We start from the raw sequence: 288,358 nt of genomic DNA on the forward strand, positions 1-288,358 counted from the left end.
CTGGGAGGGAACAATCCGCAAATGACCGAATTGTTGAAGCCTTCCGCAGTTTTTATCAACTCCTCTATGCAGATCGAGACTCCCCCTTGCAAGATCCTAATGCGTATTTGAGTACCTGTGTGAAATGGGCTCAATAACTGAGGCACAGTGAAGGGGTGAAGTAATGCTTTATTCCAGTTATAGATAACACGACCTCAGCCACAGCTGAGCGGCACAGCTCTCCTCGGACACTGCTCTCAGGCGCTCGCTCTGGAACGCTCTCAGTGGTGACATTCTACGTGATGTCACCACTGAGTGTTCCAACGCATGAATTGGGACAGGGGTGATGAGATGTCAGGTGAGGACGATACCACACATCCCCCTTCCCTACACAACAAACAGAATAACAGAATTGCAACAGCACAATAACATTTCTAGAACTACATGGTCACATATTGCTCCAGATGCCTGGGACGTTTAACCACTCTCTGGCTGGCATGGCTAGTAGGGTGGGACACCTCACCACGCTCCCTAACAGGCAGTTCTTCTCGCCCTTGGGGTTCGTCTACCCTCCCCTCTTCTAGGTTAGTGTCTTTATTGGGGGGGGTGGTATCTTACTTCTCTTCCCAGATTCCAAATCCTACCCTCCTGAGTTTTCACAGCGTTTCTAAACAGTTTGATGATCTTTGTGGGTTTACTGAACTCAGACCAACTCGCTCTGCCAGTGGGTGTTTTGATTTTTATGTCATCCCCTACCTTGGACCCTGCCTCTTGTGTGGAATGTAATATATCAAACCTTTATTTCCTCTCTTCCGTGGCCTTGCGCTGTCTTTCTAACCCTTCGGACTCCCTGGAGTGATCAGTCCATCCTTTGTGCCAACCCATCCATCCTGGAGAAAGTTTAGTATTGGGCCTTCTCGCCCGGAGCAGTTCAAAAGGAGCAACCCCCGTTGTTTGGTGTGGAGTCAAACGGTAGGCTTCGAGATGCTTCACAATTTCCTCTCTCCAATTTAGTCCATTGGCTTTAGCTAATTGGATGCTCTCTTTGAGGGTCTTGTTAAACCGCTCGACCATCCCATTGGTCTCGGGGTGGTAAAGCGCGCATCGTTTGTGTTCTATCCCACACTTCTCGAGAAAGTCTTTCATTTCCTTTGAACACAGTTGCACCCCATTGTCCGTCAACAAGCTGCTGGTTAGGCCTTCCCTGAGAAATAGTTCCTTCAGGAACTCTATGACTGCCTTCGTGGTGATCTCCGGTACCAACTTCACCTCTGGCCATCTCAAGTAGAGATCCATAAGCACTAACACATATGGTGTGCATATCTCTCCCGTCATTGGGCCTATAATGTCCAATGACACTTCTTCCCATGGTCCTGTGGGGGGTGGCCTGCACAGCATGGGAGGTGTGTGCTGTTTCAAGACCTTATCGCTAACCGTGCATGGAATGGAGTCTCTAACTTTCCTTTCAATCATTTGGTCCATGCACGGCCACCAGTAGTCCTCCCGCATCCTCTGTTTGGTCTTGGTGATGCCCAGGTGTCCGTCATGGGCTAAGTCTACCAAATGTTCTCTCACGGTTATGGGGGAATCAGCCTCGTTCCACGGAACAGACATTCTTCAACTACAGACAGTTCCTGTCTGACCATCCAGAACGGGCGTATGGATTCGTCTTGTTTGTCCTCGTGTTTCCATTTCCCTTTCACTTTTTCGCACACTGCCATAAGTAGGTCATCTGCCCTCAGGGCTTCTTTCCAAGACTCTTCTCCTATGGCCCCTTGAGTGATCACACAAATGTTTTCTGTTTGGAAGTCATCCTTGTCTTCCCTCTCATCCTCGCAGGACTCGTCCTCTTCTTTTTCTTTCACAAGGCGCGAGAGGCAGTCTGCTGCTAGGTTCCTTGTTCCGGGCACATATTCGACACAGAATGTATATTCCTGGAGGTTTACAACCCACCGCCTAATTCAACTTGATATTGCGTCGAGCCCCTTTTTGTTAAATACCTCGATCAATGGCTTATGGTCTGTCCGTAGAATGAACTTTGTTCCCCAGATGAAATCCCTGAACTTGTTCATGGCCCAGTGTACCGCCAAGGCCTCCTTCTCGATCACCGAGTAGTTGATTTTGGACTTCCGTAGGGACCTTGACGCGAAGGCTATTGTCTCCTCCCCACATGCCCCTACTTGTGGGAGGACTGCTCCGAGCCCTTTTGAGCTTGCGTCGGTTGTTACTACTGTCGTCCTATTGGGTATGAATGCTTTGAGGCTGGGTGCTTCTGCCAGTGCTGTCTTCACATCTTCAAATTCTTTCTGGCACTCCTTGTCCCAGATGAACCCTACGTCCTTCTTAAGTAGACTGCGTATTGCATATGTCCTGGACGCGAAGTTCTTTACAAATTTGCTGTAGAATTCCAGCATTCCCATAAATGATTTTATTTCGTCTTTGTTCTTCGGTGGCATCAAGTTGGTTATGGTGTTCTGGAGTTCAGCTTTGGGACGGATACCATGTTGTGTCACTTTGTGTCCCAAGAAGTCTAGTTCTTTGCAACCAATCTTGCACTTTTCTCTTTTTACTGTGAGTCCTTGCGTTCAAAATCTTGTCAGCACTTGTCTCAATCTCGTGTTGTGTTGTTCGTTGTTTTTTCAAAACACTAACACATCGTCTTGATAACACAATACGCCGGGAATGTCTCTCAGAATGCTGCCCATGATCCTTTGGAATACGGCTGCAGCTGAGACTAGCCCGAAAGGCATTCTCTTGAATTTGAACGCTCCCATTGGCGTAACGAACGCTGTGAGTTCCTGCGAGTCTTCGTGCAGCCTAATTTGGAAGTATGCCGAGGTCAGATCCAGTGTCGAGAACACTCTTGCTCCTTCCAACATGCTCATCATTTGTGTGATATTCGGCAGCGGGAATTTGTCTACTACGACCTCTTTGTTCAGTGCTCTGAGGTCAATGCATAGGCAAACCGATCCGTCCTTTTTCCTTGCTGCGACAATTGGTGCCAGCCATTCAGTTGTCTCCACGGGTTCTATGACCCCTTGGCTGCATAACTTCTCTAGTTCCACCTTAACTGCCTCCTGGATGGATATGCGAAGGTTCCTGACCTTAGCCACAACCGGTACTGCATGCTCTTTCAATTTTATCTTGTGGGAGTAATTCTTCAGGCACCCTAATTCTCCACTGAATACTTCATTGAACTCTGCATGGATGCTGTCCCAATTTCCTTCTACCTCCTGCACCAAGATTGGTGGGGCTTTGTTCGGGTTCAGGTAAATGCCTAGTTCCTTTTGTGCCTGCCATCCCAGAATATTGTCTCCTAATGAGGACACGTAGACCTTAGAGACTGTCAGTCTATCTTTGTACTCTACTGTGCCCCAGAAATAGCCCTTCATGCTAATGGGTTGACCACTATAGCCCCCTGGCCTTAGATCCATTTTGTTCAACCTGATTTTGCCTTTGGCCACCCTTTCAAATTCCTTCGCATTGATGATCGTTATTTTTGAGCACGAGTCAAACATAGCTTCTACCCCTGTCTCTTCAACCCATATGGTGTCTTTAGGATTGCTGACTTGACTACTCTGCACCTGCAGGATAATTTCATCACACACCCTGGTTGTGTTGTCCTTTGTTTGCTTCCTGTAACCCTGACCACTCCTGCAGTACTGTCTAAAATGACCTTTCCTGCCACGCCTGCTACACGTGTATTTCAACGCAGGGCAATCTTTATCATTTGCCATGTGCCCTTGTTTACCACACCTATAGCAGTTGCCTTTGAAGGACCACCCTGTTTTGCTCTCCTTCTGCTCTTTGTGCACTATCTTCTGTTCTTTGACTTCTAACACACCCTCACTTTCTGCCACCACCTCGCTCATCTTAACCTTGCTCTCGCTGACCTTGCTTTCACTGTCTTGTTTGATTCCGCTTACACATTGCATCATGTGTTCCACTTGCTTGGCAACAATGAGTACTTCCCTTAGTGGTGAGTCGTCTTTAAGCCACAACTGCTCACGCACCCGTTTTGTCCTGCATGCTAACACAAACTGGTCCCTTATCCTTTCTTCACTTGCACCACCAAACTTGCACGTTGCAGCAAGCTTGCGTAAATCAGATACAAAATCTTCTATTGATTCTCCTTCCTTTTGTCCTCTTTTACCAAAATGGTATCTTTCCATTATAGTGCTAGTCTTGGGGAGGTAGTGCAAATCTAATTTTTTTATACTTATTTCAAATTCGTTCAATCCCCTAGCTTCCTGTGCGCCTAGCTCTGGGAGATGCTCCAACACCTCTTCACCCTCTGCCCCCAAATAACACGATAATAGAGCCACTTTTCTTTCCAACCCAGATTTGGCCCACATAAAACTGCATAATTCATTAACATTTTTTTCCACTTTTTCCACTGTATTGCGGGGTCCCCTGGACTCAATAAAAACATGAGGGGTGGCGTTACATTTTCTATGCTCTCCAAATTACTCTGTTATGCTGTTTACACCCAAATAAGGGTGGTAATACTTTTTGCAACAACTGGGGAGGTACTGAGTAAATTTCCCTATATACCAATGAGCATTTAACATTAATATTGCTTTTCTAAACAGTGTACCCAGGAGCCCACAAGATGGCACTGCCACTCCTTGTGCCTGCTTACAGTCAGAGTCTCTTCTCTTAAGCTACAAACCAGTTATTTTCCTATTCTTCCAGTGACTGGAAAAGCCACCAAGTAGTGAAAGGATGTCGATTTCTACCTCAGGCTGTCGCTTTTACCTCAATTTGTCAATTAACCGTACCACATGGGTTTTCTCAAGCGTCACCACAGCCCCGAATCTTTCAGCAGGTAATAACAGCTGCTCTCCTCTCTTCCAGCCTAACGTTCGTAATGCTACCTTCAGTGTTCCTCTATTGCGTGGGCTATCCATTTGTACTTCAGTTAATGCCACTGCTTTAGTGTCTATTCCTTTGCTTGCTGAACCGATGCGATGCTTCCTCGCCTCCCACTCCGCATTCCTCAACTTCTTCTCGCGCTGTCACTCAAACGCTCTTCAGAGCTCACGCTGAATTTTATCTCTGCCAGCCTGTCAAAAGCTAGTATGTCACTCCGCTCTCATTCCATTTTATATTTTCATTCCCCTCAGCCATGCACACAAAAGGCTATGCTGCATCGATGTCCACAATAATAATCTGCGCCAATGTTTATTTATTGTATTCCGACAGTCTCACAGTTTTGCGCAAAGCCTCTCTCTGTATTTCAATACTATTGTTTTCCCCTCTGTGCCTCTAGATGTCACTCACCCTTTACGATCTTCTTATCTCCTTACTCTTTCAAGTCTGGGTGATTTCTGCTTTCTCCCGTCACATGTTTTGTATTCCGCTCGTGATGTTATTCGATAATTCTTCCTTTGAAGTAAAACAGTTCAGCTTCTATTTTCTTCCTGAACGTTTCCTAATTTCCTTTTCATGCTCCGTGTTGAGGTCGTGATCTTCTTACAGATGGTTCGTCCTCGTCGCCAGTGTGAAATGGGCTCAATAACTGAGGCACAGTGAAGGGGTGAAGTAATGCTTTATTCCAGTTATAGATAACACGACCTCAGCCACAGCTGAGCGGCACAGCTCTCCTCGGACACTGCTCTCAGGCACTCGCTCTGGAACGCTCACAGTGGTGACATTCTACGTGATGTCACCACTGAGTGTTCCAACGCATAAATTGGAACAGGGGTGATGAGAGGTCGGGTGAGGAGGATACCACAACCTGTGATATATACCCCATACCCAAACATACATCCAAAAACCTAGATTCAGCGATCCGCATAGAAGAGGTGATATCAGCCATTTCTAGGTTAAAAATAGCTGCGTCTCCAGGAACGGACGGCTTCCCGGCCGCTTTTTACAAAACATTTTGTGTGGAGCTGGCTCGCTTTTTAACTTGGCTGTTTAACTCTTTTCTTGACACGGGGGAAGTAATGCCTTCGATGTCGGAAGCATCGATTTCAGTCATTTTGACGCCTGGGATAGACGGCAGAGAGTGCGGGTTCTACCGAACCATTTCACTTCTTAACATCGATGCGAAGTTATTCGCGGGCATTTTAGCCTTGCGCATTACCCCCTTAAGGTCGACATAGTAGACCCCGATCAATCAGGTTTCATACCTACTAGACAGGGGGGAGACAACTCTAAAAGACTGCTGCACCTCATCGATCTTGTGCGTCGCTCGAGGAAGCAGGCCTTCCTGCTCTCTATCGGTGTGGAGAAGCCCTTCAATCGCGTCAACTTGGGATACTTGCTTGCAGCGCTGCGGAGGGATGGCTTTGGAGACAACTTTATATGTTGGATTCAGTGCCTATACGCTGCCCCCAAGGCTTCTGTGCGAGTTAATGGATGCAGGTCGACCCACTTCCCTGTCAACCGGGGAACGAGCCAGGGCTGTCCCCTATCCCCGCTTTTATTTGTGCTCTATATGGAGCCGTTTGGCCAGCAGATTCGGTCAAATCCTGACATAGTAGGTCTAAAATTTGGGTCGGATGTGCATAAAATCAGCATGTAAGCCGTCAACGTGATCCTTTCGCTTACTCAGCTCCGGCTAAATCTGCAGACTCTGACCAGCGAACTTACAGCCTTTGGGAATGTCTCTGGGTTTAAGGTCAATTTTGCAAAGTCACAGAGTCTCAACATCTCGGTTTCTACGAGCGAGATGCTGGACTTGCAGCAAGATTTTGCATTCCACTGGGCGCTTATAGACATTACCTACTTAGGCTGACTTCGACCTTTGACAAGACGGTATCCCTCAATTACACAATATTATTGGATCAAACGACCAAGGCGCTGGACGCCTGGTCGCGTCTTAAGCGGGCATGGTACGGGAGAATAGCTGCGGTGAAAATGACGGTGCTACCACACATCCTCTACATCTTCCAGATGTTGCTGCTGTCTCCGCCACCGGGTACAATCAAAAAACTACAATCGCTTATTACTAAGTTCGTATGGGAGGGCAAGAAGCCTTGCTTCTTACTAAAACACATTACTTCCAAGAAAGCACAGGGAGGGGTAGGTCTCCCGCTGGTAGGCGCTTACTACCAAGCAGCATGCCTGTGCTATCTCGTTAAGTGGAATAGGCCCCTGTCCAGTAAACACTGGAATTTCATGGACCAATCCGTAGCGGAAATGAATATCTGACGGAAACTGTGGCTACCCCGCAAACAGAGCTTGGGGACTACATTCGTCACCCGTCACCTCACCAACGGTTAGGGTATGGGATCGGTTGGCAGTGTCGAAAGGCTGGACAACATTCCCCTCACCCATGTCCCCCATTGTGGACAATTCCGATTTCCCATCGGGACAGGCGTCTCCGGTATTTCATCGTTGAAGGGAAGAGAGGTGCAAGAGAGTGGGCTCCCTTTTTGACACCGAAGGATTAAACCCCTTTGTCCAATTGAGCAAAGACTATGGCTTACTAGCTACTGATGCATTCCACTACCGACAAGTCGCACACGGGGTTACGCAATCCGCTAACTTTGCCCAAATGTCCCGACCCCTTACTATGTTTCAAAAATGGTTGGTGTGCAAAAATTATGATCGTAGGCTCATCTCTGAGCTATATGCTATGATTATTACACGTCCGAAGGGACACCGTACAAAGGTGCAAGTGCGGTGGGAGACTGACCTGGGGAGGCCCTTATCGTCCAAGGAATGGGACCATATAGTATATAGAACACATCACACTGCATACAGCACAGCGTGGGCAGAATCTGCCTATGAAGTGGTTGAATACTGGTATTACACACCGGCTTGTGTGCATTGCTGGGATAAGAACAAGACAGACCTCTGCTGGCAGGGCGGTGGCTCAACGGGCACTTTAGTTCACTTACTCTGGCATTGCCTCAAATTGGTGCGCTACTGTAAAGCGGTTATTGAAATTAATTCAGCATTTCACATCACATTGCTGCGTTCCCCAGAATACACGCTGCTGGGTCTCTCCCATTCTAAATCATTCTCACTGAAGTCTTTGAGGGGCATAAAAATAACAATAGGGGAGAGAGAGAAGATGTGGATTCGTACTCCCTGGTCAGACTTTCAAAAACAAATGGAATCCACTAGTGGGTGGGAGTGGTCCCTACAATGGTGGGGAGCACTAAGTGTTTTTAAAATACCCCTCCCACACCAACAGGACCCTTGGTGTCATGCTTCATCATTGGGGTCTTCGCACCCCTCTAGGGGATGCGGTGTGCTACTACCTACGTCTACGAGGGAGCACTTATACACTGACTATGTGTGGTGTGTGTAGGGTTGTGGTGATCAGTGAGTAGTGGGGTTTGAAATGATATGAGTGATGGTTAAAAAGTACCTGGCTCGCGGGGTAGCGCAAAAAAGTTTTAATGGGCCCCCGAGCTGGTACTGCTAAAAACGGTGTGTTGTGAGGTTCTTATGTATTGCAATGTACATTTACCTCATGTGTGCGTCAGTCTTTGAGGGGTAGACAGATCACAATGGAACTGCTAGCGGCGCAACAGGTCATTCTAGCACAATGGGGGTCGCCGTCGCTGCCTGAATCAATCGACTTGATACACCGTCTTTGGCAGCAATTGGCCATGGAGCACCTTTCGCTCAGTGTAGAAGGGAAGGGGAGCGAGTTTGCGAAGTTGTGGGCAACTTATTTACAGATACTCACCAAAAATATGAGGGAAGTGACTTGTCCTAAATATTTGCAGATTCTCAAGCTCATACCACTAGAGCCTCCCGGTTCCATCCGAAGACTGGAGTTAGGTAATGCCCCGGTATTCCACTGAGTAGACAACGAGTCCTGAGTACAATTGTTGGAACTGATGCGGAGAAAGTGTGGGTGGGGCGGGTGAGGGTGGGCTGGGTTGTTCAAAATGTTTTGTTTGTTTCCTTTCTAAAATGTGGTTGTCACTGACGGGTGAACCAATTTATAACCTATACTTGAAATTTGCCGCTGGGTCGACATCCGGGTTGTAGACCTGAACGCTATGTATTTCTGTTCACACCACGCTCTGCCGGCATCCTGATGTAGGCAGCATAGCTGTGTATATACCTCCTGGATACCACGCAATAAAAACGATTGATTCTAAACTAAACGTTTTAAGTTTTACCAGTTTGATTCAAGCAAGGTGTGCCACAATTTTTTCATAAGTGAGACTGTTAGTGCTCTAGTTGTTCATTAGAACACTCTGGGAGGCTGCAGTACAATCAACTGACAGTCTGCTCTTGTTGGAAGTACATTAATTACTGAGAATGACAGACTTCATTTTCATATGGTTGAGAAAGGTAGTGTGAATTTGCAGAAAATGTACTCTTATTTTAGCTTCTGGACCACCTTCCATAACCTCTATGAGAAAGTCATGAGAAACAAGTTTAAAACATGATTCATGAAATCCCAGCAGAAGGGCAGCATTTTTAACAGGGCAAAATCACCTTGGAACATAAACCATTAGTATGGTACCACAAACAAATGATTTGTATTGTAACTAAAGACTGTTATCAATCTTTTCACGAACTTCTTTTGTGACTCTCAAAACCTGCCATTCACTATCAATCAATTGGGTTGGTATAGAGCAACTACTCTCCCGTGAGGGTCTCAAGGCGAGGGGGGGGCTACCCCTTTTTTAAATTCATTTACAGGAAACAGGGACCAAGTCCCTAGGCCTTGTAATGGCTCCCAAAACATAGTGAAACCAACCAATCAGGATTGACTAGTCCCCTTTAAATTGGCCAATCAGTGCACACCTAAACACCACCCGTCCAGATATTTAAAAATATTTTCTCAAAAATACTAAATGGATTTACACCAAATCACAAAATGTACAATCTGCGTACCAAGAACTAGCTTCCTGTCGAATTTGATGTAATTTCGTCCAGCTGTTTTTGCTGTAGCCTTGCCTAAAGAACTCTAGGCAAAATACATGAGGATTTTGTGTTTTAAGACCACACTTTTTTCTCGACCCCCACTTGAAGGATCCCCCTAAAACTTTCCATGCGCAAACTAGTCACAAAGTAGCACCATTTTGTAGAGTTTTGTGGAGATTCCTCAAACAGGGCACAAGTTATTAGCAACAGATAACTTTTTTCCTATGGAACAGCGGACCTAACTAGAACTACCCAGTGGCGACGGGCAGTGGGTATGTGTGTGTGTGTGTGTGTGTGTATATATATATATATATATAAATTGAATGTATCAGGCTGCAAGGCTGCCACCGGTGGTACATGTGTTTTAACCCCCTCAAGTGCGGCATTCCTATTGGGCAACTTTCTGTTTCTACATTCATGTGGCTGGTCCGGCCACGGGAATGCCCCGCCGCTGAACTAAGTGGATCTCAACTGTTCACGCCTTTGAGCAGCGACGAGATTGAGGGGGGCCTGAGCCACCGGCAAATATTGGGAGCGGTGCGGTGCTTTTAGTTTAATTTCCACCTACTTAGGAAATATTTTAAACGGAGTAGTAATGACTTCCACTGGGGTTTGCACGATCGAGCGTGGCAGAAGGAACAGCAACTACCAGAATGCTCTGCCACAGCCTGCATGGGCGGGACTTGAACATTTCAATAAAAGCTGTGCATGTAATCAAGCCACTGTTTCTCCGTTTGTCAGCCAGTGAACAAGGGTGCAGAGACTCTTGAAACGTGTATGGCATCAAACGAAGTTAAATGTATCAGGCTGCAAGGCTGCCACCGGTGGTACGTGTGTTTTAACCCCCTCAAGTGCGGCATTCCTATTGGGCAACTTTCTGTTTCTACATTCATGTGGCTCGTCCGGCCACAGGAATGCCCCGCCGCTGAACTAAGTGGATCTCAGCTGTTCACGCCTTTGAGCAGCGACGAGAGTGAGGGGGGCCTGAGCCACCGGCAAATATTGGGAGCGGTGCGGTACTTTTAGTTTAATTTCCACCTACTTAGGAAATATTTTAAACGGAGTAGTAATGACTTCCACTGGGGTTTGCACGATCGAGTGGTGGCAGAAGGAACGGCAACTACCAGAATGCTCTGCCACAGCCTGCATGGGCGGTACTTGAACATTTCAATAAAATCCGTGCATGTAATCAAGCCACTGTTTCTCCGTTTGTCAGCCAGTGAACAAGGGCGCAGAGACGCTTGAAACGCGTATGGCATCAAAGGAAATTGAATGCATCAGGCTGCAAGGCTGCCACCGGTGGTACGTGTGTTTTAACCCCCTCAAGTGCGGCATTCCTATTGGGAAACTTTCTGTTTATATATATATATATATATTTATTTATTTTCATTTATTTATTTATTTTTATTTATATTTGTCATCACATCAACACATTTTATATTAGAAATATATAGGTATTATTCTGTTAGAATACAATACGTATTCATAATCATAAATTCCCTCTTACTTCCCGAGTTCCCCTCCCCCTTTTTATATATAGGCATCTTTAGTAAGATATAATACAATAATTGATGATTCTGTTGAAGCATAATAGTTTACTCTTAACATATGTATGATATTTTTCTGCTTACTAAATTGTTATTCATTTTTTACTTTATTTTCTAGTTTTAGTGTGCTTTGCAGATTAATTACCTTTATGATAACTGTGTTCTTACTATTTTCAATGAAGCTTTCGAACTTAAAAAAGCAAGATTTAAATAATGATAAGACTAACTAATCCAATCACAGCAATTTCCAATAACTTTACTTTCAGGCTGACTGGCCTCACCAGGAGTCTAGTTAAAAACCTAACCACCAGAGTCCGTTTTGCCCGTCAGTCCAGTCTTCCATTTTCTCCATCTTCCTCCTCCTCCATCTTCTCCGCTTCTTCACGGTTCAGCAGCTTCTTGAAGACATGAAACTCTTCTGGATTGGATAATGCAACCTTGGACAAAAACAGATCTTCTGATACATTGATCAACTCCTTTAACTTTGGGTTGCAAATCTGTGTTTGCCCCTTTTTGTCTGGGGTTTGATATCGTCCAAGGCGCTCCAAGAAAGAGTGCCGATATTTTAGCTCAGACAGACTGAAGCCGAAAAGTCTAGACTTCACTACCTCTTGCTGCTGGACACCAAGCCGAAAGTGAGCATACTGAGAATGGAGACGAAAGAAGGAGACAGAAAAAAAAACATCAGATGGTTGGTTAACAGTCAGTTGGATCCTTAACATAACAGAATGGATCAGATGACTCTAAACAGGAATAGGTTTTAAAAAAAAATTTGATTAACAAAATAACTCGCATACATGCCAATCTTCTCAGGACAAGGGCCTAAATATTTGGTGAAAGGAATCTTCATATTTCTGATATGAACTCTTGTCACTGATGAATCACAGAAATGTTGAATGCACATAGCACCTACCACAAAAATAAATCCTAGTGACAATGTTAAATACAGCAGTGACGCATCAAACTGTGGTGAGGAGAGGAAACATTAAGGTATCTAATGACAAGGGACGCAATATTATTTTTGGGGGAAAAAGTATGCATGGACATTTAATCCCTCTCGCCAAAGCGCTGGCATCTCCTGCTGGTCTTAGGTAGGAGACAAACGGAATGGTAAGAAGGATGGTTGTCTCAGTATGAACAATAACGGCCTACCTAAATTAGCATCAACAGAGGATAAGGGCTAACACTTTATAAATAGTTTTAACAGTAGAAAGAAATATACAGCACACCCTTATATTTATCTCAAGAGTCCAAAGCTATGTATAGGACAAATTAGATGGCTTCATGTGTGATACGCCAATGATCATACACTGTTTCTTTTTACACTAGTAAATAATCCAATTCCTTCAATTGTATTGAAAAAGCAGAGTCCATATCACTGGATTTTCCTCAAAGACGTTATTCTTTTTTATTGTTCTATGTATAAATAGTTTCGTTACTAGATTTAGGATTAGTACATTGCCATAAAACAGTATTTTTCGTGGGGGAGTACATCTGCGTCTACCTGCAGGTACTTTAGACTGTAGGCACCATTTTCAATACAGCATTTTAATGTTAAGTTGATTTTAAGTTTGTATGTTTTACATTCTACATCAGGCTATTATTAGTGTTAACAGCCAATCTCATAAATGCATCTTTATTAGCAATACAGCCATTGTATCAGTGAAAGCACAAAGAACAAGCGATCCATGGCCTCGTGTCATGCTCTTTTCATGTGCCTGGGGCATGTGTACACTTATTTCAGAGCCAGTCTCCTCCTCACCTGAAACTTGTACTCCAGCTCATCTGGCTGCTCTTTCAGGATCCCAGGACAGGTCCGCACAATCTCTGCTAACTGCTGTGCCGAAAAAAGGCAACGCTCTTTCAGGCAGCGCACCACAGCATCTGCATGCTTTCGAGAGACCATAAGAACACAGGGGAAATGAGCGATAACTTGCTGAAGACTTCCTAGAAGGAGAACAGTGAAAACGAATAGTATTAGGGTAATATTAAAGAAGGGAGAATTGCCACCAACAGTACTGTCATTTAACACCAAAATGCAGAACTACCACAGTGAAATTAGCTCTAAAATTATACACCTTAAAGTAACGTTAAAAAACATGTGATGTATAGTTCAGTAATTAAGGAACAAGATCACACTGTATCCTTTAACTGACATGAACTTTGAAAACCACTGGTAAGCGAGTCATGTCAACCACCAAATCCATTAAGTAATAGGAAGGCCATAATGACAGCTTTTTTGGTGAATGGGGCCCCATGAAAAGAAAAAGCCAAAGTGCTACGAATTCTAAGCACAAAAGGGCAAGAGAAAGCGAGGGAAGGTGTTATGTATATATTTTACATATACATATATATTACATAAGGCACAGTAGTGGTTATATAGTTAAGGTTAGGTTTGAGTTTCCGCTGAAAATTTATATTTTGTTTTAATATTTTTGTTTTCATCTTAGCGTTGTTAAATGAATTTGCACGAAACTTTGAAAACAAGGTTCCTCCACAGTGTGTTCACTATGCGCAGATCTGTCAAGTAGTGGTAAAAAAAAACAAGCACTGCTAAATGCACTAGGTTGTGCCTATGTGATTAATAATAAGCTGTTTTTTGTTCCAGCAACAGAACCAAGCTTTTGGACTGTGGCCCTCCCACTGACAATCGCATACCTGCTCACCCTCTTAACGTTATAATGCAGCGCTATACAGAACAATACAATGTGATCTGGGAGGCTGCCAACATGGAGACACTGGAAGAGCAAGGTCAACAATTTCCGTTTCTGTCCCTCTTTAACTCATTCTCCACTGATCAGCATCTCGTAGACAATTGACATGACGGCATGGCTGGTATTTAGCCATTGCATTACCTTTGCTAACTACTGTAACTACACAATGAGCAGTGTGCAAAATATTAACACTGCAAGCTTTCCTAGTATATCTACTGCTAGCACTGTCGACAATGAGCAGTGTGCAAAATATTAACACTGCAAGCTTTCCTAGTATATCTACTGCTAGCACTGTCGACAATGAGCAGTGTGCAAAATATTAATACTGCATGCCTGGTGGGGCATATCTACTGTTAGCCCAGCTGACAATGAGCATTGTGCATATATTAATACTGTAAGTCTGGGGTATAGCTACTGCTAGCATTGCTGACAATAAGCAGTCTGCAAGTATTAATACTGCAAACCCTCGGACTATATCCACTGTTAGCACTGCGGAAAATGAGCAGTCTGCTAAATGAAAGCACTGCAGGTTTTGAGCAGTATAGCCACTGCTAACTATAAACAATATACCTATTGTAAACACTATAAGTCCTGAGCAGTACACTGAATGCTTATACCCTTTACCCACTTCTGCTACTGCTAGCATATAAGAGAATAGCCACTGCATATACCGTAATGCCTTGAAAACACCTGCCGACCCTCACCCTGCACCTTAATGACATATGTAGACACCCTCCCTTACAGTTTGAAAGCCTCCGTCCAACCATCCTCATACGCCCCAAATCGCCTTCTTTTGTGAAGGAGTGGTTCACGTTTGAAGATTTGTCTCACTGCAAGGGAGCGCGGAAGGCAGAGGGTGGAATTAATAAACAATGTCCTCCGTGTTTCCATGGTGATTTCAATGTTTGCTGGAACCAAAGCAATTATGCAAGTAATCAACAGGACCCAACTGTGGTTGATAATGAACCAGCTCAGACCCCGCGGCTCAGCATTGTGTTGAAGCTTCCAGTAAGGAAAGCTTATGGTGTCAGTGCGCTTTATAAATTTCACTTAAGACAAGATAAGGAAAGTCTGCGGGCTCTGCAGAGCCGGCAACAGCTGCAAAAAAAAAAAAAAACAGCCTTCTGAGCTGAAAATGATGCATGTAACCTGCGACACAACGAATGGAAGGATAGACGCTTTTTTATCGGAGATAATATATTTTCTTTTAAATGAATAAGTACTCCTTGTTGACTAGTGGATCTCGCCCGCTGACTGAGAGGACAAAGTTTCAGCCCACTGCTAGATAGAACAACGGGCCTTGAAGAGTAGAGAAAGAAACGGTACCTCAATTGTGTAGGAGAGTCTGCTTCCTATGGTTACCCCCACTTTTTGCTGTGCTTCACTGGTTTTTCGACTTTAGTATGGCTGTGGCCCTGCTGATCAGGCCCACAGCCTAGCTGTACTCTCTCTAAATTGATGCCATGTACTTTAGGTGCATACCAGATTGGTTACTGGGTCGCCCTTGTGAGCCCCTGTATAGTGTACCCTAGGTACCCAGGGCATAGGTGCACCCTAGGCCTACCAGGGGTTGCAGCATGTATTATGCCACCTCTGGTTAGCTTTCCAAACTGACACCAAAGGCTGTGCAAAATAACTTTCGGGGCATTCTTGACTTCACCTGTGGGTCTTGCTGGTTCCTGGAGGGTCTCGACCAGACGCTGCTGCCCGGCTCTGTCTTTGTCCTCCCGCCGCCGCACATGCCATCGCGGGCGCAGTGAGGAGGACTACGGCATCCAGACTCCTCAGCGGCTGACGCCTCCCTTGCCAATTACCGTGCCCGGAGGCGCTTTTAATTCCGCTTGCCTCCGGTGGAGCGGGTTGTGCAAAATAACTTTCGGGGCATTCTTGACTTCACCTGTGGGTCTTGCTGGTTCCTGGAGGGTCTCGACCCGACGCTGCTGCCCGGCTCTGTCTTTGTCCTCCCGCCGCCGCACATGCCATCGCGGCCGCAGTGAGGAGGACTACAGCATCCAGACTCCTCAGCGGCTGAGGCCGCCCTTGCCAATTACCGCGCCCGGAGGCGCTTTAAATTCCGCTTGCCTCCCGCGTCGCGGGACGAGCCGGGCGAACCCCGGGCAAAGGGCGGGCAGTCTGTGGCCGTCCGGGGCAGGAGGAGGCAGGGCAGGGCCACCCCACTGACACTGGATCCCGGAATAGCGGCTCATTACATGTAAGAACTCTGGTATTGACTCTGGTTTATGGACCCGTATTGAGAATCCATTGTTTGTTCGAAAAACTACTAGTCCACTGCTCTTATTACAGACTTTATCTTGACATACCGATCTACAAGTGAAATGAATCGTCGCACAAGTAGTGGAGGAAATCCCTGGGGGGTGGGTCAGTTCAAGGGACTCTTAACCAGTTTATTACAAGGGCAGCAAAAGTTCTGGAAAGAGAAATGTCCCTAACCGAGTGGAGGGAATCCTTAGAACTATTACAAAATAAACATTCCTCCCTGGGTCTTATTCAACATGCCACTACCCCCGATTCCAATGGAACGGAAAGGGTCGTAGATAGAGATCTTGGTATCCCATTGCAACTACAAGATAACGACGTACCCACTGACTCTAGTAAGGAGTATGAAACTGACCTCTCCCGTATTGAACCCTCAATGACAACTCTTGTTGAGGGGGCAAGCCAATCCAAAACGGTCTCTTCCATGAAGGTGGATATTTCACTAAAGCCAGGACAGGGCAATAAAAGGAAGCGCAGGGGGACCTGTCAAGTGGGAAGGTGTGCAAAAACGTCTAAAACCACCCTAGGCGTTACGAAGGCTTTAAATTTAAATAATGAAGGTAGGGAAACCCTGCCCTACTGCCCACCTATACCCCCTAATTCACATATAGAACTAATGGGAGCTATGGAACACCTATTGAAATCCCTCTTGCTTCCCCTAGTAGAGAGAGTGAAACGGATCTGTGACCAAATGGAGTCCCTTAAGGAGGTAATTATACCCAATACTAATCAGCTTAATGTCCCGGTCGCTCCCACTCTAAATCTGATTCCATCAGGGCAACTGACAGAGGATACAATGGCTATAACTCAAGCTGCCAAAGATGGAATCACCAGTGGCTCACAAACGAACAAACGGGCCTCTTTGGAAGTGGGCATTGCACCCATAAGAGATAAAGAGGGAAAAGAGGGAGGTTCAGTAGGCTTACCTGTTCCCAAGCCCATACAAGCAGCGAGGGAATACCTCTCGAATACATCTACACGTGGTGCCTTACAACATATAGATCTTCCACCAGAAGCAGCACCATACGTATTAGCCCTGACTGGGGTTCCTGAACTAGCAGTGGGGAAAAAGGAAACTTACCCAGAACTTAAAAACAAGGTGATTTATTGGCTCCGTAACAACCGGCCCCTATCACCTAACTTAGATGGTGAGATATTGCATGTAAGACGACTGGGCTGGCTGGGACAGAGACCAAAGGATAAAAAAGGAGATGTTATCATAATAAATTTCAGGGACCGAAGGATTATCCCACATATGAGGGACTGGTTCCAGGAAAGTGGGGAGGGAGAAATAACAACGCATGATCTTAGCTACTTTTACCCTGTATCACTAGTGGCCAAACCGCAAAGACCATGGAACACATACACAAGAAATCTAGCTGGTAAAGGTTTTAACATCCCAATGTCCAATTGCTTCTCACTCTTGTCAGGGTTAGAAGGGGTAGACTGACTTGCTAGGAGACCAACTGATGAGCCTCTTCCCATAACCCAGGTAGCCATATTAGAGGTCTGCCCAGATGTAGGAGATAGAGTTAAGGGAGATGGCAATACCTCCATTGCACTAAGGGATCAACATCCCGAAACCCAGGTCTCAGAATTATTGGGGGATCACAGGCTTGACCCATGTCGTACTGATCAGCGCGGTGAATCTACCGTCCAAATAAGGGACAAAAACACGCTTGCTAATGCCCCCACTGGCACTCACCTGCAGGCCACCGAGTGTCTACTAAATAATACGTCATCCCATTTAATAGTTTCCTGGAATATTGCAGGTATTAAGAGTAAACTATCGTCTTTAGACTGGCTAGCATTTATTGTCCTTTATACGGTCATCCTATTCCAGGAAACTATGCAGGTGGCCCCTCAGTTTAGGCAGGGTTATTTGAACTTCTTTGTTCCCGCAATTCAAACTACAAGAGGTAGGCCAATGGGGGGCTTAACCATTTGGGTCAAGCAGGATGACAGTTACATGGTTACTCAGATTGACTCTGGTTGTAACGACATTCTCATTATAAGGCTAGAATCTCCAAATGCCAGAGATCTGTACATCATTAATGTATACGCGAGGGGAAAACCGGGTGGCAAACAGTCAGAGGTAGTCTCCAAGCTGGAATTCCATCTGGATAAGCTCAGTGGTAAAGGACATTTCCTAATAGCAGGAGATTTTAACTGTTGTTTCGAGCCCCTGGACCAAGACGATATTAACTTAGCCAAGGAGGAAGACAGTGCATGGGGCATCCCGCAACTGAACATCCCCCCGATAAAGCGCTGGACCCAGGCAGCACTCCAGCTCAAAGCTCTATGCCTAGAACAGGGGTTGCGTGCAGTTAATGGTAGGACTAGCGCAGACAAAGAAGGAGCACCAACTTTTGACAATGGGGTACGTACTAGTAGAATAGATTATATAATGGTAAACTTAGAGTTTTGGGAATCTATTCATGATATGTCCATTATCAAAAGAGTAGAGAGTGACCATAACCCCTTAAGTCTAACTTTGGACCTGAACGGTGCATGGCACACAGACCCCAAACAAATAACTATTGACCTAGTCCAAACTAATGATCAACGGAGGGTGAAATGGTCCGAATGTTTATTGAAAGAGGAACACATCACAGTTAGGGGGAAATAGCCGAAACGGCATCCATCAAGCTTCAGGAATGATTACAAAATCAAGCCTCCCTGTCCAAGGCTGCTCCTATTCATTTAACACTTTTTAACAATCTTAAAAGATTTTTTATTAAGGAGGTGATAGGATTCAGACATAATACTAAAAACCACAAACCAGTTTCCTGGTATGATAAGAGCTGTAGGGTCACTTATAAAACACTTGCTGCAGCAGTAAAATCGAAAAATAGGGATGCAATCCAAGACACAAAGCTTAAGTATAAGAATGCCCAGCGAGAAGCGAAAAAATCCAGGGGTGAAAAATATTGGCAGGAACTATATGATGCCAGTAAAACTAGAAATATGGCAGGCTTTTGGGACCTGGTAAAATGGGGCAAGGGCTGCCCCAGAGCTAAACCAGAAAAAAATGTCTCTCCCGAAATGTGAGTGAAGTACTTTAAGAAGCAGTTTGCCTGCCAGGACTTGGATATTGGGATATCTCCCATAATCGTTCCTGCCAATGCTTCTCAAACTCCCCTACAGTTCAGTCAAAAGGAGGTAGAGTACCTCCTAAAAACTGTCCCGAAAGGCAGAGCGCCAGGTCTGGATACCACACCAGCGGACCTCTTCATCTACTGGAAAGATGTATGGGCAAAGTATATAATGCACTTAGCAAATGCAATTGCCAAAGGCTCCCCAATCCCAGATACCTGGAAAGGAGCGGAGGTAATCCCTATTTTTAAGAAAGGTGAGCGCTCCGATCCCGCAAATTACAGGCCAATCAGCCTAATAGACTGCATTCAAAAGGTGGTGGCCAGGCTAGTCCTATCGAGGATCCAAAGCTGGATTGATGAGGTTGATGCCTTGTCACCTCTACAAGCTGGGTTACGTGCACATACAAGCACGGTGGACCAGGTTTTTAGATTTGTCACTATTTATTGGAGGTCGGTAGTTCTAGGAGGGGGCACACTATACGCTGCATTCGTCGACCTAAAATCGGCCTTCGATTTAGGGCCCCGAAAGAAGTTTATTATTATTTATTTAGAGTATTTTGGTATCGCGCACAGATACCCCAACGGGGTGTCCCGGCGCTCCTGTGTGATTACATGCTGGCTGAGATGTTTATTTAAAGAAAGAGATGATCAGCAGAACAGGTAAGTTTTTAGGGCTCTCCGGAAGGGTTGTTCATCCTGGATCAACCGGATGGCATTTGGTAGCTTATTCCAGAGGGCCGAAGTCAACACTGGGAATGTTTTCCCGCCTGAGCGAGTCTTCCTGAATCTGGGCACAGTAAGGAGATTTTTTGAGGAGGAGCGTAGAGTCCTAGTGTTGTTATAAGGAATCAAGCAGGTGGAAAGATAAGCAGAGCCCTTGCCTCTCAACGCCCGATGAGCCAATACCAAAGCTTTGAATTCTGCCCTTTTGTGTATCGGTAGCCAGTGAAGTTCACGACGGTGGGGAGAAATGTTCTCACGTAAGGGAATACCACCAACCAGTCGGACCGCAGCGTTCTGGACTGTCTGGAGGCGATGACAAAGACCCATGGACATGCCAGTATAGAGGCCGTTGGCGTAGTCCAGGTGCGAAGTAATTAACGCCTGTACTACGATCTTCCTGGTGTTACTGGGCAGAAAATGGATGAACTTTTTTACCATTCTAATCTTGGCGAGACATGCTGCGGAGACTGTATGAACTTGATGGTGGAGGGTGAGATTGGAGTCCCATCTAACTCCTACATTTTTCACAGAATCTTTAGGGAGAGGGGGGGACACTCAAATCGAGAGGCCACCAGATGTTGGGGTCAAGCGGAGTCGGCTGGTGGAAAAAGAGAACCTCAGTTTTTCCTGCATTCAGCCTTAGGAAATTATTGTCCATCCACTGGGCAATTGTGCGGAGGCAGTTTTTTAGGGGATCAAAGGTTGTGGGGGTGATACTGTTAAATGAAAACAAAAGCTGGATATCATCAGCATAAGAGGTGACCTTTATACCAGTTTGAGCGATGATATCAAAAAGGGGTGAGAAATAAACATGAAATAAAGGGGGCTCAGCGAGGAGCCCTGAGGGACTCCCCACCGAAGCGGACGAAATTCTGAGGTAAATGGGGAAGTGAACACTGCCTGGGTCCGGTTGGACAAAAAAGATGAAATCCATTTTAAGGCCGTACCCTGGATACCCTTCGATTGGAGGCGTTCGAGGAGAAGGGGGTGGGAGACGGTGTTGAATGCTGCTGACAAGTCCAGCAGCACCAACACCGCTCTTGATCCCTCGTCCATCCTCCATCGTACTGCATCTGACATCTCAATTAGTGCAGACTCAGTACTGTATCCTGGCCTAAAGCCATGCTGAGAATCATGGTAAGCACCTGATGTTTCTAGAAAACCCGCTAATTGTTGTTGAGCGAGTCTTTCGAGTACTTAAGCAGGGGCTGGTAGCAAGGAAATTGGCCTGTAGTTGGAGGGCTCATTTGGGTCAGCACCAGCTTTCTTAATTATAGGGACTAGTCGTGCTTGTTTCCAGGAGTCTGGGAATACTCCCAACTGTAAGGAATCATTCCAGATCCCATTCAGAGTGGGGTTAAGAATGGGGGCTAAGGACTTATATTGCTTAGCGGGCCATGGGTCAAGAGGGGAGCCGGATTTGCTTTTTAGAAGTGCCATAAGAGATTGTTCTAAGGTAATCTCTGCAAAGTCGGAGAACGTACACTCTGGGCCAAGGGCAGGGGGATTGATGGAGCTTTTATTTACGTGAGTATTGCTGGGGAAGGAATCATAGATAGTGGCTATTTTGTTCTTGAAAAAAACAGAAAGGTTATCACAAAGACTCTGTGACACCACTGGAGGTCGTTTTAAAGCTAGGGGATCCGTAAAAGATCTGACTGTCTCAAATATTTCCCTAGATGAGCTTTGTGAGCGATTGATTTTTTCTTCAAGAAAAATTCTTTTATGTTCGATGATCTTCTTCCTGTAGTTTTTTAAAGCAGACTTATAGAGGGATTTGCGGTCAGGTGAGAAGGTGATTCTCCAACGTCTCTCAAGGCGTTTACATTCCGATTTAAGCTTTCGAAGATCATTGGAGTACCATGGGGCCGATGGGGCAGAGCGATAAGTTTTTATGGGCCTGACTGGGGCAATAAGGTTGATTACCGAGGTGATCCGATCATTAAAGTTAGTCAGGCGAGTATCGAGATCTGAACTCATATCTGAAAGGTCAATGGGTTGGAGATGAGATACAAGGTTGTCAGGAGAGATCTTGCTCCAATTTGTGCCCTGTTGCTTGACCGGACAGATGTGTCGGTTTATGCAGTGGCAAGAAAATGAGAAAGGGACAAGCAGGTGATCCGACCAAATTACTGGAACAGGAACAAAAGCGGCTAAGCCGTCCAGGTTGGTACAAATCAGATCGAGGGTGTGGCCCGCTTTATGAGTAGGGCATCTAATAAGTTGGTTCAGTCCGCCATCTGCTAAAGTGGACAGAAAATTAAGGGAGGTAGTGTCCAAGGTATTGTCAACGTGGAGATTAAAATACCCAAGGAGAGTAAAATTGGCATATCGCAGTGAAGCTTGTAGGACGTAATCTAGGAATGCAGGGAGATGAGATAATTTAGAGTTGGGGGGTCGATAAACCAGGAAACCCGAAAAGGTAAAATTAGGCGAAATTTTAATGCAAAAAGGGAGCGCTTCAATGCATTCCAATTGGTTGTAGGGATAAGAAGAAATGGTCCAGTGGGCTCTGTATATAATGGCCACTCCGCCCCCAGGATGTGGGCTCTGTCTATTAGCACATAATATACTATAACCTGAAGGAATAGCTAAGTGTAACGCAGGATTAGTATCATCTCCTAACCAGGTCTCGGTGAGAAACAACAGATCCCATTTGTCCTCTTCCAAGGTGTGGAATAAATCAAGAGAATGTTTTACTAGGGACCGACAGTTAAGCAGGCCAGCTTTTAATCGTGCCTGAAACAGGGGTTTCTGCAGGAGGAGGCAGTTATGCTTTAGGTCGCCGGGTTGATCTGAAGAGCATTTTATGAGGGGAAAAGGAGGGTTGACAGCTTTGGGTGTAATCGATGGTAAAATACAATGTCGAGGCCTCAGGGATTTAAGCATGGCACTTTCATAAATCAGAGGGGAGGGAATGCTATGCATAGCAATACCTGCGTCTGTGGTCGCTGTCCGGTCGTGGACGGGCGCAGACGGGCAGGACTCTGGCACGACTCCGGCGCAGGTCCGGCGCAGGTCCGGCGCGTCCGCTGCACGGAGGCATAGTCTTCCGTTTTTGCAGTGGCCAATCGGGTGCCTTCGAAGGCTACCCCACTCCAAGATGGCCACGGGAGTAAATCCGATCACCCAAGACAGCGCTAACTCAGCGTTAAGATCGGCTGAGGAGAGTGCGAGTCTTGGTGACAGTGGAAACAATTTTCTAACAGGCGAGCAGCAAGGCGGGCGAGGGGAGAATGAAACCACCGCTTTCTAGTCAAGCGGAGGGAATAATATCTAAATACAAATAAGCTTTGTATTCAGCTGAAACAAGTGAAATTTAAAACGCTGCAAGAACAGCTAGTAAAAACGTGCAAATTAAGGTTTAACAAACACAAAATACAGCGACCTCCCGGCTCACGCCTCAGGAGGGAATGTCAGTCACACAGGTTAGAGAACCAATGCAGCGCTGTCCTTTTATAGTTGCCAATCGGGTGCCTTCGAAGGCTACCCCACTCCAAGATGGCCGCGGGAGTAAATCCGATCACCCAAGACAGCGCTAACTCAGTGTTAAGATCGGCTGAGGAGAGTGAGAGTCTTGGTGACGGTGGAAACAATTTTCTAACAGGCGAGCAGCAAGGGGGGCGAGGGGAAGTTGTGGCAGGTCCTCCAGGAACAAGGCATTCCACTTGAACTACTTGCGTTTTTAGTTAAACTTCATGATAACAATTATGCCCAGGTCTGGTGGGGCCAACAAGGACAGGTGACAGATAGGTTCCCAATTTTGAAAGGCGTAAGACAAGGATGTGTCCTGGCCCCAACATTGTTCTCTCTGTACATCAACAGGGTTATCGACTACTACAAGGACTTTCCAACTGACGCTCCGAAGCTTAGTGGTGTGTCAATACCCCTGCTGATGTTTGCAGATGACACCCTTTTGATTTCTAAGACCCAACAGGGCCTCCAGAGAGCAATTGGGCGTTTTGAGACCTTCTGTGATGACTATGGCCTTGTTATCAATGTGTCTAAAACGAACTTCATGGTAATGCATAGACATAAGCATGTGACAGGTAGAGTAATAATGAATGGGGAGTCACTTGAGCAAACCCAATCATTCACATACTTGGGCATTACACTAGGCTCAAGTCTTGAATGGAAACCACATATTAACCAACTGGTAACTAGACATGCCCAGTTGGCGGGAGTGCTTTTAAGGGAATTGCGCTCCTCGGCTACCCAACCCATAGCTCCGGCACTTAAAATCTATGACACTAAAATTCGAGCATTTGTGCTGTATGGGGCAGAACTGTGGGGGTCATGTAATATTTCTGCTTTTGCAATTGCCCAAAACAAATTTGTTAGAGGTCTAGTGAGGTTACCTCCATCTACCCCATTATTACCTTTAGATATAGACCTGGGTTGTCAGAGGACAGAGGATGTAGCGCAATTCAGACCTATAGCATCCTGGCGGAGGATTTGGGTCACCCCAGAACTCTCCCACTATGCCCAGGCACTCCTCGAGGTTAGGGACATGGACACGGCCAATCGAATAAAATGGTTCCGAGACTCCAAGGCCATCTATATTGCTATGGGCCTTGGTGATCTATGGGAAAATCCCGCACAAAATATTTTTCCCACACGCAAGATTCTTAAGGAACTGTATTGGTCGATGGTCTCTCTACGAGACTTTCAAAGATGTATTGTGCCCTCATTACAATGTGAGTTTCTGGAGCTTTAACACCTACCAGCATATGAACCCTATTGTGACCTTATTACAATCCCTGAGGACAGGAAACGGTTCCATCAATACAGGGTGGGCACTTTGCCAATTAATATCTTTACAGGCAAATGGTCCACTGGTGGAGGTGTTATGTGCCCCTTCTGCATTACACAAACGGAAAGCCTTGCTCACATCTTGTTTATTTGCCCGGTGTATAAAATCCCACGATTAAGGTGGATTAGGCCGATCTGCCTCCAGAAAGGCATACAAAAAGGCACAGAGGCCCTTAGGGTCTTCAAAACGGACAGCTCTGAAAGTGTAATAATTACTGTGTCTAAGTTCCTTAGCTGGATGTGGGCAATATGCAGGAATAAACTGAATCCAGCAGTTGTTCCCACTGTCTAGGTAATTTGTATATTCATGAAATAATGTTTTGTACATAAGGTTTCCCTCTGATAAATTTTTGTAAATATTGTTCCTTTTAATTCTTTTTAATGTATTTCAATATATTTCTGATTTTAAGTGAAAATGTTATCTAATCAAAGATAAGGAACAGCCCGAGGACAGATTTGGATAGAAGTTCTATTGTGAAAAGTCCACTCTTTTTGTTCGACTATCTGGACTCGATGATGTATACTTGCTCCTCTAAATCTTTTTTTTTTTAATTATTGTTTTTTTTTTTTAATATGTCTGTTTTTTATGACATGAAGTCGAAATAAAGACTAATTGAATTGAATTGACACCAAAGGTCTGCACCTGCATGTGATCAAGGCCTCGTTAGGCCGAAACGCGTAATGGCGGAATGGTGTAGAGCAAATTAAATAATTCACAAGAACAAAAACAGGGTTTGCCTCGTCTCTTCAAGCTGCAAAACTGCCGCAAGACGTCTGTTTACCTTATATATATATATATATATATATATATATATATATATATATATATATATATATATATATATACACACACATATTGACCTATTACTCACTCCTATGGCAGGCCTTGACAATCCTGGAGGCAGAGTGCTTGGTTTTGTGTGAGAGGGTGCCCTAGCATGAGCTGAGTCTCTCTGCTGCTTACCCATACCCTATACACATATATATATATATATATATATACACACACACACACACACACACACACATATATATACATATATATATATATATATATATATATATATATATATATATATATATATATATATATATATATATATATAACCTACTGGCGATAGCCAGTAGGTATATATAGTTAGGATTGTTTTCCATAGGGAAATCGCAACATTCTATTGGGAATAACTTTGGCGCCGGTTGAGGAATCTTCCTGAAATTTTCCTTAACTTTGCCTCGCGGCGCTCCGGTCCTTCCCTGAAAGTTTGGGGGGATCCGTCAAGCGGGGGCCGAGATAAAAGGGGGGTCCCTAAACGTGTTTTCCCCATGTTAATTTCCATAGGGCGGTTGGACTCACTTTTAGCCCGAACGGCTGAATGGTTTTCCACCAAACTTGGCAAAATTGTAGGGACTGGTAGCCCGATGTGCCTTTGCTATGTCTCAAGATATATGCTCCAGTGGTTTTTACGAAAATTAACTTTGAAAAAATATATATTGGGCTACATTGGGCTATATATATGTTAGAGCCCAAATGTAGCCCAATGTAGCCCAAAGATGGCCACCAGAGACAAAAAAAAACAAATGTAGCCCAAATATCAGCCAGATGTAGCCCAACTATAGCCCAATGACAGAATGTCCCAGAGTGTTCTAAATAACAACTAGAGCGCTAACAGTCTTACTTATGACAAAAGTACGGCACACCTAAATTCACTGAAAAAAACATAGGTATAGTTAGGATTGTTTTCCATAGGGAAATCGCAACATTCTATTGGGAATAACTTTGGCGCCGGTTGAGGAATCTTCCTGAAATTTTCCTTAACTTTGCCTCGCGGCGTTCCGGTCCTTCCCTGAAAGTTTGGGGGGGATCCGTCAAGCGGGGGCCGAGATAAAAGGGGGGTCCCAAAACGTGTTTTCCCCATGTTCATTTCCATAGGGCGGTTGGACTCACTTTTAGCCCTAACGGCTGAATGGTTTTCCACCAAACTTGGCAAAATTGTAGGGACTGGTAGCCCGATGTGCCTTTTCTATGTCTCAAGATATATGCTCCAGTGGTTTTTACGAAAATTAACTTTGAAAAAATATATATTGGGCTACATTGGGCTATATATATGTTAGAGCCCAAATGTAGCCCAATGTAGCCCAAAGATGGCCACCAGAGACAAAAAAAAACAAATGTAGCCCAAATATCAGCCAGATGTAGCCCAACTATAGCCCAGTGACAGAATGTCCCAGAGTGTTCTAAAGAACAACTAGAGCGCTAACAGTCTTACTTATGACAAAAGTATGGCACACCTAAATTCACTGAAAAAAACATAGGTTTCAGGCTTTATATAGTTAGGAATTAGGCACAAGAAAGCAGAAAAACAAACATGTAGAACAGAAAAAGGGGGCAGGGTAGAAACACCCTGACCCCTTAGGGCTGCTCAGGTGGTCCCACTAGGATATTAATATATTTAAACGTTATCCGCTAATAGAATTAGCATTTAAAAAACCTTTGAAATTCACTGAAAAAACCATAGGTTTCAGGCCTTATATAATTAGGAATTAGCATTTAAAAAACCTTTGCAATTCACTGAAAAAAACCATAGGTTTCAGGCCTTATATAGTTAGGAATTAGCATTTAAAAAACCTTGCGAATTCACTGAAAAAACCATAGGTTTCAGGCCTTATATAGTTAGGAATTAGCATTTAAAAAACCTTTGAAATTCACTGAAAAAACCATAGGTTTCAGGCCTTATATAATTAGTTATAGATTCCTTACCTTAGAATAGATACCCCAGCAATACCAACCTCAGAGGTGGGTCTGCAAACCAAGTTCACACCAGAAAGTCCTGGAGAACAGTACGGCCAAAGAAGCTGTCTCTCCGGACTTTGCTGTCCAGCCAGTAGTGTTTTGTGAACTTGTGCAGAGCTGCCCACTGGCTGGTGGACAGAAGTAATTGAGAGGGACTCCCCGTCCCAAAGTAGTGGTAGGGCCCGTCGCCCTGGTGGAATGGGCGCGCAGTCCCACTGGAGACTCCTTCTTTGCCAATGAGTAGCAAGCTTTAATGCACAAAACGATCCACCTAGAGAAGGTCTGTTTGTGCAGAACCTGACCTTTTTTGGCACCCACGTAGCCCACAACAAGCAGGTCATCCACCCGGAATTGCTTAGCGTAATCCAAATAAAATAAAAGCGCACATTTTGGATCCAGACAATGGAGCCTCTCTTCCTCCTTAGAAGGATGCGAAGGCGGAAAGAAGGTGGGCAAAGTGATGGTTTGACCAATGTGGAAAGAAGTAACCACCTTGCAAAGAAAAGAAGGGCTGGTTCTCAGGGCAACCTTGTCCAGATGAAGGATAAACAGCCAGAAAAGGAGGTTTTGAAGAAAGTGCTTGTAGCTCACTCACCCAGTGAGCAGAGGTGATGGCAACCAGAAAAGCAGACTTTAGAGTAAGAAGTCTGAGAGGACAGTTATGAAGAGGTTCACAGGGAGCGCACATAAGGGAGGAAAGAGCAAAGTTCAAGTCCATCTGAGGCATTATGAAGGGAACAGGAGGAAAAAGATGAGTAATGCCCTTAAGGAAGCGATTTACAACAGAGGACTTGAAAAGAGAAGGCTGATCAGGAAGCCTAAGAAAGGCTGAAATGGCTGAGAGGTAGCCCTTCAGAGTGCCCAGAGCAGAGCCCTGTTGGGCCAAAAGACAGGGGGAACAAGAAAACCTCAGAAAGAGGGGCAGAAAGGAGATACACAGCCTTTGCTGTGCACCATGCCACAAATTTGTTCCATTTGTAGGCGTATACTGTCTTAGTGGAGGGACGGCCTGGCTGCCAAGAAACATCACAGACTTCGGGAGGAAGGTCAAAGGCTGTCAACTGTTGCCGCTCAATCTCCACGTAAGGAGGTGGAGGCTGGACAGGTTTGGGTGAAGGACTGTCCCCTGCTGCTGCAACAGAAGATCCTCCTGAAGAAGCAGTTTAATCGGAAGATTGATGGCCATGTGCAATAGCTTGGGATACCAGACTCTTCTAGCACAATTCTGAGACACAAGGATAACTTGGGCCTGGTCGCGCTTGATCTTCAGCACTCTGGGCAGAAGTGGTATAGGCGGAAAGGCATATAGAAGACCAGTACTCCACTCACTGTGAAAAGCGCCGCCTAGCGAGTTCCGCCTTGGAAATTCCATAGTGCAGAATTGCAGACATTGCGCATTCACTTCGATGGCGAATAGATCTTACCAAGGCTCTTCCTATTGCTGAAAGAGACCTGCGTCACCTCCGAGTGAAGACGCCATTCGTGATCCATCATGCACCTACGGCTCAGCTAGTCTGCCCTGGCGTTCAGTGAACCTGCCAGGCGTTGCAACCACCAAGGATAGGCCCTGATGTTCCAGCCATGTCCAGAGACAGAGGGCCTCTTGACATAGGGCCCATGACCCCACCGTGCCCTGTTTGTTGCAGTACCACATGGCGGTTTTGTTGTCCGTGAACACCTGCACTAACTACTCTTCCCCAGACAGAGGGAAGGAATGCCTTGAGTGCAAGATGAATGGCCCAGAGCTCCAGCAGGTTGATATGCAGCACAGACTCCGCCGGAGACCAAAGGCCTCTAATCTCCGCCTCTCCCATGTGGCCCTCCCACGCTAGGAGTGATGCATTCGTCACCACCGTGTACTCCGGTTGGGGAAGGGAGAGGGATCTGCCATTGACCCAGTCCTGGTTCGTTAGCCACCACTGCAATTGACGTGCAGTGCCCTCCGAGATCTGAACGCAATTGGACAGATTTCCCTGATGCTGTGCCCAATGGAGCGTCAGGTCCCACTACAGAGCCCGCATATGCTACCTTTCATGATCTACTGGCAGGATGCAGGAGGACATGAGGCCCAGAATCCTTAGGGTCATTCTGACCAAAAACCGGGATAACGGCGGAAAGATCTGAATCATAGCCTGAATATCCTGGACTCGCTGCTCAGGAGAATAACCCGAAACTGCGTTGTGTCCAGAAGCGCTCCGATGAAAAGGAGCTTCTGAGAGGGAATCAGGTGTGACTTCAGCACGTTGATGGTTAACCCCAGCGAATGCAGGAGGTCGGCTGTAGTCTGGAGGTGGAAGATGACTGTTCGGGCAGTTCGGGCTGGACTGTTCCCATGAGGCACAGGGTCAGACTGATTTGCATATAGCCATGTCTGAACTGGGGTGGCAGAGTGGGCTAAAGAACGGTGATGGATCAAACCCAGATCTTTTGACTGGGTGTGAGTGTTTAATTGGTTCTGATGCTCCGTCCATCACCACCCCCTTTTGTACCGCGGTGGAAGATGACTGCCTGGGGCGAGCCCACCTTCAACAGCCAGTCGTTTAAATAGGGGAAGACTAGAACCCCTGATCTGCGCAGATGAGCTGCGACCACCGCCATCACTTTTGTGAACACCTGAGGGGTGATGGTTAGGCAAAAGGGGAGCACGTTAAACTGAAAGTGCTTGTGGCCTACCGTGAACGTCAGGTAACGCCGGGAGGCCGGCAGGATGGAGATGTGAAAATAAGCATCCTGCAAGTCCAAGGCTACCATCCAGTCTTCAGGGTCAGGGGCAGACAGGACCAGAGCTAGCATCAACATTTTGAACTTCTCCTTGCGGAGGAAGTGGTTGACTTTCCTGAGATCCAAGATAGGACGCAGGACTTTGTTTCTTCGTGGGCACCAGAAAGTAATAGGAATAGCAACCACGACCTACTTCTGGGGTAGGAACTCACTCAATGGCTCCCTTGGCCAAGAGAGCCGAAACTCCCTGATGGAGAAGGGCCTGATGATCCTCCTAAATGCGATGTTGCTGAGGTGGTATGGATGGAGGGGCAGTCTCAAAGGGAGGGAGTAGCCCATTTGGACTATCTGCAAAACCCACCTGTCCAACATGATGGTGCGTCAGTGAGGGAGATGATGGCGAACCCTGCTGCCCACTGGTGATTGGCGGCCCTGAAAGGTCGGACTAGGAGGGTTTGGAGGCTGCTGCAGAGGGGGAGGTGGTGGACTGGCCCGTTCACTGGTCACCAGACCGACGGCGGTGGGTCCCACGTCCCAGGCCGTGCAAGACTGAACAGCTTGCACCGGTCTGTGGCTCTGGGCTGAATGTGGTGGGGGACCCCTTCCGTAGCCACGAAAGGGGTAAAAAGCAGACCGCACAGGGCGGGTGGTGGAGAGGCCCAAGGACTAAGCTGTAGCCCGAGAGTCCTTGAAGAGCTCTAGCGCATTGTCTGCCTTGTCGCCGACCAGGTGATGCCATCAAAGGGCATGTCTCTAAGGGTAGCTCGGACATCTCCTGAAAAACCGGTCGACCTCAGCTAGGTGTAGCGTTGAAGGGCTACCAACATTGAAATCGTCCTGCCTATTAAGTCAGTGGTGTCGAGCCCACAGCGAATGGTAGACCTGGCTGCATCTCTCCCGAAGGCAACTGCATGGGAGAGTCCGGCCCGGGCCTCCTCCGGGCAGTGTGTCAGCACCTGTGCCACCGTATCCCACACCGAGTGGGTGTAACGGCCCAACAGACATGTGGTGTTTACCGACCGCAGTCCCAAGCTCGAGGAAGAAAACATCATCTTCCCAAGATGGTCCAGCTTTTTGGATTCTCTATAAGGTGGAGCGGTAGGGAATGCGCCTTTGAACGTCGAGGCTTGGACCACCAAGCTCTCAGGAGAAGGGTGTTGGCAGAGGAAAGATGGGACGCCCAGAGCCGGGCGGGGGCATCGGTCGATCATCTTATCCGCAAGAGCCCCCGTGTTGGGCCTGGACTAGGTGCCCAAAAGCATGTCAGTGAGGGCTTCATTAAACGGCAGCATGGGCTGCGAAGAGCTCGCTGCCGGTTGGAGCACCTCTGTCAGGAGGTTAGTCCTGACCCCCACCATAGGTAGCTTTAGGTTGAGAGCCTCGGCTGTCCTACCCAATACCACTGTGTAAGAAGCTTCCTCCTCCGTAGCCACGGTAGGAGGAGACAAAATGCCACGGTCTGGTGAAGTATCCAGGCACCCCCCAACTCCTCTCGCCAGTCTGGATCATATTCAAACTGGTCAGTCAAAGGGTCTCCAGACCCCTCCCAGTCCTCCTCACCCTCCTCTGGTTGCCAATCTGGCTGAAAAGAACCAGGGTGGAACAGGGGTACAAAAATAACCTTCGACGCAGGATCCGGTGTCGGTCGACGTCGGTCCGGCTCGGTGTCCATGTCGGGGTGGAGGCCGGGGTTGCTGCCGGCTGAGGACACAACTGGCGTCGGCTGCAGACGTGGAATCAGCACCGGGGGAGGAGTTCTCTGGTCAACCGGCGCTGATCCAGGCCTGGATGCAAGGGGACCCTGCAGTGCTGGGGCCGAAGCCGCATGCGTTGAAGGCCTAGGGCCCCCAGCCAAGTCCGCATGGCCCCAAGACGCGCCAGTGGAGTCGGGCTGCCCAAAGATGGCATGCATTGCTTCGTAACAGCTTCGAAACTGGGCAGGGGTTGCTGCGGGTCCCGGGAAGGGAGGGAAACTTAGAGTCAACCCGTCGTGTCCGCATGCGGAGGAGGGGCACCACCCGCATTTCTCGTCGCATCAGCCGACAGAAGGGGAGAAGTCGAATAGCGACAATGCTTCTTCGACTTCTTCTTGTGCTTTGACTTAGCTGAGTAGTGCGAAGACTTCGAAGACAAATGGTGGTGGTGGGTCCTTGACCTCCCGCGCGACGGGGACCTCGAACGGTGTGGAGCCGACTGCCGTGCCTCGAGAAGCTTTCAGGACCACTCCCGCTAAGACTTCAGACTCATGGTCTGGCAGTTGGAACACGACTTGGGGTCATGGTCGTGTTCCAAGTACGGCAGGCACACAAGGTGCGGATCCGTCACCGACATCAGTTTTCGGCAGGAACCGCAAGTCTTGAAACCGGGTATCCCTGATGTGCACCAGGAATCGAAGACACAAAAATGGCGCCGACAAACGTTGGCAAAAAAGTCAGTCAAAAAGTGACTGGAGGTACCGCTCTCTCCGGATTTGCGCTGGCTGGGGAGGAAAAAGAAAGAATTTACGTCAGCGCACGGGGCCGGCGTCTAAGTAGCTACAGCGACGTCATCCTGGCGACCCAGACACCAACGGCGAACGCGGAGCCGACTGACACCACCTTTTGACGCGCAGAGGTACTGCTGATGAAAAATTCATGGATCCAGTCTGACACCTGGGGTTAATGCTAAGGTAAGGAAACTATAACTAACTGTCTCTTTCAGATTTACTTTGCTTGGAAAACTTTGTTTTCCCTCCCCAGAGTACCAGGTTGACAGTGATGGCGTGAAAAGTGTCACAAATTAACAAAAGAAGCTACCATCCAAGATCATTTGCCAGGGGAATACACCTTCTATCTATAAGGAATAGAAGACATCCTTGAAAGAAATGGGGGTCACATATTTCTTGTACCTCAAATTCCAGGTGACTTTGTACCATGATGGGTGGGGAAATATGAATTCCTTTATTAAATCACCAAGGTCATAAGGTTTTAGTTGGAATACCAGAAAGACTGGGTGGATCTTCTTCGAGCTAGGTAAAGTTAGATGCAAATTCACTGGCATGATTGTCTGGAAATGCAAAAAGGATGGCAGGAGCAGGAAGCAAAGGAATAAAATGTCACTGGAGGTATTCTTGACAGCAGCAGGTGGGAATGTAAATAATGGAGTATTGAATTACTTTGCTTTAATGCATGGCCGACAAAAGGATGTGCTTCCCCTAACAACAGCACGTTAGCTTGCCAGGAGTCGTTTCTGGGAAAACACCAACATTTGCCATGCATGCTATTAGAGTCAAAGATAAATATAAAATAACTATCCCACGTTTCACCATGCACACATGTTACAGTACCTTCCCCAAGTCCGAGCCTCCTTAAATACTCTGCCCGATCCTTCAGTTGCTTCACGGTCACCCTCTGCACATCTGGGTAATTCTGCAGTATTTTTAATATAGAGCCAGGGTTCAGCCCCAACAAGAGTAACTCAGAGACAATAGTCAGACTCTCCTCAAATCCAACACCACCAGCTTGATTCAGAACCAACAGCTGTATGACCTGAGCATTACTAAATCCCAAGTCAAGGAATGACGCTGCTGCTTTATTCAAAACTAGGTTTTGTGCACTTCCTGACAGGCAGTGACTGGCACATTCCTGGATAGTTTTTCTCTGCTGTGGATATTCTTTGCCTTCAGGAGAATCAACAGAGAATACAGAGTTAATACTGGACTGGTAGCCAGTGCACAGCGTTCGCCATTCATCATGTTGAGAGCACGTGTGTATGATCAGACTTGTGCGTGGAGCACTTGGCTTTAAATACCCATTAGCAGCAAGACACACAGCCAAGAAAGGTCTTCTCCAATGGTGAACCTGTGGAAATAAATACACACTAATAAATTGTATATATTAAATTGCTGCAGTTATTGTGTACTTTAATTATATCTGATTCATTTTGTCGAAAACTCACCTAAATAATATCTTGCCATTAGCCCCATTTAGTGTGGGTGTCGAACCCAAATATTCAATCACACCCCATTATTCTGACCACTCCAAAATTTACCAGACAACTCAGCTCCTGCATAGATTTCATGTTTTGATAAGAGACACCACCCGCCTCAACATCAGGCCCAACAAATCTGGCAGAGTAAATAATAACTTGCTCCACTAGATTCTAGATTAGGGAAAGTTAAAGCATCGTATTACAAAATCTCAAAATAATCAGTACAGAATATTTGTTAAATGCCATGAAAACATAGTTACAGAAGTACATAATCAGAAATCATAATAATTGTAAGTACCAAGTAAACAATACAATTGTACTTGACTAGAAAAAAATGATCAATCGTTTAAGACCCTGAAGGTTAGGAAAATCTCCATCAAATCAAATCAGACAGTCCCAGGAGGAACAGGAAGAAAGTCTTCTGACTCACCCCCAAAACCAGGTTTTTTTTAATACACATTTTCACCATAATTAATTAGCAAAAGCTGCAAACTCACAGTGGTCTGACTAATGATAACACCTTCTAAACAAATCAGAAATTGCCACGTAAAAATAATGTTAATAGAACAGCTTCTACACTGTTGTTGTCCGGAGATGCACAATACATTATGTTACATTAGTCAAACAATAACCCATATACAATTATTTCAACCAGTCCCATCAGTAAGTTACAGCAGAAGGACCTTAAAAAATGATACATACGAGCTCAAAGGAAAATAATCAGTTACGTCACATTGTTCTGTGAGTGAAGACTACAGAGACTATAGGGAGAGAAGTCATGCATGGGGACATTGATGATGGGGGAGGGGGGAGGGGGGTGGGGGGGAGGGGAGCAGGAGCAGTTTGTACAATTCCCCAGAAAAAAACATCCATTTTAATTAAAATAGTGTCCTAATAGAAAATGTGTCACAACTAAAACACATAACTAAATATACTTCTAAATGCTACAGCAACTTAGTTTTAAATGCAATATTATTAATTCATGGGTTACGACTAGAAATTATCATAAATATTAGCATTCAAAATACTTACTCAGCTAAAATTACACATTGAGAAAACAGTTTCACAAATACTCCCCGTCCAGTTCTATATTTATAATCACACACATTTATAAATCTTTTTTAATCAACTATCAGTAAGTGAATGCCATTGTCATCTTCAGTTGCTTTCGAGAATTCTCTGTCATCTTCATCTTGCTAAAGTTACTCTCCTTAAAACATGCCATTTCCAATTCCATAGAATCATTTTGGGTCTTCAACCTATTACCTTGACCTTTTTTAATTGTACAGATAATAAAATGAACCAAAAGAAATAGAAGTATTGCACAAATCATTACTACTGGTGTTAATTTTAATTGTAATGTGCTACCTCCCGCATCACTCACCAATTCACTAACACTTTCAAAACCCTTTCTTAGATTACTAAACAAAAAAAGTCTACACTTCCCCTTAACCCAGTTCTATCAGTGAATTAATTATGTTCGAAATAATAGTTAGGTTATCGACATTCTTTTCCTTTGTTACCTTGCAGACTCCTTTCTTCGCTAGAATGTCTAATGCTAAGCTGTTTTGCATAACCACTGCTCTAACTGCAAGCATTTCTCCATTAACTATTCTAAAAGCTCATGCTGTATCTGCTCCCATTCTATCAACTAAAGTTAAAAGGTGCCTAATCTTCATGTCACTCATAGAAACATCTACTAAGGAAATATTAGCTCCTAAAATATCTAAAACTACTGAACCAAAGGTCCTTTTAGTTCTTCTAAATCCCATTGCATCATCGATCTCTTTCACATGATAAATTCTAGGTAACTCTTAAGACATACCAGGCACCATTGCAGTTTTTTTTTTTTTTAATATAATTTGGAGAGAGCATATCAATAGAAAAGTCATTTATATTTCATAAACCTTAAAATACATTTAACATGTAGCACAAGAGCGATTGCTTGCCTATCAACACAATAGTTCCAGATAGGACACATAGAAAATAAGAAAACAAAAAAACCCTTTTTTTTTTATAAACATAAAAAGAAATAAGGTCATGGGCAGCGAAACTTAAATGATAATTCATCCACAAATCTTTAAGTAGTAAGAGGGAAACTTATAACAAAATTCACCCTTTCTTATTAGATAACATTCTGTTTTATAATCCAGTTATTCATGGGGGCCCAGATTGCCTTACCCCGCTTTTTAGGTCTCGCTGAACCAATGCGCATTCGTTGTTCTGCGAGATTATAGTGGGCAAAACAGCTCTTGCAACCAGCGAGGATTGTCCCCAATGCATGTGAGTTACTCAAGTGCGACGCTTCCACAGTGCGCACTTGAGCTCACTTCTCAATCACACCCCATATGGTGTTCCCTCCCAATCGCACATCAAAGGCTGCTGCTCCCCCGAAAAAGCGCTCCCGCCCCCCCCCCCACAGCAATGCCAAGAGCGGCGCCAATGCTTGTTGCATGTGCGAGTTCATACAACTCCCGGGCTTGTTTCCCTTGTTCGGATTCCGCTCTATGCATAGCCCATACTCTGGCGCCCCTGTTCTCTTCCAAACTTCAGAGGAGCTCTAATCATTTCTTCTGCAAATGCGTTAGAACAAATTTGTAGATTACTCTTCCACCAGACAGAACCGTGAATGCGCACACGTGACGCAAGCCATTGCCTCTCCACAGCCCGCTCCGACGAAGGATAACTTTGCATCTCTAGACAAGACAATCAACTCTGTAGCGTGGCAAACCACGTACATAAATAAACTGAATAAATGCCTTGTCAACAGTTTTTTTTTTCACTCTACGGGACATACGGTTTAAAACTGTTGACGTTTCCTTTATAAATATGACTTCTTGCAATGCAAGGAGACTAGAACGCTGTTTGGCCGCTTCCTGCAATCAATAGCACGCCACATCTTTCATCGCTGCGGTATTAATTTGCCCTTATTTATTTCGCTCGGCACTAGACGGGCCGCGTCTTCCTGTTCGTGACAAACCTTTCATTCAGAATGAAGCATGGCGGCAGGCCGAGCGGCGGGGTTAGTAACGTTTGCGTGTTTACTACGTGCAAGATGGATGACCCGCTCAGGCATTTACACCCTCCTGCATTTTTATGACAGCACAAGGAAAGCCATGTGATGTATGAGCCGGGAGGAGAATAAGGGGTTTATGTGTCTAACAGCTGTTCGCGGGAATTTCAGCAATGTTTTAAGAGCTGTCACCATTTACCACTCACCCCTGCTCTCTGCTATTTACCATCCGGCCTCAATAATTTCGTTTTTTTTCCCTGCGTATTTGCACAAAGCAAAACAACACTGTTCTCAGAAAATAAGGTATTGTCCCTGGGAGAATGCTGACGTCTCCTTTCCAAGGGTGAACTATGTGTTTCAATTGCTTGTTGGTTTTCTCTTGGAATTAGTTTTTTTTACGCTTGTGGAAAGAGTCCCATTTGGCCAAGTGGACTTTATAAGGGGCAGGTTTGTGCCACATGTGCGGCTAAGCATTACTTTCTGTATTACAAATGTACATAATTTCTAGCTCCTTCTTAGCAAGGCCATAAATGAACTAAACAATAGTACCTAAGCCAGGTCTAGAGGCGCGCTACTCTCCTTCTCAAACAGGCTATTCAGGGAGCCCCAACACAATTCAGGGAGCCCCAACACAGTGCACTGCACTCCATCACTGGAGGCAATAATGATCAGAGAAACCTGTGATTGAGTGGATATGGAAAAGTAAACATTGTTAAACAACTTACTGGCACCACCATAGCACCACTCAGCACCACCACAGCATCACTCAGCACCACCACAGCATCACTCAGCACCACCACAGCACCACTCAACACCACCACAGCACCACTCAACACCACCACAGCACCACCACTCAGCACCACCCCAGCATCACTCAGCACCACCCCAGCATCACTCAGCACCACCACAGCACCACCACATTATCACTCAGCACCACCACATTATCACTCAACACCACCACAGCACCACTCAGCACCACCACAGCACCACTCAGCACCACCACAGCACCACCACAGCACCACTACAGCACCACCACAGCGCCACCCCAGCAACACTCAGCGCCACCACATTATCACTCAGCGCCACAACAGCACCACTGAGCGCCACCCCGGCATCACTCAGCGCCACAACAGCACCACTGAGCGCCACCCCGGCATCACTCAGCGCCACCCCGGCATCACTCAGCGCCACCCCGGCATCACTCAGCGCCACCCCGGCATCACTCAGCGCCACCCCGGCATCACTCAGCGCCACCCCGGCATCACTCAGCGCCACCCCGGCATCACTCAGCGCCACCCCGGCATCACTCAGCGCCACCCCGGCATCACTCAGCACCACCACAGCACCACTCAGCCCCACCACAGCACCACCGCGGCATCACTCAGCCCCACCGCGGCATCACTCAGCCCCACCGCGGCATCACTCAGCCCCACCGCGGCATCACTCAGCCCCACCGCGGCATCACTCAGCCCCACCGCGGCATCACTCAGCCCCACCGCGGCATCACTCAGCCCCACCGCGGCATCACTCAGCCCCACCGCGGCATCACTCAGCCCCACCGCGGCATCACTCAGCCCCACCGCGGCATCACTCAGCCCCACCACGGCATCACTCAGCCCCACCACGGCATCACTCAGCCCCACCACGGCATCACTCAGCCCCACCACGGCATCACTCAGCCCCACCACGGCATCACTCAGCACCTCCACGGCATCACTCAGCACCTCCACAGCATCACTCAGCACCTCCACAGCACCACTCAACACCTCCACAGCACCACTCAGCAACTCCAAAGCACCACTCAGCAACTCCAAAGCACCACTCAGCAACTCCAAAGCACCACTCAGCAACTCCAAAGCACCACTCAGCAACTCCAAAGCACCACTCAGCAACTCCAAAGCACCACTCAGCAACTCCAAAGCACCACTCAGCCCCACCACAGCACCACTCAGCCCCACGACAGCATCACTCAGCGCCACCACAGCATCACTCAGCACCACCACAGCACCACTCAGCACCACCACAGCACCACTCAGCACCACCACAGCATCACTCAGCACCACAACAGCATCACTCAGCTCCTCCATAGCATCAGTCAGCACCACCTTAGTGTCACCACAGCACCACTCAGCCCCACCACAGCACCACTCAGCCCCACCACAGCACCACTCAGCCCCACCACAGCATCACTCAGCCCCACCACAGCATCACTCAGCCCCACCACAGCATCACTCAGAACCACCACAGCATCACTCAGAACCACCACAGCATCACTCAGAACCACCACAGCATCACTCAGCCCCACCACAGCATCACTCAGCCCCACCACAGCATCACTCAGCCCCACCACAGCATCACTCAGCCCCACCACAGCATCACTCAGCCCCACCACAGCACCACTCAGCCCCACCCCAGCATCACTCAGCGCCACCCCAGCATCACTCAGCGCCACCCCAGCATCACTCAGCGCCACCCCAGCATCACTCAGCGCCACCCCAGCATCACTCAGCGCCACCCCAGCATCACTCAGCGCCACCCCAGCATCACTCAGCGCCACCACAGCACCACTCAGCACCACCACAGCACCACTCAGCACCACCACAGCACCACTCAGCACCACCACAGCACCACTCAGCACCACCACAGCACCACTCAGCACCACCACAGCACCACTCAGCACCACCACAGCACCACCACTCAGCCCCACCCCAGCGTCACTCAGCCCCACCCCAGCGTCACTCAGCCCCACCCCAGCGTCACTCAGCCCCACCACAGCGTCACTCAGCCCCACCACAGCGTCACTCAGCCCCACCACAGCGTCACTCAGCCCCACCACAGCGTCACTCAGCCCCACAACAGCGTCACTCAGCCCCACAACAGCGTCACTCAGCCCCACAACAGCGTCACTCAGCCCCACAACAGCGTCACTCAGCCCCACAACAGCGTCACTCAGCCCCACAACAGCGTCACTCAGCCCCACAACAGCGTCACTCAGCCCCACAACAGCGTCACTCAGCCCCACAACAGCGTCACTCATCCCCACAACAGCGTCACTCAGCCCCACAACAGCGTCACTCAGCCCCACAACAGCGTCACTCAGCCCCACAACAGCGTCACTCAACCCCACAACAGCGTCACTCAACCCCACAACAGCGTCACTCAACCCCACAACAGCGTCACTCAGCCCCACAACAGCGTCACTCAGCCCCACAACAGCGTCACTCAGCCACACAACAGCGTCACTCAGCCACACAACAGCGTCACTCAGCCACACAACAGCGTCACTCAGCACCACCACATTATTACTCAGCACCACCACAGCAACACTCAGCGCCACCACAGCATCACTCAGCACCACCACAGCACCACTCAGCCCCACCACAGCACCACTCAGCCCCACCACAGCCCCACTCAGCCCCACCACAGCCCCACTCAGCCCCACCACAGCACTACTCAGCCCCACCACAGCATCACTCAGCTCCACCACAGCATCACTCAGCTCCACCACAGCATCACTCAGCTCCACCACAGCATCAGTCAGCCCCACCACAGCATCACTCAGCCCCACCACAGCATCACTCAGCCCCACCACAGCATCACTCAGCCCCACCACAGCATCACTCAGCCCCACCACAGCATCACTCAGCCCCACCACAGCATCACTCAGCCCCACCACAGCATCACTCAGCCCCACCACAGCATCACTCAGCCCCACCACAGCATCACTCAGCCCCACCACAGCATCACTCAGCCCCACCACAGCATCACTCAGCCCCACCACAGCATCACTCAGCCCCACCACAGCATCACTCAGCCCCACCACAGCATCACTCAGCCCCACCACAGCATCACTCAGCCCCACCACAGCATCACTCAGCCCCACCACAGCATCACTCAGCCCCACCACAGCATCACTCAGCCCCACCACAGCATCACTCAGCGCCACCACAGCATCACTCAGCGCCACCACAGCATCACTCAGCGCCACCACAGCATCACTCAGCGCCACCACAGCATCACTCAGCGCCACCCCAACATCACTCAGCACCACCACAGCACCACCACATTATCACTCAGCACCACCACATTATCACTCAGCACCACCACAGCACCACTCAGCACCACCACAGCACCACTCAGCACCACCACAGCACCACCACAGCACCACTACAGCACCACCACAGCACCACCCCAGCACCACTCAGCGCCACCCCAGCAACACTCAGCACCACCACATTATCACTCAGCGCCACCATCACTCAGCGCCACAACAGCACCACTGAGCGCCACCCCGGCATCACTCAGCGCCACCCCGGCATCACTCAGCGCCACCCCGGCATCACTCAGCGCCACCCCGGCATCACTCAGCGCCACCCCGGCATCACTCAGCGCCACCCCGGCATCACTCAGCGCCACCCCGGCATCACTCAGCGCCACCCCGGCATCACTCAGCGCCACCCCAGCATCACTCAGCGCCACCCCAGCATCACTCAGCGCCACCCCAGCATCACTCAGCACCACCCCAGCATCACTCAGCACCACCACAGCACCACTCAGCACCACCACAGCCCCACCGCGGCATCACTCAGCCCCACCGCGGCATCACTCAGCCCCACCGCGGCATCACTCAGCCCCACCGCGGCATCACTCAGCCCCACCGCGGCATCACTCAGCCCCACCGCGGCATCACTCAGCCCCACCGCGGCATCACTCAGCCCCACCGCGGCATCACTCAGCCCCACCGCGGCATCACTCAGCCCCACCGCGGCATCACTCAGCCCCACCGCGGCATCACTCAGCCCCACCGCGGCATCACTCAGCCCCACCGCGGCATCACTCAGCCCCACCGCGGCATCACTCAGCCCCACCGCGGCATCACTCAGCCCCACCGCGGCATCACTCAGCCCCACCGCGGCATCACTCAGCCCCACCGCGGCATCACTCAGCCCCACCGCGGCATCACTCAGCCCCACCGCGGCATCACTCAGCCCCACCGCGGCATCACTCAGCCCCACCGCGGCATCACTCAGCCCCACCGCGGCATCACTCAGCACCACCACAGCATCACTCAGCACCACCACAGCATCACTCAGCACCACCACAGCATCACTCAGCACCACCACAGCATCACTCAGCACCTCCACAGCATCACTCAGCACCTCCACAGCATCACTCAGCACCTCCACAGCATCACACAGCATCACTCAGCACCACTCAGCACCACCACAGCAACACTCTGGAACACCACAGCATCACTCTGGAACATCACAGCATCACTCTGGAACACCACAGCATCACTCTGGAACACCACAGCATCACTCAGGAACACCACAGCATCACTATGCGCTACCACAGCATCATTCTGCGCCATCACAGCATCAATCTGTGCAACCATTCAACAACAACTGGTTCAAATATGTTCTCTCAATGTTTCAAGCTTTATTACAAATGTCACAAAAAGATGTTAATATTTCACTTCTGTTCTTGGATTTTCGTCACAATAAAATACACTGAACATAATCTTCACAAAAGTTATTTACAAAAGTTTAAGCTATTGCCATTATAAATTACAATCACTTTAAGTATTAATTATTTTAAAAAATTAAAAGCGATTGTTATTTGTAATATCAATACATCTAAGTCACGTAAATACAAAACATGTTGCATCACAAATGCTATAGGTGTCACATTTGCGAAATGTATAACTATTGGCATTGTAAATGACAAAGCTATTAATTTAGCTATTTTCAAAACCAACACATAAATAAAAAAATTGTCATTTACAAGACCAATAGCTCAAACTTTCCTAATACGAGACCTATTGCATTGCAAATGCTTATTGGCTTGGTGGCCTTTACACTTATAGAGGGTTTCTTCCAGCTGGTAAATTGCCAACAGGCGACCCAACCAAGCTTGAAATTGAGGGGGATCTGCGTTTTTCCAATGCGTGGCAATAAGGAGACGCATTAAGGCTATTGAGACAAAGACAAACTTGTTGTTGTGCCTGTCACCTTGCGCCTTTTCATCACATCCTAACAACATTAAGGTTGGGGTTATAATAATGTTTGCACTGATTTTGGATGACAGAAATTCCTCTATCTGCTTAATCACTGGGCCCAGTTTCTCGCAGCCATAGAACATATGCACTATATCTGCTGGTCCTTGATCACACCGTGGGCATTTATCGTCATCTCTTTTCCGCCACCGATGTAATTTCGCAGGGATGAAATAAAGGTCATACACTGTGTAATAGTGCTGAGCTTTCAAGTTAGCTGCAAGAAACGTCCCTTCGGCCAGAGCTAGTGAGTTATACGCATCAGCATCAGTGTCTCCTATTTTAGTTACCCATTTGCTTTATACTGCCTCGAGGTCGTCTGGAAGGGTATCTATTAAGATCTTATAAAAGTTTTTCATTTTTGCTAACGGTAAAAGAATAGTTTCTATTAACAAATTCTTTCCCAAAGAGATACTTTCTTTATTGATCCTATTAAAAAAGAAGGTGATCTGTCTATATTTAAGGTATGTTCCCGCCACAATGCCAAATCTTTGCTGCACCTCTAAAAATGACCGCTGTTGTTCATTAAAACAGATATCTCCCAGCCTCAGTATGCCTTTTTCCTCCCACTGCTTGGCCAGATTATCACACATAAATGCAGGAAAGAGAGGGGATCTCCACAATGGCGTATATCTGTTATAGTTTGATATCCTCATAAGCTCTATCATTCTTTTCCATATGCACCAAACTGCACTTATAATCTTAAATTTTGTCTTCTTGTAATAGCTAGGCTCTAGTTGGCGTAGGAGTACTCCTTGTGCATTCCTGCCTATTGCCAGCTCATAGATCGAGGGGGGCTCTATATTCATAGCCTGCTGGTTGTTGCCCACCCCAGGTATAATCGTTATGGCCATTTGTTGTAGGAAAGTTGCATAGTAATAAAATCTGAGATTAGGGACAGACCATCCACCACGGTCTTGTGGTAGCACTAAATACTTAACACCTTCCATGCTCATGACGAGCTCAGCTCGTCATGAGGCACACTGGAGCTGTGCTTATGACGAGCTGACCTTGTCACGAACAATGGATTTTTATATTCATCAGCACAGGAGGGGAAAAGTCATAGCACCCAAGGTGTTAAGGGAGCGCCAAATTTTTGAGTATTTCCAGACAACATTACTAAAAATGGCATCTACTTTTTTAAAGAATGAATCTTCTATTACTAATGGAATTGATCTAAACAAATAGAGGACCTTCGGGAGCATGACCATCTTAAGAATATTACATCTGCCTTTAAGAGTTAAGTGTAATCTATCTAGGTTACGTAAGTCTGTGCTAATCTTGTCTATCATAGGAGTCATATTTATATTCCAGTTTTCTTCTGGCTTACTGCAGATTTTAATACCTAGATAGGTTACTTTATCGAGCCTTCGAGAGTCATTACACGGGGTGCTAGAGTTACATAGGATCTGGGCTTTCCCTGCGTTTAATAGATAGCTAGACGTATGACCGTATTCATGAGCTAAGTTCTGAATTTGACTAATTGCATTTACCGGATCAGTGGTGACTTCTACCAAGTCATCAGCGTAAGCCATGATCTTTGTTTCTGATCCATTCCTCCTAACTGGTGTAATTGCTTGATCTTGTAATATTTGTTCTATAAAGATGAAAAATGGACAAGGCAAATAGTATACGGGAACACGGGCAGCCTTGCCTTGTCCCTCTTGCGATATCCATCGATTTTGATTCCTGCCCCATGATGTTTAACCTGGCGTAAGGCCTCTGGTACATTGCTTTAATTGCTGTTAAGCAACCAGACCCAAATCCTCTCTGTATCATGGTTGTCCATAAGTATTGCCATGAAACGCGATCAAATGCCTTTTCGGCATCCAGGAAGATCATAGCCAACTCTTCACTCGCAGTCTCAGTTATGTGAAACAGAGCGATAGCACGTCTGATATGGTCCGTAGTGCTTCTTGATGGTATTAAGCTGTGCTGTCATGGTGAAACGAGGCCGGCTATGATCCCCCCCTAATCGTAACGCAAACATTTTTTAATAAAGCTTGGTGTCTGCGTTCATCAAGGAGATGGGCCTGTATGAAGCAGGGGTGTCAGCTGGTTTCCCTTTTTTCAAAAACACCACTATATCTGCTCCCTGCCAGGAATCTGGGGGTATCCCACTATGTTGTATACCAAGATACAGATCTAGGAGTATCGGATTTATTTAATCTTGAATTGGCTTATATAAGTCATGTGAGATCCGATCGGGCCCTGCAGCTTTCCTTGAGGCCATTGATTTCAGGGCTACTAGAACCTCCTCCCTCGTAATTTCTTTTTCCAGTTCTTGTCGATGTGCTTCACTAAGCCTACGACAATTGCCTAAAATTAGCTCTGTTTCATTGCACTGCATGGGATCAAGGTTATCCTGTTGATAAAAATCTTGATAAAATTTTTCAAAAACCTTGATAATATCCTTTCATTTAGTATGGCATTTACCATCTTGGGTTCTTATGGCGGTGATACTATTTCTGGTTGTTCTTTGTTTGGTTCGTAGGGCGAGTATCTTACCAATAGACTCGCCATATTCATATCTTTTGTTCCTATGTGTCTCATAACAGGCTGCCCCCTTTCTTATATAATAACTACTTCCTTCTGCTTTTACAATAATTATCTTTAGTCGCAATGCTAGTTCTCCCCCTTCTTGTTTTTGTCTAATTGCCTTGGTGTGCTCCTCTTCTATTTGTCCCAATGTAACAATCAAATCCAATATCTCTTTCTTTTCTTGCTTTGTCTTCTTTCCCACAAAACTAATTGTTTCCCCCCCGAAGGCCTGCCTTAAAGCTATCCCAGACTATGCCTCTCGAGGAACTAAATCGATTCATCTCATAGTATTGTATGGCCCATTGTTTAATGTGTTTAAGATATTCGTCATTAATTAATAAAGATCTATCAAACGTCCATTTTGCCTGTGGTTGGTCTTCTATCTGAGATGCTAGATCTATGAGAAGAGGGTTATGATCTGACATTAACCTAGGCAGTCTCTTAAAGACAGCGGTCGTGATCAGAGACGGTGACACCAAGAAGTAGTCCAACCTGACGTACCTCTTTTGGGGATTTGAAAAATAGGTATATCCAGGATCAGCTGGATGTATTGAGCCGTATACTGTACAGATAATCAGCCCCGTACTGAGCTGTACAATAGCCTACCTTACCGACTTGTCCTCCAATACCCGTTTAGCGGGACCAAAACTGCTCTTTGCATGGATTGCTACTCCTCTGATAGTAGAAGTTTGGGTGGAACAGGCAAGAAGGTTATAGCCCCTTATTGCTAATAGATCTCTTTTCCCCCAGGGAATATGAGTTTCTTGTTGGCATATTATATCGACTCTTAAACTTCTTAATATTTCACCAACTCTAAAACGTTTTTGTTTGTCATTAAGTCCCCCAATATTAACAGAGCAAATAATTATTCTACCCATCTGGGTCATTTAGTTTGTTTAAAAGCTCTTGCGTGGAAGGGTATACTCAGACATGAGTCCCTTGCTCACTGCTCCATCAGGATTCAAGCAAGCCGGGCCGACGACGCCTGGAATGGCAGAAACCGGTCTCCGGAAGCTTGTCTCCTTTCTGGTGAAGAATTGGCTTGGTAGTTTGGTCTGCCCTGTTCCCATGATGCACTGGGCCAGGGACAGACTAATTTGCATATAGCCAGGTTCTGAGCTGGGATGGGGCAGTGAGCTAAATAACGGTGATGGATCAAGCCCTGATCTTTGGACTGGGTAAGAGTGGTCTGCTTAATTCAGACACTCTGTTCATCACCACCCCCTTTTCTGAATCATTTTGTCCACCATAAGCGTGGAAGGGTATACTCAGACATGAGTCCCTTGCTCACTGCTCCATCAGGATTCAAGCAAGCCGGGCAGACGACGCCTGGAATGGCAGAAACCGGTCCCCGGAAGCTTGTCTCCTTTCTGGTGAAGAATTGGCTTGGTAGTTTGGTCTGCCCTGTTCCCATGATGCACTGGGCCAGGGACAGACTAATTTGCATATAGCCAGGTTCTGAGCTGGGATGGGGCAGTGAGCTAAATAACGGTGATGGATCAAGCCCTGATCTTTGGACTGGGTAAGAGTGGTCTGCTTAATTCAGACACTCTGTTCATCACCACCCCCTTTTCTGAATCATTTTGTCCACGATAAGCATGGAAGGGTATACTCAGACATGAGTCCCTTGCTCACTGCTCCATCAGGATTCAAGCAAGCCGGGCCGACGCCTGGAAGGGCAGAAACCGGTCCCCGGAAGCTTGTCTCCTTTCTGGTGAAGAATTGGCTTGGTAGTTTGTTCTGCCCTGTTCCCATGATGCACTGGGCCAGGGACAGACTAATTTGCATATAGCCAGGTTCTGAGCTGGGATGGGGCAGTGAGCTAAATAACGGTGATGGATCAAGCCCTGATCTTTGGACTGGGTAAGAGTGGTCTGCTTAATTCAGACACTCTGTTCATCACCACCCCCTTTTCTGAATCATTTTGTCCACCATAAGCGTGGAAGGGTATACTCAGACATGAGTCCCTTGCTCACTGCTCCATCAGGATTCAAGCAAGCCGGGCCGACGACGCCTGGAATGGCAGAAACCGGTCCCCGGAAGCTTGTCTCCTTTCTGGTGAAGAATTGGCTTGGTAGTTTGGTCTGCCCTGTTCCCATGATGCACTGGGCCAGGGACAGACTAATTTGCATATAGCCAGGTTCTGAGCTGGGATGGGGCAGTGAGCTAAATAACGGTGATGGATCAAGCCCTGATCTTTGGACTGGGTAAGAGTGGTCTGCTTAATTCAGACACTCTGTTCATCACCACCCCCTTTTCTGAATCATTCTGACATTAACCTAGGCAGTTTCTTAAAGACAGCGGTCGTGATCAGAGAGGGTGACACCAAGAAGTAGTCCAACCTGACGTACCTCTTTTGGGGATTTGAAAAATAGGTATATCCAGGATCAGCTGGATGTATTGAGCCGTATACTGTACAGATAATCAGCCCCGTACTGAGCTGTACAATAGCCTACCTTACCGACTTGTCCTCCAATACCCGTTTAGCGGGACCAAAACTGCTCTTTGCATGGATTGCTACTCCTCTGATAGTAGAAGTTTGGGTGGAACAGGCAAGAAGGTTATAGCCCCTTATTGCTAATAGATCTCTTTTCCCCCAGGGAATATGAGTTTCTTGTTGGCATATTATATCGACTCTTAAACTTCTTAATATTTCACCAACTCTAAAACGTTTTTGTTTGTCATTAAGTCCCACAATATTAACAGAGCAAATAATTATTCTACCCATCTGGGTCATTTAGTTTGTTTAAAAGCTCTTGCGTGGAAGGGTATACTCAGACATGAGTCCCTTGCTCACTGCTCCATCAGGATTCAAGCAAGCCGGGCCGACGACGCCTGGAATGGCAGAAACCGGTCCCCGGAAGCTTGTCTCCTTTCTGGTGAAGAATTGGCTTGGTAGTTTGGTCTGCCCTGTTCCCATGATGCACTGGGCCAGGGACAGACTAATTTGCATATAGCCAGGTTCTGAGCTGGGATGGGGCAGTGAGCTAAATAACGGTGATGGATCAAGCCCTGATCTTTGGACTGGGTAAGAGTGGTCTGCTTAATTCAGACACTCTGTTCATCACCACCCCCTTTTCTGAATCATTTTGTCCACCATAAGCGTGGAAGGGTATACTCAGACATGAGTCCCTTGCTCACTGCTCCATCAGGATTCAAGCAAGCCGGGCCGACGACGCCTGGAATGGCAGAAACCGGTCCTCGGAAGCTTGTCTCCTTTCTGGTGAAGAATTGGCTTGGTAGTTTGGTCTGCCCTGTTCCTATGATGCACTGGGCCAGGGACAGACTAATTTGCATATAGCCAGGTTCTGAGCTGGGATGGGGCAGTGAGCTAAATAACGGTGATGGATCAAGCCCTGATCTATGGACTGGGTAAGAGTGGTCTGCTTAATTCAGACACTCTGTCAATCACCACCCCCTTTTCTGAATCATTCTGACATTAACCTAGGCAGTTTCTTAAAGACAGCGGTCGTGATCAGAGAGGGTGACACCAATTAGTAGTCCAACCTGACGTACCTCTTTTGGGGATTTGAAAAATAGGTATATCCAGGATCAGCTGGATGTATTGAGCCGTATACTGTACAGATAATCAGCCCCGTACTGAGCTGTACAATAGCCTACCTTACAGACTTGTCCTCCAATACCCGTTTAGCGGGACCAAAACTGCTCTTTGCATGGATTGCTACTCCTCTGATAGTAGAAGTTTGGGTGGAACAGGCAAGAAGGTTATAGCCCCTTATTGCTAATAGATCTCTTTTCCCCCAGGGAATATGAGTTTCTTGTTGGCATATTATATCGACTCTTAAACTTCTTAATATTTCACCAACTCTAAAACGTTTTTGTTTGTCATTAAGTCCCCCAATATTAACAGAGCAAATAATTATTCTACCCATCTGGGTCATTTAGTTTGTTTAAAAGCTCTTGCTTGTTTGGGTTATTTTCTTGTTCCCTTTTGTTATATCCTCTCCATTTATTTGTTTTCTCCACCCTGTGCCCAGCCCCCACCCCCGCCTCCCCCGCTCTCCAACTCCTTCCTCTGCCCACGCCCAGCCACCACCCCTTCCCCTGTAGAAAGGCATCCAGACTGAGAAGTCTGTTGTGATGAGTGCTGCCCCCCAACCAGACATTAGTTTGACGACAACTGGATTTCTCGACATCTAAAAGCGAAATTAGGAAAAAGAAAAAATAAGAGGGTAGTTCCCAGCACGTTCTCCTCCATTCCCCAACCCTCCCCAAGCATACTAAAATAAAGAAGAAAAAATAATCTTTCCGCTAGAGTGTTATTGATTACTCTTTATGCTGGACGGATAGAGGGAGAAAGTGAAAAATCCTGACAGATTCACATGTTCAGTCACTAAACAAAGGTCTATTTCTTATAGTCCCAGGCTTCCATTCCTTAACTTTAATTTCAGATGTAAAAAAATTCATATGGTCTCCGTTGATCACTTTCAGGCGTGCCGGATGCAACAAGTATGCTTGTCCCCCCTGATCCTGAATTGGCTTAATCATCTGACGAAGACGCTATCGTCGCTCCACTGTGTAGTGGCAAAAGTCTGGTTGGACAAAGAATGAATAGTCTCCTCCATTGCGCTTTGATATTGGCTTAGCTTTATCGTAGATTGCCTGCTGGAGTAGATAGTTGCCAAAATAGACAAGCATCGCCCGGGGCTTTGTGTCAGTCTTCAGCGGGGGCTTAAGGTTGAAGGGAACCCGATGAGCTCGTTGCACCTCCATTGACCATTGCCACCCCTCAAGATCCGGAAAAGCTTTTGATAGCATGTTGACCATATAAGCCCGTGCGTCAGACCCTTCCTTTCCCTCTGGTACACCTAGCACCCGCAGATTGTTTTGATGCTGTCGATTTTCATGATCCACTAGTTTCCATTGTACATCGATTCATTGTGCGTCATGTGCATCCGGCTGTACGTTCAGCTGCTAAGTCCTTCTCTAAAGTCTCTGTTCGGGTTTCCAAAGTGGACCAACGCCCTTTGATGTCGACACGTGACTTTGCCATCTTCCTTACGGCCCCTTGAATCTTACGCATAGCCGTCTTGGCGCGTTTGCTATCTAGGCGCATTTCTTCGCGGTGGGAAAGAATGCACTGAAGGACCGTGTCCAACATAGGGGGTTCTGCGGGTGCTGCGTTATCTTTTTCGGGATTGTTGTTATGCAGGTACTAAGTAAATCTGCGCCTGAATGGTCCCATCTCAGGCTTTTTTTTGTGGATTGGAGTGAGTTGTCTTCCTTACTGCTTTACACACTGTAGCAACAGACTCTTTTTTACCACTTCCGGAGGCCTCCTCGCTAGTCTTCCAATGAACCAGATCCTGACTCAGAGCCTGACACAGACCAAACCCCCTCTGAGAGAAAAAAAACAGTCCAAATCTTGTTCACTGTGAATTGACGAGGCAGTAGGACTTGCCGCTGTAGCCTCTATGGGCGGGGAGTTAAACATAGTGATATCGGATATACTGGCCAATGTTTGCCCCCCGACTGCATTTAGTTTAGTTCCAACTGTGCGGTCATTTAAGTCCAATTGTGAACATGGAGTGGACACAGTGGAATCAGTGAGGGAAGGCACCAGGGGGTGGTGAACTGGCTTAATGGGCCGGGTATCTTGGGTTGCATCAGCTGCCACTGTACTAGTCATGGACACAAGTTCTTGTATAACACCAGAGTCCCCATCAGCCTCCCCAGTCTCGTTCTCATCATCTTTGCCTCTCCCCCCCTGTACCTGCTCACCATCTTGCGCTGGCAGCTTCTTTAACCCGGATGTTACACGTAGGAGATCAAAGACAGAAGGCTCATTAACAGAAGGCAGTGTAATACGATTATTCTTTTCTTCTGCCTTATCGCTACTGGAGCCTACAGCCCCCACTGTTGTTTTTTTCACTCTTCCTTTTCGCGGTTGGGGCTCTGGGTTGGTAGCTTTGGGAGTTGCAGCTAAGCCAGACCTCGTTTTTTCTTTAACTGCTGCGGCAGGGATTTTAGGAGCTATGCTTATGCACTGACACACCGGGGAGCAGCCCAAGCAAAACCAACAGCAAAACCAACAGCACTTCCCCTGCTCTTCACCGGCCGTCAGAACTCGCAGAGAAGCGAGGAATGCTTTCGCCAACTCCGCGCAGCACAACACAGCCTCCCACTGATTAGAGCCGTCGTGAAGACTCGGGTGAGTAAGAAAAGATCTCGCTCCATCTATCTCCGGTCTTCCAGTCCACTTTTTTCCTTCCTCTGGTTTAAACTCTCGGCAGAGTTATTGCAGCTTCAAGGAAATATTTGGCGTTTTTCATCAGAGAGAATTCGCCTATGATTTATGAGTAGGCTGTGGGGTTTTAGGTTTAAACCTATAATAACTGACAAAACCCCACTGAAAGATAAATATCCCTCACTGGTGAAAACATATAAACACTGAAAAAACACCTGCACAACCACAAACTAAATGCCATTCAAAGAAAGGAAAAAAGAGAGTGAAAGAGTATTTTTTTTCTTCCTGAAGGTGTCAATACAATGTAACTTTGTTATACAAGCTAGCAGTAAGGAAGACTGGCTAACATTATTCTGCTTGAGTTTTGTTGTTTAGGGATGCCACTAAAATGTTGTTTCTTCTTCCTTTTACTTTTTTTCAGTTTTGTGGCCTTTGGTATAAAGATGCAGGGTTTAGTTTCATGTTTTAGGTTTAGTTTAATTATTGTATAAACTGTAGAGATTCAGAAAATATCAAACTCATATTTGATATTTTGGCTGCATTTTATTCTTTCACTGATAGGTCAAATGGCTGGCTTCAAAAAAATCTTTCCTAATATGTGTCATCACATTTACCCACAGAGAATGGGTAAAAACCCTTAATACATCAGACCATAGTTTCTAGTGGGTCAGTATTGGTAGTCGGTGAATTGCCAACACCTAAGGCTTTAAACATTCAATGCAAGGTATAGTGACAAGTATATATATATCACCAAGCATCTGGGATAGTGGTGAAAACATGACACCAGGCTTTTGGAAAGCATTGAACTCAGTGTCACTTGTAATGCTCTGCAAAAAAGGTTCTTTCCAAGTTCAACAATGTTTGGAGTGATATTGTTTGTATTTGCAGTGATTGAGCTACGTATATAAAAAAGTTGTGTGATGACCTGTCAAAATTCATACCCGAGCTGAAGTGATTTCCTGTAGGAGATCCTTGCCACTTGTTAGATGGTATGCTGAAAGCATCTTTACCATCTTCAGAGTTAATGAGGGATGCTATTGACTTTTTAGTCCATTCTGGTGCACTGTTTTCTTATGCACAGGAACTAAAATGCAAATATTTATCATTTCGTGCTTTATGTGGCATCAAAGAAAGAGTCATCCCAACTGTGTCCCTTAGCTGATGGTTCTCAGCCCAAGGGGCTATGAATGCGGAGAGGGGCTTTTCACAGAAGAAGGAAGGAAAGAGCGAGCGCACATGACCCAAAGACTCACTGAATAAGTATTGTATGGTGTACTACAATAAGATTAATTTGCAAAAATCTATTTGGAACTCATATACACTATAAGTACACTGTCTATATACCATGTTCTTTCAGTGCAAAAAGCAAGCAATAATAAAAGCTAAATGTTCCATAAACACCGGAAAAACACATTTTCTCTTGTTTTTAGTGGCGCGAAAATGTGTAACCACTGATAACAACTGTTTTTTAAGATATTGAAAACACTGAAAAAACCCCACCAGAATTTACCAAAAATAGAAACTGAAAACAGGAAAGCCTATTTATGAGGCTCTCACGGGTTTCTCTTAGTGCCGATTATTTGCATGGCATATTCATTTTCTGTTCTGTTCCAAATGTCGAGACATGGTTCGGGGGCAGCCGACCGACTGACTCACTCAGTCGCCATCTTGCCTTCCTCCCCGCCGAGCACCATTGCAGTTTCTAAGCAAGTTAAAATAAGTATTATGTCCTTGACACACTCCCTCCCAAACCTTCTACCTTATCTCTACCTGTACTCCTTCTAATCAAGCATGATTCACTCTCTCGAGTTCCATTCACAATTTTAGATGTAGTTTTTCCTTCAATTGTTCATCTACAGTCTCCCCTTCTTCTGCATGCTTCACAATTTTAATACATCTCTCATTATAGTCATTAATGAACTCTAATGAATCTTTACTAAGACTACACACACTCCCATTAATATGATTAACCTCATGCTTACATTCTACGATAGCACTCATATATAATCCTGCTTTGCTTTGCCTTTCATGCTAGCATCACACCAGCTTCTAGGGAATTCTAGAGGCTGCCAGGGATCTCTCTGCCCTGCACCTCTCGATGCGCAGGCTCCATAAAACAGGCATGTAGCGGTTTATAACGACGGATCCATAGGTGGCAGCTAACTTGGAGCAATGTTGCCCGCCTAAGCCTTCTGCCCCCCTTCCCCGATCTACGGCTCACTTCACTCGTTTACTGCACAGTTCGCCATACCACACCCCAGGGCAGACAGTGGACAGGTATAGGCCCTGCGGCCTCACAGCACATTGGCAAGGGCTGCAGGGGCTGATGACGGTGTGCTAGTGATCTAGCGACTTTGAGGATAATAGCTGCCATTCATCTGCTAGTCAATAAGCAATACGAATTAAGGAACAAATGAGTCAAGCGAAGTGAATCAGGCTACTCATTTGCAAACCAAGTCACCATACTTGTGAGACATCAATTACACTCGGGCATACTGTCAATTAACACCCTGCACACAGGCCCAATAAAGGGGACTAGGAATACCTCCTCCCAGAGTCTACAGGTGAGTTAGAATGTTTCAAGGCAGTTGGAAGCTATCACAAAAGGTGATTAATCAGAGGCGGACATTTGCTATGTGCAAAAGGAGAGCCAGGTACAACAGATGCCAAACTATGAGACCAGCAACGAATAAGACCAAGAACAATATTCACACCCTAAAAGACCTGCGCCCTGCGCCCAGGGCCCATGCCACACCCAACAAGAAATATTTTAGAATAGCCGCAAATCCGAAAAAAGAAAACTTCTAAGGAAAGTCCACTACATCAAATATTCCTCACCCGGGAATGCTCAAAAACAATGTCACAATATTAAAATCTGAGTATATTTCACATGGAACTATGGACATTCTGAACAGAGCGAATATACTGCAAATTTGGAAAAATATTCCAGATTTAGCACAGTATACTCGACCTGCTACAAGTTCAGTTTAGGACACTAATCACACATGCAACCAAAGAATCTATAGTGGTCACCCGGAAACACAGTAAACAAACCCGAAAGATCTGGGACGAGAAGAACAAATTTGCTTTCTGGGGACTCCAGGTCCAGCCCCCCCCCCAATAAGAAAGGTATCCACAGATACCATAGGGAAACACCAGTATCCAGCCTATTCAACCATCAGGGAGATGCATATTAAGGAGAACAACGTTTAGACACTGCAATAAAAAAAAACTACTCTGAAAATTCTGTTTTTTTTTCAATTAAACAAGTCAACAGCAGCGCACAGAATTATTGCTCACATGCTACATCCAGAGCCAGCAAGTGAATGGGATTGGCTAGCCTCCAACCTTGTAGGGAGGACTTTGAACTCTTCCTAGCCCTCCAGACAGATCAAAGCCAATATTTTACAATACTACCCCAATAAAGCCCCTTTTAGTCATCTCATTCATCTCATCGAACGTAGCAGGGATAAAGAGCACCATAAACAACAGTGAAGTGCTAGCATTCCTTCAGAGAGGTGATCTGCTGTGTTTGCAAGAGACCTGATCCACAGCCAATTTATTCATTCCTAGCTTAGCAGAAATCCAACTACCTGCTAAGAATCTGAATCTCTTGGACAGACCCTCCGGAGGACTCTCCATATACATAAATCTGGCGCTAGATATAACATCTGCAGAAAATGAATTCACAACTAACCTGGCCCTGGCTGTGCTTCTCAACTTCATACAGATTGTTGACCGTGGCCCTTTTTGCAGGGTCATCCCTGAACTTTTTGTCTTCCTCCTGTATTTTGTCTGACCTGTTTTTGTCGGTTTTATGACTCTGGGCACTTTACCACTGCTGATCAGTGCTAAAGTGCATATGCTCTCCCTATTGTAAATTGATGTATGGATTAGTGATTCCATGATTGGCTGGTTTGGTTTACCTGTCAGACCCTAGTACAGTGCACCAGGAGTGCCCAGGGCTGGTAATCCAAATGCTGCTAGTGGGCTTGCAGCACTGGTTGTGCCACCCGCAGAAGCAGCCTGTAAAAGTGTGTCTAAGGCCTGCCATTGCAGAGCCTGTGCGCAGTCTGGTACTGCCATGCTGACTGGGCAACTGCACCAACTTTCCAGTCCCTAAACCTTGCCTTTTCTTCATATCAGACACCCCTATGGTAGGCCCAAGGGCAGGATGCATTGTAGGTATAAGGTAAGAAATGCTGTACACAACAAGGAGCCCCAGGGGGTGGGAATCAGAACAGGTCGCCCCCACTCAATTATTACTACTCAACAAAAGACCTGCTCCTACTGTATGTATGGAACTCAATCCACCATCTGTCTCTCGTGAACTTAACCTTACTTCAGGAGTCACAACAGTGGGTCTACTTTATCCTGACTGTCTAAACGTGCCTTAAATCACAGTTTCAATTCAAAAGTGTGGTATCGTGACTACTGGTCCAACCCCTTGTCAATGTGTATTAGGACATCAAGAAAAGGGGGGGGGGGGAAGCAGCAGAACAGATAAAAAAGATGAGAGAAGGTTGGCAGAGCCTCACGGGAGTAACACTAAGGGAAGTTTACAAGCTGGTACTCGCCTGCATCCTCAGGTTCTCATCATTAGCATCTGTCAACCGAAATAAAGAGTGGATAGTGTGAGATAAAGAAAACCAACAAAAAGAAAGTGCTGTGTATTCTATAGTGACCCTGTAGGGATACCGAAATCCAACACAGGAGTACGGTAGATCTGAAATGTAAAATGAGCACGCCACACTGGCTACTCTATTTTATTCCTTGCTGTGTGCGATGTTACCTCATTAATTGCAAAATCTAGAGAGCAATTCACCTCAATACTTTCCTCCGTAGCCTGGAAATCCCAAAGTGCCCCTCCTTACCGGCTGTGGGAAGGTGTGCGGCCAACGCTCGCGCCCTTAGCTCACTCGCGGCCACTGGTTATTTTTTAAAAGAAGAGCTTGTCGACTCCCCGTCACTACCGGTATGACTATGACGCCTGCTTCCGCCCATCGCAACAGAGTGAGGAGCGGCGGATCGCAACTTTGGCGGCCATTTTGGAATGGGTATGTGCCCATTGTCCCTGAATCAATTGATCCTTATCATTCCGATTACATTTATAACACCACTACCTATTTTGACCTAATATGCCATATTTAATTATCCTTCCCAATGATGACTCAATAGGTGCGATTTAAATAGTGACCTAATTAGTCATTTCTTACATGTTGCTTTTTTTCTATCACGTTCCATAAGTCAGACATATTTTGGCCGGAACATAGGCAGTATGTAACACGATGAGCAGGGCCGCAGTATGTTTAACATCCCATACACATGTTGGTAGAACAGATTAGACACATCTCCTACTTGGATGCACCACTCAGAGAGTTCATGTCCGGTGCTACATTCATATATTGGTGTATGGGCATTGGAACCTGATATCAAGCCTATTGACTAAATACACCTTCTAGATAGGAACTAGAACTTAGGAAGCTCCTCCACAGGGTGAGACATAGAGATATGTAGTTGCACGCATCTGAGTTGCAGCCTTATTAGACATGCCACGGCTAGGAGGCACAAAATATGTCTGACTTAAGGAACGTGATAGAAAAAAAAGCAACTTGTAAGAAATTACTAATTATGTCACTATTTAAATCGCACCTATCGAGTCATCGTTGGGAAGGATAATGAAATTTGGCATATTAGGTCAAAATAGGTACTGGTATTATAAATGTAATCGGAATGATAAGGATCAATTGATACAGGGACAATGGGCACATACCCATTCCAAAATGGCCGCCAAAGTTGCGATCCGCCGCTCCTCCCTCTGTTGCGATGGGCGGAAGCAGGCGTGATCGTCATACCGGTTGTGACGGGGAGTCGACAAGCTCTTCTTTTAAAAATAACCAGTAGCCGCGGGTGAGCTAAGGGCGCGAGCGTTGGCCGCACACCTTCCCACAGCCGGTAAGGAGGGGCACTTTGGGATTACCAGGCTACGGGGGAAAGTATTGAGGTGAATTGCTCTCTAAATTTTGCAATTAATGAGGTAACACCGCTACGAGGCGTGGTAAGTGCCGGCGTGCTGACATTCAATGATCGCTGTTATCTGTAATAGTTGAAGACAGTAGGGATACCGCGGAGTGTGAAAAGTGAACGCGGGGCTATGAGAGCATGTACACATACATATCAATTACTGATAGTGCGCACAAATATTGAGCACCTGTAAGCATGGGTACAGGGACAACACGCAATTTTAGAAACTATTGCGGGGGACCAAGATGGGCACTGATTATGTTTTTATTCCCCTTCTTTGCAGACTGACTAATTGCAGTGACTGTCACGAGACCTGTAACGAACATACAGAGGATAGATTTGTTTCTTCTACGGGGTGCTAATATGCTAATGAATGGCAACCACCTGGTAAACAATATATGCGGGCAATTTTAATCCCCTTATATTTTCACTTTCCCTTGGTGTCTCTCTCTCTCTTTTTTAACCTGATGTATGTCTGTGTTATATGTTTATGCAGTGTGGTGTACTATGTCTCTGCAGGTACAATAAATGGAGAAAAGATGTGCAGTGAAGACGCTGACCCTCACCTTGATGAAATTGCCAGTGAATCGTGTAAGGCAATGAAACATGTTGGTTTTAACTGAGCTGGCACACAGCAAGGAATAAAATAGAGTAGCCAGTGTGGCCGTGCTCATTTTATATTTCAGGCATACCGAACTCCTATGTTGGATTTCGGTATCCCTACAGGGTCACTATAGAATACACTATTTAAATTTTACAAGGGGGACCCACTTAATGGCTTTGGACCATGGGTATCAACTATTTCAAAAGAACAAAGGTCCTAAGCTTAGAACAATTTCTAGAAAATTAGATAACATAAAGACCACAATCGGACAATATGTACAGTTCTTCTTCTACCCAGCCGGGCAAAGAATTTATTTTAAGAATGTTTGACAGGGAGTCAATTCAGGTATTACAATATCATATCAAACATAATAGTGTTTGAAGTAAGGCACAAGCCTGTGCCGTACTCATCAGGATAGAAAAAGGTTGTGAAAAGGGGGTGCAGAAGAAAGAATAGTTTACATCAGGCAAAGGAAGAGTTGAGCAAAACAGTGGTACTGCTTTAGGATTTAAATTTGCAGTATTCCCTTTAGTAGATCATACAAAAATAAATCACAATACTAGAAATGTATGTCTACATAACAGTGTCGACGGCGTTTCGATCCTGTGCTCTAAAATAAAAGGATCATCATCAGGACTTAATATGTGCCTGGAATAACATAGAACAATCAAGCCTGTAAGGAAAAACAGGAGAAAACAGAGAGGCAAAAATATTTTTAGAACTCTACTCTGTGTTTTAGCATATAAGAGGTCAACTTAGTCATACTCTAAAAGACATGCAATTCGGAATCGCAGTGCGGTGAAGGTGTTTTCATTGCTGTCGGCGATCAGATCCGTAAGTTGTGGCTGGGATGTGCCTATTTCGTGAAAGATAGTCATTTCTGTGAGAGTGAAGAAATGACAACTAGTGTTTGTATGAGCTACTGGCAATTCGGATTCAACAAAAAGGTGAAACAGTAGTGGAGGAGTGCAAGTCTTACAATTATTGGACGTGGGAATGGCTAGATTGGAATTGCCAAGCGTCCTTCTAAACGTTCGTAACCACTCGATTTATATGACACTGCGCCATGCCAATGTTATTTTGATAGATCTGTATATATGCATGTTCACTCCCTAGACACGCACTGAGAGCGCCAAATACCACTCCAACATGGCTGCCACAATTTACGGACGATCACATGACTAACGTCACATGACCGCACTCCTTCAAAGCCCTGAGTCTACGCTTCCCAAATTGGATGCAACAACGTTTGCGAGGAACAGATGCACCGTCATCCTGCCTACTGCGAGGTAAGACTCTGCCCCTGCCCAAGTTCGTAACTCGAACACGGCAAGTATGTGGGCATACCCTAATCTCACTCTCCCTCTTTCAACCATAGCGGATCGTGCATTCTCCCGACCGCCGCTACGGAGTCCCTGTGAACCGGGTGAGAACGCCAAACGAGGCGCTCACTCAACTTTACTTAGCTATCTGATGCTTTTACGGATTAACTTATCCCCTTCCAAGGTGAGCAAGCTCCCGCTCCCGCCTTTTTGCGCAATTAAAAATATTTTTTTCGCCTCATGGTAATATCCCGCAACTTCTTCCCAACAGATTGTTCCCCCATAATCCTTTCCAATCGAGCACTCTAGACTGGGCAGCCATCCCAGGACGCTGAGAATATATTGGTAAGAGCCGTTATTTGATAGTCGGCTAGAAATGAGCACCTATGTGGGCCTGATCGAATTACCTATAATGACCATTCCTTTACAGCCTCCTGAAGCACATCACAAACGCCCCCAATGTACCCCCGCATTGAGGTCAGCATTTACTGAAAGCGCCTCTTCAAACCGGCCTCTGGGTACGTCGGTCAGTTTGTAATCTAGCCATTCCCACGTCCAATAATTGTAAGACTTGCACTCCTCCACTACTGTTTCACCTTTTTGTTGAATCCGAATTGCCAGTAGCTCATACAAACACTAGTTGTCATTTCTTCACTCTCACAGAAATGACTATCTTTCACGAAATAGGCACATCCCAGCCACAACTTACGGATCTGATCGCCGACAGCAATGAAAACACCTTCACCGCACTGCGATTCCGAATTGCATGTCTTTTAGAGTATGACTAAGTTGACCTCTTATATGCTAAAACACAGAGTAGCGTTCTAAAAATATTTTTGCCTCTCTGTTTTCTCCTGTTTTTCCTTACAGGCTTGATTGTTCTATGTTATTCCAGGCACATATTAAGTCCTGATGATGATCCTTTTATTTTAGAGCACAGGATCGAAACGCCGTCGACACTGTTATGTAGACATACATTTCTAGTATTGTGATTTATTTTTGTATGATCTACTAAAGGGAATACTGCAAATTTAAATCCTAAAGCAGTACCACTGTTTTGCTCAACTCTTCCTTTGTCTGATGTAAACTATTCTTTCTTCTGCACCCCCTTTTCACAACCTTTTTCTATCCTGATGAGTACGGCACAGGCTTGTGCCTTACTTCAAACACTATTATGTTTGATATGATATTGTAATACCTGAATTGACTCCCTGTCAAACATTCTTAAAATAAATTCTTTGCCCGGCTGGGTAGAAGAAGAACTGTACATATTGTCCGATTGTGGTCTTTATGTTATCTAATTTTCTAGAAATTGTTCTAAGCTTAGGACCTTTGTTCTTTTGAAATAAAAAAAAAAACTATAGAATACAGAGCACTATCTTTTTATTAGTTTTCTTTATCTCACACTATCCACTCTTTATTTCTGACGGTTGGCAGATGCTAATGATGAGAAACTGAGGATGCAGGTGAGTACCAGCTTGTAAACCTCCCTTGGTGTTACTCCTGTGAGGCTCTGCCAACCTTCTCTCACCTTTTTCTCTGTTTGGCTGCCCCCCCCCCCCTTTCTTGATGTCCTAGTACACATTGACAAGGGGGTGGACCAGTAGTCACGATACCACACTTTGTAAATGAAACTGTGATCTAAGGCACGTTTAGACAGTCGGGATAAAGAATACCCACTGTTGTGACTCCTGAAACAGGGTTGAGTCCACGAGCGACAAAAGGTAAGACATGCCCTGGTGTGTGTGGCATGTCCTAATAGGATTGCTAGGCTACCTGTTCTCCATAGGCCAGAATTGGCAGTTAAATTATTACATCTTATAATCCTAACTGACTCAGGGAGCATAGTAGAAATTAAAGTTTAGTGTGCCTGAACTCAGAATGATAAAATACATCTTTTAGTGAAGTTGGTTTTAACATTCTGCGTTTGAAAATACCACTTTTAGAAAGTAGGTATTTTCTTGACTAACTATCCAAGCCTGCCTCTGCTAGGTTGTGTATTCCTTGTCTAGAGTTTGAGTGACAGGGCTGGGGGATTCCAGGAGACAAGGTGAGTCAGCCCAGTGGTGAATAGAGAGATCTGCATCTAGATGGGAGGGATGAGTTGCACCTAGGACCTGAATAGGGCTGTGCCGTCTCTCCACAATGCTGGCTCCACCTCCTGTGCTGCGCCTGTTGTCTCTGCCCTGCACTGTGAAAGGAGAGAAGGAGTCATGTCAACAGAGTGCTCCAGGGCTGTGCCTTCCCTCCACAATGCTGGCTCCACCTCCTGTGGTGCGTCTGATGCTCTGCCCTGCACTGTGAAAGGAAAGAAGGAGTAATGGAAACAGAGTGCTCCAGAACTGGTTTGGACTAGGCAAAGGCCCCTCTGCTCTCAGAGGACAAAGGATTTGGGGGTATAAGTGATCTAAATTCTTGGGACCCTGATCCCAAGAATTTAGATCACTTTAGGACAACAATAAGAAACCTTTGCTGAGGGGAGGAAACTGAAGACACTGAGGAGAGACTATCCCTAAGCTGAAGTGCTGCTTGGGGGATTGGCCTGCAGTGGTCGCCTGACTGCCAACGAAAGGAGAAAGGACTTTGTGTGTACTTTATTCAACTTGTGAAGGATCTCCAAGGGCTTGAGAAAAGAGCTTGCCTCCTGCTGAAGTCTCAAGGACAATAGACTTCAACCCCCAGCTTCCCAGAGTTCTTTGGAAGTGCCTGCTGCTCTCTTGTGCCTTCTGAGGGACTGTGTGTCGCAAGTAGCTGGAAGCGTGACTCAAGGGGGAGAATCGTGTCTCTGTCGCAGCCGCTGCATCGTGGATGTCGCCGCTGTGGCTGACGCATTGCACCGCATCTCAAGAAACGTCCTGCAACCCCGAAGAAGCGTGTCGCCGTCGCAGCTGTCGCATCGTGAATGTCGCCGCTGTAGCTGACGCATTGCACCTCATCAAGAGAAGCGTCTCGCAATGAGAAAGAAGCGTGTCGCCATTGCAGCCGCTGCCGTGACTTTCACTGAGTAAGGATGTCACCGCTGTAGCTGTCGCATTGCACCGCATCACAAGAAGCGCCGCGCATCCACGGAGAAGCATGGCGCCGTCGGAGCTGCTGCCCTTGCATCACTGGGCAAGGGTGTTGCCGCTGCAGTTGTCGTATCAAGCGGAAGCGTCTCGCATCGTCGGGGAAGAGTGTCGCCGCCAAAGCCACTGTCGTCGCATCACTGAACAAGGGTGTCGCCGCTGCAGCTGACGCATCGAGCTGAGACTTCTCGCAACGTCGGAGAAGTGTGCCGCATCAGGAGGAACTTGACGTCTTTTTTTTCTTTGCACCGGATCTTTGCCGCATTTCCATCATTGCAACTCTTTGTTGCCCTGAGTGTCGCATCTTAAAGTACATTGACTCAAAGTGTCGCATTTTAAGAACTAAAGAGAACTAAGCTAAAACTACCATTTTAAGTACAGTATTGTGGATTTTTGTTGTTTGTGGTCTTGTGAGAAGTCTATATAAAGTATACTTATTTTTATATAAACCTGTGTGGTGTCCATCTGTAGTGTTGTCTCTTGATTACTGTATGTGTTCACAAATGCTTTTTACACTGCCTCTGAGATAAGCCTGTCTGCTCGTGCCAAGATACAAGGGGGTGAGCAGGGGTTATTTTAAGAGTGTACCCCGTACCCTGACTAAAGGCAAGGGTCCCTATTTGTCACAAGTACCTACCTGTGGCAACTAGAGTCCCCCAAATCTAACATTGGTGGTCAGCGGTGAGGATTCTGGACTTGCATTTGTGACTCATATACAAAGATTGGTGAACACTACTAGTGAGTGCAGACCAAACGCAACGTCATACTGTTTTTCTGTTTTCTGGTGCCCTCCTGGAGGTATGTTTGATACCATGACTCTGGTTAGTTGTTGCAAAATGGAACTCAACTTCTGGCACATGTTTATCTACACAATGAAGGAGCTACTGAGTTTTGCAAGGAAAGAGGGCTGCCTGTGGAGAGAAGGTCCACGGAGGATCCAGAGGCATCCCTATTTCAGTATTTGTTACCCCGCTGTATGGCAACACTACCAGTTGAGTCTGAGGAGGAATTCTCTAAAAGTGAGGGAGAAACTGAAAAAGATTGCTGGCTTCTGGCTCATGAGCAGATGCTGAAAGAGATTGACAAAGCGCTGAGAGAGATTGAAGGTGGCTCAGAGGCCTTAGCCCAAGAAGAAGAAATGTGGGCAGCTCAGGAGTCCAGCTCAGATGGTGGCAGCAAAAGTGACTTATCTAGTGCTGAGGGAGTAGTACACACACCTAGAGATTTGGCGCCTGACTTGGAGGGGGTTAACATACACCAGGAGGTTCAAGGACATGAGGGAGCTCCAGTAGGGCGCAGTGTCCCTGAGGAGAATGGGGAAACTGACGCAGGGGTTCATGGTCCTAGTGGGGGGAGGGACACTCTACTGACTCTAGATGAGTGGTGCAGGGAAAGGGGTTCCCCCAAGGTTGAAGTCCTGGTATGTGAGTGTGAGGACCGCCCATAAGAGTGTGGGTTGAGTGACAGAGGCAGTCAGATACTGTCTTGCCAATCTCAGGAGAGTGGTGTCGAGTAGGTGTGCGAGGCACTAGATGGTGAGGTGAAGTATGGTTTGGTCAACCCTTGTGGGGAGCTGTGTGATCCAATTGTGGGAGAGCATATTGTAAGTCCCTGTTTTCCAGAGCTATGCCAACACCTGTTGGAGAGTGAGTTCTCTGAACCCAGGGAGCTCACATTGGAGGCAGACCTTTTGGTGGATTCCAGAGAGTCTGGAGAGGCATTGGGAAGTGACCCTGAGGGGAGTGGCACAGGTATCCTTCAACCCAGAGTGGAGGAAGTAGTGCAGAGTAGCCCAGCTAGGTCCTGTTGTAATGGGAGGGGTGTAGGGGCTCACGTCCTGTCTCAGTGGAAAAGGTGTGAGTGTATGGCTGCATGTCCCCAGGTGCCCTAAACCCAGTCTTAGAGCCTGGATGGTTCTTTAAGGGAACACCAGGTTGTGAACCTAGGCTGTCCTGATGGGCCGCCCGTTGGGGGGATCCCCTAGTGTCTGGTGAACTGGGAGTGTCTGTAGGCAGGCCTCCATCAGTTCTGGTGTCTGGCAGTGCCGCTCCGGTTGGGAGGGTACAGAGGTCCAGACTGAGGGGTGAGAGGGGAAAAGAGTCCTCAGTGGAAGAACCAGTGGGTCAGGGGCCAGCCAGAAGGGCTGAGTCACCAGTGAATGACCATGGTGACACCACTTCTGTCCTGGGGGATCTCCGTGCACTGTCAGATGAACAGGGGTCGGGAGATCTGCGCCAGGCAGACCATCACACAACACATGAGTTATGTGTTACTCTCAGGGGGGAATATGTGCTCCCAATGAAGTCCTGGTGCACCAGGCAAGTGTTCAACCGCAGGGGTTGGTCCCTTGGTTGGGAAGCCAGGTTCAGCTGTTGTCTGACCTGGAGGAAGGGGCAACTGTAATCAGTGTCCTGACCAATGTAGCTTTTAGGGGTACTACTCCAGTTGGAAGGGTACAACACTCTGGAAGGGGGTGCAGAGGGAGGGAGTCCTCACCTCTGACACCGGTTCCACTGGAGGGTTTAGAACCTAGGTTGGAGGGCCAGGTTCAGGGTGTCCACCCTGACTTGGAAGCCCAGTTGCAGGATAGAACCCCTGAACTGGTGGGCGAATTGTGCAGGACATCTGCCACAGGTGCCCTGATAATTCTGGAAGGGGGTACCACTCCAGGTGGGAGGGTACAGAGCCCCAAGGAGGAGGACCGGTGTGGGAAAACCCACACCAGTCTCTTGTCCACCCGCCGGCTACAGGCCTGGGGCTGGTGGGTCAGAGTCAGGATGTCATACCTGACCTGACAGGAGGGAGAGTGGACAAAGGGTGCCAAGCACCTGGGGCTACTGCCCCCCACTCTCTGACGCCACAGAGGTTTGAGAGCACTGAGAGGCATAAGGCCTGGGTCTCCTCCCTGACTACTGTCAGTGGCCACTGTGACTTGCAGTCTGTCTGTTGGGACACACCTGAGAGCAAGCTAAGGTTAGGCGCTGCACAGATGGTGTCCACAGAGGAGGAGAAGGGCTGGTAGGCCCTGAGAGTATGGACAGAGGGATGGAAATGGGTTCAGATTGGCACAGAACTGGAATTTGTCCCTGCTGTTGCGGGCCAGGTCCATGTTCTATTGCCCAAAGTAGGGAAACCCATCAGGGTAGTGATTGGTATCCCCTGCGTTTTGGCTGGAAGGGAGTTGTGTTGGACTTGGACCTTTTTGCAGGGTCATCCCTGAACTTTTTGCCTGATCCCGTATTTTGTCTGACCTGTTTTTGTCGGTTTATGACTCTGGGCACTTTACCACTGCGGTCCAGCCCCCGTCCCCCCCCCCCCTCCAATAAGAAAGGAATTCACATATACTGTAGGGCAGCGGTTCCCAAAATGTGGTCCGTGGAACGCCCAGGGGTCCGTGACACATTCCCAGGGGGTTCAGAGGCAGCAGTTGTAAAAGCACTGCAAAGTTCATTGTATAATCAGCAGTGTTATGGCAACAATAAAAGTGCCAAGACAACTCCGGTGATTAATGTACTTTCTAGAGAGAGATGGGAGTTTTGTCCAGTGGCAGCTTTGAGTCATCTAAGGGAGCGCAGAGGGTGAATATGTCTGCTGCAAAGAAAGCATACCATGTATTTTAAAAACATTATTTTATGTGCATAGCTCAGTGGTTAACTGCTTTTGTCATTGAGATTCTGTTGGCACTGTGAAGTTAATAAGTTACAATCGTAATCTAGCATAGTGTGCTATGAACTGGCATAAAAGAGCTGCATGCAAACTGTATGGTGCAAGTTATCAAGGTTTTTTTTTTGTTTGTTTTTTTTGAGTTTCCAAAACCTTTATTATCTTAGGAGAAGATTTACACAGCTGAGCGCCTACAACCAGAAACTGGCCAGCAGTCCTACAGTCGCACACTATACGTAGCAATAAACATGCACAATTTTCCCTCAGTCTAACACAGCATGCCGCCTACAACCTCTCCAGGCCGGCCACGTTTCCAATCCCTGATACTTACATTTCTGCAACAGCAGAGGCTTTAAGCTTAGATGGAACGATACAGGATGTAACCTGTTACAGATTTGACGTAACATTTGCCAGTTGATAATTAAATGTCTCCGCTGTCACAACCCAATATAGTAGTTGTGAGCTTCGCAAAGCCAATACTTCTTGGTTTTTCATCCCCTTTTGCCTAAACAACTATTTACAAAGATACAGCACAGCCAGTGCATCATGGATAATTAAACCGATAGGCAATAGTGCAGGTACTAATGTATCCCAAAACAGCAAAATCAGGTAACTACGATATCCAGGTGCCGTTGTAAGATCTGATGACATGGTGCCTCTCAGTAACCCAATATAATCTCCTATAAGAGCACAGCTGTCCCGCCAATCACCCATGCTAGTACTCCCAACCGGCCTGGGCTGTGCGTACAACCCGAATCAAATGGTGCCTCAGTCGGAGTCCGCCCTAGCGATCATGTATGCAGTATATGGCCCCCAAATATCACTCGGCCGAGATTTTACTGGCAGTGCCTCGTAATAGAAGGTGAGTTGGTCACGACAGTACGCCAAGTCCAACAGCCAGTCCTTCAGGGGAGGTGCCCGCCTTCCCCCCAACACACAGCAATCCTGCGCTTAGCCATTTGAAGTGACAGAGATACTAGCCTTCCCTTCGGTATAGTAGATACCAGGCCCAGCAAACACATCCGGGGAGCACACTCAATCGCAACATCAGTCATAGCAGTCAGTGCCGCAACTACATCCGACCAGAAAGCATATACTCTAGGACAGTCCCATTCCAAATGCATAAAGTCAGCAGCCTCAGCTCTACAGCGTGTACAACTGTCAGAATCTCGCAGCCCGTATTTATGTAATTGTGCCGGAGTGTAATATAATTGATGCAGATAGTTGTAATGTATGAGTTTAAAGTTTCCATTTGCTGCGAACTTACCCGTCCTAGAGCAACACTCCTCCCATTCATCATCCGTTAGTGGTTGCTGAAGCTTATCGTCCCATTTGCGTTTCGAGCGGCTCTCAATCGTTCCCTCGTCCCGCTGCGCCGCACAATATAAGCGGGATACCAGCTTCGTCCTGTCTTTTGACATATATAGAAGCTGTAATGCCTCCAGCGTTGGTGGTTCCGAGGGGAAAGACGGATATAGGCTTCGCAGTGCGGCTCTAAGTCTGACATATATGAACGTGGCCATGCCCTCGTTCCCCCCCCCTCGCCAAGAAAGCCTGTAGCGAGGGGCGTGGCTAGCAACCAGCCAAGATGGCCGCAGAATAACGGAGCTCTGTGACTGAAGAGCCCTCCCTCAACAAATCCGTACATCTATCCGCATCACCGCAATTCCTGCACCACACCGCCTGATAAGGCTGATCCTCCGGTGCACAACGAGCCGACCCGTGTCCCTGTGCACCGAAAACACGAGGAGCGACATCGAGGTGAACCCCGAGGCCTACTTTGGCACCTGAAGCCGGGGACTAAAGTGGAAAGAGGACCCAGCGAGGCGAGTACCCGGCAGCGGAGGCTGGCGCATGACCACACGCAAGTGCGCCCCGGAGCTACATTACCGCAGCGTTGCCTCAGCTTCGGCAACCCTGGAATAACCCCCCGCTGGCCTCTGTACGGCTCTCCACTTAGAGAGGAGAAAGCGCAAGAAACGAACCAGTGGGGAAGGGCGGCCTCCGGCAGATGCGGGCCCGTGACGGAGTGATTCACGCGGCCGCAACCGATCGCTATACCCCGGCATATCTACAAGCCACAGCGACTCCCCAATGGATCATCGGACCACAGGCCACTGCAGCACTCCGACCACAAACGGAGGGGCACATCCCTCGGGTGCAACACGCGAAGCCCACGCCAACCACTGGGCTCCGACATACCCTTGAGTCGAAGTGACGCCATACCATATCACCCTAGTCATAGACCACTGTAACGCTCTGGCCGCTGACAAAGAGGCATAAACCAAGAACACTCTACATTTTCTACCCTGAGGATTACTACAGCGGCGACCTCGGCTCCGCTGGGCAGGAGCTAGGACTAACTCATGAGGACACTAACTGCGGCTAACACAGCTAACAGCGCCCGGTCTACCTATTTACAGAACGCGACCGCCCTGCCCTACTCTCCCAGTGACTGCAGTGCAGGACTTGCTGCTTTGACGAGTCGCGGAACCGACTCTGGGCGAACCTTAAACCCACTCAGTGCACCATATCCTGTGGCCTGCATAATGAGTGGCAGGGGGACAAGAGGCCAGCAGGCCTCAAAGCTGGACAAATTCGCCTACCACAAAGACCCACAAGACAATACAAGAGGGGAAATACAGCGGACGCCACCCCAGCCCGGTGGCGCCCCGAATGACACTGAAAAGGTCACCCTGCAAGATGTGATGGCAACACTAAAGATGATGCAATCCTCAATGGGCACAATATCTACGGACGTCTCCCTGATAAGGGCAGATTTTGCGAAGATGTCGGACCGCCTCGTGGAGGTGGAGAAGACCACTACCGGGCTCGTGGGAGACACATCGGATCTTCAGCGTAGGGTCCAAAAACTAGAAGATGATAATGCCACACTGAGGGCCAAACTTGACGATCAGGACTGTCGCTCACGGCGCAATAACGTACGCCTGATAGGTGTACCAGAATCGGCAGGCGGCCCAGCCCTGGACCTCTACATTGAGGACCTCATACAAAATCAGCCCAAACCCAGAGGGCTATCGAACTAATTCTCGGTGGAACGAGCCCACCGAGTACCCGGAGAATAAGCCAAACCGGGGGCTCCGCCCCATCCCATTTTGGCGCGGATCTTCAACTTCAGGGATCGGGACGCCATTTTACAAGCAGCACGAACACGCCCGCCGATAAAAATCAATAATTCAGAAGTTAACTTCTATTCAGAAGTTAACTTCTATCCAGATTACACAGCGGCAGTGGCCCAACAAAGGAGAGGCTTCACGGATGTAAAGAAAGAACTGCGAGCTCGTGAACTCAAATACTCAATGATCTTTCCAGCAAAACTCCGCGTCGAATCGGAAGGAAAAACATGTTTTTTTGAATCGTCACGGGACGCCCAAGATTGGCTAGAGGGATGGAGAACAGCTAGAGGACCCAAGAATCGCGACCCAAGTCGAAACAGCGGAAATAGGAGCCCACAGGTAATCGACGAGACCGAATAGACATGAGACGTCACACAGCGGACACTACGGTCTTCACTTGGCACGCGGCATACTGCTTTTTTGACTGAGAAATCTGACTACACTCTCCGACAGGGCGTGAGATATGCCAAACAGCTGAGAGACTATTTAGCCACAGTCATGAATGGTCGACCATGGTAAGACTCAGAGCGCGGACACAAGGATTCATGCAGGTAAGAAATCCTGACCTAAAACGACACTGCATGGTATTTTCGGAGAGAGGGACTCGAAGGAGGACACAGAAGTCTCACCCCCACGAACAATACTCATAAGTTGGGACTATAAGCACTCTGCTCAGTTGGGGAGGTGGAAGGTTCTTTATACACCGGGCAGTGAGGGGGGCAAGGGGTTTACACGTACTTAGTTTGATTTGTTTTTGTTCTTTGTTCCTGGCTTGGATAGCTCTTTCATGTATACATGCCACATTCACTATGGCTCTTCAACGCACATTCAGACACACTACCTCGACCGAGGCCGGCTCATCATACATTCCCTATTCTCTATAAACATTGCACCCACCCTGTGGGACGATTGTTAAGCGCCCTAGTTTCCTCCCCAGGCAGTAGCTTGCCACCGGCTTGGACACGGGCACACTCCACATTACTATGGATACACCTACACACCGGACACTATGATGGACAACAATATATCGGAACCTAATCCCCGGTTGCAAAAATTTATATCCCCCCCACTGACAATTATTTTCTGGCATGTAAATGGGCTGGGACATAAAATTAAACGGGGTCTGGTCCTGCAATACTTAAAACGAAGGGCACCCACGATGGTCCTCCTACAGGAAACACATCTGACGGGCATGGCTAGTAAAGCAATGAATCGTTGGAGCTTCAAAATGGTCACACATGCGGAGTTCTCCTCCGGCTCCCGGGGAGTCGGAATCCTCGTCAACAAGAGTGCTCCATTGATTATCAAACATACATGGGCGGACGACCAGGGGCGCTTTGCGGCAATCACCTGTCAATGGGAAGGACGGACATATAATGTATTAACAGTATATATCCCCCCGTCATTGCATCATGGGGCCTTTCAAGATCTAGGGAAACTACTCCTCGAACTCCATGAAGGGAACCTGATCATAGGGGGAGACTTTAATGCGGTGCTTAACACGGCAATAGATCGCCAACCTCCCAGAGAAACGACTAGACCAAGCCAACTCTTTAAAGAATTTCAAGACGCAATAGGGCTGGTGGACATGTGGAGGATTAAACACCCGACTGACCGCCACTACACGTTTCACTCGGGAGCCCACAACAGTCTTTCCCGAATAGACTATATGTTAACGCTAGCAATACCCCCAGAAATGGTAACGTCCATAGAACATCTACCGAGAGGGATATCAGACCACTCCCCAGTTCAACTCACGTACACAACACGGCCCACGAGACGACAGAGAATCTACTCGGTTCCCCCTGGTTATTTGAAAAACCACAAAATCGCAAAGGCATTAAACACTGCAACCACGCACTACTTTGAAGAAAACCTATCGTCAGTTGACATCAATTCTCTGGGAGGCATATAAAACGGTCATCAGAGGACAGGCCATCTCCACTATTACTAGATATAAAAAGACCCAAAGGGAGACCAGTGAAGAGTTAGAAATGGCCGTCCTGACAGCAGAACTAGCCCATACCTCAGATCCCACAGATGCCACAGCGCAAACACTCGCCCTAGCATCTCGCAAATACAGGGCATACGCAGAAGAAATGGCCAAAGCTAGGCACACTGATACCCTACATAGGATTTACGAACTGGGAGATAAGACAGGGAAAATGCTCGCCTGGCTTGAAAGGAAGGAAAGAGCAGATAGATGGATAGCCCAATTAGCACTCCCTGATGGCACACATACTACCTCCCCCCAAAGGATAGTTGAAGAACTAGCCTCATATTACGAAAAGGTGTACACTGCATGTGGTAGTGTGACAGAAGAGGACAGCACACAATTCCTACATGACATACCACTTACCACTCTATCACAGGAAGACGCTCAAGCTCTAGACGGTGATTTAACGGTGGAAGAATTGGGGAAGGCACTTGCAGCCCTACACACGGGCAAAGCAATGGGGCCGAACGGCCTACCGGTAGAACTTTATAAAACAATGGCTCGACAACTCATCCCTAACATGCTCCCCATGTATAATGACTGTCTAACACAGGGTACACTGACGGCAGATCAGCGATTAGCCACCATTGTCACTATTCATAAACCTGGCAAACCACCTGACCAGACGTCCTCATATCGACCGATCTCACTAATGAACACAGACGCGAAAGTGTTAGCGAAACTATTGGCACTACGACTACAGCCGCACCTCACAACATTAGTACACCCGGACCAGTCGGGCTTTATGCCCGGGCGGAATACATCTCTTAACCTGCAGCGTCTTAATGGGGTACTTCACCGTATTCCAATGCTACGTGAAGAAGCGGCCATTCTATCCCTAGACGCAACTATGGCGTTCGATCTTGTGGCGTGGCCTTTCCTTTTTGCAGTGCTCCGAAAGATGGGATTTGGCCCCAAATTTTGTAGCTGGATTAAACTGCTCTATACGGCACCCCTAGCTCAAGTGGTTGCCAATGGCCATACATCGCGTACAATTACACTGGGTCGCGGTACAAGACAGGGGTGCCCACTGTCCCCCCTTTTATTTGCGCTCATATTGGAACCATTGGCGGTGAAAATACGCACGGAACCCATGATCCGTGGGATCACATGGGAGCCGGGTTGGGAAGACCGCACCTCCCTTTACGCCGATGATGTATTGATCTACTTAATGTCCCCGACCACATCCCTAACTGCCCTGCTGGACGTCCTTGAGAAATATGGAGAAGTATCAGGCTACACGATTAATTGGGCAAAGTCATTCCTATACTTACTACACGGTCAAATGCCCACACTGCCTCCTGCCTGCACACTACAAACATTGACCAGGGGGTTCCGGTACCTTGGAATTTATGTCACGCCACAAGACTCCATTTTTATGGAAGAAAATGTACTGAAACCCCTACAGAGGCTCAAATCGGATGTAACACACTGGCGCTCCCTCCCACTGACACTGTTAGGAAGGGCTGCGCTCTTTAAGATGCTCTCGCTTCCAAGGTTCCTCTATGTGTTACAAAATACCCCGTTTCCGATCCCTATCACTTACTTTAAAGCAATAGACGCAGAAATCTCCTTACTATTATGGGATGGTAAACCGGCTCGTATAGCACACTCCAAACTCATCCGCAGCTGGTACGATGGTGGGATCGCACTGCCGAGTGTCAAATTGTACTACTGGGCCGCACAACTCACGGTAATCAACTAATGGTTGCATACTCCACAACATGATCCAGCCTACAGCCTAGACAGGACTATACTCCCCACAGAAAAACTGATGAAAGCCCTATACACTAACAAACGACGGCACACGCTCACGGGCCCTACGGCCCACACTGTCAAGATTTGGCACACAGCCCAAAGAGCCTTGGGATGGGAGGGAGTGCTCACACTGGCCACCCCACTCTGGGACACACGGCGTCTTGGTACCTTGGCTAACACTAAGGGATTTAGGCAGTGGGACCTAATTGGTATCTCAAAGATAGGAGACCTATGGAGTCGGGGAGCAATCATCACATTTGAAGCCCTAAAAGAGAAATACGGAATGGCGGATACCGAGTTCTACCGCTATACTCAAATCAGACATGCTTTACAAGGTGCCATTCCACTAGGGACAACACTGGCCGAATCCTCCCCACTGGAGGATAGACTCCTCACAGATCATCTCGAAAAGAAAGCAATCTCACTCACATACCGTAAACTGATAAATAAACTTCCAGACCCCACGGTGGTTCTCCGGAGCAAGTGGGAGGTAGAACTAGGAGACATAGATGACGAAGACTGGTTATATGCATTAGCTTCGGCGAGAGACGCCTCCATACCATCTAGGCTAAAACTCGTACAACTAAAGATACTACATAGAATATACTATTCACGCACCCTATTGCACAAACTGGGACACGTCCCAGGGCCTGAATGCCTGCGAGGTTGCGGGCTCCCGGGAACATACTACCATATACTATGGGACTGTCCTAAAATACAAACATATTGGACATATGTAATGTCGGACATTTCGGAAGCAAGCGGGGTAGAAGTACAGCCAGAACCTAGGTGTTGCATATTAAATATTTGGTCGCCTACAGACCTCAACCGGGGGCTACAGACCTGGGCAACACTGGGCATGGCTCTTGCAAAGCGGAATATCGCCAGAAAATGGGGAACCGGACTAATACCCTCAAGAGCACAGTGGGGAAATGACATGGATGCGGCGATGGTAGCAGAAAGGGCTGTATATATACATAGGGGGTGCCCAAAAAATGGTCCAAAATCTGGGAGAAATGGAATGTGTACCGGGGGAACATATGTGAACCCCCACAAGAACTGTCTGAACCTGAAACAAGCCCATAGGGCGGGCTACATGATACATTATATATATAACGACAATGTACCCATAAGTGGGAGGGGAAACAAAAGGGAAAGGAATGCTGTTGTTTGTTGATGTAAATGTTTATTGAGGAACTGTTTCTGGACACGTGCTACATAGAAGATTATCCATAGGTATACGAACATTTGTAGGCCCACATATCTCATACGAGCACATATGCTATGTTACATACTTCTGGACACTAATCAGTGTATAATGAACTGAACTATGTGAAAAGCGAACTTTACTGAATGCCTTTACATGAAAGAAAACAAATTGTACATGTACTGTTACAATGCAAAAAAGCCAATAAAAACTGTTTAAAGAAAAAAAAAAAAGAAAGCCTGTAGCGTGATTAACGTGCCGCCCGGGAAAATGTCCCCCATGACTTGCAGGCCTGCAGTTTGTAAGAGGCGGAGTGCACCGGCCTCACCCATCACCGAGATACTTTCATGATTTAAGAGAAGCATCGCTGGCGCAAATAGGGGAAGCTTACCTGCCCATCTCCCCAGTGCATTCCAGGCGGCAGTAGTGCACCGAACCGTATCCACCTCATTTTTTTCGTATACCGAGTTCACTATCATGGCCTGTAACGGCAACGGTTTGACCGCCCCCGCCTCTATTGCCACATGCGGTGTGTATGGCGGGGCTGACAGCCAATATGAGGCAAAATGTGCCTGAGCACATAGGTAGTAGAGGTGCATGTCCAGGACTGAAAATCCTCCAAGCTCATACGGTTTTGTCAAGATATCCCAGCCCAGACGGGGTTTCTTGCCCCCCCACGCCAAAGTGAGTAAGAGGGATCGAAGTGTGAAGAAGAAATGACTCTTAAGCTCCAGCGGTGCATTCACAAATAAGTACAAGAACTTTGGAAGCACCACCATCTTTATCAGCGCGACCCGTTCAGCGAAGGATAGGGGCAATCGCGTCCACCTACCAACTTGATCCTCTAGCTTAGAGACCGACGTCCCATAGTTGGCCCTGAGCATTTCTTCCGGGTCCCGGTGTATCCAGACGCCTAGATAGCGGACAGGTTCCGTGGCCCACTCCAGGGGAAAATTCAGTGAAAACCTCACAGTGTTTTCAGTAAGAGGCAAAATAATCGACTTTGTCCAATTAATAGACAGACCTGCAAACCACTCAAAGCAAATGTATTCCCGGATGACTCCTTCAAGGTGGCTCTCCGGTTCCCTCACATATAAAACCATGTCGTCTGCATACATGGATACAGGCAGCGGCCTCTGTTCAAGGCACAGGGCCAAGTGCGCATGGCGCTGGCGCAGCATGCAGGCCAACGGCTCCATGATCAAAGCAAATAATAAAGGCGAGAGCGGGCAACTCTGCCTGGTTCCGCGCCGGATGGGAAAAACCTCAGATACATGCCCATTAATCCGCACCCGGGCCACTGGGTCTGCGTACAGCAGCTTCACCCAGTTGACCAAAAACAGTAGGACCCCCATACGGTTCAATACAGCAAACAAAAAGTTCCACGCTATAGAATCAAACGCTTTTGCAGCGTCTAACAGAACCGCCACAGACGGCAGTTCCGGCTTGATTAGATGTAGGACAGCAGACATAGCTCGTAAGTTGTGTGCGGTAGAACGGGACGGGATGAACCCCGATTGATCCGGGAGGACCATATCGGGGAGGAGCAGACGCAGCCGGGTTGCCAACACTTTTGCCAGGATTTTCACGTCTGTATTCATTAATGAAAGTGGCCGGTAAGACTTGCAGTGGTCATGCGGTTTTCCGGGCTTAGGCAGCGCCACAATGAGGGCTTCTCTGAGTGTGTCAGGCAAGCGTCCCTGCTCGAACGATTCCTCGTACATTTCGGCCAAGTGCGGAAGGAGTATGTCTGCATATTCCTTATAAAATTCGGCGGGGAGACCGTCCGTGCCTGCAGCTTTACCATTTGGCAACGCAGCAATGGCGTCCTTTAGCTCACCGGCCGTCAAATGATGCATTAAAAAGTCTTGTTGGGCCTTGGAAAGCCAAACCAACGCTACTTCCTCTAGATATTTACCCACCTCCTATTCACTAGCTGTTTCCCTATGGTCGTACATGCCCTTATAAAACTGAACGAACTGACCCAAAATCCCTGCGGCGTACATCACCGGGCTGTCGTCCGCGATGATCTCCTGCACAGTACATTATTTCGCCCATGGCTCAGTAATTCGCTCCGCCAGAGCGCCCGGGTCGTCCGCCCTCCCCATAGTATCAGGCTCTTCGCCTTTTTGACAAGTGACGCACCTCCTGTTCTGCTAACTCATTATACTCATCCACTTATGTCCTAATGTCTGCCAATAATGCCTCAGTGGGGGCAATGTCATAGCGGTGCTCTAGGCCCTTTAGGTCGCGTTCTAATTGTGCAATAGAGCTGCGCAATGATTTAAGAACCCCTGCCTGCTTACCTATACACACTCCTCTGATAGTGACCTTAAAAGCCTCCCAGATAGTGCTCACGTCCTGTAGTTACCCTACCTTGTCCGAAAAGTAATGCTCAATCGCTTCTCGCACTGCTTCCTTAAACACTAGATCCAGCAAAGCTGTGGGTTGCAATCTCCAAGAGTGCGGTGCAGGAGAGTGAGCCGGAAGTTCCATAACTAGCACAACCGGAGCGTGATCTGACAATGTACGAGTTAAATGTTCAACACTAGCCACCCATGCATTCACGTCCCGGGTTGTCAGCCAGAAATCCTATCTGGACCATGTATCATGCGCGTACGTATAACATGTACCCACTTTCGCCCCAGGATGACGCAGTCGCCACACATCCACCAATCCCAGGTCAGCCATGCCATCACGCACCGCATTCGCAGCCTTCTTCTCATGCGTCGGGTGTGCAGTCTTTCTATCCATTCCTGATTCCAACACCACATTGTAATCTCCCCCACACACTATAGCAGATGGTGGTAGTTCATACACCTTGTTCCACAATATCCTATAGAAATCCGGGTTGTCTATGTTAGGCCCATAGACATTTACCATTGTAATCAATGTTCTGCACAGTTTACCTTGTAATATGATGTATCTCCCTTCTCTGTCAACCTCCTCATGTGTACTCTCAAACTGTATACCTTTTTTGATCAGAACCATAACACCTCGGGCATATGTTGAGTACGTCGATGCCAACCTGAACGCCGCCCATTGTTTAGCCACAGATACCGCTGTTTGCGCTGTCAAGTGTGTTTCTTGGAGGAAAACCACATGTGCATTATGACGGCTTAAATACCCTATCACCTGCCTAATCTTTTTGGGACTATTGAGGCCTCTTACATTCCACGTGATCCAATTTAAGCTACCTCTACTGGACATCTACAAAAACCAACATATACCTGTGATACACGGAGTCATAAAACAAATCGAGGCAATCCTGAAAAAAAATTAAAGCATCCATGCCTCAGCTGTGCTCGTAAAGCTGTCCTCCCCAATCTGAATTTTCTCGTTGTAGAGTGGAAAAAGCCATGCCTTGGCTGCGCACGCACAGCGAACCCTCCCAACAGGGGAGGATCCAGAAACAATCCCTCGCCCAATCCCCCTCCCCATCAGCCCCCCTCCCACTTCAGCCACCCAAACTAGCCAAAGCCATCCCGACCCCATTCCCAACCTGTCCACACCCCCTCGTTCATACAACAATTGGGGTAAACCCATGTGGAAGGCGCTGAGGTGCATATCCCTCCCGTAGAAGACAAAACGGGAGGTGACCAAGCATTCATAATAAAACATCCATTTACCAACAGTGCAAAGTATTACCAACTGAGCTCCAGAATGAACTCGATCAATCTCCACACAAGACGTTCTAAGTCCCTCCCTCCAATACTCGTGTTGTCTGTACCACACCCTGAATCAGTCTTGCCATCTCAGACCCTATTGACATTCCGACCTATAGCTCAGGCCCTGGGTATGCAACACTTTCACCTTCATCCCATCTGGAGACCCAGACGTTAACCTACACAAATACAAACAGTTCTCATAGAGTGAGGAGCCGCAGCACCCAAGTCTATATAGCCAACAACTGCGTAACTCATAATTCCTTTCCCGGCAAATCAGAGCTCTTCTTCGGCTCTCTCCTCCTCTTCAGGTGTCGTGGCAGAGTCCCTCTTTTTACGTTTCAGTTTTTTAGCATATTCCATTGCCGCTTTAGGAGTGTTAAATATTTTATTGTCCGCAGGAGCACCAATGCGGAGTCTGGCGGGGTAGAACATGGCATAGGGTACTTCCTCTTTTCGTAAGAATTGTTTGACCGTGCCAAATTCTTTTCTCGCCGCCTGCACCGCAGCTGTAAAGTCTGGGAAAAATTCTAGCTTGTTCCCTTGGTGGATTATTGTGCCCTTCTCCCTCGCCATTCTTAGAATAGTGTCCCGGTCTCTATAGTTCAGGACACGCGCAATTACAGGACGTGGAGGGGTGCCCGGCGGTGGTCTGGCTGCCAGAGACCGATGCGCACGTTCGATGACAAACATGGCCGACAGTTGCTCAGTCCCAAAAATATCCGTGATAAGGCGCTCCATGTAGACCTCCATTCTTCCCACATTTGTCGATTCAGGCAGGCCCGCGATGCGGATGTTGTTGCGTCGCGAGCGCGCCTTAAAATCCTCATTCTTTGCTTTGATAACTGCAAGTATCTTATCCATCTCTAAGGCCTTATCGGTGACTGCAGTCAATCCGTCTTCAGTGGCCGATACCCTCTTTTCGACCTCCCCCATGCGGGCATTATGTTTTTCCAGCTGCGTTGACATATGGTCCAGCCTGTGATTGACCGCAGACATGGCCCCCTCAATAGATTGCAGCGATTTTTGCATGGCCTCCAGCACACCCTCCAGTTTCGGCGTCCCGCCAGTCGCGATTTCTGAGTCAGAGGCGGTCCTTTGCGATGTCTTGGCCGGCCTGCAAGACTCAAATGTTATCTTTGTCTGCCCCTTGTCCGGCCTGCCCATGTACTGTCCGCAGTCCCTGCCGCTACTTCCGCAAATATCCTGCCTAATCTCCAATCTCCCCAGTCGGCTCCCTCACAACCTGTCCCGGCCCAGAGATGATCGAGGGTCAATACTGTGCTTCTGCGGGTATAACCAGTGAGTTCAATCCCCAGTGACCGGGCTGCGTTTGAGGCTCAACGTATATTCCAGTACTTCTGTCTCACAGCAATGTGCTATCTCCCGCTTTCCCCAGCTCGATCAATACTCGAGGTCGGGGATTTGCGGCCTACACGCTGAGCGCCTTCTACACTTGCAGCATCAATCAGGGTGCAGCCCGGTCCCAAAATCCTCTCTCGGGCACGTTCCATCTGAGCGTAGCAGCAGCCGAAGATCTGGCTACCCGCCCCGCCCGGCCCCGACCACAGCTCGCAGGGGGGAGGCTGCGCACAAGGCCCGGAACCACCTCCGCGACCCCGGCCCGCACCGGACCTCTACCCCACTCACCGCAGTCAGCACCGGAGATGTCCGGGGGACGGCAGCCTCCTTCACGCTCGTTCCGCCGGCAGCCGGTGTATGCCTGGCGTGTGTTACAGCGGCCGTCTCAGGGCCCGTCACCCGCGTCGGACTCAGGCGCAGGCCTCTTGCTCTGCAGGGGATCCGGTATTTGTCACCAGGAGAAGTTCGCCAGTCGCCCGGCTGTTATCGCATCCCTCCACTTCTCGCCGCCAGCGCTCGCCGATGCCGCCACCCGTGGGGTATCTTCGTTGTTGTGCGGTTCGCGGATGGTCCGCCTATTCACTAGGCCCGTCTCGGCTCCCGATGTTTCTTGGGCGCCACGGAGGGAGCCTCAGAAATGGCCAAAAAAATGACCGCAGAGACCTGGATGCCTCCGCGCCTCAGCGGTGTGGTTATTTAAGTTGGATGTGCAGGATAAAATACGGATTGTTGCTTGGTCCCACGGAGCCTCACTAAAATGCGGCCATCTTGTCTTGCGCCCTCTAGCGCACCCCACAAGTTATCAAGTTAAGTTTTTTTCCCAGTCCTTCATTATTCTGGTGCTGCTAAAAAAAGTTTTTTGGGGGTATAAATACATTCTTATTATTAAAGTCAATGTTAAACACTGTGTTATGTTCTGAATCCTGAGTTTGTGCTTCTCCAGACCAAGCACTCTTAAGGAAAGCTTACCAGTATGTATGACATGTGAATGCTACACCTTGAAGTCCTCTTTATCTTATAAAACATTCTCTATACCCTGATTTACACATGCATGATTCAATGTTTCTTTATGTATGTGGTGAAAAGTGCTATGACACCCTACACTGGTGTAAGAGGTGCTATGAAACAAATGAAATACATTTGACAGAGGGGCTATGAAGAGATACGAGGCACCGTTGGAGGGTGATTGTGAGAGAATCATTGAAGAGCCCCAACAAAGATTGTCATATCCTGGTGCACAGTAGGTAATACAATTCAATATATAATGTCAAATGTGTTGTAGAATGCACCTTTTTCCCCAATGTTCTTGGGGGAAGAGGCCTCCAAAGCCCCCTTTGTATTGGTCCGGCTCACTCACTGCACTCAGTGTGCACCGTACGGGGACTGGTCTGACAACATTTACCAGGACTGCTTTGGGTTTCCAGTCCAGCCATGGCAGGAGTAGGAGCCTCATACCGAGACATAAAACCAAACATTGAAAAGTTAGTCGCCAAGATGTAGAGCCAACCTTCCCAATAAAAATGTTCAATTTTTGCAAACATTTTCAATATAAAATAATAACATCTTTAGGAATTCAAGTATTTGGTTGGTGTGCACTTCTTTGTGTATTTTTTTGCGAATGATTGTGTAAATGTTTGAAATGTATATAATACAAACTGCTTGGGGGTCCCCGGCTTCCCGGCTTCCAGTAGTGACTCAATGGGGGTCCTCAGAAGTCAAAAGATTGGGAACCACTGCTGTAGGGAAACACCAGTATTCAGCCTATTCAAAAGTCAGGGAGATGCATATTAAGGAGAATAAAGTTTAGACACTCCAACAAAAAACCACCTACTCTGAAAATTCAGTGCTCTTTCAATTAAACAAGTCAACAGCAGAGCACAAAATTATTGCTCACATGCTAGATCCAGAGCCAGCAAGTGAATGGGACTGGCTAGCCTCCAACCTTGTAGGGAGGACTTCGAACTCTTCCTAGTCCTCCAGACAGATCAAGGTCAATATTTTACAATCCTGCCCCAATGAAGCCCCTTTTAGTCATCTCATTCATCTCATGGAACGTAGTAGGGATAAAGAGCACCATAAACAACAGTGAAGTGCTAGCATTCCTTCAGAGAGGCGATCTGCTGTGTTAGCATGAGACCTGGTCCACAGCCAATTTATTCATTCCTGGCTTTGCAGAAATCTAACAACTTTCTAAGAATCTCAATCTCTTTGACAGACCCTCAGGAGTACTCTCCATATACATAAATCTGGCGCTAGATATAACATCTGCAGAAATTGAATTCACAACTAACCTGGCCCAGGCTGTGCTTCTCAACCTCATACAGATTGTTGGACTTGGTCCTTTTTGCAGGGTCATCCCTGAACGTTTTGCCTTCCTCCTGTATTTTGTCTGACCCGTTTTTGTCGGTTTTATGACTCTGGGCACTTTACCACTGCTTATCAGTGTTAAAGTGCATATGCTCTCCCTATTGTAAATTGATGTATGGATTAGTGGTTTCATGATTGGCTGGTCTGGTTCAGCTGTCAGAACCTGATACAGTGCACCAGGAGTGCCCAGGGCTGGTAATCCATATGCTGCTAGTGGGCTTGCAGCACTGGTTGTGCGACCCAAAGAAGCAGCCTGCAGAAGTGTGTCTAAGGCCTGCCATTGCAGAGCCTGTGCGCAGTCTGGTACTGCCATGCTGACTGGGCAAGTGCATCCACTTTCCAGTCCCTAAACCTTCGCTTTTCTTCATATCAGACACCCCTATGGTAGGCCCAAGGGCAGGGTGCATTGTAAGTATAAGGTAAGACATGCCCTGGTGTGTGTGGCATGTCCTATAGTGAATTACAGCCATTTTCGTTTTTCACTATTGCAAGGCTACCTGTTCTCCATAGGCCTGAATGGGCAGTTAGATTATTACATTTTATAATCCTAACTGACTCAGGGAACATGGTAGAAATTTGAGTTTAGTATGCCTGAATGATAAAATACATATTTTAGTGAAGTTGGTTTTAACATTCTGTGTTTAAAAATACCACTTTTAGAAAGTAGGTATTTTCTTGTCTAACTATCCAAGCCTGCCTCTGCTAGGTTGTGTATTCCTTTTCTGGAGTTTGAGTGACAGGGCTGGGGGATTTCAGGAGACAGTGTGAGCCAGCCCAGTGTGAATAGAGAGATCTGTATCTAGATGGGAGGGAGGAGTTGCACCTGGGACCTGAATAGAGCTGTGCCGTCCCTCCACAATGCTGGCACCACCTCCGGTGGTGCGTCTGGTGTCTCTGCCCTGCACTGTGAAAGGAAAGAAGGAGTCATGTCAACAGAGTGCTCCAGGGCTGTGCCTTCCCTCCACAATGCTGGCTCCACCTCCTATGGGGCGTCGGATGTTTCTGCTTTGCAATGTGAAAGGAAAGAAGGAGTCATGTAAACAGAGTGCTCCAGAACTGATTTGGACTAGGCAAAGGCCCCTCTGCCCTCAGAGGACAAAGGATTCTGGGGTATAAGTATTGGGACCCTGATCTCAAGAATTTAGATCACTTTTGGACAACAAGAAGAAACCTTTGCTGAAGCGAGGAACCTGAAGAAACTGAGGAGAGACTATCCCTAAGCTGAAGTGCTGCTTGGGGGATTGGCCTGCAGTGGTTGCCTGACTGCCAAAGAAAGGAGAAAGGACTTTGTGTGCACTTTATTCAGCTTGTGAAGGATCTCCAAGGGCTTGAAAAAAATAGCTTGCCTCCTGCTGAAGTCTCAGGGACAACAGACTTTAACCCCCAGCTTCCCAGAGTTCTTTGGAAGTGCCTGCTGCAATTGTGGGCCTTCTGAGGGACTGCGTGTCGCAAGGAGAAGTGTGCCACATCAGGAAGAACTTGACGTCTTTATTTCTTTGCACCGGATCTTTGCCGCATTTCCATCGTGGCAACACTTTCGTTCCCCTGCGCGTCGCATCTTAAGGTACATTGACTCAAAGTGTTGCATTTTCAGAACTAAAGAGAACTAAGCTAAAACTACCATCTTAAGTACAGTATTGTGGATTATTGTCATTTGTGGTCTTTTGATAAGTCTATATAAAGTATACTTATTTTTTTTTTTTTTTTTTTTATAAATCTTTTATTAACATAAAGGTGGTGCAATCAGTGAGAATGATGCATACATTTGTCACATTTACGTTTGCATAACATCAACCTGGAACCATTGGCGGTAGCAATCTCGTTACAACACAATCTTAATCTGTCTGCCCAATCCTCGCCGATGGAGTTCCGTACATCAATATATATTACCAATAGTGCTTAACTTGTCACGTAGCAGTGTCACGATGCCCAACCTATGAAATTGTCTAGTAACTTTCAAGAAACATATCCCCCCCCATATCCCAACTTAGTTACATCACTTCTAATTAGGTCGCATACTTCTCCTCAGCCAATCACGCTTCTTTGCCCTTGTGTCTGAACTCAGTGCCATCCTCCCATCACGCCGGTACAATTAGTACTGAAAAGCATAAATCTCTAGTCTCATCTATCACTCCCCCTCCTCCTCAGAATCTAGGTCATCATCCTCCGGCAAGGGCTCACAGATTTCCCCCCTGTAAATATTCCAGTCTGTCCACACCTTGTTCCATTTCCTGGGGGCTGCTCGAAGGACATACACAGCTCTTTCCGTGACCATTAGGATGTCCATGTGTTCAGCCCAACCTTCCACTGTGGGCACGTCCGGAGCCCCCCACTTCTGTGCAATATCACGTTTCGCTACTGTCATGGCAAGTGTGGCCCAGATGATGCCATATCTGTTCAGGTCATTGGGGTCCCAAATGTTTAGAAGGCACTTACGCGGGTCTGGCACAGTGGAAACCCGAAGTGTCTGGGATATGGTGCGCATTACCCGTGTCCAGTATCCCCGTATTTTCGGGCAGTCCCAGAGTGTGTGGAACAGTGTTCCCTCCTCCCCGCAACCCCTCAAGCAAAAGGGAGTGGGCGCTCTGTGTATTTTGTGGAGTAGTGTCCTGGTGTAGTAGATGCGATGCAAGATTTTTAGTTGCACCAGTCTAAATTTGGCCGAAATGCCTATTTCCCTTGGAGAAGCCAAGGCCTCATTCCACTCCGATTCATCCATCATACCTATCTCACCCTCCCAGCGTTCCTTAAGTTTTGTCGTGGGGTCTTTTAAGTTGTTGATTAGGTTTTTGTAGGTGAGGGACGTGGCGCTCTGCTGCATATATTCTGTTAATAGCCTGTCCTCAAGTGGCGAGGAGTCCGGCAATGCAGTGCCCTGCGGGACCGCTTGTAGCAGTGCGTGTCTAATTTGGACATAGCGAAACGTTTCAGTGGGTCTGAGATCATATTGCTGTTGAAGTTGCGAGAATGGTATCACTGTGTCATTGTCCCAAAGGTCCCCCACCGTGGAGATACCTATGAGGTCCCACTGTGTGAATCCCTTGCATGTTCTAAGGTTCCCCAATGACTTCGTGTCCCACAGTGGCGTCATTTTGGTAATTCTGCCTGTCCAGCCCAGTCGTGCCTGTGCTGTATGCCAGAGGGCTGCTGTGTGTCGTGTCGGGCCGTGCAGATGTTTAAGCCTTGGTTTATTATACAGTACCGACAACATGGAGTCTGCTCCTAATTGTGCCCAATCAGCCCTGTACGCTGGGTCGTTTCTCGGGGCGTGAACCCACTGGTTAATTATTTTAAGCTGAGCCGCCCAGTAATACACCTGAATGTTGGGAAGTGCGATTCCCCCCTCATACCAACTTTTTACCAATTTGTCGTAGGCTATTCGCGCCGTACCATTGCTCCAGAGGAGAGCGGAGACCAATGCCGCGATCTGTGTGAAGTATCGCGGAGGGACAAGATGCGGGGTGTTTTCCAGTACATACAGAAATCTGGGGAGTGCCATCATCTTGAATAAGGCTGCGCGTCCCAAGAGGGTGAGGGGCAGGGTTGCCCAGTGCTTAACATCAGCTCGCAGGCGGTCCAGAGGCGGTTTTAGGTTGCTAGCGAAGAAATCTGTTTCAGAATGTACAATGACAATGCCCAGGTACCTGAAGGAGGTCACCGGTTCTGCTAAAGGGCAATCGACCGGCAGTCTCGGCGCCGGTCCCTTCAAGAGGTAAATCACTGATTTCGACCAATTAAGGGTATAGCCCGAAGTCGCCCCATGTGTGTTGCAAATGTCCAGAAGGGCTGGGATGCCATTATCAGGGTCGACCATGTAAATGAGCATATCGTCGGCATATAGGGAGACCTTGTCTTCCCACCCCTCCTCCCATTGAATGCCTCGAAACAAGGGTGTGTGTCTGAGCAGGAGAGCTAAAGGCTCGAGTACCAATGCGAAAAGCAGGGGTGACAAAGGGCACCCCTGCCTGGTACCTCTGCTCAACGGGAACGCCGGCGAGACGTGACTATTAGACACCACTTGCGCCACTGGGTTAGTATAAAGTAGACGTATCCAGGCGATAAATTTTGACCCAAAGCCCATACGTGCGAGCACCTCGAAGAGGTACTCCCATTCCACTAGGTCGAAAGCCATTTTCGCATCTAGGGAAAGGATCACTGCCCTCTCAGTGAGAAGGTGTGATCTCGCCATTACCCCATGAACTCTCCTGAGGTTCAGTGCCGTGCTCCTATGGGGTAGAAAGCCTGATTGGTCGGGATGGATCAGGGCACTCAGGTGTGGCATCAGGCGGGTGGCCAGAAGTTTAGCCAGTATTTTGGCTTCCACATTTAATAATGAGATCGGGCGATATGAGGCACAGTCTTCCGGGGGTTTACCTGGTTTAGGTATAGCTACGATCGTGGCCGTGCGTTGATCCAGTGGCAGTTCGGCCCGTTCCCTACTGTCCAGATACATGTCCAGCAGGGGACCACTAAGTTCTGAGGCCATCGATTTATACCATTCCACCGGAAGCCCGTTAGGACCCAGTGCCTTGCCTGATTGTAGTGACTGTATCGCCAATTGGATTTCCTCTTCTGAAGGGTCTGCCTCTAAATCTTGTGCAGCCTCTGGCGGTATGCCGGGGAGGGGAATGTCCACCAGCACCGCCGCCGCCATTTGAGCAGTGACAACATGCTCTGGTGTGTATATGGTGTGAAAGTGACGTGCCAAAGCCTGCACTATGTCCTCTGGGTGTGTTAGTACCTGGCCGTCAGTATTAATGAGTCTCTGAATTCCTCTTGCGCCTCCCTCCCTCCTATCTAACCATGCCAGCATTTTCCCTGCCTTGTCGCCTACTTCATAAATTCTATGTTTAGTGTTCGCTAAGTAGCCCTGTTCGGTCGTTCTCAGGTGGGTCTGGTACTGCTGTTGCCGCAACTTTAACGCGTGTGTCGCCTCCGGGGAAGGGTTCGCCATGTGCGCCGTGTTGGCAACGTGGAGTGCCAATTCCAGCTCTGTGAGCTCCTTCCGGGAATCACGCTTGTGTCCCGTAATGGCTGCTATCGCTGCCCCTCGCAGGACGGCCTTGTAGGCCTCCCATAGAATCGACGGGGAGGTCACCGAGCCACTATTCTCCGCAAAGTATTGTGTCGTCGCTAATTTCAATTTCCGTCTCAATTTAGGGACCTTCAAATAATTCGGATAAATGGGGTAGAGCCTTGCGCATTTCTGTTCTCCAGTAGTAAGGGTGAGCGTGACTGGTGAGTGGTCAGATACGCCCCTGGGTAGAATTTCGATCGTGTCAACCGTGCCCAACCCCCCCCCCCAGGAACAGGAAGTAGTCAATGCGAGATAGGCTATTGTGGACTGCGGAGTAAAAGGTGTACTGAGTCGCTGTGGGGTGTAAATGTCGCCATATATCCACAATGCCCAATGCATCTAAAAACTCAGGAAGAGGTGAAAGTCCCCTTGAGCGGGTCCTAGTGGGAAAGGCGTCTAACGCAGGGTCTACGACGGCATTCAGATCCCCCCCAATGATTGTGTCACCCTCAGGGAGGTCCAGCAGGAATTTACCCAGTGCAGGCAATGTCACGGAGTGTAGTGCCGGGGGAATGTATACTGATACCACATTAAGCGGTCTACCCTCCCATTGGCCATGTATCGCTGCGAAGCATCCCCGGTCGTCTGTCGCATGGTGTGTGAGTATAAAGGGTGATGACTTTTTCAGTAGTATCCCCGTTCCCCTGGATCCTGAAGTAAAATCTGCATGTGTCGCCATCTTGTATCCGCGCCGATCAAGCGCTTTGCATGTCGTCCCCGTAAGGTGCGTTTCCTGGAGCAGAACCACATCTGGGCTCCGCCGCTTAATAGCCTGCAGTACCAGGCCCCTCTTTATTTTGTCACCCAACCCCCTGACGTTCCATGTGAGCATGCGCAGAGGGGGCACTCCCACCGTTACCGTGGCATTCCCAGCGGGTGGAGTCTGAAGTAAGTTAGCCATGAGATCGTTGCGAGATTGTTGTTAGCAATGTGTCGGTGACCAGCGTGATGAGAACGAGGAGCATGCCATGGCCCAGGGTGGTATCAGAATGTGCGAGGTGAGTGACGAACAATATCAAAAATGTAAACAGTAAAACATTAACCCCATCCCCCCTCCCTGCTCCCCTGCTCCACGGACCGAAACCCGCCCGTATCCCCAACTTCGCAGAGTGCTTTAGTCCTTCCCCAACTATCTTACTTGCTCGTGGGGTTGGTGAGGCACCCTCAGGCACTAAGTGTGTCCACCTTACTCAGCGGCAGTAAGTCCAAGGTCCCACGCGGCATCCCCAGGCCATCTCCTGCACAGACAATCTCCAGATCAGTGTTGGTCGCCCTGGGTCAGCGGATCTTGTGTCGAGTCGGACTCCGTTGCTGCCGTGTCCTCGCGGTGAGGCGGGGGGTCGGTCTTGTCTTCCAATGGCGTGACGTTCCGATGATTAGTCCGATCTTTGCGTGGACGATGACGCTGTCCCACCTGTCGCCAGCCCTCCAGCCAGTCGTGAGCAGTCTCCGGCTTATCGAAGAACCACGTCTTTCCATCAGCCACTACCCGTAGCTTGGCGGGGAACAGCATGGAATACGGCAATTCTCTGTCCCGCAGTGCTTTCTTCACCTCCGTGAACGATTTGCGGCGTCTGGCCACCTCCGCCGTGTAGTCCGGAAAGAAGGATAATGTCGCATTCTGAATCTTAACAGGCGGGGAGACCCTCGCTGCTTGCAGGACCGCATCCCTGTCTCTAAAATTGAAGAGTCTCGCCAACACAGGCCTCGGCGTCGCCCCCTGCTTAGGGGGCCCGCCCGGAACCCTGTGTGCTCTTTCCACCGAAAAAAAGTGGGATAGTCCTTTAGGTTTCAGCTTGTTCTTGATGAGGTCTTCGACGTAGAGGTCCATGGCCCCCTTCCCTTCTGATTCCGGAAGACCAAGGATACGCACGTTATTTCTTCGTGAACGCCCTTCTTGGTCGTCCAACTTGTCTTGCAGGAGTTTGGTGACTTTGTCCATGCGTTCCATGGCAATCTGAAGTTCGGACGTGTCTTCTATCAGTGATTTCGTGACTACCTCCACCTGGGACACTCTTTCAGCCATTTTGTGAAAGTCTGCACGTAGGAGCGTGACTTCAGAGGAAATGGAGCCCACAGTTGCCTTGACCTCCGTAAGGGTGTTCATAATGTCCTCCAACGTTATTTTCGCGGACCCTTCCGTCGCCGGGGTGGCCCCCGTGGAGTTGCGCCCACCGTGCTGAGCCTGCCCGTGTTGGCTGTAAGCAAATTTTTCCAGTCTGACCTGCGTAGTAGACCCACTCCTGGTGCCCTTGCCCGCCATGGCGTTGAGACTCGTGGATTTCGGGTCCTCCTCCTCGCCCGCTGCGGATCACTGAAGGGTAGCGTCTCTGCTCCCGATATGTACGTCAGGGGGCCGCCGGCGGGGGTGCAGTCCGACAATATATTCCAGTCCCCTCAGCGCAAGCACTTTAGTGCAGGATATCACCGGCGGGCATCCGCGCGTCCGAGTGTTCTTGCCGTCTGAAAGGCTTTGCTGTCCTCATCCACTATGTCCGGTGGGCAGAACACCGCGTTGCTGGCAGGCAGAGGTCGTGCCGTGTACAGGAGGGTGGTAATCGCAAACACCGCAGTGGGTGGCACGTTGGTAGAGCCGGCAAGGGCCCAGGCCGCACGCAGCCAGGCCGAGCACCACACTAGATACACTCAGGCTCCTCAACGCGCGAATAGAGCGTCGCGGTCAGAAAGGAGGGCAAGGGCCCAGCAGGGTGCCCCCCACTGTGAGGCCGCAGTATCAGGAGCGGGTCAGGGCCGCCAGTCCATCTGCCAGTGTGTCAGGGTCGTTGGGCGCTGTTTGTATGCACCGCTGTCATACGCGGTACAATGGGTTTATGAGCCGTCCCCCGGGGGCACCAGACTCCTTTGCTGTCGGCTCACCGCCCGCCCGCACAAGCAGATGCACGGGAGGCTAAGTCAGGTGAGGCTCTCCTGCCGGGTCCCGCAGACGTCCCGCACAATGTGGCCGGAGGGGGGGGCGGGGGGCTCACCGCCTCTCCGCGTCTCGTGGCCCTCTCGGCTCTCCTTCACCCCCGTGGATTTCTTTTCCCCGCCGCCGCCCCACGCCAACACCAGCAGGCGGAGTGGGGTTTACTGTACCCCGGTACTGGGCAGATGGCACCTCCGCTGCTCCGGTGGCAGTTTTCGCTGAGTGCGAGTCCCCAGCGGGTCTCCGGGCAGCGTCCCCGTCCTCAAGCCGGTCCGGTCCCACTTCCGCCGGGGCTCGTGGGGCACGCAAGGCCGGTGCTTCTCCTCCAGCAACAGGTCTCTCACGTCAGGATTTGGTCCGGCGGGTTCCGGACCTCGGCGGCCTCCAGAATTTCACCTGGTGGATCCGCTCCGACCCTGGACCCGACCGCCGCCGCTTCAGGTGGTTGCTGACCCGGATTTATGTGCCGGATTAATGATTATTTCGCAGTGCCCGAAGGAGCTCTCAAACTAAGCTGTCGCCATGTTGGCTGCTAGCCACGCCCCCCCAAGTATACTTATTTTTAATATAAATCCTGTGTAGTGTCCATCTGTAATGTTGTCACTTGATTACTGTATGTGTTCACAAGTGCTTCACACACTGCCTCTGAGATAAGCCTGTCTGCTCGTGCCAAGCTACCAAGGGGGTGAGCAGGGGTTATTTTAGGAGTGTACCCACTTACCCTGACTAGAGGCAAGTGTCCCTATTTGTCACAAGTACCTAGCTGTACCAACTAGAGACCCCCAAATCTAACACAGATGGACAGCAAAAACATAACCACACTGTCAATAAATGTATAATTCAACTGTAGAGACAAGCCGTAAACAGACAAGAGGGGATAAATAATTGGTGCGCATTTTAGGAGAACTAATTTACTCTCATCCCTCCAGTGAGTTAATCATTGCCAGTGACTTCAACATTCACAATGTAGGGAAAAGCCCTGTGGGCAATGGGGCTGTTGATGCAACAGGGAATATGCTAAAGGGAATATGCTAAACACATTTCTTACAACCTAACAACTAATGTCCAATCAGATTCGAGGTGTGGCCTGTATCCATTACAGATCTGAGTGTATTGTTATGTTTGGTGGGCCGCCCCCCTTTGCTCTCCTAGTAACAAGGTGGTAGAGGCCTGAAGTGGGAGTGGCCGTCCTTTGAAGTTAATAAAAGGGACCAGAAACCAGAACCCAGACCTCGGGATTCCGGTGACCACACTGGCAACTAGAACGTGTGTGTGTCACTTATTTTGGCAAGGCCTGGCCCGTTCATAGAGCCCCCGTAGCTAGCCAGTAGCTGCCCCCACTAAACAAACTGGTGACGAAGGTGGTATTAACTCTGGTGCCTGCCGCTACTGATACCTGCATCTCGTGGAGGTGGTCTTGGCAAGCGTTCTGCTTGAGGACGCCGTACTTCGTCTGTTGCGGGGCTGAGGCGGCCGCAGAGGACGGTATGCAGGGTCAGCATCAGGTGAGACTGTTGCTAGCCTGTTTATTGCCCGCCTTTACCCGCCTAGTATTCTCCTGCGGCCCAGCAACAGGTCGCCGGCCACGTGTGCGGTAAGCCCCGCTGCAGAGACCGAGAGGATTGGCTTGCCCTGCGTCGTGCGCCACGCCTCACTGCGGAGGCCTAGAGACTGTTTACCTGGGGCCACAGAGCACCTGGTATGATGTCGGAGCAGTTTCACCTCCATCCGGGCTCATTTGGATTGAACTGCGGTCGGGGACGACAGAAACAGAAGAAAACAACAAACCTAGTACCTCAGAGATGTGTATACGATACATCCTCAGGACAGAGGAAGGCAAGCTGTACCTTTTACTGAGGGAGCAATCGAGGCAGTCTAATATCTTATGAGCCAGGGAGTCAGCACAGGCCTCCACCTAGTTGCACTGAGAAAGGGCCACTCCAGTGTTCGATGTCGGTATATCACTGTGGCGACATTAGGACTACAGTCACGCCTATGTGCATGCGTTTGGGTCATTTGTACTTTAACATCTTTACTTCAACATCATGTCCACTGTGCCACCGGTTGAACTGTTCCTGCTCAATGGCCCACCATAGGCGCAGGCAGCCAACTGGACGGACTGGTTAGAGCACTTTGAGACTTACTTTGTGGCAGTAGGCCTACAAGTAGGACGTCAACGCCCCATATTACTGCACCTTGGTGGTGCTGCACTACACAAGCTTGGGAAATCAGTAGTGGAGGCTGGACCACCGCATACATACGCTACGCTGAAGCCCTGACCTCCCACTTAGGACCTCTCACGAACCCTGACTATGAACGCTTCCTACTGTGACAGGCGAGACAGCTCCCAGATGAGTCTGTAGATGTGTTCTACGCTTGGCTCAAAGAGCTGGCAAGTACGTGCACATTGCCGGACCCTACAACAAGATACGAGCGCAACTTATCCAAGGGTTTCCGTCGGCTAAACTGAGGGAGCACATACTCCAAGACGCGGGGATGGCAATGGTGGACATGATGACAATGGGAAGATCAACGGAGTTGTCAAAGGTGCAAGCGGCGCACATGGAAGCAGCCTTACAACGCCAGGTGAAAATGGAGCCGGTCAACGCGGTGGTATCTGGAACTTCTGCCAGGAAGTTGGTGCTCATTAAGACACTTACCTCCAACTGAACATGCTACGAATATGGTGGGCCCTTTTTCCCACCAAGGCCCGTACCCTCCTCAAGGACAAAGGTGCTCAGCATGCAATAAACTTCATTTTGCACAGGTGTGTCGCTCTGCCGCCCGTAGAGGACAGCGAAACAAACAAGTTAACATCTTAAACACTCCTCAATCCATGGAGGACGATGGGGAGATGGATGAAGACGACATGGAGGGAGCCGTCCATGTCATTCACACCATGCAACCAGACAGAGGGCTAAGGAGGCAGTTACCGAAGTGCAAGGAACTGATAGCAGAACGCCCGGTTCCAGCATTGATCGACATCGGGGCATCTATAAACATCATGGCGCGCTCAATGCTGCAGACTCTTCCCATGCAACTGACTCTATGATGAACGTCAACTCAAGTGTTCACATATGGATCCACCACTCCTCTTTCATTTGCTGGAGTATTCTCCACCAGTATCTCCCATGATTCCCATTCTACTCACATATATGTCTACCAGGAGGGAGAGGGGATTCTGCTAAGGTGCCGAACAGTGTAACATCTGCAATTAGTGGCTGTCGCGTTTGCCATTGATCGAGAGAGCGTGGAGTCATTAGTGGCAGAATTTACACTTCTATTCGAGGGGATAAGATGCATCAAAAACCACTTGGTCCATCTTCACATTGATCTCTCCATTCAGCCAGTGGCCCTAAAGCAGAGAAGAGTGGCATTTCATCTTAGGACGAAAGTGGAGGAAGAGTTGAGAAAACTCGAGCAGGCTGATATCATCAAACAGGTTGATGGCCGGACTCCTTGGGTGTCTCCCACCGTTGTGGCACAGAAGCCTAAACAACAAGGCGAGGTGAGAATTTGCATGGACATGAGGCTACCCAATCACGCAATCAAAAGGGAGCGTCATGTGACCACCACCGTGGACGACTTTGTGGCTGATGTGAGTGGCTCTAAATGGTTTTCCAAAATGGATCTGCGAGCAGGATACAACCAATTGCTATTGGTTCCGGAGTCAAGAGCCATAACCACGTTCTCAAAACATGTCGGAGCTATAAACGCCTTAGCTTTAGACTGTCCAGTGTCGCTGAAGTCTTCCAAGACACCATACGAGGGGTGCTAGCGGGCCTAAAAGGGGTCTTCAATGTCAGCAATGAAATTCTTGTGCATGCCTCCATGTTGGAAGAACACATGGACTGCATGATAAGCACTTTCCAGTGTCTGCGGGAATGTGGCCTTACTCCCCAGCGAGAAAAATGTGAGTTCCTCAAGAAGAATATTGTGTTTTTGGGATATCGTTTCACCCAGCACAGAGTATCACCAGATCCGTCCAAGGTCCATGACATCCAGATGGCGCCGGCTCCCACGACAGTGACCGGCGTGTGGAGTTTCTTAGGCATGGTCACATACTGAGGACATTTCACTCGAAATCTGACAGGCCTCATTGCCCCTCAGAGAGCTAACAAAGTCCAACGCCATCTGGGACTGGGGGCCGGCCCAAGAAAAAGCTTTTCAGGATACCAAGCAAGCACTCTCAGCTGACACTACTCTGGTGTATTTTGACTCAGCCAGAGTCTCTGAATTGTCAGTGGACTTAAGCCCCACTGGCCTTGGCGTCGTGCTGTCACAGAAACAGAAGGATGGAGAAGGGGCTCCAGTAGCCTACACAAGTCGGGCTCTGATGGACCCCGAGCACGATACGTGCACATTGAGAAGGAAGCTATAGCCATTCACTGGGGCTGTCGCCATTTCCATCTATACTAGTATGGACAGTCGTTCATAGCCCACATGGACCGTAAGCCGTTGATTCTACTTTTTATGGAACATTCCTCGAAGTCTCCATCGAGGATGGGAAAGTAAATTTTGCAGTTACAGAAGTATCAGTTCCAGGTAATCTATCGCCCAGGGGCACGAACCCCGAAGATTTTCTATCCAGGCAAGCTAGACTGGCCACGGAGGAGGAACAGTTTGTGGCAAACGAGGTAGAGGAATACATCAGGCTAGAGGTAGAGCGATCATGCGCGTGGCCCATCTCCTTGAAAGAGAACGTGAGTGCCACGTCGAGAGAAGAGTGCTTGCAGCTGGCCATTGCTGCAGTGACTTCAGGGAGGTGGCACCTGCTCCTGGATAAACTACCTTGTAGGACTGAAGAGGCACGCGCATTCTTGTCTCCAGAAGGTTGCCTCATGAGAGAATCTCGTCTATTCATTCCCAGGACACTACAGCAGTGGGTTGTCGATTTAGCACGCATGGCCCATCAGGGGATTGTAAAGACTAAAGCTTGTCTGCTCTGGAAAGTGTGGTTTCTCAACCTCAACAATGTTGTTGAACAAACTGTTCACCAGTGCCACCTGTGTCAAGCAACTGTTCCAGCGGAACATCCTGCTTCAATTATTACAGAAGAAATACCACCTCATCCCTGCCACCGAGCTAGCGCTGACTTCGGATGTCTCCCGGATGGAAGGCACATGTTAGTTTTCATTGATGACTTCTCGAAATATCGAGTAGTTGGAATCCAGGATTCAACAACGGCGAGCAACACAATAACACGGCTGGAGAAAATAATGGCCAAACACGGTCTTCTTAAAGAATTGCGTACGGATAATGGCTGTAGGAGAGTAGGGTCTGCTTCCTATGGTTACCCCCACTTTTTGCTGTGCTTCACTGGTTTTTCGACATTAGTATGGCTGTGGCCCTACTAATCAGGCCCACAGCCTAGCTGTTCGCTCTCTAAATTGATACAATGTACTTTAGGTACATACCAGACTGGTTACTGGGTCGCCCTTGTGAGCCCCTGTATATGGTACCTTAGGTACCCAGGGCATAGGTGCCCCCTAGGCCTACCAGGGGCTGCAACATGTATTGTGCCACCCCTGGTTAGCCTTCCAAACTGACACCGCAGGTCTGCACCTGCAGCCTGGGTAAAGTGGTGTAATCACCAAATTTGTTTAAGTTCATCATCTCTTCCCCAGTGGGATTAAAGCCAGTCTCAAAATAGGAGAATTCATATCAATACTAATCTTCTCATCATACACTTATGTTCTCATGTCCATCGAATTTATTAGAATACATCATCTCTTCCCCAGTGGGAATAAAGCCAGTCACCAAATAGGAGAATTCATGTTGTTAAGGAGGAGAGGTAATCTTCCAATAGTATTCCATCGTAGTCCTATGCACCAGCAATGGAAACAAGAAGAGGCGCAAACCTGTCAGACCATAGGCTTTCATAACATATACTCAAATATGTCATTGTACGTTCCGTGTAAAGTGCTCACCATAAATCATATGTGTTAAACTAATTCTAAAAACTTGTACGTTGTCTCACAGGGGCTCAGCAACATATATTGTACATGAACATCATATTGGCAGAATTTCATACTCTAGAGCAATATTAAAGAAAATGTTAAAAAATTAGAGTGTTAAAACATTATTTCCAGCTATCTACATATCAACAATAGAAAATCGAAATTGTCATGAAACTATTCACTCTCCCAAATGCCATATCATTTCTTCCTCCGAATTGAGGCCCCCCGGGATCAGAGTATCTAGGTTCATAATGTACCTATTCTCAAGCTGTCGCAATTTTCGAATCTTGTCACCTCCTCTTTTCATAAGTTAATTTATCAATTACAATTTTTTTTAGGAGATTACGATTGCTGCCATGGAATTCCTCGAAATGTCGGGCCACAGGTGAATTTTGGTCTTTATTTTGAATAGCCCTCATATGTTGTAAAATCCGGGTCTTTGCAGGAAACATTGTACTTCCCACATACTTTTTCGAACAGGGACACATCAGTACATACACACAGTATTCGGATAGGCAGGTTAGATGTTTCTCAATATTTTTCTCTTTGTCCTCTATCGGATAGTATATTTTTTTTATATTTGTACTGTACCTGCAGGCCTTGCACCTCATACATGTGAAAAAGCCCTGGATGTCAGTAGTACTTGATCTAATAGTACTGACCTCATTTTGGCTAACCTTGTTTCTGAGTGTGTCAGCTCTTCGATAAGTTATGCTTGGCCTGTCTTTCAAGACTTCCTTTAGAATTGGTTCTGTCCTGAGGACCTTCCAATGCTTGTTTAGGCTCTTTTGGACTTTCCATGATTTCGAGTGGAAAGTGGAGATGAATCTAATAGTTTCATTATCTTCACTACTGACCTCCTGTTTTGGGGTCAGTAAAGATAAATGGCTGATCTTGCTGGCTTCTTGAAATGCTTGCTCTACAGTCGTTTGGTTATAACCTCTTTCTCTGAAACGTTCTTTCATGCGTTCACCTTCCTGGACAAAATCTTGATCCCGGCTGCAATTCCTCCTGGCCCGGAGGAATTCGCCAAATGGAATACTCTGGATCAATGCCCTGGGATGATTACTCTCGGCATGAAGAAGTGTGTTTCCAGCAGTTTCCTTTCGGAATAGTTTCATCATCAGTTTACCTTCAGAGATTTCTACACTTAGATCAAGGAAAACTGCTTTGGATTTGCTGATGTTACCCTCTAGGGTCAGGTTGAGGTCATTCCTATTCAGGTCTTGAATGAATCGTTCAGCAAGGTCGCCAGGACCCTCCCAAATGATAAACAGGTCGTCTATGTACCGCAACCATACTCTCACAACAAGTATATGTTATGAAAGCCTATGGTCTGACAGGTTTGCGCCTCTTCTTGTTTCCCTTGCTGGTGCATAGGACTACGATGGAATACTATTGGAAGATTACCTCTCCTCCTTAACAACATGAATTCTCCTATTTGGAGACTGGCTTTATTCCCACTGGGGAAGAGATGATGAATTCTAATAAATTCGATGGACATGAGAACATAAGTGTATGATGAGAAGATTAGTATTGATATGAATTCTCCTATTTTGAGACTGGCTTTAATCCCACTGGGGAAGAGATGATGAACTTAAACAAATTTGATGGACATGAGAACATAAACTGTATGATGAGAATATTGGTTTAAAGACTGTCCATCATAGGATTAATTGAATCACGTGTAAAAGGACAGGTATTGAGAATTCAGGATGTAATGTATTTTCTGAGAAGAAAATCATGAACTAATGAAATGTAATAGGATAAATACATATATGAAGTCGTTTGGAAGGGGACCGACAAGGTTAATTTAAGTTCATAAAAACTTATTTAGTTACAATTAGTCCTATATGTAAATAAGTTAATGCCGGGTGCTTTTTCCACTTGGAATGAAAGATCACATTACAATTTTTGTAAAATGCAAAAATGTATTCTTGTCTATTTTCTTTGTGTATAGGGTGGTGTAGATGTGCCCTTCTTCATGCTTAATCATGAGATCCAAGAAATTCATTTCCGATTTGCTAGCATTCAGGGTAAACTGGGTATCCGGATTTCCTGTTCAGCCAAGTTACAAATGCTTTGAGCTGTTCTTCCTTTCCCCTCCAGAGCATGAACACATCGTCGATATATCGACGCCATATTTGTATGTGTCCATCGTACGTCTGTGGCATCATATATCTTGTGATGCCAGGGTCGAGAACACTGGTACCGGGCAATTTTAAAGTTCGCATTTACCGCGAGGTTATAATGCACTTAAGAGTATTTGATATGGCTGCATCACAGAACAACCCCGGAGAATACATTCCGAAGGCTGCAGAGGGGTCCTGCTCATGCATGGGCACCCTCTCACATAAAACCCAGCACACTGCATCCATGATAGATAAGGCCTGCCATAGGGTTGACTGATAGGTTTATATGTGCAATGATAAGGTAGATATAGTGAACCAATATCTAAGTAAGGGGTGGATGCACCACCTTAGACAGGTTGCAGTAGCAGACCTGTGGTGTCAATTTGAGTGGCTTCTCCAGGGTGGCATAATACATGCTGCAGCCCCAGGGAGGCCTCTGGGGTACCTATGCCCTGGGTGTATAGTATACCATATACTAGGGACCTATAAGGGTACCCCAGAACCCGATCTGGAGTGTACCTAAAGTACATGCAATCAGTTTATAAGAGAAAGCAGCTAGGCTGGGGGCTTGAATAGAAGGATCCCAGCCAGACTAAGTCGAAAACAGTGAAACATCAGCAAAAAGTGGGGGTAACTATAAGAAGCGGATCCTACTCTCCTACACTCCATCTTTCCCATTCCTCTCTTACTGAGTTTGTGGTGGTCAAAGGGGAGTCAGGGAACAATGATGGACTAGATAGATTTGCAGCGATTCCTTTCTAGAGTACCTTTAGAAGCGAGTAATTAAACACATGGAGAGGAGGACATGGGTCATATACTTGAGGTGACAACAATGAATAAAAAAGACTGGGATGATTGCATGGCACATGATGAAATTCTGACTTCACTCCTTACTAGAGAAAGGGTTCATGTGTTGCCTTTTTGCCTGTTTGTAACTAAATCAAACTGACCCCAGAATAAACTCTACCTACGGTACAGTCAAAGTATTTTTAACCCACTTGCACCTTCCCCACATACCCACACTCACCAGTGCGGTGTGCCTCTAAAAAGATTGCCTTCAAAAATGCCCTCTTGTGGGTCTGTGGGGGATTGCAGCGCCACCCCCACGAGGAGCATAACGCCCAATGATAAAGCATGACACCTTAACGGGTGTATGAGAGCACATCTGAGGATTTCCACTGTATTCAACCGTCATCCAGTGATTGAGACAAGCTGATTCCAACCATTACTGCACTCTATCTACACGTTACGCTGCCGACTTGGCTAGCATTAAATCATAGGAACAGTTACCCTTTAGTGATTCAGACGTATTACTTAGGACTACGGGTACTGCACCTCTTTTTCTAAAGTCCCTGTCCCTTTCTTTGTGTACTGCATAGAAGGACAGAAAACATTTAACAACATAAGTAACTCTTCAGATGACGCTTAAGTGACTATGTACCGGGCAAACAAAATGTTATTGCTGACTTCCTTTCTAGAGTACCTTTAGAAGCGAGTAATTAAACACATGGAAAGTAGGACATGGACCCTATCCTTGAGATGACAACAATGAATAAAAAGACTGGGATGTCTGCATGGTACATGATGAAATTCTGACTTCACTCAAAAGTTAAATAAGAGAGGGTTGACCGAGGCATAAACATGAATTGCGTATTAACTTACACAAATTTTGGGAGGTTAGGTTGGAGTAGTCTTTTTGGTGAGTATGTTTACAGGGGGGAGAAAATTGTACCTCCAAATGAGATGAGACGCAAAATAGTGGAATTGTCAAATGTTGGGCACGTAGGTCGTAGCCTCACGAAGAACTATGTGTGGGAGGAATATTGTTGGCCAGGTATGGATGCCAAGATGGATGGTATTGTCAAAGACTGCAGGAAATGCATCAATAGTGATAAAACGCATCAGGTTAGGAAAGCTCCTTTGTCTACAGTTTAGGTCCCTGTTGTCCCATGTTCCAAACTGCCCCTTGACATATTGGACCGCTCAACCTCAAAAGGTTAAATTAACGTTTTGTGTTAGTTCTCATCGATTAGCACTCACGATGGGTTGTCATGAGGTGTGTACACCAAATAGACACTAATTTTCTCGTCCACGTTCTTACAGATTCTTTCTATGAAGAAGACATACATGGTATTCTGGTAACAGACAATGGTGTACAATTCACATCTGATCTTATGAGGGAGTACCTTGCAAACTTTCAAATACAACATCTTAAAATGGCCTTCTATTGCCCCCGAGTGAATGGCATTGTTGAGAGGATGAACTGAGTGGTTAAAGAGTGTTTGCAAAGGGTGGAAGTGATGGGTGTGCCTGCCAAAGCTGTTTTGCAGGACATGATATGGGCCTACCGCACTGCACCTAACTGTGTCACAGGAGTTTCTCCTTTTGTCTCCCTAAAAGGAAGGAAACCTAAAATGAATCTGACAGCTGCATGGTTATGTAGGGACAGATCATGCACTGTGAATAGGACAGAAATAGCCAAAAGGATACATCAGCATCAGGAAAGGTACAAAATAAGATATGATAATACCAAGAGTGTCAAAAAATAGTTGTTCAGACAGGGAGATTGGGTTCGGATTGACCTTCTGAAGTCACGTAGGAAAAGTTATTCCAGGTTATAAGAACCGTTTAGGATAACTAGAGTGGAAAAGAATGTGGTCCAACTAGAGAATGGACAAATTGGTACTAGTGAAAACACCTGAAGATCTTCAAAGTGGATCCAATACTTCTAGTAAATCTTCTATTGATATAAATAATCTCCCTTGAAGGTCATCAATATGTTATGCTTGTCCAGCGTGGCATAAAGATTATGATTTTGAGTAATCCTTTAGCCTTATCTGCATATTGTACCTTGAAGTTCCAGGATCTGTTATATACACCATTCTGTATGCATATGTTTTCTCTGTTATGTTGCTCTTCTTCTTCCTTCTCCCAGCTTGGGGAGGTGTGTTGTAATCTCACTTGGTTGATTCCCCTGCCCTTTCTCCGCTTCCCTAACCTCTGATTAGAATGATCCTGAAGTTGGTGAACGAAGGTTCCACAGCTGACACCAGCGGACACAATAAAGACTAATCTTCATTAACGTCTTTTATTATACTGTTTGTATTACAATTATGAAATAATGACTTACATATCCACAGGGCTTTCTGTTTTAGGCTAGGGCTTCATAGCACTATAAAAACAGGTCAATTCTGCACTGTGCCAACTAGGATTAAATTATGGGATTTTCTGGTCTTACAGACATCTGCAAAGACCGCATTAACCAACTAAGGTCTCATAACTTAAAGGTGCATTCCCAATGATTAGTTTAATTTGTATGTATATTTTATTTAAGATATGTGCATATTTTATATGCTAAAGGTGAAAAACAACAAATAACGTATAGCTCTCGGAATCATAGTTGCCATATTTTCTTTATGCACTGTAACCACTGGATGTAAATGAAGACAGCCAGGAAATGTGACAAAGTCCCGGTGCTAGGACAACTTTATTTACAAGTATGTATTGAAGCACTGCCGCCCCTTCCAAACACAGCCACTAACCCCAGAGGGACGCATCCCAAGCTTTTAAGTCCTCTCCATTGAATAATGAACAATGGGAACAAATCCTGAGAAGATATTTTCAGGACACACATATGGTAAGGAGACATATAGAAGGCACCTCACATCACAGACTATACAAGATTGATAAAATGCACTAACATGCTGGAGGGAATGAGGGGAGTAGGGCAAGGTCAGACCCCTTTCAGGGGACCACGTGGCACGCAGGGCCTACTGGGACCAACCATGGTGGTTGAGGCCTTTTACTCCTGATATCCTGGGGCTCAACCTACTATGGATCCCGAGCTACTGGACCAAGTACCCCTTCTGCACTTGATTCTCAGTGGAAGCTGTGAACAAGCAGTCAAAGGGGTTTAGATATAGGTAAGTGAGCATGACTCATAACTCAAAGTGCACACAGTACGAACAATAAATTAATGTCCAGTCCAATACTTGCTTTTATAAGAAGTATGTTATTTCTAACTCTACACATTCAAAGGAATATTGACATCTAAGAGCAATGCTTCATATCCTTTGTCCACAACTAAATGCTTAATGGAACAAGGTAAATAGCTCTGAACTAGTTAGAGGCCCATCTGGGATGCACTTAGGAGCGCCTTCAAAGGAAATCTAACCAATATGCAGACAAAAAGGGAAAACAATTTCCTTCCTACTCTTAGCAGCAAATCAGGAGATGTTCACACTTTTGGGGGAAAAAGAAGCACCAGGCTTTAACTTCTGGTTACAATAATTGTGATTCCTGCTGGGGATGGAAAAGATGGCCAACATATATGAGAACAGAGATACAACATTTGGGAAACTAGAGATCAGTACTTGCATTCTTAGCCCAGGTTTGTCCCACCATAACCAGTCCTAAAAACGTGTAAGTTCTTAGATTAATGGATACTGAGGGAGCGGGAAGAATGGAGTCTAAGGAGAATAACCCCCAAGAAAATGCGGAGTACCAACTGCAACAAATGTAATGATGAAACAAGTGCAACAGGTCGACTGAGGTTCTTGGTTTTTGTTATCAGAATGGAATAAAAATGGAAATACCAATACATTAATTGAAACTAAAATAACGTGTGTTGGTGTCGATACCTGTTCACAGTTGTAAAAAACAATGATCCCTGCCAGGGATTTAGCAATATTTGTGATGGTGTACCCCACTATTGCATGTATTATTGATGCATTATAAAACGACATTAAAATTAATTTAACATAAATGATTTCTTTCTTTATAAAAAAAAAAAGGCTGGGCAGCTTGGAATGTATAGAAACGAGCAGAAAGGTTCTATCTTTTCTATAATTACCTAAGTAGTGCAAAAAAAACATGTTGCTATAAATATCTCCTTTCTGCTTGTCACAATACAGCTAGAAAAACAGAGAAGAAAAGAAACATTTAGTTTTGTTCCCTAAACAGTTGCTTTAATTATGCATGCTCCATGACCTGATCTGCCTTTCTCTTTGGTTACTGGAAGCAGGCATTGTCACGTCAGAACTCAACTTCAATAAATGTATTACAGCGGAGTTATGAATGCAGTTACTTTTATAACAGACGACAAGGTGCATCGCCTGTTGCCTATTATAAAGAAATTAGAGGCCGATTTTTTACAGGGATTACGGAATACCATGTATTACATAGAAATACAATAATATTGCATCAACGACACGGTCATGTAACTACACTGAAAGGAAAATATAATAGGTGAAAACCATAGTTGGGTTAAGTAGATGAGGTCATGGTAAAGAAAAGAGTAAAATACTTACCATGGCAATGTTGTGGCAGATGATGTACTGTATGCCGTAAAACTGTGGGCCGATATCAGTGACCTCGAAAGAGTGTCACGCACCTGTCACAGAAAAATAAAATTTAATGGTATAAAAGTGCGGAGGGAACAAACCCTGGATCCACGTAGACAGGGAATATATAGAGGGATTGTCAAAGAAAAAAACAATCTGCAAATAAACGGGTAGGATCTGCATACATACGGGGTAGGGGGCATTAAAGTGTTAATAAAGCATACATCCTGAATTTTAAATTCCATTCAATGAATTCAGATTTGAAAAAAAAGAAGCCTAAACTGGTAAAAAGGGTCAGAGGGCTAAATCCTAGACCCTTCAGGCACGAACACTGGGTTTGGTTAAATTCCATCCACCGTCACCTGTAGGCGTAAGGGGGGTTAGGCCTAAGCCATGGCTAAAGGCTAGGCCCTGAACTAACAATGGAGCTTGGGCAAAGTGTAGGGCCTGTTTGAAAACGGACTACCCCCAAAGTTATCCAAAGTGCCAAATGTACACTCATTAATTCCTACAGTACAGAATAGCATACTGTATAGTGAGGGGTTTAATATAGTACTTGATTTGGGGTTAAAAAGTTGCTGGTAGGTCTCCGATATCCTACCGCCATTTGGCAAAGACTTTTTTTTTAATTAAAATACTTTTTGCATCGTTGAAGATATGAATCAGTATGATAAACAAAGGAACAGCGTCGGCATAAACAGTGAGTTAATATTACATTCAAAGTCGAACAAGCATTGGCAGATCTGAAAAAGAGGAAGAAAAGAAAATAAGAAGAGAAAAGTAGTAAGGAAAAGTCTGCTACACTGCATTGCACCGGCTTACGTGTTCTCACAACGCCTTGTCTCTGTGCACGGTACCTGTGACATCTCTCCTCCAGTGTTAGGGGCTGATGGTTCCCCCTCGAATCCCAGCCGTCTGCCACTGCAAATTATTGGTTGCCCTCTAACACCCCTTTGCTGCTGCACTACCTACCCTCGTCTCAGCTGCTTAGCACCGTCACACACACCTGTAGGAGGGCCCTGGCCACTCTTACCACATCCTATGGTATCATTTCCCACTATTTGTCTGAATGACTGACACACTCTTCTGGACATTGAACATACGTGGCCTCAATGACCATCGCAAGGCCTGACTAGTACACGCACATCTTCTTCGGCTCAAGGTAGACATCTGTCTGCTCCAGGAGACCCACCTGCTCCCTGCATCCGCCTCTAGACTCCTCTCCCGGCACTGGGGAGAAACACACTCCTCTTTCTACTCCAACTTCTCTCGGGGGTATCTATCCTTATACGCAGAGGACTCCCCTGGCAGACCTCCCAGGTAATCACTGACCCCTCAGGCGCTTTGTCATCCTCCACGGCTCCCTCCAGGCCCAACCCCCGACGATTGCTGCGCTATATGGCCCCAACAATGATGACCCAGACTTCTTTGCGCAGGTATAGCACCACATTTAATACCTTGGCCCTGCTGCGTTCCTCGGGGGGGGGGGGGGCTCAATGTCACACTTTCCACTGTCCTGGACCGATCCGGCCCTCATGACCCTCACCCGCGTGCAGCGGCTCTCCTTAGTTCAATTCTTCATGAGAACTCCCTGTACGATGCTTGGCGTCACCTGCACCCCAAGACTCGCGAGGGCAACTGCGTCACTGGCACTCGCGGATGTTGGTCCCGCCTGGATTTCTGGATTACATCCCCAGATGTCTTGTTTATGCTCACCTCCATCAATCACATGACACACACTCTTTCAGACCACGCGCAGATTCAGCTTTGCCTCCGTCTTCCCCAGTCTCCTCGGCATTCTCCTGGCGGCTTCCCCCTAACATGCTGCGAGACTCTGTCTTCTGTGGCGAGATCCAATCCGCAATCACTAACTACTTCGAACTTAACGAGGGCTCTGTGGAATCTCCCTCTATGCTTTGGGAGGGTTTCAAAGTCGTAATTCGCGCAGAATGTATCTCCAAACAGTCCAGAGTCTTACGCTCCATTCGCAGCACCCTCGATAAACTGGAATCGGAAATTAAATCTTTGGATTCCTCCCATGCTCTCGATCCCAGCCCAGATACACTTGCTAGACTCAGCGGGAACACCACAGAATTCACTGAGGAGGCCAATAGAGAGCTCTCATTCCTAGGCAGCCAGGCCCGGGCATGCCACTTCAGCAAGGGCGTTCGCCCCGGTAAAACCCTGGCCAGTCTTCTTCGTCCACCCCACGCAGCATCCTACATTACAGCTCTTCAAGATGGTGGCCCAGCTCGTATCACCTCCCCTATTGAAATCCAGGCGTGTTTCACAGATTTTTACACGCAGTTATACACGGCGGGATCCACCCCCCGCGCAAGTCCTTCGATTAGTATTTTGATACCCTCCAGCTCCAATGGCTTGAAAACTATCATCGGGAATTCCTTGACGAGCCCTTTTCTAAAGAAGAAATACTTGCTGCCATCAATGCTATGCCTGGTGACAAGGCCACTAGTCTGGACAGCTTGCCCGTATCTTTTTACAAGACTTTTTGCCCGCTTTTCATACCGCACTTGGCCGCCATGTATAACGAATCATTCGAGGACGGTCAATTCCCACCTTAACTCCGCGAGGCTATGTTGACCCTTTTTCTCAAGCCCGATAAACCCCCAGAGCTACGGGATTCATATCGCCCCCTGTCCCTTATATTACGGACAACAAAATCTTCGCCAAACTGCTCACTTCACCCCTCCTCCTTCTCATGCCACAACTTGCCCTCCCGGATCAGTCCGTATTCATTCACGGCCGTGTGACCTCTCACAATCTACGGACTATTTTCTCCATCCTACACCAAATCAACCCGGAGCTCCCTGCGGTTACAGCCCCGCTTGATGCCAGCAAAGTCTTCGATACCCTAGAATGGCCTTTTCTTTTCTCCCTCCTTCCACGCTTCGGCTTCAGTCCGGTCTTCATACGCAAAATCTTACTACTGTACACCCTTCCCACTGCCCATCTCCAGATTAACGGCCAAGTATCTGATCCCATCCCCATCGGGCGTGGTGCCCGCTCTCACCTATGCTCTTCGCCATCATGATGGAACCACATGCAGCTAGACTTCGACAACACCACACCCAGAGGGGCATCGGTTTTGCAACCCGCTGCATCTTGGTCTCTATGAATGCGGATGACGTCACTTTATGTGTCCCAAACCCCCAGGAAAATCTCAGTCCTCTGGTGCAAGAGATCCTAAGGTTTGGGGGATACTCGGGCATACAGGTGAACAGGAACAAGTCAGTCCACTTCCCTCTCTCTGACGTCACCGCGCTCTTTACCCCGGACTACCCCTTCGTGTGGGCTTCCGGCCCCACCCGCTACTTAGGAGTATGGCTGAGCAGGGACGTTCACGAACTTTGGAGGGCTAATTTTGGGCACGCTGTGAACTGGCTTGAGTCCAAGATTCCTCAGTAGAGCCGGCTGCCTCTGTCGCTAGCCAGTCGGACAGCAACTGCCAAGATGGTAGTGCTCTCAAAGTTTTTATATTTATTCTTGAACATACCCGTTCCCCTCACTACCCACTTTTTTCGCAGGGTTCGCTCGTTGCTGACCTCTCTTATCTGGGAAGGCAAGCAGCCTAGGATTGCGTATGACACTCTTACCCTCCCAATGTCATGCGGAGCCCTTGGTGCCCCTGACTTTAAACTCTACGCCCTGTGTGCTCAGGCCATTTTTTTGCATTTTTGGCTCCATCCCACTCCTTTTCAGCCGCACGTGGCTGTGAAGGCGGATCTCGCTGGCTCAGGCCTCGTCCGGGGCGCTCAGCTGCCGCCCACTGTCCACCAGCTTCTCCGGGCCTCACTCTGACTCTCACCGCCCAGCAGCGACCGCCAGCAGCACGGGACCTCAGTGCCCGCCGATCCTTCGGGGGGCGCCGCTCAGCTAAGTCCACAGGGCGCTCGGGCCCAAAGCAATGCCCGGCGCCTCTCAACAGCGCCTCAGCAGCGGCGCAGGGCTCTTTGGCGGTCGCCGGACCCCGGGGTACCTTTCGCGCCTATCCCCTGCGCTGCCTCAGTCAGTCTGCGATCTCCGCCGCCACAGCTCCAATCTGAGATCTGCTGAGCTCTGGAGGAGAACTTACGGGAGAAATAGGGGTCTAAGGACGGAGTTCTAACAGATCACGTCCGCCCTGTTAGCCAGTTGGCCACGCCCCCTTTAAAACCACCATCAATAAGGGTCGATTAGACTGATGCAAGGTGCCCCTTAGAACCAGTGGGCATCATATTCCAGGATAACTTCTCACATGGACTGGTGCAAGGTGCCCACTATAACTACTGGACATCATATGCCAGGCCAACTTCTCACATTGGTGTGCAGCGGTGGGATTCAAGCTTGCTATTGCTTTACCAGATAATCTCTTTGAGCGACTAACTGAAAACCACTATAGGTACATATAAATCAAGTTTAGAATAAAGTAAGTTCTACTGAACTTAGAGTTGTGTGTCAAGGGTCTAGCACACCCTTTCTACAACTCAAGAGAGAGTTTAGTAGTCCCACTAAAGTACGTAGCTGCAGACACCACACCATACTAGTATGTCTTCAAGGGCTGAAGCCAGTGGCTCCAGATTAACTAAGTAATACCATGTCTCCTTTTCAGAATTGAGGGCATGTGTAAAGCTAGGAAATTGAATACTGGGAGACAGCCAGTTACTCAACGCCTCATAGAGGTATTGCTTTTAGATGATCTCAGAAAGACCCCAAGGTCTGATGAGACAGGCAGGTTGGGTGGGGCAGCAGAAGAGGACAGGCAAGGAGGTGAAAACATCCAAGACCTGGACCTTGATGCTGACCAGGAGGATCAGAATGATTCTACCCTGATTAACCAAGTTCTTCCTGTGGATGAAGAAGGGAACCCCAGTGGTCCCATATTCACCCCTCCAGGTGGAATTCACAGTGTACCTAGGAGGTCTATAACTCCCTTTGTGGAATCTAACCATTCTGGTTAATCTGTAGGGACCTCTGTCTCTCACAGGACCTCAGCCTCCTACATGAGAGAGTCCTCCACTGAGTGAAATAGCAGACTGCTTACCTTTGAGAATGAAAAAGTCAGAATCAGAAGTGCACAGTTGGCTTTAGACAGGGAAGCCCTGGAGCTCCAGAGAGCTTCTAAAAAGATGGGACTAGAGTCCCATGGTGGCAGCATCAGTGTCCTTAGAGGAGTTAGAGAACAGACTCATGACCATAGGAACCAGAACAAGATTGTCCCTCCCTACCAGAGTGGGGATGACATCCACAAATGGATAACTGCACTTGAGAGGGCCTGTAAACTACAGAGGGTCCCTCGGGAGCAGTGGGCAGCAATCTTGAGGCTCTCCTTTGCAGACAAAGGTAGAGACAAGCTCCTCACTGTAAGAGAAGAGGATGCTGATAATTACAAAGTCTTGAAGAGTGCTCTGATAGAGGGGTTTGGCTTAACCACTGATCAATACAGGATTAAGTTCAGAGATACCCAAAAGGCACAGACTCAAGACTGGGATGACTTTGTAGATTGTGCTACTAAGGCTCTGGAGGGCTGGTTACTTGGCAGTAAGATGTGTGATTTTAAAGGATTTTACAATTTAATTATGAGGGAGCAGATCCTTAATAATTGTCAAAATCAGCTGTTACATCAGTACCTGGTGGACTCTGACCTCTCCCCAAGAATTCTGTCAGAAGGCAGACAATGGGGTCAGAACCAGGGTGAGGTAGAAGTTTCAGAAACAAGGTGACTCCAAGAAGCAAGATTCTAAGAACTCTGACAAGGGTGGGGTAAAGACCAGAAGTCTTCCTAAGGTCTCCAAAAATCTGCCCCTGGTGGAGGCCCCAATCTAGCAAAGGAAAAAGCCAAAGGAAACCATGGTGCAAAATCTGTAAACAGAAAACCCACTGGGCTAGTGATTGTAATAAGTCCAAAGACTAATCTCCAGCCACCATTGCCCCTAAGGCAACTGTTCCGCCTAGTTCAGCTCCAAGTGGTGGTACTCAGAATAAGGGTGTAGTAGGGTTAACCCTGGGTTCTGAGATGGACTCGGGCCTAGTCAGAGTTCCAACTCAGGGTGTTCTGATCTGTGATGGAGGTATGGATATGCTCTCCTTTGTCAGGTCCAGTAATCTGCGCAAATAAGACAGCAGCCTTTGATAAATGTAAAAGAGGCTTTGGCATTCAGGGACACAGGGGCAAGTGTCACCATAGTGATACAAGATATTTTGGCTCCTGAGCAGATCATACTTGGTGAAATGTACCAAGTGACCAATGCTAGCAATGTCAGGACTGACCATTCCTTGGCAGTTGTTAATTTCTCCCGGGGAGGGGTAACTGTCCTTAAGAAGGTTGTAGTAAGTGAAGACCTCCCTTTTGAATGCTTGCTTGGCAAGGATTTAGAAACTTCAGCTTGGGCTGAAGTGGAGCTCAGGACCCATGCAGAAACGTTAGGAATCCCTACACGTTTGCTCTGACCGGGTCACAGGCCAAAATGTCTAAAACTGAATAGGCTCTAGATTCTGGAAGAATAGACCTGGTGCCTTCCAAGAGCAAGAGCAGTAGGGTTAAGTCAGTGCCTTTACCCCTGACTCAGAGTGCAGACCAGTCTCTTGAGGGAGATGATCTTAGTCCTGAAGAAGGAACTGTCCCAGATGAGCTTGAGCCTGATCAGGTTGAGTTCTTGAGGACAGGGGGCCTTTCCAGGGCAGATCTGAGACACAGCTGCTCCTCTCTTGAACCCCTCAGACAGCAGACTGCTGCTGAGGCTGCTGGGAATGCTAGTGGAAACCATAAGATATTTTGGGATGATGGACTCCTGTACTCAGAGAGTAGAGACCCCAAGCCTGGTGCAGCCAGGAGGTTGGTTATACTTTTGAAGTTCAGGGGCTTCCTATTAACACTAGCCCATGATATTCCCTTAGCAAGTCACCTGGGCCAAAACAAGACTTGGGACAGGATTGTCCCTCACTTTCATTGGCCCCATATGTCTGAAGACACCAAGGAGTTTTGTCGCTTCTGTGTCACCTGTCAAGACAGTGGTAAAGCAGGTGGTACAACAAAGGCCCCCCTGATACCACTACCTGTGGTGGGGGTTCCCTTTGAAAGAGTGGGGATTGACATAGTTGGTCCCATGGATCCTCAGACAGCCTCTGGGCACGAATTTATCCTGGTGGTGGTCGACCATGCCACTAGGTACCCAGAAGCCATTCCATAGGACCACCACAGCTCCTGTGGTGGCAAGAGCCCTCCTGGGAGTACTTTCCAGAATGGGGTTCCCTAAGGAGGTAGTATCAGACAGGGGTGCAAACTTTATGTCTAGTTACTTGACTGCTATGTGGAAGGCGTATGGAGTGAATTACAAATTCACCACACTCTATCACTCACAATGCAATGGTTTAGTTGAGAGATTCAACAAAACAAAGGGCATGATCAAGGGTCTCCCAGGAAAGCTTAGGCGCAGATGGGACATCCTATTGCCCTGCCTTCTATTTGCCTAAAGGGCGGTTCCTCAGAATGGGGTTGGTCACAGCCCTTTTGACTTCTGTTTGGACATCCTGTTAGGGGTCCATTGCGTCTAGTGAAGGAGGGGTGGGAGTTACCTCTCAAACCTCCCTAACAGGATATTGTGGATATTGTGGACTATGTACTTGGTCTCCACTCCAGGATGGCAGAGTATATGAAGAAGGCCACCAAAAACCTTGAGGCTAGCCAGGAATTGCAAAAGGCTTGGCATGAGCAAAAGGCTGTGCTGACTGTTTACCAGCCAGGGCAGAAAGTGTGGGTCTGGAGCCTGTGGCCCCAGCAGCCCTCCAGGACAAATGGAGTGGCCCCCATACAATTGTTGAACAGAAGGGAGAGGTTACATACTTGGTAGACCTTGGGAAGTCCCAGGAGCCCCACAGGGTGCTCCATGTCAACAGACTGAAACCATATCTTGACAGGGCAGACGTGGGCTTGCTCATGGCTACTGATGAGGGACAGGAGGGAGAGAGTGATCAACTCCCTGACCTGCTCTCACAGAACCCTGATGATGGGTCAGTGAATGGTGTAGCCTTGGCAGGCAGCCTCACTGCCCAGCAGCAAGTTGATTGCAGACAAGTGCTCAATCAGTATAAACATATGTTCTCTCTGCATCCAAGTCAAAATACCTGGTGCACTCATGAAGTGGACACTAGGGACAGTCTGCCTGTTAAAAATAAGATTTACAGGCAACCTGACCATGTCAGGGACTGTCTCAGGACTGAAGTCTAGAAGTTGTTGGATTTGGGAGTTATTAAACCCTCAGATAGCCCTTGGGCTAGTCCAGTAGTCTTGGTGCCCAAACCTCACACCCAGGGTGGTAAGAAAGAGATGAGGTTTTGTGTAGACAACAGGGGTTCTCAAAACAAATAAAGGCCTGGCTAACTGAGAGCCAATAATATTTCTCTTAGGACCTGCTTCTAACGTGGGGATACCTATCTCCACCTGTTATCTGCCACTTTATCCAGTTTACTGAGTCCTAGAGCTCTCAAATCGAAAAACATTTTTTAAAAGAAAAAAACTTCTATCAGTCAAACTGCAACAACATACATACTCCTCCACAGCATATGAGTGACAGATACTAAGAAAATAAGGGAAAGAGTGCGAGGGCACCTCACGTATGCACCACCAGGGAGGCTACCAGCAGGTTCTCGCCAGTATGCCCACGTATATAATCATCGGTTGCCCACTCACAGAAACAAAAGAATATATAGTGTGTCCAGTAGAGAAAGAAAAAAGGGCAGAAAAAAAGAGTTGACTGTCCAAAAACAAAAACCCTGTGTTTTGCTAAGAACAGTGTGTTCCATGCAAAATTAAAAATTGAGTTAAGACTCACTGTTAAGTTGCCCTCTTTATTCACAGTTGTGAGCTTACGCCAATTAAGAGCACTGCATGTTGCAAACATTTTCCAAGAAGGCCAACATGATTCATTGCCATTACTTGTGTTGTGGCGAATTCGTCAGAGTGTGGGGTTCAATCTTTCGCCTCATTAGACAATAATTTTTATGTTGCGGATCGGCTGATAGAACAAAACTCAACAGCAGTTCTGTTTTAGTAAAAACTGACCAACCAGATACAGTAAAAGTCACACCTAATATACAACAATCTCTCCTGCATATGGAGTATATTTACCAGGCACAGGCTGATGGCACTCATACCAGCCTCCAACAAACCAACATGGGTTGTATTCTGCACTCTTCCCCTGATTGAAATAGCACTTCCGTTGCCTAATTGTTACACCTGTGAATGTGACAAGTTCATTTATTAAAATGTGTGCCATTCATTGACTTGAAATGTCATATCTTTATATCAAAGACTGGGGGTGAGTGTTTGATTTGCTCAAACGCTCCGTCCATCATCCCCTTTGGTATCGCTTTGTTCGCCCTAAGTTGGCAGGGTATGCCCAGACGTGGGTCCCTTGCTCACTCCACCACTGGATTCAAGATAGCCTGGCTGATGAGGATTATGAATCCGAAACCGGTCCCAGGATGCTTGTTTCCGGTCCAGGGAAGACATGGCTTGGCAGTTCTGGTTGGACTGTTCCCATGAGGCACAGGGTCAAACTGATTTGCATATGGCCATGCTGGAACTGGGGTGGTGGAGTGAGCTAAAGAATGGTGATGGATTAAGCCCAGATCAGTTGACGGGGGTAAGTGTTTGATTTGCTCAAACGCTCCGTCCATCATCCCCATTGGTATCGATCTATTTACTCGCAGCGCTTCAACGCGTGTGTTGCGTGCATACCACGTGGTCCGGTAGTACTGTGCAGATCACGTGGTTATACCTCGCAAACACGGCGGCCATTTTAAAAGACCGTGTAAGTGCAATCGTTAAGGGGCTGCATACTGTCAATTCCATAATTGGTGCCTGGGTTCCAGCATTCAGCCCCTTCTCTTGTGTTTTTTCTATTTTTGGATTAACATACATCCATTACAGTGCCAGCCGTATTATGAAATTCATTAATTACTCGCCCACTGACAATACATACACTCTGATCTATCTCTAACTCACGGAGTGTTAGACCCAGGCTGTACTTCTTGCACATTATCCCGTTCAGGCTCAGAGTTCCTCAATATTCTGTAATGTTTTGTCAAGGTGCTGCGACCTCACGGAGTGGACTATGTGTATTTTAAAAGTCACGTGGGAGCTCTATGTGAATTTCAAAAGTCACAATTAGAGTCCTTACTCATAGACATATCATTCACTATTTATTCAAGGTTTCATTCACTCAGTATATTGGAATTTTTCTCAAAGAGGTTGTTAGTTCACAAGGGAGGTCTATATTTATTTCCAAAAGATCATAAATTGTGTCCTCATTCCTCACACCTAGGCACAGTACTCCAAAATGTAGCCACCTCATTCTTCACCCACAATTATATGTTCTGCTCACTAGCGAAACCTTTCACCCATACATTTAGTACTGTAATTATCCCTTCCATTGCATAGTGCCTATATAAGTTAGCACTTCAATAATATACAGAAGTCAGTTATAAGACTCTACTGTCTACTGACTTTATTCCATTCAATGTGGTCATTTAATCCTGTTTAGTCCACCTTTTCAGGAAAAATCCAACGAGCTTCCTTTGTTGCCAAAACTCTCTCTAAGTTGTCATTGCTGGTTCTTACCCTTTCCAACACGACCCATTTAAGAGCTCGAGGGTCATGTTTAGATTCACAAATATGTTGCACCAGGCGTGTAGTGAGTTTGCCTTTTTAATGGTACTCAGGTGCTCTTGGATCCGTACCTTCACTTTCCTGGTGGTTAAACCAATATACTGTAACCCGCATTGGCAAGTGAGTTTGTATATTACGTTTACTGTGTTGCAATTAGTAAACTTATTTAGATACCATGTTTTGCCACTCTTTGAAAGCACACTGTTGGTCTTCTCTGTCAATTCACACACGGAACAACTACCACAAGGGTAGTGCCCTGCTGGCATTATTGTTATTTTTCGTTTCTGTAGTGGTCGTGTGTGTACTAACTTGTCTTTCAAATTATTCGCAAGTCTAAATGCGAATCTGGGCGGAGGAATTTTTAAATCTGCGGTGGACAGCAACAACCAATGTTTCCTCATAACTTGTCTTATTTTTGAGGCTAGAGGGTCAAATGTCATGACGACCGGTAAACAGTCATCCGCTTCTCTTTGATTCCTTTCCAGTAACGCCTCCTGAGGTGTATTACAGGCTCTTTTGCGTGCTTTATTGACTATCTTATTAGGATAGGCTCTTTGTGTCAATTTGTATGGTACATCTTCAGCTTGCTTTGAAAAAGTCTCTACAGTAGAGCAGTTGTGTCGATATCTTAAAAACTGTCCCACTGGTATGTTATCCAGCAGGGCTCTGGGATGATGCGACTGATACTGTAACAATGAGTTCCTATCCGTCCCTTTTTGATGGACCAAGGTACTCAGTTTGTTCCGCTGTACAATAATGACGAGATCTAAGTAAACCGCATGTTTGTTACTTATCGTCCACGTAAATCTTAAACAGGGGTCAAGGTTGTTCAACCAGTTCAAGAATTCAAGGAGGATACTCTCCTCTCCAGTCCAAATACACACCACATCGTCAATATACCGCTTCCAGAGACCAATGTGTCTCTGGATTACAGGAGTCTCAATGCAGTCACTAGGACTGATGCCCATCCAATATCCAGAGCAGATGAGCTTCTAGACACTTTGGCCCCAGCCAAGTTTCTGAGCACATTTGATCTGACAGATGCCTACCTGCAGATCAGACTAGCTGATGATGCAAAGCCCAAGACAGCATTTTCTACCCTAGTGGGCACTACCAATTTGTGGTGATGCCATTTGGTTTGAAGAATGCACCTGCCACTTTTCAAAGGTTGGTGAATAAAGTCCTAACAGGCCTGGAAGACTGTAGTGGAGCATATCTAGATGATATTGCTGTCTTTACCTCCATCTGGGAGGATCACCTGGTCCACCTGAGAAATGTTTTGGAGGCCCTGCAGAAAGCAGGCCTAACTATCAAGGCTACTAAGTGTGAGATAGGGCAGAGTCAGGTTGTGTACCTGAGCCACCTTGTAGGTGGAGGCCAGGTTCAACCAATGCAGAGCAAAATCTAGACCATCATGGACTGGATTGCTCCAACCATCCAGACTCAGGCCAGAGCTTTCTTGGGCCTGACTGGGTACTATAGAAGATTTGTCAAGGGGTATGGATCCATAGTGACCCCCCTGGATGACTTAACTTCAAAGAGAATGCCAAAGAAAGTTCAGTGGACATGTAGCTGTCAAAAGGCATTTGATGACCTGAAGCAGGCAATGTGCACTGCTCCCATTCTGCAAAGTCCTAACTACTCCAAATAATTCATTGTTCAAACAGATGCATCGGGGTTTTAGGTTGGGGCTGTGTTATCACAATTGAATGATGAACATCAGGATCAGCCAGTAGCTTTTATTAGCAGAAGGCTGACCCCCAGAGAGAAACGTTGGTCAGCTATTGAGAGGGAGGCCTTTGCTGTGGTTTGGACTCTGAAGAAGCTGAGGCCTTACTTGTTTGGCACTCACTTCATTGTTCAGAAAGACCATAAGTCCCTCCTATGGCTAAAACAGATAAAGGGTGAAAACCCCAAACTTTTGAGGTGGTCTATTTCCCTACAGGGGATGGACTACATTGTGGAACATAGACCTGGGAATAACCATGCCAATGCAGATGGACTCTCCAGATATTTCCACGTAGAACATGAAGTCTCAACTGGTCAAGGTTAATGTCCCTGCGTTTGGGGGAAGGGGGTTATGTAGGAGAGTAGGACCTGCTTCTTATAGTTACCCCCACTTTTTGCTGATGTTTTACTGTTTTCGACTTTAGTCTGGCTGGGGCCCTGCTAACCAGGACCCCAGCCTAGCTGCTTCCTCTCTGAAATGATTCCATGTACTTTAAGTACACTCCAGTTTGGTTACTGGGGTACCCTTATGAGTCCCTAGTATATGTTACACTAGGTATCAAGGACATAGGTACCCCAGAGGCGTACCAGGGGCTGAAGCATCTATTATGCCACCTCTGGGCAGCCTTCCAAAATGACACCACAGATCTGCTACAGCAGCCTGTGTAAGGTGGTGTATGCACCCCTTCCATATATATATATATATATATATATATATATATATATATATATATACATATATATACATATTCACTGAAAAAACCATAGGTTATAGACCATATATAGTTAGGAATTAGCATTTAAAAAACCTTATTTTACTCACACAAAACCATTGAAATTCCATATATAGTTAGTTGCACTAACTATATATCGCGCACCCGCAATCCACTGCTGATGATGTCACATATTACATCATTCATGACATGGTCAGTGACATCACTGATGACATCACTGATGACATCTCAAATGACATCACTGATGACATCATCCAGTGACTGTGTGTTTCTGTAAAGTTTAAATATGTTTTACATATTGAAGAATGAGTAGATGTAGAAGTGTCTGGATGAAGGATTTAGTAGGTGCGTGACTGACTGTATGAGTGAGTGATTAAATGTGTCTCACTGAGTGCATGGGTTAGTGACTAAACTGTCTTAATTTGTGCATCATTATGTCTGTTGTTCTGTAAACTGCTGCATGTGTTGGTCAGTAGCTATATGAGTAACTATATGGGTTATTGATTGATTGCCCAAGTATTTGTATGGGAGACTGAGTGTGTGTGTGGCTGGCTGGGAGGTGTGTGACTCTGTGCAGATCAATGTGTACTTGTATCAATGATTGTATAAGAGAGTAAGTATGTGTTAGTATATGTTTCAAAATGTAAGGTGCTCTATGTTTAACTGTATAGATTAGAAAATGGAAGTGTGATTGATTATTTACAGGACTGACTAGGTGTGTGAGTAACTCCATGGATGAGTGACAGAGTGTGAGAGTCTGTATAGGTGTATGAGTGCATATGATAGTGTTGTAAAGATGAGTGATTGTATGTATGAATGATTGTATGGGTAAATGAGTGAATGTGTGTGTAAACATAGGAATCACTGAGTGCGTATGTAGTAACTAGTATTGGTGTGTCAATGGTTTCAAAAATTATACTCTGTATTTAACACTGGGTGTAACAGAGGTTATATTAAAGTGTGAGGAGATGCATTGTATTGTCACATGAATGATATCATCAGTGATGTGGTCATTGATGTCAAATGAGATGTCATCAGTGATGTCATCAGTGATGTCATTTGAGATGTCATCAGTGATGTCATTTGAGATGTTATCAGTGATGTCATTTCAGATGTCATCAGTGATGTCATCAGTGATGTCATTTGAGATGTCATCAGTGATGTCATCAGTGATGTCACTGACCATGTCATGAATGATGTAATATGTGACATCATCAGCAGTGGATTGCGGGTGCGCGATATATAGTTAGTGCAACTAACTATATATGGAATTTCAATGGTTTTGTGTGAGTAAAATAAGGTTTTTTAAATGCTAATTCCTAACTATATATGGTCTATAACCTATGGTTTTTTCAGTGAATTTTCAAGGTTTTGTAAATGCTAATTCCTAACTATATATGATCTATAACCTATGTTTTTTTCAGTGAATTTCAATGGTTTTTTAATAGCAAATACCATAAGCTGTCGAATGTCAAGTACGTGGTAAGTGAAAACATTTTCGTGTTTATGCACACTGATCTGCTTTGAATGGTGCCCCCCCCCTCATTTCTATTAGGAGTACTCTCTCTTTGAACATAGTGAAGGGTAGTTAACGCAGGCCTTTGCCCCCGTTGTAATACGTCGTGCCTGCTTCTCTCTCCATTTGATTGATTGTTATCCAAGTATTTACTGTTTTAGAATTGGTTCTCTTTGGTTCATTCTCTATTTACAAACAAACACAGAGTCGCAATACTCTGTTTAGTCTTTGCAGATAACGAAAAATCGTGTAAAAAAAAAAAAGAAAAGGAATCGAGCAAAATCAGTAGGCCACTAACGGGATCTCTTTTTGACCTCGCTAAAATAGAAACATTAGGAACAACCCCTCATGACAAATACAAAACTAGTGAGATGAACTGAACTCCACACAATGATGGCTGCAAAACAGCTCGGCTCCGCCACCCACCCCGCCCAAAATAACGATAAAGAGCGGCTGCCATGATTGGTTGCGGAATGGCCACGACGGAGCTACGAAATGGTACTGCTCTCATGCTAACCCCAGCTTCAGTCTGAAACATCCAGAAACACTGTAGACTACCAATTCGATCAGTTCCGGTAGCGCCCCAATGTAACCCGGTAGAGAAGAACTAGCCCTCCCCTCTTTGACTGATGGTTCTTGTTGCCTGTCCCTTCTGTTGTCATTTAACAGAACTATTTAGCCTGCTGAAAGGGGTTGTGTTCCGACCGCTGGTTGGTGGAGACATTTTGACTATATTCTGGACCTGCGTTGTCGCGTAATGCGTCATATGACGCGCCGCGTTAGCGCATCCGGAAGTCATCCGGGGCGCGCAGCGCGTAACGTAAGCATAACAAGTCATGTGACTTGTTAATAAAACTTTTCATTGGTTCATTTTACTTTTCTTATTCTAATGATGAAAGGCTTGGTCATATGACCTAAAAATTACGCTTTTTATTACTTCCGAACATTATTTTTTCTTAAATATATGTTATAATGTTCCAGGCTAATGTACTTTCCCGGAAAATTTACAACTGTCCTGCAAGTAAAATATATTCTTTTTTCGAAAAAAAGAGCGTTTCTTCGTCCCATGACGGAGCCGTTGAGCAAAAGAGGGTCGACCTGCTGTCTTAGTCGCCAATACGCCTGAATATGAGATTCTTATCGATCACTTTATGTTGCAGGAATAGAAAACACAACAGCCCTTGACCATTTATCTTTACTGCGTTCCTTCGTATTATACCTTTTACCCTTCATGTAATTGGTCTGCTTTATTTCACTTGCCTTTTAATGATTCTAAAACAGTGACTATTATTAAAAACTTTACCAATGTATATACTACTACCATGTTTTCTTTTAAAAACCTTTATTGTGAAAATTTCATTATACAAATACGAGCCTATAACCACGTGGGCCGGCCACGGAGCAAACTGTAATCGTATATGATGAGTAGACATTTACACTGTAGAGGAACGTAACGGGCGGGCCATTAGGTTGCAAGAACTAAGGTGTCTAACAGTTACGGAATCGGTGGACGTACATTTTATAATTAAAATACGACAGGGCCAGTTACAATAAAATTATCTAGATATACATTTGCGGGCAAGTACCATGGGTGACGTTAATTCGAACTTTCAATAGTACAGTAATCAATAACACATCAGAACTTAATATCAATAGGGATGTCGAAATATTCAATCAATTCTCGGCCCCGCCCGCCATGTGCTTCAAAACTGCATACGTATCTCGTGATTTCAAGGTTCTGCAACCAGTACACAACAAGGAGTTACGAGTCCCATTTATTCCGGCGCCATTTTGGGCGAGGACAGGCAGGTCCAGGATATAGTCAAAATGTCTCTACCAACCATCGACTATGATGATGTTCATATGCTGTATTTATTAGAGTAACACTCATCTGTCCACATGAAATTAATTTGCCACAATCTAAACATGTCATTTTAATCTTTCCAAAGTTCTTCTAAATATTTGGGACCGTTTCCCTTGCCTCTGATGCTGTCAGTGCCACTTCTTTGATGAATGTACTAGCAGGTCAGGGGTTCTCCTCCAAATCTCTCTTTTATGCAGCACTATAATTAATTGGTGCCACCTCTCCATATGACGATGCATGGTATAGTTACCATAACTATATATTTTTTCGGTTCCTCTGGAGAGTTCATCGTGGCAGATGAAGCGTGTAACGTACCGGGCATTTACCTTTTTTTGCATGTACAGGAAAGGAAAAAAAAATCGAGCGTCCGAGTTCTAAGGTGTCCCAGGGCCATTTTAGTGGACCAGGCCCAAATCCAAAGAACAGGCCGCCATTTTGAGAGTCCTGTTGCAGCCGCCTGTCGCTGTAGCATCAAGAGCAGCCGAAACTCAGCTGAATGGCAACTGAAACGGTAAAGGGGCGCCCCACTACAGCAGACGAGCCTCCACCTAGGAAGGCCCGTTCACGCCGCCTCCCCCCCCCCCCCTTCGGGCACCCCACGCCGTTATTCGGAGCAGTATTGTAGGATGGCCACACCAGTGCGGCAACTTGCTAGACATCACCTCGGTGGTAACCGAATCTCAACGCCTTGTGGTGTCTTCTATTCAGAAAACATTGTTATGCTGCCTTCGACCTATTCGCCGCAAGTGCGCACACAACTCAACTGCATAGCTTGCTAGACACCACCTCGATGCCATCCGGATCTTGGAATCTCAGCGCCTTTTGGTGTCTTCTCTTCAGAAAATATTGTTGCGCTGCCTTTGGCCCCATTCGCACATCGGTCCGCTACTGACGCCATCTCACAGGCTAATGGGGCGCCCCACGCCGACTTTCAGCATTGTAGGATGACCACACCAGTACAGCAACTTGCTAGACATCACCTCGGTGCCATCCGGATCTCGGCGCCCCACTGCAGATGAAGTGCCTCTCAACTATGAAACCACCACGGTGACATCCGGATCTTGGCGCGTTGTGCTGCCTTCGGCCTATTCGCACATCGGTCCGCTACTGACGCCATCTCACAGGCTAATGGGGCGCCCCACGCCGAGTTTCAGCATTGTAGGATGACCACACCAGTACAGCAACTTGCTAGACATCACCTCGGTGCCATCCGGATCTCGGCGCCCCACTGCAGATGAAGTGCCTCTCAACTATGAAACCACCACGGTGACATCCGGATCTTGGCGCGTTGTGCTGCCTTCGGCCTATTCGCACATCGGTCCGCTACTGACGCCATCTCACAGACTAATGGGGCGCCCCACGCCGAGTTTCAGCATTGTAGGATGACCACACCAGTACAGCAACTTGCTAGACATCACCTCGGTGCCATCCGGATCTTGGCATCTCAACGCCTAGTGGTATCTTCCATACAGAAAATATTGTTGCTCTGCCTTTGGCCCCATTCGCACATCGGTCCGCAACTTAGACATCACCTCGGTGCCATCCGGATCTTGGCATCTCAGCGCCTTGTGGTGTCAGTCAGAAAATATTGTTGCGCTGCCTTTGGCCCCATTCGCACATCAGTCCGCTACTGACACCATCTCACAGGCCAACAGGGCGCCCCACGCCGACTTTTACCATTGTAGGATGGCCACACCAGTGCCACAACTTGCTAGACACCACCTCGGTGCCATCCGGATCTTGGCATCTCAGCGCCTTGTGGTGTCTTCTATTCCGAAAATATTGTTGCGCTGCCTTTGGCCCCATTCGCCCATCGGTCCGCTACTGCCGCCATCTCACAGGCCAACGGGGCGCCCCACGCCGACTTTCAACATTGTAGGATGGCCACACCAGTGCGGCAACTTACTAGACACCACCTCGGTACCATCCGGATCTTGGCGCGTTGTGCTGCCTTCGGCCTATTCGCACATCGGTCCGCTACTGACGCAAACTCACAGGCCAACGGGGCGCCCCACGCCGACTTTCAGCATTGTAGGATGGCCACACCAGTGCTGCAACTTGCTGGACACCACCTCGGTGCCATCCGGATCTTGGCGCGTTGTATTGCCTTCGGCCTATTCGCACATCGGTCCGCTACTGACGCCGCCTCACGTGCCAACGTATTTTCTCCGCATTTTATACCCTATGCCGCATAACAGGTCATGTGACTTGTTTATAAAACTTTTCATTGGTTCATTTTACTTTTGGTTTCCTAATGATGGAAGGCTTGATCATATGACCTAAAAACAACACTTTTCATTGGATGAAAACTTTTTTTTTTCCCAAACGATGAAAGCCCCACCTTGTTTCTGGATGTTTCAGACTGAAGCTGGCGTCAGCATGAGAGCACCACCATCTCGTAGCTCCGTCGTGGTCATTCCGCGAGCAATCATGGCAACCGCTCCCCACCAGAAGCCTACAGGAGTCGGGGGCCCCCAAAACTTTTGATGAATCCTCAAGGCGGAGGGGACGCTTTCGAGAATGGGGTCCAAGACCTAGCAGACAAGCGTCCGATTTCCAAGGTGTCCCAGGGCCATTTCAGTGGACCAGGCCCAAAAAGGAAAGAGCCTGCCGCCATTTTGAGAGTCCTGTGACAGCCGCCTATCGCTGCACCGCAAGAGTGGGCGCAACTCAGCTGAATGGCGGATTTTGACACAGTGGACCAAAAACGGACGGAATGGCAACTGAAACGGTAAAGGGGCGCCCCACTACAACAGATGACACTCCACCTGGAGAGGCCCGTTCACGCCGCCTCCCCCGGGGCGCCCCACGCCGTTATTCGGAGCAGCATTGTAGGATACCAAAACCAGTGCGGCAACTTACTGGACATCACCTTGGTGCCATCGTTCTGCTGCCTTGGAACTATTCGCACAACAGTTTGCTACTGATGACCCACCCCCGCGACGCCCCACGCCGGAAATCTGGACGTTGTGCTGCGTTGGGACTATTCGCACAGCCGACCGCTACTTCGTTGTTTTTCCCTAAAAATGTTTATATGTTATTACTGTTTTTGTTTTCTTGTATATATTTATAAGTTATTAAAGTTTTATAATCTTACTACTTTGTCGGAGTGCTATATATTTTTAATGTGACACATAATTGTAAAAACTTTGATGTACAAAGAGTCATCCCTGGAATCTTCCGCTTCAGGCTCGGTCCCCTCCCCAATCACAATACAGGATGGTTTTCAGATAATAGGAACGCGTCTGCTGTGACGGATCTCATCGAGTGTGGGCCTTGATCTACTATAACTCCTTTGAAGAGGGGTGATTCTTTACAGCTGGGGCCATAAACTACATCTGCAGGGCTAGCTGATACCCTAGGACCAGCCTGGACAATCGGACACAGAGGAAAAGGAGTGTCAGAGGGTGCGGTAGTGAATAGGGCGAAAGGGAGGTGTCGGGCAGGCACAGGGTGTGATTCTCAGGGAAGAGCAGCGCAGATGGGGGGAGGTTTATTACCCATGCATAAGACAGAGAGCGGGGGTGACCACTGCCTGGGGGAGATGCTTGCGAGGGTGGGGAGCTATGCTAAGGATCGACAGCGTGCACAGAGTGGGTCTGGTCAAGGCATCTAAAATGGCTGCCGTGCACGTCAAAAGTGTGGCATTTGAAAAAAGACAAGATGGCGCAGACAATGTTTTTCAACACTTCCTGATTTCCTTCGAATCGAACGTTAACAGACGTTGGGGCATATTACCAAAGTTAAGCGATATTTATCCCTAACGATGCTTAGCAACGATTTTTTTACCGCTAAGCATCGTCAGAAATTATCGCAGATAAACCTTGCTATTATCAAGGTTTATCGCAAATACGATAATAAACGACCGCAATGCATTAATATCGCTGAAAACTCAGCGATATTCATGCATTACCGAGCTAATGCTCTTAGCCATGTTATCCACCTCCCATTGGATAACATGGCTAAGAACTGCTCAGGGCAGGTGCTAGCTTTTGGAGATATTCGCGCTTATCTCGAATATTTCCAAAAGTTGATAATAGGAGATAGCGATGTTAGCGACTGTTTCCAGTCGCTAACATCTTGGCATGCCCACTTTGCATGTCATTAGTGATAAATATCACTCACATGCAAAGTGGGGCCCAAGATGGTCGCTATCTCCTACTAGCCGTCGCTAACTGGTGTTAGCAACAGCTAGGTAATACAGATATAATTTTATCTCCGCGAAGCGGAGCGCTGTTACAGATATATATCTTGTTTTTGAACGTTAATTTCTCAAAATCCACTGAAGCACATATATTGAGACCTAGCAAAGGCACATCGAGCTACCAGTCCCTACAATTTTGCCAAGTTTCGTGCAAATCCATTCAGCCGTTCGATTATTATTATTATTATTTTTTTTCCCCGCGGGGCCCTTTTAAAACCTCCACATCAAACCTAAGAGGTCAAGGAGGATCTACTATGCCCCCTTATGGTCATTTGCCCCTTCGCTTTGGCCTCCTCTTGTCTCTCGATCCTACCGAGAGACAAGATGGCGGCCGCTACGGACTGTTTGCAATGTTTACAGACGCCGGAGAACCAATCAGCTTCGCAAACCTCCGTTACGCGAAGCGGAGCGCTGTTACAGATATATATCTTTTTTTGAACGTTAATTTCTCAAAATCCACTGGAGCACATATATTGAGACCTAGCAAAGGCACATCGGGCTACCAGTCCCTAATATTTTACCAAGTTTCGTGCAAATCCATTCAGCCGTTCGATTATTATTATTATTATTTTTTTTTGCCCCGCGGGACCCTTTTAAAACCTCCACATCAAACCTAGGGGGTCAGCGAGGATCTACTATGCCCCCTTATGGTCATTTGCCCCTTCGCTTTGGCCTCCTCTTGTCTCTCGATCCTACCGAGAGACAAGATGGCGGCCGCTACGGACTGTTTGGAATGTTCACAGACGCCGGAGAGCCAATCAGCTTCGCTACGCGAAGTTCCGTTACGCGTAAAGTCGACGAACCGGAGCGCTGCCGGGTCCGCTGTTACAGATATATATCTTTTTTTGAACGTTAATTTCTCAAAATCCACTGGAGCACATATATTGAGACCTAGCAAAGGCACATCGGGCTACCAGTCCCTACAATTTTGCCAAGTTTCGTGCAAATCCATTCAGCCGTTCGGGCTAAAAGTGAGGCCAACCGCCCTATGGAAAACTCAATGTTAAAAACACGTTTTGGGACCCCCCTTTTTTCTCGGCCCCCCCTTGACGAACCCCCCCCAAATTTTCAAGGGCTGCTCAGAAACAAAATGTGCCATTTTCCTGAAAATTTCAGCCAATTCCGTCCACAAACGCCAAAGTTATTAGACATAGGATTTTTTCTCTATGGGATTTTTGATAATTTTAACTATATATACCTACTGGCGACCGCCAGTAGGTAATATATATATATATATATATATATATATATATATATATATATATATATATATATATTATACATATATATTATACATATATATACATATATATTATACATATATATACATATATATTATACATATATATACATATATATTATACATATATACACATATATATTATACATATACATATACATATACATATATATATATATATATTATACATATATACATATATATACATATATTCATATATATATTATACATATATATATACACATACATATATATATACATACATATACATATACATACATATACATATACATATACATATATATATATATATATATATATATATATATATATATATATATATATATATATATATATATATATATAGGTTCCCTATATCTACCTTATATCACTACACATATAAAACTATCAGTCACCCCTATGGCAGGCCATATCAATCATGAAGGCAGGGGGATGGGTTTTGTGCAAGAGGGTGCCCATTCATGAGCAGGGCCCCTCTGCAGGCTTCGGAATCTGTTCTCCGGGGTTGTTCTGTGATGCAGCCAGACCTTATACTCTTAAGACTATATCACTCTACTGAATCAGCCATCTTGAGTGTCTTGGACGATCTGAAGGGAGGAGCAGACTGAGGGTGTACTCAGGCCTTGGTACTACTAGACCTGTCTGATGCATTCAACACAGTGGATCATTCCATCCTAGCGGACAGAATGGCAGCGGCAGGTCTGAGAGGTTCGGCTCTGGATTGGATGCTCTCCTTTTTGGGGTATCGCACCCAGTCAGTCAGGCTGGCACCTTTCAATTCAGCCAGGCTCAATACCAAATGTGGCGTACCTCAGAGGTCATCCCTTTCTCCCCGCCTGTTCAATATCTATATCTGTCCCCTGATCCAAGCTCTTCAAAAAAGGGAAGTGAAGGTATACAATTATGCAGATGACATGCAGCTGATCTTTCCGATTGATGATACAAATGACTATAAGGTTTTTTCCAACATACTAAGCTCTTAGTCAAAGAATGGATGACTCATAATTATCTCAAATTAAACTCGGACAAAACTGAGAAAATTATCTCCAACAACAGAATAGAACTCCAGCACACTGAACATCTGCTCAGGGGACTCCACCCATCCCCAAAAATTCAGTCAAAAGTCTGGGCATTAAGATAAATGCTAATCTATCCCTGCAGGAACAGATTAACCTGGTCACGTCCTCGTGTGTTTTTCACCTGAAGTCCTTTAAGCAAATTAGGACATTTTTCTCCAGGGAGACCAGCATAGCCATCATGCTTGCCTTAATAATGTCCAGGCTGGACTATGCCAACGCCATCTATCAAGGGCTCCCTGCTAATCAAACTCACAGGTTACAGCTGATCCAAAATCAGGCGGCTAGGCTAGTCTTTCAGCAACCTGGACACTGCCATACCAAGCCGCTAATGAAGCAGCCACATTGGCTTCCAGTGATTCAGCATTCATGTTTAAAACCGGATGCATGATTTTCAACGCACTTCACGGGACGGGCCCCAAATTCATTACCACAAAGATCTCAAGATACTTACCTAAACGGAATCTCAGATCAGCCACTATGAATATGTAGACCATTCCTAGATTCAAGCCAAAGACAATGGGTGGCTCTCGCTTTTCGGTACTGGGCCCCACTCTATGAAATGCCTTGCCAATAGAAATCAGATTAACACCAGAATATGCCAGTTTTAGGAAAAAACTGAAAACATGGTTATTCACTTTAGCCTACAAGAGTCATTTGAAGTCAGCACTGGGGGCACATTTGGTGCCCCTGTGCATAGCATAGTTCAAACTGGTTGCAGGGGCTACCAGCCCCTGCTCTGGCGCGAAACTGGACAAAGGAAATGGGTGTAGCCACCCCTCATTCCGAACCCTCCCATAGGTGGGTCCCCAGAGTTTGTCCCACCCCTTCCTTGGGTATAAGATAGGAACCCCTGACTACAGGACTTTAGATTATACCGTGACGAAACTCTGATGCTGAATCCTGGTTCTTCGATGATCTGCACAACACTGGATGACTGAAGAATCTCCCTTGGAGTAAAGGAGTTATTCACCTGCTTGGCAGGCACCAAAGACGCATCTGACTGGTTTGCATCTCTGAAGCTCCCACTGGACTCAGAAGTATTTGCAATAAAGGAAGTGGATTTCCAGACTTCCCAGACACTGACCCAAGTCCCCAGCTAAGCGGAGACCCGAGAGCCCTCGTTGGTACCGAGGAACTGGAACCCCTGGACACCGTGCACATTTGCAAGTGCATCAGCTTCTCGACGATCCTTGAGGCAGTGCATTGGGTTACTTGAAGCCCAGACCCGAGCACCTTTTCCACCGAGTGTTCCGTGAGCTGGCCCTATGTGTTATGGCTTGAGGTACCTTCGCGACCCCTGGTCCGTCGACTGGTGGGTCCCTGAGAAGGCAGCTGACTTTCCTTGGGCTTCCCTGGTTGCTCCAGACGTGCCCTGACTCTTCATCGCTTGTGGAGTCCCCCGGACCTTGCTGGTCCACACCGAAGCATCTTTTCTCTTCCCGAGTGGGTTGCTGTTGCCAGGGCTTGTTGTGTACAATCCAAGCTCCGACGCCGCAGCACTCGACATCCTTCGTGGGACAGCCCGCATCCAGCTCCTGGTCGTCATCGACACCTCCTGGTCCTTGTGGCTGCAGAGTCAAGCTTCACCTCTTCAACCTGGAAACCCCCGACATTGGTGAGCCTTCGTCTATCGTGCCCCTGGTCACTGGCAAGTGACCCAGACTCTGTCCCTTCTGCTTTCAGGTTCCTCCCCATCTCCGATCCAGGCTTGGATCACCCCGGACACTTTTCTTCTCCACGGCAGGAGCATTTTGCAGCAGGTCGCCACTAAAAACGACGACGATTTGACACCTATGCACCCAGCTTCCCTGGGTGAGGTAACTCGAGTACTCCGGTGCTCCGTGGAGGTTTGCCCTAGAGCCCCTTAAGTCTAAAGGGGTTTGCTCAAAGTCCTCTCCTACTTATCTTTAAAATTCCAACCGCGACTTTCCCCATAGAAGCTAATGGCGTCCCTCGGCTGTGTTCTCACAATGCACGCGTCCCCGTGGGTCCCCTGTGTCACTACCTAGGGTGGTTCCTTGTGGTCCCAGCGATTCTACAGGTTCTATGCCTTGTGTCTAGTCAAGTCGTGGTGGTTTGGTCCCCCCGGGGGCCCAGTGTATATTGTGCTATTTACTGAAGTTCTATTGCATTTAAAGTGTGTACTTTGCTCTGTAATCTCATAAAGAAATTACTAGAGAGTGTTTAGTAATAAATACATATATTTTATATATATATCTACCTGTGACCAAGGCCTCTGTGAAGGCCGAAACGTTATGCTGAGGTGCGCCTTCCCCACGATTGAATAAATTACTGCTCACCTGCACCTGGGTCTCCTCTCTTCTTCTGCGCCGTTGGTATCTGTGACTGGGCTCCAGGCGAGAGAAAGCTGAGATATATATATATATATATATATATATATATTACCTACTGGCGGTCGCCAGTAGGTATATATAGTTAGGATTTTTTCTCTATGGGTTTTTTGAAAATTCTATGTCTAATAACTTTGGCGTTTGTGGACGGAATTGGCTGAAATTTTCAGGAAAATGGCACATTTTGTTTCTGAGCAGCCCTTGAAAATTTGGGGGGGGTTCGTCAAGGGGGGGCCGAGAAAAAAGGGGGGTCCCAAAACGTGTTTTTAACATTGAGTTTTCCATAGGGCGGTTGGCCTCACTTTTAGCCCGAACGGCTGAATGGATTTGCACGAAACTTGGCAAAATTGTAGGGACTGGTAGCCCGATGTGCCTTTGCTAGGTCTCAATATATGTGCTCCAGTGGATTTTGAGAAATTAACGTTCAAAAAAAGATATATATCTGTAACAGCGGACCCGGCAGCGCTCCGGTTCGTCGACTTTACGCGTAACGGAACTTCGCGTAGCGAAGCTGATTGGCTCTCCGGCGTCTGTCAACATTCCAAACAGTCCGTAGCGGCCGCCATCTTGTCTCTCGGTAGGATCGAGAGACAAGAGGAGGCCAAAGCGAAGGGGCAAATGACCATAAGGGGGCATAGTACATTGTCGCTCACCCCCTAGGTTTGATGTGGAGGTTTTAAAAGGGCCCCGCGGGGCAAAAAAAAATAAAAATAATAATAATCGAACAGCTGAATGGCTTTGCACGAAACTTGGCAAAATTGTAGGGACTGGTAGCCCGATGTGCCTTTGCTAGATCTCAATATATGTGCTCCAGTGGATTTTGAGAAATTAACGTTCAAAAAAAGGTATATATCTGTAACAGCGCACCGCTTCGCGTACTTTTCGCGTTACGGAGCTTTGCGAAGCGAAGCTGATTGGCTCTCCGGTGTCTGTAAACATTCCAAACAGTCCGTAGCGGCCGCCATCTTGTCTCTCGGTAGGATCGAACAGCTGAATGGATTTGCACGAAACTTGGCAAAATTGTAGGGACTGGTAGCCCGATGTGCCTTTGCTAGGTCTCAATATATGTGCTTCAGTGCATTTTGAGAAATTAACGTTCAGAAACAAGATATATATCTGTAACAGCGCTCCGCTTCGCGGAGATAAAATTATATGTGTATTACCTAGCTGTTGCTAACACCAGTTAGCGACGGCTAGTAGAAGATAGCGACCATCTTGGGCCCCACTTTGCATGTGAGTGATATTTATCACTAATGACATGCAAAGTGGGCATGCCAAGATGTTAGCGACTGGAAACAGTCGCTAACATCGCTATCTCCTATTATCAACTTTTGGAAATATTCGAGATAAGGGCGAATATCTCCAAAAGCTACCACCTGCCCTGAGCAGTTCTTAGCCATGTTATCCAATGGGAGGTGGATAACATGGCTAAGAGCATTAGCTCGGTAATGCATGAATATCGCTGAGTTTTCAGCGATATTAATGCATTGCGGTCGTTTTTTATCGTATTTCCGATAAACCTTGATAATAGCAAGGTTTATCTGCGATAATTTCTGACGGTAAAAAAATCGTTGCTAAGCATCGTTAGGGATAAATATCGCTTAACTTTGGTAATATGCCCCAACGTCTGTTAACGTTCGATTCGAAGGAAATCAGGAAGTGTTGAAAAACATTGTCTGCGCCATCTTGTCTTTTTTCAAATGCCACACTTTTGTCGTGCACGGCAGCCATTTTAGATGCCTTGACCAGACCCACTCTGTGCACGCTGTCGATCCTTAGCATGGCTCCCCACCCTCGCAAGCATCTCCCCCAGGCAGTGGTCACCCCCGCTCTCTGTCTTATGCATGGGTAATAAACCTCCCCCATCTGCGCTGCTGTTCCCTGAGAATCACACCCTGTGCCCGCCCGACACCTCCCTTTCGCCCTATTCACTACCGCACCCTCTGACACTCCTTTTCCTCTGTGTCCGATTGTCCAGGCTGGTCCTAGGGTATCAGCTAGCCCTGCAGATGTAGTTTATGGCCACAGCTGTAAAGAATCACCCCTCTTCAAAGGAGTTATAGTAGATCAAGGCCCACACTCGATGAGATCCGTCACAGCAGAAGCGTTGCTATTATCTGAAAACCATCCTGTATTGTGATTGGGGAGGGGACCGAGCCTGAAGCGGAAGATTCCAGGGATGACTGTTTGTACATCAAAGTTTTTACAATTATGTGTCACATTAAAAATATATAGCACTCCGACAAAGTAGTAAGATTATAAAACTTTAATAATTTATAAATATATACAAGAAAACAAAAATAGTAATAACATATAAACATTTTTAGGGAAAAACAACGAAGTAGCGGTCGGCTGTGCGAATAGTCCCAACGCAGCACAACGTCCAGATTTCCGGCGTGGGGCGTCGCGGGGGGTGGGTCATCAGTAGCAAACTGTTGTGCGAATAGTTCCAAGGCAGCAGAACGCGCCGAAATCTAGATGACACGAAAGTGATGTCTAGTAAGTTGCCACCCAGCAAATAACGGCATGGGGCGTCGCGGGGGGTGGGTCATCAGTAGCAAACTGTTGCGCGAATAGTTCCAAGGCAGCAGAACGATGGCACCAAGGTGATGTCCAGTAAGTTGCCGCACTGGTTTTGGTATCCTACAATGCTGCTCCGAATAACGGCGTGGAGCGCCCCGGGGGAGGCGGCGTGAACGGGCCTCTCCAGGTGGAGTGTCATCTGTTGTAGTGGGGCGCCCCTTTACCGTTTCAGTTGCCATTCCGTCCGTTTTTGGTCCACTGTGTCAAAAGCCGCAATTCAGCTGAGTTGCGCCCACTCTTGCGGTGCAGCGATAGGCGGCTGTCACAGGACTCTCAAAATGGCGGCAGGCTGTTTCCTTTTTGGGCCTGGTCCACTGAAATGGCCCTGGGACACCTTGGAAATCGGACGCTTGTCTGCTAGGTCTTGGACCCCATTCTCGAAAGCGTCCCCTCCGCCTTGAGAATTCATCAAAAGTTTTGGGGGCTCCGACTCCTGCAGGCTTCTGGTGGGGAGCGGCTGCCATGATTGCTCGCGGAATGACCACGACTGAGCTACGAGATGGTGGTGCTCTCATGCTGACGCCAGCTTCAGTCTGAAACATCCAGAAACAAGGTGGGGCTTTCATCGTTTGGGAAAAAAAAAAAGTTTTCATCCAATGAAAAGTGTTGTTTTTAGGTCACATGATCAAGCCTTCCATCATTAGGAAACCAAAAGTAAAATGAACCAATGAAAAGTTTTATAAACAAGTCACATGACCTGTTATGCGGTATAGGGTGTAAAATGCGGAGAAAATACGTTGGCACGTGAGGCGGCGTCAGTAGCGGACCGATGTGCGAATAGGCCGAAGGCAACACAACGCGCCAAGATCCGGATGGCACCGAGGTGGTGTCCAGCAAGTTGCAGCACTGGTGTGGCCATCCTACAATGCTGAAAGTCGGCGTGGGGCGCCCCGTTGGCACGTGAGGCGGCGTCAGTAGCGGACCGATGTGCGAATAGGCCGAAGGCAACACAACGCGCCAAGATCCGGATGGCACCGAGGTGGTGTCTAGTAAGTTGCCGCACTGGTGTGGCCATCCAACAATGCTGAAAGTCGGCGTGGGGCGCCCCGTTGGCCTGTGAGTTTGCGTCAGTAGCGGACCGATGTGCGAATAGGCCGAAGGCAGCACAACGCGCCAAGATCCGGATGGCACCGAGGTGGTGTCTAGTAAGTTGCCGCACTGGTGTGGCCATCCAACAATGCTGAAAGTCGGCGTGGGGCGCCCCGTTGGCCTGTGAGTTTGCGTCAGTAGCGGACCGATGTGCGAATAGGCCGAAGGCAGCACAACGCGCCAAGATCCGGATGGCACCGAGGTGGTGTCTAGTAAGTTGCCGCACTGGTGTGGCCATCCTACAATGTTGAAAGTCGGCGTGGGGCGCCCCGTTGGCCTGTGAGATGGCGTCAGTAGCGGACCGATGTGCGAATGGGGCCAAAGGCAGCGCAACAATATTTTCTGAATAGAAGACACCACAAGGCGCTGAGATGCCAAGATCCGGATGGCACCGAGGTGGTGTCTAGTAAGGTGCACTGGTGTGGCCATCCTACAATGCTGAAAGTCGGCGTGGGGCGCCCCGTTGGCCTGTGAGATGGCGTCAGTAGCGGACCGATGTGCGAATGGGGCCAAAGGCAGCGCAACAATATTTTCTGAATAGAAGACACCACAAGGCGCTGAGATGCCAAGATCCGGATGGCACCGAGGTGGTGTCTAGTAAGTTGTCGCACTTCTGTGGCCATCCTACAATGTTGAAAGTCGGCGTGGGGCGCCCCGTTGGCCTGTGAGATGGCGTCAGTAGCGGACCGATGTGCGAATGGGGCCAAAGGCAGCGCAACAATATTTTCTGATTTGAAGACACCACAAGGCGCTGAGATGCCAAGATCCGGATGGCACCGAGGTGGTGTCTAGCAAGTTGTGGCACTGGTGTGGCCATCGTACAATGGTAAAAGTCGGCGTGGGGCGCCCTGTTGGCCTGTGAGATGGTGTCAGTAGCGGACTGATGTGTGAATGGGGCCAAAGGCAGCGCAACAATATTTTCTACAATATTTTCGGAGTAGAAGACACCACAAGGCGCTGAGATGCCAAGATCCGGATGGCACCGAGGTGATGTCTAAGTTGCGGACCGATGTGCGAATGGGGCCAAAGGTAGCGTAACAAGATTTTCTGTATGGAAGATACCACTAGGCGTTGAGATGCCAAGATTCGGATGGCACCGAGGTGATGTCTAGCAAGTTGTGCCACTGGTGTGGCCATCGTACAATGGTAAAAGTCGGCGTGGGGCGCCCTATTGGCCTGTGAGATGGTGTCAGTAGCGGACTGATGTGCGAATGGGGCCAAAGGCAGCGCAACAATATTTTCTGACTGACACCACAAGGCGCTGAGATGCCAAGATCCGGATGGCACCGAGGTGATGTCTAAGTTGCGGACTGATGTGCGAATGGGGGCAAAGGCAGCGTAACAATATTTTCTGTATGGAAGATACCACTAGGCGTTGAGATGCCAAGATTCGGATGGCACCGAGGTGATGTCTAGCAAGTTGGTGTGGTCATCCTACAATGCTGAAACTCGGCGTGGGTCACCCCATTAGCCTGTGAGATGGCGTCAGTAGCGGACCGATGTGCGAATAGGCCGAAGGCAGCACAACGCGCCAAGATCCGGATGTCACCGTGGTGGTTTCATAGTTGAGAGGCTCTTCATCTGCAGTGGGGCGCCGAGATCCGGATGGCACCGAGGTGATGTCTAGCAAGTTGCTGTACTGGTGTGGTCATCCTACAATGCTGAAATGTAGTGGGGCGCCCATTTACCGTTTCAGTTGCCATTCAGCTGAGTTTCGGCTGCTCTTGATGCTACAGCGACAGGCGGCTGCAAGAGGACTCTCAAAATGGCGGCCTGTTCTTTGGATTTGGGCCTGGTCCACTAAAATGGCCCTGGGACACCTTAGAACTTGGACGCTCGATTTTTTTTTCCTTTCCTGTACATGCAAAAAAAGGTAAATGCCCGGTACGTTACACGCTTCATCTGCCACGATGAACGCTCCAGAGGAACCGAAAAAAAATATAGTTGTGGTAACTATACCATGCATCGTCATATGGAGAGGTGGCACCAATTAATTATAGTGCTGCATAAAAGAGAGATTTGGAGGAGAACCCCTGACCTGCTAGTACATTCATCAAAGAAGTGGCACTGAGAGCTTCAGAGGCAAGGGAAACGGTCCCAAATATTTAGAAGAACTTTGGAAAGATTAAAATGACATGTTTAGATTGTGGTAAATTAATTTCATGTGGACAGATGAGTGTTACTCTAATAAATACAGCATATGAACATCATCATAGTCGATGGTTGGTAGAGACATTTTGACTATATCCTGGACCTGCCCGTCCTCGCCCAAAATGGCGCCAGAATAAATGGGACTCGTAACTCCTTGTTGTGTACTGGTTGCAGAACCTTGAAATCACGAGATACGTATGCAGTTTTGAAGCACATGGCGGGCGGGGACGAGAATTGATTGAATATTTCGACATCCCTATTGATATTAAGTTCTGATGTGTTATTGATTACTGTACTGTTGAAAGTTCGAATTAACGTCACCCATGGTACTTGCCCGCAAATGTATATCTAGATAATTTTATTGTAACTGGCCCTGTCGTATTTTAATTATAAAATGTACGTCCACCGATTCCGTAACTGTTAGACACCTTAGTTCTTGCAACCTAATGGCCCGCCCGTTACGTTCCTCTACAGTGTAAATGTCTATTCATCATATACGATTACAGTTTGCTCCGTGGCAGGCCCACGTGGTTATAGGCTCGTATTTGTATAATGAAATTTTCACAATAAAGGTTTTTAAAAGAAAACATGGTAGTAGTATATACATTGGTAAAGTTTTTAATAATAGTCACTGTTTTAGAATCATTAAAAGGCAAGTGAAATAAAGCAGACCAATTACATGAAGGGTAAAAGGTATAATACGAAGGAACGCAGTAAAGATAAATGGTCAAGGGCTGTTGTGTTTTCTATTCCTGCAACATAAAGTGATCGATAAGAATCTCATATTCAGGCGTATCGGCGACTAAGACAGCAGGTCGACCCTCTTTTGCTCAACGGCTCCGTCATGGGACGAAGAAACGCTCTTTTTCTCGAAAAAAGAATATATTTTACTTGCAGGACAGTTGTAAAATTTCCGGGAAAGTACATTAGCCTGGAACATTATAACATATATTTAAGAAAAAATAATGTTCGGAAGTAATTAAAAGCGTAATTTTTAGGTGATATGACCAAGGCTTTCATCATTAGAATAAGAAAAGTAAAATGAACCAATGAAAAGTTTTATTAACAAGTCACATGACTTGTTATGCTTACGTTACGCGCTGCGCGCCCCGGATGACTTCCGGATGCGCTAACGCGGCGCGTCATATGACGCATTACGCGACAACGCAGGTCCAGAATATAGTCAAAATGTCTCCACCAACCAGCGGTCGAAACACAACCCCTTTCAGCAGGCTAAATAGTTCTGTTAAATGACAACAGAAGGGACAGGCAACAAGAACCATCAGTCAAAGAGGGGAGGGCTAGTTCTTCTCTACCGGGTTACATTGGGGCGCTACCGGAACTGATCGAATTGGTAGTCTACAGTGTTTCTGGATGTTTCAGACTGAAGCTGGGGTTAGCATGAGAGCAGCACCATTTCGTAGCTCCGTCGTGGCCATTCCGCAACCAATCATGGCAGCCGCTCTTTATCGTTATTTTGGGCGGGGTGGGTGGCGGAGCAGAGCTGTTTTGCAGCCATCATTGTGTGGAGTTCAGTTCATCTCACTAGTTTTGTATTTGTCATGAGGGGTTGTTCCTAATGTTTCTATTTTAGCGAGGTCAAAAAGAGATCCCATTAGTGGCCTACTGATTTTGCTCGATTCCTTTTCTTTTTTTTTTTACACGATTTTTCGTTATCTGCAAAGACTAAACAGAGTATTGCGACTCTGTGTTTGTTTGTAAATAGAGAATGAACCAAAGAGAACTAATTCTAAAATAGTAAATACTTGGATAACAATCAATCAAATGGAGAGAGAAGCAGGCACGACGGATTACAACGGGGGCAAAGGCCTGCGTTAACTACCTTTCACTATCTGCAAAGAGAGAGTACTCCTAATAGAAATGAGGGGGGGGGGCACCATTCAAAGCAGATCAGTGTGCATAAACACGAAAATGTTTTCACTTACCACGTACTTGACATTCGACAGCTTATGATATTTGCTATTAAAAAACCATTGAAATTCACTGAAAAAACCATAGGTTATAGACCATATATAGTTAGGAATTAGCATTTACAAAACCTTGAAAATTCACTGAAAAAACCATAGGTTATAGACCATATATAGTTAGGAATTAGCATTTAAAAAACCTTATTTTACTCACACAAAACCATTGAAATTCCATATATAGTTAGTTGCACTAACTATATATCGCGCACCCGCAATCCACTGCTGATCATGTCACATATTACATCATTCATGACATGGTCAGTGACATCACTGATGACATCACTATATATGGAATTTCAATGGTTTTGTGTGAGTAAAATAAGGTTTTTTAAATGCTAATTCCTAACTATATATGGTCTATAACCTATGGTTTTTTCAGTGAATATATATATGTGTGACTAATTTGACTAGATATGGATGTGTAAATTTTAGGTGAATCAAGTCTAACATGTTGAAATGTGCGATTGGCCACTGGGCCAATATGTTTAGTTCAGTTTAAATTTAGTTTAACTAATTCAATTTGATTTGTTTATTTTCTCTCATTTAATTAATCTGATAAAACTGGTTAATTATAACTATAACAAAATGTAAAATGCAATCCAGTAATACACAATTAATAGAGACTATGCAAATATGTTTACATGAAATATATTTAATTTTCCCCTTGTTATAAAAACGACATCATGTAATGGTGACACCAATGAGTCTTTCTTCCATATAATTTGTAGTCCACACAGGCCCTGTAGTTCGAACTTTGGGATGTGGTCCTATGTCTATGTTCACCAATCCCCTGGTGCACTTTAAAATGGTGATTGTATTGTTTGCTTGGTTGGCTATCGAAAAAGACCGCTAGGTCGAAACGCGTCGCCAATAAACGACTTACACACGGACCCTGGAGTGCGAGTCTTTTGTGTTTCCTAAAAACTAGGATTGGGAACCTCTTCCGACATTTACTTCCGGGTTTCCGACACCCAGGACTTGCACCAGTCTCGAAAGGAGCGGAGCGGACGACTCGGAAACTTTCCTAACGAACCGGCGTCTGTCAGGTCCTGCTCCGACCGCCGAATCCAATTGACGCTAAACCCAACTTGCCGCTGAGAAAAATTTCGGCGGGTGCTGACTGTGGAGACGCGCTCCGTAAGGTGCGTGTTACCGCGTCGGGCGCCTGCCGTTTTTGGACACACGCGGCGAGGGAAGCCGAGAGGCAGCGTTTCACAATCAAGGATTAACCGGCAGAGACACCGATTTCAAGGCAAGTGCGGCAGGGACTACTTCCGTGTTCACAACAAACGTGGTGCAAGCTAGGGACCGCAACGAACGGTGACAGCATGACGAGGGGTAAACAAACGGCGGCGGCGGCTGCCGCTACAACACCGACAGTCACCAAATCAACCACGGTGACGGAAGGTACCACAACTCAGAACCGCCGAGCATGCAGGATGGATGAGGCGAAGTCATTATTCTGTGAGAGTGAAGGCACAACAGTGAGTACAGATGAAGGGGCAACTGCACCACCTGATAAAACACTGAAGCAAATGCTATTCCGGTATGAGAAACTCTTAAAGAAAGAAATTAACCGCTGGTGGGAGGTGACTTCATTGGAGAACTATATTGAAGTAGGTAGGGTCCCAAGAGGGCTCAGACTCATGATCACTCCAACCTACTAAAACCCCCACCCCAAATTAATAGCAGATTGGTCTGAACTAATGGCAGGAACATGCAAGAATATGCTGGGCTTACTTGCAAAATACGCTGCCATAGAACTGGAACAAGTTATTAAGGACCTTGCCAAATTGAAGGAAGAATTGGATAAACATGACGCCCGAGATGAAATAATCAAAGCAATGGAATTAATGGAAAAAAGGCTTGTCAAATATGAAAGGAAATTAAGCAGAAAATGAAAAGCAAATTTCTAAGGGACAAGCAGGATTATGCCAGTGGGCGAATCCTAACTTTTGGCAAAAAGTATGATGGAGCCATAAGACAATTCAAACAATTTGGAGCGAATGCACAACAGCGCAACGTTACCGTTTCAGAGTCAGGCTCAGAGAATTATTCAGATGTGGAGGAATTGATGGATGCCAGCGGGAGAAATCTACTTTCTTTCAAACCACTAGAGGAATATGATTTTTTACAATCAGCCATGACACTAAGGGCGAGACCACCGGAGCAGCAATACGGAAGAGGCGGAAGCGCAAGAGGAAAATCACAAGGAGGGGTGGCAAGAAACACAAGAGGTGCAATGTTGCATGGGAAGACAACACGACAGACCAACCAACAATGATGGGTGAGCCCAATTTGACTATTATAAACATTTCAGCACACACTCTAACTTTGGCTGAGAGGTCGGTATTGGAGCTGGGCCTGACCTTTTGCCCGACGGCCAATTTTGACTATAGTCGTACCAGAATAGATATCTTCCTATTTGTACGCAAACTTAAACTAATGAAAATGTTTATGCTAAAGAAAAAACGAGCACTAGAACAGAGAAGCAATGAGCCAGATTGGAGCACACAGGTGTCAAATGTTTTAAGTATACAGGATGTGGAAAGTCTAGCATGTGCTATGGAACTGTGTGGCGAGGATATTAATGGTTTGAGTGACTCTGATGTATTAGGTAGGATGGGTTTGACCTTGGGAGGGCGCAATGTAACCAACCACAGACCCAAATCCACCTTTAACCCCATCACTCCCCACGACCACCTAGAGACATTTCACGATATTGTTGTCAGGGACCTATTATCTCTCTGGGTCAACTGTAAAAATAAACATGCACACAATCTCACACCTGAGCAAAGGGAAGCCCTAGGCACACTTAACAAGGATCCTTGTTGTGTTATCAAACCATCTGACAAAGGAGGGAACGTTGTACTATGGGATGTGAACTTGTACAAACAGGAGGCCAAGAAACAACTTGAACTGTCAGGAAACTATAGGAGAGCAAACAGGGAGGAATATGTTACTAGCATTACCATTTTCCATGAGAAACTGAAGGCTTGGAGGGAGAAGAATCTGATCGCAGAGTCAGAATTTAGATTCCTATGTGTTAAAGAGCCAGTGTCGCCCTGTTTCTACATGCTGCCTAAGGTGCATAAGGACCAAGAAAATCCCCCTGGCAGGCCTATTGTTTCAGCCAATGGCAGTCTCCTAGAGAATGCATCCATTTTCTTAGATACATTTCTCTTTCCCTATGTCCTTAACCTCCCGTCCTATTGTAGGGACAGTACAGACTTCATTACAAAGATTGATGGTATCAGGTGGGAGGACAGTCATTGGCTAGTTACTATTGACGTGGTATCATTGTATACTTGTATCAGGCATGCTGATGGCTTGATGGAATGCAAACACTTTCTAAGGGACAGATCTGTCTTTTTTCTTCATCAAACAGAAATGTTACTCGAAATGTTGGAGTTCTGTTTACTAAACAATTTCTTTTTGTTTGACGATCTATGGTACAAACAGGAGGTGGGCACGGCTATGGGGAGTTGCTTTGCTCCTAGCTTTGCTTGTATGCTGATGGGGTGGTGGGAGGAACAAGTACTATGGTCAGATGCAAATGTCAATCACACCAGTCATATTGCCTTCTATACGAGATTCATTGACGATATTTTTCTGATTTGGGAGGGTTCTAAAAGAGGTCTGAATAAATTCCTCACCTCCCTGAACTGCAATGATGTAAATCTGAAATTTACCAGCAAGGCAGATCAAACGGAAATGGACTTCCTTGATATAAAAGTTAGAATTGAGGAAGGGGCCATACAGACTAGCCTGTTCAGAAAACCGACCTCAGGCAATAGCATTCTGCATGCCAAAAGTCACCATCCCAACAGTCTCAAAGAGAGTATCCCGTATGGGGAATTCTTGAGGGCAAAACGGAACAGTAGCTCTGAAACCAGGTATGAGATGGAACAAGCCTCTATGAGACAAAGATTCAGGGCCAGGGGTTACTCTAACCAGGTACTTTCAGCAGCAAGAGAAAAAGCGAGAGCCAGAGATAGGAAGACACTCTTGACTAAAAAGGGACCCAGAACTGCAGAGAGCCAGGAATCCAATAATGTCAGGCTGATAACATCCTACAATGTAGAGGCGGGTAGTGTACGTGAGATCCTGAAGAGGCATTGGCACATTGTCAGGAGCGAACCGGTGATTGGCAAAACAATCAATAAACAACCCCAGATAACATTCAGGAAGGCTTGCTCATTGAAAGACATGCTGGTGAAGAGTTACTTTAAGACCCCCAAAAAAACAAAAGATTGGCTAAAAGAACAAAAGGGATTCTACAAATGTGGAAAGTGCAAAGCCTGTGCCAATAGCAAAAATGTTAAAATGTACTCTCTCCCTACTGGTAAAAACGAACAAATTGGAAAGTTTATGAATTGTAACACTGACTTTTGTGTGTACGTGATTGTCTGCCCCTGTGCAAAGTTCTATGTTGGTAGCACTATCTTTCCAATTAAGAAACGCATATTGAAGCACATGAGGGCCATCAAAAATGTTGACATGAATTATGCCACTGCACGCCACTGGTTACGTTTTCATAATAGCAATGTTAACCAATTGTCTTTCTTTGGTATTGACAGAATTCCTGCGAATCCAAGAGGGGGCAACAGACTCAAGCAGCTACGCATACTTGAATCAGAGTACATCATCCATCTTGATTCAAGGAACCCCTTTGGTATGAACGAGGATGAGGAGTTACACGTGCACATTGGCTGAAGACCTTATTGTTAGGCCCTCAATGACTGTATATTATTTCGGCACGTGGATCTCTCGCTACCTCTCTATCCAGCTATTGTGTATGCTACCTTCAACACGCACTATCCCATTGGAGAGGGCTCTCTCCGATGATAGCTGCTGGGTTATGAGCTTCACAAACTAGCATAGACTTTGACTTCGGCAGTCCACACGTGCTCATGCACGCAAGATAGTTTGCACTTTTTGAAAAATATGTCACCATCTCACTTGCGGTACGGTTTATTCTTTCCCTTGGAGCACACACCATATTTCTACCAATTTTTAACCACACAATCACACCCATAACTGTACCACATGGTGCAGTTCCGAGGAGGCCGCCCATAGTCAGTATAGGGTTCACACCTTGCACCAATCACAGTGCTAAAAGACGTATTTTAGCACTAATATACTTATTTTTTATGGATTTTTTAGGTCCAATTTAATCCTTATATGAGGATGGGCCTCACTCCACACACCCCCTAGCTATCCCTCACTCCCCCCCCTGACATAGCCCGACCTCCCAATTTAATTGATTAAATTTGGTGACGTCATCTGGTAGGATGAGACAACTCCCTGATTTAAACTCCCTCTCATTCTGATGAACAGGTACAGTTATGGAGAATGCCCTGACCTGATATAGGCCACTTGGCAAGGTATGGGCATGTGTCTCTCCTGGCCATGTTCACTTAAAATGCGAAAGGGTCTAACAATGCAATAAGGCCACTTGGCCTAAAACTGTGTGACTAATTTGACTAGATATGGATGTGTAAATTTTAGGTGAATCAAGTCTAACATGTTGAAATGTGCGATTGGCCACTGGGCCAATATGTTTAGTTCAGTTTAAATTTAGTTTAACTAATTCAATTTGATTTGTTTATTTTCTCTCATTTAATTAATCTGATAAAACTGGTTAATTATAACTATAACAAAATGTAAAATGCAATCCAGTAATACACAATTAATAGAGACTATGCAAATATGTTTACATGAAATATATTTAATTTTCCCCTTGTTATAAAAACGACATCATGTAATGGTGACACCAATGAGTCTTTCTTCCATATAATTTGTAGTCCACACAGGCCCTGTAGTTCGAACTTTGGGATGTGGTCCTATGTCTATGTTCACTAATCCCCTGGGGCACTTTAAAATGGTGATTGTATTGTTTGCTTGGTTGGCTATCGAAAAAGACCGCTAGGTCGAAACGCGTCGCCAATAAACGACTTACACACGGACCCTGGAGTGCGAGTCTTTTGTGTTTCCTAAAAACTAGGATTGGGAACCTCTTCCGATATATATATATAGATATATATATATATATATATATAGATATATATATAGATATATATATATATCGTTCTCCTTTCATTTAGACATTCAAGAGGTTAGAATCTGGTAAACCAAGTGCTTTACACTCCTTCAAGACTTAGCGTGAAGGCTGCTCTCCATAGCTACCACTAGGATAGCTTTCAATAAAGGTTGTCTTGAACCTATCATCAATAAGGGTTGATTGGACTGGTGCAAGGTGCCCACTATAACTAGTGGACAGCATATGCCAGGCCAACTTTTCACACTCCTCACTGTTAGAGAGGAGGATGCTGACAATTATTCAGTCCTGAAGAGTGCTCCCATTGATGGGTTTGGCTTAACCACTGAACAGTACAGGATTAAGTTCAGAGAAACCCAGAAGAACCAGACGCAGGACTGGGTTGACTTTGTAGATTGTGCTACTAAGGCTCTGGAAGGCTGGTTACTTGGCAGTAAGGTGTATGGCTTTAAAGGATTGCACAAATTAATTATGAGGGAGCAGATCCTTAATAGTTGCCAAAATCAGTTGTTGCATCAGTACTTGGTTGGTTCTGATCGGACCTCTCCCCAAGAGTTGGGAAAGAAGGCAGACAAATGGGTCAGAACCAGGGTAAAGCAGAAAACTCAGAATCGCGGTGGTGACCAAAAGAAGCAAGATGCTAAAACCTCAGATAAGGGTGGGGAGAAGGGTAAAGACCAGAAGTCTTCACAAGGGCCCCAAAAGCCTGCATCGGGGGGGGGGGCGGGGGAGGGAGAGTCATAGTCTAACAAAGGAAAAGGCAAAAATAAACCTTGGTGTCATATCTGTAGAGAGAAGACACATTGGACAAAAGATGCCAGTTGTCCAAGGGCCAAGTTATCTACTCCAGCCACCAATGCCCCCAAGGCAACTGTGCCCCCTAGCTCAGTTCCCAGTGGTGGTGTACAGAATAAGGATATAGTAGGGTTAACCTTGGGATCAGAGATGGATTCTGGCCTAGTCAGAATTCCAACTCAGGCTGTTTTGGTCTGTGATGGAGGCATGGATATTGCCTCCTTATTTGTCAGTCCCAGTAATCTGGGCAAGTACAGACTATAGCCTTTGATCAATAGTAAGGAGGCCATGGCATACAGGGACACAGGTGCAAGTGTCACAACGGTGACAAAAGACCTTGTGGACCTGGAACAGACCATACTTGGTGAGATGTACCAAGTGACCAATGCAAGAAATGTTAGGACAGACCATTCCTTGGCAGTTGTGAATTTCACCTGGTGTGGGGTAACTGGCCCTAAGAAAGTTGTGGTTAGCTTAGACTTCCATGTAGACTGCTAATTGGGCAATGATTTGGAAACTTCAGTGGAACTCAGGACACATGTAGACATGCTGGGCATCCCTGTAGATGTTTGCCATGGCTAGGTCACAGGCAAAAATGTCTTCCACGGAACAGTCCCTGGATCCTGAAAAGATGGACCAGGTGCCTTCCAAGAGAAGGAGCATATGGGCTAAGGCAGTGTCTTCCCCCTTGCCTCAGAGTGAGGATCAGTCTCTTGAGGGAGATGATCTCAGTCCCTGTGAATGAACTGTCTCAGAGGAACTTGACCCTAACCAGGTTGAGTTCTTGGGGACAGGGGGCCCTTCCAGGGCAGATCTCAGCCAGGAGCAGCTGAGCTGCCCCTTTCTTGAACCTCTCAGACAGCAAGCTGCTGCGGAGGCTGCTGGTAGTGCCAATGGGTCCCACAGGATCTACTGGGATGATGGACTTCTGTATTCAGAGGGTATAGACCCCAAGCCTGGTGCTACCAGGAGGTTGGTAATACCTCTGAAGTTTAGAGGCTTCCTAGTAACACTGGCACATGACATCCCATTAGCAGGACATTTAGGCCAAAGTAAGATCTGGGACAGGCTTGTCCCTCACTTTCACTGGCCTCACATGTCAAAAGACACAAAGGAGTTTTGTCACTCCTGTATCACTTGCCAAGCCAGCCAAAAGGATTTGAAACGCTTTTCGTACGTTAAGACATAGCCATACTCGGACCCTGAGTTTACACCCCCCAATAGAGCAGACCAGGATTCTGATGCCTCAAGCAATGACTACAGCCAGCAGTAACTCAAGCACAGGAAGCAACAGACAGAAACCAAGAGGAAGAAATAGGACCCAAAGTAACTGGCCCACTTTCAACACACAAATGATGCCAGGCTTCCAGGGCTCTTACAATCAGCCACAACAATATCCAATATATGGTTGGCAAACACCCTTCCCCCAACCACTGTTCCCCCCGAATTCATATAGACCGCCTTTTCTAGGCAGGGACAGAAGGGGAAGAGGCAGAAGGAAAGGTGCAAATCAGGTGCACTGGGAAGAGGAAGATCTAGTGGGCAGCAATACACGGAGCAAGACACGGCCAGGTAGGGACAAGCAACAGCAGGGCCTAGTAACAAATCTCGCAACTAGACCGCTGACTGCGACCGAAGAGAAAGTCCTCAACAAAGGACTAGGTTTTGTTCCCACCGCTAGGCTAGATAAGTTCCAACATCCATTGCGAACTATCAAGCTTCTTCCGAAAATTAAGACTCAAAGCTTTCTTCGAAAAACAAGGTGAAAGTCCACCTAATGAAGATCCTAATGAGACAGGGCTTCGGCAGAAGTCCAACTTCACACCACAACCACACACCGTTCCAGTGGAAGTGGCAGCCTTTGAACAGGCCGTCTTCAATGACATTGAAAATCTAGAACCTAAACGGCCCTTCCTAAACACGAGCAAAGAGGAGAACGCTGCTCTAGAGAGTTTACGAAGATGTGAAAACATTGTCATAAAACAAGTGGAAAAAAGGGGGTGGGGTGGTTGTCCAAGACAAAGAAGCTTATCAGAGAGAATGCCTCAGACTATTGTTGGATGAGAGGAACTATCAGATACTTACAACCAATCCCACCCTGGATCTTAAGCAGGAGATAAGGTCCCTGGTTGATCATGCGGAAACAATGGGGTACATTTCAAAACAGGAGGCAACAGTGAAGGAAAAATCCCTTATTTCTACACTTTGCCAAAAATGCATAAAAATAAGCTCCCCCCTCCAGGAAGACCCATAGTTTCTGGGATAGGTTCCTTGTTAGAACCTCGGTCACGCTTTTGCGACGTATTCTTTAAAACCCTTGTACAAAACTCCACAACATATCTACAAGATACCAAGAGTCTATTACAACTTCTGGACCACATTGAAGTCAATGAGACTACAATATTGGTGAGCTTTGATATTGAAAGCGTTTACACCAATATTCCCCAGGATGATACTCTGGAAGTATATTTACAAAAGAAGGAGGGATTTGCTACATTCGATCTGCACATCAACACTTGTCTCTTTGTGAGCCAGGAAAGTAATTATGAGTATATATTGTTTTTTGAGTGCAAACTTGATGTAGAATGCTTTTCCTCCTTAAGCATTAATCATGTACAAACCACCCCACAAAAGTGTTGCAGATTGTCAAATCCATGTACAACACAATAACATCAATACACATCACAGAAAGTCTTTCATCCATGTGCTGTAAGCACGCACAGACACGAATTCTTTGTCCAAAGGAATCATGCAGTGTAGCCAAAATCCAAATTTTATTTCTTTTAAAACACGTTTCTTCACAGCCGACACGCGTTTCGCCCCCTATAGGCTTTCTCAAGGCTGCAAGTCATACATAAAACAATAAATTACACTCTATATTACCAAAATATTGTTATTAAATACATATTAATTTATGATTAATCCATCTATCTAAATAGATGTTGAAATCTCCTCATAAAATCCTATATGAAACCATACGAGACACAACTACCAATGATTTCTTCATCACCATCCTCATGCTCGTTATCAATCCTCACGAATTACAGCCAATCTTAGTGCTGCCACACATGAGGCACGGTAGTGCAAAAAGAACAGCCACCATGTGAGATCACCAATACACGTGCCATGCAGGTAGCCTGGTTCCACTGATATGTACCCAATGCCGTCACAATAGAGACACCCAAAACACACAAAAGAGAAAACACACCAGTATGATCCATGAATATATAAAAAAAACACAACACCACATCTCATATATACGTGCTCAGTATCAAACCCTGTGTGCTCCCAGGCACATCTACACCAAGAAGGCAAAGCAAGGGGGAGCTCACCAAAACTCTGATTTGTACAGTACTCTATCTCCCGATACTTGTGTAGTTCACACTCCCTATAGGAACAGATAGCACTGTTATGATATATGGGCAATTTTCCTTTGATTACATTCATTGTATCTCCAAAACCTGTACAGATTGTCAGTCTTGACCCATGTCACAGGATCTTACCTTAAAGAAACGTCCGCCCAATATATAGTCCAATTCTAGTAGCACACTATCAGAGGTTGCGGTTGTCCTCATTTGTTGTCAATGTGGAGCCATGATAAGTTCCAGCTGTGATAAAAACAGAGTCAATCTGTCAGCCCGAAAAATCATATATAAAATATCTCCCGAGAGCCCCCTATACGCCCAGTTCATCCTAGATTACATTGTGCGCTCTGTGTTAGGTATTTCTCACATCCTCACATGCCTACTTCCTTGCTGTGGGTTCCCAACAATGTATGTGTATCCAATCACATGCTGTCATTATGTGCAACTCTTAATCCCATGTTCCTATATGTAGTCCCTCTGTATCTACAATGTGCTTCCCCACTTTGTATTTCATAACAATTTGTTATAGGAAAACACCCGGGGTTGGTGTTTCACCTCCTTTGAACATACTCATTAACTTTCACTTCATAACAAGACGCGCCACTCCTTGTTTACAAACATTTCTCTCGATACGAACTATGCAACTCAATATAGTCTTCGAGGTCTGTACTTAAAAAAACCCTTTCTGCTCATATGTACGCCAACGAAAAGGCGTTTCTACTCATATGCGCACTATACTTTTTCAGAGTAGCGCCTATATGTATTACCTTATCACACAAACTGCACTTATGCCGCCGCTATAGTCTCTCACCATATAATCCAAAGTATGTCTCTGACCGAAGTAACACCACGACCAGGTTCCATCTTGGCCCTCCTCGTCAACCATATTTATTAACGATTACTTCCTATAGTGGAGCATGAAGGACTCATCTCATACCCGATGTAAAAAGGATAGGAAACACCGCGGCCATCTTAAGAGTGCGTGTACAGTACATCATTACCTATTCAGTTTGCAGTCCCGTGAATTTTCACAGCCGCCCAGAATAAATATTATACATGAGTAACATTCCTTATCCATATTGCTGATATAAATTGTAATGATATATTAGTTTTATTTTCTATTTTCACAGACGCCCAGAATAAATATCATACATGAGTAACATTCCTTATCCATATTGCTGATATAAATTGTAATGATATATTAGTTTTATATTCTATCTCATAGGCAGCTCGAGCATGGCACAATACATCGGCACACACATCCGGTGGCTGTCCCATCTACCCAACATGCACCATACCGAAAGTGACAAGGTTGACAACATATATCCATAAGTTACACATTTTCCATCTATATTTCACTTGACCCCATCCTACATAAAAAAGCATGTAATTCAAGTGCATCTTTCTGCATAATCATTATATATAGTAAAGCACCATTTTTAAAACTGCTAAAATGCTTCTTTTTCAGATATACTATTATATCCATATATCATTATCTATGCATAGTATATCCAATGTTATACCATAATGAATATTGCTTTTTATCCTTTGACCCTTTATATGATGACGTACGTATACATGTACATTTCCAATATTTTTTCCTTATATATGGGATTTTTGCATTCTCCCTTCCGCTGTACCCTAGCGTTTTAAATCTTTCACAAGCTGTTTGACTGCCGTTATCCTTGCCATCTCATTCTCGTTAGCTATCTGATGAATTGCCTCATTCTGTAGTGATATCCAATAGGTTCATTTGGATAGAAATCTGCCCTTATGTTTCTCCCCACGATCCTCTTGTGACATTATTCCTTAAAGGAATTAAAAAATCTCCTTATCAATGTTTGCGCCCAATTCAACCGCCCGCAGTGTAATAATCCATTTACTCTCCATTTGGCGCAGCTTAAGGACCCTGTCGTTATTTCGTATATGTTCTTGTATTCTTTCCTTCAGGGGCCGTATTGTGCTGCCTATGTAAATTTGGTTACAAATACATTTAAGGCAGTAAACCGTATAGGTGGTATTACAGTTAATGAAATGATTTATATTGTGTATTTTCAAGCTGTTGTACTGGAATTTCATGGTTTTATTCATCGCAAAACAGCAAATGCTACATCCTCCGCATTTATAGAACCCCTTGGGTGCTGTTGGTAGCCACGTGTTTGATCTTTTTGGAGGGATGTAACTGGGACATAGTTCTAGTCTTAGTGTCTTCCCTTTACTGAAGGTGATTGAGGGATTTGTACCTATCTTAGCATGAAGACTGGTATCCTCGATTAAGAGGTGCCAGTGCTTATTCAGTATCCTATACAGATCTGTACTAGCTGAACTGTACGGTGTAATGAATCGTATTTTGTTGGTATTCATACTGGTTTTCTTCTTTTTTCGTTTGAGTAGAGAAGTCCTATTTTTCTTTTCAATCAGCTTTCGGGCCTTGGAAACCATGTCCTTCTTGTAGCCCCTGGCTAAGAATCTCTTTTCAACCAATAATAGTTCATCTTTCAATCTACTCTCATCACTACAATTTCTTTTGGTTCGTATCATCTCCCCGTAAGGAATAGCCTTAATTTGTGAGATGGGATGAGCGCTATCCGCATGCAATACAGCATTGCATACAGTTGCTTTTCTGTATGGTACTGATAGCAATTTTTCATTCTTCATCACGATCGTGATATCCAAGACGTTAACGCTGGACAGGCTCTGCTCTTTTGTAAAGCTTAGATTGAATGGATTAGTGTTCAGATGCTCAAAGAACTGATCTAGTTCTTCTTAAGATCCTGACCAAAACATTAACATATCATCTATGTATCTACCTAGATACAAGATGTTATTTAGTAAGTGAACTGGTCCCTTACGCCATATGTGTATCAGCTCAAAGTATCCCATATATAGGTTGGCCAATGAGGGCGAAAATTTCGCCCCCATGGCCACACCCCTTATCTGGCGACACCAATCTCCATTGTGCAAGAAAATATTGTTTTTAAGCACCAGTTCAGTCATGGCCATTAACATTATCGAATGTTCGTAGGTTTCTATTGGTCTTGTATCTAGGAAGTGATGTACTGCCTTTAGGCCCATTTCATAGGGTATGCTCGTATATAACGAGCATACATCCATTGTGACCAAGTAGTGACCAGGTACCCATTCCACGGCCCCAATTTTATTGAGGACATCACCCGTGTCCTGTATAAATGAGGGCAGATTGATGACCATAGGCTGGAGAAATAGATCAATGTATTCCGAGATCTTTTCTGTTGGGGACCCAATACCAGCTACCATTGGTCTCCCCGGAGGAAATTGATCACCTTTGTGCACTTTAGGTAAACAGTAAATGCAAGGGTATGTTGGTAAGTTATTGAATAAGTATTTCATCTCCATGTCTGAAATTAGACATTGTTCTTGCCAAGTTTTAAGATGGTTCAATATAATTTCTTTGGTATCATTAATCGGGTTGCCACTCAACTTAGCATAAGTGTTCGTATCACCAAGTTGTCTATTAATCTCTGCAACATAATCATGATGGCCTCCCTTGTCAGCCTCTCGGATGACAAGGGAGTCCATAGCCCTGAGACTCATCACTGCCTTGCGTTCTGCCATAGTAATGTTTTGCCTCTTCAACCTCTGGTTCGTGTGATATTTGTCTTCCAATTTGTATAGATCCAACATAACATTGTGTTGGAATCTATCAATATTGTTCACTCCTGAAAGCTGTGGTGTAAATCTTGATTTTACTCTAAATCCACTGTTTATATCTGTGTGAGTACTAAGCTCTAAATCCACAGCTACCGACTCCAAGCTAGGTACCTCCTCTCCATCATCCAGGCTCAACATCAAATGTACATCTTTAATGTCCTTGATAGAAGGGTTGTAGTTATTAATATTCATTCGTACAGCTCTATCCATACTCTGTGGCTTGTCTTGAAAGTATTTAAATAGTTTTGGATTTCTGGTAAATTTAAAACAACTGATATGAAATAGAGCAAAATCTGGTATAGCACTGGGACAAAAACCAAGTCCTTTGCTTAGTATTTTAATTTCAACATTTGATAACACATGATCAGAAAGATTGACAATGTTGATCTTATCACACATATCCATAGTCGGATTCTCTTTTACATCTTTTGGTTGCGAGTCCCCGACCTTGTTGTGACCCCCAACTTTTCATTTTGCTCCTGTTCTTTTGTTGCCCCTCCTCGTTCTTTTTGGTTCATATCTTTTTTGAAGGCTTCCTTGTTGCCCTTGGTGTAGATGTGCCTGGGAGCACACAGGGTTTGATACTGAGCACGTATATATGAGATGTGGTGTTGTGTTTTTTTTTATATATTCATGGATCATACTGGTGTGTGTTCTCTTTTGTGTGTTTTGGGTGTCTCTATTGTGATGGCATTGGGTACATATCAGTGGAACCAGGCTAACTGAATGGCACATGTATTGGTGATTCACATGGTGGCTGTTCTTTTTGCACTACCGTGCCTCATGTGTGGCAGCACTAATATTCGCTGTAATTCATGAGGATTGATAATAAGCATGAGGATGGTGATGAAGAAATCATTGGTGGTTGTGTCACATATGGATTCATATAGGATTTTATGAGATTTCAACATCTATTTAGATGGATGATTTAATCATAAATTAATATGTATTTAATAACAAAATGTTGGTAATATAGAGTGTAATTTATTGTTTTATGTATGACTTGCAGCCTTGAGAAAGCCCATAGGGGGCGAAACGCGCGTCGTATAAACCGTGTTTTAAAAGAAATAAAATTTGGATTTTGGCTACACTACGTGATTCCTTTGGACAAAGAAATCGTGTCTGTGCGTGCTTACAGCACATGGATGAAATAGACTTTCTGTGATGTGTATTGATGTTATTGTGTTATACTCTGGAAGTACTCAAGAGAGCTTTGGATGAGACTGAATGGATATTTCGGAAACCTAAGAACTTCATTCTGGAATGCGCCAGACTGGCTTTGAAGAGGAACTTTTTTGAATTTGAGGGAGCGCTCTACCTCCAAACAGAGGGCCCTTCAATGGGAAGTACTTTTGCCCCAAGCGTGGCAGGACTGTACGTTTTCGATTTTGAGAAAAAATACATACTGAACTAACAGAACCCATTTTTACCCCACATCATCTTCTGGAAAAGATACGTCGCTGATGTCCTTGCCATTTGGCAAGGACCAGAAAACACTCTCTCTGCATTTTTCCAGAGGGTCAACACGTGATCAGAACTTGAAGTTCACCCACATCAAAGATCACGACACCACGATCTTTCTGGATGTTGTGATCACCAAGGAAAATGGGCGCCTGGAAACAAGAACCCATTACAAACCAACGGCCAAGAACAATTTACTAAGATATGAAAGTTTCCATCCCCGACCTTTGAAAGAAAATCTGCCCTATGGACTGTACCTAAGGATACGCCGTAACTGTAGTAAGATCACCGACTACCGCAAGCAGGCAATAGATCTTACGAACAAATTGATGGAGAGAGGATACCCAGAAAGAATCCTCACAAAATACCAAAAAAGAGAACGCAATCAACCCAGAGCGGCACTTTTGGAGAACAAAATAAGATCTGAGGATGAAATACCTTTGACCTGCATAACCACATACAGTACGGCATCAAATCTGGTCATTAAGTCTATCAACAAGCAGTAGACTATTCTGAATACAGGAAATCTGAAGTGGGAGAAACAACTTTTTCCTTCAGGAAAGCCAGAAGCATAAAAGACGCTGTTGTGAATACACGCCCAAAAGAAACCTCCCAAGAAAAATAAGCAACTGTCCTAAATGCTTGGGGCTTACCAGACATCACACAACATTATAAGTGTGGCAATTGCAGTGTCTGTCACCTTACAGAGAACACGAAGACACTGGCACTAGAACCTGGGAAAGTGTGGACTTTACAAGCGCACACCAATTGTAACAGTACTAATGTTGTCTACAGGATTGTGTGCCCATGCAATCTCCAATACGTGGAGATGACCAGTAGAAAAATTAAACAAAGAATCTGTGAACACAGCAGTACAATCAGGTGTAAAAAAAATCTATGACTAAACTCACCGAACATTTTCTCTTGATGAACCACACACCTAATGACATGAGGTGGACTGTCATAGAGCAAATAAAAACAGGAGAGACTACAACAACGCCTATTCGAGAAAGAACAAAGTTGGATATACATGCTCTCTACGCACAAAAATGGACTAACCGATAATATTCTGTGGAACTCTGTTCTTCCAAAATAGACCTTTTCCCTGTCCCTCAGTCTCCTGAATCTGATATGTTACCAAACACTGCAGGTGTCTAGTGGCAATGTCTGATAAATCCCCCAACATCCTGTGGATGTTTGTCACCCTGAATGTAGGTCCTGGTGGAGGGGTCACTGTTCTCACTTTGCCATTTCATTATCATCTTTCCCCCAAGTCAGGGAATTTCAATCTATGGCCACCTGTATTTAGGTAAGCGCCACCTTCTAGTTCGGCTAGGTACTTAGGACACTGGTCTTTCCTTCTGTGACTTTTCTTTTACACCGTCGTGGGTTTTCACTATTTAGGAACAGCAGCCTTACTCCTGGCTTCATGCCTTTTTATTCCGATCAGTAATTGAGGTTGTGCGACCCCGAGGGGCTGTGTTTTGTTTTGTTTTTTAGGCACCTGCGTCCCTAGTTACGGGGCGTTCTTTCTTCCGTTCCTAGCAAGACGCTCTAGATTCCAGCGTCCTTAGTTACGGTAGATGTCCATCACCTAGCGCGTTCGGCGATTACGCCCCCTGACGCACTTGGCACTAGCGTCGCCACATTGCGCACGTCATCGCGAGCACCCACGCAGCCACGCCCCGCACGCCGCTACCCGGAAATGTCCACTACTTAGCAACACGCCAACCCTTCCAAAGGATTCCACGGGGCACCGATGCGGGTCATGGAATAGGCGTAACAGCCGCTCCCGGTTCCACACACAGTAAGTTTTCAGACTCGAAGCAGGTGGCCACCGCTGGGTCTGTCCCCCCCACCCCATGCCCTTTGTTCTAGCATCTCTCGTTCTTACACTGAGATCGTGGTAGGAACGAGCCTCCAGACCCCTGCGTCCATGAGGCACGCTATTCTAGCGCCGCAAGTAAGCCTCGCTCGCGCCCCCGCTTTGCCCTTTGTTGTCGAGACCTGATTTTGTCTTGCATGTGTCTTACTAAATATCCTCTTTAATATGCTCGCTCACATGTTTTTAATCACACCCTCACTTAGCAGAGTACGAGCGTAGACACCCACAATATAAGGTATGGAAACAGTGAGTGTGTGTTTGACCAATGACGCGAGTAACACCTTGATATGTGCACCACGGCGGGTTTTGTGAGAGTGCACAACACACCACTGTTTGCGTGGGTTGGAATATAAAATTACGGGCGAATGCGAGCCCTGTTGAGTTTCAGTCCTATGGTGCTGCAGACATTTAGTAGCACATCTGGAATGACCGGTTGAGAGTCATTTGATACATCTAATGTTTCTTCACTCTTCGGAGCACTGGATGTAGAACGAGAGAAGCACGTGATAAACGCTTTGTATTTAATCGATTATGCTTTGCGAATGTTCTTTTGTCTTCACAGGCTTTTCCTTTCTAGAATCCAGGAAAGGAAACACACACCATCACTGTGAGTACAAGGTGGGGTTTCACAGTAGCCAAGGGTAGGGACACCTTAGCGTGTGTAGACCGCCCTGGTTTACCATCATTGGTCCTGACGAAAACCTGAAAGTTATTCATGAGGTTGAAACATGTGACCATTTTTATTCTTCACTTCACTTTTGATACGTCAGGCCAACCTAACCTGGCATGGTATCCCACGAATTTTTAATATTGCCCAGTTACTCCAGAATAAAGAGGCTTTTCATAGAGAGTTTTAAACTGGTCAACTTTTAACCACGGTTCTATTCACTTACACATAAAAAAGAAAACAACCCGCTCCACTGTAATAAGGTGTCGCAGCACACCCGAATGGCATTCGGCTATCCGGATGGGACCCCGATGATGAAGCATGTCACCAACTAGGTTGGTGAGTGAGAGGTCTTCTAACAAAGGACGAATTTGTCATTTTTGTGCACATCTATCTCTTTGGCGGAGGCATTGAGGTGCCTCCAGGGTGTACTCCTCCTATTGTTTAGCGAAGGCATGTGGTACTCCAAAGGCCCCCCGATAGCACTACCTGTGGTGGGGATTCCCTTTGAAAGGGATGGGATTAACATTGTTGCTCCAATGGATCCTCCAACTGCATCTGGGCAAAGATTTATACTAGTGGTGGTGGACCATGCCACTAGGTATCCAGAGGCAATTCCCCTTAGGACTACCACAGCTCCTGCTGTGGCTAGAGCTCTCCTGGGAATTTTTTCCAGAGTGGGTTTCCCTAAGGAGGTAGTATCAGACCGAGATGCAAACTTTATGTCTGGTTAACTGAATTCTATGTGGAAGGAGTGTGGAGTGAATTACAAATTCACCACAACCTATCACCCACAATGCAATGGGTTAGTTGAAAGATTACACAATAACCCTCAAGGGCATGATAAAAGATCTCCCTGAAAAGCTTATGCACAGATGGGACATCCTTTTGCCCTGCCTTCATTTTGCCTACAGAGAGGTTCCTCAGAAGGGGGTTGGTTACAGCCCTTTTGAACTTCTGTTGGGACATCCAGTTAGGGGTCCCTTATGTTTGGTAAAGGAGGGATGGGAGTTAACTCCCAAACCACCTAAACAGGACATAATGGACTGTGTACTTAGTCTCTGCTCCCAGATGGCTGAGTACATGAAGGAGGCATCCAAAAACCTTGAGGCTAGCCAGGAATTGCAAAAGGCCTGGTATGACCAAAAGGCTGTTTTGACTGTATACCAGCCAGAACAGTAAGTAAGGGTGATGGAGCCTGTGTCCCCAGTAGCTCTGCAAGACAAGTGAAGTGGCCCACATATCATTCTTGAGCAAAAGGGAGAGGTTTCCTACCTGGTGGACCTTGGAACTCCCATGAGCCCCCATAGGGTGCTCCATCTGAGCAGGCTCAAGCCATATGTGGACAGGGCAGACATGGGCTTGCTCATGGCTACTGATGAGGGTCAGGAGGAAGAGAGTGAATCACTCCCTGATCTCCTCTCACAGAACCCTGATGATGGTTCTGTTGATTATGTAGCCTTGGCAGGTAACCTCACTGAACAGCAACAGGCTGATTGTAGGGAAGTCCACAATCAGTACGGACACATGTTTTCACTGACTCCAAGTCAGACTACCTGGTGTACACATGAGGTGAACACAGGTGACAGTCTGCCTGTTACAAATAAGATTTACAGGCAACCTGATCATGTCAGGGACTATATCAGGACTGAAGTCCAGAAGATGTTGGGACTGGGTGTGATTGATCCCTCAGATAGCCCTTGGGCTAGTCCAGTAGTCTTGGTACCAAAACCTTACACCCAGGGTGGTAAGAGATGAGGTTCTGTGTTAACTACAGTGGACTCAATGCAGTCACTAGGACTGATGCTCATCCAATTCCAAGGGCAGATGAACCAACTGATACTTTGGCGCCAGCCAAGTCCTTAAGTACATTTGACCTGACAGATGGTTACTGGCAAATCAGATTAGCAGAGGATGCAAAACCAAAAACAGCATTGTCAATCCCTAGTGGGCACTACCAATTTGTGGTGATGCCTTTTGACTTGAAGAATGCACCTGCCACATTTCAAAGGCTGGTGAATATAAAGTTCTCACAGGTCTGGAAGCCTATAGTGCAGCTTATCTAGAGGACATTGCTGTTTTTAGCTCCACCTGGGAGGATCATCTGGTCCACCTGAGAAATGTTCTGAAGGCCCTGCAAAAGGCAGGCCTCACTACCAAGGCCATCAAGTGCCAAATAGGGCAGAGTAAGGTTCTATACCTAGGCCACCTTGTGGGTGGAGGACGGGTTCAACCATTGGAGAGCAAAATCCAAACCATCCTGGATTGGGTTGCTCCAACCACCTCTGGACAGAGCTTTCATGGGCCTTACTGGGTACTACAGGAGGTTTATCAAAGGTTATGGCTCCATAGTGACCCTTTTGAATGACTTAACTTCCAAAAGAATGCCCAATTACTTTCAGTGGACAGTTAGCTGTCAAAGGGCATTTGATGACCTGAAGCAGGCCATGTGCACTGCTCCCATTCTGTAAAGTCCTGATTATTTCAAATAATTCATTGTTCAAACAGATGCATCTGAATTGGCGGTATGGGCTGTGTTATCACAATTAAAAGACGAGGGTCAGGATCAGCCAGTAGCTTTCATTAGCAGAAGGCTGACCCCCAGAGAGAAACGTTGGTCAGCTATTGAGAGGGAAGCCTTTGGTGGAGTTTGGGCTCTGAAGAAGCTGAGGCCATATCTGTTTGGCACTCACTTCATTGTTCAGCAGACAGACCATAAGCCCATCTTATGGCTAAAACAGATGAAGGGTGAAAACCCCAAACTCTTGAGGTGGTCCATTCCCCTACAAGGGATGGACTATACAGTGGATAATAGACCTGGGAGTAACCATGCCAATGCAGACGGACTCTCCATATATGTCCACTTAGAACATGAAGACTCAACTGGTCAAGGTTAGTTTAATGTCCTTGCTTGGTGTGGGGTTGTATAGAAAAGTAGTACTGCTTCTTATGGTTACCCCCACTTTTTGATGATGTCACACTCTTTTTGGACTAGTCTGGGTGGGATCCTGATATTCAGGACCCCAGTCTAATCTGCTTTCTCCCTTAAATTGCTAAGTATGTACTTTAGGTGCACTCCAGATTGGATACTGGGGTACCCTTATCAGTCGCTAGTATATGGTACACCATGAACCCAGGGCATAGGTACCCCAGAGGCCTCCCGTGGTCTGAAGCATGTATTATGCCACCCATGAGAGGCCATTCAAATTGACACGACAAGCCTGCTACAGCAGACTGTGTAAGCTGGTGCTTGCACCACTTACTTAAGATATAGGTTCACTGTGTCTATCTAAATCACTACACTTAAATACCTATCAGTCACCCCTACGGCAGGCCTTATCAATCCTGAAGGCAGGGTGCTGGGTTTTACGTGAGAGGGTGCCCCTGCATAAGCAGAGCCCCTCTTCAGCCTTCGGCGACCATTCTCCGGGGTTGTCCGTGATGCAGCCAGACACATATGTTTAAGTGCATTATAACATTGCGGTAAATACCAACTTTAAAACATCTGCTCAGAAACATGTCGTGTTTGGTGTCAAACACTTCACAATCATACCTCTACACCAGTAACTGGTGTGGGAGGTATGATTCCACCATTCCAAAGGGACTTTTGAGGGTCACCGGTCTAACTGGTACCAGCTTTCTCGACCTGGGCAGCACAAAAATGGATGCTGCCAGCCACAGACACGATTCTGCTCTCCTTCTGCTGAGCCAAGCTCGAGCAAAGGAAGGCATGACAATAGGCATCCTGTCACAGGGAGGTGTGACCACATCCCAGACAAGGTTTAGTATATTGGGGCTAGGTGGGTGCACTCAGAGTGCCAGAAAGTCTGCACTGGGGTCACATTTAGTGACCCTGTCCTGTGCATAGTCCAGCTCAAAGCAGTTCTGGGAGCCATTAGCTCCTGTTCTGGAGTGAAACTGGACAAAGGACATGGGTGTAGTCACCCCTCTGTCCCACCCTCCCCTAGGAGGGTCAACAGAATCTTTCCAACTCCTTCCCATGGGTATAAAGTGGTTTACCTGACTACAGGACTTTAGATTTTACCTGGACAAGATTCTGCTAAGAAGCAACCAAGTACTTTGACTGCCTGCACGACGCTGGATGATTGAAGAATCTCCCTGGGAGTAAAGGAGTTACTCCCTTGCAAAAGCAGGCACCATAACGCATCTAATAGGTTTGCTTCTCCAGAGCTCCTGAGGACTCCGAAGATTTCAGCAACACAGGAGGTGAGTTCCCCAAGGTTCCTGAGGTCGATCTGCCCTCTCAGCGATTCTGAGACCAGTATCCCTCGTGGGGAACGTGCAACCCAAACCCCTGTGCACTGCTTACTTTTGCAATTGCATATGCTTGTTGACGATTCCCAAGCTTGTGCACTGGACTCCGTGTAGTCCTGACCCGAGCAGTATTTGCACCGAAGATTTCTGGCCACCACTCCTCGAGTGTCCTGTTGGCTGGTGTAGGAAGGTGGATATGTGAATATATGGTTACCCCAACTTTTTGCCTAGTGTTTAGCTGTTTTTTGACTTAGTTGGCCTGGGATCCTGCTAATCAGGGCCCCAGGCTATCTGCTCTCTCTGTTAAGTGGACTCCATGTACTTTAGGTACATAACTAATTGGATATTGGTTCACCTTATGAGCCCCTGTATAGTGTACCATAGGTACCCAGGGCATAGGTGCACCCAAGGCCTACCAAGGGCTGCAGCATGTATTATGCCACCCCTGGCTGGCCATCCAAACTGACAACTGGCTGATCACTCAGCTGGGGCAAGGTTGTGTGATCACCCCTTGCTTAGGTATAGTATTTCTATACCTATCATTATATATAGACACATATATACCTATAAGTCACTCCTATGGCAGGCCTTAACAATCCTGAAGGCAGAGTGCTTGGTTTATGTGAGATGGTGCTCTAGCATGAGCTGAGCCTATCTGCAGCTTTCGGAACCATGTCCCTATAGCTGTTCTATGATACCATATACTCTTAAGTGCATTATAATCCTCGCGGTTATTTATTTATTTATTCATTCAAAGTTTTATATAGCGCGAACAAGATCTTTGCAGATATCAGAGCGCTTCACAGAAACAGGGGGTGGGGGCAACAGGAGGGTGACTAAACATTATTGGGTACAGTATAATAGTCAATAGCATAATAGGATAGCAGTCATGTGCTGATAAAATACCAATAAACAATCAGGTAAGCAGTAATATAAGACGGTGCAAAGTCTTTGATCCAACTACAATAGAGATAAGGAGAGCTTAGGCTATAGGGATGGCTTATACCCCTTTCTTATAATTACAGAGAACAAGGGGTAGGGACATCAAGAGGGTGATTCAACAAACTAGTGTGTACAATATAGAATAGGTAGTAAGTGAGTAGCATAATAGGATCGCAATCATGTAAGAATATGATATCATTAGACAGTCAGGTAACCAATAATTAATGCTAACTTTGGTTTGGCTTTATCGAAAATGTCGTGTAAGGTGTCATACACTTTGGAATACTACCCCCTCGCCAGTTCTGGTGACGGGGGTAGCATTCCACCCTTCTAGAGGGAGAAGACATGTAGTTGTAGCTTTACCCGGTTAAAGTTAAACAGAGCCTCAGCATCACAAAATGGATGCTGCTGCCACAGACACCAGTCTGACCTCCTGCAACTGGGAGCCCTTCCAGCAAGGTATGGCCTGGACAATAGGTTTCCTGCCTTGGAAGGTGCTAGCACCTCCCCAGACAGGCTATAGTGTATTGGGGCAGGGTGGGTTGAAAGGAATGAGACACTCCCTGGGGCACACAAGGTGCTCCATGCATAGTCTGGTTCAAACCAGTTGCTGGGGCACTCCAGCCACAGCTCTGGCGCGAAACTGGACAAAGGAAAAAGGGTGTAACCACCCCCTTTCCTGGTTCCACCCATAGGAGGGACCTAGCAGGTAATCCAGCCCCTTTAATTCGTATAAAGCTAGGAGCTGAGTCTCGAGACTTTAGATTATCCTGAACTGAAACTCTGAAACAAAACTCTGGACCTTCGACATTCTACTGCAACTAGAAGACTGAAGAATCTCCCTTGTGGTCAAGGAGTTACCACCCTGTGCATACAGGCACCAACTAGTGAATTGCCGGTTTGCTGTGTCGACACTCCTGAAGGATCCCGACCACCCTGCTTCACAGGACTGGGCTTCCAGACTTCTCGGACCCCGACCCACACCTCCAGCAAAGCGGAGACCCGTGGTGGACACAAGAGACGTGGGACCGGACACCTGGACGTTTTGCTCTTTGCTAAACTGTGCAGCTTCTGAGGCGTCCTCGAAGTTGTGCATTGGGACTTGAGAAGCCCCGACCCCGAGCAGTAAGTGCACCGAAGCTCAGCCCTCCACACTCCACGAGTGCCGCGTGGGGCCTGCTCTTGTATTTCTCCTCGATGCGTCTTCGCAATTGCTAGCCCGTTGGCTAGTGGCCATCTTGAAGACTCCATTTTGAAACAACGCTGCTTGCCTGGTTGCTCTGGGCTTGCTCCTGCTTTCCTGCAAAAGTGAAGCTCCACAGACCTTGCTGGTCTGTACCAGAAGCCGATCTTCATATCCTACGTGGGTTGCCTTTGCCAAGGTTTGTTGACTCCGATCCAGAAGCCGACACTGCCAACAGCGAGAGCCTTCGTGGGACAGTCCGTATCCAGCTCCTGGTCGTCAGACGCCTCCTGGTCCACGTGGCTGCAGAGATAAGCTTCACCTCTTCACCTGATCGCAGCTCGACTTTATCTGGTTCCTGCCTGGATCCACCCTGGTCACTGGCTAGTGACCCAGACTCTGTCCCCTCTGCTTTCAGGTTCTTCGCTTCTCCGATCCGCCCTTGGATCCATCCGGACATCATCCCCCTGGTCGCCTGCAGCATCTTCTTGCAGATCTCCATAGGAATCGACGACGAAACCCGACAACTTCGCACCTATGCACCCGGCTTCCCTGGGTGAGGTAACTCGAGTACTCCGGTGCTCCCGTGGGTAATTACTATCCAAGTGTCCTAATTTAACTGGGTTTCCTCGAAGTCCACCTGGACTGTCCGAAATCAACTAGTTTCTAAACTGTACGTTCCCATTCTAAGTCTATGAGAACCCGCGTGTGTGTTTAGACGCTGCACACGCATCCTGTGGGACTCCTGCTTCCTAACCTGTGGTTATTCAGTGTAGCCCCACCGATTTCCTAGGCCATAGGCCTATTCACTATTCCTGCAGTGGTACTTATACCACTTCTTTAGTATATGGTTCGCGAGGCCTCTAGAGCAGAATTGTATTTGTTCAACTTCACATATGCTTATTAAGTTACTTGTGCTGTATCTCGAACTCTGACCTCATAAAGACTGCAGAGGGGTTGTGTTAGAAATAAATACATATATATTTTATATATACCTTGTGTGGTGCCCTTTCATCTGGTATTCAAGGGGTTATCATTGGTAAAACAATTGGCTTCACTTGCTCTCTGAAGTGTTAGCCTAAGACTGCTTTGTCCATGCTACCACTAGGATAGCTGGTCTATAAGGTTGACTTTACAACCATCACCATAAGGGTTGTTTGGACTGGTGCAAGGTGCTCACTAGAATAGTGAACATCATATACCAGGCCAACTTCTCACAGCTGGTACTTTGCAAACTTGCTTGAGGTCTCCTCGCGATCCTTGGTCCGTTGGCCTGTGGGTCCTGCAATGGTCACCGTGTTTGTTCATGGGCTTACCTGGTTGCTCCAGACGTGCCCTGACTCTCTAGTGTTTGGAGAGTCCCCTGGACCTTGCTGGTCGACACCGTAACCTGTTTCCTCTGACTGTGTGGGTTGCATTTGCCAACGCATGTTGGTGGTCCAGCCAGACAGCGACCCCTCAGCACTCTACATCCTTCGTGGTACAGCTCACCTCCAGATCCTGGTCATCCTCGACGTCTCCTGGTCCCCGTGGCTGCAGACTCAAGCAACCCTTCTTCACTCCTGAAGCACTCGACATAGGTGGGCATTCGACTACTGAGCCCCTGGTCACCTGAAGTGACCCAGACTCTGTCCCCTCTTCTTTCAAGTTCTTCTCACCTCGAATCCTTTGATTACACCGGACAATCTTCGCCCTCCTGGCAGCAGTACTTCTTTGCAACTCTCTATTGAAAACGACAAAGGTTTCCAACACCACTTGACCCCTATGCACCCGGCTCCTCTGGGATAGGTAACACGGGTACTTCAGTACTCACTAGTGGGTTGGCCTTAGAACCCCCTATGTTCCAAAGGGTTTGCTCGAAGTCCTCCTAGAAGTGTCCTTAACTTGTCATTTTACAGCCGCGACTTTCCCATAGAGATGTACGGAACACACGTCCGTGTTTCCTCACTGCACCCATCCTCCGTGGGCTATCCCGTGTCACTCCACTGGGTGGTTCCTTGGGGTCGCAGAGATTCTACGTAGACTAGTAGAGAGTGTTATATTAATGAATACATAATTTTATACAACACTGTGTAGTTCTCTTTCATTTAGTCATTTAGGAGGTGCTATTCTGGTAAAACAAGCTGTTTTATATTCCTATAAGATCAATCCTGAAGGCTGCTCTCCATAGCCTACCACTAGGATAGCTTTCAATAAGGTTATCTTTGACCTCATACAGCATAAGGGTTCTGTGGACTGGTACAGGGTGCCCACTTTAATTAGTGGACAGCATTTACCAGGCCACCTTCTCACAGGCACCACCTGCGTCCTTCGTCGGGTCGGCCGACGAGAAGTCGAAGAGCAACGATGCTTCTTTGACTTCTTCTTATGATTCGACTTACCCGACCCAGAGTGCGAAGACTTCTAAGAATGGTGGTGGCTCCACGACCCGTCCCTCGACCTCCCTCGTGACGGGGACCTCGAACGGCACGGAGCCGACTGCCGGTGCTCAAGCAGCATTCGGGACCACTCCCACAAAGCCTTCGGCGCCATCGACCGGCAGTCAGAGCACGACTTGGAGTCGTGGTCGTGTTCCAGGCAAAAGAGGTACACGCTGTGCGGATCCGTCACCGACCTCATCCGATGACAGGAACCGCAAGGCTTGAAGCCGGGCATCCCACGTGCACCAGGAGTCGAAGACTCTAAACAAAAGTCGAGAAAAAAGTCAGTCAAAAAGGGACTGGAGGTACCGCTCTTCCCAGATCTGCGCTGGCTGGTGTGGAAAACGAAAAACCTGCCGTCAGCGCGCGAGGGCAACGTCTAAGTAGCTGCCGCGACGCCATCCCAGCGACCACAACGCCAACGACGGACGCAGAGCCGACCGACGCAACCTTCCGAAGTACAGAGGTACTGCTGACAAAAAAACTTTCCGGATCCAGTCTGACGCCTGGGGGTAATTCTAAGGTAAATAATCTATAACTTGCGCGTTTCTTTCAGATATAAAAATACAATGTAAGCAACTTGGATAAGACAGGATGAAGTGATCCGAGGGATAAGATGGGAAGAGATATGGGAAGACCGCATCTTGCTTTATGCGGATGATGTCCTGAAATACTTGACATCACCGACACGATCACTGAGCTGCCAGCTGAATAAATGCTCTACATACGGAAAGGTGTCGGGATACACAATGAATTGGACGAAGTCTCTTCTTTATGTAATGCATGGCCCCACACCACAGCTTCCGCAGGGATGTGCACTACAAATCACAACCCGGGGATTCAAATACCTGGGAATCTATGTTACGATACAGCAAACATTATTCATAGACGAAAACTGTATGAAACCATTACTGAAGTTCCGACAAGACGTCACACATTGGAGGACTCTCCCGTTGACACTTTTGGGCAGAGCTGCCCTCTTTAAGATGTTGGCCCTGCCTCGGTTTTTATATGCCCTCCAAAACACTCCATTTCCGGTCCCCCCCACATATTTCAAGGCAATTGAAACAGAGGTCTCCACACTAGTATGGGACGGCAAGGCAGCACGAATAGCACAACACAAGTTAACCGTAAGTTGGTATGACGGGGAGATTGCCTTACCTAACATAAAATTGTATTATTGGGCAGCACAACTTATGATGAAAAATCACTGGATACATACACCTTAAGACAAACCTGCTTTTTGGATGGACAGATTCATTCTGCCTGTGGATCGCTTAATGAGAGCCCTCTACACCACCAAAAGAAAGACTACACTTACAGGCCCCACAGCACACACAATCAAAATCTGGAATATGGTGCAACGGGCACTAGGCTGGGAGGGAGTACTGACCCAGGCAACCCCCTTATGGGAGACCCAAAAACTAGGAAACTTGTCCAGAACGAAGGGTTTTAAGCACTGGGACCTCATTGGTATTAGCAAAATAGGAGGCCTGTGGTCTAAAGGGGAAGTGGTGTCCTTTGCAACACTGCAGGGAAAATATGAACTAGCGGAGTCCGAACTATATAGCTACACCCAAATAAAAACACGCCCTTACAAGTGCCATTCCTCCAGAGACACAATTACCGGAGACCACTCCCCTAGAAGATAGACTCCTCACTGACCACATGGACAAGAAGGCTATTTCCCTAACATATCGTAAGATCATAAATAACTTACCTGACCCAACGACAGCCCTAAGGGAGCGATGGCAGACAGACCTGGGCGACATGGAAGACTCTGACTGGCAGGATGCATTGACATCACCATGCGAAGGGGCAATACCATCCAAACTCAAACTAGTACAGCTAAAGATACTTCACCGCATGTACTACTCCCGCACCATGCTACATAAAATTGGCTGCACACCTGACTCACTGTGCTTGCGAAACTGTGGACTCCCGGGTACATTCTACCATATATTATGGGAATGCCCACGGACACAGATATACTGGCGGAAAATTATGAGTGTGCTATCACAGGCGAGGGGGTGGAGGTCCTGCCAAACCCAAAGAGATGTTTCCTACACATGTGGGAACCCACGGACTTGACCCTGCAAATGCAAAACTGGGTTACATTGGGGATGACAATTGCTAAAAGGAATATAGCAAGGAACTGGGGAACAGATGTAATGCCCACATACCAGCATTGGAGAAACGATCTAGATGAAGCAATGATGGCGGAAAGGGCAGTTTTTACACACAGGGGGTGCCCCAGGAAATGGGCCAAGATTTTGGGGAAATGGAACGAATTTAAGGGATACATATGTGAACCCCCACAAACAAAGTCAAGCCCTGACGTAAGCCCGGGATGATGGCAATGAAAAGATTAAAGCCCGGTCCAGGTATTCGACACCATAGTGAGACGGGAGGGGGTGCAAAGGAAAAGTCTGATGCAAGTTTGGTAGGGTGGGACGAACTGATTATCCAGAGAACCAATGTGACTTATTGTAAAGAAATAACGTCAATGTAATGGAACATGATGTAATGGAGAATGTTTTGATTTACTATGCAAAATTGAATAAAAATGTTTTTAAAAAAATACAATGTTGCACCAACTTTTTCCATAGCCATACATACACAACAATGATTGACTATACATATGCGCAGAGTGCTGAGTGTTTTTCCAACCAATAATTGCTTAAGAATGTTCACATACACCTGGAATGGGGTTATGAGTCTAGACAATAGCTCTATAGATTGCTTTTTGCTGTGATCACAGACATGGATGATTCATATTCGATAATTACTAACTAGAAGGAAAAAGGTTCAATAATTTCCTATGATAATGCATTTATTTTTTCTACAGGTTCCACGTTCCTAAAAAAACAGGTAAAACAGCATTATGCCTCCTTATTAATCAAACTCCTTTAGTAGTAGGGAGAGATAGGCAGGGAGTCCTAGCCCTGAAGAAAGACGAGTGACCCATGGGGGCATGGTGAATTCGACTGACACATGTAGGCAACATTCTTCTGCAGAATCGACTCACTGATACTGAAGCTGGTGTGATTGCCTTATGGGATTGGAGAATTAGCTGTGTGTCCCCACCGCGCTTCTAGAGTGGATTTGTGATGTGTGAAGCACTGGAGAGAGAGGTAACTCTCACAGGGCACTACTGAGACATTAAAACAGACGATGGAGGGGAGAGGTGGACCAGGGATGAACTCCAGAGAATCAGATTGTTTTTTCTTTTGTTATTTGATGTCTATTTAAATTACTGTTTCTAATGCTAATAAACAAGAGCAGAGAGGGAGGGGAGATGGGGTACTACTTTCGATGGTCATGATGCATAAGACATGCTGAAGGACTATGGCTCCATTGGTAAAGGTCTCTGTATTTTGTATCCTGTTAAACTTTTTATGAAGAGTATGTACAAAAAATGTAGACAACATTCTTGGATGCAGAAACCATTACGTTTCAGGATGCATCCAAACCTGAACCTTAATGGTTTCTGCATCCAAGAATGTTGTCTACATTTTTTTTTATATACTCTTCATAAAACGTTTAACAGGATACAAAATACAGAGACATGTACCAATAGAGCCATAGCCCTTCAGCATATGGCACTGACACGGATACCCATTGAATCAAGAGTTATCTATCGTCTCACAGTAGTTATTTTTAACTGGAACCCTGCATTTTAAAGGGTAATCTATAACAAGCTACCAAGTTCTGTTTGGTTGAGCCAATCAGGGTGGTACTTACCTACCCCAATGAGAGGAGGCACCCATGATGATGCATGCGGTCAAATGACTGGTGAGGTTTTTCTTCGATTCTCTTAGAGAGACTCCAGTAGGATGTCTGATTAAGCCTATAAAAGGGAATAACTCACTGTTGAGCAATCGCATTCTTTGAAGAACAGTTGCCTGAAACTCAACTCGGAGAAAAGAGAAGTCCTCATCCTCAGCTCCAGACCCTCTGCATGGGACAACACCTGGTGCCCCCCCCCCCCCGCCCTCGGAAACACACCCACCCCAATAGACCATGCACGTAACCTCAGCATCATACTGGACTCATCGCTCACTATGAATCACCAGATCAATGCTGTCTCCACCATATGCTTCAACACCCTCCGCATACTACTTAAAACAATCAAATGGATACCCTATGACTCCAGGAAATCGGTCACTCCCACCCTCATTACCAACAGACTGGCCTACGGCAACACCCTCTATGCCGCAATCAATAAAAAACTCATCTGCAAACTCCAGACCATCCAAAACGCAGCAGCCAGACTAATCCTCGATATCCCACGGCACAACCACATCACCCACCACCTTCGCGACCTCAACTGACTCCCAGTCAAAAGAATAACTTTCAAGCTGTTCACGCATGCCTACAAGGCCCTCCACATCTGACCTCATTACCGCAACAACCACCCCGAAGAGAAACCTCAGAGCAGCCGACCTCTCCCTAGCCACCAACCCATGCTTCTACAGGAACAGAGCGGGTGGAAGATCCCATTCCTACCTCGCAGCCAAGACCTCGAACGATTTCCCCCTTCACCTCCGGTGAAGCCCAATACTGCACCAATTCAGAAAAGACCCCAGGACATGGCTTGAGTGACCCTAACAGAGCTGTACACCCCTGCGCCTTGAGACCCTAACGGGTGAGTAGTACGCTTTTCAAACCCCTGATTGATTGATTGATGTAGATGTATGGTGATTAGGAGAACGGGCAATGGTCAAATAAAAAACACTCATTCTCTCAGTGTGTGAAAGAACTGCCTACAAACAAGTGATCAGTTGCACAAAAGAGATTAGGCTAAATCTCCAAGCCCTTAATGAGGCTAATAAAAACAAGAAGAGCTCAAAGGAAATTTGGACATCTTAAACAGGATTAGATGTGGGAATAGTGCCCTCCCTAATGTTAGTTGGCACATTACTGCTGAACTGTTGTTTAGTCACTTCTCTAATATTTATCCCTTGAGCAAATGTCCCATATTGCAAAACTGAAGCTCTGATGCTGCTGCACAGAGTTTTACCTCTTAGACTTGAGCTAGAGGAAGTAAGTATGGCTTTCAAGCAGTGTCCCTCAAACAAGGCATCTGGACCCGACCGGTCCATATTGATTTTTAATGCGATAATGATTTTTGGGCTCACTAACTTATTTAGTAACTTGAATCCCATCTAGTTTCTGGTCCTCATGGCCGACCACACCGATTGTGCAGATTTTTATAAAGGGGAATTCAATCCGACTGACACTGCTACAGCCCAATCTCTCTTATTGATTCATCAGTTGAAATTCTTAGATAGAGTGGTTTTGATAAAATAAGAGCCTGGGCAAACAAAGGTATAATCCTTAGTGTTTGTCACTATGAATTCAGAGAGGGTCTTGGCATTATGTAGTAGTATCTGAACCACCCCCTCATGATAAGGAAATGGGTTATTTCCAGGCGCTGCACTTTGTACTTGAACTTCATGGACCTGTCTAGCGCCTTTAATCAGGCTAACAGGTCCAGGCTGTGGCCTATGTTACAGTTGTGGGGACTGGATGCGACACAGGTGAATACAAAAAATATATTATTTCCACTGTAATTTATCTGCCAAAGTAAGGTATGGCCTAAATGACGAATGCTCAGACATTTCTGGCCTAGAAAGGGAAGTACGGCAGGGTTGTATTTTAGCCCCATTACTATTTATCCTTTATATTGACAGCCTGAGCACTTACTTGATTGGATATGGGCAGGATACCCCCATGTTCGACCAAACTCCAATCCTTTGTCTATCATATGCGGATGGCGCCATGCTGCTAGCACGTACCCCTAGCAGCCTGAAAAATCTCATTCTGCATTTTAAAACTTTATATCTAGCCTTGACAAGCAATTAAACTAAGTATCATTTATGGCCAGAAGTCGGAAGTGCTCAAAGTTGATCTCCCAAAGTATCAATTCTCTTAAGCTGTCTAAAATGTCTTGCTTTCCCAACCTGGGGTTCTGGTTTGATGTTACTGGCTCTTGTCATACAAACGTCAAAGCTAGGCGGCAGTCAATAGGAGAGGTTTTAAATTTGACCTCCTTAGTAGGCGGCGAACCTACTGCTGTATTTCTAGAGAGCTATAAAACTTTTTTGTTTTAGTTTGTAAATCAGTTTATTAAGATAACGCTCATCATACAGTGTAGGACAAATACAATTATTGTCATATATATACATGATATGTAGGCTTTCCTGTTTTCAGTTTCTATTTTTGGTAAATTCTGGTGGGGTTTTTTCAGTGTTTTCAATATCTTAAAAAACAGTTGTTCTCAGTGGTTACACATTTTCGCGCCACTAAAAACAAGAGAAAATGTGTTTTTCCGGTGTTTATGGAACATTTAGCTTTTATTATTGCTTGCTTTCTGCACTGAAAGAACATGGTATATAGACAGTGTACATAGTGTATATGAGTTCCAAATATATTTTTGCAAATTAATCTTATTGTAGTACACCATACAATACTTATTCAGTGAGTCTTTGGGTCATGTGCGCTCGCTCTTTCCTTCCTTCTTCTGTGAAAAGCCCCTCTCAGCATTCATAGCCCCTTGGGCTGAGAACCATCAGCTAAGGGACACAGTTGGGATGACTCTTTCTTTGATGCCACATAAAGCACGAAATGATAAATATTTGCATTTTAGTTCCTGTGCATAAGAAAACAGTGCACCAGAATGGACTAAAAAGTCAATAGCATCCCTTATTAACTCTGAAGATGGTAAAGATGCTTTCAGCATACCATCTAACAAGTGGCAAGGATCTCCTACAGGAAATCACTTCAGCTCGGGTATCATTTTTGACAGGTCATCACACAACTTTTTTATATACGTAGCTGAATCACTGCAAATACAAACAATATCACTCCAAACATTGTTGAACTTGGAAAGAACCTTTTTTGCAGAGCATTACAAGTGACACGGAGTTCAATGCTTTCCAAAAGTCTGGTGTCATGTTTTCACCACTATCCCAGATGCTTGGTGATATATATATATATATACACTTGTCACTATACCTTGCATTGAATGTTTAAAGCCTAAGGTGTTGGCAATTCACCGACTATCAATACTGACCCACTAGAAACTATGGTCTGATGTATTAAGGGTTTTTACCCATTCTCTGTGGGTAAATGTGATGACACATATTAGGAAAGATTTTTTTGAAACCAGCCATTTGACCTATCAGTGAAAGAATAAAATGCAGCCAAAATATCAAATATGAGTTTGATATTTTCTGATTCTCTACAGTTTATACAATAATTAAACTAAACCTAAAACATGAAACATGAAACTAAACCCTGCATCTTTATACCAAAGGCCACAAAACTGAAAAAAGTAAAAGGAAGAAGAAACAACATTTTAGTGGCATCCCTAAACAACAAAACTCAAGCAGAATAATGTTAGCCAGTCTTCCTTACTGCTATAGCTTGTATAACAAAGTTACATTGTATTGACACCTTCAGGAAGAAAAAAAATACTCTTTCACTCTCTTTTTTCCTTTCCTTGAATGGCATTTAGTTTGTGGTTGTGCAGGTGTTTTTTCAGTGTTTATATGTTTTCACCGGTGAGGGATATTTATCTTTCAGTGGGGTTTTATCAGTTATTATAGGTTTAAACCTAAAACTCCACAGCCTAATAATATGAAATATCGTTCAGGAGCACATCGTTTGGACAATTTTTGCAGTAATCAAAAACATCATTGGTAGTGTCAAGGCCTAGAGAATTGCTCATAGAAATTATTGTAATATACATGTCAAATTTGAGATTACACCGTCCTGGATGCATCATCTGAGATGGCCCCAATACCTAACCCCTGAATTTCCTCCAGGCCCCCCATATATTTTCCCATTTCCTGGGGCAGCCACAACTCTGGTATATCACCTCTTCCGTCCTCTGGCAGCAATCAAGATCACATTCCCCCATCTGTAATACTCGGGGGAGCATTCGCGCCCCACCACCTTGAATATTTCGCTTTGCATCTTCGCTGATAATGGCAGCCATTTTGTCTGGAATTTAGGCAAGTCCTCCTCACCCTTCACTATCGGAAGTAACCACTTAGCCTCCAAGGATACTCACAAGAAAGTAACCCTGGCATCACCCCAACTACCTGATGCCAAAATCTCATAATCACCAGGCAGGTACACAAGATCTGGGATAAAGTACCCTCCTTATTACAGCCTCTAATGCATAATGTTGTGTCCGATCTTCCAATTTTATTTAACAGAGTCTGTGTGTAGTATGTCCTATGCAGGATACTAAGCTGAACCAGCTAGAACCTAGCTCGAATAGCTATTTCATGGGGAACCTGGCGAGCCCCAGTCAAATCATCGTCATCAATGTCACCCTAGTCTTCAGTCCAGGCATGTATCAGGGCGCTCAGAAGTTCTCTGGAGTTGTTAACTATCTTCCCGTAGATAGTGGAAATCCCTTTGGTAGGTTTAGGGTCAGTTAGTAAACGGTCCTTGCCCTTGAGGGTGTGTACCCTTAACGCATGGCCTTACTGGCGATACCAAGAGTACTCGGATTCTGCCATTTCGTACTCCTGATGGAGAACATCATATTTTATCAGGGACCGATCTCTCCACACATCCCCCTAGTGGTCTTTATCCAGTAGTGCCCATCGAGAAAAGTCCGCCAGGGCACCCAACTCACGAAGCAGGTTGCTGGGCCACAAGGGAGTCAGCCCCATGAGTCAGTCCTTCCAACCCAGTCTGCCCAAGACCTCTCTCCAAATCCGGACCACTGTTCCTGTATGTGGTGGCAATTGTTTCTCAAGTTCTATTTGATAAAGGACTCGCACCGTGAACATGTTTCCCCATTGTTCCTCTGTAGACCCGATAGGCTGGCTCCTGCCGATCTGAGAAGATCCACTAGTTGACCACCAACAATTGTGATGCCCGGGGGCATGGCCAACTGCCTGGAGAAATGGCCTCTCACTAGCGGAGCATTTCAGTGTTGCCCAGGCAACAATCACCTTAAATGGCTGTTCTTGGTTCCCGGGGAGAAGGAGGAATGATCAGCCGCCATTGGACCGGATCCGATCGTTGAGGCAGCTGATCTGGGGCTGGTTTCGATCCGTGCAGCGTAGGACGGAGGTGTGGTCTGGAGGACTCGCGCTGCCCGGCTCTGCTGCTCTGCCGCTACAGTACGCCCGTCTGCGCTTCCTGTGGGCCGCTCAACTTCGCCTGAATCTGGTCCTTTCCCTGACGGATGAGCGGCAACGATGCCCCCGGTGATCTGGGTTCCGGGCGGCGCGCATAGGTGTTTACCGGCAGCGGTCCTGGGTGCAACGTCATCAGCCTGTCGGGCTTAGCGGGAGGAGCATGGAGGGCTCCCTGCTGCCCGAACTTCTTTTAACTGGCGATGGCCCCTGTATTAACTGCCACGCAGCTGAGTGCTGCTTACTGCCTGCAGACTCCCTGTTGTGACGGCGCCGGAAGCTGAGGCGGTCACCTGTGCATAAACTATAACTTCTGGAAGGGGAACAAGGGAACCCTACTCACTCGGAGCATGGGTATAAAGCTTTAAGAAAACAACAACGGCTCCTGTGGATAAATATATAACACTTATGATAAGTATTATGCACAATGGCAATGTGGGTGGTAAGTTGGACGTCAAAGAAATAAGCTGTCTACACACTTAGCCGGCTTGGAAGTGCATTTGCATAGTTTATATAGACATAAACAAATAGTTTTTAAATGATATACAAAATATTTTACATACATTGTGTAACAAGTGATGGTGTGTCCCATGTGAAAATATCATAGAACCTACACTACTATAGTGACAAACAAATAACATATAGGACGAAAGGAGGTTTCTATTTTTGTTTGCTTTCATCAGAAAGAGGCGACCAAGTAAAGTATATCAAATCAATTTACAACAGTTGGAAGAATAGGCAACTATTGTTCGCGGTCTGTCTCTTTTAATTGTCGACGGCGTTTCGGCCAATGGTGGATGTCGGATCTCCCCAGGACTTGTCAATGTGGGGACACCTATGGAGTATAATGTTGGGGAAATGTTAGCTAGTGGGCCAGCGGTGTGGAATGCCTTCTAATATATAGAGTGGCAGTATCACTCAAAGCGTATATGAGTGTACCTAAAGGGGGCTTGCGATGCTAAGTATTAGGAGCCGTGGCACCGTGAAGTATAGGTGAAGTAAAAACTCACAGGGATCCCAGCTGGGAGCTGTGGAAGCATGACAAAGAATATATGAGACTCTCATAACAATTTAAAGCCTGAGTGACATTTGTATGAATATGGCTTGAATCAACACTTACCCCAGGTGAGAGTGAGATAAGCAGGCACGCATGTATAAAGAGCCGGTCCTATGGATCCGGAGTCTAAGTGATCGTTGTGTAGCAGGAGAGGCAGGGGACTGTAATATGGAAAAAAATACACTAAAGACTAAAAGCGGTGAAACTGGCGATTAAAATTAAATAAAACACAGAGGCACTGTCAATTCTTGCCAGAATGCACACAAGGGCGCTCTCTGCTCATGTGAGCTGCTTTAAAGGAAATACTGATTCTTTCCATAATGGTGTTGAATCATTCCAGACGATACTGGTGCTGCAAGGAAGAGTCGTGTGTTAGTCATGTGCTCTGATTCAGTTACAGTGGCCTACCTGGCGTCGGCGCGGTTTTAGTGGGGTGTTCTCTCTAGGATAGCCTCCGTGAGGTGTCCTTTCCTGCCAGTGCGATGACAGTTCATGTCAACTGAACGAACACACCTCGTTCTCTGGCGGGCTTATCTACCGCCCACCTGGCAATGCATCTGAGTTTCTTGACTCTCTGTACGATTCCTTAGGACAACTCTCCCTTAGATACCCTTTTTTCACCCTCCTTGGTGATTTTAACCTCCATCTAGAATTGAAAACAGATACCCATACCATCAATTTCTTACAAACCCTCGAGATGTTCAACTTTAGGCAACTCATCACCTCACCCACCCACTCTCTAGGTCATACCCTTGATGGAGTCTGCTCTAATTCCCCTTCCTTGATCACACTTTCCCCTCTGCCCCAGATTTGGTCTGATCACTCCCTGATCCCATTCCATATCCTGAACAAAATCCTACCCAATCGTGACAAAGCTGCCTTCAACCCTGATAATCATATCAATTGGAAAAAGGTCCAGGATAACATTGCTCTTAATCCTTCAATGCTAACTCAAGTTCCCACTCTCTCCGGCAATGTCGACACTGATGCCGATCTTTTCCAAAACTGGATTACTCAAGAAATTAAATCCAGAATTCCGCCTTCACGCCCCTGCACTTCCCGGCGCAAAACCAAAACTAAAATTAATGCCCCCTGGTTCACACCAGACCTTGCAAAAACGCATCTGCTATGTAAAAAAGCAGAAAGAAAATGGCGGAAGACATACGAGGCTACTAACCGTTCCTCCTATATTTCAACAAGGAAAAACTACCTCACGGAAATCAAACTGGCAAAAAAAAACTACTATGTCAATGCCATAAAATACGCAGGCCAAAATCAAAAAGTTCCGTTTTCGATCGTTAAATCATTCACGCATCCAAAGGTACTCCAGCCTGAAATTCCCCCTTCCCAGAAATTTTGCGATCAAATTTCTGATTACTTCGAGGAAAAGATTGCCTCGCTCCAAATCAAGTTTCCCCCCCCCCATTGCCCCCCCAGTGTCCCCTCCACTGGTCCCCCCAGGCCCTGAACTAAGTCATTTCTCCCCTGTCACTCTTGAGCAGTCGAAAAAAGCCATCCTGGCCTGCAAATCTGGTGCCCCGTCTGACCCTTGTCCCCCCATGATACTTCATCAACTTATTGATGAGGTCAACCCGACCATTAACAGCCTAATCAACTCCTCACTTAGCTCAGGATCAGTACCCAACCGTTGGAAAAAAGGGATCGTCAAACCCCTTATGAAGAAAGCAAATAAACCCTTGACGGATCTCACCAACTTCCGCCCAATTACGCTACTCCCGGCCTTGGGTAAAATTACGGAGCACCTAGTCCATAACGAGCTGAAACGTTACCTGGATGATAACAACCTTCTCCATCCCCAACAATCCGGATTCCGCCCCAAACACTCGACAGAAACCGCTCTCATTGAACTGTCCGACACCATAAAAACTCTACAAGATCAGAGAAAGAATTGCATCCTAATCCTTCTCGACCTAACGGCGGCGTTTGACACCGTCTCCCACACCATTCTCATTAGTAGACTCAGGGACATTGGTATCTCCGACACCGCCCTATCCTGGATTACGTCTTTTCTCTCGGACCGTTCCCAAACCGTCACGCTGGGCCCATTCCACTCCAATAACAAACTTGTCCCCTCAGGTGTCCCGCAAGGTTCTATCCTAAGCCCCCTCCTTTTTAATGTATACCTCATTCCCCTCCTTAATCTGATAGAATCATTCGGCATACCTGTCACTTCGTATGCCGATGATACACAACTCATTGTGCCACTTGACAAACTATCCACCAAAGCCGAACTCAACCTTAAACACTGCCTGACCGAAGTATTCCGATGGATGGACAACAACCACCTGAAATGCAACTCAAGCAAAACAGAGATCCTCCCAATTGGCACAAATGTCTCCTTCTGTCCAGCACTATGGTGGCCAGATAATTCTGTTGCCCCCCCCCAGACGGTGTCGTCAGCCAGGAACCTCGGCGTAATCTTCGACTCTGAACTCTCCTTTGACCAGCATGCCAGAACCATCGCAGGCAAATGCTTCGGAACGATCAGATCCCTCAGAAAGTTCTTCGACTTTCTCCCCATCAATGCCAGAAAGACGGTGACAGTCGCACTCATAATCTCGCGACTGGATTACTGCAACGGCATGCTTGCAGGAGTCAAAAAGAGCACCCTCCTTAAATTGCAGAGTGTACTTCACACAGCTGCCCGTCTCGTCTTGGGCTTACCCCGCAGATCCTCCATCTCTGCAGCGCTTCACTCACTTCACTGGCTCCCCCTTCACAAAAGGATCCTTTTTAAAATCCTGATTATAGCCTTCCGCGCCTATAACAAAACAGGCCCCAAATACCTCACCAAGCGTTTTCCCCACTACGCGCCCAGCCGTCACCTTCGTTCAACCGATGACAACCTCATCTTTCTCCCGAAATACAATCTGAAAACGAAGGGTGAGAAAACCCTCAGTTTCCTCGCATCTAAAGCCTGGAACAAACTCCCTAAAACTCTCAGACAACAAACCCAGGAAAAACCCTTTAGAAAGCTTCTAAAAACATGGATTTTTAATCTTCCGGCCGAGTACTCCAAAGCTTCCATCTAACCCCCTGGACTGGTTCATTTAGGTTTCTTAGCGCCAAGATGCTCCCTCCGGAGCGAACGTTGCGCTCTACAAATACCCCTCAAATATCAAATATCAAATGCACCTCGTGGTGTTTTATAGGGAAATACCGTCTAAGTGGCCATTTTTAGGTCTCGCACCTGCGATACAGGGTGAAGGAAGCCCTGTAGCAGCGAGACCTATTGTCGTCGGCTCTGCTTACAAGGAGACAGGAGATGGGCACGCGCAGCATGCCTGAATCGGATCAGGTCGAGTGCGCGTTCACCATCTCCTGTCTCCCTTGAAAGCCTCCAACACACACAGCCACACCCCCCCTGCTTTCGCACACGCACACACAAGCGCACACACTGACACACACCGACACACACACGAGTGCACATACACGCACGCATACACATGAGCACACACATACAGAGACACACCCCCGCCGCCACACACACACACACACACGAGCGCACACACACGAGCGCAGATACACGCACGCATACACACGAGCGCACACATACAGACACACACCACACCCCCGCCGCCGCACACACACACGAGCGCACACACACACACACAAGCGCACAGAGACACCCTCTCCCTCCCCCGCCGCCACCCCCAGTACAACTAAGCCCCACTCACCGCATCTGCGCCACTCCGGACTTCTGCAGCCACCGCGGGGCTCTCCCTCAGGCATGGGAGCCCCGCGTCACCACTGCTCCTCTGGCCAGCCAGTCCGTGGGCGCGGGCTTCCCGCAGAAAACGGAAGTCCCGCCCCACCACAGGTTTCGTTTTCGGCAGTGCACGCGCAGGTCTTGTTGTTAAGAGTTAACGAGCAGGTAATCACTAGTTAATGCATTGTGATGTGCCTCTGTGTTCAATCCAAGCTTTCACACATGTGAATTTATTTCTGGAGCTATTGAACTCTCTGCTCTAGTGGAAGGCTATCTGTCTTCGTCTGCTAGCAACTTTCTTATTTGTTTTAGCGCAAATACAAATCTGGATGGCAAAGAACTTCTGAAAGATTAGTTCACATAAAACTTAGTTCGAGCTCATGACGACAGTCCCAAAAGTCCGATCTGATTCATCTCTCACCTCGGATGCAAGGTAGATATAACTTTCTATCTGTTCCCGAGTAAAAGTCGTCGCTTTTCCTCTAGATTCCACCTTCCTCTTTTGTCCACATATCAGCGACTTGGCCTTTGTTCTCAACTGTTGCTTACTTATCTCAGCCATTTGAGAACTGTTCCGGGCCCCTTCGTAGCGCTACATGTTAATTTGATAGTTGGTTGCTGACTTAACTGGACCCACATCGGAATTAAGTGCATGGAGGGTAAAGGACTAATCGGAGGCTGGGTGGAGGTATGAGTTCCTCCTTTGGAGTGAGTGACGGAAGGAGAAGAAATGTCAGGCTCCCATCTGTAACGAACGCAGAAATGAGTACCAGTAACCCAAAGTAGCCTCTTCCAGAACCACTATGTATGTCTTGCACTTAGTTGCTTCCCCCTTCACCCCTATGTCTCTACCTATGTCTACGGGTTGTACCATGCGAGACTCCATTTTGTTTTTCAGAATTCTCTGTTTATTTAAACATTGTGGACAAAGGTATCAGGCAATAAAGTGAATTTAGATTTTTTTTATAACACCTTTCTTCCACTACTCTCAGTCTTTTTAAATTTCTTTTATTTGTGTGCAGAGTCCGCGTCTGAGGGGTTTGTTTTAAAAACGCATGGCATTATTTCATATTCTCTCCTCAGAGAGTGATATTGCTGCACTGGGGCTCTAATCTGCCTGCTGACCTACATATTCACTATACATCTGTTCTATTTTTGCTCAGCAGAATTAGAAGGCTGCAGGTCGAGTCTGACAGAAGATGTCTGTCTTGGAATTCGGAATGTGTTTAGGTATATATGTGAACATATATCAACAACTGACTTTATTCAAACAGTGGGCTTGACTAGAATATTTTGTGCAATAAGGTTTCTTAGAAACTGCTTATTTGTTGCTTACTAGAAAAACATTGACTCTATTGTTGCATTTTTTGCTATTAGTTTGATTTATTTGGCACATATCTGTTGAGTACCTTTACACCTTTCCTTTTGGTTGTGAATTTAAGCAAGACCTGGTATCACTGTTGCCCTAAAGGCCAGTCATGCAGTGAAAAATCTATATTCTATCTCCAGATTCAGAGTGGGAATCACACTGCCGTGCATACCAGTACAAGCGTGATCCACAGGTGCGTGTTAACGTAGATTGTCTCCCTGTGATTGGCTGAAATGATGTGTAAGGCTTAGAGGCTAGGCAGGAAGCGTGCTTGCAAGTCAGGTAGTCCGACCATGGAGGAAGTTGGCCCTTGAAGCCACATCTTATGAGCACCTTACATTTGCTCCACTCCCTGTCGTTCCAGCAGTGGGGTAGTGAAATATCTACTAGGGAAGAGACCCACCCTCTTCCCTTACCATTGCCTACCAGACAGACACCACAGACACTCTGACTTGGGCACCGGTATCCACCGGTGAGGCTGCGTGAGCGCTCTGGTGCTGGCCAAGCATGCCTGCCAACTCTTGCGCTAGCTGATGGATGGAGAGAAGGCCATTCCCTGACTCTAATCACCCTTGCCCCTACAGCTTCTCAGGACATTTCCTGTCCATGGGATACACCTAGGAGCAGACGTGCTGCCTATATAGCCAACGCTATATTTAAGTGTTCCCCGTGAGGACACGAATGGACGCAGCTGGGCACCACACCGCCTTGGATGGAGTGAGTGGAGTTTCGTAGGTCTGCAGGTCCAGGTCAAATGGCTGGAATCGGTCTTGCTTGTAGAATGGTGGGCAAGGGGTACACACCGCAAATGCCACACTTCACTTGGAATTAAAGACTGATCGCTAGTGCATGGGAAGAACACGGTTAGTTTAATTTCGTAGATGATTGAATCATGGCTGGATGCTAACTCTCCCGTTATCTTCCTGCACTGTTCCGCAAAGGGTTACGTGCTACTTTATCGGTTACCTCAGCGCACGTTTCTCCTCCATATAGAGCCACTGCTGCTTCCCCAAACCCATTCCCCAAACAGCACACACCATTTCTTTACAAAAGAGATAAAGTAGTTGTCTTTGTGAAAGTTGGTTTTATACAATTATGCACTCCTAAACGGTTTTCTAAGCACGTAACTCTTCTGTGTTCATGGTGCGGCACTCTGAGCAGCTGTGCATAGACTCCGTTTCTCTCTACTCCCTTGCGCCCACGCTCTCTATTTACCCAATCGTTGCCAGAAACACATTGTTTGCTTGAACACTCTCTGCTTCTCACCGTCGTACACAATCGCAAGGTGTACTGCACGCTCACTACCTTACCCTCTAACGCGGACTTGCCCACTCACTTTCTCTGCTCTACTTCTCACACATCTCACACATTTCTTTCCAAACCAGCACACCGCTCTCCACACGCTCGTAGTATGCCAAGCTCTGCAGTGAACTCTCACACTGTGCCTTGCACTGTCTTAGCCTCTCACATTCGCTGTCGTACATATTTATAATACAGTACTTGCCCTAGCTACTCACACTTTACGTATGCGCCCACTCTGCTTAACACAGTGACACTTTACCCGACACACCCCTATGCCTTGCACAATCAAGCTCTGCTTTGAACACTCAGTGCTTTGCACTCTCACGCCCCAAGTTGTTTCACGTCCGCCAGGCCCCTCTCTGCTTTGGCCCGTGCTCCGTATACGATTTGTGTTTCCTCTACCGGTTAAAATCCCCTTTTCTTTCTGAATCCCCTTCACTGAATATTTGTATCCAATTTCCTGGAACCGCGGTTATATTTCACTCCCAGGAGGCAAAACAAAACAAAGCATTTACAATGCAATAGGTATTGCATTATTAAAGTTTGAGCTATTGGCATTGTAAATGACAATGCCTTTTATTCATTTGCATCGGTGCGTAAACAAGCACTTTGTACTTATAGTCCATACTTATGAGAAGCAAGGCTGACAGTGTCTTTTACTGCCAGCCTTGCTCATCGTAACCAAGGACTATACGTTCAAAGTGCGTGTTTATGCAACGATTGCAGGTTTTAAAAACAAATTAATAAAAGGCATTGTCATTTACAATGCCAATAGCTCAAACTTTAATAATGCGAGACCTATTGCATTGTAAATGCTTGTTTTAGGCTTGTGAATAGAGGACAGAGCTCCGATGCGCTCTGTGGATCTGTGATCTCCTACATGGGGGTTGAATGGAAATGGCGGACTGGCTGTCAGTGGCATCTGTAATATCAGTACAAGTGCTTAATTGAGCATACAGTATTGCGTTGTGCAAATGGGCAGTGGGCCAGGATTAAATTATAAATGTCACTTGTGATCTCGGAGAATGTAGTGGACAACGGGGCCCAGTGATGAACTCTATAGCGTGTCCTGATCAGCTGTGGAAGTGGCGTGAGATTCCTCCTACATCTTACTAAGTTGTATCCTACAATTGTCCACAGTTAGAGTTTTAGTGTGGCAGTTGTATATCTATTCTAAATCTGTTCTGAATGTTTACCATGCACACATGATTGCCACACCAATGACTGTAAGTGCCAATTGCATACTGTTCACAAATGTTTGATATGCTTATTATATGTAGGCTGCTATGTACTACCAAGCTGCACTAATCGACAATTGATATACGACTCAGCTGAACGGATGTATATGTGACGCGGACAATATTAAGATAGATATACAACAGCCACACTAAAACTCTTAACTTTCCTAATGTGTATAGGCATGGTGTTCCATAGTGCAGCCGTTTTTACAGAGAACAAGCATCCACCGATTCTAGCTTTTTTGTAACGAGGAGTTACTAACAGTTCCTGGAAGTTGGATCTCAGGGCCCTAGTCTGGGTGTATTTCTGTATTCAAATCAAATCAATAAAGCTTTATTTCGGCAGTTTTCAACCATAAAAGCGAAGTACAAACACAGTATGAAATGTAAGAATTTTAGCTATTGATCCATGGGTAATATAAAGCTTTACATAAGACCAGATTACAAAATAAGAAGGATCCAACTGTTAAAAACCACTAAAAACAATTTGACAATGTACGTGCAAAATCAGAAAGGGTAGATGGTTAGAGGCATACAATTCTTAGAAACCACTTTCACCAAGAATTGTGGTTCAATGTCAATTGCATTTTTGGCAGATTAAGTCGGGGGCCAGGATAGAAATCATGCATGTCCCAGATGCAAATGGGGCCATCTCCCTCTTTGGGCAGAGATGATCGCAAATAGGGGACAATGTTCACACTCTTGAATTTAATTAAAATCAAGTCGCCCGGGATGTCTTAGGGCGACGTGCCTAGCCACCCCACCCTCCTGACACTCTGGATTCCACCATCTAATAAAACAGAAGGCAATGGTCTGTTTTGTTGTAGCCAGGAAATGGTTTTGTGTAACAAGTCATGGTGAGTTTCAGATTTAATCTGCCTAGGTGCAGGAACCCCAGAGAGAACAGCCACATAGGGGGCGGCTTCTGGCGGTAGGTTAATCCGGAGTGAGGTCCTGGGAACTCTATGGGGTACAGGTACAGAGTTAAAAGTAATATTCCGGCTTCTTGGGATGGGTATAGACATGAGGGGTTTAAGAGTTTGAGCTTTCGTACTTGTCGTGCTTGTCGTAGGCTTAAGCTTTTCATTATTGCTGGGGAAAATGGGGTGGATGGATGTAGCAGTTTTTTCGGTTGGGGTATAGCTCCTTTGTATTGTTTTTTCAATAATGGTCAGCCTGTCTCCCAGGGCGTCGATTTTAGTGACCAGGGGTGATAAAGCAGATACTAGCAGTTGCTCTATCTGGGCCAGTAAGGTCAATTGAAGTGGTGATACAGGGACAGGTATTGTGTTCACGGTCTCAATCGGTAATAATAAAGGTAGATTGGAAGGAGATAATGAGGGGCTAGTGCACATTATATCGGCATTAGGTGAATTCCTAGTGTCATTATCTTTTTCCGCATAAGGATCTCTACCCACTGTAGGGGGGGTAGACACATCCTGGGCGTAGTTCGTACCACACATGGCATTCAACTCCTCCCAGATGGACATGTTGAGAGGAAAACAAAGAAAGGGTGCAATATGAGTTCAAGAACAAGGATTAATAAGAACAACCCGATACCTCCTCCTTCGTTGGAGCCAAATGGGGGGGCCCGTCCCGGCCTCCTCGTGCCACAGAGGGCCCGCCCTTGTCCCGGCCTTCTCCCGGCGCGTCCCGCGCGCGCCCTCGCGGGACGATGGACCGCTCGCCGCTTTATGCGCCTCCTGGCGCGCTCCGGTGACGGGTCTCGTGTCCTAAGGGCTCCTGGGAACTGTAGTTCACTAGCTGACCGGCGGAGCGAAGCCCGGCCAGTCAGCCTTCCACTGGTACAGCCAAGGTGCAGGAAAGTGCGGGAAAGCGCGATGTCAAGCCCGTCCTCGGGCAGGAAGCCAAGCTGCAGGTCAAATTGGAGGGACACGAAGGACTCCGCACCGCTCACCGCTTTATGCGCCTCCTGGCGCGCTCCGGTGACGGGTCTCGTGTCCTAAGGGCTGCTGGGAACTGTAGTTCACTAGCTGACCGGCGGAGCGAAGCCCGGCCGGTCAGCCTTCAACTGGTACAGCCAAGGTGCGGGAAAGTGCGGGAAAGCGCGATGTCAAGCCCGTCCTCGGGCAGGAAGCCAAGCTGCAGGTCAAATTGGAGGGACACGAAGGACTCCGCACCGCTCACCGCTTTATGCGCCTCCTGGCGCGCTCCGGTGACGGGTCTCGTGTCCTAAGGGCTGCTGGGAACTGTAGTTCACTAGCTGACCGGCGGAGCGAAGCCCGGCCGGTCAGCCTTCCACTGGTACAGCCAAGGTGCGGGAAAGAGCGATGTCAAGCCCGTCCTCGGGCAGGAAGCCAAGCTGCAGGTCAAATTGGAGGGACACGAAGGACTCCGCACCGCTCACCACTTTATGCGCCTCCTGGCGCGCTCCGGTGACGGGTCTCGTGTCCTAAGGGCTGCTGGGAACTGTAGTTCACTAGCTGACCGGCGGAGCGAAGCCCGGCCGGTCAGCCTTCCACTGGTACAGCCAAGGTGCGGGGAAAGTGCGGGAAAGCGCGATGTCAAGCCCGTCCTCTGGCAGGAAGCCAAGCTGCAGGTCAAATTGGAGGGACACGAAGGACTCCGCACCGCTCACCGCTTTATGCGCCTCCTGGCGCGCTCCGGTGACGGGTCTCGTGTCCTAAGGGCTGCTGGGAACTGTAGTTCACTAGCTGACCGGCGGAGCGAAGCCCGGCCGGTCAGCCTTCCACTGGTACAGCCAAGGTGCGGGAAAGTGCGGGAAAGCGCGATGTCAAGCCCGTCCTCGGGCAGGAAGCCAATCTGCAGGTCAAATTGGAGGGACACGAAGGACTCCGCACCGCTCACCGCTTTATGCGCCTCCTGGCGCGCTCCGGTGACGGGTCTCGTGTCCTAAGGGCTGCTGGGAACTGTAGTTCACTAGCTGACCGGCGGAGCGAAGCGCGGCCGGTCAGCCTTCCACTGGTACAGCCAAGGTGCAGGAAAGTGCGGGAAAGCGCGATGTCAAGCCCGTCCTCGGGCAGGAAGCCAAGCTGCAGGTCAAATTGGAGGGACACGAAGGACTCTGCACCGCTCACCGCTTTATGCGCCTCCTGGCGCGCTCCGGTGACGGGTCTCGTGTCCTAAGGGCTGCTGGGAACTGTAGTTCACTAGCTGACCGGCGGAGCGAAGCCCGGCCGGTCAGCCTTCCACTGGTACAGCCAAGGTGCGGGAAAGTGCGGGAAAGCGCGATGTCAAGCCCGTCCTCGGGCAGGAAGCCAAGCTGCAGGTCAAATTGGAGGGACACCTTTCTGTATTCTTACTTTCAGATAATTAGGACCTTTCTCCCTCAGAGCCCTATACGCTAAGGTTAGTGCTCTGAACTCTATTCTTTTCTTCACTGGAAGCCAGTGCAAGCTTCGTAGGTGGGGGGAGATATGGTGGCGGAGTGGAACATTCCTGATCCGCCTTGCAGCCGAGTTTTGGATGGTCTGTAGTTTCCTGATTAAATATGCGGGGAGGCCTAGATACAGACTGTTGGCATAGTCCAATTGTGAGGTGATCAGAACATGCACCACCGTCTTCCTACTGTCCATCGGGAGAAAATGAAGAGTTTCCAGAAACACTGGAAAGAGACATGATTGACCTGTCATTTGCCGGTAAGTGCAGAATCGAATTTAAAACATAGGTTTTTTGCCACCTGTACAGGTTCAGGAGGGGAGTTGCGCTCTACCGGCCACCAAAGTTCTGAACCTAGCGGCTGCATCTGGTTGAAAAATAGCCCCTCTGTTTTATTGGTGTTTAACTTCAGGCAGTTGTCTGTCATCCAAGATGAAAAATTGAGCAGACACCGCCTGAAGTTGGAGAAGGCTGCCTCCGTGTGTTCCTTAAAGGAGAACACCAGCTGGGTGTCATCAGCGTAGGAGACAGCCTTAACGTCCCATTCTTCAACTAAAGAGGCCAAAGGTGCAAGATAAACATTAAAAAGGGTCGGGCTAAGTGCTGAACCTTGAGGCACACCGCATGTAAGCGCTTTCACCGATGAAGTGTGGGGATGGAGGGAGATTAGTTGGTACCGGTCTTCAAGGAAAGATTTAAACCAAGCAAGTACGGTACCCGTCACTCCCATCATGTCAAGCCTTTTTATCAGTATCCGGTGGAAGACCGTGTCAAAGGCCGCCGGAGAGATCCAGTAGCACCAGCGTTGCACAGTTTCGCTGGTCTAGTGTGGCGCGCACGGTTTCTGTCACTTCAAGCACAGCTGTCTCTGTGCTATGGCCAGCCCTGAAGCCTGACTGGGAGTCTTGTAGGAGGGAATTTGACTCCAGGTAGGTGATAAATGTCTCTGGACCTCTTTCTCCAGAATTTGAGGGTACGGGGAGTAAAGAGATCGGTCTGTAGTTTTTGAAAATGGCAGGGTCAGCATCCTCCTTCTTTAAAATTGGTCTGACACGTGCTGTTATCCAGGCTTCGGGAAAGGACCCTGATCTCAAAGAGGAGTTCCAGATAGAGTTCAGGATCGGGTTGAGGCATGTGGCTAATAACTTAAAAAACCTGGACGGACAATGGTCGGTAGGTGAACCTGAGATTATGCTCTTTAGATCAGCCAGTGAAGCATCTAAACTGAAAGGGCAGAGTTCTGCCCAGTAGTAAAATGATTGGGAAAGACTAGGGGGTTTGTCTATCTGATCAGACTGTGGAAAGGAGATATAGATTGCCTGAATTTTCTCCTGGAAATAGCTGGCTAGGTCTTCACAGAGAGTGACTGAAGGGGTAACGAGCTCTTTAGTGCTCGTGGTTTGACAAATCCCTGCACTAGGTTAAAAATGTATTTTTTGCTGCAAGATCGTAGTTTTTTGCATGCACTTTTACATGCCTGGAGTTCTGTTGCGAATCAGGGGGCAGAGGGTTGAATCCTAGCGTGCTTTATGGGCTTCATAGGGATGATATTATCCAGCGCTGATGTGACCCAGTGGAGAAAAATGGAGATGTCCTGGCTGGGCTTGCCTATTAACTCTGGCAAGGTGTTCAATAATTATGCTTCTAGATATTCCACTCCAAGTTTGTTCCAGTTTCTTCTAGTATCATAGGTTAGGTCCCCCTGTTTAGGGATGGGGCTGCAAGTCAAATTGAAAGGTATAAGTCGGTAGTCTGACCAGGTTAACTGAAGAGGTTCTTTGACCTCTGGGATCGATCATTAGTAAACATTAAATCCAGCATGTGTCCAGCTTAATGTGTGGATCGTGTAACTTTTTGTATTAGATTTAACCCTTGGAGAGTATCTGTCATTATGGAGGCGAGGGGGCACTTTTCATTGTCCATATGGACATTAAAGTCCCCATGTACCGTGAAATTGGCATTCTTCAATGAGAGATCTGCTATATTATCATATAAATCAGGAAGGTGCACTGCCGGAGAGTCTGGTGGTCTACATACTAGTATTCTGGTGAAGGATGAAGTGGATGAGAATTTTATACAGTAAAGAAGGGCCTCAATCGACCCCACATGCTCTATTTGTTTGTGACTGATTGTCAATGGCAACCAGCGGAGGGCAAGTCCTTAAAATATGTCCCAGCAACTAAGCACTGCAGTCAGGTAGTAAGCAGGAGGTGCATACAGTCATCCAGGGAGGCCCAGGAACAACGATGAGTGTGGTGTGCAACAAGCGGGGCAATCACGGGGATCTTCACAGCCACGCACCAGAGTTCATACCTGGCAAATGATGAGGGGGCAGCCGTCTGAATTTACCCGTACCACAGGCATCAGGACACCCAACACAGGATGTGGAGCAGCCAGAAGTTATAGTTTAACAACTGCTCCTGTGGATAAATATATGACACTTATGATAAGTATTATGCACAACGGCAATGTGGGTGGTAAGTTGGACGTCAAAGAAAGAAGCTGTCTACACACTTAGCCGATTTGGTAGTGCATTTGCATAGTTTATATAGACATAAACTAATAGTTTTTACACGATATACAAAATATTTACATACATTGTGTAACAAGTGATGGTATGTCCCAAGTGAAAATATCATAGAACCTACACTACTATAGTGACAAACAAATAACATATAGGAAGAAAGGAGGTTTCTATTTTTGTTTGGTTAAGAGGCGACCAAGTAAAGTATATCAAATCAATTTACAACTGTTGGAAGAATAGGCAACTATTGTTCGTGGTCTGTCTCTTTTAACTGACAACGGCGTTTTGACTCATGGTGGATGTCGGGTCTCCTCAGGACTTGTCAATGTGGGGACACCTATGGAGTATAATGTTGGGGAAATGTTAGCTAGTGGGCCAGCGGTGTGGAATGCCTTCTAAGATATAGAGTGGCAGTATCCCTCAAAGCGTATATGAGTGTACCTGAAGGGGGCTTGCGATGCTAAGTATTGGGAGCAGTGGCACCGTGAAGTATAGGTGAAGTAAAAACTCACAGGGATCCCAACCGGGAGCTGTGGAAGCATGACCAAGAATACTGGTATGAGACTCTCATAACAATTTAAAGCGTGAGTGACATTTGTATGATTATGGCTTGAATCAACACTTACCCCAGGTGAGAGGGAGGTAAGCAGGCACGTATGTATAAAGAGCCGGTCCTATGGATCCAGAGTCTAAGTGATCGTTGTGAAAACATTGAAAACATGGCTGTTTAGCCTCCCCTGAACCGCATAGCTATATCGTCTATTTTCCTACTGCTGTTAGTGCCGGGACACCCCCGTTGGGGGTAGCCGTGTGCTTTATAAGTGGCAATAATAATAATAATAATGGCGCCGCAGAATCAACGTCTCCGCCACGGGGCGATATTACTATAGGCACCCTGTATACACTTAGGACACAACTATCTAGACCTCTTGTGACACTGGGGTCGCGCTGTGGCACTGCACCCCCTTTTTGAAGGCTATGCTTCAACCGCTGCTGCCCCAGGCGATTTCTGGCTGGCGAAGCCAGACAGGCCAGTTGGAAGTTGGTTCCATACGTAGGCGGCGGTGAGTAGCCAATTGGATCCCTCCTGCCCGCCCGGGTCCAATTGCAGCGCCAAAGACGACATGTCGAGCGCCCGTGGTGGCCGCAACGCGCTCCAGGCGTAGCTGGAAAAATATGCCTGGCAGAAGGGGCAGGGAGACGCACAAACCTCTCCCACCGAGGCAAAGATCCCACCAGAACCAACGTTGCAGGATATCCTGGCGGCCATCACCACAGCACGTACATCCCTGGAGGGCCGCATTGACACTGTCGGGATGGAAGTCTCCCTGATTAGGACGGACATGCGTAAGACGAACGAGCGTCACTCTGAGGTGGAATCAACTACCAAAGTTCTAGTAACCGACTCTGATCTGCTTAAGCTGCAGGTGGCAGACCTGCAGGCCAACCAGGAACTGCGAACGCACCAGCTCGACGACTACGAGGGCCATATGCGCCGCAACAACATGCGCATTTTGGGAGTGCTTGAACGTGCGGAGGTCTAAAAAATAATGGGGTGACCCTGTGTCCCTCAGAACCTGGATATATAATAATAAACAAAAAATGGTTCTGTCGGGTTACCGATTACTTCTGTTAGCGCATTAAGTGTCCCATCTGTCAATTTTTATATAATAACATTCGTATCTCAAACGCCTAGACGCAGAAAACATTTTCACAAACAATAAGGCACATGGCTCAAATTGCTGTCTACCGTATACGTTTTATCAAAATTATATAGTTCATATATTTTAAACATATAATCATGGCTGCCAACACAAGTGAGATTTTGCAAGTAAGTGGTGGCCAAGTGACATGAGTGCTCAATGCTCAGTGGTGTGCAATAGATACATGGTGTTGAAAATTATGTACATGTGGGTGATGGGCCAGATAATAGGAAAATACAATGACTCTACAGGCTGATGATTATTCTTTGATCGTTGACGACCACACAAGTCCCAGATTGACCAAGGCTCTGCACAACCAAAGAATATGCGCTAACAGAAGTAATCAGTAACCTGACGGAACCATTTTTTGTTTATTATGAACGTGCGGAGGGACAGGCGGCTGCTCTCTACGTTGAGAGTTTCGTGCTACAACACCTCTAGCCTAAGGGACTACTCCACTATTTTTCGATTGAAATAGTGCACAGGGTGCCGGGTGGCAGGCCACGGCCAGGAGCTCCGCCCCGTCCTCTCCTAGCACAGGTGTTCAACTTGAAGGATCGAGAAGTCATACTCCATGCAGCAAGAGTTAGCGCACCAGTCACAATTGACAATAGATTACCTTCTTTCCTGACTTTACCTTGCGGGTGTAGAAGCAACGCCGCAGCTTTCTGGACGTGAAACGTGCTTGCGCGAGCAAGAGAAAGTATGCGATGCTGTTCCCCGCAAAGCTGCGTGTTGAAGCAGAGGGGAAAACCTGGTTCTTTTTCAGCCCTGAGGACGCATGGGGCTGGCTTGAGGGATGGCGCACAGTTGAGTTGAGTCGAGTTGAGTTGAGTTTTAACAACAGGGACCGCCGAGGGACGGGACGACAGCCAAGGCCGAATGAACATCAAAGACTCACGAAGCCCGATAGCGCTGTCGCCGATGCCTCACCGGTCAGAGTCAAACGGAGGAGCAGTGAGACCCTGGAACTTTCTTGACGGCGATTCCCCTTGGTGAACTTCTTGTCGTCATTGTACCCTGGGTGCTACGCCTGACATCTGCCGGTTGCCGGGACTCACCTGCTGCAGATGCAGAAGACAACTGAGGCATAACTATGTGTCCAAAAGGGGCGATGGGGGTTCTCATTGACTGGTACTATCTCACGGTTTTACCTCCTCACTAGTGGCAAGCGCTGGGGCATAAGTTTGCTACGAACTGCTGAAATGGGGAGTGGGGTTGGTACACGCTCCTACAAGTTTTCTAGGGTGGGCGAAAGGCACTCTGCAAGTTTGGGGGGGGGGGTTTTCCTTCCCTTCCTGGTGGGAGGTTTTTTTTGGGGGGTGGGGAGGATTCGGTTTGTTTTCTTTTTCCATTGTTGGGTTATTTGCATATTGGGGGATGGAGATCCTGTTCGCAGCACTTCTCCGTCATGTATCCTGCTCTGTGCTTCGTACAGGGGTTTTGTTTTCTTGTGAGGGAAGGGAGGGTGGTTGTTTCAATGTGTATTGTTTTATGGGTATGACAATTAGAACTGGCTCCACAGCACGGCAATCACCGGTTGCACACTTTGGGTATTCCTGTATCTTTAGACTAAGATATATACTAACGTGTCCCCCTCTTGGGGCTGCCAAGGGAAGCTCCACTTGCAGCCGAATGACCACGCACTAGGATTCAATGGGTGCGACATCTAAACAGGGGCTCAAGCTGTTGTCGTGGAACGTCAACGGGCTGGGAGACAAGATCAAGCTGGGCATAGTGCTCCAATTTTTGAAAAGACACTCCCCTGATGTAGTCCTCTTACAAGAGACGCACTTGCTTGGGAATGCTTGTACGGCCATGTCGCAATGGGGTTTCCAACTGGTGGTGCATTCTGCTTTCAGTTCTGGCTCCCGGAGAGTGGTTATAATGGTCCAGATGTAATTCCCTATGACAATCGATGTTATGTTATGTTAATTATATTTTTATAGCGCACAGATGCCCCAGCCAAGGGGCGTCCTGGCGCTCTAGACAGGTACTATAAACATAACACACAAAGGGAAGGAAAGAACAGGGGCCGGCTACTCGGAAGCAGGGAACAGGAAAGTTTTAATAGCCCGCCTAAAGGTGGATAAATCATTCAGAGCTCGGATGTGTACCGGGAGCGAGTTCCACAGTCCTGCAGCAAGCACTCAGTATGAGCGGCCATGTTCGAGTCGACGCTTTCGGTTGATTTGTTGCTGTCTCTGACCTGGGAAGGGTGCATACTCAATGTATTTTCTGTTGACGTGCCGCCGGGACTACACACCCAAGCTTTTGCAGACCTTGGTGATCTCCTCTTAGCCGTGCTGGTAGGCAAAGTACTGATTGGGGGCGATTTTAATTCCATTGTGTCTGATTCTCTTTACTGGTGGCCCCAGAGGACCTTGCCGCCCTCCCGAACGCGGATCCACAGCTTTCTCGGGGCTGTGGGTCTGGTCGAGTCTGCATCCGGCCTAACAGCAGTACACTTTCAACTCAGGAGCTCACCGTAGTATGTCCCACATAGACTACGTATTGACGCTCGCACATGAAATAGATAGCGTGAAGGAAATACAGCACCTGGCCAGGGGAATCTCCGACCATTCACCTATCTTGTGTCACCTGGAGGTGGGGGAGCCCACAGTTGGCCGGGTAGCCCTGATCAACTCCTGGTATCTTACAACCACCCCATCACAGATAAGATTATGAGACAGACCTGTAATTCCAGGAGAACGCCAGAACAGTAGACTCGGCATCGATGCTATGGGAAGCCTACAAGACTGTTACATGGGGGCGGCTCTGGCCCAGATCTCAGGACAGCAAAAGGAGAAGGGTACAGATATGACTCGCTTAGAAGGAGAAATCCTAGACTTAGAGGCGGGCCTTCGTCTTGACGACTCGGCTGAGGTACGGCAGAGATTGTGTATTAAAATCAAGGAATTTACCGACTTGGCGATTGAGGCTGCCAAGTCGCATTACAGAGCCACACTCAGCAGAATCTATGATGTAGGCGACAAGGCTGGCAAACTACTAGCCTGGCTAGATCGAAGAGATCAGGCCCGTTGAGTTGTGGTGGAAATAGAGTCAGGCTCTCACTCCCACCTCACCGCCACCCAGGACATAGCAGACGTATTTGGCAAATATTACCAGTCACTCAATACATTCCAAACTCCACACACGGAGGAGGAGGCTTCCTTAATTTTGCGGGATATCTCTTTGCCCTTGCTCACTGACGAGGATTGCTCCGTCCTTGACCTAGACACCACAGTCGCGGAGGTCGAAAAAGCCATCCAGGACTTGCGCGGTGGGAAGGCATTGGGCCCTAACGGCTTGCCCATTGAATTGTTTAAGCTCACGGCGGGTAAGTTAGCACCCCATCTCACCTAAATGTTTTGGGATAGTAAGCAGGAGTGATACTGCCCAAGGATCAGCGGCTTGCTAAAATCGTAGTCATCCACAAAGAGGGCAAGCAGAGTACCAAATGTTCCTCCTACAGACCCATCTCGCTGCTCAACTGTGAAGCGAAAATCCTCGCGAAGATCCTTGCCTACCGGTTGCTCAGGGTCATCACCCGTCTGGTCCACCTGGACCAGTCGGGATTTATGCCCGCTAGGAATACCTCCCTCAACTTACGTAGGCTCCACGGAGTACTGTGCCGTGCTGACACAATTAGAGAGGACGCTGTTGTGGTCTCCCTTGATGCTGCTCCTGCATTTGACACCATCGAGTGGCCCTATATGTTTGCGGTCCTTCATAAGTTGGGTTTTGGGCCCAAGTTTATGGGCTGGGTTCGACTTCTCTACCAACAGCCGCTCGCCCAGGTAGTTGTTAATAACAGGAAATCTCCTGTTTTCACTCTTAGTAGGGCTACCAGGCAGGGATGCCCACTGTCCCCGCTTCTTTTTGCCCTGGCCCTCGAGCCTCTGGCAATGCGGGTCCGCAACGACCCATCCATAAGGGGCCTCAAGTGGACGTCCGGGTGGGAAGACCGTATATCGCTGTATGCAGATGACATCTTGCTGTATTTGGCGTCCCCGGCTGCATCCTTCAATGTGGTGCTGGACATATTCCATGTGTTTGGCAGATATGCTGGCTATTCCATAAACTGGACTAAATCACTGTTATATACCCTATATGGGAAGAGGCTACGCTCTCTCTGGGATACCAATTGGTGGAGGCTGTTGACGGCTTCAAATACTTGGGGATCTGGGTTTCTAAAGATCTGTCCAGATTTACGACCGTAATCTTCTGCCACCTCTCGCGTGCCTGAAATCTGACGTCCTACATTGGAAATCGCTTCCGTTATCACTCTTGGGGCGTGCTGCCCTATTCAAAAGGATGTCCCTTCCCAGGTTTGTTTATGCTCTCCATAATACTCCGCACTCCGTTGCACACTCGTACTTTAAGGCAATCAACCGTATCATACGAGACCTGCTGTGGGAGGGTAAGCCTCCTCGAATCGCGACACACAAGCTCACGCTGGGCTGGTTCGATGGGGGCATCGGACTTCCAGACATACGGAAGTACTATTGGGCATCACACCTTGCGGTGATTAATCAATGTACATATAGGCCACAGGAAGACCCAGCCTTCCAGATGGACAGATGGCTCCTCCTGGGACCTAGCTTTGAAGGGGGCCTTTATACACGATTGCTGAGACCCGCCCTGACTGGCCCAACTGGACATGCGGTGCAGGTGTGGAAGGCGGCCACCAAAAGTTTGGGATGGGAGGGGAAACTAACGCAGGCCACACCACTTTGGCATTGTGAGCAACTGGGCAGGTTGATTAGTTCGAGGGGTTTTGATCGCTGGGATCTAATTGGTATAACCAGGGTGGGTGATTTCTGGAAATCAGGGGATGTGGTCCCTTTTCCTCGGCTTCAGCAGGAATATGAGTTAGCACAATCGGAATATTTCAGATATCTCCAAATTAGACATGCTCTTCTGGCGGTAGTGAACTCCGAGTCCTCTCCGATTGAGGATAGAGTATTAGATGGCGACTTGCCGGAGAAGGCCATATCACTCATTAACAAAAAACTGGTTAACAACATGACAGATCCCCCAACTCATCTGAGGGTCAAGTGGGATTACGACGTAGCAGGATTACATGATGACGAATGGTTGGCAGCGGTTGCCTCTCCCCAAGAGGTGGCCATATCTTTCAGGCTGCGCCTGGTGCAGTTGAAAATTCTCCATAAATCCTATCTCTCTGGGTCAGCATTGATTCATATGGGATTTCGCTCTGACGGCTACAGTGTTAGGCAGTGTGGGCAGGAGGGAACTTTTGTTCATACACTCTGGGAATGCACGACTATCCAGAGATATTGGGAGGAGGTAGCCAACCTTATGGAAGAAGTGTAAGGGCAGCAGATAGACTTACATTAAATTGGCCCTCGTAAACGTCTGGGGCCATACTGATTTAAACGCCAGGGAGCGCACTTGGGTCACCTTGGGGCTGATGGTGGCAAAACACGATATCGCGAGAATGTGGAGGGATCAGAGCCCACCGGATATCGAGGACTGGAGCAAAGACATGGACTGGTGTATGGTCTCCGAAAAATCCATATATGAAGCCAGGGGGTGCCCGAATAAATGGTCGCAAGTCTGGCGTCAATGGAACATTCACAGAGGAGAGATTTGTGAACCTCCAAGATCAAGAGAAGAGATTGTAAATGGGTCCTGAAGGTGTCTAAATGGGGACTCAAAGTACTGTTTTGTGGCCGCTAAGTCTTAAGTAACTTTTGAAGTGTAACAAAATTGCCAATGTATGTATACCATGATATTGTGATTGATCATGCCTTGTTTTCAATCAAAATAAGATTTACAAAAAAACAAAAAAAACAATTGTGATGCCCAGTAAGTAGTATGCTCTAATATTTGTTACCACAAGCACGCCCATAGAATACTCCGCTGCAATTTGCCCGGTGCAATGTGTGAGGCATCACCATTCCATAGCAGCAAACAAAGCTCATGATCTATTTTGCAGAAGAAATCCACTAGGATCAGAGAAGGTGTATTTTGAAGCATGTATATAAAACATGGGCGAGCCATCCCTTTGCAGAGCGCAGCCCTGCCCATTAGGGACAACGACAGGGTGTGCCAGTGTGTCAGGTCACTATGTAGTCTCTCCAGCAAGGGGAACAATGTCCTTCAAAGGAAGGTGCGCAGGCCTCTGGTAACATACATCCAGGAATATCAGAAGCCCCCAGTCCGCAGGGAGCTGTGGCATTGGTCCTGACAAGAGGAAGATGGTGGACTTGGACCAGACGGGTGGATGAGGATTAATCACAGATGGCTACAGAAGTTCTCAGTGTGGCCATCTTGGTCGGCAGGAAGCCACACCCCTTATAAAAAGTATTTTTAAACAAGTACTCTATTGCACGCCTAGCCCATCAACACTGCTTCTAATCAATATTTGAACTACGGCAGATTAGAACAGATGAATTCTTGCTCCACTAAAAAAAACATTTATATTAACCATCAAATAAGTGAGATAATAGGTTTTCTTGTATTGTTCACAATATGAATGATATTACATGCATGTGCTTGACAGGCTGGATTCAAAGGATTTAGGACTAAGCATTACAACTGATCATGTGAACTGGCTGAGTAATGGAAGGTAATGGGGCTTGTGTTTTTTTGAGTAAGAACATTTGTGTTTGTATAGATCATAATCTACAAGAGGGAAGCAACTAGAACAAGAAATTGTAGACGCTCTCACAACATTGCAGTTAGACTGTGGAAAGTGTTGTTACTTTTCCAACAATAATAATCTTAACATACAGATAGAAACAAACAAGGCCAATGCAACTGAGCTTTAAGCCAACTTACCTTAACTTTAACAATTAGTCTAATTAATAATAATAATATAATAATAAAGAACATCGGGCGAGGTGTCCCGGCCCTAGCGCGACAGACAGCAGAGAAGTGGTCCTTCTGCTTTCTTCCGGCAGGAAGCCAAGTCATTTTCTGATGGTTCTCATCTTTCGAAGCAGCCTGCCGAAACTTGCCGGACTTATGCCGACCGGGCAAAGTCCTTGTCCCACCTGACTCCAAGGTTTTTTTTACTGAGTCTTTGGGTACTGGTGGGGAGCCGAGTTCTCCGGGCCACCAAAGGCCTGAAGGAGGGGGAGGCTGAGCCCTGAGGCATTACGCATCTGAGCGGTTTTACTGAGGAGCTGAACGGGCAGAGAAGAACTTTCTGGCAACAGCCATTGAGATAGGAGGCAATCCACTCAAGTGCCACCCCCTGAACACTGATCTGCTTAAGTCTTTCCAGCAAGATCACGTGCGACACAGTATTGAACGCCACTGAAAGGTCCAGGAGCACCAGCATGGCCGATGAGCCGCCGTCCACCGACAGACAAATAGAGCCTGCTACTTCAAGCAGTACTATTTCCTTGATATACCCTGTGAGCAAGCCAGACTGCGAGTCATGTAACAACTCATTGGCTTCTACATAGTTGGCTAGTTGTAAATGGGACAGCTTCTCTAGCACTTTGACTGGTGCCGACAGTAAGGAAATAGGCCTGAAGTTGCTGGGTATTTCTGGGTAGGCGTTGGCCTTCTTCAGGAGAGGTAATAGGTAAGCATGTTTCCACACGGAAGGGGAAGATTCCAGACGTAAGTGATATATTCCAGATATGATTAAGGACTGTGTTAAGCCACTCGGTCAGAGGCCTGAACTGTTAAGTCGGGCAGGGATCCCCAGTCGACCCAGATTTGCATTTCTGCAGTTCAGCCAGAGACACCTCTGTGGGAATCGGGAGAAAAGACGTAAAAACAGGCTGGTTATTTGGGGGGGGGGGGATGTGGTTGTCTACTGTTGCTCTGGGTTCAGAAGCCGGGGGAAAGAGGAATAGAGCTGCATTACATTTTCTTCAAAGTAATTCGAAAGGCTACTGCAAAGGTCCTGGGATGGTCGGAGGCCATGCTCTAATGCGGCTGGATTAGTGAAGGATTTCACTATCCTAAAAACTTCCCTGGAGAAGCTTTTAGCACTGGCAATAAGGTCAGCCAGTAATTCCCTTCTCTTGAAGTGGAGTGATTTACGGTTATCTTTCAAGGCGTTTTTATAGATGTTTTTGGCGTCTCATGAGTAGTACTTTCTCCATTAGCGTTCCAGCCTATTACACTTGCTCTTTTCACGTCTGACTTCCTATGAGAACCATGGGGCAGATCTGGAAAGGCAAACAGATTTCAGAGGGGCAAGTTTGTCAAGCGCAGCCGTCATCCATGTGTTAAAATGCGTGGCGTTGTGGTCCGGATTGTCCATGAGGTGAGGCCTTGAGCCATCCAGCACTAGACCTAGGGTCTCAGCGATGATCCTACCCTAGTTCCTTTTAACTTCAATGGATAGAGTAGTGGCCATTGGTGTGCTCTTCAGGAAAAGCTGGAAAGGGGCCAGACAGTGGCCCGACCATATAATATGCAGCGGTTTATCAATCCTAAGCACCTGCATGTTCGTGCAGATGAGGTCAAGTGTGTAGCCAGCCTTGTGGGTGGTGAATGAGATCAGCTGGACTCGATTGAAACCCGCAAGAGTCGTTATTAAATTTGCACTATAGGTGCATTGGGGGTCGTTGACATGCAGGTTGAGATCCCCTAGGTCAGTAAAGTTTGCGTAAAGTGGATATCTGGGCGATGTAATCTGCCAGCATCGGCGTGACACTATGGCAGCAGTCCGGCGGCCAGTAGAACAGAAGCCCTAAGCCAAATGTCTAATCCCAGGAAGGCACATCTACTGTAGTCAGAACATTAATGATATGCCTGTAAAGTATGTCTTTATATTTCATTTCTCACCATGGCAGAGTGGTTTCTGTGGCAGAATGGTGCCCTGTGTTTGATTATGATGTAGATGCTCATACTTACAGAGTATTTAAAAAGGAAGTAAAGTCGCATATGGAAATTCATGTTTGCTTACTTCTGTGTCTGTGGTGACAGGCCTTTTTACTCCTGTATTATGGATTTCTCCTCTGTTAGACCTGGCACCATTGGCGTGGGTCTCCTTTCCATTGTTTCTGCTGTTGCCTCCTGTGTTTTTGCTGATATAGATGCATTGGGCAATTTGCCACTGCTGTTCAGTGCCAAAGTGCAAGTGCTCCCTTTTGTAAATTGATGTTATGGATTAGTGATTCCATGATTGGCTATTTGATTTACTTGTCAGACCCTAGTACAGTACACCATGTGTGCCCAGGGCCAGTAAATCAAATGCTGCTGGTGGGCTTGCAGCACCGATTGTGCCACCCACAGAAGCAGCTTGTAAAATGTGGCTCAGGCCTGCCATTGCAGAGCCTGTGTGTAGTCGGGACTGCCATGTCGACTTGGCAAGTGCACCCACTTGCCAGTCCCTAAACCTTTCCTTTTCCACATTTTAGTCACCCCTGTGGATAGGGTACATTGCATGTGAAAGGTAGGAAATGCCCTGATGTGTATGGCATGTCCTGAAAGTGAAATACTGGCAATTTTGTTTTTCACTATTGCAAGGCGATCCGCTCCCTTAGGCCAGAATAGGGAGTTAGTTTATAACATCCTATAAACATAACTGACCCCAGAAACAAGATAGGAAAATAAAGTTTAGTATGCCTGAACTCAGAATGTTAAGATGCAGCTTTTAGTTAGGGTGATTTTTACGTTCTGTGTTGAAAATACCACTTTTAGAAAGTGGGTATTTTCTTGCCTAAACATCCAGTGTGCCTCTGCTAGGTTTGTGTATTGCATGTCTGGCTTTTGGATGACAGGGGGCTGTGGCTCCAGACGTCTGATGAGTCGGGTCTGGGCTGAATAGACCTGGGTTGCATTTGGAGTAGGGGGAGATTTCCTTTTCACTTGAATGGGCCTGGTCTACCTTCAACAATGCTGTCTCCACCTCCTGCCAGGAAGCTGCTCCAGTGAAGACAGAACTGGTTTGGCTGGGTACAGACACTCTCTGCCTTCAGAGGACAAAGGATTGTGTGGCATAAATATTGGGTAAAACTAAACCACAAAAGGGACACTGCAACTAGGACGTGGGATGCAAAAAGTCATCCTGAAACGTAGGGGTGCAAAAAGTCACCCAAACAAACAATTTAAAAAGGAAGGAAGAAAAGGGGAAGGAGACAAAGAAGCCTAGGTATGAACACCCATCGTAACAAAGGTAAATAGTGTCCTTAATTGCCCTCACACACCCTTAGGATATCATGTTTCATCATACACCAATAGGATGTCATGCTTCATCATCAAAAAACTTATAAGTGCACGTGAATTTAAAAAAAACTTGACGAGTGTCAGGCAAGGCGTGAGCATCCTGCACTGACTCGTTGGCGAGTTTGTAATCAGTCGCTCTCAAGGGGCTGCCAGCTGTGAACCTAGTCATGTCGGATGCCCACGCCTTGCCTGACACTCGTCAATGAGCAAGGTACTATACAGGAGCGGGACACATTAAGAAGATGTAGCCTGAGCCAGAATACATAACCCTCCTGGCCGCCCTGTCAAGTTGAGAGTTTTTTTTTTAATTCACGTGCACTTATAAGTTTTTTGGTCCTGACGAAATGCCACCGACCTTTTGGCGATTAAGGGCATGAAACATGTTGACCCCTGTTTCCTTGATTCATCAGGTGAATATACCTATTAGAACAAGAACTTTTTTCATAGTTACTACTGCTTGAGGTATATCATTACGACATATTGTACAATACCCCCCCCTATATCTTGATTTCTCACTAGGCACTGGTTTTTCCCTCATCTTACCCCATACCTCCTTTTCCCCTTTTCCTCCTTTTACCTGCATGCACCATCCGGCTGTCCTAAAAGATCTCCAGTTAAGTGTCCCTTCTTGGGGCCCCTGGGGGATTGCAGCGCCGGCCCCACGTGGAGCTATAGCCCGATGATGAAGCATGACATCCTATTGGTGTATGATGAAACATGATATCCTAAGGGTGTGTGAGGGCAATTAAGGACAATATTTACCTTTGTTACGATGTGTGTTCATACCTAGGCTTCTTTGTCTCCTTCCCCTTTTCTTCCTTCCTTTTAAATTGTTTGTTTGGGTGACTTTTTGCACCCCTACGTTTCAGGATGACTTTTTGCATCCCACGTCCTAGTTGCAGTGTCCCTTTTGTGGTTTAGTGATTAGGTTAGGAGCATGGACACTGTATCTTCAATAGCCCTTGGGTTTCCCTTTGTTGTTAATATAGCATAAATATTGGGGGCTAGACCCTAGAACTTTAGATCACTTCTGGGAAACCAAAAGGAAACCTTTGCCAAGAAGAGCCAGATAAGCTGAGGAGGAATACTGCCCCTGTGCCTGTTTACTGCCTGGGGGTGGCCTGCAGTGGCTGCTTGCTGCCAAGGAAAGGATAAGAAGGACTTCGCTATTTTGCTTTGTCACCTGCTTGAAGAAAAGATCACAAAGGGCTTGAAACAGAGCTTGCCTGTGTTCTAAATTCTCAGGAACACAAAGACTTCCCACCTTTTGTTTGCCTGCATCTAAAACTGCTGTTTTAGCTGCTACAGAAGGAAATTGCAACACAGACCTGCAACACCGTAAGCTGCACCGAAGCCGTGAGTGCTGCTCCGACTTGCAAAGTAGACACGACACCGGCCGCCGTGCCACATCGACACCAGCGAGCGACGCTGTAACCGGCCCAAAGCCGTGAGTTTTGCTCCGACTTGAGACGTGGGCCCGACGCCTGCTGCTGTGCCGCTCTACTCCGAAGCGGACCTCATCATCGCAAAGCCGATCCTCGACGTGGGTGACCCCCCGAATCCATCGACATAGTGACATCGTAAGGAACAGAGGTTTCGGCGCCATCGTGACGTCACCTACCCAAACCAGTAAGGAACAGTCGTCTCACCTCCCCTGCGCTGCAGTACGGAACAGTCTACAACTCCGCTGGGGTCGTAAGGAACCGACGCTGTGCAGCGCCAATGAAGCCGCACCTCCCCGACGCAGTGAGCCATCTTTGTTTTTCATCGCTTTTCCAAGGTACTGTTCTTTGTGGGTCTGTTTGACTCCGGGCCCAACGCCGCGCACCTCCCAGTCGGCACCGTACTTTGGGATTTCTTCCGTCACAACGTCGTAATAACTCCAGGTGGAATTATTTGTTGCTAGAGACTGCACTTAAGTGAATAACCTATATATTTTTCGAAACATTTTTATTGTTTTGCAGCAAAAGAAGAACATATAGCAAGCATGTCAGTATCAAGCAACATCCCCACATCCCCAACATCATACCCCTCCCACCTCCCTCCTGATTTAGGCTCATAGCGCCAACGTCCAAATGTTCAGCAAATTTGCCCCTCGAAGTCTTTCCAACAGGTTTTCCCTTCCCTGGATGCATTCCGGCCCCATTGCAGCCATCCATCTAAATGCTCGTGCCCCTTTAAAGGCCTCCATCTAGTCCATGATATTTTCGCCATTTACCCCACACTCTACGGAACTTCTTAGGGCCTCCCCGTACTTTATATGTAACCCTTTCTGCCGCCATGTAAAAGGTCCATACCCCTTCTCCATTCCTCCATTTGTGGTCTATCCGGTGCTCCCCACTTCCTGGCTATGTCGCTCTTGGCCACCACCAGAGCCAACACCAGGAAAATTAGCAGTGGACGGGCTAAGTCCACATCGGTAGTCTTCCCAAGAGTATGAGCTTCGGGTCAGCCGGAATGTCCGCCTCTAGTACCTCTCTCAGCTCAGCGAGGACCTCTCCCCAGTATATTTGAATTTATGGGCAGGACCAAATAGTGTGTAGAAAATCTCCTCTATCTTGGCCGCAAAGTAGGCAGCGGGAATAGGGTATCTTCCCCATTTTGTGCAGCCGTACCCTATCGAAATAGGCCCTGTGCAAGATATTGAATTGGATCAGGCGGAGACGCGACTTTATAGCCACCTCCCTAGGTGAATAACCGATTTTTAAGGATATTTTGATCACTGTATTGTGGATTTTTGTCTTTTGTCTTGTTTTAGGTTTAGATAAAGATTACTAATTTTTCTAAACTGATGTAGTGTCCATTTGTAGTGTTTTCACTGTTACTGTAAAATGCTTTACACACTGCCTCTGAGATAAGCCTGTCTACTCGTGCCAAGCTACCAAGGGGGTGAACAGGGGTTATATTAGGAGTGTATCCCCCTTACCCTGACTAGAAGCAAGGGCCACTACTTGGACAAAGGTACCTACCTCTACCAACTAGAGACCCCCATTTCTAACACCCTCTATTACAACATTCCTTTCTAACTGCTTGCAGCAATAGGATATTGTCACCAGTCTTTAATGGGGCAGTTGATGCACCAGTTTCTATTCAGTCAAATATATGGACTAGAACAGGAATTCTTTAGGGGGGGCGTGGCTTGGCCAGCAATGGAGTCGGATGTGTTTGCTTTAAAGCTCCGTCATCTTCTCCCTTCTCTGGTCGCATTACTCCCTATTTGCCTGGACTGGAAGGGTAGTAGGAGTAGGAGTAGTCCCCCAGCTGGGACTACTCCTGAGGTCCCTGACGTCCCGGTGAAGAAACAGGAGGACGGGGCTGAGAAACACTGAAGTGGACCTCCCTACCTGCGCTTCTGCCGAGAGTGGCTCCAGGGCATCGGGGCAGCGAGGTATGTGGCGTTGGGGATGGACTCGGCCCCTAGGCCACAACGGACGCTGCGGCCCGTCTCGCTCCGCAAACAACCAATCGTCGCGGACGGCCCAGAATCGACCCGGTCGGAACCGAGAAGCGACGCAGAGGCAACCCCGCCTGACTCTGGGATAAATCCCGCCACCCGCAAGACTGCCAGATGCGAAGCGGTGGAGCCAACTGCGGCGCTTCACGTGAGGCCGGGGTCTGACTCCCCCCACTAGGCCTGACCAAGCGATGTGCAGCTAGATCGAAGTGGAGGCTGCGACCTGCTGTGGGGACCTTAAACTCACCATTGAGATTCTGCTGTGGAGGCGAGGTGGGGACGCTAGCATTTGGAGACTGTCCCACCTTACTGTCTAGCTGCTGCGTGGGGCAACAAATAGGCACTGGGCCCCGTGGCCCGCCTGAGACCGGCGACTGCCTCACCCCTGCGGCTGGGCAGATGTGTTGGAGCCCTTCAGTGTGGCCATTCTGCCCCGTTTGTGGATGAGAGGTAACAATTCTGTGGACCTGGGCGGTGGTGGCACATGACTTGCTCGCATCCGCGCATGTGGCCTGTGGCGCTGAGGCCTGGCCACCCTCCCGAGTGCTGACTGACCAGCGGAAGTCAGGCCTATCGGAGCGGATTGGGATATAAAATCCATTGTGAGGAGAAGGGCGTGTAGGGTCACTCTAAGAAGTTTAGGGTTAGTTATGCTGGCGACACCCTGTTATTGTGCGTCCTGATTTGTGCGATTTGCCACACCATGTGCCTTTTCCCCAGAGTTTTTCTGATTGGGATGACGCGGACTGGCAATGGGCCACGCACCAGTCTACTACACCTGGCACACCCTGACTGCAACGCCGGGTTCAAAGGCGGTAGGACCCGCCTGACTACTTCCACACCGAGGTTCTAGCGGTACAGTCACGCACAGCACTGGTGAGACACATCTGTCCTGTCTAATTGATCTTGGGCTCGGATTGCTGCAGATGGTGGGTGTGGATCCCGGGGACTGCTTCAGAGGCGCCAGCGGGGCGATACACCCAGCTTTGCACTCGCTGACTGCTGCTCCATGTCACGAAGGGGTCGAATGTAGGTTGGCACCGGGGGTGCAGCAGTCCCTCACCAGTAAACTCGGGCACTGGCAGACAGGATGGCAGAGGCGGAGACGGCAGGCCCCATGGTGTATAAGCTCGACGTAGTGCTGGCGGCAGTTGAGAAGCTTGGAGAGACGATGAACCAAATCAGCAATTCTTTAGAAAGCAAAATAGACAAAGTGCCACTTGATCTTACGCTGCTACATGCGGATCATCGGAAACTCGCAGACCGTACTGCTGCCACTGAAGGGGAAATTGCTGAGGTTTCACCGCGAGTGTCCATGGCTGAGAAGAACATTCGTGATTTACTAAATTGAGTGGAATTCCTGGAAGACAGAGCGTAGGATGCTGAAGGCAGGTCCCGCCGCAATAATGTATGTGTCATGGGCCTTCCGGAGGGAGTGGAAGGAAGAAAAGCAGTGAACTACGCAGAAGAATGGATCCGATCGCTGCTGCCAGGAGAGGCCCTCTCTCCACACTTTGTTGTTGAAAGAGCGCACAGGGTACCTGCCAAACCCCCGCCTCCGGGCTCGAACCCGAGGCAGTTTTTAATCCGCTTATTAAACTACAGAGATAGAGAAGCGCTGGAATCTAGGGACCACGGTTCGATCCCCGGCTCCGGCGGCAGGTTAGCCCAGCACCATGTGACTCTGGGCAATAGCTCGCTTAATCTTCCCGACGGCCCCCAGCGCCTAGAGACCCTTACGGGTGATTGTGCGCTATACAAATGTGGACTTTACTTTACTATTCTCCAAGAGACTCGAAAATTGCAAGAAATACAAGTGGATAATCACAAAGTTATGATTTTTCCAGACTACACTTTCCAAGTCCAGAAACAGAGGCACTCTTATCTAGTAGTGAAGAAGCGCTTGCGGCAAAGTGATCTTAAGTACTCTTTGCTGTTTCCTGCGAAACTGAGGGTCATCGCAAGTGGTAAGACCCATTTTTTCACCACTCCAGAAAGCGCAGAGGAATGGCTGGACTCTTTCAACTCATCACCAACTGGACGAAGAGAGTCACTGCCAGAGACTACCCCACGACGTTGCCGAACAAGATGAAGAAAGTCCCAATCCTCTGCCCCTCAGGCCTCTGGCTTAACACCAGAGTTGATATTAAGCAGTCAACTTGAGGCGGTACAAGCAGTAGTGAATATCAGCGGATCGCCGGAGGGGGATTCCAATTCAGACTCTGATAGGCAGGGGCCGCACGGTGACGGGGAACTTTCAGACAATTTTCCTGTTTCCCAAGGCTCCTGCGTGCTGTCCCATGTCACCCTGCAGACTTCTAACAATATTGCTTGAGCATGCGTATGTCAATTGTTTACCTTTCCTATCCTCCATAGACTGAGCATCGCACGGCCTCACTGGTTACGCAAGTATAAAAGATTCTATATGCGGTTTTTGAATTGCAATGGTTATGCTTGGCACTCATGCAGATGTTGCTCTTGCAGATGTACATTCGTCTCAGATGAATTTAAACTTCCAAAGGATGGTTATTCGTAATGTACAGACGGCGTGGAAAAAATTAATTAAATAACCAAGCCGCTCTCGCAGATGTATTGTGGCAAACAGCCTACGCGTTTCGAATCCCAATTATTCCCTTAGGATTCTCTTCAGGGCCTCAAATAGTATCTAAACAGGGCACAGAAAAAAATGAAACAAGAGAAAAAAATTAATAAATCGTGAATACTGGATAAAAACCATCTGAAAAAAAGTCTTGTTGTTTATTATCATTACAAAACTGTGTCCGCAGAACGTGGCTTTTTGTTCTTCTTTTTTGAAGTAGAAATTGTATATATATACTTTTAAGATTGTAATATATGTTTTTGTAGTTCTTTCCCTGAATGGTGTGAAAGTTTGTTGAATGCATGTGATATGTCTGGAGTAGCGAATGATTGATGATTAGCACTTAGTTTTCTTAATTGCTTGTGTCCTTGGTTGAACATGTTTCTTTTGATCATTTGAAAAAAATATAAGTTTGTTTTTCTAAAATATTGAAATAAAAGAGCTATTAAGTAGCAATTCCCGTTCTTGAATTCTCTCTTCGAGTTCTGGTTAGTTTATTGTTTAGTCAAATTATTTGCATCAGCACTGGCACCCTACTCTTGTTTTTTGATAATTCGGCTCAGCCTTGCTGATTAGAGCCTACCCGTAGTTGTTTTCTCTCCAACCACTATGGGCATCCCTCTCCGGTGGTGAGGGAGGGGGTAATTTATGAGATTCACGCTAGTCAAGTGCAAGAGACTAACTTCTTACCCACTAAACCACCAGTAGTATGAACACGATACAAATGAACTGGTTGCGAATTTGAGCTGTGAGACACCAGTGTCTTCTGAGACTGATTCAAGTTTCTTCCATAATTCATGTGGGTCAGAGGGTCAAGTTTATCAACGGTCACTGGGGTGGGAGATAGCACAAGGAGAAATCAGCAGGTGAAGCACCACAAGGGATGAGAATGATCACTGACTAGATCGAATTGGGTAGTATTTAGTACTACTAAGATAAAAAAATGACCTCCTTTTATAAAAAAGACTAACACTGGGCTGAACACTGGAGCTATTGTATCTGTGAACGGATTACCAAATTCTGAGCATGGGCATCCTACCCTACCTCCCTAGAAGCCTCCACATGTGCGCCCTCACTACCCTGAGAGTCAAGTACTGAAAGGGTTGTTCTTGCCCAATTTGCAGAATGGACCCCAAACACAAATTTCGTTAACCCCTCACAGTTGCGACCCTCTCTGTCTTGTGTCCCCATTAACAACATTTGCAAACTACAAAAAAATAGCAGTCTGTCGTAAAAGACAAATGGTGCTCTCTGGGTCAGCCACAGCTTACGATTGTTTGGATTTCTTGTCAATCTCGTTTGCTTGCTTCTCATTTGATGGCTTGGCTTCCACGTTTAGAATGTGCTCCTTCCTAGAAGCATAGTTTCTTTGCCGTCCTTTTAATTGGATGACTTGTATCTTTCCGCTACTTACCTTGAGGAAACTGCTGTTTTATAACAGCACTCAATGGGAGCGCATGTGTTGTCTTACTGTATTTTCAATGTACTGCTTCTCCCATTCAAATCCTACAGGTGCTCTTCAATAACTCCTCAATCCTCACCTCCAATTCATTTGTTGCTTTAGTTTTTATCTTTATTTTTCACTCTTGATCCCGGCGTTTGTACCCAGCCTGATGGGCTGCAAGATAGATCTAGCATTTGAAGTGCATTAAACAAAAAGTATGGGAAGTGACATTCTGAGCCCAATGGGGCAGGGTCAATTAGCGTGGGGGCCGGTTCAAAGGCGCGGCTAAAAAGAACAAAATATTCTGCAATTTTGTTGTTGGTCTTTCCCCTTCAAGTGACTGCATTTAAAATAACACACCTTAAATGAAAGATGAAAGTGAGTTACACTAATCAGTGAGAAATGCACTTTTTTATATTGTGAAACCTCTATTGGTTAATGCGATCACTGCTTATATCCATGTCCGTAACTAGCGGGCCCTAAATCGGATTGACCAGGACAGAACCCTGGGCATAAAGAAAATGTGGTGGTTATTGTGGGGGTGGTTGCAGTGTGATGGCAGGTGTGAGAAAGATGGGAGGAGGGCACGGGGTTGGTGGGGTGCTAACAATTAGACTGAGGTACATTAAGGGCGGACTACAAAGTCTTTAACTGAATCCGACTGAGCCAAAGTAGGATGGACGAGCTGCTGTTTGCATGACATTAGGTCAGGAAGCTCCTTGCTGTCCCATTCGGAATATTTGGCACTTCGGTCCTTGGCCCAGCTTGCCCATACCAAAAGCCTGCCCTACCAGAGAGCCACAGAATTTGATTCTGGTTGGTGCAGTGGGGAATACTGACTTGTCTATTTTTCCTGTAACAAGATCCCAACCTGTAACAGAAAGCACTGTGACTTTATACTGACTTACACACAGCATAAGACAGGCTACCGCAAAGTGCACAAAAAGATTTAGGTTCAAGATTAAAAAAAAAATCCAGAATATAGATCTGAATATTATGCAGACTACACCTAGTGCAAACATTTTGTATAACTGTCCATTATAAGCCCACACTCCACAGCACATCAGGTGGCCTTACAAATACCACAAAAACAACACTCTTTAAGTGACTCCATCAATTAAACCCAACACCTGCTTTCAAACAGCCTTTACATTTACAGATTAACCAAAGGCGTAAATGTACGTCTTTAAAGCAGCAGACACCACAGCAAGATGGCTTGTCAGCTATCTGTCCCGTCCTAGCTTGAAGATAGCACAAGATATTCTTTCTTAGGTCTTAGGTCTCTGCCCGGAATCGGACTGATATTGATGCCGTCCCCGTAGGCTCCCCTGAGGCACAGGAAGTTCTCGGCGCTGCTGACTGCCGAATGCCGATCTGCAGAGGGTGGAGAACTGGCTACAGGTGTGAGCGCTGAGTGCGGAGTCGGGCGCTGGGGGGATACAAGATCGCAGCTGCAGCAGAGGAAGCCGCCGCCGCAGTAGCAGGGGAATTCACCATTGGAGTGCGGCACCATCGTTAGTTGTGAGCAGCTGTGAGCTGCGTGCGGTTGTGAGCGCTGACTCCTGTCGCGCTGTGACAACAACACCGCCGCAGCAGCAGCTAGGGGTCACCGCAGCTAACTAAAAAAAGCTGCAAGCTGGGCCGCCTGGCTAGGTTCGCCCAGCTTCCTCCTGAGCCACAGACCAACGAGTTGGAGCGACCAGCGGCGCACGGCTGAGAGCTGCTCCCAGGTTGAAGCGCTGCAAGTGAATAGAGAGCAGCAAACCCAGCTTACCCGGTGAGGAGTGGAAGAGGGTGTTGAGTGCTAGAGGAAAAAGGGGCAGGGTGCTGTCTGCTATAGGTAATAGAGGTGATAGTGGCGGCGTGTAACAGCAAAGGCAGCCACAGTTGAAGTCACCGCTTGGAAAGGATTTGGAGAGGGGTGAAGTGGAGCACGAATGGGCGTGCTCGGGTCAGGACATTTCACTCACTATACGTGTTTATTGACCATCCCACCAGACACGTAAATACTTTGCAAGCACACAGTGCAAAGGTCCCTAAGGGTTGTAAGTGACCTTGGGGTCAAGCCGGCGGGAACAATGAGGTCGGGGAGAACACGAGGAAACACCCAGCAGACCACCAAACGGAAATCTAAAGTGAAAGCAATCACTATTCCCGGCAAAGATACTGTATCCAATCCCCCAACCACCTCACTTATATCTCCAATCTACTCAATATTTGGCACCATGAAGTCCAATGGAAAATTCACATTTTTGAAAGATCCCGTGTCAGCTATTTACACAGTGCCAGCAACCCCAAACGGACTACAAAAACCAATGACCCCAAGCAACGCTCTTACGCAGTCAGTTGTTCCACAGTCCCCTCCGCCTGATGTAACCATCACCCGAGCAAAAGGCATTGGAATCGATTAATTAGATAAGAGCTCACAACTAGCTCTGGGGAGCAACAAGTACAAGACACAAATACAAGCTCAGATACATATGGCACATACGGAATACACGGACAACGGAAGCGACGACCCGGCTCAAGAACAAACGAAACGTGCGATGCCGTCAGGTGCCAATAACTGCTCAATGGTCAGTCCTAGTGAAAAACCATTGGGTGGGAGTATGTTGACCACGTGGCCTCAAAGGATCGCCACGACCCCCACACCGTTAGTTCCATTAATAAATGAGATAAACCAAGCTCTACTAAAGATCAGTAGCTCTCCGGTCGTAGGTGTTGACGATGGAAGCTATAACGTCAGTACAACTGATGCAACATACAAGGTACAACCAAACAACCAATCGACCCCGAGACTGGATTCACATCTAAATCAAATAAAGCTAAAGTTCAGCGAAAACAGTGTGGGGAGTAATCCCTGGTCAGACTCCCAAACCCTTTCGGACAAGATACAATGCATAATGTCACGCAACGTAAAAGAAGACAACCAAATATATCTGACTGGTTCCAAGCAAATGAAACTACACAATAAGTCTGTAGCTCCAACAACAAAGGCGCAAGAAAAAATCACAGGCGAACAGCATCATGGCACTCAAACAACTTAGGAAATGCAAAATAATAATTTAATTGAGATATAATAATTTAATTGAGATATCTAGTGTGTCAAATCAAGACACAGAATCCCAAGAAAAACAAGATCATATAGTTTTGCTTATCTGCTCAATTGTTGAATGCCGTCAGGAATCATCAATAATAGAAATTTCAAGTGTGTCTGCATCCTGTGAACCATCATCCACAAAAGGGCCATTACATAAAGGACCTCCATACAAACAAAATGAGGATCATCAAATGTTACCGACTCTCGATGAACACTCATATAGTAACCGTACGTCAAACATTACTAAAGCAAACGGACGACAGCAAGTAGGAATGCACGGTCTTAATCAAAATCTGGAATCCATAATAACCTTACATAGTGCACTAGGTAACATCTTGGAAACCTCAATAAAAACATTGAATATGCAGTCGGACAAACTTGATATTCAAATCCACCTAATGAGTACAATAGCCGAACACATCTCCAGTATAAACAAAAAACTAGATACCATGGGAAATGTGGTTGACATTATTCAGGAACAGTCTCGTCTCCGGATTCAGCCCCCATATTGTACGTGCAGTCCAATACTGGAAAAGTTAAAGGACTTGCTGTCAATACTTACAGACATTCTACAGGAATGCAAGCATGCAAACCAGGGAGTCATTAGTACATTCAATACAAGAGAACTCATCGTGCAACAAAAAAAATTCCCCAAAGACGAAATAGCAAATCTAGAAAAGAGAAAGGTGGACCTGACAACAGTGGTCGCTCAACAAACACCAGATAAAGAACTGAAACAAAATATGACAACAAAAAAAAAACTGATGAACAACAGGATGTCCAAAATTCTAGCGGGACAAACCAAGGATTTCGGAATAACGGCTGTCATGATTCATCAGAAAAGGATCAGCACGCGTATGACAGTGAAAAAAATCCGAACACCAACCAACCCCTAACTAAAAGACAGAAAAAACAGGTGAGAAAAAATAGAAATCAATTATTAAACCGTATGCCAGCTACCAAGCAGACCCTGATCAATTTCCCGATCTTCAATCGCCCAAAACCATTAGTCAAAGCAAAGACTGGTACTGAAGAGGGGCCACATCCTCTAACACCTAAATTACGGGCCAGTTCTAGGAAGCAGAGCTCTCAAGTAGTAGGGCAACAGTACACAGCCGAAGAGGAATGTTGCAACAACCTAGTCAAAACAAAGAGATCAGGAACATCAATAACACAAGAGGAGATGGTCCATATTGCAAGCCCAGATACAGACGACCAAAATAGGGATGAACATGCAACATTAGTCACAAAATTAAGTAGTGTGGATTGGAGTCTGGAAAGTATCGAGTATGACCACTCACCATTGCATAGAGTACCACGGAGTTCAAAGGACGAGCCAAATAAAGAGGGGAATAAACAACACCAACAAACCTACGTTAAGCAGCAAGGTACAAACTATCAAGCATTGAATCAAGAATCCAGCAGATATGAGTCTAACAAGCAAGTAGGTCAAAGGGTAGTGACCAAAGGTTTTGACAATAAACATAAATTTACGCTAAACCCTGACACAACTATGAGCATCAACAATACCTCCAAAAGGGACAAAACCAACGCAAGACAAGTTATAGCATAAGCTGATAAGAGTAAGCAGGACCAGCTGCAAGTAAAGATTATCACAGATCAACATCAAATAGGGACGGAAAAAGCAGCTAGGTCAACGCCCATCCTAGTGACCACCAACAACGACCGTATGCCTTACATAGAATCAGGCGGACAAAAAAGAACAATTCTGAAAGCAAAAACTAAGGAAAGTATGCCATCAGAGCGATTTAGGAATGATGACTACACCCAACAGGTGAAAAGCACAAAGGAAGAGTCGAAGGACATCGGAAGCAATAAAACAATGAGAATGCGGTTGCACCACAACGTGCAAGGTACTAAACCAATAACCACTGGAAAGCAAACAAGACTATCTAAACTGAGGAAACATCTTACACCTAACATCGGTTAGTCCGAGCCTCAACCATATAACGTCAGCAGACCTATTATCAATTGAATTCATTAATCATGGGAACAACTTAGCCAATGAAGGCACCCTCACAACCTGGAGTGGCGTAGAAATAGTCAAGCAGTTACTCAATGAAACCACAAAATTTGAAGAGTGGGGGATCTCGCTCAAGGAAGAAGCAACTATAGGCTATCCCTCGCCCTTACTAAGAACGCACACAAAACGAGATGTTCACACCAGTACAAGTAGACAAACATACTCAATATTACAAGGTGCCAGGGGCGCAGGACTTACAAAAACTGAGTTACAGAATAGTCCAATGCAATGCCCTACTGAAGACTGAATTAATAGCGGGCCGTGTAACACCAGACGAAGCATAGTAAAAGTCCTTTCTTGGAACATTGCTGGAGCCAAAGAAATTTTAAACAACTACGGGAAAATGGACACTTGGGACACTTATGACATCGTTGCCCTGCAGGAAACTTGGCTAATAGAGCCAATTGATGTCCCAGGTAGAATTAGTTTTCATGTCAGTGCAACCCGCACCCAGCGCCATGGTCGAGCGAAAGGGGGTCTGTCGGTCTACATAAGTACTGCATTAAATATAAAAGTTTCCCAACTAGCTGCCACTACGGCAGACATGCAAATAATCAAATTTGAGAGGTTATCCCAGTCTGGTATCGGAACCATAATACTAATAAATGTATACGCTCACCCAAAAATGAAGGTAAAAAAAGAGCTATTCATACGTATTAACAACGTAATACCCGGGTTCCGTCTTGATCAACCGACATGGGAAATAATCATCACAGGCGATTTCAATACCAATCTAATACAGCCCCCAGAAGAGGAGGATAATATCATCGCTGCAAACTAAATGTAAATGTAAATTGATACTTGTATAGCGCACTACTCACCCGCAAGGGTCTCAAGGCGCTTGTACGAATACCGCTGTGGAACCCATCCTGGCTTTCCCTGTGAGGTGTCCACTCCTGGGCACCCCCAAGGTGGAGGCCAGGCATCCTTAGCGTTGTGGGGGCCGTTGTGGAGATTAAGCAAGCTATTGCCCAGAGTTGCAGCGTGGGACCCATGATTAGACTTGGCACCGAGGCGAGAATTATCAGGTCCGAGGAAATTGAGCCCAAGATCCGCTGAGGGGGGAATTAAACTAATTCTGGGCGGTTGAAATACAGGAGATCCCGCACGCCAAGAAGTCCGACCGAGTAGGAAAACAATTGATGTGGGCCCTTGAAAACAATGGGTTGCGAGTACTTAACGGAAGAATCAAACAGGACAAACCCCCCTCTAACACCTTTATAGGCCCTAGCGCGGAGGAGGAGCTACGCTAGCAACCAAGATGGCCGCGTAAGGTCCCGGCTCCGCTGACCTCCGCCAGCAGCTCGAATATCCTGCCTTCAATCCTGACTTTACACCTGATTCCCCTGTTTATGAAGTTCTACTGCTTCTAACGGTGCAATCCCGAGTTTTCTAGCTCATCGGTTGACGAAGATACGCCGTGTCTCCATTCTCTGCCTAACATCGTAGGGAAGCCGGGACCTCGATTTCTAACCTATCCGGTCTGGAAGTGATCAACAACGGCCGTGAGACCTGGACTGAGCCCGGTCTCCCGAAGTGTGCCGTGAATTGTTGCTTTTTGGTGATGGTCCTGTGATTGATCTACACCGAGGACACACCAGCGTGTTCCACCGGATGCCGTGGTGGGGATCTGGTGTCCGAAGACCTTGCTGACCACCCGGGGTCGACGGGACGGGGCCCTCGCTGACGGCAAAGGTGTGTTCTGCTATAAGAGCAGCGTCCACTGTTTGACATCTGATTTGCGTGGCCTGTTACCCCGGAGTAGCCGGCCTCCGGGGTTCAAATCCGGCTCTGCCGCCTACTGAGAGGGGACGGAGCGGATGGAAGGCACGCCATCGCTGCGGGCCGTCATGGCCGCCATTGAGGCGCTCCATTCGCATACTGGCGCTGTGTTCCGGACACTGATCGTGAAAGTGGACGGTATCCTGGAACCGGAGGATGATTCTTTGCTGAGCTCTCCTCTGGCTGTTGTACCAGCGATGCACCGAACGTCTGGACTCGAGTTCCCTGTGCCGATACCGGATTTCCTGAGCCCTGGCGGTCCCGAATCGATGACTCTCAATCCTGTGCTTAATGCCAGCGTCTCCTGTTCGACTCTGTTTCCTTATGCTACAACTATGAACGGTCTCCAGTATGGTAACAAGTTCTTCAGTGACTTTTTGGAAAACGTGCTGTTCCTGGAAGCATTTCATTGTTTTATTCGTGAACATTTATCCTGCATGCGACTCTACTGCACTGTCGAGAACTTTCATGGACGCTTTGCCCTTTTTCTCAAGATGGCGGCTCGAGAGACGGAGACTCTTAAGGAAGATCGTACTGGCCAGGGCTGACCTTTACTGCTTCGATACGATATTATAGTTTTCAGTAATGCCGGGGTTGTGCCTATAGTGTAACGGGAATTGGGTGGCTATTGACTATACTCCCCCGACTGGTTTGTATATTTTGCTGAATGTTGGCTTTATTGCGTCAGGGGGTGGTCGCTGTTGGCGGGGGGCACGGGAGACCGGGAGTGTGTTTGGTTCTCCTCCTCCACTTTTTCTCTCTTTCCCTTCTTTTAGGGTAGCTCTTGGGCGACAGGCACGCTGCTAGTGGGGTTAGGCCGTAGCCATTGCAGGGGTGCAGGGTGGGGGGTTAGGGGAGGGTTTTTTTATTTTTCCTTTGTTTTGTTCTATGGCCCCCTTTTGTCTTTCCTTTTCCCTTTACGAGAAGTGGGCTGTTTATTCTTCATGGATCCTTTTTTTGCTCGGGTGTCTATACTGGCTTTAATTATCCTGTATCATTGCGGATGGGAGAGGATGTGGCGGGGTTGTTTTCGATCATATGATAGACTGTTTATTCTGCCTAACTGTTGTGTATAGTCGCGATTTACCGTGGGTTTCTTATGATGATTCGTGTATGTATAATTCCCCGCCTGTCCCTTTCCCGCATTGAATTGTTTGACACCTGATATTTGTAATGCCTACTCTTGTCTTACTGTTAAAATAAAAAAATATATATAAATATAGGCCCTAGCGCAAGTACAATTCTGGATTATACCATCGTCTTGCTCCCGCTGCTGGGGTTAATCAGAAATTTCCAAATCCTATGTTCGGCTGACAGTGATCATTCAATGCAGCATATTGAAATCAACCTGGCACCATTGAAACATTTAAAAGCCCAATCATTATGAGGTACTGAAATTCTGAACCAGTTTCATAAAAGTCGTCGTATCATGACGATTTTGGTAACCTCAGATCGAAAATGGCGAGTGTAAGGTGTACGAGTATTTTCGTCATGTTCGAGTGACGAGACCACCATGAACTCAGGGATTCCGTTCTGAACCCTCGGGTTCCATTTTGTGTACGGCAGCCATTTTGTGGTTGCCCTCACATAGGCCGATGACAGTTGCCGAACGAGTCTTCAAGCACACGTACACTTTAGCCGACTTCTGAATGACCTGAGCGAGCGACCCTCTTGCCTAAAGCCAAACCGGTTAAGCCAGTTCCTTTCCCAGTAGCTGATCAAGATTACAAAGCAAGGCACAGGGCACCATAAACCTTTTTATTGCACACAACTATGTCTTATCTTGCTCACACCTGTCCCTGCTCTCTTCTTTATGGTCCGTTTACGATGGGGATGTGCCCGTTTTTATGATGGGTTCGATCGACCTGTCTGATGAAGAATGTTGGGTTTGACCAATAATTGGTTATGGGCTGGACAAAGTGAAAACTGGGCTTGTCATCATGATTCTGCTTCTGTCTTTGTTGTGAAAACATGTGAGTGGTCAAACTGTAAATAAGGAATGTTTGCCTGAAGCATAATATTTGGTATAAAAGGGATGACTAGCTTTGTAAAGTTGAGCAGTCTCCTGAGAACATACACCGTGTTGTACTTCTAGGATACCTGTTACTGGCTGCAGCTAATAAAATTGATCTTTGACGTCCCCAAGAAGTATCCCGTGTCTCTGTACTCTAAGACAGGTGGACCCGGAGACTAGGGCGTTTCCCCTGGCGCCGCTGGGTCTTAAATAACCCGGTTCTTCATTTGGCGCCCAACGTAGGGCCCGATTTCAGCGGTACCGGTCCAAGCCTGAGGTTCGTTAAGGAGCTTCGTGTGAAAATTCTGGAGGAAGGCCAGCCACTTCATCGACCCCTGTATGTCGTCGTGGTCCGAAAGTCTTTGCTGCGAGGTTCCCCGCTTTCCGACGGCTACGAAGGACTGCTGCCCTGACTATCGCCCTGTCTTGGACCCTTTGATGATTTGTAAAGCGAGACGATAGACGGGTCTTCTGGTGACGACATCGATACCTCAGTTAAGTATGAGTGGAGCGTCTCCCAGTCCTTAGTTTTGGGTATCCCCTTGGGATCTTTGATTTGGAACTTGCAAGTACCAAAGCCGAGGGACTCGTGTATTCACGAGACTATCGTTTTGATATTCCCTTGAAGTTTGAAGCTAGACTAGAGAGCGAAGATGCCTGGTCTTAGCAGACTTGGAAATTTGTTTTGTTGTGGTCGTAATAGGGATTCCCGATTGGAGGATTCGTGTCTGGTTCCTCCAATTGGAACTCCAACCTATGAGCTCTATGTGAAGCATGGTGTGAGCCCCATCACGTATAATGAAGTATGGATTCGATACACGAGAAAAGACGGTGTCCTACAATGGCCCCGATATGGTCATTTTGACACGGAAATCTTAGATAATCTAGAGGTTAGACTTTTTAAGAAGAAAGCCCGGCCGGCGATGTTTGACTCTTTCCGCCTATGGCGAAAGGAAGCCAAACAGAAGGAAATTAAATTAGCGAAAAGAAATTAAAGAGAAAGGGGTATCTAGATAATGCAAGCTGCTATGCAGTATAAAGATAACGAAGAAGAACCGCGAGTGAGCAGTTGCACAGGCAACGTAAAATGGTGATTGATAAATGCTACCCAGCGTTGCCACTTCTTCAACAACATGCAGCGAAGGAACTTGAGAAAGATCCTTTAATGTCACATTTGTTGAGTTCGCCACCCCCTTATGTGCAGAGTGCTACAGCACCTCTGCAACCTTTAGTTGTGCAACCTCCAGTTGTGCAGCTTCCAGTTATTCAACAGCCGCCAGCTCCTCTTCAGTTGGCTCCTACTCCTCTGGCGCAGCCTCCTCAAGGGCCGCCGACTTTTCTACCTGTTCCGTCTTTAATCCCTACGACTTTTCCACCTGTTCTCGCTGGCTCCTCCGTTACTGCTCCTACATTGGCTTCTTCTCAGTCCGCTTTATCTCCAGTCCTGTCGACTTCTCCTTCTGTCCGACAGAGAATGACGGATACTGTTACTAGTCTTTTGTCTCCTTTCTTTGGGTCATTGAGCAGGACCCCCGTTTCAGAGCATAAGCAGTTGCGTAGCCAACTGCCTGATTCTAGAGAGAAGGGAGTATTAGATCATTTGGCACATAAATGGGTTACTGACCCTACAAGATATGAGTTAGAGTCTGTTATGGATGTCTTCCGTCAATGGGAAGCACCGAAAGCAGAGATATGTTTTTGACAAAATGGGTGCTTTTCTTTGTGAAGAATTGGAGGATAATGATTTGGAACCCAATCCGCCTAAATTGTGCCGTGTACGGTTCGAGTTTGCAAAAGGCACGATTGTGGGTTCCGATGTTGAGAGAGCAGTTGCGACATTGTTGTCGTTTAGGAGTGAGGCTATTTCTCGGTCGTTGTTTGAGCCTGATCCTTCTGTTAGGAAGAAAGTGAGGCAATAGCCAATGAAAGATGTTCCTCCGGTGTGGAAAGAGGCTGTTCAAGTGGATGCTGGTCTTAATATTGTAGCCGTACCGGCGCATTTTCAGCGTGTCTGGGTACATGTTCCGTGGAAACGTGCTGAAGTTTTGGCTCTTAAACAGACCTTACCTGATCCCCGTAAAAATCCTGCAGGGTATTATAAGGAATTATCACAGACTGCAGACTCATGTGTTATGAATCTAGCTGATATAGACATGTTGTTTGGGAATGTTGTTCCACAGCCTTTATGGGGATTGATTCGCCATACGGATCATGCGCAAGAGTTAGGTGATACATGGGCTAATATTAGTGCTGCGGATGGCCGACAAGTTGGTGGTGCTAAACCTGAGCCTGTAGTTGCAGAACTCCCTGGTAAGATAGTTACTTACATGAAGACTTTAATGCCCGCGATGCAAGTAAACTGGGACAAATTGTCTGCGTGTAAGCAGAAGAAAGATGAAACTGTGTCCAATTTCTTCACTAGGTTTGAAGAAACGTTTATCGACCACAGTGGTCAAGACATGAGTACTGAAGGTGGTCAGCGGTTGTTTGTTGATAAGTTTGTGCATAATTTGCTTCCCGGGTTATGTACCAAGTTGAAGGATTCCGGGAGTTTGTGGGCTGTTTCCTCATCAGCACAGATATTGGCTACTGCACAATACTATGAAAATAGGGATAAGGATGAGAAGGCAGAGCAGACAAGAAGACTAAAGAGTTAAAGACGAAGGTTATTTTACAGCAAGCGTATCCGCCCCGTAGTAACCAGCGTGACTATCAGCAACCTCAGCAGTTTCAGCGAAACTCGCAAAGGTTCGAGCCTTCTCAACAACGTTTTCCTGTAGGCCCTAATCAATGTGCATATTGCAAAGAAGAGGGTCATTTTAAAAGTAGCTGCCCTGTTTTGCTACAGCGTATGAATGGTGTTTCTAGCGCAAGAGGTCGGGGTGTTCCACAAGCTCCTAGAGGTAGAGGACGTGGAGGGTTCCCCCAGAACGCACGTTCCTTTCCCCCTCAAAATTCAACGAATAGTTTTGATCAGCAGAATAACACGTCTGGTAGGACGACTCAGTACTATGCTGATGACTACTATGTAGAAGGTGAGAATATGGAAGGTGATGATTGCTAGGACAGCCATAGACAAAGAGAGGGAGTTGTTTCAGTTCCAGTAGATCAGAGTGGACCTTATGTTGAGGTGATTACATCAGGTGTGTCAGAACCTTTTCTGTTGGATACTGGTGCTACGAAGAGTTCTATTATGCACTCAACTCCCTGGCGCACCTTTGTCTGGCGAGACGAATGTTTCAGTAGGCTTTTCTGGCGCCCCGGTTAGGAACCCGATTTCTAGTCCTATGTCTCTTTCTGTTGGACCTTGTGAATTCGAAGCACCCCTTATTCTGACGACAGGTTGTGGTGAGAACTTGTTAGGATTGGATCTGTTGAAAAGATTGTACGAGACGTTGTATTGTTTTCCTTCGGGATTACAACTCACATTGGGTAAGAAAGTGGTCTCCCCGATGTATTTATCGAAGGATGAACTTCCAACAGAACTGTCATCCCTTCCTGGTATTCTTTGGGGTACTGGTCCTAATGATGTGGGTCTTTTGGAAATACCGCTGTATGTTGTGACGCTGAAAGCGAATGTTAAAATGCCATGCATTCCCCAATACAAGATCTCTAGTGAAGGTGAAAGGGCGTTGCTAGCGATCATTCGTGACCTGATTGAAAAAGATGTAATTGAAGAAACGAGAGGTAATGTGTGCAATAGTCCGGTTTTGCCTGTTCTAAAAAGGACTGATCCCTCACAACCACCTGTATATAGGTTCGTGATCGATCTTCGCGAGGTGAATAAGATTGTAGTTCCAAAATGAAAAGGATTGCACACCCATACTGCCTGAGGGGATGCGGGGAAATAGGTAGCTTTTACCACACGATATGGGAATGCCCCCGAATTGCACACTACTGGGCTCAAGTGATGCGCACCATGTCTCAATCTGAGGAACTCTCCATACTGCCTGACCCCAAGCGATGCCTTTTGAACATATGGGAACCCAACGACCTCACGCGATATGGGCAGACTTGGATGACAATAGGTATGATGGTAGCGAAAAGGAATATAGCACAAAGGTGGGGCGGGGGGATGCCGCCTTCCTTGGCGGCCTGGAGGCAAGATATGGACGCTGCGATGATTGCAGAACGGGCTGTGTATCGAAACAGAGGATGTCCCAAGAAATGGAAAAGGGTCTGGGGGGCGTGGAATAAATACAGAGGGAACATTTGCGACCCACCTTCTGATACGGACAGCACTAGCTCTGATACGGAATAATACTTCAAACCTTCGATTATGGTTAACAACCCATGCTTTGATATGTGTAAAGATATGCTCCTGTATTCATGATGTGATTGCACAGATCTCTGTGTCCAAACTACGTTGCCCGACTCATTTTGTGTTCATATATGCCATTGTATCGCATTGTTTTAAAAATGCCAATAAAAATAATTTTAAAAAAAAGATTGTAGTTCCGCAATTCCCTGTCGTTCCAGATATCACTGCCTTACTGACCATGATTCCAGCTTCAGCCACATGGTTTTTGGTGATTGACTTGAAGAATGCTTTCTTCAGCATCCCGATTGCCGAGGAAAGTAGGGATATTTTCGGCTTCTCTTTAGGAGGTCGAAGCTTCCGGTTCAAGCGCGCTCCTCAAGGCTATTGTGAGAGTCCATCAATATATAGTCAGGCTTTGAAAACACAGCTTGATACGATTGCTTTACCTGATGGTGCTGCTCTTATCCAGTATGTCGACGATTTGTTAGTCGCTGCAGATACTGAGGAAATTTGTAAAGAAGCTTCCTTGTCTTTGTTGCGTCATTTGTCTGATTTGCATCACAAAGTGTCTCTTTCAAAATTACAGTATTGTCGACAAGAAGTGACCTACTTAGGTCATCTCTTATCAAAGGAGGGAAGAAGACTGACCCCAGAACGAATTCAGGCGATTGCAAAATTGAGCGTGCCAATTACACAGAGAGAAGTACGTGCTTTCTTGGGTATCACGTCATATTGCAGACAATGGATACCGAATTTTTCCCTGCTGGCCAAACCTTTGGTGGCATTAACTTGTAAAGATACACCAAATCCCCTCCCGTGGTCCGATGATTGTCAGAAAAGTTTTTCGGAACTGCGCGATGCATTGTGTTCGGCTCCTGTGTTGGGTACCCCCGACTACAGTAAGCCCTTTACACTGTATGTCCATGAGAGAGAAGGGTGTGCGTTGTCAGTGTTGACACAATCTTTTGGGGACAAGCAGCGTCCATGTGCGTATTTCTTGTCGAATTTGGATCCGGTAGCTAGAGCGTTGCCGAGTTGTCTGAGAGCCACAGCGGCAGCAGCTGTTTCTATTCGACAGTCTGCTGGTTTGGTAATGAATAATACGTTGATCGTAATGGTTCCACATGCAGTGGATACGTTGCTAAACAGGACCAAGACACAGCACTTAACTAGTGCTCGATTGTCAGGTTATGAGTCTACACTTTTAGCGAGTCATGTGCACATAAAGAGATGCAACACGTTGAATCCAGCTACGTTGTTGCCGATTGTAGCAGAGACAGATGTTTCTGAACAACATGATTGTTTTCTCAGGACAGAAGAGGAAACGAAAGGGAGAGTAGATCTTAGGGACACTCCTCTTGTGAAGTGTGATGGTACCTTATGGGTGGATGGTTCCTGCTTCAAGCTTCCGAATGGTGATACGACTGTGGCATATGCTGTTACGACTTTGCACACGATTGTTGAAGCTGCACGTATCGCACATAATTCAGCTCAAGCAGCAGAGTTGATTGCACTTACGAGAGCGTGTGTATTATCAAAAGGAATGAAAGTGACCATATATACTGACAGCCAGTATGCGTTTGGTGTGGCTCATAGTTTTGGACGATTGTGGAAGGAACGTGGGTTCCTCACGTCTCATGGAACTAAGATTCAGCATGGTCAGGTGGTGAATTAGCTTCTTGTGTCACTTACTTTGCCGTTGCAAGTCGCGATTGTGAAATGCAGTGCACATAGGAAGGTTACTGACGACGTTGGTCGCGGTAATGCGTTTGCTGATGAAGTTGCGAAAGAAACGGCAAGTGATGTGATGAGTCGAATGTATGTTGCGGACCCTGCAAGATGGATTGGTGACGTTGGAATGTGCAGAGATACGATAGAGAGTGTGAAGTCTATTCAAGCTGAAGCTACAGAGAAAGAGTTGAGTGTGTGGAGAGAGAGTACGGGTAAATTAGCCACGAATGGTTGTTGGGTTGAGTTGTCAGAGCATCAGCGATGGTTGTTACCCGATGCGTACGTGCTTGCAGTGGTTACGATGGCGCATGGAATGGCTCATATCAGTGTGAAAGGGATCTGTAAGTTGTTGGCTCCGGTATGGCAAAATTCTGGAATTCCTAAGTGTGCAGAGAATGTGGTTAAAAATTGTATGGTTTGTCTGAAGTACAATCCTGGCAAGGGAACTCCAACTCCAGCTGGTCCGTTTGCTCCCCCGACATATCCGTTTGAGGTTCTGCAGTTAGATTTCATTCACATGGAGAGATGCAACAACCTGAAATACGTACTAGTGGTTGTTTGTGCCTTCTCAAGATGGGTAGAAGCATATCCCCTAAGAGATAATACTGCCTTGTCCACAGCTAAAGCACTTGTCAAAGAGTTTTTCCCTAGATATGGTTTGCCGAGAATGGTCTGGAGTGATAATGGGAGTGAATTTGTGGGTCAAGTGATGAAGAGAGTGTGTGAAGGGTTAGGAATCCGCCAAAAGTTTCACGCTGCAAATCACCCCCAATCAGCTGGACTAGTAGAGTGCTATAATGGCACCCTCAAATTGAAGTTGGCCAAGATACAGGCGAGCTCTGGTCTTAAATGGCCGGATGCTTTGCCATTAGCACTCTTGTCGACTAGGATGACTGTGCATTCACGAGTGGGACTTAGCCCATACGAAATAATTTTTGGCCGCCCGGCAAACATATGTGGAGTGTCGAGGCCGACAAAATTCAGTGAGATTGAACACCCTGTACTGCTTGATTACTTGTATGACTTGACGGCTAAATTGCGTGTCTTACACCAACAGGTTCATGATACACTGCCTCAGGCTTCTGAAGATCCAGGGCATGCAATCGATCCTGGATCGTGGATACTAATCAAGAACTTCCAGCGGACAAAGAACGATCAGCCCCGCTGGATTGGCCCCTTCTTGGTGCTTCTGTCCACGAGAACTGCTGTACGAGTACAAGGAAAAAAGAACTGGATCCACGGCGTACATTGCAAGAGGGTTCCTTTGCCTCTGCCGTACGACCGGTGGGTCCAGGAGGGATTGCTGATACTGAGACTGTGCCTCGTTTTCTCCCTTTTAGCAACGCACGTTTGATGGGGACAAGTTCTGAGGGTGAAAGCGACGATCTTCTGCAAGAAGCTGTGCCACCGTCAGTTCGACTGGACACTACCGAGCCTGAACTCTTGTTCTGTGACCAGACATTGCCCGGGAAGGGCCGTTATAATTTGCGACCAAGAGTCATGGACAAATAAACTAAAGAGATTTCCTTTTATGATCTATTTTTGAACATTCAGCTCTCCCATCTGAGAAACTGTTTTGACCAATTTTTGTTTTTCGAGCCGCCATCCGGGTTCAGCTGTAGGGTCGCGGCGTCAAGTCTTTAGAGTGCAAGCCGAAGACACAAGGTCGACGGTTCTGGTTGTTCCTAGGGCGTTCCCTGGACTGAGAGAAGCATTCCTTAGCACGGAACACCCTACCTCCGCGAGCAGCAAGGTTAGAGGATGGGGTTTTTCGAGATGGAGAGACCTGTTAATGAAATGAATTTTAGAGGTCAAATGTATAAATTAATGAGCAGAAAATGTTTCTTAATATTGTGTGTTCTCATATTGCTTAGCTTAATGATGTTTTTAATGGGATATAATATATTTTCTTTTCAAGTGACGTTTGCACCCACTACACAACCCATACCTTCTTCTACTGTTTCTTCGCATTCTTTTCACCCTCTGCCTGAACATGAATCCATTAGAAGATTAGAATTCGCTAATAACTCTTTTGTTCAGCTTCTGCACCAACACCAGCTAGTAGTGAACACGACTAACTGTTGGGTGTGTGGCCTTATGCCTCATACTACTGATAAGGGTATCCCTTATCTGGTCCTGCCATTCAGCTACAATGGTTCTGTGTGGCATACAGAACGATGTTCATCTATGCTCGTGAAGTCCACCCCCTACGTTCTGTGAAGGATAACCCAAAGAATAGTGCTCTAGTTAAGGGAATAGTCGATATGATTAAGGGAGCTAGTTCCTATGAGACTATCCCGAAAGATGAGACACTAGCGTATATTGGATGGAACGTGACTGGATATGGAGCGAATCTGAGCGAGAACCAGCAAGCAAAAAGATCCTCTCCGATTTGGATTGTACCCCATCAGGGTCATCTATGTCTGCAAGGTTATGGCAAGAATCCAAGAGCTGAGTTAGGGAAGAGTATCTACACTAAGACGTATGTTTTTGCGTCCCAGACTTCCCCATCGTTCCTAGCAGCTAAGGGTACCTATTTCATCTGTTATGATAGAACATACACATGGTTGCCCCCTGATTTCTCGGGCACATGTTTTGTTTCGTTCCTGTTGCCTCCCACCTACACAGCTGCGGCAGATTACCACAAGACAAGGGTAGTTAGAGGTGTCCTCAGTAAGGAAGATACTGCAGGACAAGAATTGGGAGATTTCTTGAAGGGTTTCTGCCATTTTGGGGACCTATGGTTAACAGCAGGAACATACGGCAATTGACGAGGGTGGTTGAGTCCACCGTAGTTGAAACTGCCGGTGCCCTTAGTAATTTGACTGCTGAGCTCCAGACGGATCGTTTTATGACACTCCAAAACAGAGTTGCGTTAGATGTCATACTTGCAGATCGAGGTGGGGTATGTAAAGTGATCCAATCGAGTTGCTGTGTTTTCATTCCAGACAATGCTCCGACAGTGTACCAGGCCATTTCCAAGCTGCACAAGATCTCCGAGTCTATACATGTGGACGAAGGAGATTGGTCATTGATGGGATGGTTCTGGGAACTGTTATCCACATGGGGATGGGAGATTCTGATGGTCCTTGGGATGATCTTAGCCATTCTTTTCCTGTTCTGTCTGTGCATACAGTGTGCTCCTGCTATATGTGGCCTCTGTGCTACATCGTGTGTAAAGAAACCTGTGTCAAGAGACGTGCTAAGTAATAGGATGATGCTACAGCAACATCTTGATGACCTGATGAGTATAGACCTGGACTCAGACTGACATGGGTTTAGGTTATTGCCTATGTAAGGGCAAAAGGAGGGTCTGAGGTACTGAAATTCTGAACCAGTTTCATAAAAGTCATCGTATCATGACGATTTTGGTAACCTCAGATAGAAAATGGCGAGTGTAAGGTGTACGAGTATTTTCGTCATGTTCGAGTGACGAGACCACCATGAAATCAGGGATTCCGTTCTGAACCCTCGGATTCCATTTTGTGTACGGCAGCCATTTTGTGGTTGCCCTCACATAGGCCGATGACAGTGGCCGAACGAGTCTTCAAGCACACGTACACTTTATCTGACTTCTGAATGACCTGAGCGAGCGACCCTCTTGCCTAAAGCCAAACCGGTTAAGCCAGTTCCTTTCCCAGTAGCTGATCAAGATTACGAAGCAAGGCACAGGGCACCATAAACCTTTTTATTGCACACAACTATGTCTTATCTTGCTCACACCTGTCCCTGCTCTCTTCTTTATGGTCCGTTTACGATGGAGATGTGCCCGTTTTTATGATGGGTTCGATCGACATGTCTGATGAAGAATGTTGGGTTTGACCAATAATTGGTTATGGGCTGGACAAACTGAAAACTGGGCTTGTCATCATGATTCTGCTTCTGTCTTTGTCGTGAAAACATGTGAGTGGCCAAACTGTAAATAAGGAATGTTTGCCTGAAGCATAATATTTGGTATAAAAGGAATGACTAGCTTTGTAAAGTTGAGCAGTCTCAACATACACCGTGTTGTACTTCTAGGATACCTGTTACTGGCTGCAGCTAATAAAATTGATCTTTGACGTCCCCAAGAAGTATCCCGTGTCTCTGTACTCTAAGACAGGTGGACCCGGAGACTAGGGCGTTTCCCCTGGCGCCGCTGGGTCTTAAATAACCCGGTTCTTATTTGGCGCCCAACGTGGGGGCCGCTGGGTCCTAAATAGCCCGGTTCTTCAATTAGCTGGGGAAATATCCACAATCAATCTGAAGCGACTAACATGGACGATTAATTCAGTAGCGCAAATAGCACAGGAAGCAAAGCACTTATTCCAAAATATAACCAACGGAAATGCAATTTGCGCAGAAACATGGACCGTCTTTTTGAACAAACTACCAAAGACTGGAACCAACTCGAGGATGAAGTCCCACCAAAAGAACAATGGTCAGCTCAGTAAGACCTTACTGTCCTTAAGAAGGCGTCTGCGGAAGTTCATGAGGCAAGTAAAGGGTCGCACCTCAGATCCACATGTTTGGCAAACAATCCGATTAGTAAGAAAACAATATAAGAGACAAATATGGATCGAAAAAAAAAACAGAGAAACAGATTTTTGGACTAAACTATTCCATAACAAAGAAATCTGATTCCAGAGCGTTCTGGTCGCAGGTAAACACTCTAAACAGATCAGTACAAACAATAAATATGACCTGTGTTACAGAAAACGCATGGGTACAACATCTACTTGACACATTTTCGGTAAATCCATTGACGCCACGCCGCCCATAACAACACCTAACAATACATTGAAAGTAGTGAACCTGAAGACCTCCGTCCTAGCGCAATTAAACAATCTGTATACCAATCAGCAAGGTGGAGATCAGACATCCAATTCTCACGCAGAATCAGACATATTAGAAAAAATAATTAAGAGAAGCAGGCAAGATAGCGCACCAGGACCGAATGGTGTCCCTCAGGCCATCTACAAGGAGGACCCCCAATATTGGGCATGCAAATTAAACATCTTATTTGGGTCAATAAATAACTCAAGGCGGCTCCCAGAAAGCTGGAGAGGGGCGATTATAAACCCGATTTACAAAGGAGGAGATCGAGAAAAAAAACAGCTAATTACCGTCTGATAGCACTTATCGATGCTGAAGCAAAATATTATGCATCCCTAGTGCTACTTGACCTTACTAAATGGTCTGAAGAAAATAAGAAAATTCCGGGAAATCAGACTGGGTTTCGCAGGGGTACAGGCACCATGGCGATAAGTTTAATCGCCGAAAAGAGCATACAAAGCCGTCAAGCATTGTATGCCTGCTTTGTAGCCTTCAAGGCGGCTTTCGACCGTGTCAACCGTCAGCTATTATGGTCCAAGTTAAAACAGCAGGGCCTGCCTGATACAATTCTATATCCCATAATGGACTTATACACAGATACCTGGATGCAGGTAAAGATCGCTAACAATCCCCAGTTAACACGGAAGATCAGGACATATGATGGATTGAAACAAGGCTGCGTTCTGGCGCCCCATCTTTTTAATCTATTCATGGCAGACCTAACTACAAAGCTAGATGGGATTAACGTCCACCCGCCACGGCTTGGAACACTACGGTTGACACATCTCTCCTACGCCGATGATGTGGTACTCCTTAGTCAGACCAAAATAGGTCTGCAACGTCTCCTTCGTGAACTGGCTGAATACACTAAACAGAATCTTCTCGAAATAAACAGCCAGAAAACAAAGATTATGATAATAACTCGCCAACGCAAAGCCTTGCCACTTTTTGTCATCGACAATAAGAAACTGGAGGTAGTGGATAGCTATAAATACTTGGGAATACAACTGGACAGATGCTTCAATTTTTCCTCGCATTTCGAGGTCATCGAAAAAAAGCGAACAGCTCTGTTACATGCATTCAACAGTATTTCCAAGCAGCTAAAAGGCCCTCTGTTTAATCCACTTCTGACAGTCATCAAGGCCAAGCTACTCCCTACAATAGCCTACGGCAGTGTGTTACACCATGGGAGAAGTGCGCAGCTTTTAGACAAAATTCAAACCAGAGTCTATAAGCGCATATTCTGTTTACCGTGCAACGCCTCTCCGGCACAGGTCTGACTCGAGTTTGGCCTACAATCACAAGAACTGCAAAAAAAGTATGAGACCATTAAGTTTTGGTATGACATCTGGATGAACAGGGAAACAGAGATAAATACTGCCACATGGGAGGCAATGCAAAATAGTCCGAACTCTCAATACACTAAGTTCCTAAATCTGTCTCTTGATACCACCGAACTTGCATCATTGTGGCAAACTAAGCTACCTGTATCATCATTTAAGCAAGTAGTTAAATGGGCAGCAAACAGGCATTCGCTAATCAATGACAAGTCAATTGTCAGTCATCGCGCACATGCCTGGATGGTAATTCAATCATACACTATGCCAAAACCCGCAGTCTATTTCGGGTTATCCTTTTCATCATTTGTCAAATTGAAATACCTTAGCTTAAGGATGGGAAACCTGCCAACAAATGCAGATCAACCAGATTGGAGGAAAACGGACACCATGGAGTGTGACTTATGTGGTACCATAAAACAAGATTTTATCCACCTATTTTGCATCTGTCCCACCCTGGACCAGGAGCGACGACGTTGGTTAAAGGCAAAATTCAACGACTATGGAATACGTACCTGTCGATCCGCCATCATACAAGTTCTGTGTACTGCGGATCCACAATTCATTTGTAGATCAGTTAAGTTTGTTATGAACTTTGAGAACAAAAGGGGTGTCATTGTAAAGGGTCGTTAAAAATTTAGATCAAGATGTAATGTAAAGAGGCAATAAGAACCCTTGTTCGACTCTTCGGCAAGAAATTGTACCAGCTATCTTTCGCCATTTAATGGTTTTACATAACCCGCAGCAGACCGACCAAATCTTGAGAAGGAAGAGCTGTACAAACTGTTTTGTAACACCACATGGATCGATTTACACTGACATTCAATCTCTGAAAAAAGACAATTTCTTGTTTAGAATTAATATAAAACAGGTCGATGCAGTGAGTTTCACATGTGACATTTTATGAATATAAATACTTCTTAATGTTTTTTTTAATTATTTTAAACTAATGTACCTTCACTTTTGTAATGGTTTTTATTAACTATACAATAAATTCTATTCTTTCCCCTCCCAGTTCAGTGGAGGCATCTCAAATGTCAGAATTAACCACACCTGGACAGCTGCCTTGTAATATAAAGTAAGGGCAGGGCTTTAAGTCGGCAGTTTTATTAAGGGGTCCTCGAAACGGGTCCCTGTCGGGCTCTGTTTTGTGCACTGGCCGCACTGTTCAGACTGCAGGCACATTGTTGTGCGCTGCTCACTTCTCACTAGTGGAGAAGTCAAGACATGACGTCATACCAGGTGAGCGTTGTAGGAGAAGGGAAATCCTTTAAAGAGTAATTTTCTCTCTATGGATTTCCCTTCTCTTTTTTAAACTCAGGAGCAACATCATTGTCGTGGGGTCACCAGGGCTTTAAGTGGAAGCATTTTCAATATTATAAACAAGTCATAGTTGCTGCTTATTTATCTTATGCAACTAACTCATATGTACTTTACCAACCAATGTCAACTAAACCAGACTTCTATATCCTAGCTGACTCCGCTCTCACTAGACCATCAATGATAGGTGGTTACAGGGCACAAGTCCTATAAAAAGGAGTGGGGGGCTGACAATATGCAAATGACCTCATGACGTCACGTGCTGAACGTGTCCCAGTGTCTGAAAATTACACCAGGACACGTTCAGCATATATCTGTGGGGCCCAGCTTCTTGGCAGGGGGGGGGGGAGGGCGCTGTGCACCTGCGTGTACCCCCGACTCGAGCCTTGGGTGGTTACTTGAATGTGGTTTTCTCCCTCCCCTTCGCTGTTTGCCTAATTATGTTTTACTTATGTCTTTTGCTTCTTTAGGTCCTACTATGTAATGCAATTATTTTTTTCTCCTGTGTGTATATAAAGCGCTCCGATACCCACGGGTCAAGCTAGCTCTATATAAAAGTTGTTTTTTTTATTAAATCCGGATGCAATAACAGAAACAGCAAACTACAAGTCGGGCAGCACACTGCTAAGCACATATGTTTAGTTTACGTGTTTTAAGCCACGCCCTTACATTGACCACAACCCTTCGAGAGACCCCCACCAATTAAAGCCCCGAGTAAGAGGAACCTTTTTGTCAAATTTACAAAGTATGGGCACCTCGTGCCAATCAGATCCCGCCCATTTCGACTTCTGGATAGAGCCAGCAAAAGGTAGCAGGGCGACAAATGTACAACAGAGATTGGAAGGTAAAGAGGACGTAAACTCTGCGGTCGCTAGCGGCTGCTTTCCTCCACAAGGTTAGGACCCAACTATCACCTTCGGTCTGCCACATAATGCTTGTTGTGTACTTTAGCATTGTTCTTTTTACAGTGCATTTATCACTATCGGACGTTATTTCAGCAGTGCGTTGATTTGCCATTAACTTTACCTTCTGCTAGATTAGTGGGGACTCCTTTGAAAACGGCTCAACACACTTCGCTTTCTCCCTCCCTGCAGCCACTCGTATTCCTGTTGTGCAATATTTGGTATACTCTCGGGATGGCATATCCCTGCTCTTCGGCAGTCTTCGGAGGTCTTTCCTATTGGACAGCTCCGACGGCTGCACAATGGCCCCGCCCACTGAATCAGAGGTGAACCTCCGCGTCAGCAGACAGAAGCAGCAGCGCTCCGAGCTGAGCCGCTGCTAGAATAGGCAGCATCCATTGGTCCGCTTACAGGGACATTCCGAAAGGCTCTCACTAAAGTGTTTAACTGTAACTTTTGTTTATCCTGCCGTGATGTCTGACTATTGCACTGAACACCCTTAAGATTTTTATTTAATGATTAACTATAATTATAGGGTGACCAGCTTTTGTGAAGACATAAAAGTAGGACTAAATCCTTTTTAGCCTTACTTTTATATCTGGCCTGTCTCGTTTCGTTTTTTACGTAGCCTTGTAATCAGTGCTTTAAATGTGTTGGCACACACACTACTAAGTATGGCACTTCTGATTTTTTGTCGCTTGAGTATCGGAACTTCTCCTTGGTCAAAGAGAGTACTGGTACTTCTGGGGCAGCAAGGCAACCCAGGTCAAACAGGATTACTTTAGAAGCCATCCCAGAGTCATTGGATGATAATCCAACTACCTTAGAAGTCATTTACATGTCATCAGACATCATCAAGCTCTTGAAGTCATCAGCAAGCTGCAGAAGCTCAGCCTGAGGATTTGAGGATGACTTGAAAATGAGTATCTGATGACTCTAGTAGGTGTCATTATTGGTGATGATTAAAGGATGACTTGAAAAGGAGTACCTGATGACTATAGTAGGTGTCATTATTCATGATGATTTAAGGAGGACGTGAAAATTAGTATCTGCTGACTTCAGAAGGTGTCATTATTCCTGATGATGACTTGTAAATGACTCTCCGATAACTTTACAAGATGACATTGTTCCTGATGACTTTGGGGTGATTTGAAAATAAGCATCTGAATACTTCAAAGGTACTATTGTGTTTTCAATAAGATGTTTTTGCGTCTGGTGATTTTAACAAGAATTGTTTGTCTATTTAAAGAGCAAGTCCACCACTTTGGTTTCAGTTTTCCAGAAAAATGCAAACTGTTGGATGATTGCACAATGAATTGCAGATAAACGTCTGACCTCGTGCAGCTGGGAGCCCCAAAACCCAAACACACCCTGAACCCCCAAATTAACCCTTGCACCCCAAAACTCAAACACACCCTGAACCCCAATATTAACCCTTGCACCCCAAAACCCAAACACACCCTGAACCCCAATATTAACCCTGGCACCCCAAAACTCAAACACACCCTGAACCCCCAAATTAACCCTTGCACCCCAAAACCCAAACACACCCTAAACCCTAAAATTAACCCCGACACCCCAAAAGCCAAACACACCCTGAACCCCCAAAGTAACCCTTGCACCCCAAACCCAAACACACCCTAAACCCTAAAATTAACCCTGGCACCCCAAAACCCAAACACACCCTGAACCCCCAAATTAACCCTTGCACCCCAAAACCCAAACACACCCTGAACCCCAATATTAACCCTTGCACCCCAAAACCCAAACACACCCTAAACCCTAAAATTAACCCTGGCACCCCAAAACCCAAACACACCCTGAACCCCCAAATTAACCCTTGCACCACAAACCCAAATACACCCTAAACCCTAAAATTAACCCTGGCACCCCAAAACCCAAACACACCCTGAACCCCCAAATTAACCCTTGCACCCCAAACCCAAACACACCCTAAACCCTAAAATTAACCCTGGCACCCCAAAAGCCATACACACCCTGAACCCCCAAATTAACCCTTGCACACCAAACCCAAACACACCCTAAACCCTAATATTAACCCTTGTACTCTAAAACCCAAACACACCCTAAACCCTAACACTAACCCTGGCACCCCAAAACCCAAACACAACCTGAACCCCCAAATTAACCCTTGCACCCCCAAACACACCCTGAACCCCCAAATTAACCCTTGCACACCAAACACAAACACACCCTAAACCCTAATATTAACCCTTGTACCCTAAAACCCAAACACACCCTAAACCCTAAAATTAACCCTCGCACCCCAAACCTAAACATGCTCTAAACCCTTAAATTACACCTGGCCCCCCAAAACACAAACCCACCCTCATCCCTAAAATGACCATGTACGCCCTAAAATCCAAAAGCCCTACAAACCCCCAAACTTTTTATGAATGCGGGAGGCGCTGCTGTGATATGATACTTTCTGTACCCCCAGGCTGCACTTCCTTCATAGAGTATTTCCATAAACACATAGTTTAGTGGAATCCGATTGTTAGATTCTTTAAACAACTGCGGACAGACCTGCTCATGGCCCGAGGAATAGGTCTTGCAAAGGAAAACAAGCGTTGTCGTCATGGTGACTGCCGAATTCACTCCATAACAATACTAAAATACATTTTTAAAAAGCAGTTGCCTCGAACACAATGCCAAAATCACCTACTGTAAACCATCAGTCTGCCGGCTGGCTGGGACTCGAACCGCAGATCCTCAATGCAGAGCAGCTCTCTCACCCTTTCTTCCTCTAGCAAAAGCCTACGCACATCCGGGAGCGCCGGAAGTGACGTAATTGTTCTGCGGCAAGAACGAAGACTGCCGTAAGTGCAATGGCCATTTAAGGGACAGATGGATTGTCATCGGTCTCTTTATTTTTCCAACTCCACTTCCTTCGTCGATTCCAGCGTATACTCAGGTAAGTGCTGCAGCTGTTAAAAAAAAGCAGCATCGATCCTCCGCTCTCGGTCCCAGCTGCTCAATTTCCGTCCCAGACCAGCTTCCTCATTTTTCGGAAAGTACGAGTTTTCATTAAGGGGGCAAATTCAGACGCAGCTCCCTGCATGTGTGTGCTTCTACGTGTTATAATGAATACCTGCGTTGCAATGTGTGTGTATTATGTGTGTTTGATGTTTGTCTGTATCAGCCTGCCTGCTTGTTTAATATACACCTTTTGTGTTTGAGCATGTGTATTTTTGTGTATGTGTGACGTAGTGCGTGCCTGTGTAAGTTGTGGAAAATTGCAAAAAGCCTAAAAAATGTGTTTTACAGCAAGTTCTTCGCCGTAAGAAAAAGTAAATTACTGCCCGGATATTGTAGGTCCCATGTTGCTTCCAAGTGCACCTGCGTGTATTCAAGATTCTCGACCAAATGGAACAGTTTTCGATCTACTGAAAAGTTGTCAATCAAAGAAGGCTAAAGAAATTTATTTATGTGAATATTGTATATTGTTGAGCATTACTTGTGTCCTTGCAACTTGTAGTGAGCCTTCATTACTAAATGAATGTGTGCTCTATTGTTGAATCCTGGTCACGTTTCCCCAAGCTGTGTAGTGTGCAGAGCAGCTCATCTTCTAAACACTGGCAGTTTTCATGGATGCGTTTCAAAGCATAAGGATAAATGCTTCAAATAACTTAGCCGTTGTAATGCTGGTTCTTTATTTTGTTTGCTATTTGTGTAATTGAAAGGCCTGGTTGCCTGTGGCGATTGAGGATTACGCCCTATTTAGGAAACGTAGTCCGACGCATTCCAACATCTTGCAATATCTACTTTCGCAAAAAAGGCTATCATTCTGGTTTCGTTCCATGTGCGCGCAATGTTTTTAACTCGTTTGTATGTATTATTGAGACAGGGCCAATTACGTATTCCCTGTTTGCGCTAATTTACCTTGACCGCTAAGATCTCTGTAAAAATGAAGCCGGTCTTGTTACATCTGCCACTATCGATCCCAGCCATATATTATCCAGTTACAACCTGACCTACTGCTAAAGTACTGAGGCAGAGGGATCGAGCCCTGAGATAAATCACATTAATATTTCCTATTTTCTCTCTTTCTCTCTCTCGCTTTCTCTCTCTCGCCTTCTCTTTCTCTCTCTCTCTCTCGCCTTCTCTCTCTCGCCTTCTCTTTCTCAATCTCTCGCCTTCTCTTTCTCAATCTCTCGCCTTCTCTTTCTCAATCTCTCGCCTTCTCTTTCTCTCTCTCGCCTTCTCTTTCTCGCCTTCTTTCTCTCTCTCTCGCCTTCTTTCTCTCTCTCTCGCCTTCTTTCTCTCTCTCTCGCCTTCTTTCTCTCTCTCTCGCCTTCTTTCTCTCTCTCTCGCCTTCTTTCTCTCTCTCTCGCCTTCTTTCTCTCTCTCGCCTTCTTTCTCTCTCTCGCCTTCTTTCTCTCTCTCTCGCCTTCTTTCTCTCTCTCTCGCCTTCTTTCTCTCTCTCTCGCCTTCTTTCTCTCTCTCTCGCCTTCTTTCTCTCTCTCTCGCCTTCTTTCTCTCTCTCTCGCCTTCTTTCTCTCTCTCTCGCCTGCTTTCTCTCTCTCTCGCCTGCTTTCTCTCTCTCTCGCCTGCTTTCTCTCTCTCTCGCCTGCTTTCTCTCTCTCTCGCCTGCTTTCTCTCTCTCTCGCCTGCTTTCTCTCTCTCTCGCCTGCTTTCTCTCTCTCGCCTGCTTTCTCTCTCTCGCCTTCTTTCTCTCTCTCGCCTTCTTTCTCTCTCTCGCCTTCTTTCTCTCTCTCGCCTTCTTTCTCTCTCTCGCCTTCTTTTTCTCTCTCTCGCCTTCTTTTTCTCTCTCTCGCCTTCTTTCTCTCTCTCTCGCCTTCTTTCTCTCTCTCTCGCCTTCTTTTTCTCTCTCTCGCCTTCTTTTTCTCTCTCTCGCCTTCTTTCTCTCTCTCTCGCCTTCTTTCTCTCTCTCTCGCCTTCTTTCTCTCTCTCTCGCCTTCTCTCTCTCTCTCTCTCTCTCGCCTTCTCTCTCTCTCTCTCTCTCTCTCGCCTTCTCTCTCTCTCTCTCTCTCGCCTTCTCTCTCTCTCTCTCTCTCGCCTTCTCTCTCTCTCTCTCTCTCGCCTTCTTTCTCTCTCTCTCGCCTTCTCTCTCTCTCTCGCCTTCTCTCGCCTTTTCTCTCTCTCTCGCCTTCTCTCTCTCTCTCGCCTTCTCTCTCGCCTTCTCTCTCTCTCTCGCCTTCTCTCTCTCTCTCGCCTTCTCTCTCTCTCTCGCCTTCTCTCTCTCTCTCTCTCTCGCCTTCTCTCTCTCTCGCCTTCTCTCTCTCTCGCCTTCTCTCTCTCTCTCTCTCGCCTTCTCTCTCTCTCTCTCTCTCGCCTTCTCTCTCTCTCTCTCGCCTTCTCTCTCTCTCTCTCGCCTTCTCTCTCTCTCTCTCTCTCGCCTTCTCTCTCTCTCTCTCTCTCTCGCCTTCTCTCTCTCTCTCTCTCTCTCTCGCCTTCTCTCTCTCTCTCTCTCTCTCGCCTTCTCTCTCTCTCTCTCTCTCGCCTTCTCTCTCTCTCTCTCTCTCTCGCCTTCTCTCTCTCTCTCTCTCGCCTTCTCTCTCTCTCTCTCTCGCCTTCTCTCTCTCTCTCTCTCTCTCTCGCCTTCTCTCTCTCTCTCTCTCGCCTTCTCTCTCTCTCTCTCGCCTTCTCTCTCTCTCTCTCGCCTTCTCTCTCTCTCTCTCTCTCTCGCCTTCTCTCTCTCTCTCTCGCCTTCTCTCTCTCGCCTTCTCTCTCGCCTTCTCTCTCTCGCCTTCTCTCTCTCTCTCTCTCTCGCCTTCTTTCTCTCTCTCTCTCTCTCCCCCACCTCCCCCCTTGCGCGCTCTCTCCCTTCTCGCGTTCAACTGCCTCGGATCATGTGTTAAATATTTATAAGGTGGAAGCACGCACAAGTTGCGGTAACGCGTGCCTTCCCCATTGAGTGAGGTCGTATAAGAAGTTTCCCCATGCCCTCTTCTCGTTTGAACTGCGGGTACTGCATGTGTCAACGATGTATGGGATCCCTTTATGTTAAATTGCATCTCTTACCAAACACCTCTGGCAAAACACTTCTAAGGTCCCAGAGGGGAGACCTATTGGCTATGCCAATGCTTTTGCTTTATGTATTTGCCATTGTAATGCCTTTTGTTTAATTTATAAAGCCATTTCATATTGCACAATTAACATACAATACTACTAGCAAAGCTAATATCTTTAGCTTAATAAAAGGTGAAACCTATTGCATTTTTAACGCTTGTCCTTTCATGTTGGGGGTGCTGGTGGGCAGAGGGTAGCAGGCATCTGACTCTCTATGCATCTGCGGGGATAGGTAACTTGATTTCCCGTCACAAACCCCAGTGTGAAAGTTCACTTATTGATAGTTCTTCTATTTCTCTCATAATGCCTCTACTTTGCTATTACTATTTGTCCTGAGCAGCAAGACCTAAGCATACACTCTGGCTCTCCAAAAATAAAGTTGATATTAGGTAATTTCCTCAATGGCCTTCAGTGCATGCCCAAACACTTCTTTGTAGTCCACAATCTAGGCATATTAGATAGAAATTGCACCAGGTCAGTGTACTTTTTGGGGTGCTTTTCTCCAATTAAATCTGTTAATCAGTTTGATATGCTTTGTATTTTACCTCTGAAACTTAAACCACACACAAACTAATTCCTGATTTTTATATCTAGCAGGACATAATCATGGCTTCATTCAACGTCCTGTTTTTCACTTGCGATCATTCTGTGTGTGTTCGAAAAGATGGTGACTTCCTGCTTTTGGACAATCCCGGGGAAGTTCTATGTAGATGAAGCTGGTTGGCCAATCACCGAAGAGAGAGATTTTAAAGCTATGATTCTGTTCCAATCATCTGGTAAGCACAATAAGTAAACCTTTATAATAAGTTTGCAACTGCAGGATAACGGTACAAATTACCAACCTGTTTCAGTAAAACCTACATTTGTGATTAATTAATCCAATAATGGACAGTAAAAATGAACATGTATGTCCCCACATATGCCTTGGATTGCTCTCCAGAGACAAATGTAACACTTATGAAAAGGACTGAAACGTTTAGCTTGTGGCACTACTATAAGGCAGCTAATTTTGGATAAACTATTTTCAGGAGGTTCAAGTTCAGGCTTACAATGTGTACTGTCTATTAAGGAAAACTTACTTACTTGGTTATGGATAGATTGTACATTTGTTCTTTATTATCAATACCTCTTTATTTATATATTATGGCTAGAGCCTGAAGATGCAAGTGGTCAATGTGTTCTTTTCTGTTTTGAAGTTTATATGTAAATATTTTTTTTTCTCTTGCTTTTTTTTTTTAGTGAAGAAACAATGTCTAATGATTCAGGATATTTTTCAAGAGATAATTGCAAGCTATTCTGGCACAACAGAGGGTCTAAAACAGGTGTTACTTCAAAGGGCACTGGAGAAAAAGCAGATGTTAATGGACTGTGGCAATCTGGGAAGCGCTGGTAGACTTAAGAGGGTGTTACGCGAACTACAAGAGGAAGAAATTGCAGAGAAAAGAGGCAAGGACAAAAAAGCCAAGCAGAGTGGACTGGATTATATAAGAGTTGGTAACAAAGCTCATGCTGAAAGCACAACTTCTCAGCCTGGTGATGCAAGTTCGCGGATGAATTTGCAGAAACTTGAAAACCTGGCCCTTTTAGCAGGAATGGCTAGTGTCCTTCATCAAAAATCCACAACTAAAAATGACGCATCAGACCGTGAAAATGAACTTGTCTTGGAGTCCCCGCTTAAATCCAAATATCAAGGACAAAAACATGCCTCCCTTTCACCACGTCATCCTAGAGTAATCAACACTCATTCTGAAAATATAATGGGGCCATTCTGATGTAATCAATAGCCATCCTGAAGCTGTCATAGGATCATCCAGGAATAATCCACACTCATCCAGAAATTGTCATGGGATCATTCCAGAGTAATCCACTTCCATCCTGGAGCGGTTATAGGATCATCCTGGAATAATTGACAGTCATCCTTAAATTAGCTAGAACCCATCCTGGAGTAATTCTCCCTCATCCTGAAGTTGTCAATTAGCATTTGTGGAGTTGTAAAAGGTAATCACTCCCTGCCAGTAGAAATCATCAGAACACCATCCTACTGTAGTTTTTGTGATGAGTCTAGGTTCGTCATCACATTTAAATTTTTTGTCCTACAGGCATACTTCAGGATGGCTTGAGATGACTTCCCCAGATAATTGCAGGAATAGCCTGACTGTTATCATCGGATGAGTCCAGAATGACTCCAGGATGATCTTCCTTTTTGACATGGGAAGCTTAGTGAAATGGGTATGTACAAAAAAGAAGCGCAACACAGCTGACAATGAGTGCAGTACTCTGATAGTCATTCAAGATGGCCGCCCGGTGAGGAGTTCCGGCCGGGAGCTCCCGGCCAGACACGGCCTTTTAGGCTGTATTCCCCGGATTACCACCTCCCCCGGGGATGGCCCGCTCACCTGGGTCCTTGTTGCTCCTCGAGGCCCCATTCCAGCGCTTTTGAGCCCGAGATGATCGTCGGAGCTGGCGCTTGAGGCTTGATGCTTTTCTCCTGAGGAGTTCCTGAGCCAGCATGGCCGATGTCCGGTGGAGCCGCTCTGCTCGGGTTGTCCGGCCCAGGTATCTTGCCGCGACCGACACCTACCCAGCCGGGCATAGGGCATTGCTCCCCTCCAGACTCCGCTGCTAGTCTTCCCCCCCCCCCCCCCCCCCCCCCCCCCGCCATATCCTCTTCATTGCCCGGTTTGGAGCACTGGACGGGCCCCTTCACTTTGTGGCTCTGTGTCCGATGCCCGCTACTAAACTCGTCTCTCCGGAGGGTTGCAGAGGAGCCGGGCGGAGACTCCCCATCCTGTCTCTGGGCGGCCCGATTGCTACTGCCTTTCTCTTCAGCCGGCCTGCCTGCTTTGCCTCGTCGCGGGACTGATGGATTGACTTTCAGACATGACCGTGGTGAGAGGGTGCCGGCCCTGCTCTCCATGGCTGCTCTGAGCTCTTCACTCCTTAACCTTATCGGAGAGGAGCCCCCTCCGACTCTTCTAGCTTCGCCGCTCGCCTCTTTGCTAGACCTCGGGCTGTTTTGGGTCACAGGGGAGGTTTAGAGTCTGTACGGCTCTCCGCAACCATTCTTGAGCCTATTTTTCTGCAATTCGTCCTGGTGAGACGCTCCTTCCTGCTTTCCTTTGACATTATTTTTAGGCTTTGCCGCCTCCCGTTCTGCGGACAGCTGCCTTTGTTCCCTGACCCCTGGTCTCTGGATTTAACACCTCTGCCCCCGCTGCTCATGGATGGGGTGGCTGTGGACTTGGGCCGACTGCCTTTCTCCCTCCGGACTTGCTGGCTGTGGTGACCCTCCACCTTGAATGTCGGACTTGGACCTTGGTGGTCCCGCCATTTTCTTTTTATGGCTCTCTTCTTCTACCGCCCCTCTCCTGATCCGCCATTTTGGCGATCTCTGGCCTCTTCCTCTGTCCCAGCGACCTTTCTGTTGTCACTCCTGTGCCTCCGAACCACCCCTCGCTGTCTTGCTCGTTTTGTCTCGCTCTTGCTTTCCTGTCCTTTTTTCTGCCTTCCTTTCCCTTTCTCTCTGTCCCCCCTCTTCCTTCCCCTGCCCCTTAAATTGTTCTTGTCTCTTACTTTCAGCCTCTCTTGAAACCATCCCACTGCTTTTCGTTACCTCACCCTGCGCAATCCTCGAGTTTTCTCATTTCCCTACCCCCTGTTATGTAATGTTTTATTGTGTGCAACCTCCCACCCTCCCTTTGTGCTGTGACTGGATCCTCCCCTCCGACCCCACTTATGGAACTCTGCTTTTCTGTATATAGAGATAACTCTAATCACTAGTATATGTAGTAGACCGCTGTGCTCCCCACCATTCCTATGTGACTCTTAGAGTATATCAATGTGCATCCCTTCCCTATGTATATAGAGATAACTCTAATCACTAGTATATGCAGTAGACCATTGTGCTCTCTGTAGGAAGGTGGATATCTGACTATGGTTACCCCCAAACTTTTTGCCTGGTGTTTAGCTGGTTTTTGACAGTTGGCCTGGGATCCTGCTATTCAGGGCCCCAGGCTAATTGCTCTCTCCTTAAAATGGACTCCATGTACCTTGGGTACATACACAATTGGAACTGGTTCACCTTATTGGCCCCTGTAACAGTGTACCCAGGGCATAGGTGCTTCCAAGGCCTACCAGGGGCTGCAGCATGTATTGTGCCACCCCTGGCCTGGCCTCCATATTTGACACAACTGGCTGATCACTCAGCTGGGGTAAGTCGGTGTAACCACCCCTTACTTAGGTGTAGTATGCCTATACCTAACCCAAAATGTACACATATGTTCCTATCAGCCACTCCTATGGAAGGCCTCATCAATCCTGGAGGCGGAGTGCTTGGAAGTATGTGAGATGGTGCTCTGGCATGAGCTGAGCCTGTCTGCAGCTTTCGGAACCATGTCCTTTAGCTGTTTCATGATATTGCCATACCATATACTCTTAAGTGCATTATGAACCTCGCGGTTAAATGCTATCTTGGGTTTGGCTTTATCAAAACATGTCGAGTAAGGTGTCATACGAATTGGAATACTACCCCCTCGCCAGTTCTGGCGACGGGGGTAGCATTCCACCCTTCTAGAGGGGCACGACATGTACCTAGCCTGAACCCCGGTTAAAGTTAAACAGAGCCTTAGCATCTCAAAATGGATGCTGCCACCACAGACACAAGTCTGACCTCCTGCTGCTGGGAGTCCTTCCAGCGAGGGCAGCTTGGACAAAGGGTTTCCTGCCTGGGGAGGTGCTAGCACCACTCCAGACAGGATTTTGTGTATTGGGTAGGACAGGGCTGAATAGAATCAGACATGCCTGGGGCACACAAGGTGTCCCTGTGCATAGGCCAGTTCAAACCGGTGCTGGGGCTTTCCAGCCCCAGTCCTGGCGCGAAACTGGACAAAGGAAAGGGGGTGTAACCACCCCCCTTCCTGGTCCCACCCAGAGGAGGGACCTAGTAGGTGATCCGGCCCCCTAGATTCGAATAAGAGTGGGAGCTGTGTCCTGAGACTTCAGATCATCCTGAATCAACTTGAAATACAGAAGAAGACTGGACTTCGACATTCTGCTGCACAGAAGACGGAAGAGAATCTCCCTTGTGGCCAAGGAGTGACCACCCTGTGAACACAGGCACCAACCAGCAACTCGACGTCTGCTTTGCCGCCGCCGGAGCCCAGAGCCTGTCAAGACCCAGACTCCCAGACTTCTCACCGCCCGATCCACAGTCCCTGCAAAGAAGGGACCCGTGGAGGCACCGAGAGACGTGGGACCGGACATCTTGGAAGACCCCCGAAACGCCGACTGCGCAGCATCCGAGGCACCCTCAACGCTGTGCTTTGCGGTTTGAGAAGCCCCAACCTCGAGCAGCCCTTGCACCGAAGATCAGCCCCCCAGCATCTCCACGATCTGCGTGGGGCCCTTTTGCATTGTGCCACTCGACGCGCCTAACCGTCCACTTGCCACGCGGCTAGTGGCCATCTTGGCGACGAAACCTTCAACTTTCACTGCGGGTCTGGTTGCTTCAGACTTGCCCTTGCTCCTGTAAAAAGGAGTACCTGCTCTGACCTTGCTGGTCCGAGTAACAAGCCTTTTTCGATTCCTGCGTGGCTTGCATTAGCCAAGGCCTGTTTGCTTCAATCAAGTTGCCGACACCGCCAACAGCGAGAAGCCTGCGTGGGACAGCTCGTGACCGACTCCTGGACGTCTTCGACCCCTCGTGTCCACGTGGTTGCAGAGAGAAGCTACACCTCGACGCCTGTTTGCACCCGACATCGCCTGGTTCCACTCTGGTTCCACGGTAGTCACTGGCTAGTGACTTTGAACATTGTCCCCTCTGCTTTCAGGTCTTCACCTCTTCAGATCCACCCTTGGATCCACCGGAACTCTTCACATCGAGCCGCCTGCAGCATCTTCAGCTCCAAGCACCATCGACCTGCGTGACGAAACCCGACACTACTTCGACCCTATGCACCCGCTTCCTGTGGGTGAGGTAACTCGGCTCCGCCGGTGTTCCCACACTGGTACACACCTCTAGGGCCTGTGCCTAAAGTTTCAGCTTTCTAGGTCACTCGGAAGGTTCCTTTCTAACTAACTTTGTACTTTTTACGCACCATAGACTTTGCATTGGTGAGTGCGTGCACTTTAAACACTGCACCCGAGTCCCGCGGGCCTTTCCCGACTTCTTCACTGTTAGTCCCGAACAGCTCCAGCGATTCCCCAGGCCTCTTCACTTTCCCCATAGTGGTTCTTATACCACTATTTTAGTATATGGTTTAGGTGGCCCCTAGGGCTCATCCATATTGTGCAACTTTTGTGTATTTTAACTGTGTTTTGTTTTAACGCATTTGCTTCTGTGCTCATAAAGAGTATCAGGGATAATTGTAGTAATCCATATATATTTTCAATATATATCTGTCTGGTGTCCTTTCATTTGGTATTCAAGGGATTGTGTATGGTAAAACAGCTTGCTTCACATGCCTTTACAGAGTTTAGCCTAAGACTGCTTAGTCCAGCTTAGTCCACGCTACCCCTAGGATAGCTTGTCTATAAGGTTGACTTTACAACCTGCACCATAAGGGTTGCTTGGCATGATACAAGGTGATCACTAGAACTAGTGAGCATCATATATCAGGCCAACTTCTCACACTCTTTACCATTCCTATGTGACTCTTAGAGTATATCCATGTGTATCCCTTCCCTATGTATATAGAGAACTCTAATCACGAGTCTATGCGGTTGACCTTTGTACTCTCTACCATTCCTATGTGACTCTTAGAGTATATCCAGTCATATCCCTTCCCTATGTAAATAGAGATAACTCTAAGCACTAGTATATGCAGTAGACCTTTGTACTATATACCATTCCTATGTGACTCTTGGAGTATATCCATTGTATCTCCTTGTGTGACTTTACATCTTGTACATTTGCAATTTTTTTCTGTTTGTATCCTTCATGTAACGCATGTAATCCTAAGTCCTTATGTTTTTCAACTGGTCCTTATGTAAGGCGCTCTGACACCTTCGGGTAAAGTTCACGCTATATAAAATCCCATAAATAAATAAATAGTCGAGTGCAACACAGCTGACAATGAGTGCAGTACTCTGATAGTCGAGTGTTAATCTACCCTTACAACCTGCTAATTTAGCAGCGGCCCTATGCATCAATTCAGAGTTGGCAGGCAGTTTGGGTCACATTGTGTTATTGACAGTGTCCACTCAGGCTCTGTGGCGTCAATAGCACATTAGGTGTCTGAGCAGGGTCTGCTCACACATAACTTGTGACTTGCTGAAAAGCTAAATAAAGACTTCCAGCTGGTATTCCAGAGTAAGCTAGAACTTGTTTGGAGCCAGATTGAAGAGGAAGGTGGTGATAGTAACGCTGAGGCAGAGCCGATGGGAATTAAGGTTTAGTAATGCCAAACGTTAGCATATGTAAGCATTTCTAAAACAAATGTATTGAATGTCCTGTGTGCATGCATTAGTGCTTGTATGCCAGTGTGTGTGTTCTTGTATGCATGTTGTCTGTAGTGTTCAGCATGGCAGATATATAGTTGCAAGCCAGACAAGTCCTGCATTACCACACCCTGCCCATGCAGCCACATCACTGAACACCTGAGAGAACTCCACTGGCTCCCAGTCAAAAAAAGTGTCACCTTCAAGCCTACAAGGCCCTCCTCGACGTGGAACCTGCATACCTCAATCACAGCCTCTCATTCCACGCACACACCAGACACCTCAAGACCTGGCTCTTCGACTGATCCACAGTGCCTAGATGAATCAGCCGCCCCCAGCACCTTGAGACCCTTACGAGTGAGTAGCTGTGCTTTACAAGCTTTTGATTGATTGGTTGACTGGTGAAGCACTTGTGAAAGGGTTCGCTTGTAGCAAGTGCTATGCCACTCTCTTTCCAGTGCGCATCTGCTTTGTCCGCAAGGTTTCAACACGATTTTATTTTGTTTTTTAGTGCCCGTTTTCTCTTGGGTTAATGGAAGGGCTCTGAGAGGGGTAGAGGTGGGAGAACCAACAAATCAAAAAGGAGAGCCCAGTCAGAGCTGAACTAGGATGTCTGGCTAGGGCTTAAAAAGCCCATGCACAAGTTGAGCCTGAAAAACATTAACATTGAAATAAAAGTGTATTCTTTAACATGTGGAAGCATTTTACCTTGGTGCATCAGCTTATATCACAGCATTGAGAGGTGTTTATTAAAAGTGATAGTGAAGTTAGAAACATTTGTGTTTCCACCGTGACAACAACGCTCTTAGGGAACTAGGAAGCAAGTCACTTTTCATTTGTACATTCTATATGGTCTATTTTCTTAACATGAATGAAGCAATATTATAGTGTATTAAATCTAACACAAGATGTGATTGTACAGCACACATCCTAAACTTGCGAATTTGAATATACTATCATATGTGCTAATGAAGAAAAAGGAGGTTTGGTGTGTTAAAATATTTGCCTAGCATCACACAATTTTGTCAAGCGGGAAAGCCAGGATTGATCTCAGAATTTCTGCTTTCACACTGCAATTCAGCCTCTAGATGACTATCTTTCTTACTCTCATGTATTACAATAAAGGCCACGATTTTGTCTTTATTCTTTGCACATGAGATTAGAGTTTGGTTGGCAGGCAGATGCAACATCAAAGTTCAGTTCATTTCGGGCTTGATGGCTCAAGAGGACCTGGCATCATGGCTTAAGCTTTCAGCTGCTTTCCCACCTCCAGAAAGAGGGGATTCCGACTTAACCACAGTCAAGGAGCTTTAAGGCAAAGCTGTGCCATCTAGGAACGGCTGGTGGGTGTCTGCAAAGTGGCAATGAGACAAGAGAGCTAACCATAGTTAAATGTTTCCCAAAAATGTTAAGGAAAATAGCTTGTGCAAGTCATATGTGATTTAAGTGTTGTACCATGAGAAGTCCACTTTAATATTAAAAATACCCTTTTGTACATATAAGGACAAAAGGAATACTCCAAATATACCAGAAATGCTTTAGTACCATTATGCACATAGAAAATCTCAATCAAATTAAATGTTTGCCTCTGGCCGTGTCCCTTAGCACTAACTGTAGCCCTGCCCCAGTAGCCCTACCCAAAAACCCCACCCCTAGTCCAAATCTCAATTTGGTGAGTGCCGGAACTTATGCTTTTTTTCCATTCAAAGCACTGATTGTAAATGTGTATGTATGTATGTATGTGTGTGTGTGTGTGTATATATATATATATATATATATATATATATATATATATAGTTCAGTTCATACGTCTTTATTCGAGATATTTCATCATAAAGACCACATACATAAAAATTATACATAAACATGGCATTTCTTAACAATATTAAAAGACAAAATGCCCCTAGTAAAAACATTGATACTGAATTATACAACCCAAAGTTGTGACAATTGATTTCGACACACAAAAAATCGCTGTATATGGGTTGAACATATTATTACAACCACGTCAACATAAAACAGTATTAAATTTACATTTACTGACGTACAATTGCATTAAAAAATATAGAACTATCAATTTTTATATATATATATATATATATATATAAACAATAACGACAGTACATACCCGGTCGCGAGACACTTCAAAGCCATCCACCAAAACAAACTAGCGGATTTAAAATATTTTGTCATTGCTGCAGTGAACGACAATCCGCGAGGTGGGAACCGGGAAAAGAACTTGCGTCAGTTAGAATCTAAATTCATTGTGGAATTAGATAGCAGGCACCCAAATGGATTGAATAACACAGAGGATCTGCATTATTTCCTCTGATATTCTATCCTCAAATATTCAATATCCCCTGTGTACCTCCAACCTTGTATATTTCTGAAACTTTAAAAATATAGCTCCGGCCCCCGCTTTTTTTGTCTCAATACCGTTTTTAGTCTTTCAGATTACAAGTATAACTTATTTTTTCCTTGTATTTTTAAAACCCATGAATGATTTATAATTCATATTAGTAAGTAGTATATATTAAGTGAACTTTAAAAACAATCACATGACTTTTTGCACTTTATTAAGGAAATTCCTGGATGCTGCTAAAAAACAATGTAAATTTGCACATAGTTTGTATTTTTGCACATTGCGTATCTTTGCACATAAATTTACCAGACTGTCAGGAGTTGATGATGTTCACCAATAATGAAATCAGGAATTCATTCCGTGATAATTGTATAGAATTTTAGAGTGTCAATATTTTTAATAGCTTATTACTATTTTTATATTGTATTCTGTACATATGAAGTGTTTGTTTTTGCTAATTGAAAAATAATAGATAAATATTTATATATAATTTTTGGCACTATACATTTTATCAATGCATATATTTATTTATTTATATCCATTGGGAAATATATGGTGAAAAATTCAAAACATCAACTAAAAAATCTACTAAAATGAAATCAATGAAATTGGTATTATACGCGCATTACGCTATTTTACATTATACTGCATTTAGGCTGTAATGTTTTGCAAATCATGTGCAATCTATTGAATGAAGTCTTTTAAACTACGAGTCCCAGCATGCATACCTGACAAGTATGTCCTTCATTTCTATATATCACATGGAGGGGGTGAAAGCATCACATTTTGAAAAAAACTGTATAAAAACTAAAAGTGGACTACGTGTTTGCAAATTGAGAAAGAATACAAAGGTATTCGAAACGCGTCTGACTATTTTGGATAAATAAAGACCTACATTTTCCACGACATTTGGAGTCTGTTGTTCATCCTTTGGCGGTGTTCCGGCTGGGCACTGCAGAGAGGAGTGAAGGTACCGATATATATATGTATGTATATATAGTTCAGTTCATACGTCTTTATTCGAGATATTTCATCATAAAGACCACATACATAAAAATTATACATCAAACATGGCATTTCTTAACAATATTAAAAGACAAAATGCCCCTAGTAAAAACATTGATACTGAATTATACAACCCAAAGTTGTGACAATTGATTTCGACACACAAAGAATCGCTGTATATGGGTTGAACATATTATTACAACCACGTCAACATAAAACAGTATTAAATTTACATTTACTGATGTACAATTGCATTAAAAAATATGGAACTATCAATTAATATATATATAGATATATATAAACATATATGTCCACACCCTCCTCCTGACGAAAGAGCAGAGGCCACAACGGGGGACGGTCTGGAAGCAACTTTATTTAAAATCATGGCAAATGTATTTCGGCATAAGTCCCTTCCTCAGCGCCCAAGATTTCAGGAGGCTTCCTACATAGTAACATTGCAGTCCCGCAGCCTTTAGTAATCCAGTGAATAGGCTTCGCCCTACACAATGTTCGCACACCTGTTGCAGCTCCCGATGTAGTCTCGGACTGCAACACCCAGAATGCAGTGTTCTGCTGCCAGGTAAGTGCTGTTTGGAAAGGCTGATACAGCAAATGGTTGGGCGGTTTGCAGGACTGTGATATTATCGGATGCCCAAGCTTCCTGCTTGTGATAGTAACATAAAGCGCTTCCTTATGTCCCCGCACCGCTTCAGCCCCAAAGCGCAGGAACGTCCTCAGCGGGGGCAGCGACGCCAATGCATGCCGCCCAGGGTGAAGCAGAGTCTCCTCACCACGGCCCTGTATGTCCCCGAACCTCGAGGCGGGCCCACGGCCAATCCAATACCTTGGAGACACCAACATTTGCCGAAGCAAGAGCCAGCAAATGTCCGGGCCAACTTGCGAAGCTGGGGCCTCCAAACTGCGCTACTGGCCAGCGCAGAAAATATGTCCACACCCTCCTCATGAAAGAGAAGAGGCCACAACAGGGGACGGTCTGGAAGCAACTTTATTTAAATCATATATATGTACATATATATATATATATATATATATATACATATATATATTGAGAACGGCAGTTAAGGCAACTAGAAACCAAGTTTATCCTTGAACTTGATAGCAAGTGGCCACAGGGGCTTATTGCCAATTGCAGGATGGTCACGGATGCATTTGTATTGAATCAATGTTGCTTGTAAATATATTTATGAATAATGAAGTTTTCCTTTTCTGAATGAATTTTTCTATGACCGGGTGTTGATATTATTGATGTTTTTAGCAAACTTTTTTAACCATTTTTTAATATACTTTTTTAATGGTATCTTTTGCGGCTGGTGAATTTTACTATTGATAAGATGGAATGCATGTTTGCTATTTGATATAATTGTATTAACTCTGGTCTTATTGTATTTATTACTGCACTTTTATACTTTAATAAGATTTTGCTGGTTTTTGCACAAATTGAATTGCACTTTAGAATGGTATTTGCACTTATAGGATTGTGAGCACTTAGGCACTTAATTCTGAAAAGCATTCTGGATTTATCCTAATAGAAAGTGTGCTCTTTAAAGCATACATTGCGATAAAACATTAGTAGGCACAATTACAACAAAAATACTTTTTCTATGGATTTATCCAGTTATAACAAAAAAAGCATTGAATAATTGTTTATCTGTTTATTTTTGTATTTATACATTAATATTCGTGTTGGTTTAGTTTTGCTAAAAATGCACTGATGTTTTTAACAAGCAATCTAACATGCATTGCGTATGGCAAAAAGCATTTGCTAAACAAATCAGGAAAGAAGTCTTTTGTCTATGCCTGTGGTCATGTGATCGGAACGAGTGTGAAGGGGTGTACACGAAACACGCATACATAAAAAGTAAAATGGCGCAGTAGCAAGCTGTATGTGATCAAGGGCTTTGGTAGCCCGAAACGCGTTGTTGCAGGCTGTGTTTTAAATAAAGAAACTTCGCCTGAAGAGCTGTGGTGGTCTGAGTCTCCTTCTTTGCCAGCGTGGGTTGGAAGTGGTCAGAGTTACGTGCTGCATATATATATACCATGCTGATGCTGTGAATAAAGTCCTCATTTGTTTCCCCAGACGGGCCTCATCTCTTTCTTCGGAGGAGTGTGTTCCTATATTTCAGCGCGAGTGACCAGTATCGCGCTCGTGAGGCCCCCACACTACAAGTTGGCCTTGGTCCTATTGGTCTCTGCTGCGGTGGACCCCTCTGCTGCGGTGGACTTTGTTTTTGTTTCCAGGTTACTGGATGGACCTTGGCCCACCTCCACACACCGGGATGAATTGGAGCGGTGTTGCAGTTATTAACTGCACGCTGGGTGAGGCATACTTATGCTTTACCCCCGCGGAGATGGATCCCTGTGACTTTGGGGGTTGGTGTGGTCATGGGGACTCGGGGGACTTTGCTTTGTGGCCCAGCCATTCAGGTGCACGCTCGTTTTGCCCCACTACAAGATTGCTGCAACAACATTGCATCTTGGGACTTGTAGGCGCAACCATCCAAGGCGCGCTACATTAATTGAAGGTGTTGATTACACTCACCTGTGGGCGGAGCGGCACGTCAGTAGAGAGATGGGGCGGGATATTTATATCTGAGAGTGAGCGCCCTCATCCCAAATGCACAACAGGCGCTGAAGAGGCAGGAGCCGAAATGCATACGCCGTACATATTGCTGTGCTGTTTTTCCATGCTGATGCTGTGAATAAAGTCCTCATGTGTTTCCCCAGACGGGCCTCATCTCTTTCTTCGGAGGAGTGTGTTCCTATATATATATATATATATATATATATTTTTTTTTTTTTTTTTTGGTGCAATGTGGTCTTCTAACAGGATCGCTCTCCAGCGGGTGCCGGCGTTGGGCCAGACGAATGGCCCCAAAAAATTTTTTGTACAAAGGACGCCGCACACAGCAACTTCAGTTCACAGAATTATTTCAGTGCCCAGTCTAACACCAACGCGTTTCAGCCTAACGGCCTTGCTTACGGTAGGTGCAATTACTCTCCTGCAACTGTTTATACTCTTTTTTTGTTTCTACTACTCCCATAGACTTCTGGGACATGTAGTTCTTGATAACATACAGGAATTCACCTCTGTTAGACAGTGTTCTTATTAACGTGTGGGATACATTTCATAACAATGTGTTCAATTCTGCACATTTATAAAATACGCTACAAGTTCTAAAGATCTATATCTTGATATTGTCATCATTTTTCATTCTGGCATAATAACACAATTGTATCAATTATACTTTCAATTGCCACATTTTCAAAGTATAGTACTGGAAATGTTTTAGTCCTTTTTAAGGTTATATGTATATGTCCTTGTGAATGGTGTGGTACCCATATTTTTATACAATTTTTTTTATATATATATATACTTTAGTTTCATGCCGCGTTTTCTTGTCCTCATCTAGAATGCTTGTCATTGGGGCCCCATGACTCAATTTTTTATTATTCTAAGTGCACATTAAGTTCTTCATCGAAGTTCATGCCTCTTGGAATTTTGGTCCGTAGTCTAAGAATATATCTAGATTCCAGCTGTCGGAGTTTCTTTTTCCGATCTCCCATTCTCTCATGTTCTTCCACAGTGTCAATTGCAAAATAGGTCATTTTGCGCCAGTCTCCATTTTGACATGATAAAAGATGTTTTGCTGTGGCATATGCTAGATCTTTATTTTTGACTGCCCTTATATGCTCCAAAATTTGCTTTTTCAGATTGCAGATCGTGCTGCCTATATAGAGCATTCCACAGTTGCATTGAATGGCATATACCACAAATTTTGTTGCGCATGTGATCTTCTTGTGGATTTCAATTAGTCTTCCCTCTGGGTCTCTAATATTCCTCTTGTTTACGCCAATTTTACATGCTTTACATGCATGACATTTTGTAAAGCCACTTTGTTGTTTATCTAGCCAGTTCAAAGTTTTGTTTTTTTGGCTGAAATGGCTCTGAATTATTGTATCCTTTATTGATGGTGCTTTTCTAAGCGTGATTTGAGGATTCGGACCTATCCGGTTTACCATATCCGCATCTTGTTTAAGAATGGGCCAATATTTTTGCACTGTTTGACGTATTTTGTGGGACTCCTTGCTGTATGACAAGATTAATCTTGGAGTTTGTTGAGTTTGTTCTTCTTCTTTTTGCTTCCTAGTTTTATTAATTAGAATTTCTGTTTGTGAGATATTTTCAATTTTGTTGGTACATCTTTTTAGATCTCGCTCCCGGTACCCTCTTCCTCTTAGTCTTTTGGTACCTTCTACAATTTCCTTTTCAGCATTTTTTTCTTTAGAACAGTTACGTTTCATCCTCACAAATTCCCCATATGGAATGCTCTGAATTACTGATTGGGGATGGAAACTTTCGCATGTAGAATGCTGTTTGTCGTGGGGTTTTTCCTGTATAGAGTCATTTGGATTTTATCTTGGTCTATGTAGACACAAATATCCAGGAAATAGATGTTTTGGCGACTCATGTTGTAAGTGAAGGACAGCCCAATGTTATTTTTATTTAATTGATCAAAATATTTGACAAAGTCCTCCTTGGTCCCATTCCAGATCAGGAACAGATCGTCTATGTATCTAGTCCATAGTACTATCTTATCCAAAGCGTCGCCATATTTTGCGCTCCATGCTATCTCCTTCTCCCACCACCCCATGGTTAAATTCGCGTAGTTGGGGGAGAAGGCCATGATCATGGCACATCCACATAATTGATGGTAAATTTCATGATTGAAGAAAAGAATGTTGTTATTTAAACACATTTGAATCATGGTTAAAAGCATGGCAGAATGTTCCAGTTCATTGATGTTTCTTTGTTTTAGGAAATATGCGCATGCATTCAGGCCAATTGAGTGTTCTATGGACGTATATAACGACACTGCGTCAACTGTAACCAGTAAGTAAGATGGATTCCATGATGCATTCGACAGGGTTCAGAGGAAGTCTCCCGTGTCTTGGATGTATGAACTTAAATTTGCCACCATTGGAGCCAAATAGTGATCAATATAAGATGCGATATTTTCATAAACTGAGTCGCATGAGGACAAAATAGGTCTTCCCGGAGGATTTATCATAGTCTTATGCACTTTTGACAAGAAATATGTTGTCGGGATGGTGGGATTCTCCTTGAGCAAAAATTTGTATTCCTCTGTGTTTAGTAATTTGTGATTGTGCCATTCATCCAAGTTTTTACGGATATCAAAAAGCATCTTATGTATTGGGTTGGACTTCATTTTTCTATATTTGCTTTCATCTTGAAGTTGACGATAGGCCTCTTTTTTGTAATCTTCTATGTTTTGTATCACAATATTACCGCCCCCTTGTCCGCGGGCTTTATTATAATTTTGATGTTATTCGCAAGATCTTGAAGTTCTTTATTTTCACAAGTCGACAGATTTTCTCTGATTTTGTTGGAGTTCCTCACTTTTTCCATTTTGCCTATCTCATCCATGACTGCGTCGGAAAAGGAATCAATTTTATTACCTGGGGCAAGTTGTGGACAATATTTCGATTTCTTTTTGCATCCGCTGCTTGTATGTTTTTTGGTATTTATGCCTAGATCTTCCAATACAGTGATTTCTGTGCTCTCATCATCCAATAGCTCATTTGCTAAATCATACAGATTTTTTAGATGTGGTATAATTTCTATTGTGAGAGCCGCATTTTCATTTGTTGGTTCCTTTGAAACTGTTTCCAATTGTGTACTTGATGTTTTTTTGTTATTGGCATAAATTTTTGCAAGTTTTAATTTGCGAACATATTTATAGATGTCAATTTTGGTATCCGTATAATTGAAATGTTTTTGTGGGCAGAAAGAGAGGCCTTTATTCCGTACTCGATGTTCTGTTGATGTTAAAACATAGTCTGATAGGTTTATTACCAGATCCTCAGTTATTAAGTCCTCTTGGTACGATTTCTCAGAGGATAGAATCTTTTTGCGCTTTGATCTTCGGGTTTTCTGATGGCTTCTGAAGATTTTGTAGTGTTTGTTCCAAATCCTCTGCCTCTGTTTTGTCCCCGGTTTCGTGATATATTCTGGTCTAGATTGACCAGATGCATCTCCTCTAAAAAAGAAAAAGTAGAAGTTGAAATCGATGTCCTCTTTTGGCTTTTGACAGTATCGCCATCCATTACACTTACATCCGATTCACTTCCAGATTCTATTTGAGACTGTCCCTTTGCATAGTTTCATTTGAGGGCGTCAAATCTCCTTGCAAAGGTTAGGATTTGGCCGTTTTTATAATCTGCTTCATCCCTTAAGAATTTTCGTTGTTTTCGCTGTTGAATTTCATCTTCATACTTTTCTAAACGGTCTTCCATTTCCTTGCGTAATTTTTCTGAGTCATTTTTTTCTTTTTTGGATGTTATTTTGTCTTCTATCTCTTTTATTAGGGTATGTATTTCTTCCAAGTCCTTCTCCGAATGTTTTATTAAGATACGCATCTTGTTTTTGCTGCACTCCATATTGTTTGTTCCCCACTCCTCCAGTAAATCCATTCTTGTAACCGGATGGGTTGGCATTATAAATATTCGCAATCCTCGTGGAACCCTATCCACTTCCAAATACTTTTGTAAAGTCAAAACTTTCCAGCTTTTGTTTATTTCCCATTTGTATTGTTTTTCAACTTGGAAATATAACTGTTTTAGACTTGCATCTGAGGTTAATTGTTCCACATTTTCTATATTTTTCACAGTTTGGCTCTCACTTCCTGGCAAGAACATCGATGCAGCCTTCTGTGCCCGTTTTACTTTGCGAGCTTCCATTGTTTTTATATTTTTTACCCCTGTTTGCAATCTTTTTTTAGAGGTCAAATGCAAATGTCTGTAATTAATGTCCCACAACGAAACGGAGGGCACACTGTAAATGTTTATAGTTTGGAAGTTGCTACTTTCGTGAAACGTGAAGCGACAAATGAACCCGCTCTTGATTGTTCATGCGGCGTTCAAAACCCTCGGTTCCCTTTTTCCACACAAGCCGCTTTGAGGAGAGGTCTTAGTGCCAAAGTTCGCAATCATGTCAATACACACGCTGTAGTTTCGCACTTACCCGGAGGGGAGACTCCTGTATGGGCGGCGCTCTCTGCCCCGACCTCCAGCGCTCAACCCTACACGGAGCTCAGCGCTCGCTCGCCGTTTTTCCTCTGATGGCGTTTCCTCTCACTCGGGCGCTTCCTGTATACGATTCAATTTGGTGCAATGTGGTCTTCTAACAGGATCGCTCTCCAGCGGGTGCCGGCGTTGGGCCAGACCAATGGGCAAAAACAATTTTTTGTACAAAGGACGCCGCACACAGCAACTTCAGTTCACAGAATTATTTCAGTGCCCAGTCTAACACCAACGCGTTTCAGCCTAACGGCCTTGCTCACGGTAGGTGCAATTACTCTCCTGCAACTGTTTATACTCTTTTGTTTCTACTACTCCCATGGACTTCTGCGACATGTAGTTCTTGATAACATACAGGAATTCACCTTTGTTAGACAGTGTTCTTATTAACGTGTGGGATACATTTCATAACAATGTGTTCAATTCTGCACATTTATAAAATACGCTACATGTTCTAAAGATATATATCTTGATATTGTCGTCATTTTTCATTCTGGCATAATAACACAATTTTATAATTGATACAATCCTTATCTGTCTCAACTGTTTCTGTGGTTTCAATCATATTGCCCAGTGCCATGCTACCGAGAGTGCCCTTTCTATTATACTCTATCTCTGCAACAGTTATACATGCATCTCGGTGCTCCTGGCGCTCAAGTTGCTCTGTATTCTTACAACTCGTGTGTGCATTTAATTTTCCGCTCTCCCCCCTAGCGTCTCTTATCGATAAAGGAGATGTAGATATAGGTGGTTCTGTATCTACTCCTAAACAACTGGCGATGGGGGCATTCGGACCCGGTGTGTTAGTTCTGATGCCTTTTTTTCCACACAACCCATGAGTGGTATGAAATATGTCCCCACACCTTTGTAATGACTACATATTGATCTGCAATTCGGGGCATCATAGTATTCAATAGTAATGGATGCGGTTTAAAACTGGCACAATCTACCTCTTTTCTCAATGAAGTATTACTGCCCAATGTGTGTTAGGTCTTTAACTTCTTTAATCCCCCCTTGTTTTCGGTTAATATAAGAATTAGCCTTTATGGCTAAATGCGAGAACCAGTCTCTGTTCTTTTTTGTAGATTTTCGACCACGCATGCGCGGATGTTAACCGGAACACCTCGCGCATGCGCACTACAGTAACACGCGCATTGAGCATGCGCGATGCATTAGACAGCTCCCTTGACCAGACGGAGCAGCGATACTGACCGAGCGCTACCGGACGCTCCATATAAGGGCCTACAATTACTTAATTAAACATCAGCGGGACTCACTAAACAGCGGAATACCCTTTTTTAGACATCTACGTATTCCGGTTTCATGCTAATGAGGCTAACAATTAACTACACACAGGGTATAAATAGCGATCACTCTGAGCTCTCCCCACTTCAGCGGAGCAGCGTGTGGGGTAAGACGGAGGACTACTCGTCCCGAGTTCGTGAGTATGGAGTAAAAAACAAGCACTTCTTAGACCAACGAAGTAAGTGAGAATAAAATACTTATACCTGCATTACTTCTCACTTCAGATTGCATATTAGCAAACACCCACCAGACGTTCCTAATGCTCATGAAGCAAGCAAAAAACTTCACAAGTATGACCTGGCTTCTATTATATTCCTTGTTATTCATGTTTCTATGTTGTGTGTTTTGTCAGTGTTTTTTTCTTTACAGGGTTTATTAAAGCAAATGGTATGGTTCCAGGTGATTGCACCTGTCTGAACTACCCGGCACATGGGTAACCATTTTTTCAATAATCTTTTCTTTTTCTTCATTCAGGTCATGCAAGTCGCATTGAACTTGTAAAATACCGCTGTAGGCACATTATAGCCTTAAGTACTACACGTATAGACTTTTAACAAATTGTCACTTTTTGTTATCAACATTAATACATTTTTTGGTAATATTAATGAAACGAGAGTAAGGTGGGGAAGTTGTGCCCCCGTCCTGAAGAAGGAGCCCTGTCTCCGATACATGTCGACGCACACATGTGGTACTATCCATTAACACGACAGATTTGACCTCTCACTGCACTTCTTTTTAATAGTACCAGCCGGAGTTAGGAATAAAAAAAATTCGATAACACTTACGAGCCAGGTACTTTTTAACCTTTCACCACGTCCCACCACTCACATATAAAAAAAAAAAACACATGCATCACATATAGTCAAAAAACAGAAGTGCTCCCGCGTAGTCGTAGGTCGCAGCATGCCGCATCCTGTTAGAGGGGTGCGAAGACCCCGATGATGAAGCATGACACCAAGGGGCCTTTTGGTGTGTGAGGGGTATTTTACAAAACACTAAGTGCTCCCACACCACTGTGGGGAACGCTTACCTCTGACCCTTAGTTAGATTCTTTGTTTATGAAAGTAAGTCTGTGGAGTGAGAATCCTTCTCTATTTACTCTACCTCCCCCTCCTGTTTTTTGTAAGTACATATAATGAATCATGTAGCAGCCTAAAAAGGCCATAAATATCAGTTTTAAATGCAAAATGCAAATCGGTGACGTGTAAAGCATTACAATAAATATTTCAAACGTGGTATAGCGCAGTACATACTGAAAGTAAAAATACACCCGATTGCTGCGCCACATCCTCACTCAACCGTAAGGTCAAATACCTGTGTACTGGTGGTTGATCGTGTTTCAAAGCATATGTTGCATACCTCGAATGCCCAGTAAACGCGTAATAAAACCGTCAGTCATAATAGCTGGCATAGCGAGAATCATGTTGTCACACAAATCATGTGATCGGCAAATAAACAGTTCCCGCATCAGGATTAGTATCTCCAGCCAATAGTGTCAATAAAGTTTTGCGAAACAACCATGGCAAAGTTCAATAATGCTGACAGTCCTGCACGTTAATCACAAACACTGGTGCTGCAAAAAATATATGTAATATCACACACAATGACGTGTTGGACAAAACGGGCTTCATATAGCAAAAATTATCGGCAAGTGCCATAATGAATATAATCATGTGATACTAATTGCCCACTTCAGAGATACAAAGCAAGCATGTGTGATACACGTTTGAAAACATGCTAACAACGCAGTCACTGCCAGGTAAACATACCAAGTGGTGGAATTGGGTGGCATGACCAAAGGTTAAAATGTCAGTGAAACCATTGGCAATCATGATAAAGCTAAAGTTCAGTCCCTACAGATGTACATTACCCACAGCCATGAGGAGGTGAGAATAAGTGCAAAAAAAAGTCCTGGTGCTCGTGATACTATAGAGGAGAAGAAGGTGAAACCGCCTGTGACAGGTGAGTGCAGGTGACGTGGGCCCCTATCTTCCCTCCTACAAAAAAGACATGAAAACAAGGTTGAAAACTGGACTGAAAAAAAAATGAAGTAATCAGCCATCCATATGTTACATTACAATAAACATCAGTACATCTCATGTATAAGATTGCTGTTACTCTTACGCACACATTGAAGGATCAGCGAACACAGAGCATGAAAAGGAGTCAACACAATGACACCCCTATTCTTTAAGATGTACAGATAATTCTTCTTCTTGATTGAGACCCCCCCCGGAACCTTCATCTGGAAATCTATAATCATCTTGGATTCCCTCTGTCTCCGTGTGAGAACCCTGTTGCCTTCCCTGGTTTTTTTTTTTAAACAATTTGTGGTACTGCATGTCAGAAATTGGGGAATGTTTTTAGTGACGCCATTGTAACAAACCTGTTTGTGACTTTTGCTCTGAGCACAGACTTTGCAGTGACCGCACGGGAAAAACCTGTCAAGGCCCTGCATGTTGGGTGGTGGATATGATGTCACTGTGGACCAACATGTCCCTGATGTTGCTGTTGCGTCTGTAAGTGATACTGGGTCTTTTAGGAAGACTTTTGCCAATAACGTTGTCTGCTTTAAGAATACCCCAATTTTTAGCAAAGATCTTTTTAATGGCCTGGGCATCAGAGCTATAGGTAAGTACCAATCTGGTTGTGTTGTTGGCCTCATCAGTATCACTACAGTGTTCAGTCAGAGTCTGCCTCCTTTCTACCATATTGGCTCTTTCTAAGGCAGTTTTTAACACCCAATTGGGATATCGCCTTTCCCTGAACCTGTCCGCAATGATCTGGCTTTCCATTATATAAGCCTGTTCAGTATTGCAATTACGTTTCGCCCTCAGCAGCTCACCATATGGAATAGACCATTTAAGATTATCAGGGTGGCTGCTGAGGGCATGTAAAATGCTGTTCCCAGCCGTGGCCTTGCGGTGTAAGGATGTTTGGACTTTATTCTTCTTAATTTTTACCTTGACATCAAGGTATTCAATTTCAGTCTTGCTCATGATACCACTGAGGACAATGTTCCGGTCATTGTTATTGAGCTTTCTGATGAAACTGTCAGCTTCATCAGTCGTCCCCTCCCAAACAATGAACAAGTCGTCGATGTAGCAAATCCACCTCAACACTTTCTCAAAATCCTGTTGGAAAATGGGATCAGCTTGTATGTCTTCCTCCCAGCTCCCCATGAACAAATTGGCGAAACTGGGAGAAAAGCATGAACCCATTGCTGAGCCATTGACCTGCCGGTAGAGATTCCAGTTGAATAGAAATATGTTGTTGCTGAGACAATACTCCATCATATCCTATATCATCTGAGTGTGTTCCCGAAACCTGATGTGTCTGTTGGCGAGGTATTTACTGCATGCTTCAAGGCACTGCTTATGGTCAATGATGGTATATAAACTCTGTACGTCAAGAGTTATGAGCATACGGTTGGTATCCCATTTGAGTGTATCTATTGTGTTCAGGAAATCTTTGGTGTCCCTGACATAACTGTCTAAGGTAATGACAGATTCTCTGAGGAAATGATCGATGAATTTCGACACCCGTTCTGATGCACTTTCCCAAGATGACACAATCGGTCTGCCTGGTGGTCTTGTGGCATGTTTATGAACCTTCCACGAGTGGAACTGAATCTGATGTCTCCAGCATCAATGACACCCTCTCCAAGTCTAATAAAAAGCAGGTGACTTTTTTAGACGAATACAGGACCCTGAGAAGGGGTCGACAAGCAATGAGGGAAACAGCAATGCCGAAAACGAGGGGACAGAGAGGACAAGGAAAGGGACGTGGAAGAGGCAACGAAAGAACAGAAGAGCAAGAATCAGACAATGGTGGCAAAAGAGGCAGGGGTGTGGCGCAATGGGAAGCAACAGACGCGCCAGAAGAGGGTACTGATGGATGACGACATGGTGAACAAAACCATTATTAACTTATCCAAGAAAAACATTAGTATCTGTGAAAAACGCACCCTTTGCCTTGGTTTGTCCTTCTGCCCTTCCTACCCCTCTAAGTATACTGGCAATCGTATCGATATGTTCAGGTTTACACGTAAATTGAAACTTAAAAAATGGCATGACTTAAAAGGCAATGTTAACAATATAAATGTGAGTGGGGATGTCTTATTCAATATGTACAACTTTAACATCAATGACACGGAAACTCTTAGTACAGTGATAGAATTGGGTATGAATCAAACAGAGGAGGCCACATCTATCACCCCCACACAACTCCTTTCTGAACTTGATATCGTTACTGATGCTAACACAGCATTCAAACCCAAGTCCACCTGTGAGAAGTTGGCCTGATATGTGATGTCCACTATTCTAGTGGGCACCCTGTATCAGTCCAAACAACCCTTATGGTGATGGTTGAAAAGTCAACCTTATAGACCAGCTATCCTAGTGGTAGCATGGACAAAGCAATCTTAGGCTAAAACTTCAGAGAGCATGTGTAGCCAGCTGTTTTACCATATGTAACCCCTTAAATACCAAATGAAAGGACACCACACAGGTTATATATCAAATATATAGGTATTTATTACTGACACAACCCCTCTGAACTCCTTATGACAAGATACTTAATTATCATACAATAAGTTGCACAAAATACAGTCGAGCCCTAGGGGCGTTGCAAACCATATACTAAAATAGTGGTGTAAGAACCACGTCACGAACAGGGAGTAGGCCTACCGCCTAGGGAATCGCTGGGGCTACACTGGACTACCAAAGGTTAGGAAGCAGGAGCCCCACAGGATGCGTGTGCAGTGTCTAAACACACACACGAGTTACCATAGGGATAAAATGGGAACGTAAGAGTTAGAAAATAGTTGATTTGGGACACTTCCGGATGGACTAGGAGAAAGCTACTGAAAACTAGGACACTAGGATAGTCAATACACACAGGAGCACCGGCGTACTCGCGTTACCTCACCCACAGGAACCGGGTGCATAGGTGTCAAGTTGTGTCGCTGAATCCTATGGAGACCTGTAAAAAGATGCTGCAGGCGGCCAGGAGAGAAGTGTCCGGTTGGATCCAAGGGTGGATCGAGGATGAAGATTACCCGAAAGCAGAGGGGCCAGAGTCTGGGTCACTAGCCAGTGACCAGGAAGGAACCAGGAAGGAACCAGGCGATGTCATGAAGCAATCAGGTGATGTCGTGAAGCTTGTCTCTGCAGCCACGTGGACCAGGAGGCGTCCACGATGACCAGGAGCTGGATACGGACTGTCCCACGAAGGATCTCGCTGTCGGCGGTGTTGGCTTCCGGATTGGAGTCAACAGGCCTTGGCAAATGCAACCCACGCAGGAATCGAATATTCTCTTCGAGTCAGACCAGCCAGGTCTGGGGAGCTTCTTCTTTTCAGGGAAGCAGGAGCAAGCCTGGAGCAACCAGGCAGGTGGTGCAAGTTCAAAGGTTCACCTACACAGAGGCCACTAGCCAACGGGCAAGTGACCGGAATGGCGCATCGAGCACAAAAACACAAGCAGGCTCCACGCGGCACTCGGTGAGTATGGAGGGCTGTGCGTCGGTGAAAAAGGTGAAAAAAGAAAGCTTCAAAAGTAGGACCAACAATAACTCTAAGTACCAGTACATGTGTGTTCTATGTTGTGAGTTTTGTGAGTCCTTTTCCTTCCACAGGCTTTAAAACAAGCATAATGGTGAGGTTCCAGGTGACTGCACCTGCTTGAACTACCCGCTACAAGGGTAACCAATGTTGTTTTCTCCTTTTTGTCTTTCTGCAGGTCATTGTACTTGTAGCAGACCGCTGTAGGCACACTTAGCCTAATTTTTCGTCACTTTTCTGTATAATACACTTTTTAATTTTAGAAAAACGTGAGTAAGGTGGGGAGGTTGTGCCCCCGTCCTGAAGAAGGAGCTTGACTCCGAAACATGTCGACAACGCACACCAGAGGTCCTGTTCCCTAATATAACAGCCCTGACCTCACTCTGCACTTCTTTTAATAATACCAGCCAGAGTTCAGAATAAATTTTTCCTCAAACTCATGCGCCAGGTATTTTTTAATTTTTCACCACATCCCACCACTCACTTAACCTAAGACACCCCACACACCAACACCACACATAGTCTTTACTATTAGTGCTCCCGCGTAGTCGTAGGTCGCAGCACGCCGCATCCCGATAGAGGGGTGCGAAGACCCCGATGATGAAGCATGACACCAAGGGGCCTTTTGGTGTGTGAGGGGTATTTTTCAAAACACTGAGTGCTTCAACACACGTTGAAAACACTCCCCTCCCCTCCCCCTTTTTTTAGTTGGATTCTCTGTGTTTATCTAAGTATCCCAGTGGAGCAAGAATCCAGTCGTTTCGCTCTACCTCCCTTCTTTGTTTTTGACTCTATATCATAGAACAGCTATAAGGACATGTTTCAGAAAGCTGCAGACAGGCTCAGCTCATGCTAGAGCCTCATCTCACATAAAACCAAGCATTCTGCCTTAAGAATTGTTAAGGCCTGCCATAGGAGTGACATAGGTATATATGTGTCTATATGTAATGGTAGGGATAGGGATACTATACCTAAGCAAGGGGTGATTACAGGACCTTGCCCCAGCTGAGTGATCAGCCAGTTGTGTCAATGTGGATGGCCAGCCAGGGGTGACATAATACATTCTGCAGCACCTGGTAGGCCTTGGATGCGCCTATGCCCTGGGTACCTATGGTACACTATACAGGGGCTCATAAGGTGACCCAATGTCCAATTGGAGATGTACCTAAAGTACATTGAGTCCATTTTACTGTGAGAGCAGATAGCCTGGGGCCCTGATTAGCAGGATCCCAGGCCAACTAAGTCGAAAACCAGCTAAACACTAGGCAAAAAGTTGGGGGTAACCATAGTCAGATATCCACCTTCCTACAACAGGTATTTGACCTTACGGTTGAGTGAGGATGTGGCGCAGCAATCGGGTGTATTTTTGCTTTCAGTATGTACTGCACTATACCACGTTTGAAATATTCATTGTAATGCTTTACTCGTCGCCGATTTGCATTTTGCTTTTAAAAATGATATTTATGGCATTTTTAGGCTGCTACATGATGCATTATATGTACTGTCAGTCTCATTTTGATTTCCATGGAAAGGCCAAGGAAGAGACCGCCTCACCTTCAAACCCCTGGAAGAATATCATGTTTTACAAACAAACACACATTGAGAGCAAGACCACCCGACCAGTGAAGAGGAAGAGGCGGAAACATGAGAGGAAACCAACAAGGAGGGGAGGAAGAAAGCACCAAAGACACAATGCCTTATGGGAGAACAACAAGGCAGACGAAATGGAGATGATGGGTGAGGAAAATGTGACTGTTGTGAATCTGTCCTCACACAAGATAACTGAGGCAGAAAAAACATTACTCAAACTGGGCCTTACATTTTGTCCGACAGCAAATTTTGATTACAGTAAAACTAGGATAGACATGTTTTTATATGTGCGTAAACTAAAATTGATGAAAATATTTTTAAACAAAGAGAAGCGATCCATAGGTACAGGAACGATAGGTGCCAGTAGAGAGGATACACTATCTGAGCACGTATACCTTAAGGATGTTGAAGCCCTAGCCTGTCTAGCAGAACTGGGAGGCGAAATGAGTGAAAGGGAGAATGAAAGGGACATCATAGAACAGATGGGCCTGGAAACCAGGGGCACAGTCCTGACTAAATTTAGACCTAGGTCCACATTTAACCCCAATCTGCCACATGACAATTTGGATACTTTTCATGAGGTAGTAATAAAAGACCTCATGAGAATCTGGAATCAGACATCGAACAAACACGCACATAACTTGACACCTGAACAAAGAACAGCGCTAGGCACACTTAACAGCGACCCCAACCTCATTATCAAACCATCAGATAAGGGGGAAAATTAAGTTTTGTGGGATATCAAACTATACAAACAGGAGGCTATGGGACAACTTACTCTCTCAGGTAATTATGAGAGCAAAAGTGCATATGAAGAGGCAGCCACTCACTTTTACAGCAAAATTGACCAATGGAGAGAACAGAATCTGCTGGGTGACTAGGAATACAAGTTCCTGTACCAAAAACTTCCCACGGTAGCATGCTTTTACATGCTACCGAAAATCCACAAAGATAAAATCAATCCACCGGGGAGGCCCATAGTTTCAGCGAATGGGAGTCTTTTGGAGCACACATACATATTTTTAGACTCATTCCTTTTCCCCTATGTCCTAAGCCTCCCATCACACTGCAGGGCCAGTACGGATTTTATTAATAAGATTGAGGGTATCACTAGGCAGGATGACTTTTGGCTAGTAACGGTTGATGTAGTGTCTCTATATACATGTATAAAGCATGAGGATGATATTAATGCATGTAGACACTTTTTTAGAGACAGATCGGTCTTTGTTTATGAACAAACAAATATGCTCATTGAAATGTTAACCATATGCCTCAACAACAACTTTTTCCTTTTCGACGACAAGTGGTACAAACAGGTGGTTGGTACCACCATGGGAAGTTGCTTTGCGCCGAGCTATGCCTGCATGCTAATGGGATGGTGGGAGGAATAAGTTGTGTGGAATGATGTGAATGAACACCTTACTAGACACTTTGGGCCAGATGTAGGAAGGCAAATACCGGTCGGTAACGGACGATTTCGGCCGTTACCGACCGGTATTTGAAGATGGAGATGTAGGGGCATGTTAAAATACAGATTCGGTAATTTTACCGAATCTGTAAAATACAGAATCGGTAAAATTACCGATTCTGTATATTGACATGTAGGTAGCACTGCAATCAGTGCAACAGGGGTCTAAGAATTCGTTATTTACCACCAACTAAAAGTTGGTGGTAAATAATGAAAACCCTTTAAAAAGCATTTGTTTTGCTTTTTAAACAGTGCCATGTTGCAGACATACATGCCCTAAGGGCATGTATGTCTGCAACATGTGCACCCATGCACAATTGAGGGGTGCAACAGGGTGTCAAAGTGACACCCTGCCACCCTTCATTGTTTCCCCCAATTACCGAATCGGTATTTACCGATTCGGTAATTGACATTCATTCCTATGGGCCTAAGGGCATGTATGTCTGCAACATGTGCACCCATGCACAATTGAGGGGTGCAACAGGGTGTCAAAGTGACACCTTGCCACCCTTCAATGTTTCCCCCAATTACCGAATCGGTATTTACCGATTCGGTAATTACCGAATCATACCGATTCTGTAATGAAATCGGTAAAATTACCTAAATCCCGATTGCCAGTTCTTAAATACCGAATCGGTATGATACGGTATTTAAGAATCGGTAATCTGGAATTACCTACATCTTGCCCATTGTGTTCTGGACCCGCTACATGGATGATGTTTTTATGATTTGGGGAGGTAGTAAGATGGAATTGGATCAGTTCCTCACAGGACTTGGCTCTAATAGAGTCAATCTATGTTTTACACATAAGAGTGACAAAAGAGAAATGGATTTTCTAGATGTATGTGTGAAAGTGGAAGATGGTAACCTGTCAACCTCTCTACACAGGAAAGCGACAGCGGGGAACAGTCTCCTTCATGCCAGTAGCCACCACCACCCCAAACTAAAATGGAGAATCCCTTAAAGGGAACTAATAAGAGCCAAACGTAACTGTAACACCAACACTAGCTATGAAAAAGAGAGGAAGACCATGATCCACAAATTCAGGAAGAGAGGCTATCCTATTAGAATCTTAAGTGCAGCCACGAAAAGAGTAGAGTACCAAGATAGGGCATCCCTATTAGTGAAAAGACCTGGACTTAAAGGGGGAGGAAGTGTGATTCGGATGATAAAAGAGTTCAATGTTGAGTCTGACAGGGTCCGAGAGACTTTGAAAAAACACTGGCATATTGTTGAAAATGACCCAGTAATAGGGGCCACAGTGAGCAAAGCAGCCCTGGTCACATACAGAAAATTTAGATTTTTCACAGCCTGCTGGGCAGAAAATCTGGTTTTTATTAAAGACACGGAGGCTAAGATTATGCAATCTCCCTTATTGCTTAGCTCACAGCAGCAAAAAAGAAAGCATCTAGAACTTTAATGAACATTCCAATAAGGTATATAGTCCATGTGCATGCAGTGGTCTCCCTTCTTTGTGCAGCGAACAAGATAACTTTAGAAACAACTTTAGAGAGCCTTGAAGGAATCACAACATTTTAGAGAACTTGAAGCCATCTCAGCGACCTTTTGAAGCAACTAATCTGCAAAATAGAAAGAACAAAAGGATAAGAAAAAACACATTCCCAGGGCGGGAGCAAAAGAGGTGGGATAATCTTAGCCTCTGTGTCTTTAATAAAATCCTGATTTTCTGCCCAGCAGGCTGTGAAAATCTAAATTGTATGGCATGACAGGGAGGCCAATATTATGCAAGTTCAAAGTGTGTTTAAAACATTATCAATGACATTTGATAAGGCTTAAAGTAACATCTTTTGAAAATACATTCATTCGACCAATCCGCAGCCCTAAGGATATCCTGGAGGCCACCACCCAAGATAAAAGCTTTTGAAGCAAAAACTCCTCTAAGAGAATGAGCGCCAAAAATTGAAACATCGATCCCAGCATCTTTCATGACGTCTTTAACCCATCTAGCTAAGGTGGGAGAGGAAACCGCTCTATGAGGATACCTGTGGGAAATGATCAGTTGATCTACAGAACCCCTTAGACCTAAAGTCCTTCTCTCATACTCCAACAGGTGATGGAGCGAGATTTAGAAATATTTTTATTTCAACTCGTGAAGTCACATTTCCATAACAAGAATCAATTATGCTAACGTTTTGTGCTGTGTGTGTATTAATTCAACCTAGTTTAAAAAATTACATTCATGAGAAAAACACGAGGGTTACTAACATGTGTGCTCATAAACATGCATTATTGTTGCATCTTTCTGTATGTGAAAAATAATAAATTAAATCTGTCTATTGTCATGTCATAACTAATTGCGGCTGTTTTAAATAGTGGCATGTGCTTATTTTGCTTCCTTGTCTATGTGGCGTCACCCTTTCCTTTACAGGTGCATAAAGAATCTCGCTGGATTAAATGAAGAATGGTAGATATAAATGCTGCTTTATTTGTGTGCTTCAGCTAGGTAATTTAGACTAATGGGTTAATCATTAGCAATGGTGGGTGGCAACAGAACGAACTATATTTCTTGCATTAATTATTCTTTTGTGTTTGTTTATATAATAGTTTTTCGAAAAGTGGTTTTGGGCCTAGTACATTCGTGTCTGCTTTAATTCTGCTCGGAGCAAAAGAGAGTCCATGATGAAAATTCCTTCTGCTGAAACAATTTGTTGTGAATGCGATTAGCTGACTGTTTCTTAGTCAAGCAAGGCCAAGGCCAGGAACCGGCAGAGGAGCGTGTGACAAAATTTCATATCCGAGGAAGCCATGACATTTCTTTCGGGTTTTGTTGCAACTGGAGGAAGCCTCGTTGTTCGAATACTAGAGACAATGGACTCTAAGAAAGTGACAGAACTGATATTCTGAAAAATGTGGTGACACGTCGCCTGTCACTTGTTAGCCAATGGGACTCCGATTTTTGCAGAAAAAATGTACTTTTACTTAGATTAGCTTAGCGTAGAAAGATATAAAAACTCTTTCTCCGTGGAAGAGTAAAGCTTCTTCTTGCTGACCTTTGATGAGGGTATCGTGCAGTCGGACATTCCTTGGAGCACGTAAGAGATACAAAGACTTTTACCCTTTATTCTTTAATATAGTGAGTGTAGTTAGGGACTTAGGATTTGATAATGCAAAACTGTTATTTTCTGTTTTGAATAATATTTTTCATTTACATAAAATCGTCATAACCATTTGCAAAGATTCTAATAAAATGCTTTAATAAAGGTTTCTAATGCAATCTCTAAACAAATAGATAATAAAAATCTTACTTTTGAAAACAAGCTGGCCTTGTTATTTCATGAGTTTAGGTTACCATTAGCAAGATCTTATCGCCATAAGTGGCTTAATATTTTGTGGAGTTTATTAAGTGTGATGAATTCATTTTACCGTGGTTGTATATAAATGTATAAAATTTGTGAATAGGTTAATTAGGCCACATGATTCAGTTGGTCAAAATATGTCATGTTAGATTATGGGCCTTGTGTTTGATTTGTGATTTATAGTGTATACTGTGGAGTTGGGTAGCGTAGCTTATGACATATTACCTATAGGCCGCTGGATCAATTTCCTGGTAGCAGACTCGATGGTTGCCATGGTAACCAACATGCTACATGGCAGTTACATAGGATCGATGTCTAACATATGTTGAGTTTGTTCACTTTTGTCACGTGTAGTCGAAAGGTTTTTTCCTGCAGTGTGAAAATTCCTAGTTGTACCGGTACAGAGTAGTGTGACAAGAGTGAAGTCACACAGTGCATTTGATCTGTTTCAGAATAGTGGTATTGACGTATATCACAAGTGTTGTGGTCGTACAACACGTGTTAGGGATATAGGTGTGCTAGATAGAATGTATGGATAATGAGGATTGTCTATGAAATTGAAGCTTTGAGTATAGGGACAATAAGCCCGTTCTAAAACTCACTGCGAGAAAGTAATAGAATTTATTCAAGCTTGAGTGAAGGGTAAGGTAACGTCGCTTATTTTACTGACGATTCATGTTATCTGTGGTTGGTTAGAGTCCTGCCAGGATTTCATGTGCGTATGGTTAGGAATACTTTCCGTTTGAAAGTGCGTGAATGATTCTGTAATTCCGTTCGAGTCAAACTTTGATTTGCTACTTTATGTGCGTTCAGAGGGAAACGCGTTCGCTATTACCTGTTTGAAGGGTAGAGTAAAAGTTTACTTTATCGGCGAATGTATATTCTGTGAGAGTAGCGTTGTCTATTCCACACAAAAGAATTTCTTTTTTGTCTTGTCTGTAAAAACTGTCACTTTTATTTAGAGAAACAGACAAATGGTTGTTCTCTTTGTCGTTTTTAATTGAATTTCATTGAAAAAGGCGTTCTTAAAATGGCGCTGTGAAAAGTTTTTTGTGAAGGAGGGGTGAGCGCTGAGAGTGAGACGCGAGAAACTGCAGCGGCTGTGTACGTCATATGGTCCGCGCAGTGATTGGGTAGCATACGTCACAAGCTGTGCTCTGATTGGCTCTTGTGACTCTGATGGGCTGTAAGCTATTGGTTCCTTGGGAAGGCACCATTTCTATTGGTTGAGCAAGGTGGTGACGTAGCTCAACCCTGATTGGCTTGTTGGTGTGTTTCGCGCACGAATTGGCTGGTGTTGCGGAACATCCAGGAAATAATTTACGATCATTTCTGACTAAGCGGATTTGATTTTAAAAATGAGTTATTATTATAAACATGTTGAGAAAAAGCTTACAATGCTTCAAAAGTTTAAAATTTTTATTTCACCTGACAAGAAAATACAAACGCGAGGTGGTAAATTACTTCATAAATACAAGACACCTGCAGCGTATATGGAAGGTGAATATGGTTATCATACTGTTTTGTGGTTTGATGTCTGGAAGCATTATACAAAGGATGACGGCGTATTGGTTTGGCCGGATGATGGTTCATTCAATATGAAAATTTTAAGAAATTTGAGAGAAAAGATGTCAGCTCTTGTACCAAGGCCTAGACCACCACAATTTGAAGCTTTAGTTGAATGGGAGGATGAGATGATTCAACTTCAGAGAGAAGCGAGTGGGATAAAAAGACCTCCGAAAACACCAAGTTACAGACGGGAAACGCATGAAGATAGAATGCGTATGTGGAGACAGGGAGACATGTGTGATGGTCTCTATTTAATTAGTGAAATGGTTTTAGGGTCTCCAGGTGAAAAAAGAACTGAAAAGAAAAATAATACCGTTGTAGAAAGTGAATCGGAAGATCCAGTTTTAGAAGAAATTTATACTACAAATAAAAAGAATGACCCGCTGAGACCACCTTGTTCATGGTCTACTCCGATGGTTTCTACTGGAGCCACACCAAGTGCACCTCCAATAAATGAATCACCTAAATTGTACCCAAATAATTTTGAATCTTTTGAAACTCCTGAAAGGATAGAAACCAGAACTAATTCCAGTGTATATAATGAGAACAGAAATGTTTCTGAAACTCCAAAAGAAAGGGAAGCCCCTAGAAATTTAACGAGAGCTGCTAGAGATGAGGAAGTTGCAAATACTTCAGAATATTTACGATCAAAAGAGGAATTAATTCGACAGTTAACGAAAAGTATGGAAGCAGTGACAGTTCCAGTAACGATTGGTCCTGTTCAGCCTGTTTTTGATCAAAAAGGAAATAATCAGCCAGGTTTGACAATTCCATTAAATGCAGAAATTCAAAAAGTTGCTGAAAAATTTTATTCAGATTTATCTGAAATTCATCGTGAGAAAACAAGAATGCCTGATTTGACTTTTAATCAAGGTTCTTTTAACCAGACACCAACGGGTGCAGAATCAGATGCTGAGACTCCTGAGAAAACAGAGTCTAATTCAAAATTTGATGTCGCTAAATTAAAAGCAGATTTAGAAGAATTAATAATTGGCACAATTGGTCCTGACAGTCTAAAATGTTATCGCGATGATGAATGAACTCCTGTTCATCTGTAAGAGCATTCAATGGAAAACAAAGAATAAATATGATCAGTTGGGAGAACTGGCAGCAGAACTAGAAATCGATTTGAGCAGACAAAAAAATTTGGGAAAGCATTACAGATTAGATTTTACAGAGAAGGACATTGGGAACTTTAACACAATGGGAAGAATAACGCATATAAAAGAATTGATCGTTTACATCAAAAAGTTGGGTGACTTGAGTAAGTGGAGAGTGAAATGGACCAAAAAGAAGGAAGATGAAAGATTGGATAAACTGGATAAAGTGTCTAAACAGTTTCCAATGAGGGAAATTGCAGGTGGAGGATATGTTCATGTCCCATGGACAAGACAGGATATTTTACTTTTCACAAATGATTTTCCTCGGCTGAGAGAGAAGCCTGTGGAATGGTATCGACAGGTAGACAGATTCATCAAAGTTTCAAAAGTTCTGTGGATTGATCTGGATGGATTTTTCGACATTGTTGTCCCATCAGATCTTTGGACAGAATGTAAAATTGCCGTGAGTTGGCCAAAAGAGGAACCGGAGTGAATTAAAGAAACAGGTGCTCCAGCACCAGTGGTCATGGATCTATATGAAAAAGTGATTTACTGGTTGAAACAGAAAATTGCCCCAAAAGAAGTTGATTGGGTAAAAATAGACAGGAGAAATCAGGAACCAAAAGAATCAGTTCATTCATTTTATGAAAGATTATTATTGGTTTTTAAACAATACAGTGGCTATGAAAAATTAGACGAAAAGGATATGAGCCATTTTATCTACAGATTTGTTTATGGTCTTAGACCAGAGATTGGAGAAATGATCAGGAATAATATTGTCGGATGGCAATCAAATTCAGTTGACGATATTTTGAGAAAAGCAAAATACTGCAGTGATGAGTTAGAAGTGAAGCAGAAAAAGTTAAAGGAAAAAGCAATGTGGGCACAGGTGAAGGTAGCTGAGCAACAGATTGCAAGTCTTGAGAATAAAAATGTAAATTTTGTTCAGAACCAGAGTCAGGGTCAAGGAAAGTTTAAAAATAATTTTAACAAACCAAAGTTTAATGCTAAAATTGAAGAATTAAAACAGAAATTGCCTTATTTTAATTGCGGCGAAATCGGTCATTGGAAAAACGAGTGTAAAAACCCGCCCAGAAATTTTAAAAATACATCATTAAACCCACAGATGCAGAACGATGTTGATCTGCAGCAACAGCTACAGTTACAGCATCAACTGAATGACCTGAGTCTTCAGCGACAGCTACAGCAGCAGTTAGCGCAACAACAGAATCAGATTCCACAGCCTCCATTTCCTAGTTGTGGGGGAGGTCAAAAATATAATCCAGGTGTTGGATTCAGCGGAGGTGATCAGGTAATAAGAGCTCAAAGACAAAATGTGCAAAATGCTTCAGGCCAATTTTTGTTAACAGGAGACCAAGGAAGCGATTCTGACGACTGCTTCTGACGGTGCCCGAGAGAGGGGGAAGAGCGTGTAATTGGAGCCACTCTTGAGGTTGACCAGTCTGGTCCATTTGTTAATGGAAAGGTAAATGATGTAGAAATTACTTTTCTTGTGGACACTGGTGCTACCCGTTCTACTGTTAGATCAGTGGAAATTGAAAACCTACCTCTCTCTGGGGATACCATCCAAGTGTTCGGAGTAAGTAATCAGCAAATTAAAACAGACCTGACGGAGTCTGTGAAGGTTGAAATTGGCAATTTTAAAGACAAACACAGATTTGTAGTTTGCAACAGCAGTTCAGTGAACTTGCTGGGGAGAGATATATTGTGCAAAATGAATTGCAGAATATATTGCTCACTGGTGGGAATTGAATTACAAACCATGGAGGAAGATGGGTTGTACAGAATGACGATGTTGATGGTTGAGGCAGAAGAAACAAAATTGTTTCCTACATTTGAAAAAGAAAATTTACCAGAAGAATTAAAAGACACAGTGAAAGCTGAAATTTGGGATTTGACAGGCAATGATATGGGTCTGATGAAGCATGTCGATCCAGTCAAAATTACAGTGAAGCAGGGAATAGAATTTCCAAACATTCCTCAGTATAAAATGAAGGCTGAAACAATTGAGGGTGTTATTCCTGTGATTGAAAAATTCATTAAGCAAGGTGTTTTGAAAGAAATTGAGAGCAGTCCTTGTAATTCACCGATTATGGGGATCAAAAAGCCAAATGGAACGTATAGGATCGTTCAAGATTTGAGAAAGGTTAACCAAATCGTTGTTCCTTGTTGTCCAGTTGTTCCAAACCCAGCAGTCATTCTTTACCAGATTCCGCATGATGCAGAATGGTATACTGTCATTGATCTTTGCAATGCGTTCTTTACTGTTCCATTGCATCCAGAGAGCCAGGAAATCTTTGCTTTCAGATTCCAGAGTAGGACCCTCGCATGGTGTAGAATTCCTCAAGGGTATACAGAGAGTCCTTCCATCTTTAATGAGCTGTTGAAGAGATCATTGGAAGATCTAAGTCTACCTGGCAGATCGACATTAGTGCAGTATATTGACGATCTGTTGATAGCAGCCAAAACAAGAGAGAACTGTGTGACAGATACAATTACTCTTTTGAATCATCTGGCAGATGAGGGACATAAAGTGTCTCCTGCAAAATTGCAGTTTTGTAAACAAGAAGTAAAATATCTTGGCCATAGAATTGCAAAGGGAATGAGACAAGTGACAATTGAGAGAATTAAAATTATTCAGGGAATGCAACCTCCAAAAACACAAAGACAGGTCAGAATGTTCCTGGGAATGGTTGGTTACTGTCGCCAATGGATCAGTGGATTTTCTGTAATTGCGAAACCACTGCAGAGACTGACAAAATCAGACATAAAAGATCCAATTGTCCTTACTGAGACTGAGTTGGAAGCTTTTGAAAAGTTGAAAAGAAGCCTGTGTGAAGCTCCAGCTCTAGGCATGCCAGACTATGAAAAAGGTTTTGAGCTGTATTGCAGTGAAAGGGAAGGATGTGCACTGTCTGTGTTAATTCAAAGACATGGAAATCTGAGAAAACCTATTGCTTACTTCTCAGCAGTTCTTGATCCAGTTGCAAAAGCATTACCAGGTTGTTTGAAAGCAGTTGCAGCAACAAGTGTTAGTCTTGAGCAAAGCGAAGGGAAAATAATGGGGTTCCCTGTAAAAGTCTATGTTCCACATTCAGTTGAGATTCTCCTAACAAGAAGCAAAACGCAACACCTGACAAGCAACAGATTGACAAAATATGAGAAAATCATTCTGGGAGCAGACAATGTGTCAATAGCAAGGTGTGTGAATTTAAATCCTTCCACACTGTTACCTGATTCTGAAATTATTGATGAAAATGATGTGGAACATGAGTGCTTGGATGTTATGGAATACTGTACCAAGCCAAGGCAGGACATTAAAGATGTACCATTGCCTGAATCAGATTATGTCTACTTTGTAGATGGCTCCTGTCTGAGATCAGAGGGAGGTATTTTAAAAGCAGCATACTCAGTTTGCACAGTGGCAGATGTTGAAGAAGCATCATGTCTTGAAGGAATTCGTTCAGCACAGGTGGCTGAATTAATTGCTTTAATTCGTGCTTGTGAATTGGCAAAAGATTTGAGCGTCACCATAATTACTGATAGCCAATATGGGTATGGAGTTGTGCATGATTATGGACAGCTCTGGTCTCAGAGAGGCTACATGACATCAGCAGGCTCACCGATCAAAAATGCAGAGTTTATCAAAAGATTAATCAATGGCATACAGTTGCCAAAAGAAATTGCTGTAGTGAAGTGTGCAGCGCACAGGAAAGGTGAGGATTTTATCACCAAAGGCAATGCTTATGCAGATGAAATTGCAAAGTATTGCGCGAGAAACAATTATGCACTTAATCGGGAGAAAAACAAAGAATTTGTTTCGAATTCACTTATGCTAACATCAATTGTTGAGACATGGCAGGAAATCAGAGATTTGCCAAATGAAGCTGATGATGATGAGAAAAACACATGGTTGAAGGCAGAATGTAGACAGCGAGATGAGGATGGAGTCTGGACTTACAAAGATGGCAGGGTAGTTTTACCAAATTGCTTGATTGCTGACATGGCCAGAATGTACCATGGCCCTGGCCATATTGGAAGAGATTCGATGATTAGGCTTTTTAAAGAAACATGTTTTAATACCAAGTTCAGGACAATTGCAGAGTCTCTCTGCCAAAGGAGTTTGATCTGTCAACAAATGAACCCAAACAGGAAATCAGTTGTGGGAACGGGATCCATAGGTCGGGAGGGTGGTCCTTTCACCAGGTTACAGATGGATTTCATTGAGATGCCTAGGCATAACAGGTTACAATATGTCTTGGTGATTGTCTGTTTGTTTTCAAGATGGGTGGAAGCATTCCCCACACGTCACAATGATTCAATTACTGTAGCAAAGTTGCTTTTACGAGAGATTATCCCAAGGTATGGATTTCCTGTGACTATTGAGAGTGATAGAGGAGGACATTTTGATAACAGACTGTTGAAATTGATCTGTGAAGCATTACACATTGAGCAGAAGTTGCACTGTGCATACAGACCAGAGGCATCTGGAATAGTTGAGCAGATTAATGGAACAATAAAAAACAGAATTGGGAAAATGTGTCTAGATACAGGCATAAAGTTGACAGATGCTCTTCCACTTGTGCTGATGACTCTAAGAAGTACACCAGATAAAAAGACAGGTCTTAGTCCTCATGATATTCTCATGGGTAGAGTCATGAGACAAGCATTTATTCCAGTAGGAAAATTGTTGAGCATTAATGACAGTGCAATTTTGGAGTATTGTAAGAGGCTGTCTGACGTCGTGACTTCTGTGTCTAATCAGGTGGGAACTGAAGTACAGTCAAAAGACAAAGTGCAAACTCATGATCTGAGACCTGGAGACTGGGTCAGAACAAAAGTTCATCGAAGAAGAAACTGCCTGGTCCCGAGGTGGCAGAAGCCTAGGCAGGCGATACTTGTAACAACGAATGCAGTAAAGTGTAGAGGAATAAAGAGGTGGATTCATCCCAGTCACACTATTCCAATACCTACACCTGAAAACTCTGATGAAGAGAGTGATACAACAGCTGATTCAGATTCTGAAGAAGAAGCTGAAGGAAATCCAGATTCTGAAGATCGACGGAGAGGTCGACATCTGGAGAATGCGTCTGTGAATGGAGATTTGACTGGAAAAGATTTGGAAATCATTGTAGTAGACTCTGACAATGATGAAGATCTGCTAGAAAAAGAATCAGCAGAAGAGTCTGACAAAGAAGCAGGTGAAGCAAAGGAAGCTGATAAAGATAAAGAAAAGGGGGCGTGGCTTGGACACGAATGTAAGCAGACGTGCCCTTTGAGAGCTCCGTACCCCCCTGCTTTTATAAGCGATTATAGCGGTGTTTCGGGGGCTGTGAAGGGACCCCCTACCTACTGAGGGGTCACAGACGCTAGCGTGGTCGCTGGTGGGTTTGCAACAGACCTGAGAGCTGGTTTGAAGACCCTGCGGGGCTCCGGGCGCAGCCTTCCCCGGGCCGCCATCTTGTCTTCTCCCGGGCGGGCAAAGACAAAACCCTGGATGAAACCTGCAGGAAGGCGCCCTGCGGCTCGACGACGGTGCCAAGATACAGCACAGGGATTCCGACGACAGCGCTTGAGGGCTGGTGAGCCCTGCATCATCCGAGCGACCGGGAGACGCTCCGGAGCCCCCCGGCGGGAGGAGCGGCCGGACCGGAAGTCGAGGCAGGCCGGCCAGGCACACGGCGCCAGACCGCGGCTCCCCACGAGGCGTTAGGCCGCACTGGGTGCGGCAGACTGACAGAGACGTCGGCGACCACTGGAGGGGATCCTGGCGTGAGAAACCAGGAGGTGAAATCGTGGACTGGGCTGCCTCGCTCCAAGCGATTCCTAGTTTGGGGCCCGTGGTTGCCTGCATACCAGCACTCCTCCGGACTCTTGCGGAGCGCGCCCAGGCATTCTCCGGGACCCAAAATGGCGCCGCCCACTCGCCGTGACCTGGCCTGACTCAGAGAGCTGCATTCAGGCTCCTACACCGGCGGGTGCCTCTTGCACAACAGCGAGGAGGGGAGAACCACCCATCCGACGCCTCAACTTGTCCAGGAGGTGAGAATCCCTGTAGAGGCTCCCCGCTGCAAGCCGGAGTCGGTCCGGCTTGCCTGGCCCCAAGATGGCGGCGACCTCTAGGGTCCGCGATGGTCTCCGGTGCTGCAACTGATTACCCAGGCGCATCGTTTCAGCTGCCCCCCGCCCCATCCTGCACTGGGAGAGAAGCTCCTTGATCGGCGCCTTTCTGTTTAAGCACTGAGGGACTGCCCCGCGCCTCGCTCCCATCTCCTACAGTGAGTGCCCCCCCTGCATCCACAACGTGAAGTGAGAGGCCCTGTAGTCCACACCTGCAGGCAACTAAACATTGGGAGACTGCCCTGTGCCTCGCGGCCACCGCTTTAGGGTGAGCGCCGAAGACCTTCGCAAGTCCCAAACACGGGAAGAGGAACCCTTGGCCTTGTGCTTGCAGAGACCTATGCACTGTTCCCACCTCCAGGCTGCCACCCAGCGGATTGACCATCATCAACCTGTGGACAACCCTGCCCGGCCGATCCCTCCCAGCACACCCTGGGACATCGAACAGACTGGGCGACGGGAGGCCGCGGAGGCGCCCCAGGCTAAGCCGCGGCACATCGCAGGGCACCGGGCCGCATCGGGCGCGGTGGGCAGGCAGATCCGCCCGAGGCTGCAGGTGGGCATACTCCCCCATTGGGGGCACGACGGAGGGAGTGAACAGCGAACGTGGCGAACAGCGACTGCGGCCCATGACCGGGGCGGGGCTGGATGCCTGGGAGGCCTGCTGAGAGTGCCAGAGGAGTGTGAATTTGCGACTCTCTCACGCGTGGGAGCTGCTGTGTGGCCCTCTGGAGCCACGGGCCCCGACCTACCCCCTGGGTGCAGTGGGCCTGCATCTGAGTAGGAACACGAGAGGGGAGGAGACTGCTGGTGGCCTACGAGACCGTCCCCAAGCTACTGCGGCGCCATCGAAGACTTGCAGCCATTGAGACGCTCCGGTGGCTGGACGCTGCGCCCCGGTCTGAGCATGACGCGCGGCAGAGGGGGTAGGGCGGACTCGACGGCGGCGTCCAAGGACACATCGGTGGTTGCCATGTGGGGCAAAACGGGTGCATTGGCGCCGACGGAAGAGACGCCGCCGCCTCCTACCTCCTCCCCCCCGGTGACCCAGGCCTTCATGTCATCCTTCATGGCGGACCTTAAATCGGAGATAGGGTCCCTGAGGTCGGAAGTGCACTCATGCGTCAAGGAGCTGCGCAAGGAAGTGACCGAGCAGGGAGACAGGGTTGACGGGCTCGAGAAAACTGTCGATACGCGCACGGAAGATGTGGAGCAGCTGTGGCAGAGAGTCGCAGCCCTGGAGGAGCAAAACATCGAGCTCCAGATCAAGCAAGAGGACCTAGAAAATAGGGGACGCCGCAACAACCTCCGTATCCGGGGCGTGCCACTCGGGGAAGAAGGGACGGACACCATGGCCTACGTGGCCCTACTTCTACACGAGGTGTGGGGAAACGAAGATGCCCCCCCACCACTCCTGGACCGTGCCCATCGGATCTTCGGTGCGGGAGGTCGGTCGGGCCTCCTCCCGGACATTATAACCCGAGTGCACTACTTCACGGAGAAAGAGGCCATACTGAAAGCGGCGAGAGACAAGCAGGACCTACGCTATGAAGGGCACAAGATCCAAATCTTCCAAGACTTGGCCCCCAACACGCTGCACAGAAGGAAGGTCTTCCGCCCGGTGACGGAGAAGCTGCGGGCCCTCGACATACCCTACCAGTGGGGTCATCCCTTCGCTCTCATCTTTCGCTGGGAGGACAAGCGCAGGACCATCCGCTCCTACCGCGAGGTGGCGCAGCTGATTGGACTCCCGGAATCCCCGGAGCGCAGCCCCTCCCGCCCCAAGCGCCAAGAGAGAACCCCGGCCCGACCGGACTGGACCACGGTGACCCGCCGTCGCCGAACACCCCCAGTGGATGCCTGCTCCACGTCACAGGCCAAGCGAGATATCATAGAACACATTCGCTCCCTCGAGGATGACCGCGAGGGGCGACCTACGAAGCCCCGCACCCCGTAGCCTGCGGAGGACTGACCCTCGACGTTTGATACTCAATGGCCTGCGGGGAACACTCCGCCCCACCTCCTGAGGTTGTACTGCTCACTTGTCATGGCTCGGCGTTCCCCGAAAGACGATAAGTCGAACCCCCCACTACGGCGCCCCTATGTGACTGCACTCCCAAACACCACAGGCGGAGAGCGCTCCCTGAACTGAACCTTCCTCCCCACCAAGTGAGGACGACTTGACACTGATGGAGGCCTCATCGAGTTTCTGGCGGGAGCGGGGACTGCGGGGGAACGGCCTGGGGAGTGGCTGCTCTCATGGAGAGGATAGCGAGGATTGGTCCAGGTGGACCCGCAGTCCGGAAGTGCTCCCCTCGACGTTGGGACTGGACGCCTCAGAGCCGATCGATGTGATACGACTGCCTTTGCGCTACACCTGTGGTAGCGACCCCCCGAATCCGCCCTGGGCAGTGGGGCAGACGGGCCTCGGGGCAACTGAGACCCACCTTTCTAACAGAACACCCCCCCTTACTGTCCCTTAGGAAGTGACATTCCTGAGTCCATCCAAACCCTCGGGTAGAGGATGCCCGGAACCTGGGACACTATTCTACGGCCACGTTGGCCTGTTGTGGTTACGTACCCTCTATGTGCCCTTTCTTCTCCTACTTGTACTATTTTTCCTATTTCTCCTCTGAGCCTTCCCGGTACTAGACCTCTTCTCTCCTGGTTCAGAGTGGTGATTCGGAGACTTTCAGGGATGCCTGTGCAGCTGCGATGGGTTGTGAGGGCTGATCCCCTCTGCTCCACGGGGTGGGAAATGCTGGGTGACGGGGCGGCTCTAATCCCCTTAGTGCCATGGCGGTGAACGTTCCTAAACCCCTACAAGTCCTGACGCTTAATGTCAGAGGCCTTAATTCCCCCAACAAGCGTAATCAGGTATGGCGCTACATTCTCCATCACTCCCCTGACATTGTCTTCCTCCAAGAGACGCATCTTTTGCGGGGGGACACTAGACGCATGGCGCACCCCAGGTACCCCACACAATTCTGGGCCTCGGCTGACACTAAAACAGCGGGGTGGCGATACTGTGCAGGGCTGGCATTAGGCAGGGATCCACCAAACCCTACAAGAGTGGCGACGGACGCTTCCTTCGGGCCACGGTACAGGTGGGAGGGATGCAGTTCACGCTAGGCAATGCATATGCACCCAACCAGTCGCAAGATAAATATCTCCAGTCGCTCCTGCGGGAACATTTTCGGACCAGCGAACCGCGCACAATACTAGGCGGGGACTTTAACCTAGTATTGGACCCGGACATTGACTGCGGGGACAATGCGTTTAGCGGCACGGGCGCGATGTCAGCCATGCTAAGGGAGCAGATTACGGACCTAGGTCTCGTCGATGCGTGGAGATATCACAACCCCGGGATACGCGACTATATCTTTTACTCGCACTCCCACCGCACCTACTCCCGCATCGACCACTTTTTTATCTCTCTAGACCTGATGCGGGACACGCTGAAGGTTGCTATATCGGACATCTCGCTGTCGGACCATGCACACGTCGAACTGACTCTCCAAGACCCACTGGCGCACACCCCCCGGGAGCGCAGGTGGACCCTACCACCGAGCGTCCTTCGAGACCCGGAGGATGTCAATAGCATCCGAGAAGCCATAGACTCGTACTTCGCTATCAACGATATCTCGGAAACACCGTTCCCGGTAGTGTGGGATGCCTTTAAGGCCACCATACGGGGACACATTACCTCCCTGGCGATAGCGAGAAGCAGGGCGGCCTATAAGCTGGAGGCAGACCTATCGGGCGAGATCAAGCGGGCGGGGGCGCTGGACAAGGACCGGCCTTCCCTGGCGTCCAGACGGAAGTTGGCGAACCTTAGGGGTCAACTTCGCCTCCTGCGCACCAACAAGGCGGAGCACTCCCTACTGGCGCTCAAACAAAAATACTACGAGGGGGGAGACAAGGTGGGACGTCTGCTGGCGGGATGACTGAGGGCGAGAGCGGCCAGAGCCCATATTGCTACTATACGACGCCAGGATGATACTAGTGCCGTCACTGAAAGAGCCAAACAGGATGCCTTTGTAGCTTACTACACCTCCCTGTACGCGAACGACTCCACGTCGGTGGAGGCGCGAGCGGCTGTCCTCACTGAATACGAGGGGACTCCGTTGTCACCGGCATGCGCGAGGGAGCTGGAGGAGCCCATCCTGGAGGACGAGGTCTCAGCGGCTCTTAAAGACCTCCCCGCCGGGAAAACCCCGGGGCCAGATGGCTTCCCACTGACCTTCTACCGAATCTTCCAGGCTCAACTTCGCCCTCATTTGCTGAGGCTGTTCCACTCTTTCTCGGACACATCTGGTCCGTCCCCTGATATGGGAATGGCGGAGATCGCGTTGATACCGAAGCCGGGGAAAGATCTTGCGCTCTGTCCCTCCTACCGCCCCATCGCCCTCCTAAACACTGACCTGAAGATCTATACCAAGATACTGGCCAAGCGACTTGACCCTTACATGCCGGGACTGGTGAACCCGGACCAGGTGGGGTTCATCCGGGACCGGCAGGGGGGCCGATAATGTACGCAGACTGGCACACCTGGTGGGCAAGGTGCAGCACTGGGACATCCCGGCCTGCCTTCTCTCGCTCGATGCGGAGAAGGCCTTTGACCGGGTGGACTGGGCCTTCCTAAGAGAGGTCCTCCAGAAATTAGGTCTAGGCCCCAAAATGATAGCGAGTATCATGGCCCCGTACCTAGGACCACAGGCCAGAATCAGGGTGAATGGTGCCGCTGACGATACACAGAGGCACGAGGCAGGGGTGTCCACTCTCGCCGCTCCTGTTCGCCCTCGCAGTAGAACCCCTTGCAGCACTGATAAGACGAGACCCCAGAATACATGGAATTGCCCATGGGGCGAGGGACAACAAGGTGGCGCTATTCGCGGATGACCTGATCCTCACCCTTACACACCCCCGTGAATCCCTCCCAGCGGTCCACGAGGTGCTTTGCCTATTTGAACAAGCGTCGGGCCTTAAAATAAAACACACTAAATCTTGGGCGCTCAACCTCACTGTACCTGCGGCGGATATTCCACCCCTGAAGGAGGCCGTGCCCTATCAATGGGCGGAAAGCCATATCAAGTATCTGGGCCTTACTCTCGCCCCCCACCTAGACTCCTGGTCCTCGGTGAACTGGACGGAGTGTCGCAAAGCGGTGTTAGAGGACCTTCGGAAGTGGAAGCCTCTGATGATTTTGTGGCTGGGACGCCTTAATGCGGTCAAGATGTCGATCCTCCCTAGAATTTTATATCTGTTCCAGTGCCTACCCACTCCACTCCTATCCCGCTCCACTGCATTCGGAGCCTACAACGCGAGCTCACGTCCTTTATCTGGGGCGGAAAGCGCCCCCGATTTCCGCAGAAGGTTCTCATGGAACCTAGGGACAGAGGTGGTCTGGCGTGTCCCAACTTGGTGCACTATTACTGGGCCGCACATCTCCGCTTCGTGGTAGAGTGGGGAGCACGTGAAAGCGACAAACACTGGTTCCATATGGACCGAGCGGTCACGGGACGTACCATATGGGATCTGCCCTGGCTACCGCGGGCGGCACGCTCCAGAAGTGCATACCTCGCGGTCCCCACAAGAACGGTCCTAGACATCTGGGATAGCATAGCCGTGTCTAGAGGTCTCACCACGTTTCCATCCCCACACACCCCGATAACGGGGAACCCGCAGTTTCCCCCGGCCCATCAATCTCGGGCGTTTGACAAATGGACACAAGGGGACTGCAGAGTAGTCAGAGACCTTTTTCTTGGGGGCTCACCCAAGACCTGGAATGACTGCAGGGAGGAATTTAGGGTGCCAAAGACGGCTAGCTTACAGCATGCCCAGCTGCGCCACTGGACCGCGAGCGATGACATGTATCAAACGGCCACCCGGGCATTTACACCCTTTGAGAAGTTGGCACGCTCCCTTGGGGGGCTGAGGAGGCTAACTTCGCAAATATACCACATACTGCAGCACCCTATCAGAGACAATGGCAATCGGCGACGGGAACCGACATCGACCCCCCCCAGTGGAACAGACTGTGGAGGGATTATACCCAAGGTGTACCGCAGCATCCCGCAGAGGGAAAACGCCTACAAACTGCTCACGCAATGGTACTACACCCCCCTGCGCCTTAGCAAAATGTTTCCCACCACTTCGCCGATGTGCTGGAGATGTGACTCTGCGACTGGTGACTTTGTGCATATATGGTGGACGTGTCCGACCCTGACTGTTTTCTGGAAGGAGGTGCTTAGCCACATCAAAGGGGTGCTGGGGTTCCCCCTGCCTGAGGAAGTGAGCACGATCCTCCTCGGCATCTATCCTACTGCGCTCAAGGCACTTACCCGCAGCGACTGGATCCTTACGCTCCAAATGCTGGGTGCAGCTAAACAGCTCATTGCCCTATACTGGAAGCGATCAGAGGCACCACCCATAGCCTCCTGGTTTGTGCGCCTTTGGCAGGTCCTGGCGATGGAACTACTCACAGCAAGGTTGCAGGCGCGAGATACGCGATTCAAGACGGTTTGGGAGCCCTTAGTACGCCACCTCTGCTCTATAGAATACGCGCGACATATGCCCCCTAGACTCTGCGTGCTACACCTCTTCAAGGATGCCATTGTTCCTGCAGACCCGGCCAGGCTGTGTCCTTGATCAACATGCACATTATAGATGATCCTAATGCTACCACACACGGCTCCCTCCACTTCACTTCTCGCCAGGCTGCGCTTATCCGTCACCCTCTCTCCTTCTCTGCCTACCCTCAGGCTTCTTCGTCCTTCCTACTTCCTTCTCTCCCACTTGCCGCTCTGGCCCTCGTCTCTCTACGAGACAGTTGTGCCCTGTTGGGCAGTTTACGACAGCTGGGCTAATTTCACGCCCTACGCCTTCCTCGCAAAAGCGGATACTCTCACACGTGCAACAATTTTCTGTGATATGCCCCCTTAAGTCACGCGGCCGGCCCTCCTTGGAGGGTTGTAGGCAAGGCGCTGTGTCGAAACCCCTTCCCCATTCACGCTGGCACTACAACACGAGAGTTATAAAAATAAAACAGATTTGTATCAAAGATAAAGAAAAAGAAGCTGAAACAACAGAAAATTCTGTTCAAGACGAGAAGCAAGACCAGGAGAGTATCGAAAAGCAGGAAACAAGCTCTGAAAGCAGGAACAAGAAATCCGAAACTGGGAAGTTGAAGGTAATTGAAGAAGCGGAGGAAGACGAATTGCCAAGTACCAGTGATGGAAGAAGAAGTGTTGTTCCTAACGGAGTGAAGCTGCCGATTAGAGAAGATCCTGAGTCAAGAATAGAAATTTCTGACAGTGATTCTAGAGAGAGTGATGAAGATTGCCAAAGAGAAAGTGTGAGGAAGAGATCTTGGAAGACAGAATCGAATGTGGCTGAGCCAAAAAGGAAAATACTAAGAAAAGGTGATACCTGGCCAAGTGAAAACGGAGGACTGAGAGTCAGGTTAATTAAAAGATCAAAGGAGCAGGTGAACGATATATCTAGTCAAAAAGATCCTGAAAATAAAGCAGAAAAGGGTAAGAAAATAGAAGTTGTTACTAGAAAGACAAAGAGAGTTTTAAGGCCAAATCAAAAGTATAAATCTCCTGAATGGGCATACTTGATTATACCGCCTGTAATTGAAATTAACAGTAGCAGTCAGGAGGAAATTGAGGACAATAGTGACAATGATTGAAATACTAATCTGTTAGAATTTAGGTTTCTGTTGTTGGCATAAGGCTGAAGAAATTGTGTTAGGTGACACAAGGTCGAAGAAATTGTGTTTAATTGGAGAGTAACTTGTGACGCAAGAACGAAGAAAAGTTGTTAGAGGGTTTTAATAAAAAAAATAAAAAAATTTAAAAAGGGGGGTGTTTAAAAGTTTTAGGGTTTACATTAGACATATTTTTAAAAAAAATTAAAAAATTTTGTTTTCCTTTTCTGTGAATAAGACTAAAAAAAAATGCCTTATGTTCTGGAGCGTAGTACTTCGAAATGTTCCATCTTTAAAAAATGCTGTAAGATGACTCTGGTGTGTGTGCTCATATTAATTCTGCTCTGGTTGGTTTTAGCTGTCATTTTTCCCTTTGAGATCAATAAGGAGTTGTACAAGGTCAATATGACAAGCAAAGCTTCAGTTAGTCAAAACAAGCATAGTGCAACAGGCAAAGCTAACAAAGTTATTGATCACAGACCTGAGGCTCATCAGGATAGGTCTGTTGGTGATTTTTCAAGCAATACATTTTCAAGGTTTTTAGGAGATTATGTTAAGGTCATGGGTGTTAAAGATTGCTACATCTGTGTAAAGTTGCCTGCTTCTGTTTCTGAGGGAGTGACATACATATAGTTGTAAAGCTTTATTCGAGAAATTTTACTCATAAAAGCACAAATATACATTTAAAAATATATTAAAATCCATTTTTCATACATATAAGTACATTTAAAACAATTGTGCAAGCTTTAACAATAATAAAAAAAAAATATTTAACAATATCAAATCATACTGGCAGATAGAATCCGTCGCCTAATGGACCATGCCCACCCCAAATACTTTGCTGTTCCGAGCACAATGGGCATATCAGTGGTGGTACGGATGATTCGTAGCCCCTCAACACCACTAGATGCCCCAAGGTTTCTACAGACTGGGGTCAGCCATACTCTCCTTGGGATAATATACGCCTCACACGAGAATAAAAAGTGGCCTATGTTTTCTTTACTTGCACCACACACCGGACAGCATGAGGTGTTCGAACTCCGCCATCTACCCGTTAAGGATCGCAAGGGAAGGGAGCCAGACCTTAGCTGGAAAAATAACTTCCTATCCATTGGGACAGTAATACTGTCCCAATATTGTTCCAGCATAGGTCTCATTTTAATTTCCAAAAATCGCCCCCCCCATTGTTTCGGATTTAGTATTCCTCCATAATCTTTCTTCTATGTAGTCCCAATAAAAAGTCTTAATTGTGTTTTTGCTTGGGAATACTTCCCCTGATGGATTCTCCCAAAGATTAGGGAGGCCAAGCTCGCCCAAAACAACCCTTAGCTTCTTCAACCATGTTATATTATGGAAGGTGTCTGTTTTGATTAGAGCTAAAAACCCATCTGCATAATGTCGAATCTCTGGGGTTGTCCATAGCCGTCTCCAATAAATGATAGGCCTTAGTCTAGCTCGGTCACTAACAGATCTCCTCCCTAGATCAAGGCCAAGCGGGACTAATGGCGCACTCTGGGGGAGACCCGTAATTCCCCTTAGAAACCTATTCTCTGATGTTTGTAGGGTGTGGAGCCTCTCAAAACCCCACACTTCAGCCCCATACAGGGCTGACCCTATAGCTTTGGCATCATAAACGAGAAGAACTGGTTTTATAGGCCTTGTTTTTGATTTGGCTTGCTCCACCCGAAGAGTCCCTGCAATCTGCTGGTGCCTCAATACCGCTTTGTCTATATGGCAGGACCAACCTGGCTTGCTAGATATCTCAACCCCAAGGTAAGTAAAAACACTTACTACCTCGAGCTCAATGTTGTTCAGGGATATCCTTGGTCGGGGTCTACGCTTTTGCGAGAAAGCCATCAGTTTGGTCTTGCCAACATTCACTTCAAGGCCATGCTCCCCGCAGAAATCCTCGAATATAATTAAAGCACGCTGCAATCCAGCCGGGGTTTTGGACACAATTAAAGTGTCGTCAGCGAACATCAGGATCGGGACCCTGATGCCCGCTAGCGAAGGTGTGTCTACACTCGCGTTTAGCATCCTTCCCACAATTCCATTAATGAATAGGGAAAAGAGCAAGGGTGCCATTGCACATCCCTGTCGCACCCCCCGTTCTACCGGGAAGTCGACAGTAGATTCCCCATTCAACCCCCACTGTACTTTGGCAGAGTTGCACTCATGGAGCCTCATAATCAAAGTGAGCAACTCTGGCGGGACCCCCATTCCATTCAGAACAGTCCAGAGCTTGCTCCTTGGGACCAAGTCGAAGGTAGCCCGCAAGTCGACAAAAGCGACATACAGGCTGCCCTCACCAAGGAGCACCGTCCCCCACCGTAGCATAGTGAAACGGAATATTTGATCTACCGTACTGGTTGCCCGCCTGAAGCCCGCTTGGTAAGGGGAAAGGGCATTATGCTCCTCTACCCAGTCCATCAGCTTATTTACCACCGTCTTCCCCACCACTTTTTGGATGGTGGCAATCAAACTTATTGGCCTATAATTTGCTGGGAGTGACCGGTCACCTTTCTTATAGATGGGTATAATTTTTGCTCCCTTCCATGTTTCCGGTATTACCGCCCCTTTTGCTATAGCATTTCCCAGTACGGGTACATACCTGGCCCACCGTACTTTATCATTTTTGAATATGTCGGAAGGTATCCCATCTAAACCCGGTGCCCTTCCCCCTTGCAAGGAGCTGATTACCAATTCTACTTCTTCGCTGGAAAACAAACTTCCCGTACAAAATACAACTGGGATTGCTTCTGGGGCCACTGCCTCCCTTATCTCTGCATACTGGGGTTTAAAATACTCCACCCAGGATGCCTCATCAATATTGTTACCTTGTTTATTTGGGGTACCACCTCTACCCCACTTCACAACTTTCCAAAAAAACCTAGTATCCCTTGCCCCTGAAGCCTCAAGCAATTCCTCCCAGTACTCCTCGTCCCATTTTTTCTTAGCCAGGCGAACACTTACATTGTAGTGTTTCCTGGCTACACCAATCGCAGCCCTATCCCTGTTTCTAATTGCTTTTCCCAGTTCTAATCTGGCTGTCCTGCACTGTTTATTAAACCACTTAGCCGGTTTGGGTGGAACTTTCCTATTTACATTGGATAATCTCATAAAATGTGGTTTTAAAAGGGAAAAAAACTTATCATGTATGGCCGTAGCTACACTGGAACCAGGAATTACGGGGCTTGTTGTCTCCATGGCGGCGATTGCAGTATCCAACTCAGCATTTATAGAGTCCATAGATACTACATTCGCCAGCACATTTGGCCATTTAACTCTACGCATGTCACTGGCCATATCAGGTAATACTCCATCACGAGGTTTCGAACTGCCAGACATGGCAGACCACCAAGTGTGGGTGACACAAAGGGGATTGTGATCGCTTTCCAATCTTTCCATTATTTCCATATCGGATACCCCCTGCCAAAGATTAAGGCTACAGATGACATAGTCTATTCTACTTTAACATACAATATGCTTCCTCTTACTTATGGCATAACCTGCAGTGTGATAGCTAGCTTATTTTACCAGACTGGCCGCTTAGAGTATTATTATTCAAATTATGATGAGATTTTTGCTAATCTGAAAATTGAGAGTGCTTTAAATAAACATAAGCAAGCCAAACAGATGAGGGAATTCTTAATAGTTACTAATGAACTCACCTATGAGTATGCTTACAGAAATAATTTAACCTGCAAATTGAGAGCTGAGGAAAATACTTTCCTGAATCTTGTTGAGGAGAGAAGGGCGATTTATAAAAGAAATGAGATGGTCAAACAGACTAAATTCAAATTCTGGCAGAAAGAGGATGAAAAGCTTAATGGCAAGTCTTTTGACAATGTTGCAATTCACATAGACAAACCAATTAGTGGTAAGCTTTGCATTAGGAGAGATAATACATTATTTGATAATTACTTTGTAGGCGCTAGCAATTGTGAGGACACTTACCAAATCATGGGGGGATGGGGATTCAAAGGTGGCAGAGATCCGATTTTTCCTGGGATCTATTTTATCTGTGGAGACAAAGCTTATTATAACCTCCCTGACCATTGGTACGGGACATGTTTTGTTGGACTTGTTTTTCCAAAGATGTTTCATGTTGACAGAAATGCAGAAGGTTCATTTGAAATCAGTAACCATGCAAATAGGTTCAAAAGAGAAAGTTTTTCAGAAATTCTGGGAGACATTTTTGAGGCAGTGATTCCTTTAGTAGGTATTACTCTGAATGCAGGAAGAATCAGAAATGTGTCCACAATTGTTGATAGGTTGTCCACTGATACAGCAGGTGGTTTCCAATTAGTGGATGTTGAGGTCATTGCAGTTAGGTCTA

At 46.3% G+C, this 288,358-nt stretch overlaps 2 protein-coding genes across 6 annotated transcripts; one reads left to right on the forward strand and one right to left on the reverse strand.

Annotated features, from left to right (window-relative positions):
• Positions 1–11,406: 11,406 nt before the first annotated feature.
• MTERF4 (mitochondrial transcription termination factor 4) lies at positions 11,407–233,094 on the reverse strand. 4 transcript variants are annotated; one of them, XM_078665785.1, is made up of 6 exons: positions 232,963–233,066; positions 147,478–147,582; positions 103,872–103,954; positions 33,837–34,350; positions 13,138–13,322; positions 11,407–12,019 (listed from the first exon to the last, which is right to left on the reverse strand). In XM_078665785.1, exons 3-6 carry the CDS (start codon positions 103,872–103,874, stop codon positions 11,702–11,704), a joined length of 1,020 nt encoding a protein of 339 aa, XP_078521911.1. In that variant the 5' UTR covers positions 103,875–103,954; positions 147,478–147,582; positions 232,963–233,066; the 3' UTR covers positions 11,407–11,701. The 4 variants fall into 4 exon arrangements, with proteins under 4 accessions (XP_078521911.1, XP_078521910.1, XP_078521909.1 ...); XM_078665784.1 differs by lacking the exon at positions 147,478–147,582 and having other exon boundaries at positions 232,963–233,094; XM_078665783.1 differs by lacking the exon at positions 103,872–103,954 and having other exon boundaries at positions 232,963–233,060.
• On the forward strand, positions 233,087–243,411 carry LOC144791125 (uncharacterized). Of its 2 annotated transcripts, none has more exons than XM_078665789.1 (3): positions 233,087–233,211; positions 236,928–237,106; positions 237,570–243,411. In XM_078665789.1, the coding sequence occupies exons 2-3, from the start codon at positions 236,995–236,997 to the stop codon at positions 238,100–238,102; spliced, it is 645 nt and encodes a 214-aa protein (XP_078521915.1). In that variant the 5' UTR covers positions 233,087–233,211; positions 236,928–236,994; the 3' UTR covers positions 238,103–243,411. The 2 variants fall into 2 exon arrangements, with proteins under 2 accessions (XP_078521915.1, XP_078521914.1); XM_078665788.1 differs by having other exon boundaries at positions 236,925–237,106; positions 237,570–238,171.
• Positions 243,412–288,358: the final 44,947 nt, after the last annotated feature.

This window comes from Lissotriton helveticus, chromosome 11, assembly GCF_964261635.1.
Source record: "Lissotriton helveticus chromosome 11, aLisHel1.1, whole genome shotgun sequence".
NCBI lineage: Eukaryota > Metazoa > Chordata > Amphibia > Caudata > Salamandridae > Lissotriton > Lissotriton helveticus.

Excerpts from the sequence above, each read along its gene's own strand:
- MTERF4 (XM_078665783.1), bottom strand. The coding sequence starts at position 147,549 with ATGAGGACAACCGCAACCTCTGATAGTGTGCTACTAGAATTGGACTAT. Across the intron at positions 13,323-33,836 it reads GAGGCTCGGACTTGGGGAAG|GAAGTCTTCAGCAAGTTATC; the intron begins GTACTGTAACAT and ends TTCTCCTTCTAG. Across the intron at positions 12,020-13,137 it reads AGCTGGAGTACAAGTTTCAG|TATGCTCACTTTCGGCTTGG; the intron begins GTGAGGAGGAGA and ends CTCCATTCTCAG.
- LOC144791125 (XM_078665789.1), top strand. The coding sequence starts at position 236,995 with ATGGTGACTTCCTGCTTTTGGACAATCCCGGGGAAGTTCTATGTAGAT. Across the intron at positions 237,107-237,569 it reads GATTCTGTTCCAATCATCTG|TGAAGAAACAATGTCTAATG; the intron begins GTAAGCACAATA and ends TTTTTTTTTTAG.